Source organism: Myotis yumanensis, unplaced genomic scaffold (assembly GCF_028538775.1).
Source record: "Myotis yumanensis isolate MYYU_CA2020_CCGP unplaced genomic scaffold, mMyoYum1.0.hap1 SCAF_5, whole genome shotgun sequence".
In the NCBI taxonomy this organism is placed as follows: domain Eukaryota; kingdom Metazoa; phylum Chordata; class Mammalia; order Chiroptera; family Vespertilionidae; genus Myotis; species Myotis yumanensis.
The window spans coordinates 86,455,765-86,707,859 of NW_027223756.1; the positions used below are offsets into that span (position 1 = coordinate 86,455,765).

General features: G+C 51.9%; 11 protein-coding genes, 1 long non-coding RNA gene and 1 pseudogene across 19 annotated transcripts; 7 read left to right on the plus strand and 6 right to left on the minus strand.

Moving 5' to 3' along the window:
• The first annotated feature begins 66,212 nt into the window (after positions 1 to 66,212).
• On the plus strand, positions 66,213 to 110,242 carry ADGRL1 (adhesion G protein-coupled receptor L1). 5 transcript variants are annotated; one of them, XM_070416177.1, is made up of 24 exons: positions 66,213 to 67,024; positions 81,039 to 81,203; positions 84,735 to 84,948; positions 89,245 to 89,354; positions 92,752 to 92,766; positions 96,091 to 96,891; positions 97,759 to 98,073; positions 98,806 to 98,909; positions 99,201 to 99,386; positions 99,685 to 99,723; positions 99,907 to 100,090; positions 100,243 to 100,365; positions 100,800 to 101,014; positions 101,309 to 101,479; positions 101,926 to 102,135; positions 102,225 to 102,445; positions 102,586 to 102,652; positions 103,050 to 103,141; positions 103,694 to 103,862; positions 105,130 to 105,258; positions 105,439 to 105,535; positions 105,628 to 105,756; positions 105,930 to 105,947; positions 106,456 to 110,242. In XM_070416177.1, the coding sequence occupies exons 2-24, from the start codon at positions 81,134 to 81,136 to the stop codon at positions 107,196 to 107,198; spliced, it is 4,422 nt and encodes a 1,473-aa protein (XP_070272278.1). In that variant the 5' UTR covers positions 66,213 to 67,024; positions 81,039 to 81,133; the 3' UTR covers positions 107,199 to 110,242. The 5 variants fall into 5 exon arrangements, with proteins under 5 accessions (XP_070272278.1, XP_070272281.1, XP_070272280.1 ...); XM_070416178.1 differs by lacking the exon at positions 66,213 to 67,024 and adding an exon at positions 76,971 to 79,481; XM_070416180.1 differs by lacking the exon at positions 105,930 to 105,947.
• LOC139011837 (U6 spliceosomal RNA) lies at positions 87,914 to 88,013 on the minus strand (annotated as a pseudogene).
• Positions 103,273 to 125,028, minus strand: LOC139011015 (uncharacterized). Its single transcript, XR_011471579.1, has 3 exons — positions 124,952 to 125,028; positions 122,073 to 122,176; positions 103,273 to 103,974 (listed from the first exon to the last, which is right to left on the minus strand). It is a non-coding gene; the product is annotated as an uncharacterized lncRNA (long non-coding RNA).
• Positions 125,029 to 125,624: 596 nt separating this feature from the next.
• Positions 125,625 to 133,750, plus strand: ASF1B (anti-silencing function 1B histone chaperone). Its single transcript, XM_070413983.1, has 4 exons — positions 125,625 to 125,814; positions 131,541 to 131,656; positions 132,102 to 132,278; positions 132,627 to 133,750. The coding sequence occupies exons 1-4, from the start codon at positions 125,706 to 125,708 to the stop codon at positions 132,831 to 132,833; spliced, it is 609 nt and encodes a 202-aa protein (XP_070270084.1). The 5' UTR covers positions 125,625 to 125,705; the 3' UTR covers positions 132,834 to 133,750.
• A 1,869-nt stretch (positions 133,751 to 135,619) lies between these two features.
• Positions 135,620 to 152,193, plus strand: PRKACA (protein kinase cAMP-activated catalytic subunit alpha). Its single transcript, XM_070416183.1, has 10 exons — positions 135,620 to 135,787; positions 143,413 to 143,474; positions 143,920 to 144,048; positions 145,678 to 145,776; positions 146,710 to 146,792; positions 148,270 to 148,396; positions 148,491 to 148,586; positions 148,687 to 148,809; positions 150,566 to 150,730; positions 151,624 to 152,193. The coding sequence occupies exons 1-10, from the start codon at positions 135,742 to 135,744 to the stop codon at positions 151,747 to 151,749; spliced, it is 1,056 nt and encodes a 351-aa protein (XP_070272284.1). The 5' UTR covers positions 135,620 to 135,741; the 3' UTR covers positions 151,750 to 152,193.
• SMIM46 (small integral membrane protein 46) lies at positions 140,771 to 140,972 on the plus strand. Its single transcript, XM_070413984.1, has one exon. The coding sequence runs from the start codon at positions 140,820 to 140,822 to the stop codon at positions 140,970 to 140,972; it is 153 nt and encodes a 50-aa protein (XP_070270085.1). The 5' UTR covers positions 140,771 to 140,819.
• A 2,070-nt stretch (positions 152,194 to 154,263) lies between the features above and the next one.
• Positions 154,264 to 157,200, plus strand: SAMD1 (sterile alpha motif domain containing 1). The gene is made up of 5 exons (XM_070416184.1): positions 154,264 to 155,282; positions 155,688 to 155,982; positions 156,073 to 156,169; positions 156,266 to 156,377; positions 156,469 to 157,200. The coding sequence occupies exons 1-5, from the start codon at positions 154,335 to 154,337 to the stop codon at positions 156,625 to 156,627; spliced, it is 1,611 nt and encodes a 536-aa protein (XP_070272285.1). The 5' UTR covers positions 154,264 to 154,334; the 3' UTR covers positions 156,628 to 157,200.
• Positions 157,201 to 159,191: 1,991 nt separating this feature from the next.
• Positions 159,192 to 162,022, plus strand: CUNH19orf67 (chromosome unknown C19orf67 homolog). Its single transcript, XM_070413985.1, has 6 exons — positions 159,192 to 159,535; positions 160,196 to 160,340; positions 160,467 to 160,567; positions 160,652 to 160,837; positions 161,192 to 161,326; positions 161,768 to 162,022. The coding sequence occupies exons 1-6, from the start codon at positions 159,192 to 159,194 to the stop codon at positions 161,940 to 161,942; spliced, it is 1,086 nt and encodes a 361-aa protein (XP_070270086.1). The 3' UTR covers positions 161,943 to 162,022.
• A 3,390-nt stretch (positions 162,023 to 165,412) lies between these two features.
• On the minus strand, positions 165,413 to 167,708 carry MISP3 (MISP family member 3). The gene is made up of 3 exons (XM_070413986.1): positions 166,584 to 167,708; positions 165,983 to 166,056; positions 165,413 to 165,784 (listed from the first exon to the last, which is right to left on the minus strand). Exons 1-3 carry the CDS (start codon positions 167,149 to 167,151, stop codon positions 165,767 to 165,769), a joined length of 660 nt encoding a protein of 219 aa, XP_070270087.1. The 5' UTR covers positions 167,152 to 167,708; the 3' UTR covers positions 165,413 to 165,766.
• A 6,787-nt stretch (positions 167,709 to 174,495) lies between these two features.
• Positions 174,496 to 184,042, plus strand: PALM3 (paralemmin 3). The gene is made up of 7 exons (XM_070416185.1): positions 174,496 to 174,603; positions 177,083 to 177,131; positions 178,331 to 178,411; positions 178,997 to 179,136; positions 179,257 to 179,341; positions 181,759 to 181,804; positions 181,919 to 184,042. The coding sequence occupies exons 1-7, from the start codon at positions 174,563 to 174,565 to the stop codon at positions 183,799 to 183,801; spliced, it is 2,325 nt and encodes a 774-aa protein (XP_070272286.1). The 5' UTR covers positions 174,496 to 174,562; the 3' UTR covers positions 183,802 to 184,042.
• A 144-nt stretch (positions 184,043 to 184,186) lies between these two features.
• On the minus strand, positions 184,187 to 200,602 carry IL27RA (interleukin 27 receptor subunit alpha). The gene is given in 15 exon segments (XM_070416186.1): positions 184,187 to 184,729; positions 184,732 to 184,893; positions 185,017 to 185,110; positions 185,268 to 185,358; positions 185,745 to 185,870; positions 188,474 to 188,632; positions 188,704 to 188,805; positions 191,146 to 191,334; positions 191,431 to 191,614; positions 192,898 to 192,962; positions 193,062 to 193,221; positions 195,653 to 195,810; positions 195,895 to 196,052; positions 199,892 to 200,009; positions 200,451 to 200,602. Coding segments are annotated over 15 exon segments (1,869 nt in total). The 5' UTR covers positions 200,527 to 200,602; the 3' UTR covers positions 184,187 to 184,702.
• Positions 200,603 to 200,851: 249 nt separating this feature from the next.
• Positions 200,852 to 222,716, minus strand: RLN3 (relaxin 3). Of its 4 annotated transcripts, none has more exons than XR_011471452.1 (4): positions 222,560 to 222,716; positions 222,012 to 222,129; positions 216,739 to 216,981; positions 200,852 to 201,202 (listed from the first exon to the last, which is right to left on the minus strand). XR_011471452.1 is itself a non-coding variant. In XM_070413987.1 (2 exons), exons 1-2 carry the CDS (start codon positions 203,427 to 203,429, stop codon positions 200,967 to 200,969), a joined length of 426 nt encoding a protein of 141 aa, XP_070270088.1. In that variant the 5' UTR covers positions 203,430 to 203,474; the 3' UTR covers positions 200,852 to 200,966. The 4 variants fall into 4 exon arrangements, 1 of the variants encoding a protein (XP_070270088.1); XR_011471451.1 differs by lacking the exon at positions 200,852 to 201,202 and adding an exon at positions 215,201 to 216,597; XR_011471453.1 differs by lacking the exon at positions 216,739 to 216,981.
• Positions 222,717 to 236,591: 13,875 nt separating this feature from the next.
• Positions 236,592 to 238,593, minus strand: LOC139009873 (relaxin-3-like). The gene is made up of 2 exons (XM_070413989.1): positions 238,389 to 238,593; positions 236,592 to 236,821 (listed from the first exon to the last, which is right to left on the minus strand). Exons 1-2 carry the CDS (start codon positions 238,576 to 238,578, stop codon positions 236,592 to 236,594), a joined length of 420 nt encoding a protein of 139 aa, XP_070270090.1. The 5' UTR covers positions 238,579 to 238,593.
• Positions 238,594 to 252,095: the final 13,502 nt, after the last annotated feature.

Here is a 252,095-nt window from a genome sequence, read left to right on the forward strand (position 1 = left end):
GGGCATCCCTGGACCTGGGCCTCCCTCCCACAATGTCCACATCACTCCATTCCTGCCCCCTCCTTCCCCCATTTACCCTTCTCCTCGGGGTTCCTTCTTTCCTCTTCTCTTCAATCTTTTTTCTTTTTTTTTGGACTTTGACTTCACATTTGAGGTTCTGGGGCTTGTCCCCCCATCCCCTGTCTTTCTCCCCCCAACCCCCAAGGAGGGTCAGAAGGGCGGGAAGGCAGGGCCCACCTCAGAGTCTTCTGCGCCCAGGAGGCCTCAGATCCTCCAGTTGCGCAGGGGAGGCCCAGGGTGGCCCTGGGACCAAGGAGGTGGGAGGAGGGAGATGGGAAGGATGGGGCGGGGGAGGCAGGGGAGGCTGGGCTGCTGCTGCCTGGGGAGACTGCCCCGCTTGGAGGAAGGGGAAAGGGCACTGGAAACTGACCCTCTGCCTGGCGGTCTCAGCCCTGGCTGCACATTGCTGTCACCTGGGGGAGCTATAGAACGTCTCCTGTCCTGGTGACCGCCCCCCTTCCACTTCCCCCCACCCCCCACCCCCCACCATCCGCCTTGGAAGTACAGGGTGGGAGGCAGAGATGAGCAGGGTTCCCAGCCTCCACACTATTGACACTGGGGACCCGATCATCCTCAGGGGCGAGCCCCTGTGCGCACTGTGGTGTGTGGAGCAACATCCCTGAACCCCACCCATCAGATGCCAGTAGCTCCCTCTCTCCCAATCTGACAACCAAATACCTCTCCAGACATGGCCAGTGTGCCCAGGGTGGGCAGATCACCCCGTGACAGCATGTGGGCTTGGGGGACACGTGGGCACCATAATGCAAACCCTGCACTGTCTCCCAGGGCCCCCCAAAGCTCTGGGTTGTGTGTGTGGGGGGAGCTTTCTTTTTGCTACATGCTCCTCAGAAGCCTCTAGGGCAGTGGTTCTCAACCTTGGCTGCACATTAGAATCACCCAGGAATCTTTTTAAAATCCCCATTTCTGGGCCTCATCCTCCGGAAATTCTGTTTCTTTGTTACTAATGTTGTGGCCCCACCCCATAGCAAAGAAACACACAGAATTTCCGGAGGAGGAGGCCCAGAAATCAGGATTTTAACAAGATTCCCGGTGATTCTAATGTGCAGCCAAGGTTGAGAACCACTGCCCTAGGGCAGCAGAAGGAACGGGGGCCCAGGCCTGGAGGGGACTGCGAGCCCAGGGTGACATAAACGGGGGTGGGAGCCCCCTCAGCTGCGCTTAGCACTGGCTGGCTCTGGAGGAAGCGGTTTCCACCTGCCTTCTCAGCAGCTCTGCCCCAAGGCGGCAGATTAAGAATCAATTAAGAGCGGGAAGGAGGATTTGCCAGGCGGAGGCGGGAGAGCTGGGGGCATTGGGCCGCAGGATGGATGGGGGTGACTGGCAGGGGCTGGGGGCTCAGTCGGCACAGCGCCCCCACCCCCCCCACCCCCGCCCCTGGCAGTGAGGGGGGCGCTCCCTGAGACTGCAGTCCGGAGAGCGGGTGAAACAAGGCCCGTTTGATGGGTTGTTGTGAAGGCTTAAATGTGTACAGAACTTAGGTGGATAAAAATTCATCTTATTTGATTCAGCAAACACTTATCTATCACCTGGTGCTAAATAAAAACAAAATGAACGATGGAGCTAAGCCCCACCCCCAGCTAAATGTGGCTGATGGCGGGTGGAGACCCTGCCGGGGGCCCTCACCCAGATCCGGGCCAGTGCACCCGTCTTCCACCTGCTTCGGGGATTGGCTGCCAAGGGCTCCCACCTACCTTTCTCTGGAGAATATCATCTGCTCATGGGAGTCCCCTTCTCTAGAGAAGCAGGGGGGCTGTTCCCGCTCCCCAGGTGCAGCCCACAGCCAATGGCTGTCTGATACGAGAGTGAGAAAGGCCAGCCCCCAGGCCTCTAGTTGGGACAACTGCCTGATGCAGTTCACCCTCCAGAGCTCCCCAGGGATCAGGCCCAGCTGAATGCACCAGCTGGCCTGGCCGAGCCCCTCCCTCTGCCCCATTCTGCTTCCCTTTCTCTCTGCCAAGAGTCCAGGCCCCAACATCACAGGCCTCTGAGTCCCTGTTGTGCTTCTAGGTAGGTGCTACGGACTGTATGTTTGTGGTCCCTCCAAATCTATATACAGATGCCCATCGACTGACGACGGGGTTAGTCCTTATTAAACCCAGCATAAGCTGAAAATATCCTAAGTCAAAATGCATTTAATACGCCTAAACCTACCAAGATCATAACTTACCCGGCCCTAAAGGTGTTCGGGACCCTGACATTATCGACGGTTGGGCGGTTATGTTGCTTCATCTCAAGGCGTTTTGCACACATGATGGAAAATGAAAACACAAAACACAGTGACCAGAAGGTCCTGGCCACACAGCACGCGGCAGAGTGTTGGTTGTTTGCCCTCGTGATGGCGTGGCTGGCTGGGAGCGCCAGTCCTGCCAGCCTGGGGGCAGATCACAACTCAAAATTCGAAGTACAGTGTCTATTGAACACGATAGCACTTTCGCATGATCGTAAAGTTGAAAAATCCAAAGTCAACCCATTGTAAGTCAGAAAAGTCCTAACGCCCAATGTGATGGTATGAGGCAGGGGTCCTCAAACTTTTTAAACAGGGGGGCAGTTCACTGTCCCTCAGACCGTTGGAGGGCCGGACTATAGTTTAAAAAGAAACTATGAACAAATTCCTATGCACACTGCACATATCTTGTTTTGAAGTAAAAAAAACAAAACGGGAACAAATACAATATTTGTATTTGCATGTGGCCCGCGGGCCGTAGTTTGAGGACCCCTGGTGAGGAGATGGGGGTCTTTGGGGGGTGATTAGGTTTATATAAGGCCATAAAGGGGGAGGTCCATGATGGGATGAGTGTCCTTATCTTAGTGTCCCTATTGGAAGAGGAAGAGACCAGCTCCCTTTCCCTTTCCCTCCCCCTCCCCCTCCCCTTGATCTTGGACTTCCAGCCTCCGGAATTGTGAGAAATAGATGTCTGGTGTTTAAGCCCCTCAGCCTATGGTATTTTGTTATAGCAGCCCCATCTGACTTAGATGGAAGGGAACCTAGCCTAGGACAGGCGCCTTAATAATATGCAGAGCCCGCTACGCACACCAGTTCAAATGTAAACTGAACCCCATCCCCTCCAAGCTCCAAACTGACTTCCTTCTGCCCTCACAATTCCAAATCTTATTTCTATTTTTTTAAATCATTTTTCCATTGATTTTTAGAGAGAGTGGAAGGAAGGGAGAGAGACAGAGAGAGAAACATCGATGTGAGAGAAGCACATCGATTGGTTGCCTCCTGAGCATGCCCTGACCAGGGCTCAGGCCAGGGAGGAGCCTGCAACTGAGGTATGTGCCCTTAACTGGAATCGAACCCGGGACCCTTAGGTCCGCAGGCCGATGCTCTATCCACTGAGCCAAACTAGCTAGGGGCCAACTCCTATTTCTATCTAATCACATCATATTTCTGTTCCCCTTGCCCTCTTCAGCCAAGATGATCCTTTTTAATTTGTAATTATTTGTCTGATCAATAATATATTCACATATTCAAAAAGTATTAAATACACACAGAGGTGTTCTTTGAAAGCTCTCCCTTCTTGCCCTCGTCCCCTAGTTTGCAAACCCCCAACGGATGTCCACTATTATCAGAATCAGATGTATCTTGCCACATTGTCTTTAGACAAATACCGGCAAAATATGAATTTATTTTCCTACTTTTCTGCCCCTTTTTACAGAAAAAAATAGCAGATGTTATATTCTATTCTACCCAGAAAAATCTTTTTAAAGAATAAATAGGGTCACGGGTCTCCTCTGCTCAAAATCCTCCTAAGCTTTGACCTGGGCACGTTGGGCAGGGCAGTTCTTGATGGCGTGTGCCTTGTTGTCCTCGTGCAGGGTGTTATGAGTCCTGCTCCCACAGCCAAGTGCCATTAGCAACCCCAGGCATTGCAACAACACCAAACTCTTTTAAAAAAATATTTTTTATTGATTTCAGAGAGAGAGGGAGAGAGAAATAGAAACATCAATGATGAGAGAGAACCACTGACCGGCTGCCTCTTGCATGCACCCCCTTGGGGATCAAGCCTACCACCCAGCCATGTGCCCTGTCTGGGAATCAAACCATGATCTCCTGGTTCATAGGTTGATGCTCAACCACTGAGCCACACCGGCCGGGCTACACCAAACTGTCGCACAATCCCACCCCTCCCCCAGAAGTGGTATCCCTCTCATTGAGAACCACTGCAGCCCTTTCCAACCTCTCTTTGGCCCCACTCCCTTGGGCTCCCTCCACTCTGGCCACACTGGCTTCCTCACTGTTTTCTGAACACCCTGCACGCTCCCACCCCAGAGCCTTTCCCAGGCCACTCCCTCCCCGTGGATTCTCTTCCCCAGATACTCATTGGCTCACTGCTTTCTGGTCTTTGCTCCAATGTCAGCACCTGAGAGAGGGCTCCACTCACTACACATTTAAATAAGTTTCCTCACCTGTCCTTATCTATTGCTACTTTGATGAATTAGAGCAAATGTAGTGGCTTCCAACGACATTTATTACCTCACAGGTTCTGTGGGCCAGGAATCTGAGCGCGGCTTAACGGAGTGGTTCTGGCTCAGGTTCTCTCATGTTGGTGGGGACGGCAGTCACCTGAAGGCCGGCCTGGGGCTGGAGGAGCCTCTCTCACATGGCTGTTGGCGGGGGGCCTCCGTTCCTCTCTGTGTGCGTCTCTTAAAGGGGCTGCTTGAGTGTCCTCACAGCCTGGCGCTGGCTTCCCCAGACAAGTGATCTGAGAGAGAGGCTGAAGCTCTGCCACATCCGGTCACGTGTGTCACTTGTTACTCAATAGGCAATGGTCACTCAGTCCGCCCACACTCAAGAAGGGGGTGGATGGGGCTCCATCTCTTGAAAGAAACAATATCAAATAATTTGGGATATATTTTAAATTTTATTTTATTAAAAATGTTTATTGAGCCCGGCTGGTGTGGCTCAGTGGTTGAGTGTTGACCTATGAACCAGGAGGTCACGGTTCAACTCTCGGTCAGGGCACGTGGCCTGGTTGCAGGCTCGATCCCCAGTAGAGGGTTTGCAGGAGGCATCCAATTGATGATTCTCTCTCATCATTGATGTTTCTATCTCCCTCTCCCTTCCTCTCTGAAATTAATAAAAAATATATTTTAAAAAATGTTTATTGAGCCCTAACTGGTTTGGCTCAGTGGATAGAGCGTTGGCCTGCGGACTCAAGGGTCCCAGGTTCGATTCCGGTCAAGGGCATGTGCCTTGGTTGCGGGCACATCCCCAGTTGGGGGTGTGTAGGAGGCAGCTGATTGATGTTTCTCTCTCATTGATGTTTCTAACTCTCTATCTCTCTCCCTTCCTCTCTGTAAAAACATCAATAAAATATATTTTTTAAAAATGTTTATTGAGATATAATTGACATATAACACTGCATTAACTTTAGGTGTACAGCCTAATGATTTTATATACAGACTGTCCCCAACTACAAGGGTTCAACTTACAATTTTTCTATTTTATGATGGTGTGAAAGTGATATGTATTCAGTAGAAACTGCTAGGCCAAGCTATGATGTTTGCTAGGTTAAATGCATTTCCAACGAAAGATATTTTCAATTTATGAGCTTATCAGGATGTAACCCCATCCTAAGTCAAGGATCATGTGTGTGTGTATGTGTGTGTATCTATATACATAAAAGCCTAAGCGACCATCCGACTGTCCGACCGGTAGCTATGACACGCAATGACCACCAGGGGGCAGATGCTCTGACCAGTGGCTATGACGATCACTGACCACCAGGGAGCAGATGCTCAACGCAGGAGCTGCCGAGCTGCGGTGACTTGGCAGCTGTGGTTCTCCGGTGAGGCACCAGGAACCAGAAAGGGGGGAGCCGATTCCGGGGTGCGTCACCCGAGAACCACCCTCTCATAATCCAGTACCCCTCAGGGGATGTTGGAGGGCTGGTTTCGGCCCGATCCCCGCAGACCAGCCGAGGGACCCCACCCGTGCATGAATCTGTGCACCGGGCCTCTAGTATATATATAATCAAAATGAGAACCACAGTAAGTCTAGTTAACATCCATCACCACACAGAGTTATAATTCTTTTCCTTGTGGTGAGAACTGTTAAGATCTACTCTCTTAGCAGCTTTCAAATATACAATATGGGATCATTAACTAGTCACCATGCTGTACATCCCATCCCCAGGACCTATTTATCTTATAGCTGGAAGCTTGTACCTTTTGACTACCTTCACTCATGGGCAAAACGGGTGTGGGTGGACATATTTTAAAGCCACCACACCCTACTGTGTTTCCCTTCCCTTTTCCTATGGCCACCTGAAATGATGAATCACTCATTTCCTCATTTGTGGGCTCTCTCCTTTACTGCTAGAATGTAAGGTCCCCAAGAGCAGAATGTCTCTCCTGTCCCCAGCGCAGAGCATCTGCTTAATAACTAGGTTTTAGTTTGGGTTCCTCAGAAGCAGAGCCTGAGATAAGGGTTCGAACGCAAGTTGTTTATCTGGGAGGTGACCCCGGGAAACACCAGTAGGGCGCAGGGACCGATGGAAGACAGCTGACAAGGTGTCATCAAGCCCGTTACCACTGTGGGCAACTGTAGCTCCATCACACTGGGGGCCCCTGGGGGGCAATGTAGGACACTGCCGAGGGGTGAGGGAGGTGGCCCATGTGTCCACCAGCCCCCGTCAGGTTGAGAGGTGCTCCCCAGGGAGTGGATGATTCCCTGGCGCTTCCAGCTGCCACGTTGGGCAGAGAAGCCGTCAAAAGCTTTGGAGAAAGCCCTCCGGCCAGGAGCCGCTGCAGACGGCAGACGCTGATGGCAGCAGGAGCTGCTGAAACTGGTGAGGCCAGAAGGATATGAATCGGGCATCAAGACCTTCTTGCTACAAACTATTAGCTGAATCAGTGAATTAAAATTTTTCAATGTTGCCCATAGCCTCAAGGACAAAATTCACTTCTGAGCTGGCACATGAAACCACAGCGACCCAGCCTCACATCCTCGCGACATCAGGGGTGACAAACTCGAACATCTACCGAAGTCACTGGGCAGGAAAGGGAAAAGGGCAGAGCCAGTCAAGGGTGAGGAAGATGTAGTTCCTGGACTTATTTCATTTTCCTTTTTTAAATTGAGATGTGAGTATGACTAGGTCTTGCTCTGTCACAGGGAAAGCAGCAAACACTGTGAGCAAGATGGTAAATGGTGACAGACCTCGTCCATGGTGTTGGGAGACAACAGGGAGTGGTGGGCGGAGAACTGGAGAACACGTCTCCATGACGCTCTGGTCAGCTACTGCCCGTGCACCTGTAGGCCTAGGGTTACCAGATTGTCTGGTGTTTTTTGGTTTGTTTGCTTTTGTTTTTATAGAAAAGCCTGGGTTTTTATACAGAATCCTTAACTATATCTCAATCCAAATATTTCTTAAAACAAAGCACACCTGTGGGATGATTTAAACCAGTTCTCACCTTCTTTGTTACCCTTAAAGCACATTACAGCTTCAAGAAACTGATATCGCCTTTAAAAATCCAGAGCCGTGCTCAGCTGGGTGTGGCTCAGTGGTTGAGTGTTGACCCAGGAATCAGGAGGTCATAGATTCGATTCCAGAACGGGGCATGTTCTGGGGTTGTGGGCTTGATCCCCAGTGTGAGGCATGAAGGAAGCAGCCAATCAGTGATTCTCGCTCATCATTGATCTCTCTCTTTCTCTCTCTCCCCCCCCCTTCCTCCCTGAAATTGATAAAAAAAAATATTTTTAAAAGATCCCAAGCATGGCCCTGGCCGGTTTTGCATCAGCTGGCCAACTGAAGTGTCCTGGGTTTGATTCCGGTCAAGGGCTCAATCCCTGGCCCAGTCGGGGCATGTGCAGGAGGCAACCAATTGATGTGTCTCTCTTATATTGATGTGTCTCTCCCCTTCCCTTCCACTCTGTCTAAAAAAAAAAAAAAGGACATACAGAAGGCCCAGAGACATATGAAAACATGCTCAAAGTCACTAATCATCCGAGAGATGCAAATCAAAACAACAATGAGGTACCATCTCACACCTGTCAGAATGGCTATCATCAACAAATCAACAAACGACAGGTGCTGCGAGGATGCGGAGAAAAAGAAACACTCGTGCACTGCTGGTGGGAATGCAGACTGGTGCAGCCACTATGGAAGACAGTATGGAGTTTCCTTAAAAAGCTGGAAATGGAACTCCCATTTGACCCTGTGATCCCACTTCTAGGAATATATCCCAAGAAACCAGAAACACCAATCAGAAAGGATATATGCACCCCTATGTTCATAGCAGCACAATTCACCATAGCTAAGATCTGGAAACAGCCTAAGTGCCCATCAGTAGATGAATGGATTAGAAAACTGTGGTACATCTACACAATGGAATACTATGCTGCTGTAAAAAAGAAAGAACTCTTACCATTTGCAACAGTATGGATGGAACTGGAGAGCATTATGCTAAGTGAAATAAGCCAGTCAGAGAAACATAAATATCACATGATCTCACTCATATGTGGGATACAATGATCAATATAATTTGATGAATAAGAATAGATCCAGAGACAAATGGTAGGGGAGGGGGCGTTAGAGAGCAACCAAAGGACTTGTATGCATGCATATTAGCATAACCATAGACACTGGGGTGGTGGGAGCTTGCCTGGGGTGGGAATGGCTGGGGGGAGGGAGGGTCAATTAGGGAAAGAGAAGACATATGTAAAACTTTAGACAATAAAAACCCCCACAAAAACAAACAAACAAACAAGTCAATGGAAAAAAATATCCTTGGGTGAGGATTAACAACAACAAAATCCCAAACCTCTGCAATGGTTTTCTTTCTGCCTGGCCTGCTTTCCCACTCTTTTGGAAAACTCCTATCCATCCTGCAAAACTCTAATCAGAAATTACCCAAAACCGACTCCCCTGGAACTCCCATGGGCATTTTCTTCGTTTGTTGAGCAGATTTTTTAAAAAATATATTTTACTGATTTTTTACAGAGAGGAAGGGAGAGGGATAGAGAGTTAGAAACATCAATGAGAGAGAAACATCTATCAGCTGCCTCCTGCACACTCCCCACTGGGGATGTGCCCGCAACCAAGGTACATGCCCTTGACCAGAATCGAACCTGGGACCCTTGAGTCCGCAGGCTGATGCTCTATCCACTGAGCCAAACCGGTTAGAGCTGTTGAGCAGATTTATTTGTCTTTCCCCCCACCCCCAATCTGTGAGCACTGTGGGTACCATCTGTGCTGGTCTTGTTCAGCTCTGTGTCCTCAAGGTTCAGAGATTAGCAAGACAGAGCACAAATAGAGCTGTTTGAAAGATGCCATTGCTTTATCTACATCCAGTGGTATAGTGAGTGGTGTGTAAACTGGCTCTTAATTAAAAAGAAAAAAGGCCCTGATTTGTAGCATCTGCCAATTTCCATAGTATAAATACTCCCACCATAGTTGAGTTCAAGATAGCTATATTACATCACAGGCTACTGATGTGACATCATTGAGCTGGGAAGAGGTGTGTCCAGTATGAGCCAACTCCAGCACAGCACTGCCTACATCTCCACCTCCCTCCTAGCGAGAACTTCCCCTCTTCCCCCATCTTTCTCCTCAAAACTGCCATATCCATCTTTGGTATTTTTTAACTTCTAAAAATCTTTTTTATTGGAACAAAACATACTGCAAAGTGTGTATATCATAAGCATACAACTCCATGAATTTTTATGAAATGAATACTCCCATGGTATTAGCACTAGATCAAAAATAGAACATTACCAGTCCCTACCCCCCCCCCCCCCCCGCCAGAAATCCCTTTCGCATCCTACCCCCTTGCCGAATTTTTTTTTTTTAATGTTTTTATTGATTTTTTTTTTTTCAGAGAGAGGAAGGGGAGGGAGAAAGAAATGGAAACATCAGCCAGTGTGGCTCAGTGGTTGAGTGTCGACCTATGAACCAGGAGGTCAGGGTTTGATTCCAGTCAAGGGCACATACCTGGGTTGCAGGTTCATTCCCTGGCCCTAGTTGGGGTTGGGTGTGTGCAGGAGGCAACCTATCGATGAGTCTCTCCTGCATAGGTCTCTCTCTCTCTCTCTCTCTCTCTCTTTCTCTCTCTCCCCTCCCCCCTTCCCTCACACTCTCTCTAAAAATCAATAGAAAAAAATACCCTTCGCCGAAACAGGTTTGGCTCAGTGGATAGAGCGTCAGCCTGCAGACTGAAAGGTCCCAGGTTCAATTCCGGTCAAGGGCATGTACCTGGGTTGCAGGCACATCCCCAGTGGGAGATGTGCAGGAGGCAGCTGATCGATGTTTCTCTCTCATCGATGTTTCTAACTCTCTATCTCTCTCCCTTCCTCTCTGTAAAAAATCAATGAAAATATATTTAAAAAAAAAAAAAAAGAAAGAAAAAAATACCCTTCAATGAAGATTAACAGCAACAACAAAAACCAGCCCTAGGAAGTAGGTTCCATTACGACCCCTAATCTATAGATGAGAAACTGAGGCACAGAAAACATCAGCCACATGCCCACAGTCACACAGGAATGAGAAAGCTGGACTTCTAACCCAGCCCAGCTGCTTCCAGAACCCACTCTGACCTTCACAGTAACCTTCCAGAGGGCGCACCTCAAGGCAAAGACTCTTCCCACTTCCCCACCCTGGCCCCGAGGCCCCTCGCCTACAGTGAGTTTCCTGGTCCTGTGGGGGGTGCAGCCGCACCCCCAGCCTTGTCGTCCCTGTTGCATCCGAGGATACTCGGATGTGGCTTGACCTGCTACTCTTCTTCTAAGAGGAGCCCACCCTGACATGATACATGAGGGGCTTGGTGCAGTGCCAGTGCACAACAAACTCTCAATAAATGTTTGAGATTATTGTTATCATTGATGGTGCTAGGGCACTGGCTAAGCCGGACGGGCTGGGTTGAAAGCCCACCTCCACCGTTTGTTTATTTATTTATTTATTTATTTATTTATAATATATTTTTATTGATTTCAGAGAGGAAGGGAGAGGGATAGAGAGACAGAAACATCAATGAGAGAGAACCATTGATTGGCTGCCTCTGGCACACCCCGTACTAGGGATCGAGCCCACAACCTGGGCACGTGCCCTTGGCTAGAATTGAACCCAAGACCTTCAGTCTTCAGGCCAATGCTCTACCCACTGAGCAAAACCATCTAGGGCAGTGATGGCAACCTTTTGAGCTCGGTGTGTCAGCATTTTGAAAAACCCTAACTTAACTCTGGTGTCGTGTCACATATAGAAATTTTTTTGATATTTGCAACCATAGTAAAACAAAGATTTATATTTTTGATAATTTATTTTATATATTTAAATGCCATTTAACAAAGAAAATTCAACCCAAAAAATGAGTTCGCGTGTCACCTCTGACACACGTGTCATAGGTTCGCCATCACTGGTCTAGGGCTCCACCACTTACTAGCAGTGTGACCTTGGGTAAGTTACGTCACCTCTCTGTGCTGTAGTTTCCCCATCAATAAAATGGGAATAACGATGCTATTTCATAGGGTTATTGCAAGAATTAAGATATAAAATGCTCCACAGTGCCTGTCACTAATGTCAGGCTTTTTGTTTTTGTGTTTTTGTGTTAATCCTCACTCTAGGATATTTTTCCATTGATTTTTAGAGAGAGTGGAAGAGAGAGAAAGACAGAGAGAACATCAATGTGAGAGAAACACATTGATTGGTTGCCTCCTGCATGCGCCCCAACCAGGGTCTGAGCCAGGGAGGAGCCTGCAACCGAGGTACATGCCCTTGACCAGAATCAAACCCGGGACTCTTCAGTCCGCAAGCAGACACTCTATCCACTGAGCCAAACCGGCCAGGGCTAATGTTAGGTTTTACAATTGTTCTAACTCTTTTTTTTTTTTTAATATATTTTATTGATTTTTTACAGAGAGGAAGGGAGAGGGATAGAGAGTTAGAAACATCGATGAGAGAGAAACATCGATCAGCTGCCTCCTGCACATCCCCTACTGGGGATGTGCCCGCAACCCAGGTACATGCCCTTGACCGGGATCGAACCTGGGACCCTTCAGTCCGCAGGCCAACGCTCTATCCACTGAGCCAAACCGGCTTCGGCATATTCTAACTCTTTCTCCTATTCAATCTCATCTCCTAGATCCCCAGGCATGGCAACAGCTGGTTCTGACTGGGGCCTCCCCAGGCTGCCCATTACCTGGGAGCCTCCCCTGCCTTCCCCTTCCCTGGCTCCCAGCCACCCCTACACTAAGCCTGGGTTCCGGCACCATCTCCTTTCTTCTCCTTTGCCCCTGAGCCCCAGGGTGACCACAACCCCAGCCTCGTGGGACAACTTTCTAGCACTTTCCCCTTTTTAAGAGATTGACTGCAATTTCTATAATAACATCACATTAGCTAGAAATTAATGTCCTCATTAAGACAGCAATTAGGCACATTAGTGCAGCAATAAAAGAGAAGCTCATGAAATAATTGCTGGTTCCAAAATGCCTTTAATTTAGTATTTTATATTGCACCGTGTTATTAATTTTTTCCCTCGGCAGAAGATAAGAGAAACGTTTGAATTGAATTGTGGGGAGGTTTAAAATAAAAGAAAATTTTTAAGGAAAGGAATGTTGATACCTAGAGACAGATGATCTTTCTTCTCTCCAAAGCCGCAACCATTCCTGAGTCCATCGGATGATGGTGGTGGTGGAGGTGGGCCGGCGGCCGAGCTGTGTCCTGGGACTCGCAGCCAAAACTGGAGTCTTTGATTTCAGAAGCACGAGGAGTAGTTCTATGTTTCTTTGTCCTGAACGACAAATACCTGTTTAGTTCATATTTTTTCCAATGGCTCCACCTCCGGAATTCAAATTTATGTACGTATGTATGTATGTATGTATGTATTTTGTTAATACTCACCCGAGGATATTTTTTTCCATTGATTTTTAGTGAGAGTGGAAGGGAGAGAGGGATGGAGGGAGAGAGAGAGAGAGAGAGGGAGAGAGAGAGAAATATCCATGTAAGAGAGATTCATCGATTGGTTGCCTCCTGCACACGCCTGACCATGGCTGGGGAATGAACCAGCAACCCAGGTATGTGCCCTTGCCCGAGAATCGAACCCACGACCCTTCCACCCTTCAGTGTGCAGGCTGATGCTCTATCCACTGAGCAACACCAGCCAGGGCCTGAATTCAAATTTATTTAGCAAATGTTTCCTTGGGACCTGGTGATTCCGTCATGAGGGTCACGGGCTGGTGGAAAATGCAGGTGAACATGCACTGGTAGTTTGGAAATAGCTCTATTTTGCAGCTGGTAATGAAATCGTGGGTTTGGGACATGATCATCATGGATGGGGAAATCTTTAGAGAAAAGGCAGATGAGGAGTGTGTCTGTGGAGGGTTCTTCTGACCCCTTCTAAAGCCCTGGGTCACCCTTAGCATCCCTCAGTGCGGCCCAGTTGGACAGCAGGTGGTATCAGATGGTACCCAGCACAACCAGGTCTCCTAGCCCCACATCTAGAATCTTCTCTCGCTTTTAGAGCTGTCTTAGAATGGGTTCCCCTGAGACAAGAATTTGAGGGCAAGTAGTTTATGTGGGAGGGGCCCCGGGAAGCACCAGGGAAGGAAGAGAGACCATTTCAGGTCATGGTAACTGACATACCAACAACAATTAGAGGGAGAGGCTGATGAGGCACTGGCGGGTGGCATCGCTCTGTGAGCTAGGGAGGGCCTCTCAGAGAAGCGGGCACATGAACAGAGACCTAGGAGGCCAGGAGGGACCCATGTGAAGATCTCAGGAAGAGGGTTCCAGGCAGGGGAAAAAGCAGGTACAAAGGCCCAGAGGTGGGAACAGGCTTGGAAAGGATGAGGGTCAGCCAGGAGGCTGGTGAGGCTGAATGGAGGGGAGAGAGGGAGAGAGCGGAGGGGATGCTCTCAGAGAAATATCAGGAAGGAAGGAACGAGGAAGGATCCATAAGGAAATGAAGGAGGTGGTAACCAAACCAGCATCAGTTACTGATTGCCCAGTATGCTGCATAGCAAACAACCCCAAACCCAGGGGCTTACACAACCACTCGCAGTTATGACTCTGCCATCTACGAGTCAAAGGCTGTTCGTGTGTCTTGGTTGGACTCCTTCTTGAGTCTGTGGTCTGCTGTGGGTCCAGGAAACACACTCTGTTCACCCAGGTTGGACTCTCCACATGTGAGGGGCTCGGCTGGCTGCTGGCTGATCTAGTTTGGCCTCAGCTGGGAGGACAGGGTTCTCGTCCATGACCCTGGCTAGCCTGGGTTTTGTGATCAGAGGCAACGTTTCCAGACAGCAAACAGAACCCTGGAGCACCTCTTGAGGCCCAGATTCGGAACCGCCCTGGCAATTCCGCTGCACCCAAATGGCCAAATCCAGTCCAGACCTGGCCAGTTTTGCTCAGTGGTTGGAGCATTGGCCCTCGGACTGAAGGGTCCCGGGTTTGATTTTGGTCAGGGGCACGTACCTCGGTTGCAGGCTCCATCCCCGACCCCTGTGGTGCGTGTGCAGGAGGCAACCCATCGAGGTGTCTCTCTCACATTGAAGTTTCTCTCTCTCTGTCTCTTCCCCTCCCCTCCCTTCCACTCTCTCTAAAAAATAAATCAATGAAAAAATATCCTCCGGTGAGGATTAACAACAACAAAATCCAGCCCAGATTCATTCACAGGGAGAGGGGAAACAGGCCCCACCCCAGTGGGAGGAGCTACCCCGTCCTGCTCCCAGCCCAGGCCCCTGAGAAGTTCTTCTTGCCCATGTTGTTCTCTCTAAGGTGTAAGTTTGTGTTGCTCAAAACCCCAAATTCCTGACAAGACTTCCCTTTCTCCTCTGGGGTGTGACCAGAACTTAAATTTTTGTTGAAGTAATTGGCTCTCTTAGTGCTGACTGGAGAGTTGGTGTCAGCTTGGCAGGGCAGAGGTTAATCCGTAGGGTGCACCTGAGCAGAGGAGAAATGGGCGCTCTCTCTCCCTCTCTCTCTCTTTTTAAATATATTTTTATTGATTTCAGAGAGGGAAGGAGAGAGATAGAAACATCGATAATGAGAGAGAAGCCTTCTGCACGCCCCACACTGGGGATCGAGCCTGCAACTCAGGCATGTGCCCTAACTGGAACTGAACTGTGACCTCCTGGTTCATAGGTCGATGCTCAACCACTGAGCCACACCGGCCGGGCTGAAATGGGCGCTCTGGAGCTCACACAGTGCCTCTTGTGCAGTGTGCAACCTGCCCAACCATGCCAGCCCCACCTGATTAGGGGATTGTAGAGGAGAAGAAGAGGAAAGGGATTCCACCAGGAACCAGGGCACATGCCTGAGGAAGGACCTAGGAGGGAGCCATGGGCCAGTCAGGAAACCCAGACAGGCAGCCTGGCCTGTGAACCGAGGCAGGACCAAGCCCTGTGGGGACCAGGAGAGGAGGAGAAAGGTCCCAGCAGAACTGACCCAGTTGCCTTCCCCCATCCCCTCACACACACACCCCCATCCTGTATCCCAAGAAAATAAAGTGCAGCTGGGTTCTCGGTTGCCATGGCAACTGCCACAAAAATTTGGGGGGAACACCCTGGGGACATGAAGAAGCAATTTGCTCTCAGCTCTGGGAGGCGGGTGTGAGGGGAGAATGGGGGATCAGAATCTCCTGGGGAGGAAGGAGCAAGGGAGCTGGGCCAGGGTGGGTGATGTCCCAGCCTGGAGCCTTCCGTGACCTCATCTGAAGGGAGAGAGTGGAGGCGACTCTGGCTTCGGATCGGGGGCTGTTCCCAATCTAAGCCCCTACTTCAAGGCCCACAGGGCAGCCACCGTCCCCACCCAAAGCCCCCACCACCCAGTGTCTGGGGGTGGGGGGGCTTAGTATGAATTTCTTCTTTTTCCTTTTCTTTCTTTCTTTCTTTCTTTCTTTCTTTCTTTCTTTCTTTCTCTCTCTCTCTCTCTCTCTCTCTCCCTCTCTCTCTCTCTTCCTCTTTCCTTCTTTCTTTCTTTCTTTCTTTCTTTCTTTCTTTCTTTCTTTCTTTCTTTCTTTCGTCTTTCTTCTTTTTTTCTTTCTTTGTGTTAATTTCAAGTTCCACCTAGGGGACAGCACAGGCCTGACACTCATCAAATTCCCCAAACCCAGGAAGGGGTCCAACCTCATGCCCAGCGCCCCCCCCCCCCCCCCCCCCCGCCCCCGCCCGCCCCCTCAGGCTGCGGTGGAAAGGCCCTGACATCCCAGAGTGTGGGGAGGAGGGCAAATTTAAACCCCCAAAGGGACCCTGCAGCCTTCCCACACCCCCGTCCATCCAGTTTCCTTAAACCCCCAGGAAAGCAGAGAGAGCACAGTGCGGTGGCAGCTGGGCTGTTTTTTTAAAAATCTGTTAATAAAACACAAGTGAATCAAATCCGCTCTGAGGGAAAATGGGGGAGGGGGCGGCGAGGCAGGGGCCGTGGTGTTTGCAGAAGTTGGAAATTTAATAAGAAGGAAAAATAAAAATAGCCGCTGTGCTGGAGAGACAGAGAGAGGGTGAGAGAAGCAGGGTGGGTGGGACTCCGGGCCGGGGAAAGCTGGTGCACAGGGGGCCGGGGTGCGGGGCTGGGAAGGCGAGGGCCTCCAGAATCTGGGGGTGGCGGGGGGGGGGGGGGGGCGGGGGGGGAGGAAGGCATAGCCGAGGAGACAGGAAGCGGGGCTGGGGGCACCACCCGGAGAGGCCCAATCCCCTGACCAATTTTCCGCAGGGGTGAGCAGGGCCCCGAGGTGAGGGACTGGCCGACTGAACGCCTGAGTGAGAGGTGCAGCCCCTGGTTATGTGGTGTTCACCGTGCCCCCCACCGCCACCGCCACCGCCTGAGCTACTCAGGGGACACATCCGCAGGCTGGGTTGGCAGGAACAGGTTGCTCACTGCGCAGGAGAGCTGGACGGAAGCCAGAGCAAGAGCTGGTGTCATCCCTCCCCTCGCCACCCCGAATCTGCCCAGAGGAGGGGGTGTCTTTTAAAGAGCCACACAAGAAAGGTGAACCCGGCCCAGCCTTCTGGCTCAGGGGTTGAGCACCGACCTATGAACCAGGAGGTCACGGTTCGATTCCCAGTCAGGGCACATGCCCGGGTTGTGGGCTCCACCCCCAGTGGGGGGCGTGCAGGAGGCAGCCGATCTCATCGTTGATGTTTCTCTCTCTCTCTCCCTCTCTCTTCCTCTCTGAAATCAATAAAAATATATTTTTTTAAAAAGTGGACCTAACCCAGATGCCTGCCAGCAGATGAACAGATGAAGGCAGTGCACTGTGTTGTAGTGGAATATCATTCAGGCACAGAAAGGAACAATGTTTGCACACGCTACGACGCGGATGAAACTAGAAAACATGCTGAGTGAAGGGAGCCGTGAACAAAAGGACAAAAATCGCACGATTCCACTTACAGGGAGTGTCCGGAATTCGTAAATCCAGAGAGAAAAGAGATCGGTGGTGCCGTGGCTGGGAGGAAGGTGAAAATTGGGGGGTACAGGCAGTTTCCTTTTGAAAATTCTGGAACTTTAGAGAGAGGTGGTGGTTGTACAACGTTGACTAAGATACTAAATGTCACTGGAGAGTATACTTTTAAACGGTTGATTTGACATTAGGTGAATTTCACTTCAATAAGAAGAAAAAAGGTCCACAGAAAGATGACGGAGAAGCAGCTAGGCCCCTGCACACGACCAATGACACCCCCTGCAGCCCCAGAAAACCCAGGATTGCTGACAGGCTCAGGCCCGGGCCTGCCTTGGGGGCCCTCTGGGAGTGGCTGAATGGAATTCATTCATTCACTCATTTATTCACTCACTCAACAAATATTTCCTGAGTGTTCATGTCATGGGGCAGTGAACAAATCAACCCCTGCCATTGGGGCTGATCCTCGGTGGGGAGACAGACAAACAGCCGATAGTGCAGGAAGTGATGGTGTATGCTACAGGGAAATAAAGTCAGGTTGGGTGGGGGTAGGCATGGGACTGCATGTCATTTTAACACGTGACCTCACCGTGGAGGTGACATTTGAGCAAAGCCGTGAAGCAGGCAAGGAGCAGTCAGTCACATGGGTGTCTGGGGGAAGCTCATGCCAGGCAGAGGGAACAGCCAGTGCAAAGTGCCAAGCCTTGTTACCTGAAAGGCATACAGGAGAGGGGCATGAGAACTATGTACACTGTACAGCTAACATCCAACAGAGAGGAGTCAGGGGCCTGCTACGTGCTGTCTGTCTGACACGGAACTTGGCTGCCCGGAGATGCAAGCAGACCCCGAGGAGCCTCCAAAGAGAATTCCTGCAAAGATTGAGGAATAGCGACTCACCCGCACTTATGGCTCACCCATACCATAACGGGAGACACACCACAAAATATACCTGTGAACGTTCACGTGAATCCCAACACGACTTTCACTGTCTGCTCCCTACACACGCAGACTGCCATAGAAACTACAAACAGAATAAGCTTAGCCTCTGGAGTTGGCTGGGTCTCTCTTCCTTCTCTTGTAAGGAGAGCCCGCCACTCTGTCTGCGGAGTGGCTTTCCTGGCTTACCCGCTCTGTTCAATAAACTTGCTTCCATTTTATTTATTTATTTATTTACTCATTTATTTACTTGTTTGTTTGTTAGTCCTCAACCAAGGACATTTTTGCATTGGTTTTTAGAGAGAGTGGGAGGGAGGAGGAGAGACAGGGAGAGAGAAACATTGATGAGAGACACACATCAATTGGTTGCCTCCCAATGCGCCCCAACCAGGGCAGGGGATTGAGCCTGCAACTGAGGAGCATGTCCTTGACCGGAATCGATCCCACGACCCTTTAGTCTGCGCGCGAAGCTCTATCCACTGAGCAAAACCGGCTAGGGCTATTTATTTTTTTAAACATATTTTTATTGATTTTAGGGAGGAAGGGAGAGGTGAGAGAGAGGTAGAAACATCAATGATGAGAATCATTAATCGGCTGCCTTCTTTACGCCCCACACTGGGGATCCAGCCCGCACCCCGGGCATGTGCCCTGACCCGGAATTGAACCGTGACCTCCTGTTTCACAAGTCAATGCTCAACCGCTGAGCCATGCCATGCCGGCAATGCTTCCCCTTTAAACTCTATGCTGGCTCATCTATGAATTCTTTCCTGTGTGAAGCCAAGAACCCTCTTGGCTTAGGACACCAGTCCCCACTAGGAACTCGCCCCACGGGCATCAAAAGGAGCCCGCTAAGATGGTCCCCAGGCTATGCTAGGACAAGGACAACAGTCAGGGCAGCAAACCATAGGCAGACTATGTGGCAGATGTAGCCACCACAGTCACTCGTGTAAGCCTCACAAAGAACTGCAATGACGTCGAAAATGTTATTAACTCCATTTTACAGAGGGGGGAACTGAGGCATGGAGTGATCGAGTGACTCTTGGATTTGAACAGAGCATAGCAGTCTGCGGTCCAGGTAGGTGAAGTCTGTGAACTTCTCCCCAAGCCCTCCCTTGACAGGGTCCCCAGGCCTCCGGGCCTGCGCTGGAGCTGCCTCTGGTGCAGGGGCTCCCCGAGGGGTGGAGCTTGGCCGAGGGTCCCCAGCACCAGGGAGTCAGCTTGGCAGATGATTGATGGTTTAATATCTTGCGCTGCAGCTCAGGCCCCTCCTCCCCCACAGCCCAGCAGGCAGCCCCCAAGGAGAGGCAGAGGTGGGGTAATTCGGTTAACAAAAAGAGAAGAAAAATTCCAGAGAAGCGCAGACCAGGGAGCTGGCTTTCCTGGACTCAGGTGGGAGGGAGGAGGTAGGTCCCCAATTCTGTTGGGGCCAGGGGGCTAGCAGCCCTCAGCCCCGCTCCAGTACCAACTGACATCCTGTCTGGAAATGGAAATGTGATGAGTGAAAGGTCACAAGCAGGATCAGGCCTGGAGGAGACGGCAGCATGTGGCCTCCGCAGGTCGGAGGGAGGGTGGAGGGACGCGGAGGGAGATGGGAGCTGGGGGATCTTTGTACCCAGGTAAGAAATCTCGGGTCATTCTTGTCTCTCGCTCCCTACTGTTAGGGTCGCCAAAGGAGGAATGCACGAGGCCAAAAGGGGTAAAGAATTATGAATTTACTAGAGGCCTGATGCACAAAATTCATATAAGAGTAGGCCTTCCTTCCCCCGGCTGCTGGCACCAGCTTCCCTCTGGCACCCGGGACTCGGGCTTCCCTCACAGCCCCAGCTTCGTCTGGAAGGACGTCCGGTCTAATTAACATATTACCCTTTTATCATTATAGATTAAGTCATCTGGATACCCAGATGGGCTGAGCCCCAACATGGCGCCAGCACCCAAAGACAGAGAGTCAGAGGTTTTTAAAGGACTCTAGGCGGGCTTTTTCTGGGCAGAGAATTCTCTGTGCAGGTGCGGATTCTGGGAAAGTCCGGAGGGGAGAGATAATGGTCTAAGCAAGTGGAATGTCCATTGTGAAGTGGCCTAAAGGTCAGTTCCCAGGGGAGGGGGTATCCATTCAATTATTTGATCAGACCTAACACCTATCTCTTCATGTCTCCCCCTCCCCTCTACCCTTGTTCTCTCTCTCTCTCTCTCTCTCTCTCTTTCCCAAACCTCCGACTTCCTTTCTCCAGGCCTTTTTGGGCCCCCACCTAGTCCAGTGCAGTAGCCTCTGCCTGGTCCCCAGCTCCGCCCTCGCCCCCTCAAGGATATTCCCCCATAGCCCTCAGATGGCGCCAGTGAGCACCATAGCCCGGTCTCCCAAGCCTCTACTCAGAACACCCAAGGCTTCTACCTTGGATTAGTTTTCTGTTGCCGCCATCACTAATTCCCACAAATTTAGTAGCTTAAATCAACATGCATGTATCATCTCAGGTTCTGGTTTGGGTCTCACTAAGATCCAGGTGTCAGCAGAATGCGAGGCTCTAGGGAAGGATGGTCACCTGCTCATTCAGGTGTGGGCGGATTCAATTCCTGTCTTCATCTCTTACCAGGTGCCCCCCCACCCCCATCTCACTCCAGCCTCCTCAATGTTTCTCAGAAACAGCTGCAGTGGTTCTCAACCTTGGCTGCACATTAGAATCACCTGGGAATCTTTTTAAAATCCTGATTTCTGGGCCTCATCCTCCGGAAATTCTGTTTCTTTGTTACTAATGCTGTGGCCTCAACCCATAACAAAGAAACAGAATTTCCGGAGGATGAGGCCCAGAAATCAGGACTTTGAAAAGATTCCCAGGTGATTCTAATGTGCAGCCGAGGTTGAGAACCACAGCTGGCGAGTTCCAGCTCCTGGGCCTTTGCACATGCTTTTCCTCCGCCAGGAAAAATCTGCCTCAGGCATTTGCATGACTTGCTGTCCCTCTTTTTTTTTTTTTTCTAATTCTAGGTTGTCAATGTCTCTTTTTTAAAATGTTTTTTTAAATTGATTTAAGAGAGAAAGGGAGAGGGAAAGAGATAGAAACATCAATGATGAGAGAGAATCATTGATTGGCTGCCTCCTGCATGGCCCCCACTGGGGACTGAGCCCGCAACCTGGGCATGTGCCCTTTACAGAAATCGAACCCAGGACCCTCAGTCCACAGGCCGACGCTCTAGCCACTGAGCCAACCCAGCCAGGGCTTGCTGTCCCTCTTCACCCAGGTTTCTGCTTGGGGTATGGACTGTCTCCCAATATCCCTTTTCCTTATCTTTTGTTGCAAGTAAAATATTTTTTTATCGTGATAAGATACACATAACCTAAAATTTACCATGGTAACAATTTACAGTGTGCAACTCAGCAGCACTAATCACCATATTGTGCAACGATCACTGCTCTCTGGTTCCAGAACTTTTTCATCACTGTCAGTGGAAACCCTGTATTGATTTAGCAGTCACTCCCCATTCCCCCGACTCCCTACTTTCCTTATCTTTTGTATTAATAGAACACCTCCCGTTTAAAGCTGGGCACAAGGCCATCCAGGAAAAAGACTACATTTCCCAGCCTTCCTTGAAGGCTATACCATGTGACTACATTTTGACCAATAGCATGCGAGCAGCCGTGAAGAGGCGGAGTAGAGCCTCCCCTACTTCCCTTCCCACTGGCCAGAGGGTGGACCTGATGGGGAGTCCACTCTGAAGATGGTAGAACTGAAGACAGAAAGAGCCTGTGCCCCCACCACAGTGTAGCCAACCATCCCAGCCCTGGACCCTTTACACCCAGACGAAGAAGTGAGCGCTAAATAAAGTTATCTCTTGTTTGAGCCACGTAATGTTGGGTTTCTATTCCAGCAGCCAAAGTGATATTGTCACTAGCACACCACATGGTAATAGGATCTAAATTACGTGGCGTTACCTCAGCAGGTAGGCAGCTGGTGAGGGCTCCGACAGGACGGTCTGGGAAGCTGGTGGCCCCTATTACGCAAGGACAGAACATTTAGGAAGCCTGATGCTGTGGACCGAATGTGCGTGTCCCGAAAATTCACATGTTGAAACCTAATCCTACATGTGATGGTGTTAGGAGGTGGGGCCTTTGGTGGGGTCGTTAGGTCATGAGGGTGAGACCTTCAGGGATTAGTGCCCTTATGCAAGAGACGACAGAGAGCTCCCTGGCGCCTTCCAACACACGAGGCCACCATGAGGAGACGGCTGCCTGTGAACCAGGAAGTGGATTCTCACCAGACACTGAATCTGCCTGCATCTTGCTCTTGGACTTGCAGCCTCCCGAACTGTGAGAAATACATGCCTGTCGTGTATAAGCCGCCCAGTCTGTGGTATTCTGTTACGGCAGCCTGAGCAGACTCCGCTGCCATCTGTGAGAGCCTCGAAGACAGCCTGCCACTCCAGGGTGGGTGGCTTCGTGCAATGCAGGCCAGGGCTGTTTATGTGAGTCAGAAAGGACCTTCTGTGTCTCCTAAGCCACTGTACTGTTTCCCTCGCTAGCCACACCCATTCAGAGTTCAGATTGCAAGCCCCAGTGACAAGTTCAAACTGCATTTTCCAAATAGCAAATGTTTGGACAGTGAGGGGTATCTGCATTCGGGGAGTCTGTGGTCACAGCAGCCTAACATTTGTCTTAACGAATATCCACAGAAGAAAAACTCATTTTTCATCGACTACTGTGGGGATTTAATGAGGGACATAGAAAGCACCTAGCCTGTGCCTGGCACATAGTAGGTGCTCAATAAATGTCCATTGTTTCCATCACCATCTCTGGTTTGAGAAAAGGATGCCCCTTCCCAAACTGCGCGGAGTGGGCTTCTTTCTTATTTTTTGTTCCCAGACAAGAAGCAGCTCCTGTGGGCAGACCCCTTCCCCACAGCTGGCTCCGCCCCCCCCCCCCCCCCCCCCTCCTGCCTCCCTGCTTCGTTCATTCCCTACAACTTGCCTAGGTCCCACCCTTCCTTAAACGCCCCCTCCACTAACCCCACAAACACACTGCCCGCAGCAGGGCTGGGGCCAAGTTTCTCACAAAACTCTTCTAGGACCGTTCTCTGACTGCTAAGTGGTTAAAAATATCCACTCCGCCCAGACAATTTTGCTAAGCTGGTGTCAGGGGGAGAGAGGGAGACACGGGAGAGCTCACAAATGAAGCAAATTGCTGAAAATCGGATTTTTACTGTCTTATCTAGGAGCCACACGAGAGGAGAGGAGATTGCAGTGCTGCTGGAACTTTCTCACTTCCCTGAGTCTGGGGCAAGACAGTGGGGGAGGAAGGTGGAGAGAAGACAGGGAAGGAGAACAGAAGGGAAGACAGGCTCACGAGGGAGGGAGCTGGAAGAGACGGGGAGGAAAAAAATGAACAGGAAGAAAGGGCATCGGCCACGTGAGCAAATTAGAGGCATGGATTTGAATGTCGTGACCCCGGCCAGGGCACCCACGGGGGCTGTGCCACTTTCAAAGCCCCGTTACCCGTGGCGTCCAATTTTAACTGCCCAGCAAGCTCATGTAAGAGGTGGGAGACACCCATTTTACTGTTGAGAAAACGGAAGCTGAGAGGAAGGAAGCTTCTGCTCAAGATAAAGCTAACCTCCCAGCCGTGGGAATGACCAAGCGAGAGTCCAGAACAGGGATGGGATACCTTTTTCTGCACAGGATCAGAGAGCAAATATTTTCGGCTCTACAGGCCACATGTTCTCTGTTGCAATGACTCAAGTCTGCCATTGATTGCATGGTGAAAGCAGCCATAGGCAATATGTAAAGGAATGGGTGTCTGTGTGCCATAAAACTATTCACAAACCAAGTGGCCCCAGGGGCCTCAGTTTGCCAACCTCTGGTCTAGAACTAACTATATTGCCCGATATGGTAGCCACTAGCCACATGTGGCTACAGTATTTACATTTAAATTCATTGGAAGTAAACACAATTAAACATCCAGTCCTCAGTGGCACTGGCCACATTTCCAGAGCTCAGTGGCTGCCTGGTGGCCGTGCATTGTGGCTACCCTGTTAGACAGCCCAGAAAGTGACTCTTGCCCTCATCACAGAGAGTTCTATTGTCGTGCTGCTCTAAATTGTTCGTCTCTAGTTCATGTTTTCTAGGGATCCAAGTTAAAGGAGTGATTTGGGGGGCTTTCATTTATTCAGTCAACAAACATTTGTCCAGTACTGTCTGGGTGCCAGCCCCTGGTGGTGGTGCTCAGGGCGGAAAGGAGACTGAGAAAAACCCATCCCTGGCCTCTGCACTGCTGTATTGTCTCTCTGAGTTGCTCCTCCACCCACATCTGTTTGTCTTGCTCTCATCTTCTTTCAGGTTTCTGCTCCTTGCTTCCTCCTCTAGGAAGCTTTCCTGGACCACTCCAACAGGAGAGAGAGCCCCTTCCGGTGCTGGTGACCCTGTCTGATTCTTCATCCCAGCTCTCTCTGACCCTCTGATATATATCCATTATTTGCTTGTTTGTTTCCACCTCCTCCACCAAAATTCAAAGTCCATTAGAACAGGGATTTTGTTCTGCTTTCTCCTGGATGGAGAAGGTGGTTGTGAGCCCAAGCTTTGAAGCAGATGGCCTGAATTTGCATACTGCCCTCCCTCTTGGAGGCTGTGTGATGCTCCAGAGATGCGTGGGCTTTCTCTACCTCTGTTTCTTCACCTGTAAAATGGGAATAATAATAGTATACTGAATGGTGGCCCCCAATATATGTTCATGTCCCAATACTTGCACCCCGTGGACGTGGCCATTTTTGGAAAAGGGGTCTTTGCAGATGTAATCAGGTTCAGGATGAAGTCATTGTGGGTTACCTCAGAGGGCTTCAACCTGATGACAAGTATCCTTTTTTTAAAAATTTTTTTACTGGGAGGTTGGATAGGGGCTGGGAGGAGGGGGGAAGGGGGAAAACATGAAAGATCTGTAATACTATCAACAATAAAAATATATTTAAAATAAAATAAAGTCTTCAATAAAAAATTTTCCATTGGTTTTTGAAGAGAGAGGAAGGGAGCGGTAGGGAGAGATATTTATTGTTCCACTTATTTATGCACTCATTGGTTAATTCTTTTTTTTTTAAGTGTCAGTAAGTTGTTTTTTTTAAAATATGTTTTTATTGTTTTTAGAGAGAGAGAGAGAGAGAGAGAAACATCAACATCGATTGGGGACCTCTTGGTGCATGGGATGACGCTCAATCCACTGAGCCACAACAGCTGGGCTGGTTAATTCTTGTACGTTCCCTGATGGGGGATCAAACTCGCAACTTTGGTGCAACCTTGCTGTATCGGAAATGGCGCTCTAACCACCTCAGCTACCCAGCCAGGGCAACATGTGCCCTTTAAAAAAAAAAAAAAAAAAAAAAAAAAAAAAATATATATATATATATATATATATATATATATAAAATTGATTTTTTACAGAGAGGAAGGGAGAGGGATAGAGAGTTAGAAACATCGATCAGTTGCCTCCTGCACACCTCCTACTGGGGATGTGCCCGCAACCAAGGTACATGCCCTTGACTGGAATTGAACCTGGAACCTTTTAGTCCGCAGGCCAACGCTCTATCCACTGAGCCAAACCGGTCAGGGCAACATGTACCCTTTTAAGAGTAAAGCAATGACATGATCCAGCCCAGAAGTGACACATTAGTTCTGCCCCAAATTCCTTTGCCAGAACACATCATGTGGCCCCGCTTAATTACAAGGAATATGATTCTGCCCAGAAAGGGGAGAAACAGAGGTATTTAGAAAACAGTGGTCGTCACTCAACCATGTGGCCATGGAGGGGTGGTCTGGAGAGAGGTGGCGAGCTCCAAGTCCAACATTTAGTGGTTGGGTAGAGAATGAACCTGTAAAGGAAGCTACAAGGTTATGGCTGAGGGAACTCAAATACTTTTCTATGCATCAGTCTGGTGGCTGCTACAGGCAGAGGGCAGGCTGTCTGAGACAAGGGCAGGAACTGAGATGAGAGCAGTCACTGGAGATCGTCCCTCTAGTAGCTGATATTCCTTCCTCCCTGGCATCTCATCACGTTAGGCTCAGCCGAGGACAGAAGCCACTCTGGTATTTCAATCGGAGGGGATTGAGTGCAGGCACCAGCGCCTGCAAACCCATTTGAGGTCTGGAGGGAGGCATACCAGCATCCAAGAAGGTAGCGCGGGCTGGAACCTTGGAGAATAACTGCCCATGATCTCAACTGATTGCTCTCAACATCAGAGAGGGCGATTAGCAGGATGATGCCCGGAGGCTGCCAGGCAAACCTCATGACTGTCAGTTGCCAGGGCCTGAGTTCTTGCTTGCCATTGAGAGGAAGGGTGAAGCTCGTTTCTCTTCCCCCCTGACCAATCTCACATGAATGTCTCCCATTGGGAACTCCACCCTATATTCCTGCTGACAGGTGCGTCTCAGACTTCCAGCCCCTGAGACAGTGGAGAGAAAGAAGTGCAGAGTTGCTAGCAGATAATCCCGCACACCCAAAAAGGTGAAACATGGAGATGGTGGCCAGAGGGTCTGGGGCCTGGTGACATGCTGGCCAGGAGGAGCTGGAAGTGATCCTGGTCCGTGGTGGGATCGGCCCCCACTCCAGATGTCCAAGGCAGTTCCCTTGTTCCATGAAGTCATTCCTTCCCCGGCATCTCTTGGATTGTGTTCCTCCCTACAAAGTGACAAAAGTTAGGTGACAAAGTTGAGCCTTGGTGATGAAAGAGATGTTTAAAAGTAAGAATGGCGTATGATGCAATGGTCAAAAGAAATGAACTATCAAGCTGCGAGAAGACACGGAGGAACCCTAAATGCATGAGCGAGAGAGGCCAAGTCTGAAAAAGCTGCAGACTGTATGATTCCCGCTCTATGGAAAAAGCAAAAGCCACAGAGAAGTGTTGCCAGGGTTCTCTCGGAGGCATGAATAGGTGGAGCACAAGGGATATTAGGGCGGTGAAAGTATTCTGTAGGATCCTGCAGTGGTGGGTCAGTGAAATCTTGCAATTGTCAAAACCCATGGGTCATGCAACACCAAGAGTCAACTCTAATATCAACTGCAGACTTTAGTTAGTAATACGGTGTCGATATTGGTTCATCTGGTTTAACAAATGTACCACACTAATGCAAGATACTAATAACAGGAGAAATGGGGAATACATGGAAACGGTCTGTACAATTTTTCTGTAAATATAAAACTGCTCAAAAACATAAAATCCATCGATTAGAAAAAACACCCTGGATGGTTTTGCTCAGTGGAAAGTCGGCCTAAAGGGTCCCGGGTTTTACTCCAGTCAAGGGCATGTACTTGGTTGCAGGCTCCTACCCTGCCTGGGTCATGGTCAGGGCTCATGCAGGAGGCAACCAATCAATATGTTTCTCTCACATCAATATTTCTCTCTGTCTTTCCCTCTTTCTTCCACTCTCTCTAAAAGTCAATGGAGCCGAAACCGGTTTGGCTCAGTGGATAGAGCGTCGGCCTGCGGACTGAAAGGTCCCAGGTTCGATTCCGGTCAAGGGCATGTACCTGGGTTGCGGGCACATCCCTGGTGGGAGATGTGCAGGAGGCAGCTGATCGATGTTTCTCTCTCATCAATGTTTCTAACTCTCTATCCTCTCCCTTCCTCTCTGTAAAAAATCAATAAAATATATTTTTTAAAAAAAAGTCAATGGAAAAATATCATTGGGTGAGGATTTTTTAAAAAGTAAAAGAAAGAAAGAAAGAAAGGAAGGAAGGAAGGAAGGAAGGAAGGAAGGAAGGAAGGAAGGAAGGAAGGAAGAGAGAGAAAGAAAGAGAGAAAGAAAAGTAAAGAGTGGCTTTTGGGGGGCTGGATCATGCTCCAATCTGCAGGTTCTCTAATCAACAGAGAGAGCTGATTGAGCTGCCATGGATGCACTAAGCACTGAGCACACAGTCCCTATGGCTGGCAGCCGTGAACTTCTCACTTGGGGCAGACATGGAAATTAGCCTGGCCTGCTTGCCCTGTCAACCTTGATGGTCTCTCTCCAGGATCCGGGCTCCCTTGCCAAGAATTCTCTTGGTCTTTCTTAGATTAGTAAGAAAACTGGGTCTCAGTTTTACTATTTGTAAGTGGGGATGTAATATGTAATAGTCAGGATAGCCTAGGTTATGCTACATAACAAACAAGCCTAGATTGTTGAGCTAGAGGAGGTTGTGTTTCTAGATTCCAGACATACTGCTTGTCAGCCATCTGGAAGATGAGACTTTCAAAAGGCAGTTATGACACAGCAAGCCCAAGTCTGCAGCTGGCCACTGTGGTGGGGATGAATCTCTGAGTGTCCACCACAGAAGCAGCAAACATGTGTTTGCAAAAAACAGCCCCTTGCCCAAAGCTAAACAAGGGGACAGGACAGTTCCAAACCCAGCCTCTCCCAGTGTCCACTCTCCCACTCCCAGAGCCAACCCCTTCTATTCTCTCATTCCTTCAGAGCTGGAAGTTAATAAACTCATCACTGAAGAGCAGGGAACATGTCTGCAGAGGTTTTAATTACAGCAGAAAATTGGCCCAATTGGTATTTAATGTCGACTAAGTGCCGAGTTAACTGGTCAGGGCAGGAGGAGCTGAGGTTTGCATGGAGGTGTCCTGAGCCTTGCCTGCCTGCTTTTCCCTGGGAGCCTCTGAGAGCCTGGGGGTGGGGGGTGAGGGGAGTGTGGTTCTGGCTCTCTGGGCCTTGCAGAGGGACCTCAGGGACCCTGGAAGAGGAAAGGAAGCAACCTGGGTGCAGAGGTGAGAAGGCATTCAGCTCAGGGCTCTGCTCTCGGGCCTCAGGCCTTTTCCTCCTTGTGACAAACAGCTGGTATCTTGTAGGCAGCAGTGGAGGAAGGGGTTCCGGTGAGGAGGGTTCAGGTAAGGAGGGTGTGGGAGGAGCTACTGATGGGGTGGGGACCTGCTACAGTGGGAGGAAGGAGTGAGCCCTTCAGGGGCAAGGCTGAGCTGAAGGAGCTGAACCTTCTTGGAGAGGCTGGGGGAGGAGGAAGCTCCCGGGTGCTCTGTCCAGCCTCAGGGCTCTCCCCAGGAAGCGGAAGGAGGGAAATTCCCCCCGGAGAGCCGGTGCCTAAGAGAGAAAGAAAGGAAAAGCCCAAACAATTGGAGACAGGATAGCAGAAGCCAACCCCACCCAGAATCCTCTGCTGTTTGTTATTTTCCATGCATTCCAGGCCCTCCAGACCTCCAGGGTGATCACGTCCTGCCCAGAGGACAGTTTAGTGTGTATTTATTTATTTTTGTTAGAACAACTCAGCGAAATAAAATTCCCGTTTATTGTGGGACAACATTGTTTCAGACACACATCAAACAGGCCAAAAAATAAAATAAAATAAACAGCAACTTCATAGACGAAAAAAAAAATGGGGGAAAAAAGAAACCTTTTTGACTTGTTCAAATCCGGATTAAAACTTTGAACTGTTTAAAAAAAAATAAAAGAAACCTTTTTATCTTTGGCCTTTTTAACCATCTCATACAAACCAACTACTTATCGTGCAGCTAAGTACATACACGCAAAGTTACTGGATGCTCGGAATAAGATTGTTTTTTTGTGGTTGTTTTTGCTATTTTTACAAGGTTTTTTTCTCCTTTGAGAGTATAATGAACATGGTCACACCACAAGTAAAGTCAGAAGTAGGACAGAGAACGCTCCAAAGGCTGGTTTGGTCATTAAAAATGGCTGGCCCCAAGCAACATGTACAAAAACATAAAATGTGAATAAAAATACAAACAAATATTCCCTTTGGAAGTACTTTTAAGAAAAAAAGCAGGGCCTTGGAAGTTTTGCTTCTTTTTCCCTCCCCTGTTGCAAATCCACGTTGTGGTTTTGGTTGGGTGGTGGCGAGTGCGTGTCACCTGCAGGTGGCGCTGTCGAGGTGGGTGGGAGGGCAGGCGGCAGGGAAAGGTAACCTGCCGTTTAGATTCTGAGACGGGAAGTGGAGGGTGAATAGGTCACGGAGGCCTTTTTTTAAAAAAGTTTAACTTTTCCCTTTTTGCTGTCTGGTCATCCCCAGAGGACAGTTTAGAAATAAGAGCAGCGGCTCTGAGTCGGACTGCCCCGATTCTAACTCTGCCGTCACTTACTAGCTGCGTGACTCAAGGTAAGCGACTTGGGCTGCCTGTCTCAGTTTTGTCATCTGTAAAATGGGGCTGTAACTTCCAATGGTTAGACTAGGCGAGGCAGCAGAAACAAAGAAACCCAACATCTCAGCAGCTTAAAATCACAGGTTTACTTCTCACTCATGCTTCATGTCTGTTTTGGGTCATTGGAGGGAGCTCTCCTCATAGTCACTGATGGAGCAATCACATTCTGGAACATTCTGGAACATTGCTGATTGTCGTGGCAGGAAGAAGTAAGAGTTTGGGAAGGTCTCGCACAGGCAATTAAATGCTCTCATGTGGGGAGGGGGGACACGTGTCAGTTCCACTCCCAGCTCATTGGTCAGAACCAGTCACAGGACCTCACTTTGAACGTGGGCAGGAGGCACAATCCTTGGCCAGCAGAACTGATGGCCTCCAATTGGGTGAGTTACTGAATGTGAAGAGCTTAGGACAGGCCTGGCCCGTAAAGAGTGCTCTTTACCCATCCCCCAATCTGGGCTTCACCAGGAAAAGTGATCTCACCAGGTGCCTGATGTGTCTCTGATACTGGCTGAGCAGGACCAAATGGACCAGTGGCTGGAAGCCTGGAAAGTGAGCTCCAGAATGTGGGGAGCCGATATAGGGTTAAGCCTCGGACTGACCTGTTAGCAAAATCACAAACAAGTCTTCTTCCGAGTCTTAAACAACCCAATCCGAGAGGTGGCCGCTGATTTACACGTGCTGTCATTTAAAAAATAAAAATGGGGGAATTGGCCGGAAGCCGGTCCACCCTTGCTGCTTGACACAGTCGCTGCAGGGAAGAAACATCTGCACAGCTTATGTTTCAAGGGACCTGGCGTATATGGCATATGTTTGCTCCCCCTCTTAGCACTATGTGTTTTAAACAGGACCACCTCCCCGAGAAAGGTTGTTTCCCCAGGTGAGGATTTTTCCCTGGAGTTAGGGATTAACTGTTGGCAATAAATTTGGGACTTGTTGGGCCCACATCCCTAGGGGTCTGCCCACCAGGGAAAGCACCAAAGCCTATACCCCTGGAGACCCACCAACACAGGGCAGTCCCAGGGAAGGCAAGCAGCGGGGCTGGGAGGACATAACCTTTACTGGGTAGGATAATCTCCTTCAGTCACTTCCTTTTAGCGTATCAGTAGAGCAGTAGAATAGTGATCTTGGAATAGCCCTTATAATGGAACACAGAGATTAACCTAGACAAGATTAAAATCAACAGAACTAGATAGAGACAGGATTTTTGGCAAAGGTCAGATAAGAAACTAAGGAAATGAAACAAGGAACTGTAGAAGGTTACCCAAAACAAACATACTATGATGTGATTATAGAGGCATGCTTATAGGATCAAATGGTATAAATACAGATGTAACAGGACAATAAAGGGAGAACCTGGCTATGCTGATCAACTGAACACTGTCTCCGTGACATTCCTTCTTTGCCAACTCCGTCCATACCTTTGGGAACCCCCGGACCTGTTGGGGCTGGACCCCAACACCAGATGTGCTCTAGGTTTGGTCCAGGTATGCTCCAAGGTGGCACCAGGTGTGTGCAGGTGTGAGGCACAGTGGAGTTACACTTATATCAGACCCTGAACTGGGACAGGACCACTTTGCTCCAACATGCATTCTGGAGAGGGAGATTGTTAGGACTGATCACATACTAGAATGGATACCCTCCCCTGGGAACTGACCTTTAGGCCACTTCACAATGGACATTCCACTTGCTTAGACCACATTCCACTTGCTAAGACCATTATCTCTCCCCTCCAGACTTTCCCAGAATCCGGACCTGCACAGAGAATGCTCCGCCCAGAAAAAGCCTGCCTAGAGTCCCTTAAAAACCTCTGACTCCCCATCTCTGGGTGCTGGCGCCATGTTGGGGCTCAGCCCAATCTGGGTTTCCATATGACCTAATAAATTCATCACTCTTTACCCCTTTTGGCCTCATGCGTTCCTCCTTCAGCGACCCTAACAGAGATGTGAGCTAGATTCACATCCTACATCCCTGGACCAACAGGCACCCTGCCCCACAGAGACCTACCCCACATCCAGGCAGCCCACGCCACATGGGCCAGAGCACATGCTCATGTCAGCTCCAGCCTGAAGCCCCAGCCCTCCTGAGGGCAGGAGCCCAACACCTCCCCTCGTTGTCCCTCATGTATCTCATGGTTGACGTCCTCTTCTCTTGGCTGTGAGGAGCACTCACCCAAAGCCAGACTCTTTCACTTGCTCTGTTCTTGACCCAAACAGAGCAGGGAACAGTAACAGGTAAGGGAACAGGATCTGAGGGGCAGTCACAGGCTCAGGGTCTCCCAGACTTAAAGCCAGGCTGCTCTGTCTCCAGAACTTTCAAAAATATCACCAAGCTGTGTCTATGAGGCCTCTGCACCACCCCTGTTAGCTCCCCACGTGTCCCACCAGCCTCCTGCAGCCTCCCTCCTCTACCCTCCTGCAGCCTCCCTCCTCTACCCAGCCCGCAGGAGCACAGCAACCCTGCTGAGCCTGGTTTCACCTTCACCCAATCGGAGCTCACTTCAAAGGAGGGAGCAGAGGCCTGGCAGGCACCAAGGGAGCCCCCTGAAAAATCCACATCGCTAGGCGAAAAAAGGGCCCCCAAATACTGGTAACTCCAGCTAAAGCTCCCCTGGCTACAGCATGTAATTGCCCCAGCAGAGCCCAGCCAGGCGGCTCCTCCAGCAGCTCTGGCTTCTTTAAGGAGAACAGGAAAGCAGTGCAAGCTTGCCGCCTCCCAAATCCTCTCCAGCGGTGGGGCCCCGGCTGGCCTGGAGGGGCCATTTATCAGGGTCTGGAGCCACAATGGTGGATTCTCAGGCAGGGGAGAGAAATGGGTGGTGACCTGGTGCACTGCAGGCAGAGGGGAAGCAGTGCCAGCTGTCCTTCCCAGGGGGACGTCCCCCATGTACCTCTGTTGCAGCAGTGTGTTTGGGGGGGGGGGGGGGGGTTGTGCTGAGAAGTCCCCAAAGCACTCCAGCTTCCCAGCCTCCTTGCCAGAGAGCTAAGCCCAGCCTGAGGCCTTGCAGCCCTTAAAGGGCAGGAAATGGGAGTTAAGGAGGATTTAGAGACCCGCCCACCTGCTGAGAGATTAGCTGAGATCAATATACTGAGGGCTGGCGAAGATCCTCTCTGAGGGGCTCGTTAACCCGTGACCCGGAGAGGTAATTAACAGGCTTGTTGGGGTAGTGCCAGGCCCCCTACCCCCTCCGAATACGAGGCAGGCCCTCCAAAGCTGGGACTGGGGTCCTGGCTCCGGTCTTACTCCTCCTGCGGGTCCAAAATCTGGGTCCTTTATCCAGCTACTCCTGGGGGAGCATTATAATAGCCATTATCATTTATTGAGTGCTTGCTGTGTGCCTGTGGGAGTATAAAGCTTTAAATAGTCTGTGAGCCCTGGCCCCTTAGCTCGCTCAGTTGGTCGGAGCCTCATCACCCCCCATGCCCCCTAAGGAAGCATGGGTAGGTAGAACAACAAATCATCTCTCTCCCTCTCCCTCTTCCTCACCTTCTCAAAAAAAGAAAAAGAAAAAGTTCCGTGAGCTATCATCACATTGTAGAAGGCAGGTTGCTATCAAGTCGACTTTGCAGATGAAGAAACTGAGGCACAAGGGAATGAGGGAACTTGTGTAAGTTCATTCCATTGGTAAAATGATGATTCTGGGGTTCAGAGCCAGGCATTGGGGTTCAGAGCTTGGGCCCCTAACCTGGACTACAGTTTCTTTTCCCTGCCAACTTCCACCTAACGCCATTGTATTGTTCCCCATTTTTCTGGCACCTTGAACCATCTGGAACCATCTGAGCATCCAAATGCAGGGAAAACTCTATGCACCAAACACCAAGTCCCAGGGGGTGTAGAAGCTCCAGGAAGGTGGGGATCCCAGGGGATCCCATCTGTCTTGAGAAGCATTAGGCCTGGCAGGTGGTGGGTGGTCAACATATTTGTGTGGAGCCCTGGCCTGGGTGGCGCCGTTGGCTGCGTGTCCTACCAGGCACTGAGAGGTCACCAGTTCAGTTCCTGGTCAGGGCACATGGCCAGGTTGCGGCTTGATCTCCAGTTGAGGGCGTGCAGGAGGCAGGCAGTCGATGTATCTCTCTCACATCGATATTTTTCTCTGTCTCTCTCCCCCTTCCTCTCTCTCTAAAAATCAATAAAAGTCTATCCTCGGGTGAGGATTAAAAAAAGAAAAAAGGGGGGGTGTTAACCTAGATGCACAGAAGCAATGGACAGGGTGGACAGGGCTTGCTTAAAGCAGAGATCAACCTTTTACTAAAAAGTTATATGCCTGGGTGTGACTCCCCACCGTGACCTGCCCAGTTAGGAATTTATGATCAAATCACCCTGTGAGGTCACTTTCCATAGAAAGCCTTTTTTTTTTTCGTCCACAGTGTAAACACCTATAAAGATCAATAGTGGTTTCCTCAAGGCTGGAACGAGGGAGAACACTACGGTCTCCTGGTACACCGAGTGTTTCCTGCCGGTAATAAGAAACAAAAAGCTCAATGTTTATTTATTTATTTTAAGTTTCATTTATTGATTTGAGAGAAAGAGAGAGAGAGAGATTGAGATTTGTTGTTCCACTTACTTATGCGTTAACTGGTTGATCCTTGCATGTGCCCTCACCGAGGATCAAACCTGCAACCTTGGCGTATCAGGACGACACTCTAACTAACTGAGCTACCCGGCCAGGACCAAAAAGCGAAATGTCTAAAACTTTTCCCTAAATGGAGGTAAGAGTAAAAGCTCAAGAGGAGGAACCCCTTTTGGTCAGGGTCCCCATGGGAAGCAGACTGCAGTGTAAGTCGGTGACTTGAGGTCTGTTATAAAGATGAGGGAAGCTTCGGGAATAGCTTCGCCATGGGGCCCTGTGAGGTTGGGAGCTGGTCCACCCCTAGGAGCTGTGGCCCTGGGCGGGCACAAGTGACCAGCTTGCAGGATGGGTTTGGAGCTGACCCTACTCCCCTCCTGTCATTCATCTCTTACCGGCGCCTCCTGTCAGCTGAACCTGCTGGAAGCCAGAGGACCGGGGAGCACCCATCCGTCCGGCACCCTGAGCCAGGCGGAGGAGGGTGAAAGTGGATCTTGAAGGCCATATAGCAGTGGTTCTCAACCTTCCTAATGCCTCGACCCTTTAATACAGTTCCTCATGTTGTGGTGACCCCCAACCATAAAATTATTTTCGTTGCTACTTCATAACTGTAATTTTGCTACTGTTATGAATCGTAATGTAAATATCTGATATGCAGGATGTATTTTCATTGTTACAAATGGAACATAATGAAAGCATAGTGATTAATCACAAAAACAATATGTAATTATATATGTGTTTTCCGATGGTCTTAGGCGACCCCTGTGAAAGGGCCTTTCGACCCCCAAAGAAGTCACGACCCACAGGTTGAGAACTGCTGCCATATTCAGATCCAGCCAGCTCTTCCACTGGTGGGGAGTATTCTACCTTCTGAGAAGTTTTCGTTCTGCACAAGATGGTACAGACGAAGACTTTAGTAACAATGAAATATTGGCCATAATCTAAGGTTTAGCCACAGGGAACAAGTTAAATGAATTATGCTTCATACCAGGGAAAACGAGACTCCCCCACCCTCCCCAAAATAAAGGAAGAAAAGAAAAAAAAGCAGAAGTGGAAAAAGCACCAAAATCTATTGTGATTGTAGTAGGTTGAATTGTATCCCTCGAAAGATATGTCTAAGCCCTAACCCCCGGTACCTGTAAATGTGATGTTATTTGGAAATAGGTCTTTGCGGTATAATTAGTTAAGGAATCGAGACAAGATCATCCTGGGTTTTAAGGTGGGCCCTGAATCCAATGACTGGCATCCTTTTAAGAGAAAGGAGAATACGATTTGGATACACACGGAAGAAGGTCAAATGCCAGGAGCCACCAGAAGCTGGCAGAGGCAGGAAGGACCCTCCCCTAGAGCCTTTGGAAGGAGTGTGGCCCTGCTGACACCTGGATCTCAGAGGTCTGGCCTCCAGAACCGTGAGAGAATGCATTTCTGTTGTTTTAAGACATCCAGTTTGTGGTCATTGGTTACAGCAGTCACAGAAACTAATACAGTGATAAAAGCACAGGGTGCTGGTGGCTATACCTCAATCTCTAACCTGGTGGGGACAAGTCAGAGATGCACAGCCTATACCCAGAGCCCCCAGAGGTCCTGCAGGACTGAGCCCACAGGAGTCACCTGCTCACTGTCCCCACCCCCACCTCCCCTTGGCTTCCTCCCTTCCCTGGTGTATTAATTATACAATCCTGCTCAACAAATCACCCCAAACACAGTGGCTTAAAACAATGATCACATATTATCTCTCATGTTTCTGTGGATCAGGAGTGCTGACAGGGCACAAGGGGAACCACTTGTCCTTCCCCCCCAGTGTCTGAGACCTCAGCTGGAAGACTTGAAGGCTGGGGCTGGAATCACCCGAAAAGACAGTCACTCCTTGCGTGACTGCTGGCTGATGCTGGCTGTTGGATGAGGACCTAGCTGGGGCTGTGGACTGGAAAACCCACATGCAGCTCCTTTTATGGTCTGGGTGTCCTTGGCTCTTACAATATAGTGGCTGGGTTTCAAGTGCAAGAATTAAGAGAAAGTGAGAAGGAGGGAGGGACGGAGGGAAGGACCAGGTGGAAGGTATCTCATTTTTTAGGACCCAGTGTCTAGAAATCTCTCAGAATCACTGCCTTTAGTCCTGACCGGTTTGGCTCAGTGGATAGAGCATCGGCCTGTAGACTCAGGGGTCCCAGGTTCAATTCCGGTTGGGGGCATGTACCTTGGTTGCGGGCACATCCCCAGTGGGGGGCGTGCAGGAGGCAGCTGATCGATGTTTCTCTCTCATCGATGTTTCTAACTCTCTATCCCTCTTCCCTCCTCTCTGTAAAAAATCAATAAAATATATTTTTTTAAAAAAGAATCACTGCCTTTATACTCCATTGGTGGGGGCAGTCCCAGCCCTGCCTGGACTCAAGGGGCAGAGAGCGCAGACCCCGCCTCTTCTGGGAGGATCATTAGCATATTGTAAGAAGAGCCTGTGTGGTGGGGTAAATTTGAGGGGTGGAATCTTTGAAAATCACAACCTGCGGTTCCTCTTTCACTTCCTTACTCCCCACAGCTGTTTCCTGGGACCACCTCCCAGACCAGGGTCTTTGCCTTTGAGGAAACCCAAACTAAGAAATCACACAAGGCAATACTAGAGTCCTGGTGCACAGTCTGGGAGCCCTCAGGGGATGTCCAACTGACGGCTTAAGGAGCGGGCCTAAGCCGTCAGTCAGAGGCTCCTGCCACCACTACTGCGCTCGCCAACCATGAGCCTGGCTTCTGGCTGAGCAGTGCTTCCCCTGTGGGAGCGCACTGACCACCAGGGGGCAGCTCCTGCGTGAGCGTCTGCTCCCTGGTGGCCAGTGCGCATCATAGTAACCAGTCGTTCCACCATTTGGTCAATTTGCATATAGGCCTTTTATTATATAGGATAGGTGGGTATAGATGTATGTAAGTGTTCAGAAAAAGATCCATAAAGATAAACCTCAGCCGAGACCGGTTTGGCTCAGTGGATAGAGCGTCGGCCTGCGGACTGAAGGGTCCCGGGTTCGATTCCGGTCAAGGGCATGTACCTGGGTTGCGGGCACATCCCCAGTGGGAGATGTGCGGGAGGCAGCTGATCGATGTTTCTCTCTCATCGATGTTTCTGGCTCTCTATCTCTCTCCCTTCCTCTCTGTAAAAAATCAATAAAATATATTTAAAAAAATAAAAATAAAAAAGATAAACCCCAAACAGACAACAGTGTTTGGTTCTCTAGCAAGAGAGCTAGGATTGGGGTGGGGGGGGGGGGGGTGAAGGGGGGATTGGAAAGATTTGTCTGTAATATATTAATTTTTTAAAATATATTTTATTGATTTTTTACAGAGAGGAAGGGAGAGGGATAAAGAGTTAGAAACATCGATGAGAGAGAAACATCGACCAGCTGCCTCCTGCACACCCCCTACTGGGGATGTGCCTGCAACCCAGGTACATGCCCCCAACTGGAATCGAACCTGGAACCTTTCAGTCTGCAGGCCGTCGCTCTATCCACTGAGCCAAACCGGTTAGGGCTGTAATATATTAATTTTTATTTTTATTTTTGGCCCCAAGGAGGGATTTCTTGCATCCCCTGTGGAAAGTAAAAGAGGGAGAGGCAGGATAAGGAAGCCATTGGACTTTTGGGGACCCTAGCCCTGGAGCATCTGTGACTGTCTGTAAAAAAATATATTTTTTATTGATTTCAGAGAGGAAAAGAGAGGGAGAGAGATAGAAACATCAATGATGAGAGAGAATTATTGATCAGCTGCCTCCCCCACTGGGGATCGAGCCAGCAACCCCAGCATGTGCCCTGACCAGAATCAAACCGTGACCTTATGGTTCATGGGTCAACCCTCAGCCACTGAGCCACACCAGCCAGGCATCAGTGACTTTTTTTTTTTTTATATATTTTTATTGACTTCAGAGAGGAAGGGAGAGGGAGAGAGAGAGAAAGAGAAATATCCATAATGAGAGAGAATGATGGATTGGCTGCCTCCTGCACGCCCCCCACTAGGGATCGAGCCCACAACCCGGGCATGTGCCCTTGATGGGAATCGAACCTGGGACCCTTCAGTCTGCAGGCCGACGCTCTATCCACTGAGCCAAACCGGCCAGGGCCATCAGTGACTTTCTTAACACACACAGGAAGCAGGAAGAAAGGAGGCAGAGGGCAGCCCCAGGCAGCCCCTCTCTGCATACAGGGAAAGCCCCAGCCCATTTTACAGCTGAGTTGGGCTTGGGTAGTTCAAGGGTCCAGAATTTCTGGGAGACTGGAGAATACCCTCACCTAGGAGGGCACTCAAGTCTCACTTAATCTATGAAATGGGTATGATCACGACTATCCCACAAAGTTGCTGTGAGGGTAACATACATTATTACACATAATGTATGTGTGATTGACAGGGGAACTGGCACATAAAAATAATAATAGATGTATTGTGCATGCGGCAACTACACGCCAGAAACTTTTTGCGTGTTAACCCATCTAACTCCTCACAGTAACACTATGAAGTAGGAACTGTTATTGCCTCGATTTTGTAAAAGAGGAAACAAAGGTTGGGCGATAAGCCAAGGCCGCACAGCGAGGCCGCCAGGCTTCTTCCTTTCCTTCTGACCCCAAAGGCAGTGCTCTCTCTACCCATCTCCCACACCTCCCGTGGGAAAAATGAATGAATAAATGAGACAAGTTGGAGCTGGAGAAAGACGATGTTTTCTCGGTCTTTTCTGGGACCTAGACGGGCTGGTATAACCCAGGAAGCTGGTCCCCTCCCCTCTCTCTCCTTAAGCACCTTCAGGGTTCCACTTTGACCCTCCTCTCTAAACCCAAGGGTTTGGAGCAAAGCTGGTGCGGGGAGCATCTCCTTCAAGATCCGGGGAAGGGGGTTCCTCTTTCTCCCTTGCAAGGGGGAAAGCTCCCCCCCACCCCCACCCCTTGCAGAGAGCAGCAGCTTCCTGGGGGCCTTGCAGCCCTGTTGCTATGGCAACCAGACTCGCTAGCAGTTTCTGGTAAAGAAGTTGGCTCTGCCCACAGCTTGGAGGGGGGCGGGGGGAATACTGGGGTAGGAAGGAGACCTCAAGAACACCCGTTTGCCCTCAAACTAGACAGCCCACACTCCAAGGCCAGGTCACCCCAAGGACGGGGGGCGGGGGGGGGGGAGCATTCCCACCTGGGGACCTCCCTTCGGAATCTGGGGCAGGTTTTTACATTTTCCAGCTTTGTCCTCCCTGACAGACTGCCTGGGAACCTCTGAGGAGGGAGGTGTCAGGATTCTCACAGAATAGGGTCACACACAGCTCTAGGGGACATTGCCTTTTCTCTGCTTTTTCTTTCTTTGAATGAGATATAATTTGCATAAGATAAAGGGCACAGTCTTAAGTTTTAGCTCGATGATTTTTTTTACATGTGTACATGCCTGCGTATCGATCACCCAGGTTGAGAGAATTTATCCATCCCTCCAAAAGGTCCCTTCGTGCCCTTTCCTGGAAGACAATATCCCCCAATCTGACTTTGTCTTCATAGATTAGTTTTGCCTGTCCTTGAACTTCCTGTAAAAGGAACCAGATCTCATTTCCTCTTCTGTATCTGGTGTCCTTCACATTACAGTAAACCTGAGGGAATACTTGAAGTTGCAAGTGTCATTAGCCCGTCCTTTTTCTTCGCTATGTAATATTCCCCTGTGGGGATATTTGGCTTTATTCTATTGTGGATGGATATCTGAATTGTTTGCAGTGATTGGTTTTTGTGAATAAAGCTGCTATGAACATTCTTGTGTCTTTGGGGAACATAAATTCACGTATCTGTTGGGTGAATACCCAGGAGAAGAATTGCTTGGTCATAGGGCTGGCATATGTGTAGTTTTAGGAGATAGTTCAGGTTTTCCAAAGCAGCTGTACTATTTTACATGCCCACCAGCAGTATATGAATGTTCCAGTTGCCCCACATCCTTGCCAACACTTGAATCATAGGTCTTTTCTTTTTAATTATTCTGAGGAATGTGTTGTGGTGTCTCATTGTGGCTGTATTTGCATTTCTCTGATGCCTGATCATGTTGAGCAAATTTTCGTGTGCTTATTGGTCATTTTGATATTTTTTAAAAAATATATTTTATTGATTTTTTACAGATAGGAAGGGAGAGGGATAGAGAGTTAGAAACATCGATCAGCTGCCTCCTGCACACTCCCCACTGGGGATGTGCCCACAACCAAGGTACATGCCTTGACCGGAATCAAACCTGGGACCCTTCAGTCCGCAGGCTGATGCTCTATCCACTGAGCCAAACCGGTTAGGGCTTGATATATTTTTTTTGTTAATAGTTCTAGTTGTCTATCATTTTATGAATTTGGTTATATGTCTTTTCCTTACTGATTATAGCTCTTTATATGTTCTGGATATGAGTCCTTTGTCAAGTATACATCTTGCAAATATCTTCCTTTGGGCAGAATATTTCTTGCTCCACATTATCTCTCCAGGTTCTGGACTGGGAGAGGCCACAAAAGCAAATCGCCACAGATGATTCTTTTCCAGTTCCACCTTCATGAAGAAGGCGGATGCCCTGGATTATTGAATCCTGTGACATGCCAAGACTTTATATCATTGTATCCTTAAATAGTTACAACATTTTTATGTATTTAATTCACTTATTCAACACACATTTGAAAATCTAATAGATGCCAGATATTCTGGGACACACTGAGAACAAGAGTCAAGGTCTAAAAATAGATTGTAGCCCTCGCTTATTTGGCTCAGTGGATAGAGCGTCAGCATGTAGACTGAAGGGTTCGATTCTGATCAAGGGCACATGCCTGGGTTTTGGGCTTAATCCCCAGTAGGGGGCGTGCAGGAGACAGCCCATCAATGATTCTCTCTCATCATTGATGTTTCTATCTCTCTCTCCCTCTCCCTTCCTCTCTGAAGTCAATAACAGAATTTTAAAAAAATAGATTGTAACCTGGCCCTGTTGGTCAGTGGTTAGAACATCGGCCTGCGCACCGAAGGGGTTTGATTCCCTGTCAAGGGCATGTCCCTGGGTTGCAGGAGGCAACCAATCAATGTGTCTCTTTCACATGGAGGTTTCTCTCTCTCCCTCTCGCCCTTCCTCCCTTGCACTCTCCAAAAAAGCAATGGAAAAAGTATCCTTGGTTGAGGATTAACAAAATAAATACAATTAAAATATAAAGAGATTGTCTTCCGGTTGAAAGTGGTGGATGAAGCCCTAACCGGTTTGGCTCAGTGGATAGAGCGTTGGCCTGCGGACTGAAGGGTCCCAGGTTTGATTCCAGTCAAGGGCGTGTACCTTGGTTGTGGGCACATCCCCAGTGGGGAGTGTGCAGGAGGCAGCTGAATTAATGTTTCTCTCTCATCTATGTTTCTAACTCTCTATCCCTCTTCCTCTCTGTAAAAAATCAATAAAATTTTTTAAAAAGTGGTGGATGGAGAGCAACTGGTCAAGAGGGTCCGGTGGAGGAGGTGAGGTGGAACTGGGGCTTGAAGGAGGAGCTGGAGCCAGCCAGGCGCGGTCTAGGGGAGAGTGTTGGGGAGGTGGCAACAGCCAGTGCAAAGGCTCCCTGTAGCTGGAGTGGAGTAAGCATGGGGAGAGGGAGCCAGAAGAATTTGAGTGAGGCGTTTGGATCGACTCTAAAGTCATGTGGATGCATTGCAGCATTCTGAATAGAAGGACATAAATGCCGTGATGCGCCACGAGAGGGGCAGGCTTGGGGGTGTGTGCAGGGGGGGGCGCCCAGAAGTGAGAAGTAAGCAAATTCAGGTTCTATCTGAAGAGGCATCTTCAGTAGAGGGAACTGAGTCTCAGAGAAGTTAGGTGACTTGCCCAAGGTCACACAGCTGACCTTTCAAATACACAGACATTGTCATGTTGTGGTGGCGTGCCCTCAGAAACCCTCGAGGTGCCCTAACCCGTTTGGCTCAGTGGATAGAGCGTCGGCCTGTGGACTCAAGAGTCCCGGGTTCGATTCCAGTCAAGGGCATGTACCTTGGTTTCGGGCACATCCCCAGTAGGAAGTGTGCAGGAGGCAGCTGATCGATGTTTCTAACTATCCCTCTCCCTTCTTCTGTAAAAAAAAGCAATAAAATATAATTAAAAAAAAGAAAAGAAACCCTAGAGGTGTGGGAACACAGGGTGGTGGGGGAGTAATAGGAAGAGGGGGCCCCTGCAGACCTAGAAAATCCACCTGTCCTTCTGGCGGTCATTACTGGTGGGCCACGGGGCAGGCAAGTAGCAAGCTGCACACTGAACGGAGTCCCGACAAGACGTATGGGAGGTTCCCAGCCCAGCCAGGGCCCCTCCACCTAGCAGGGCCCATTCGAAGAGATGTTAGCGGCCTCGGGCCCTCAGGGGAGGCCAGGGGCCCTGGTTGGTCCTGGAACATGGCACGGGGTGGAGGATGCTGGGGAGCCGCTGCCAGCCCCATTAGCACCACCTTCATTATCCCAGATTTATGTGTGTGTGATTCTCACCCCCTCTCGGAATCGCTCCAGCACCTCCCCTGGCTGCAAACTCGACTTCGCCGGAAACAGCCGCGGAGCCGCCTGCCACCGGGCCATTAGCGCGCAGGGAGGAGGGTGTGGGAGGAGGGAGCAGTCGGCAGGGAAGAGGGGGGTGGGGAGAGAAGGGGGGCGGGGAGGAGGCGGGAGCTGGGGAGGATGTAAGTGGGAAGGGAGAGAGGGGCCAGGTGGAGGGGGGGTGGGCGCGGCTGCGGGACGGACTCGGGTCCCAGAAGGCTTGGCCTCGGGGGTGCGGGCAAGGGGCTGCCCGGGGTCTCCTGTCTCCTGCGCCCTTGCTGGCCGTGGCCGAGGCGATGGGGAACTCTGCCGGGTGCCTTCGGTCCAGGAGTTACTAGAAAGCCACGCGCCCGAACCCCCTCCTTCTGGGAATCGGTGCCTGGTGCCCGGCCCACCTGCGGGGCTGCCCCGCCCGGGATGCGGGGGGGGGGGGGGGCGCGGGAGGGGGCGGGGGGGGGATCTGGAGGTGTCGGCTGGGAGGGGTCCGGTCCTGGAGCCAGGACCACCCTCCCTCGGGGTGACTCCCCACCCCCCAGTCTTGTCCACCCTGCAGCTCCGCGGGGGGGTGGGGGTGGCGAGAGGGGCCCCTCGCGAGGGAAATCGATGCAGCGTTAATGTACGACTTCTAGGCGAGGGCGGGGCCGCTTCATAAAAAATGCATTGTTTCGGGGCGCTCGCAGCTCCCTCCCCGGCATCCTGCAAGATGGCAGCCCCGGCGAGGGCGGGAGCCCAGCCCGCGGCCGGGAGAGGGTGCACGGGGGAAGGGGCCCCCTCTCTCCAGCTGGGGAAGGTGGGAAGAGAGGCCGGGAGGGAGGGCGGAGGGGGCTGGGAGGATGACGGGGAGGCGGGATCCAGGCAGAGGGAGGAGGGCTGGCTGGAGGGGGAGGAGGAGAGGGGAGGGCTGGCTGGGAGCCGGGAGGAGGTGGCACCGAGGAGGGAGGAGGGCAGGCCGGGTGCTGGGGAAGGGGGGCTGGGGGAGGGGAGGAGGAGGGGAGGCAGGGGGCCAGGAGGGGAGGCAGTCTGGGGTGAGATGGGAAAGGGAAGGGGTGGGAAAAGGAGAAGGGGGAGAAAAGGCAGAGGGCAGCCCGGACCGCAGGGAAGGGAAGCCTCCCGCCCTCAGGTGTCCGCAGGCTCCACCCCTTCCAGCGGGCGCCCTGGCGGGCTCTCACCTCCCTGCCTGCACCCTCCCGGTGGAGAGGAGCCAGGAGCCCCAGCCCCTGACCTAGACTCGGCTGCACCCCAATGGCCTGGCTCCCGACCTTCTTTCCCAACCTGGCACCCACCCTCCCCACTCCCTCAGTCTTTTGGGCACAGTGGCAGCCTCCTCCTTCCTTCCGTTTGCTTCTCTGGCCTCTGACAGCCCTTCCCTGCCGCCCTCTCCCCCCACCTGGTGGCCCAGCTGCCCTGCCCAGCCCCTCACTCCAGGCCTCCAGGGTTGGCCCCGAAGAGCCCCCTTTCCTTCGCAGGCACAACGTTGGGCTACATCTGCCTCCGGTCCTACCTTCTGGAGAGGAATGTTGAGGTTCCAGTGAGGGGAAACTGAGGCAGAGGAGAGCTGAGAACACAATATGGGTCTCGGTACCCCACAAGTTTCCCACCCTTGGTCCCCCCTCCTCCTTGCCTACTCCCTCATCCTCTCTCAGGAACCATGATAAAAGTTTCAAGACACACTCCCCCCAACTCCCAACCTCTCTGCTTCACCATAGGGGAGCTCCCAAATGCCTGAAATATCTTTAAATTAGGAAAAAGAGCTAAGCTGCCAGGGGCCTTTGGTCTGTGAAAGGAGGAGCAGAGGCCACCGGGCCCCCGCCCCCCTTCACTCTGGTTTTGCATTTGAAGTCCAGACATGCGAGGCTCCTGCTGGAACGCTGACGGGCCGGCCCGCCAGCCCCCGCTGCTTCCCCTTCAGTGGCCCTGTGCCCCCTGCCAGGTGAGCCAAAATTAGGAAGCCTCCCATCTCCGACTCTTTTCATCCCCCCGGGGCTGCTGGGGGCTCCGAGGCGCTAATGAAGCTCCTGCTGCGGCCTTCCCTTTGGGCAGAGCTGGCCTGAGGGAAGCCAGGCTGGAGGGGCGGGACCAGGCCTGGAAATATGCCCTCGAAGAACTGTCCCCAGAAACGTGTTCAGGTGCCCTGCTCAGTGAGGGTCTTCTTGCAGCACCGCCCTGCTCGACTCCAGTCTCCTCCAATCCCTCAGGGTTCTGGTGACATACCGCCTCCAGGCAGCCCTCCCAGCTTGCCCGCGCTTGCTTCCTATTGTTTCCCTTGGGTTTGGGCAATGAAGTCAGGCTGCTAGGGGGTCACATCCCGGAACCACCTGTTTCTGGTTGTGCCTCCGGGGTAGTTCAGTTAACCCAGTGGTTCTCAACCTTGGCTGCACATGAGAATCACCTGGGAATCTTTTTAAAATCCTGATTCCTGGGCTCATCCTCCGGAAACTGTTTCTTTGCCATGGGGTAAGGCCACAACATTAGTAACAAAGAAACAGAATTTCCGGAGGATGAGACCCAGGAATCAGGATTTTAAAAAGATTCCCAGGTGATTCTCATGTGCAGCCAAGCTTGAGAACCACTGCCTCAGAGCCTCAGTTTCCCTATCTATCAATTATGAGGATCATTATGAAAACCTGTCATAAGGCTTCAATGACGCACAAAGGAGGTCATACGTGCAAAGTGGGTACAACCACACCAGCCCCTCATTGAGCCCCACGTGCTCTCGCCTCCAGGCTCCCTGCTGCCTATTCCTTCTAGATATTCTCAAAGCTCCAGCCTCCCTCCCTGCTCGCATGTCACCTCCTCAGAAGGGACTTCCTTGGTCACTTCGCCATCACCACGCTGTTTACCCATCACCTGTTTTATCACCACCTGACATTGGATTACTTACCTGAGTTCCTGCTCTGGAACCTGAGGGCCTAGGTTCAAATCCTGACTTCACAGCTATTGGCTGTGTGACCGTGAGCATGTTCTTAAACTCTCTGGGCCTCAGTTCCCTCATTTATAAAATGGGGCTTGTAATACCTACCTCACAGCTGTTGGGATGAATAAGTGACTTAGTGACTGAAAAGCCCTCAGAACGGTGCCTGGACCACACCAGGTGTTACTCCCAGAACTAATGTTGTTGGTATTATTTTGGGCACCCTCTCTTCTCCTCCCCCTTAATTAGAATGTGTGCCCTCCTGAGGGCTAATACTTCAGGGGCAGCATTCATTTTATTCACTGCTGCATCTTCCATGCTCAAATGGCCTGGCACATAGTAGATACTCTTTTAAATATTTGATAAATGGATGACTAAATGAGGTTCTACTGAGCCTGTCTGAGCCTCAGTTTTCTCACCTGTAAAATGGGATAATAGCATGTGCCTCACAGATGCTGAGGATTCCACGAGATACAAGCTTCTAGGGATGGCTGCGTGTCACACTTCTGACCAAAGCAGAAGCCAGCTGGGGGAGTTGAGGGAAGGTTGGGCACCAAGCTTCAGTTGCTTCCTCTATAAAGTGGCGGTAAGAACAGTGACATGCTGTGGTGAGGATCACATAAGCGACCTAGAGGGACATCGAGGTGACTAGGGTGTTAGGGTCGCTGAAGGAGGAATGCACGAGGCCAAAAGTGGTGAAAAGTTATAAATTTATTAGGTCATATGGAAACCCAGATGGGCTGAGCCCCAAAATGGCGCCAGCCCCCAAAGACGGGGAGTCAGAGGTTTTTAAAGGACTCTAGGCGGGCTTTTCTGGGTGGAGAATTCTCTGTGCAGGTCAGGATTCTGGGAAGCTCCGGAGGGGAGAGATATGGTCTTAGCTGGAATATGGTCTAACCAAGTGGAATGTCCATTGTGAAGTGGCCTAAAGGTCAGTAACCAGGGGAGGGGGTATCGGTTCAATTCTTTGATCAGATCTGACACAGGGGAGTCTGGCTGGTGCTGGCCTTGATGCCATTAAGCTCCTGACCTCCAGCAGCCCCTGGTGCTGAACTGCTCATACTTGCAGCCCAATGCAGTCCCAAATGGTGACATTACATTTCCCTGGATCGCTAAAAGCGAGCAGGACAGAGGGGCTACTCATTGATTTTTTAAAAAAATTATTATTATTTATTTTACAGAATATGGATGGAGGCTCAGGCACCGCAACATAAAAAACTGGGAGAATCACCCTGGTCCATTAGCTCAGTTGGTTAGAGCATAGTCCCAATACCCCAAGGTTGCGGGTTCTATTCCCCAGTTAGGGTACACACAAGAAGCAACCAATGAATGCATAAACAAGTGGATGTTTCTCTCTCCCTTAAAAAAAAAATCAGTGAAAAAATTTAAGAGAGAGAGAATAAAAAGGGAGTGTTGATGCATTTGACCGGGCCCCGCATTGCCCAGGAAATGGCAACATAAGACTGTCCATCAAGGAGAAAGTGTGTTAAGGGTGAATTTCGTCCCTCTGAAAAAGATGTTGCAATCCTAACTCCCAATACCCCAGAATGTGACCTTATTTGGAAATAGGGTCATTGCATGCGTATGTAGTGAAGATGAGATCATGTCAGAGTGGGTTGAGGCCCTAATCCAACATGACTGGATGATGCATTTATTCTAAGAGGCACAGATGCAGATGCAGGAGGGGAGAACGCCACGTGACAACCGAGACAGGTCGGAGTGATACGACTACAGGTCAAGGGACAACAAGGATGGCAGGCAGCCTCCAGAAACTGGAAGGAAGTGTGACCCTGCTGACACCTTGATTTCAGAATTCTGGCCTCCAGCCCTGGCTGGTTTGGCTCAGTGGATAGAGCGTTGGCCTGCAGACTGAAGGGTCCCAGGTTTGATTCCGGTCAGGGGCACATGCCCGGGTTTCAGGCTCGATCCCCAGTAGGGGGCGTGCAGGATTCTCTCTCATCATTGATGTTTCTACCTCTCTCTCCCCCTCCCTTTCTCTCTGAAATCAATAAAAATATATATTTTTTTAAAAAAAGAATTCTGGCCTCCAGAACTGTGAGAGAGTACGTTTCTGGTTTTGAAGCCCCCCAGTTTGTGGTACTTTGTTACAGCAGCCACAGGAAACTCATACAGGAAGTTCAAGAGGCAGGGAAACACAGAGCAAATGACTCACACAGGCTTTGCTTCCTGCTGCATGGCTTAGGGCTCCATATGGGTAGCACCCCGGCAGGCCCAGGCACAGAGGTGACAAGGAGGGTCCCGTTTTTGTTGAGTCCCCTTTTCCACCTGCGGAAGCCTTCCAAGCCTTCCAGAAGCTCAACCCAGGTAGAATGAATGCATCCCAGGTGCCCACAGCGCAGGTTTAGGTGGCTGCTGTCAATAATGTAGATTTAAGGTTCTAGATGCCCTTGTCTTCGCAGGTGGGCTGTAACCTCCCTGAAGGCAGGGAATAGCCCCTTCACTGGTGCCAGACAGAACTACCTTATGGACAAAGCCAAGAGGTGTAAATCCACTTAGGTCTCTGAAATGCCCAGCTGGTCCAAAGCGAGAGAATTCACACATGGAACACATGAGCTGAATCTCAATGAAGGGCCCAGCGCTGGGGTTGAAACTGCCTGGGTTGAAATTCCAGCCCCACTTGGGACTGTCTGAGTCATCCTCAGACAAGCAGCCTTATTGCCCTGTGCCTCAGTTTCCCTGATTGTAAAATGGGGACAATGGCAGTATTGCCTGATAAGATCATTTCAAGGATTAAGTCTTTTTTTAAAAAAATATATATTTTATTGATTTTTTACAGAGAGGAAGGGAGAGGGATAGAGAGTTAGAAACATCGATCAGCTGCCTCCTGTACACCTCCTACTGGGGATGTGCCCACAACCAAGGTACATGCCCTTGACCGGAATCGAACCGGGGACCCTCCAGTCCGCAGGCCAATGCTCTATCCACCGAGCCAAACCGGTTAGGGCTCAAGGATTAAGTCTTTAATCCATTTCGAGTTCATTTTTGTTGAGTGGTATAAGGCAGTGGTCTAGTTTTATTCTTTTGCATGTGACTATCCAATTTTCCCAACACTATTTATTTATTTATTTATTTATTTATTGTATTAATTCCCCCCCCCCCTTTTTATTGATTCAGAGTGAGGGAGGGAGAGGGAGATAGAGAAACATCCATGGGAGAGCTGACCCCTGCACACCCCTTACTGGGGATCCAGCCTGCAACCCGGGCATGTGCCTTGACCAGGAATTGAACCGTGATCTCCTGGTTCATAGGTCAACGTTTAACCAATGAGCCAGGCAATTTTTTTCCCCTTTTAATCCTCACCCAAGTATATGTTTTTATTGATTTTTAGAGAGAGAGGAAGGGGGAGAGAGATAGAGAGAAATATTGATCAACCTCCATCCACACATGCCCCAAGCAGGGATTGAACCTGCAACCTAGCTATGTGCCCTGACTAGGAATCAAACCCTAAGCCTTCTGGTGAATGGAATGATGCTCCAACCAACTGAGCCAGCCTATCACTCTAGAGGCTGCCACCTCCCTGCCACCTCACCATGCACTGCCAGTACCTGCCACTCTTTGCCTGGTGAGTCTCTCTGGTTACAGAGGCAGCTCAGGCCTGCGCAGGGCCAGCCAGGTGTCCTGGAGAATCCACTCCCGCTGTTAGCACACCTCAACCAATGAAGGCTGGGAGTTGGTGGATAAATACCCAGCCCTCTCACTCCTGGCACGAGAAGCCTCTGAGGGTCGTGTCCCAGCGGTCTCCATGAGGACGAACCCTGGATGTCCCAGGATAACCGTTCAGGATGAACACGCTCTTCACTGAGTGCCCTCCCTTCCCTGCTCCCCTCCCCTCTCCCCTGCCAGTGCTTCCTGTCACTGCCTCCCAGGTAAACCATTCGTACTCCAATCAGAGTGTCTTCTGCCACTGTGTTGGTTTCTTGGGGCCGCTGCAATAAAATACCGCAGACCGGGTGGCTTAAAACCCCAGGAGTGTAGCGTCTCAGTCTGGAGGTTAGAAGTCCAAAGTCAAGGTGTCGGCAGGGCCTGCTCCCTCTGAAGGCTCTAGGTGAGAATCCTCCCTTGAGGCAGATCTTGGCATTCCTTGGCTTGTAGCTGCATCGCTCCAGTCTCTGCCTCCAGCTTCTTTTGTGTGTGTCCTCCTCCTCTTAGAAGGTCACATGTCATTGAATTTAGGGCCCACCCTAGAGCCAGTAGGCCAGCATCTCAACACCCTTAGGTAATGACGGCCATATTTCCTAATAAGGTTGCATCTGAGATTCCAAGTGACCATGAATTTGCACCCACTACACCAATGGACAACGGTGGTGGTGCCGTTGACTGAGACGGGGGTGATGGGGGAGGTGCAGATCTAGGGCGTGTGGTGGGGTCAAGAGCTGTTTCAGTTGTGAAACTTGGGCATGGCCACTGGTTTCCCAGTGGAGACACCTGAAGGGCAGAGGAGAGGCTCACACTGGAGATGTCATTGGTGGAGATAAGTGGCCTTTAAATCCTGAAGTCGGGGTGAGATCACCAGGGAGGATAGTGTAGACAGAGGAGAGAAGAGAGCAAGCTCATAGCTCTCTCTTCAATGTCAAGGTCGGGAGATTAGGAGGAATCAGCATAAGAGACTGAGAAAGTGCAGCTGGGACCGTAGGGTCTTGGAGGCTGAGAAAGGACCAGGGATTTGGCCGGATGGAGCCCTCTCCCTGGCTGGGCAGGGACAAGAGAGGAGCGACAGCTCAGGATGATTTTGCTGGGAAAGGAAATGTATTTGCTTCCTGCTGCTGCTGTAACAGCCACAAGCCGAGTGGCTTAAAATGAACAGAAAACAAAAGCAGAGCAAAACGAAAAGCCGCACAGAAATGTATTCTCTCGCAGCTCTGGAAGCCGGAAGTCCGAAATCAGCGTCGCTTGGGCCAAAATCAATGTGGCCGCCTGGACACTCGGGGAGGATCCTTCTTGCCTCTTCCAGCTTTTGGTGGTTCTTGGCTTTCTACCTCCCTCCGCTCTCTGCCTCCATCTTCACGTGGCCTTTCCCCCCATGTCTGTGTGTCTCCCTTTCTCTTCTAGGGACGCTTGTCAGTGGACTTAGAGCTCATCCTAATCCGAGATGATCTCAAGGTTTTTAATTTACAGCCCTGGCTGGTGTGGCTCGATCAGCTGAGCATCGTCCGTGTACCGAGAGATCGCCGGTTTGATTCCAGGTCAGGGCACATACCCAGGTTATGAGTTCCATCCCCAGTTGGGGTGCGTGCGGGAGGCAGCCATCTCACATCAATGTTTCTCTCTCTCTCCCTCTCCCTTCTGCTTTCTAAAATCAATAAAAACATATTTTTAAAAACGATTTTAAATATACTAACACCTACAATGATCCTTTTTTCAAATAAAGTAATATTCACAGGTTCCAGCAGCTAGGATGTAGATATATCTTTTTTTGGGGGGGGGTCACCATTCAGCCCCCATAGGGAGAATAGGAACAAGGTTGGGTCTGGGGAGGGAGGGGGGAGGTGACCTTGACAAACCACATGACCTCCTGGAGCTGCTGTGTCTGAATCAGGAAAAAGACTGCCACTGGCCTTGAGACTAAGTGCTGACGATGCCTGGGGCAGTCATGGCCCTGTCCCAGTAGAGGAGAAACAGGGTGAGAGCTGCCTCCTGACCCCATGCTGGCCACTGACCAGGGTGCAAGATGTACCCCATTCCTCGTCACTCTAACTGGCCCTCGTCTACATTGAACATATGACCTTTCTTTTTTAAAAAAATATTTTTATTGATTTCAGAGAAGAGAAAGGGATAGAGAGATAGAAACATCAATGATGAGAGAGAATTATTGATTGGATGCCTCCTGCACGCCCCACACTGGGAATTGAGCCCATAACCCTGGCATGTGCCCTGACTGGGGATTGAACCTGGGACCTCCTGGTTCATAGATCGACGTTTAACCACTGAGCCACACCGGCCGGAGGAACACATGACATTTCTTCAAGGTCTGAGGCTGTAGCTAATTCTTTCAAGCCTCCACATGTTAGCCTAGGAAGTTCCCTCCTCCAGATGGCCTTCCCTCCTGCAACTCTGTCCACCTGTCACTTAAGTTTCATCTTGAGGGTCTCTTCCAGGGAGGGGGGCTCTATTACACCAACACCCCTGTTATCTGTTCCTGTCACACACACACACACACCCCTGTTCTGAACAGTCGCCGTGATTGTAATTACATAGTTTTGCACAATTATTTTGTTATGTCACTCTCCCCCTTCTGGAATGTGGCCTGGGGAGGGCAGGGCCCGGGAGGCCACTGCATCCCCTTGCAGCTAGCTCAGGGATGGCACATAGTAGGTCCTCAATAAACGTATCCAGGAGGTACCTGAATGAATTCCTTTGTCCAGGTGAGGGAGGTGCACTCAGCTTCTGAACAGCATCACCCAGCCAGACAGATCACTTGGCGTCTCAGCAGGATGTTCCAGAATCTTCTCTGAGATGAAAGGAAATAGCATACACACACACACACTCACACACGAACAGAGCAAGCCCCCTGTCCCTGATTTCTTGACAGAATATTTTCCTCCCCTCCCGGCAGAAAACGAGCCATTATTAAAACAACACAGTGACCGGCGGCGGGGAAAACCCATTTGCTGCCGTTTATATCCTGTCACTGTGAGGAAATGGGAGGAGAAGGTGGGGTGTGAGCACCGGGGGAAGAGTCACGATGATCCATCGGAGGGAGAACAGATGGGCGCTTTTTCTTCCCGCTCCTCCCTGTTCGGGCTCTGAGTCAGGAATCCGTGTCAGCCGTGGGCTTGTTCTGGATGGTGTGATGGGGGTGAGTCTGGGAGAAGGAGGCCGGGCCAAGAGGCTGGGTCCCGGGGGAGGAGGGGCGGTCTGGGGCCACCCAGGACCGCCTGTCCCACTGCCCACCGGCTCTGTCTGCTGGGCTGGTGGCTGCCTGACTTGAGCCCATTCACCTTGTTTAATTTTACATTTTTAAAATCACACCTGGGTTCTCCTCTCCCTGTATCTTCTCCCTCACCCACTGTCCCTTTCCCCGCAGGCAGGACTCTGTGCTGTCCCTGTACCTCTGCGTGGAACACACAGCAGTTGCTCAAATATTCACACACATGGGCTCGCCACCGCTGCCCCGAGCACCATGCCCTGACTTTACAAGCGCCGCCCGCCCTCCCCCCCAGGCTGTGAGCGCCCCAACAGGGGCTGTTTCGGTGTTTCACTCATTTATGCCCTTCCGCCCCCGGCGAAAGCCTGATGCACAGCCAGCTTTGGGGCGGGGGAGAGGCGAGCACGACTGTTTCAAAGCCATCCTTGGCTTCTCTCCGTCAAGGTTGAAACCTGTTAGCGTAGCTCCAATGGACCTTCCCAATCTAGGCTCAAAACTGTCCAGTTTCACCCCCTGAACCGCCCCCCACACCTGCCCTGGCCCAGGCACCTCCTAGTCAGACCCACTGACCCACCGTTGAGTGGTCCCCCTCACCCATGATGCTTTTCTCTGACATCCCCGTTCCCGCACCTGGAGGCCCTGCTCCCTCCACGTCCACCTTCTGAGCCTGGGGACTCCACACCTGTGCCCCACCCCCTGCATCCGTCACAGGTCACAGGTCTCAGGTCCCGCCACCCACACAGCCTGCATGTCTCCAGGTTCTGACAACTGCTTCCTCCCCTGCCCCTCAGACCTGGGGGTGCGGACGGCCCTACATTTCCAGTAGCCCACGGCGTGGCACTATTCCCCACATTTGTCTACACTTTGTAAATGCTTCCCTTCGATTAACTGCTCAAATGGCCCATTTTGGATGTCCTGTCTGCTTCCTGTTAGGATGCCGACTGACAGCACCTCTGCCTCAGGGCGCCCACCTGGAGAGGGGACAGTGGTAGTACCTGCCTCTAGAACTGACGTGAGGATTAAGAGTTAATCATGTATAAGGAAAGGGCTTAGCAAGTGCCGGTGAGTGTCACAGTATGATTATCCCTGGCCACAGTCCTCCCCACGCCTTCTTGTATCTCTGACACAGGAGCTGAAGGCCCCTTGTGCCGTTGCAGACACAGTTGGTCTTTCTGACTTGGCTGTTCTGTGTTTATAGCACCTGCTGTCCCCCGTAGGCTGTGGTGTGCTCAGGGCCCATCTAAGCCATCATCTCTACTGTAGAGTTCCCAGGCGGCCTTCCTCCCCTGCCTATCGCCACCCCCGGAGCACACGCTCCTCCATGAAGGGTGCTCCCAGCATATTGAAATGATCCACATGTGTTTGCTTCCCCGACACATGCCGAGCCCCTGCAGGGACTCCATGGGTGTGTGTGGTATTGAGTATCAGGGCCTGGATTAGGCTCCTAGGGCTGCTGGGAAAAGGGACCAGGCTGCTAATACACGGACATGACACTCGTAGTTCTGAAGGCGAGAAGTTGGTATCAAGGTGTCAGCGGGGCTGTGCTCCCTAGAAAGACTCTCGGGGCGGGGGTGGGGGGGGTCCTTCCTGCCTCCCCAGCAGCCCTTGGCTTCTGGCTGCATCGCCCCAAGCTCTGCCTCTATCCTCCGTGACCGTCCCCTCGGCCTTCTCCCCTTCTTTCCTCCTCTAAGCACACCCGCCACTGGGTTTAGGGCCCACCCTCATCCAGGACCATCCCTAAAGACTAGAATTGCAAGATCCATTGCAAGATCCCTAACTTAATTCCATCTGCCAAGACCCTTTTTCCAAATAAGGTCACAGTCCCAGGTTCCGGGAGGACCTATCTCTTGGGCATCCACCACTCAGCCCCCGCAGGCCCCACAGCTTTCCTGAGTCTTAGCTTTCTTTCCTTCTCTCTTCATTCACTCCATTTTTGAAGCCAGTGGAGCCCAGACCCAGGACACCCACCCCCGCCCCCTTCAGGGGGAGGTCTCCCTGCCAGGAGGGGAGGAGGCACGGGCCCCTGTGCCATCTGATGGTCTCTGTTTCTAATGCAGGCCAAGCCCGCAGGAAGCCTGCTCCTTTGTGGGCTGCCAAGGAGCCGGGGTGAGCCCCCCACCTTCCCCAGGCGCGCAGAGAACCCCCGGCAGGCACCACTGGATCCGCCCTCTGTGCGGGGCTAGGCTGAGCGGTTGTCATTTCTCTCGCAGCCGCAGCCGTCAGAGCCCGGCCGTCCCTCCCACAGTCCAGAGGCTGGCCTCCGACCTGCCAGCCGATATCTTTCCAGGGCTGACAGGTTGGGTTAAGAGAGAGCACTCCCCCGAGCCCAGGCCTCCTTCTTCTGTCTCCACGCTGCTTCAGCCCTTCCCTCACAGAGAAGGCTCCCAGCTCCTGCTTTCTCTGGAAGGTGACGCCTCCCGTTCCCACCGTCCCCCTTCCACTGTAAAATGGCCACGCTGGCCCAGGACGTATTTTGTTCAGTCTTTTTAAAAAAAAAATTCTTTAAGAGGTAAAATTCACCTACAGGACACCATTCGCTGTGTTTTTGCATATCCAAGTGTTGTGAAACTATCACCTAATTCCAGAACGTTCTCATCCCCCCAAAGGAAACCCCGTCCCCATTAGCAGTCACTCTCCATTACCCGCTCCATTACCGCCGCCCCGCCCTCCGCCCCAGCCCCTGGCAACCACCGATGTGCTTTCTGTCTCTATGGAGTTGCCTGTTCTAGACATTTTGTATAAATGGAGTCATACAATCTGGGCCTTTGTGTCTGGCCTCTTTCACTCAGCATCATGTTTTCGAGGGCCATCCATGTTGCAGGGTTAACTCTTTCGTTGTACAGCACATACCTCTCAGGAACACAGGTCTGTGAATTTAAAAAATATGTTGCACCCTTGTCACCACCACCTCGCTTAAGATATAGAAAATTCTAGTCTTTAGAAGCTCTTAAGGTTCCTTTACACTGAGTTATGGCCCCAAGTGTCTCGTTCCCAGTGGTCCTCACCTGACGATGATAGAGCCACCCCCCCCCCCCCCACACACACACATCGGACATTTGTCATAACTGTAGAGATGCTACTGGCATCTAGTAAGAAGAGTCCGGCCCTGGCTGGTGTGGCTCAGTGGCTAGAGTGTCAGCCTGTGAACTGAAGGGTCCCAAGTTCGATTCCTCTCAAGGGCACATGCCCGGGTTGTGGGCTCGATCCCCAGGAGGGGGACGTACAGGAGGCAGTCCATCAATATTCTCTCTCATCATTAATGTTTCTAGTTCTCTCTCCCTCTCCCTCTCTGAAATCAATAAACACGTTTAAATATTCATTGAAAAATTTTAAAAGTCCAGGCATGCTATTCAACATCTCCAATGCACAGGATGCCCCCCTCCCACACAAAGAAGCACCCAGCCCCAAAGTCAAAGGTGCCACCACTAGGAAACCTCAGGTTCCCCCCATTCACTCCGTAGATTACTCCTGCCCATCCCTGAATGCCATAGAAACATGTCATAGGGCCCCGTTGTTCGTTCTGTTCTCTGTCTTACACTTTTGCTCAACATTGCCCTGAGAGTCATTCACACTGCATGTATTCATTGTTTCCTCTTTTTCATTGCTGCGTTGTATTCCGAGGGATGGATATATCCCAATTTATTTTCCTTTTGCCAGTTGATGGCCACTGGGTGGTGACCAACATCTGGCGACGATGAACCCAAACGCTATGAACATTGTGTCTGTGTGTTTTGGTGAATAAACAGGAATGGAATTGCTAGGTCAGAGCAATGGAACATTAGTAGATCAATTTTTGTGCTCAGGGAACTTTGCACAAACATCCTGACTTCCCTTGAAGAACCGTTCTGGCAGCTCCGAGCCTGACTTCCCACGCGGTGGCCCTCAGCTGGAGCCGGGTAGCAAGCGGCTGCCAGCTTAAAAGGAGGTTGTGTCTCCAGCTCCCCACAGCTGCCGCCCTCCCTTCTCACAGCCTCACACCTGCCTCATTTCTGCATTTTGGCCCCCTAGTTGCCATCTGGCTTTGCAGCCCCTGTCCTGGGCCCATGCAAGGTCAGGAATCACTTCCTACCTTCCTGTGGCCATGGCCTTGACCTCCATGGGACTCTCTCCTTCCTTCTCAACAACCTTCCCAATCCTATTCTATTTCAGAGCCTTTAGGCCTGGCAGGTGTCTTCAGGTTGCCGCAGGCCCTGCCACTCCCTACTGCCTTGCTGTCTGGACCCTGCTGTCATTTTTCTTGGCGACAGACATCCTCAGAACTTCCTCTCTGCCCAGACCATCAAGGCCTTCCATCTTCAGCGGCAGGGTCCCGCTCTCTCTGACGGGTCACTTCCTCAGGGCAGGCTTCTCTGAGCCCCCTGGCCAGGAAGGGCCTCCCAGCTATACTCCCCACAGTCCCACCTGTCCGCCAACCCTCACATTGTGTTGAGTCCTTGACCACCTCCTTTTGCCCCCACCCAGCTCAATGCACAGCGAATACTGGCCATGGGGCACAGGGCATGAAGGAGAGAGAGGGAGAGACCTCACGTCAGGCTGAATAAACCACTTACCTGGCCATCCCTTCTGCGGAAGCAAGCTGGGCTCCTAGGATGAGCTTGGCCTACACACCACACTCCTCGGCAGCTGGCCAGAGGGGTGGGACCTGAGAGGTCCGAGTGTGTCCCCCGCACCCTTACTGCCAAAGTCCACACCAGCCAGGCTGGCAAAGTGCAGGGCCCTTTCCCTGGGGTCCTTCACTCCCCACAGGCCAGGCCTACCCCCCACATCCCAGCCGTGCCCTTGCTCTGTCCAAGTGTCTCCCAGTCAAGGCCCCTTCCCCTCAGGGACTCTCCCAGACGCCTCACCTGCGCACCTGTCTTACCTCCCCCAGCTTTGCCCTGGGTGTTTCCCTCTGAATCCCGCTCTCTGCCGACCTCCTCAGGTCCCCCCTCCTCCCCCCTCCTCTCTCCCAATCACTCAGCTGACCTTCTCCCACCTTCTCCGACCTCTAACGTCTCCAGGGCTTTCTTTCTCCTCCCTTTCAGCAGCTCCCACTTCAGACGCGCGCAGCTCTCTCCTTGCACCCCCACTCCTCCCCCTCACCCTACAACGTCTTCTCCATCTCTGCGCTCTTCACCCTGCATCCCTGGTCCCACGCCGGCCGCGCCTCCGCGCACCTGGGGGGAAGGGACCGGGCCTCCTCACCTGGGGCCGCAGAGCAGCGGGGCAGCGGCCCCTAGCGGCCCGGGCGAGCAGCGCAGCCTGAATGCGCTCCCCTCTCCGCCCTAACCGGGAACAGACCGCCAGGCCTGCCTGCGGCTCAGGCTGGACCAGGACTGCTTTCAGGATTCTCGCTTTCTTCCGCTCGCCTACGTTGTCCTGAGCACCCACGAGGTGCCAGGAGCTGTTGTAGGTGCTGAGAATACAGCAGTGAACAAGAAACAAAAAATCCATCCTAGCCGGTTTGGCTCAGCGGATGGAGAGTCAGCCTGTGGACTGAAGGGCTGAAGGGTCCCGGTTCGATTCTGGTCAAGGGCACATGCCTGGGTTGCGGGCTCGATCCCCAGTAGGGGGCGTTCAGGAGATAGCCGATCAATGATTCTCATCATTGATGTTTCTATCTCTCCCTTCCTCCCTGAAATCAATAAAAATGTATTTTAAAAAATCCTGGCCTGGGGGAGTTGATATTCCAGTGAGAGAGACAAACAAATGAAACAAAAATAGGTAAGGTGGGAAAATGCTACAGGAGGGATAAAGGGGAGAGGGAGCCAAGGAGTGAGCCGGTGGTGTGTTTGCAGTTTTTCCCCAGGTTTTTAAATTTTTATTTATTTACTTTTTTTGTAATGTATTTTTATTGATTTCAGTGAGGGAGAGGAAGAGATAGAAACATCGATGATGAGAGAGAATCGTTGATCGGCTGCCTCCTTCACATCCCAGACAGGATTGAGCCTACAACCTGGGCATGTGCCCTTGACTGGAATTGAACCCGGGACCCTTCAGTCCGAAGGCCGACGCTCTATCCATTGAGCCATACCAGCTAGGACTATTTGCAGTTTTTAATAGAGAGGTGAGGTTTGAGCAGTCCTGTTGATGGCGGGGGGGATGCAAAGCTTAAGGGGTCTGTTATAGGTGCTTTAAATCTGAACACTTCTCCCCAGCATCCTGCTCCAGACCTCCCTCACCTCTCACCTGGATTGGCCATGGCGGCCACCTCCCCAGTCTCCTGTTTCCCTCTCAAATTCCTTATAATTTGGATTCAGTTGAGGTAAAATTCCCATAACATAAAATTAACCACTCACCGTTTTAAAGTGAACAATTCAGTGGCATGTAATACATTCACAGTGCTGTGCAACCACCACCTCTATCCAGGCCGCAGGCAGTTTCAGCATCTCAAAAGGAAACTCCATACCCAGTGCGGTCACTCCCTATCCTTCCCCTGGCAGCCTCCAATCTGCTTCCCTTCTCTGCGGATTCCAGGCATTTCACAGAAATGGAATCATACAACATCTAGCCTTTTATGTCTGACTTTTTCCACTCAGCTTCATGTTTTCAAGGTTCATCATGTTTTGTGTGTCAGAACTTCCTTCCCTTTTATGGCCGAATAATATTCCCTTGCTTTTCGTTTATCTGTTCATCCACTGATGGACACTGGGCTGTTCCCTTCTCCTAGCTTTTGTAAATAACGTTGCTGTGAACATTAGTGGGCAAGTATCTATTTGAGTACCTGTTTTCAAACCTTGTGGGCATATAACTAAGAGTGGAATTGCTAGGTCCTATGGTAATTTTGTGTTGTACTTATTGAGGAACCTCTCCTGTAATCTTTTAAACATGTAAATAAGATCATGTCACCACCCTCCCAACCCCTCCCACCCTTGGATCTCCCATCACTAAAAATCTAGTCCAGACCCTCTCATGACATCTGAGGCTGTGCTTGGTGGCCCCATCTCCCTGGCCCTTTGGCCCTTCAAATAGGTCTGCCTGTTCTGACCTCAGGGACTTTGCACTTACTGTTCCCTCTTCTTGTATCACACATGATGGTCGCTTCTGCTCAAATGCCTCCTCCTCAGGGAGGTGCCCCCCCACTCCTACTGCCCCCCTTCCCGTCACTTTAGCCTAAATCATACTCATCCACATCCCGCCTCATGACTCTTCATGGTCTTTTCCTTTATAACATCGATCACATTCTGAGATGTTCTTCTTGTTACTAATAAATCATATGTTTCCCAAATAAAGTGTGAGCTGCAGGAGGACAGTGACTTTGTGTCTCTTATTCACTGTCACACCCATGGCCTGGAACCAGGGTCAGAGTGAGGCCCAAAACTCAACCATTAAGATAAATCACGCTTTAATGCAATCTTTTTAAAAATAAAAATCCATGCAAAAAAAAAAAATCCACAATGAACAAAATGTTGAAATCTTCAATAAAAAATCAGTATTCCTGGCTTTTCCTTCCCAGCATGGTTGCGCACGGCACTCTTACTGATCCTGTGTTTATTTTAAAAGTTGGTTATTTTGGTCACCATGGATTTTTGGCACGATTTTGGATTTTTTAAATATTGCATGGCAATACTATTTCTCTTAATTACTGAAATTTTTTGGCATCCTCTTAAGTTTGTAGCCCAGAAAGTGCCTCACTCCCCTCACTCTAACGCCAGCCCTGGCTAGAGCCTGGCATCCATAGGTGTTTGAGGATGAATCGATGAGGAGGAGGGAAGCTGGGAGCCAGATGACCGCCAATCCCATGGCCCCGCTTCTTGCTCCCTGCACAGCCGGCAGTGGCTCCAACTGACCAAGTCTCTGGGTCACACAGGCTTGGCTCAGAACCTGACTGTATTTTCACGACTTGGGAGAGTTATGAAGCCTCAGTTTTTCCTCCTGGAACCTGGGGAGAAAGTACCCACCTCATAGGGTCATCATAAAGAGTAAATGAGACTGTCAGTGTTAACTCGAGCCATTTCTCAGCTACCTGGGCCTCTCCCAGTCACCACAGGCACCTCCACTTGAACATCTACCAAACCAATGGAACTCCTGAATCTAATTAACCTCCAACCCCCTCCCCCCCGCCACACACACACACACACACACACACACACACACAGTCCATGGTCTCCATCCTTCCGGGTGCTCAGGGCTCAGCTTTGACTTGCCTCTTTCCCTTATATCCAACTTCCAATCTATCTGCTCCACCTTCAGAATCCACCCAGAATCCACCCACTGCTCGCCTGCGTTGCCACTGCTCCCAGCTCTACCACCTGGGTCAGTGCAGTCACCTCTGCCCTGGTCTCCCAGCTCCTGCGCTTGACCTCCACACTCTGTTCCCCCACAGTGGCCAGAGGGTGCCTGTGAACACCTGAGCTGGGGCATAATACTCCTCTGCTCGAGAACCCTCCATGGCCGCCACCTCACTCAGAGCAAAAGCCCAAGTCCTCCCCGTGGCACACCAGGCCCCACAGCCTGCCCCATCGCCTCCCTCCGCTCACCTTCTCCAGCTGCACAGGCCCTCAGGGCACCTTTGAATACCCAGTGCGTCTCTGCCTCAGGACCTTTGCATGGGATGTTCCCTCTGCCTGGAACCCCCATCCTCCAGACCCCTCCCCTCCCCCCCCCACAGACACACACACTCCTTTCTCATCACCTCAGGCCTTTATCCAAGTACTACCTTCTCAGAGAGGCCTTCTCTGACCTCCCCTATCTAAAGTGCAGCCATCACCATGCCCTCCTGTCTTCCTTCTTTCATGTTCTCCCGTGGTACTCACATCTGACATTCTGTGTCTTTCATTTGTCTGATTTCTTACCTGCCTTCCTGATTAGAATGTCAGTCCCATGATCAGAGAATCTCTGTCTGCTGTGTTCCTACACCGGGAACAGTGCTTGGCGCACAGTAGGTGCTCAATAAATATTTGTTGCCTGACTGGTCTCCCCCCCTTCCCAAAGACAGCACTTGGAATGAATCCTTTCCCCCTATCCTCCCAGCCCAATGCTGAGACCTCTTTATTTTGCTTTTCATTCGGATGAGGGTGTAGAACAGGATGGGGCCCAGGCATTGCCTAAGGTGGGGGTACAGGGAGCCTCCAAGAGAGCCAGTGACACACAGAACCACACTGGCCTACCCCTCAAGATTCAGACAGGCCCGCCACCCATTCCCTAGCACCCTACTCACTTTCCAGAGCGAATTCCATCCATGCCTCTGTGTCTACCTCACCCACTAGAATGAGAGTCCCTTGATAGGGCTCCTAGTCTTGTTTGTGGGGCCCTAGGTCATCAACACCCAGCACTGCACCATGTAAGGTGCACTCTGTGAGGAAGAAATGTAAGGAGTGAAATGAACACTTGAACTGGATGCTGAAATGACTGGGTCGTACATCGTGTGAGTGTGTGTGTGTGTGTGTGTGTGTGTGTGTGTGTTCTGAGGGAAAAAAACGCACACACACAACAGGCTGGGATGGTGGAGGCCTGGGCGTTGTACTGGTTCTCCTGAGTCGGAAACGTGTTTCTCCTATTTTCTCCCCCCAGCCCCAGGGCACCCTCACCCCCCCACCCCCTGCAGAACATTAAGAGTCTGAGGTAGGACCGTGGGAACCAGGGAGTCCCACCTGAGGCAAAGGATTTGGAGCAATGGGGAGGGGAGGGTGGAGCCCAGCACCCGGGATGGTCCGTGTAGGGGATGGGATGGTCAGTGCAGGGGACGAGGCAGTGGGCGAACACAGCGACAGCCAGAAGGCACAGGTGAGCGGAGGGGTGTCTGAGGTCGGGGTGTCAGAGGTGCTAGGTGCACAGCATATAGGGGCCCAAGACACGGGGGATCAGAACGCGGGGTGTCCTAGGCGCGGAACATCCTGGCTGTGGGGACACCGGGTGCACAGAAGGTGGACGGGACATGGGTATCCAAAGGCTCGAGGCGCTCTGGGCGGGAGAGTCCGGAGACACAAGGTAGGGTGCGCCCTGGAGTAGGGAACAGGGCGTCCCGGGCACGGTACCAACCCGCGCGGTGAGGGGCACGGGCGCCCGGGCGACTGCGCGCGCAAGGACGCGCTAGTTCCAGGAGCCCAGCTGCTGGCGAGGCTTCCACTGCGGCTGCGCAGCCAAGGGTCTGGGCGCAGGGATGCCGGCTCTTCCGCACCCCAGCTTCTCCCCATCCTTCGCCTCCTGAGCCCCTGGCCCATGAGGTCAGAGACCATGATGGAATGGAGGCTGGCGAACCGATCCCAGTCGCGACCAGGGGTGCTAGGAGAAAGAGGCGGGGCTGGGAGGGGATTTTTCCAAATTGAGCCAGGGGTTCCTTAAAGCATGCCACCTCTTTCCCTCATATAAATAACAGCCACCCCTTCTCGCAGCCTCTGGAGAATGCAAGTTAGAACCACCTCCTAGGCAAGCTCATGGGTTCCTGGGGTCCGCAGGGGGAGGTGGTCGGGCTGAGTAGGGACGGAGGGTGGGATGGTGGGGGGAGGCTTGGAGCCAGAGGATGCTGGAGGTGCCCAGTCCCCCACCCCGCCCCCTTTCGGTCCTGCTGGGTTTATAGGAAGCTGGCTGTCTGGATGTGGGTGGGTGTCCTGGTTGCCCCTGAAGCACTGTACTCACTACCCAGCATCCATGAGGCCTTTCATGGATCTACCAGGTCTGTTGATAAATCTACAAGTGCGAAATTGAGGCGCCCCAACCTACCCCATAATCGATAGATTTGCTGCCAAACATAGACGGATGGGATCATTTCCGCACACATCAACCTCTGCTTCATTCCCATCTGGTCCCTCAGATTCCGCTGTCTGGCCTGGCCACCCAGAATCCAGGCCAGAGCTTTGGAGCCATGGAGGGGGGCATGAAGGTGGCCCATCTACACCCTCCACCTCGAAGTTTGGGGCACAATTGTGACCCAGGTTCCAGGCTATGAGAAACCCTACCCAGTCCTGAAGTTGAAGGCTGTTCATAAAAGAGGGTGGAGGGTGGGGGTTTGCCACAGGGGTTACCTCTGGTCACCCAGCCAGCTTGCAAGTCTAGTGGCTCTGCCTTTCCCTAAGGTCAGCTACCAGGGCGTGTTTCTCAGAAGGGATTCTTAGAGGCCATGTTAATACATTTAGGCTTTCTTAGATACTCAGTTCCCAAGCAATTCTGCCCCAAATTGTATTTGCTACCCAACCCCTCCCACTGCCTTTCCCACACTCTCCCTATTCCTCCCCTATTATGCAGAACCAAGCTTGGTTGACAATGCATACTCTTCTCTGGAGACAGACTGGGTTTGTCCCCCTCCCCATCCTTAGCTCACCCCCTTCCTCTGTCATTCAAATCTGGATTTGTCTGCCGGACTCCTCGCCCCCATTAATGGCCACCCTGGGTCCGCCAGGATTCAGCCCTTACTTTGGACTTGGCTTTACTGTTTAGGCTACACTTGGATGGACTCCTTTCCCCAAGGATCAAAGCCAGGTGTTTGCTCCTCCCCATCCATCAGTCTTGAGTTGCACCCATCTTTCATAAAATGGAGCCAGCAGCCAGGCTTCCAGGTCTGTCTCCCCAGATCCTCACCGGATCTTATTGCTTGGGACTTTTGGCTACTCCCCTCTCCAGGACTCTTCTCCCTTCTAATTTCCTCCCAGCCCCCACCGTGCACTGAGTTGTCTATTCTGCTGAAGTGTCTATTTTTGGCCTGGGTCCCGGTTTTATAGCCCCCACTCTGAGTCTTGGCAGTCACTGCTATGGCTCCAGGGATCCACGCCAGATCGGACTGGAAAGGGGGTGCGGGGCTCCCTCTGCAGCCTCAGCCCCAAACCTGCCGGTCGCCTCACTCAGCCAGATGCCTAGGACCTCGCCGGTTCATTGCCTTACTTCTTCAAGTCCAGTAGCTGCACTGTAGCTGTTAGGCTGTGTAAATCCGTGCCGGGTTTTTGCTCTTGCCAAGAACCTAAAATTCCCTTTTTTTCCCTCTCATCATTCGCCCCCCCCCCCCCCCCCCCAAAGTGAGACGTTTGAGGCGTTTCTAGATACTAACCTCCCCCTAACTCTTCCCTCTGCTCCAGGTGCTCGGTCAGCTCCAAGCCCTTGTCCCGTTGCCCGGGGTCTTCTGCTGGGGTCTTGTCCCGTCCCGGTGACTCCAGTCCTGGCTTTGCGGTCTTTCCTCGCCTTTCACTGTAGGTCTGTAGTCCCAGAGTGGCAGCCTCCTCAATGCAAGCCGGCGCATTGCCCCTGGATCCTGAAACCGCTTTTACCTTCCCGCTCCGGTGCAGCCAGCGCTCCAGGTCCCTTCTTGCCGGGGTCCAGACTTCCTTTTGCCCCTCCCGCTTGCACGTCGCAGGCGAAAAGCTGGGGGTAGCTTACGCCTCCTCAGCAACTGAACGGCCCCCTCCTGGAGCCCCCTGCAAGCACAGGTCCGGGAACACAACACCAGGTCTTACTCGTTTCCACTGCATTAGGCATGACGCATTACTCCGTCTCCCGAGGAAGGATCCGGACCAAAATTTGCGTGCCCCGCGAGCATTTGGCCGTGTCGCAGCTCCCCATCTCCCCGTTCCTCCCGTCTCTGCCTAATCCGACCCGGGTTTTGCATACCCATTCCTGATCCCTCATCTTTCCCTGCGCTGGGCTCTTCGCCTCTCCTTTACTTTCCTGCCTGCATAATCCGCTCCGGGTCGTACTTGCGCCTTTCTCACCCCCCCCCGTCCCCTCCCCCCGCCACCCTCCCCACACACTCCCCGTTCCAACGCTGGGATCCAGCACCTCGCCTTTCCTCTCACCGCTTTCCCAGGGGGGCCGGGAAAGGCGAAGGGGAGAAAACTCCAGCCCGGGTTTTCCGGCCGGCCCTCGGTGCGCCCGGGGAGGTTGCAGAGGCTGGTCCCGGACTGTGGCTCCGGGCCGGGTTTTGCTTGCTCCCGCCGTCCCCCTCCCCGAGCTGGTGCGCCGGGGAGCGGGGCGAACAGGCGGCTTGTCATTGCTGGTGCCCGGCGCCGGCTCGGTCCGCGCGTCCTGCGGTGCCCACGGGCCCGGCCCGGCGCCCCCCTTCCGGCCGCCCCGGGGGCGCGACGCCGCCGCGCCCGCTTCCAGCCGCGTCCCCGCCAGGCTCCGCGCCGCCCGCCCCCCACCTGAGCCCCCCACGGCCACTGCGGGGAGCCCGAGCCGTCGGCGCGGGAGCTGTTGGCGCTGCGGCGCCCCCGCCCCGCTGTCTGCCGAGGAGGCCCCAGCGGATGGGGCAGCGCGGGACCCGGAGCTGCGCCGCCGGGCGGCGGGGGGCTGCAGGGGCGCCCCTGCTGCCCCGTTAACCCCGCGGCGGCGGCGGCCGCCGCCCCCGTCCGGGGGGGCTGGGAAGTCTCCTGGGCGCACACGTGCCACCTCCGTCGGAGCCGCGAAGCTGCGGGGGAGATGCAGGCCGCGGCCGGCACCGCCTCGGGGGGCTCCGCCTGGCCCCAGCCCCTGGAGCTCTGACGCCGCCCCCGCCCCGCCGCCTCCCTCCCCTGGAGGGGCGCGGACCCGTTCGCCCCCTACCTCGAGCCGCCACCGCCGCGAGGGGCCCGCCTTTGGAGCTCTGTGAGCCTCATTTTTTTATTCTTTTTATTTGGTTGGTGGCGGCGGTGCTGGGCCAGAGGAAGGAGGGGGCACGGAGGCCGCTCTCGCCCAGCCACCCCTCATCCGTTTCCCCCCCCGCCCCGATTCCGGGAGATGTGCCGGGCGGGGGGTCCGGGTTCGCGGAGCCGCAGGAGAGACGCGCAGGGCCCAGCTCAGAGCGGCGCTGGACAGGTGAGTGTTTGCGGGCCCCGGGCAAGAGGGACGCCGCACCTGGGCCAGGTGTGCGGGCCAGGAGGGAGAGGATGGGAACCTGGGTCTGTCTGGGCCGCGAAGGGGGAAGGGATTCTGGAGCCGCTGGTCACCACACCGGCGCCGGAGGGGAGTCCGGAGCGGCCCGCACCTCATCTCCACCGGCGATGGGGCCAGGGGGGGCGGCCCCCACGGAGCGCCGGGCGCTCCGGGGTGCAGATGGGCGGCCGCGGGGACCCTGCGGGGGGAGGGGACGGCCAGTGTGCCCGCGCGTGGCTGCGTGTGCCCGCGCGCGCACCAGCCTTTGTGGGGAAGCGGCGCGGCGGTGCCTGCGTGTCCCCGGTGCGTGTGCGCGCGGGTGCTGGGCGCCCTGTTTGTGTAGGTGTCTGGGTGGGAGCCGGAGGGTGCGTGTGCGCGCCGCGCGCGGGCCCGGGCCCCGGAGGGGCCTGGCGGAGGGCTGGCACCGCAGGATTCCGGGCTGGGGGTTGTTTTTCTCCGGGAAGCGGAGGCGCGGGGCGTAGGGAGGGGTCTGTCTGGGCGCCGCTGTCGGGAGGAGCGGGGCAGCCGGCAGCGTCGTCTCTCCGTGCTGCTCCGTTGAGCGTGGGAAGCTGTCAGGATGGACCCACTGGGATTCGGGCTTCGAGGACGAGCCCGCTCCCGACACCAGGTGTTGGGGTTTCCATCGCCATCCTCCCACCTGAGAGTCCTGGGACTGGAGTCTGGGCCGGAAGGGGGTGGGGAGCGCTGTGTGTGCCCCAGCCGGGACCAGCAAATGCCCCCCAGTGCCCCCCCCCTCCCCCCCCCCGCCTAAAGGCAGCTCCCGCCTGTCCGTGGCCCCCGCCAGCATCCTGGTCCTGCTCTCCAGGCAGCACCCGGGCGCATCCTGCCCAGGCCTCGTTGCACCTCACTGTCCGCCTCTTGCCCCTAAGTCCTGGCCGCCGCCCGAGGCAGGGCCCCCTTTCTTCCCGGGTCTGCAGGACCCTGAGCCTGGGCTCATCTGCCCACATCCAAACATGTGGTGTGAGGGGAGCGGGGGAGGGGCGCAAAATGGCTGCCAAGATGGCTGGTCGCCTCTGCCCGCCTCCCTCCCTCTCTCCCCTCTCCCTCCATCTCTCTCCCGCTCTCTCTACCTCCTGGCTTGCTCTGCTTCCTCGGCTGCTAGGAGTCACCGTCCAGAGGGGGTTGGATGATGTGGGCTCAGGTGTGCGGGGCACCTGCGTGGATGTCTGCTCGGGCCCGCTGACCTCAGATGCTGCTGGAGAGGCCTCTGGTCTCCCCTCCTCGCTCCTCAGGGGCTGGCGGAGCCTGTAACCTGACCCAGACCCAACCTCCTCACCCGGGCTGTCACCCGGGACTGGCTCCCTGCCCTTCGCGGGTCTCCCAGGCTGGCACCCTGCATTGATCACTGGGTGTCAGGGCGCCCCACAGAGGGACCGGCTGTCACCCTGCCGGCCCAGGGCCAGGGGCTCCCTGCTCCCTCCGGGTGGGCCCGGGTCAGGCCCCAGCTGTGCGGCCAGTTGACTGTGCCTTCCTCCCTACTCCCTTCCTACTAATGTTGAATTTATTACTTAAAAGGGGGATGAAAAGGGGGAGAATAAGAGAAGGAATACAACCTTCATTATCATATCGAGAAAATTATCCGTGATTTTCCTAACTAGCAATTTGCCTGCCATGCTGTTCAGAACTGACTTGCCCATTAATTACAGAGATGAAAAATCATCTGGAAAGAGGAAAAGGGAACTAATTCGATCCCTGGCGATAATCTCACCCGTGCACTGAGCCACATGCATGCCTGTGCACATGGCAATGCCAGCCCCCTTGCTGGCATCCCCACCTTCCTCTTCCTCCGTCTCAGTGACCTCCTGCAGGGCCTCAGCCTGCCCCATGCTTGTCACTTCTGCTCTCCAGTGCCCTGCTAGGCCTGCCCTCCCTCCACTGGGCGCTGGTCCCAAACCCCACTGGTGGAGTGGGGAGTTGGCTTAGGGCTGGATCACTGATGGTGCACTGAGGTCTGCCCTTGGGTGTGGAGATGGTGCCCAGGATGGGGGGAGGGTGGGGAGCTGGGGACCAGCGCATCTGGGCTGTGGGCCCTGAAGGGAGGAGGTGGAAAGCAGGAGACTCAAAGCCCACTTCTATTCCCAGCCTGCCCTGGGGAACCCCTTCTCCTAGGGAGAATCCAAGGAGGACCCTGTGAGTATGTTGGGGAGGGGCTGGCAGGCGCCTGGGCTGCTCCTGAGACTGGTTGCATCAAGGCCTGAGCTTCAGGACGGAAGACCTGTGTGCAGGGCTGTGTGTCATCTGCATCTTACGTGTCTGTCCTCCCTGCGCGCCCCCAGCTGATGGGAGATGGTGTGGCGCTTCAGCCCCAGTGTGGGCATCTGGAGTTGGGTTTCGGATCCCAGGAAGTTGCATTGCTATGCCCTCGGGTGGATGCCCTTAATGGGGAATAGGAGTGGGGTCCCTGTCCTCCCCCCCATTTGCTGGCCACTGGGAGCTCCATCGTGGTCTCTGCCCGCCTCCTACCTCTCCAGTCAGACGGGTGGCCAAGGACACGGAAGGCTCTGGTTTCTGTGTGGGCTCCTCTCGAGGATCCGATTTCCAGATGCCAGACACTTCCCTCCTCCAGGCCCCTCCGTGGGGAGGTAGAGGGAGGGGCTCCCGAAATGGGGGTTTCCTGGGTCTGGAACCAGACCTGACCGCAGTGACCCTGGAGGTGCGTGCTTGAGCCAGCATCCCTCCTGGGCGGGGTGTTGGCCACCCTAATGAAAGAGAAAAGTGGGGTCCCAGGGAGGGAGAAATCCAGTCCTGTTCGCCGTCTGTCTGTCTGCACCTGTGTGTACCTGTTCTGTGAGTGATCGGGTGGTGACCTGGCTGAACCAGCGTGTGGCCACGTGTCATCAAGCTGGTCCTATGTTCATAGGGGTCTCCTGTGTGCTGGTGTTGGTGAGCTTTGCAGAGGGGCTGGCCCTGTGTTTGTGTGTGTGGCTCCACGTGCGAGCAGCTATGTGTATCCTATGTGCACCTGCAGGTAGGTACCCAGGTGTGTGTATCCCGGGCTCCTTGGAATTAGGCCGGGCCGCCTCTTTAGGCAATCTGTGACCGCTTGCCAAGTGCCTCTCCACCAGGTGCCCTGCTGGGAATGCCATGGGGACAGTGGCCTGGCCCTGCCTCATGGAGCTCACAGTCCAGTGACACATAAAGGATTTCAGTCAATGGCTCATATCATAGGAGCTGGGGAGAAGGCTTGTGTCTCCCCCTTCAGAGCAACCAGGGTCCCACGGGCAGCAACCCCTGCATTCGAGAACTACAGCAATCCCAGGCCTGGGCATCCTGGGGTCCAACTCCGCAAAATCTTCCCATCGCCCCTTCCCCTTCGCCCCCTCTCTCCTTGCTGCTCCTCCAACATGCAAAGTATGATTCTACCCCAGGACCTTTGCACTGGCTGTCCTTCCATCTGGGACCTCACCCAGATATCTGCAAGACTTTTGCTCCCTCACCTGCTTCAGCGGTCACCTCCCCAGTAAGTTTTACCCCATGCAGCCTGTTTAAAATTGCAGCCTTTCACTCACCCCCTTGACTTTCCATAGCACGGATGGCTTTTTCCACACTCTGTAATTTCCTGATTTGTCCCACCTCTTTGTTTTTTGTTTGTCTCCCTGACCAGGATCCGAATGCTCAGGGAATTTGTTACTTGGTTTTTGTTTCTGGATCCCAGGTGCCTAGACTCCTACCTGGCCCACAGTAGGTGTTCAAGAAATCTCACCTGAGTGAATGGGAGGTGGCCTCATAATGGACCAGAGACCTCTGGGCAACTCCCTTAGTTGTGCATAGTGAGGGTTTCCCATGGCCCTGGACCCCTCAGGGGAATTGAAGGCTGCCTGCCAGAGGCCAGGCTAGACCAGCTCTGCACCTGCCCCCTGGCACACCTGAGCAGACTGTCTCCGAGGTGGCTCCATGGTACATGCGGGCGAGGGTGTCTGAGTGGGCAGGTGGCTTCCCTGTGGGGCTGTGTGTGCTATGGAGTTTAGAGCCCAGAGGAGGAATTGGGGTGGGGGTGGGGGGGCCTGCCCTTGCCAGGGGTAGGAGTCCCAAGGTCAAAGCCTGAGCAGCCCCTCCCCCACCTCCGGGGGAGGGGGTGACTGAGCCAGCCTCTCATGAAATGGAACCTGTTTTTTGGGTCTGCTCTGGCCCTGGAGACCTAGCCCAGTAGAGGCCCCTTCCCATCCCCCCAACTCCAAAATTTGGGGAAAATAAAAATTTTAATAGATATTGAGGCTAAAAATAACCCTACCCTCAGTCCCCCCAAGCTAAAAATACCAAGGCCCCTTCCTCAGAGGCTAACATACCCAGGGCTCCTGTCTGCTGATGGGGAGGTGGTCCAGGCAGGTGAGGGGCCCAGGGCAGTCTCTCAGCCATGGCAGTCCTGACATTGGGGTCACATCATTCTTCGTTGGGAGCTGTCCTGTGCATCATAGGACTTTTAACAGTACCCCTGGCCGCCTCCCATTCAATACCAGTAGCACCCCCTCCTCCCACACACATGCCCACACCTAACACCCTAAAGACGTCTCCAGACATTGCCAAGTGGCTGAGGGTGGGAGCAAAATTGGTCCCCCTTTCCCCCCCACCCCGGGTTGAGAGCACTGCTCTAGATCAGGGATTCGCAGACTTTCTCTGTGAAGAGCCCGATAGTAAGTATTGGAGGCTTTTGTGGGACACTTACCAACTCTTGCCTGTTTTCTCCTTCTGCCTCTTCTCAAGCCTTTAAAAGTGGCAGAACCATTCTTAATTCTCTGGCTGTTCAAAACAGGTTGAGACCGAGCCCTAGGTGGTCAACTCCTGCCATAGAGCACCCCCAAATTGCCCTTGGTAATGGAGGTTGGGGTGCCCGTGGATGCACCCTCATTAGCAGAGGGGCAGCCTCATTTGGAGTGAGTGCAGTCTCCCTGCCCTCCCCTCCTCCTCTCCTGTGCTCACTCCCCACTGTCACCAGGCCTCACACATGCACGGGCTGCTGGCACCCTGGTCCCACCCTTCGTGGTGGGGCACACAGAGGAGCCTCGCCTGGCCAGCCTGCAAGTCAGGAAGGGTTTCCCAGAAGATGGTGCTTGTCAGCTGTGGCCTGGAGGGAGGAGGAAGGATAATGTGGAGGGAAGGAGAGTGGGAGAGAGGGGCCCACCTTGAGGTCAGAAAGAAGGGGGGTGGCTCAAAGGCAGCGGTTCTCAACCTGTGGGTCGAGACCCCTTTGGGGGTCTAACGACCCTTTCACGGGGGTCGCCTAAGACCATCGGAAAACACACATATAATTACATATTGTTTTTGTGATTAATCACTATGCTTTAATTATGTTCAATTTGTAACAATGAAATTGGGGGTCACCACAACATGAGGAACTGTATTAAAGGGTCGCGGCGTTAGGAAGGTTGAGAACCACTGCTCAAAGGGGAAAAGGAAAGATGTTGTTTCAAGGCTGGGCATGCAGAGGAGGCTGGAGGCTGGTCGCTGGTCAAAGGGGCCAAAGGACCGAGTGTGTGAGGTTATGTTTCTGTTTGTTCCTGGGGATGAGACCTGTGGAAGGGTTAAGGCCCACAGGACAGGGTCTGAATGTCTGGCATAAGCTACCTTAGGCTGCTGTGTGGAGCACTGCAGAGGGCAGGAAGGGAGGCCAGGAGGCCAGCAGGACGAGGAGGCAGCTGCCAAGGCAAGGGCTCCAGTGAGGGCCTGGAGACATGAGAGATGGGCTGGTATGAGGTTTTGAAATCTGAGTTGACATGAGTTGGTGGATGGTTGGCCGGAGGGCAGACGAAAGGGGGGATGGGAGAAACTGCAGGTTTCTGGTTTTGACAGTGGGTAGACTGGAAAGAAGAGGGTGGGAGTGGGGAGCACCCACCACTCTCAGGCCTCCCGTCAGCCCCCCCCAACCCCCCCGCCCCCCCCCCCGCCCACACACACACACACACACACACACACACACACACAGTCTAATCACTCCTCACCGTCAGGAGTCTGTGGACACCTGAGTCAGATGCCATCTTTCTCTACTCAGAACCTCCCTGGCTCCCATCTCAGAAAAAAAAACACCAAGTCAAGGCCCTGCATGGTCTGCCCTGTAACCTCCCACCCCCCTTTCTTTCCCCTCTTCCCCTCTCACCAGGCGAAGCTACATTCCACATCCTGCCTCAGGGCCTTTGCACATACCGTTCCTGCCACTTGGTGGGATGGCTCACCTCCCTGAGACCTCTGCCAAAATGTCACCACCGCAGAGAGGCATATCCTGTCTATTACCTCCACCCCCATCTCTCCCCTTCAGGCTTATTTTCCCCCAAAGCAATTGTGACTCTGGGTAACTAGTCACTGAATGGATGACCTGTTCTCTGGGTTTGTTTTGTCTCAGTTCATTAAACAATACACCCTCCTGGCCCAGGGCTAGGCATGCAACAGAGCACCAAGCAACCATGATGGTGGTTTCCCTGGAGCAAAAGGTGGAGGCCCAGTGGACTGCAAATGTGGATATGGGGAGAGACCTATGCAGACCCAGTAGGCAGAGCCTGGGGAGGAAAGAAGGTGGGAGGCCCAGCACTGTGTGTGTGTGAGAGAGAGGGGGGGGGGAGGCGGGGGGGCTGAGAACAGGCACCTTGGGAGGACAGAGTAGATAGAGTAGGTGATGACAGAGTGGCAGGAGATCAGGGCCTGAGACTCTACATTAGGACTGCGAGGCCATGGGGAGCCATGGAGGATTGCAGGCAGGAAGGGACATGCTTGGGCTTTCATTTTGCAATAGGGTGGAGATTGAATAGAGGGGGAGTGGCACATAGAGGGGGAAGCCCCTGGGAGAAGGGGATACTTTGAACAGTCCCCACTCCTTTGCAGCGCAGTGCCACTCAGCAGCCAAAGTTATCTTTTAAAACTTACAAGACAGGCAGACCCCACCCAGTGGTGTTTGCAAATAAGTAAGATGCATGGCTGGAGTGCGGTGGGATTTTCAAAAGCCAGAACGGGCCCTGGTGGGTTTGGCTCAGTGGATAGAGTATCAGCCTGCGGACTGAAGGGTCCCAGATTCGATTCCGGTCAAGGCCACATGCCCAGGTTGCTGGCTCAATCCCCAGTAGGGGGCGTGCAGGAGGCAGCCAATCAATGATTCTCTCTCATAATTGATGTTTCTTTCCCTCTTCCTTCCTCTCTGAAATCAATAAAAATAAATAAATAAATAAATAAATAAATAAAAGCCAGAACGGGACGTAGGAGTGCTGGGGCCAGCAGGGCCTCCCTGACCTGGGAGAGGGCCACCAGGCTGGTGCAGGGGGAGAAATGATGGGACTGGACCAGGGAGGTGGCGAAGGGGTGGGGAGAAGTGAACAGACTCTGAAGGGGAGGCCACAGGAGCTGCTGGGGGTGGATGTAGGGATAAGAGAAGAGGGTTCCAGGATGACTGTACAGTTACTGAGCACCTGGGAGGATCAGCTGCCCGCTGCTGAAATGTGGCAGGATGGGAAGATGAATGTTCAGCAGGGATCCTGCCTCCCCTGAGCCCACAGTTCCCTTCCGGAAGGAGGGCATGTTCTGGGCATTCTCAGGGCAGTGGTTCTGTCTGTGCGAGGTAGATTTGTTAGCCTGGAATAGGGATGGGGAAATCGTCTCAGACAGGCCAAGAGCCTGCCCAAGGCAGCACAGCAGATTCAGACCCAGGACCTGCCCCTTCCCCACTATCACGCCTGAAGACTTCCTGGAGGAGGAGGGCCTGTGAGCTGGGCTCTCAGGCGGCTGAGTTTGGGGAGGGCTTAATCTGCGAAGGATGGAACAGGAGATGCTGTGTGGAGCGGGTACTAAGGGCTCAACACCCCATTGTCATATCGCCCCCCCCTCAGGCACTCAGACTCCCACCCACTTGAGCACAGAGGGTTGCTATGGCACCTGCACTCTAGGGCAAGCTGGAGGCGCCCCCTCTGCTCCAGCATCCCGTTCTCCTGTCACCTGACTACCCCATCCCAGGGCACCCGAGGACAGCGCCTGGGCTGCAACACCCACCACTGGGTAGCCCGCTGTACCCCCACCCCTTGATTTGAGACCGATGGGATCAGGTGCGCAGGCACCAACACTGAGGCAGGTGAGAGGCAGGTGGGCCACCTGCCTGACCTGGTAGCCGGACACGCCTGAGGCCCATTCCCTCCCTCAGCACGAGAGCAGCGAGCCCCGTTTCACTTGGGTTCAGCTGGGGCCACTCAGTCACTGAGGTTCAGGTTGGCGACAGATGCAGATCCAGGCTCACCTGGCCCTGAAGAGAGTGGAACCTCCAGGACTGTCCAGCTCTGAGGACTCTCAATCACACAAATGCAGTGGGGGCCTGGAGGGGGACTCCTGGCCCCCAGGGTCTCCCCAGTTCTCAGCGCCCAGCCTGCAGGGCCAGCCTGCCTGCGTTCAAAGCCCCCTTAGCAGTTGGGTCTCCCCGGGACCTCACCTTCCTCATCTGTAAAATGTGGGTTACCCCCTTTTACTCGGTCCTTATGACGATTAGGTGAGGTACGTGGGCGCGGTGCTCGCACGGGCACAGTGTCAGCTGCTATGCCTGGCATCTCGGGTGGCTCAAGCACTGGAGATCCCAGCAGCCCCACCACCCTGCAGTTTGTGAAAGGTTCCCCGTAGTTGCACAGTCCAGGGTCCTGCCGCTATCTGCCTCCCACCTCCACGTGTCCTGACCCCTGTGTGACTTTCCTAGGCCGATAGGACAGAGTACCCTAGACTAGGCGGCTCTAATAGCAGAAATGTGTGGTCTGACAGTTCTGGAGGCTGGAAGTCCAAGATCGGGGTGTTGTCAGAGATGGTTCCTTCTGGGCTCTGAGGCTAGAACCGATCCCGGGCCTCTCCCCAGCTTCAGGTGGCTGCCGCAGTCCTTGGTGTCCCTTAGCTTGTGGAACCATCACCCCGACTCTGCCTCCGTCTTCACGTGGCCCCAGGGGCATGTCTGTGTCCTCACCAGCCCTACTGGTTAGGGCCAACCTTAAGGACTTCATTGTAACTTGGTTACTTTTTAAAAATATATATATTTTATTGATTTTTACAGAGAGGAAGGGAGAGGGATAGAGAGTTAGAAACATCGATGAGAGAGAAACATTGATCAGCTGCCTCCTGCACACCCCCTACTGGGGATATGCCTGCAACCAAGGTACATGCCCTTGACCGGAATCGAACCTGGGACCCTTCAGTCTGCAGGCCGATGCTCTATCCACTGAGCCAAACTGGTTAGGGCTTGATTACTTTTTAAAAAAAATTGATTTCAAAGAGGAAGGGAGAAGGAGAAAGAGAAACATCAATGATGAGAGAATCATTGATAGGCTGCCTCCTCCATACTCCCTAATGGGGATGGAGCCGGCAACCCAGGCCTGTGCCCTGACTGGGAATCCGAACCAGGACCTCCTGGTTCACAGGTAGATATTTAACCACTGAGCCACACCAGCCAGGCTTGATTACTTCTTTTCAATAAGGTCCCATCCTGAGTCCTGGGGGATAGGACTCGAGCATATCTTTTTGGGGGGAGGATAAAATTCAATCCAAAATAACCCCCTCTGAAGGTCCCAGGGATGGTCAGACCTGGGTCTCCAAGGTGGCTCCCACATACCCACGCCTGGCCTCCCACCTAGGTGGGCACAAGGTGTCAAGTGAAACTCTGGTGGAAGGCGGGCACGAAGTCAGGCCAGGAAGGGAGGGAACGGGAGCCGCAGTGCCGAGCTCCTGACCTGGGGCCGGTTCTGGGTGTGCATGGGGCTTCCTGGGCTTCCAGGGAGGGGACCTCAGGAGCAGCGGGGCAGCCCTTGGGGAACACTGGTGCCCCTGAGGCATTGGTGCCTAGCCAGTGTGGGCCAGGCTTGGCCCAGGTTGCAGGGCACATGCCCCGTCTCCTGCTGCCCCCACTACCATCCTTTGTCACTCATCTTAGTTCATTTGGTAAATATTTGTTTGAGGGCCTACTGCATGTCTAGGCACCAGGAGACGGTCTCAGGGACTTCCATTCTCCTGGGGGTACAAACGCAATCCACGGCTGCACAGGTAAAGTCACCTGGGAGAGACGTGCTGCAGGGACACGGCACTCACCATGGGCCAGGTGTGGCCCTAAGTGTTTCACACGAATGAATTCGCCTTATCGCTCGGCTATCCTGGGAGGTATCCCCGTTTTACCAAGAGGGAAACGACCTAGGAGATTACAGGATGGCGGGGACCGGGTGGGCAGGCACAGACTGCAGGGTGCTGTGATGCAGGGCGTTGGAGGCCCGTCCGCGCCTCTGAGGGGTGCACATCTGAGCTGAGATCTGAGGGATGTGGAGCTGGAGACACAGGCAAGGCCTTGTGGTGGGAACTGGTGGCTGGAGCCTGGGGGGAGAGGGGCAGGAGTCAGAGCACGTGTGGCCTCATGGGCTGTGGAACCGGAGCCGGTGCAGGGGTTTAAGCTGGAGAGCGATCTGTCCAGATTGCCTTTGACAAGACCCCTCTGTGGAGACACCCTCTGTGGAGACAGCCCAATGTCCGTCTTTGGATGATGGATAAACAAAAGGTGGTTCATCCAGCGGACTATTACTCCATCATAAAGAGGAAGCTCTGACATGCTACAACTTAGATGAACTCGAAAACACATGCTGAGTGAAAGAAGTCAGCACAGGGTTGTATGATCCTATCGATATGAAAAGTCCAGAACCGGCAGATACATAGAGACAGAGGGCAGGTTAGTGGTTGTCGGGCTGGGGGGAGGGGGAGACGAAGATTTTGCATAAGAGGCACAGAGTTTCTGTTCGGGGTGATGAAAAAGTTTTGGAAATAGATAATGATGTTGGTGGCACAGCATTGAGAATATAATTAATGCCACTGAATTGTATGGTTAAAATGAGTGATTTTATGTTATGTGTGTGTATATATATATATATATATATATATATATCCGTAATTTTTTTTAAAGGCCCTTCTGTCTGCTGGGGGAGCCTGGAGTGTGGGAGTAAGAGAGGCTGGAGTGCAGGAGGACAGAGGTCAGGGCCATCGGGGTAGACAGTGAGCCAAGGTCTGGAGGGGGCTGCCAAGGATGGATGGGCCTGCAGTGTTCTGGAGGCGCAGACCCAGGACTTGCTCCTGAACTGCATGTGGGGGATGAAAGACAGAGGAGCCAAAGGACTGAGGTTTTGGCCGAAGGACTGGAGAGGACGGTGGGACGGACCATGGACTGGTTGATTTGGGGGCTCTGTTTTGGTCTGGTCCGGCTGAAGGTGTGGCGGAGACTCACGGAGGTGTAGTCCGCGAGGAGGGAGGCCGGGCTGGAGCTCGAATGTGGCAGTGGTCACAGTATAAACAGTGGCTAAAGCCGTGAGGCTGGTTGGGATCCCTGCGAGCGGGTTAAGGACAAGGAAGAGGCCTGACGACTCTAGCTGGGGCCCCAGAGTCCTGGGTGCAGCCCAGGAGGAGGGAGAGGAGCCACCCCGCTCAGAGGGATGCTCCCTGGGCCGGACTCGTGCCATGCTGTGGACAGCACCCTCTGACGGGTCCCAGCTGAATAAAAATAAATAAATAAATAACTATTCTGACAACATTTATTTGCTCTTCCGCCCTGGCCCTGCCCCTGGACCCAGCCCCGCCCCCAGCCCACTCCCGCTTAATCGCCAGTCCCCTGTCTTCAATCTCTCATCTCCACAGACAACTGGTCAACCTGATCACTCTGACCCGCCGCCGGAGACAAAGTCCGGGCTTGTTTACGCAGACTGTTGTCCTTCCCAGAACCCTGCAGGCTCAGACTGCTTAGGGGACTGGGGTCAGGGAGGGGAGAGGTCAAGGTCAAGGTCACACAGCACATAAATGGCCGTCAGGAACCAGACCCACATGGGTTAGCTGTCCTCAGCCCGTCCTCCCCAGCATTAACCAGCCGCTCACCGGTTTAACTGCGTCAGGGAGGGAGTGTCCATCAGCCTGGGTCAGTGCCTCTCCTGAGGCTGGGAGGTGGGGTGGGGGAGAGAAATGAGGTGGTTAGGAATGCCCTTCCCCCAGGGTAATATTGTGAAATGAACAGAAAGTGTCACAGGCCAAGTCTGGTCAGGGTTGTGGGAGGAGACAGTTTTGGACAGCAGAGGGGCAGGGAGGGGGCAGAGAAAGAGCCGCTGCAGGCACGGGCACAGGGACTCAGGGCTGTCCTGGGAAGTTGCTGTCCCATTTCACAGGAGAGGAGACTGAGGCCTGTGTGGGGTGGGGGTTAAGGCCTCAGTCTCCTCTGACTATCGATATGAAAAGTCCAGAACCGGCAGATACATAGAGACAGAGGGCAGGTTAGTATGCGGGATCCTGGGCAGCGTTTCAGGCAGAGGAAACAGCCCAAGCCACGGCTGGGAGGGTTGGGGGGAGAAGCGGCTGGAGCACTGTCGGAACGGAAGTTTGGAGAACCTGGTGGCCCAGATCACCCCCAGCCTCGACCCTGGTGAGGAACGGAGACCCCAGCGGAAAGCAGAGGGATCTGCGTCATTAAATGATCCCTCAGCACTGAGTGGAGGGCAGGGGGAGGCGGGGAGGAGGCCAGGACAAGGTCCGGTGCGTCAGGGTAGTGGCTTGTTCCCGGTGGTGGCCTCGAGGGCCAGAAGTGGGCGGATTGGCGAGACCCTTGGCAGGCAGAGCGCACAGGATTGCTGACGGAGTTCATGAAGGGGAGGGAAGAGGCAGATTCTTAGGTTTGGGTCTGAGATTCAAACAGATATTTGCCACTGTGTCGGGTCTGTGCTAGAAGCTGGGGGTGGGGATGAGCAAACAGCCCACCGATCCCTGCCTGTGCAGGGGCCATTCCGCGCCAGCTCGGAGATCATTACTTGTGAACAAAGGCCCACAGGAGGGAGGGAGGGGAGGGAGTGGCCATGTGGGTAACGGGCGGGCAGAAGGTAGACGCAGAGGCAGGGAGGCCCTGGGCAGGGCTTGGTGAGGTGGAGGGATCGCAGGAGGCAGGGGTGGCGGCACAGAGAAGGGGTCAGAGGCGCAGCGGGGTCAGTCAGCAGGCTTTCGTGTGGGGAAAACAGGAGCTGGGCTCTGCGGAGAGAGCCCAGGCTGGAAGTAAGAGCCTGGGGAAGTGTTGGGTGGGTGGTGGTGTTGAGACTGTGGGGCAGGCTGGGATGACAGCCGGAGAGGACGGAGCGGGGCTTCATACGTCATAGGGCTGGTGAAAACACGCGTGCTGGCCCTCCCCAGAGAACGTGTTTCTAGCAAGTTCCTGGCCAGGCTGGTGCTGCTGGGCCCGGGCCACACGTGGCAAACTGGGTGTAGATACAGCCAAGGGCTGAGGGAGATGTGGGCAGGCAACCTGAAGAGCATCCACGGGAAACCGAGGCAGCGAGAAGTGGGACGGAGTGACTGTGAGGGAGGAAATAAAGGGTCAGAATCTAACGCTGTCGGGGAGCGGGGGGGCGGGGGGGCTCTATAGGGCAGGGCACACGACCCTCAACCCTTCCTTACCCTCCCGGGCCCTGAGGGGGCTGCATCCTCCCTCCCCACCTGCCTGTCTCCAACTTACCCCCCACCCCCAGTCCTCTGGAAACAGTTGTCCCTGACCCCCAATTTGTGGTCCCAGCAGCTACCAGAGTGGGAGAGACAGGAAGTAGGGGGCTGGGGGCGGGTCTGGATTCCTGCCCATGATCCTGAGGGGGAGGCTGCACGTGGGGCCGGGATGCCTGGTCCCCACCCTGGATTCTCTGCTGGCTGAGGAAGCTCGGCTGGAGGACCGATGGGCAGGGTCGGGATTTCAGAACGGGGAGGCGGCTTCCAGAGGGTCCCTTTCCCCAGGAGGTAGGGTCTGAGGCCGGTCTGGTGCCATCCTAACACCTGTCACCAGGGGGCGGTTCTGTCTGCTGGGGTCAGGGTGAAAGCAGGGTGAGCCTGGCAGCTTCTGGCCAGAGGATGTGGCTTCTGCCGGTGGAAGTGCTGGATGTGGACGGGCCCCTTCTCCACGGCCCGCTGAGGGATGGCCCCCCCTCACTCTCCCTGTCCTCCCCAGGCTGGTGGGCCAGGCTGTGGTGCCCACCTGGTGATGCAGGGCAGGGACCCCTGCACAAGCCACTGAGAGCTCCGAAAACGTCCCCGGCCGCTACCATGGCCCGCCTGGCCGCCGTGCTGTGGAGCCTCTGCATCACCGCCGTCCTGGTCACCTCGGCCACCCAAGGTAGGTGCTGCTGGGGCCGCGCCTCCACCACTCGGCCGGGAGAGTGGGTAGAGCACTGAAATACCTCTGAACGACTTGTTAGAACCCCTACCCCACCCGCACCTCAGAGGAACCAGGCCAGAGCAAGGCTGGGTGGCGACACACCACCAACAACACTGAGGGGGCCCTAGCCCCTCACCTCCAACACCCAGGGGTCCCAGAGCCTGGAGTACAGCCTGTGGCACCCTGGGACTGGTACAGGCCTGCCTGGTGATCTGAGGCTCGTGTGTGTGGTACCTGTGATTACATCTGCAAGAGGCTTAATTAAAGCATGCCCATTGGCATCTATTTAAAAACAACTAATGACTCAGCTCGGCCCTGTGCCGGCCCCGGGATCCTGTGCATGCCACAGTTAGTGCCCCGAGCGTGCCCGTCCACCTCACCAGTTTCTCAGTTCTGGTCCCCATGGCGGGCAAGGGCAGAGCAAGGAGGGAGGCAGGGAGAAGGTGCCTGCTGGCCTTGGCCTTGGCCTTGCCTGGGCCACGCCCCCTGCCCACCCCTCCCAGCCCTGTCTGGAGGGCACTGGCAGTGGACACTGCTTCCCAGTGCCCCATCGTATAGCCCCACCTTTAGAGAGCCGCACAGGGAGGGGCTTCGTTCAGCCATGCCCAGGGCCTTGGCATTGCTCTGGCCAGCTGGTATCCTCTGCTTGCCCAGTGCCCGTGTTCTCTGCCCATCTGGGTCCTGCCCCATGGTCCCAGCTGGTCCAGGAGGGGCTGCTCCCACCCCCTGGACCCATCTGAGCCAACCCTCCACCCCCGGCCTGCCTCCCAGACCCAAGAAGGGCTAAAATTAGCCGCGGAAGCAGATGGCACTAGAGGAACACATGTAAAACTTTCCCCCAAGTGGGACAACTCCCCCCAGAAAACCCCAGGGCCTGGCTGCCATTCTCCATGGGTCCCCCCAGCCAACAGTGGAGGGACCCGGTCTTCGGAAAGAGGCCTGCTTAGCTCTGCTGCCATTATGCACTGGTACCTTCTCTTCGTCTGCAAATGACAGTGGTCCCCACATTGCAGCCTCCGGGCCACTCTGTGCATCCCCCCATCCCTCTGGCACCAGCAAGGCCTGGCTGGGACGTGTCTGGGAAGGTGGCTGCCTCAGCAGGCGTGGGCCCTGCCAAGCCCACTCTGTCCTGCAGAGACGGGCTGCCTTAATCATCCTCGTAGCAACAGGAATTAGACCCTGTTGCCTCACTGTTTACTGCTGCATCCACTGCGCCCCTCCCTCAGCCTGGCTCTGTGAGGTGGGAGCTGTCAGCTCCCGAGGGAGGGGAACAGGCACAGAGGTGGTCAGTGACTGGACGAAGCCACCGGCCAGGGAGTGGTGGAGCTGGGATTGAAACCCATCAGCCCAAGCTCTCAGTCCGCACACGGCACAGGATGGGGACTGACATGTGACAATGCTGGGCCTGCTCACGGTGTGCTCTTTCATTTTCACACACCCGGGACGGTTTCCCAGGTGATAATGCGGAGGACCCTTCTGGTGGCGCCCTCACCATTGACAGCACCATGCTCAGCACTTCCTTCACAAACATTCCTAGCACAGAATCCTCACAGCACAGCCCTGGGCTATGGTGCCCATTTTACAGATTGGGAAACCAAGGCCTGGGGAGGCTATAGGGGTGGCTGTCCAAAGGAGAGTGCATCAGAATTGCTGGTGGATGCGTAGTTCCAAAGGCTCCTGGCTTTCCCCCGAGATCCTGATTCAGCAGGCCTGGGGGGAGGGTGGCCATAGTTTGCATTCGGAACGACCAGCTGCCCTGTGATTCTGGTGCTGCTGATCCTTGGGCTGCAGCACGAGAAGACCTGGGGCTAGGGACACGCCTGGCCTGTTGTCATCTGGGAGGTGGCGAAGTCAGGCTCTATGGTTTCTTCCAGAATATGAGTTCCTACCCCGCCCCCATGCCTCTTCTCCTTGTGTGGCGTGGTGTGAAGTTAGGGCAGCACCCAAGATCACCCTCACTTTGGACACTAACTGCAATCAGGGGTCCCTTAGACCAGCGGTCGCCAACCAGTGATCTGTGGACCACTGGTGGTCCGTGAGGTCTGAAATGTTGGTGACCGCTGGTTTAAGGAAACCTTTGGAGCCGCCATTGCCAACCGGTGGTCTGTGGACCACTGGTGGTCTGTGAGGTCCGAAAGGTTGGTGACCGCTGCCTTAGACCATCCTCAAGTTTGATGGTTTGCCAGAAGAACTCATAGAATTCAGAAATGCTGTTAAACTTCAGTTACAGTTTATCACGGTGAATTGATGCAGATTAAAATCACCCACGAGACGAGGGGCGCGGGGCAGCAGTCCTCAGGCAGGTTTCATGCACGGAGCTTGCAGTTGTCCCCTCTTGGAGCCGTGGGCGGTGTTAACTCTCCTGGCAATGCTGGGTGACAGCACACATGTGCATTGCCAGCCTGGGAAGTCCCCCGAGCCTTGGGATTCACCATCTTTAGTGGGACTCTGATCACCCACCTGGCTGACCTGAATCTCCAGTCCCTCCAGAGGTCAACTGATACTTCATGACCCAAAAGCTCCCACCCAAACCACTTTGTTAGGTTACTAGGTTGTTAGCGCTGCTGTAACGAAGCCCCACAGATGGGGGGCGCTTACACAACAGAAATTTATTTCCTCACAGTACTAGGGGCTGGAAGTCCAAAATCAAGGCGTTGGCAGGGTTAGTTCCTTCTAAGGGCTGCAAGGGAAAGATTTGTTCCAGGCCCCCGTCCTTGGCTTGTAGATGGCCATCTCCTCCCTCTGGTCCCTAGGCCTGGCCTTCCTTCGTTCCAGTGCCGCCCCCTGGTGGTCAGCGCATGTCATAGCAAGCAATGGAATTCCCGCAGTGATTGGCAAACTGCGGCTCTCGAGCCACATACGGCTCTTTGGCTTCTTGAGTGTGGCTCTTCCTAAGCCTTAGGAGTACCCTAATTAAGTTAATAACAATGTACCTACCTATATAGTTTAAGTTTAAAAAATTTGGCTCTCAAAAGAAATGTCAATCGTTGTACTGTTGATATTTGGCTCTGTTGACTAATGAGTTTGCCAATCACTGCCCTAGGGGACACTTTGCATAGTAGGCTTTTATATATATAGATTAGTGCCCATCTTTATTGCCTCCTTTTAACTTGGTTATCTCTGTAAAGACCCTGTCTCCAAATTTGGTTACATTCTGAGGTCCTATGGGTTAGGACTTCAGCATAGGAATTTGGGGGAGGGGGCACAATTCAACCCCTAACAGTTAGCACAGACTATCTGGCATGGCCCAAGGCCCCCAGGTAAACAGACACTCTTATCAGGCTGAACATTCAAAAGGCTTGGAGGGCCCTCCCAGGTCCAGGCAAAGGCCGAATTCTTTTTGAGCAGGTTAATGACTTGAAAAGCCCATTTTACAGATGAATAAAGCTGTGCCTGTGTCCCAGGTTCAGCTAAGCTGGAGATGGCGCCTCCTCTGCGGGTCTTCACTCCCTCCCCTGTGCCCTGAGCATGATGTGCCCCCTCCCACAGGCCTGAGCCGGGCTGGACTCCCATTCGGGCTGATGCGCCGGGAGCTGGCATGCGAAGGCTACCCCATCGAGCTGCGGTGCCCAGGCAGTGATGTCATCATGGTGGAAAACGCCAATTACGGACGCACAGATGACAAGATCTGCGACGCTGACCCTTTCCAGATGGAGAACGTGCAGTGCTACCTGCCGGATGCCTTCAAGATCATGTCGCAGAGGTGAGGGCCCCATCGGGCTCTCAGAGGCAGGGTGGCGGCAGTTCCCGGAGTCCCTGAATCAGGTGCCTGTCCTCCGTGCACCCCCGGGACAGTGCGCCCTCTTCACCCTCTGTCTTCCTTTAAAGTTTCCCGAGCACCTTCTAGGAGCCATGTGAACAGCACCCCCCCCCCCCCAGCTTGTCTCCCTACCAGTCTGTACCCCTTCCCACACACCTACTCTCATGAGCCTGATGCCTCCAGAAGCTCACGCCAAGATTATAGGGAGGCGGTGAGGGCTTGCAATGTAAAAGCAACGGCAGGACAGGGTGAAGGTGTCCTGGGAGCTGAGGCGGGACCGAGTCTGGTCCGGCTTCCCTGAGGAGGTGACATCTGAATACAGATGATAAGTGCACGTGAGAGAGAGAATGTGAGTGCCCGGGTGCAACTGTGAGTGAGGGGGGTGTGCCAGGCAGAGCACTGAGTGTTCGAAGCTGCAGAAACCCCTCTCACACCCACAGCCAGCGCACCTCGAGCTGCTCAGTGCTTCCTTCCAATTAGACTGATTTGACCACTGTTTCCAAGTCCATGCCCCGCCCCTTACGCGCTCCCTCTTGCCTGCTACAGCCTGTTCCCTCCACAGCAGCCAGAGGGCGTCTGTGAGCGCCTGAATCTGGAAACATCCCTGTTCTGCTCAGACTCCTACCTCATTCCCAGCTCACAAAAGCCCAAGCCTTCCCTCTGCCTGCAAGGCCCTGCTCGCTCTGCCCTTTCCTCTCCAGCCCTCACCTCCTCCGCGCTCCCCCTCTCCCCCACCTGCTCCTCACACACGTCAGGCATCTATCTTCCCCTGAGGGCCTCCTGTGGGCCTTCTCATTGGCTGTTCTCCAGCAGCCGCTGGGCTCCTCCTCCCGCTCACTCAGGGAATTTCCACCTACCTATCCTCCTCCAGGGCTGCCGGACCACCCTCTAAAACCACAGCTCCCACTTCCTCGCCCCTTCTCTGCTTTGTTTCTCTCCTACCCAGACTTCCATCTGCAGTTCCATCAGATATCTTGCCTCTTTATGTGGTTTCTGTCTTCCCTCACTGGGCTGTCAGCCCCACAGGGACAGGGAACTGTGTCACTGCTGTGTCCGCAGCAGCAGGCACTCACTGAATTTTTGCCGAATGCCTGTGAGAATGCAGGGTTCACTCCGAGCCCAGGGCATAGAACTGGAAAAGGAAGGAGGGCTAGGGCCAGCAGCTCCTTGAATGCTGGCAGAAGGTTCTAGAATATGTCATTGGGCAGGGGCCCTGAGAGTTTGGGGCACAGGACAGGTGTGGGCAGATGGTTCAGCCTGCTTGGCCAGGCTGGAGCTGCCTCATCCCCTCCCTCGCACCCTTTCTCTCCCCAGCATCCATCCCCCTCCAGTAATCTTGCCCCCTTTCCCCCTCCTGGTCTCCTCTGCATGGGCGGTGATAGTCCAGCCTCCCAGTCTTCCCTTGGGCAGTGCCCCCTTCTCCTTGGAACCTTTCTCCCTCCCTCCTGCTCTCCAGATTCTCCCTGAGGGTTCATTCAGCACCGGCCCCGGGGTCAGTGGTGTCTCCCAGCTCCCAGCACAGCGACTGGCCCAGTTCCAATGGGTTGTCAGGTCCAGAGGGGGGAACACCGAGCAGGATGGTCACCGGGGCTGCGAGTGTCCTGAGGCCGCTGCTCCACTGTCTTAAAACCTGGAGGTGAGCCCTAGCCAGTTTGGCTCAGTGGGTAGAGTATCGGCCTGCGGACTGAAAGGTCCCGGGTTCGATTCAGGTCCAGGGCACATGCCCAGGTTTCAGGCTCGATCCCCAGTAGGGGGCGTCCAGGAAGCAGCCAATCAATGATTCTCTCGTCATTGATGTTTCTATCTCTCGCTCCCTCTCCTTCCCTCTCTGAAATCAATAAAAATATATATTTTTTAAAAATCTGGAGGTGCTTTTTAAAATTTTTTATTTTATTTTAATCCTCACCCAAGGATATTTTTCCACTGATTTTTAGAGAGAGTGGGAGAGAGAGGCAAAGACAGGGAGAAGTATCGATGTGAGAGAAACACATTGATTGGTTGCCTCCTGCACATACCCCAACCAGGGCTCAGGCTGGGGAGGAGCCTGCAACCTATGTACATGCCCTTGACCGAAATCGAATCTGGGACCCTTCAGTCCGCAGGCCAGTGCTCTATCCACTGATCCAAACTGGCTAGGGCAACCTGGAGGTGCTTTGTATCTGTTAGGGTACAGCTCACTGCTCTGACAGAGACACCCCAGAATAAATACAGTGAGGAGCTGACCAGACCATCAGCACCCGCTTCCCTCTTTGGTGCCTCCTGCACCCATCTCATCCCCCCTCGCTAGAAGGCCAGCGGCTTTCCCTTTTTCTCTATATGGAAGTGAAGTTCACATAACATAAAAATCACCATTGAAGTGAAATATTTAGTGGCATTTAGTATGTTTACAAGTTGTGCAACCACCATCCCTACCTAGTTCCGGAACATTTCCATCACCCCAGGAGGAAACTCTGTACCCATTAGCGGCCACTCTCCACACCCTCCTCCTGGCAGCTGATCTCCTCTCTGTCTCTGGATTTGCCAATTCCGGACGTTTCGTGCATGTGGAGTCGTGATCTTGGCCTTTTGTGTCCGGCTTCTCTCATGCAGCATCTTCTGAAGTTCATACACATTGTGGCCTGTCAGCGCTTCAGTCCTTTTTATGGCTGAGGACTATTTTGCTGTAAGGATGGACCACATTTTGTTCATCCATTCGGGTATGATATTTGGGTTGTTTAAGCACTTGCTTTCGGTTCTTTTGGGAATATAACAAGGGATGGACTTTCTGGGCCATAGGTAACTCTCCTTAACCTTCTGAGGCCAATGTGCTGTTTTTATTTATTGTGGAAAGTATTTCAGATGTCCCCCTTTTATCCATTGACCCTCTACTACAAACCCCTCCCCCCAGGCCTTCACTACACGATTGTCTAAAAATATGGAACGCCTCGTGAATTTGCATGTCAGCCTTGCACAGGGGCCGTGCTAATGTCTGTACCGTTCCAATTTTACTATATGTGCTGCTGAAGCGAGACCAGTGTTCTGTTTTTCTTGTTGTTGTTGTTTTTAATATATTTTTATTGATTTCAGAGAGGGAGGGAGAAAGAAACATCATTGATGAGAGAGAATCATGTATCGGCCGCCTCCTGCACACCCCCTAGTGGGGATCGAGCCTGCGACCCAGGCATGTGCCCTCGACTGGAATCGGACCCGGAACCCCTCCGTCCCCAGGCCGACGCTCTATCCACTGAGCCAAACCAGCCAGGGCAACAGTGTCTGTTTTTATTTATTTATTTTTAATATATTTTTATTGATTTCAGAGAGGAAGGGTGAGGGAAAGAGAGACAGAGACAGAAACATCAATGATGAGAGAGAATGATTGATGCCTCCTGCATGCCCCACACTAGGGATCAAGCCTTCAACCTGGGCATGTGCCTCGACCGGGAATAGAACCGTGACCTCCTGGTTCATAGGTCAATGTTCAACCACTGAGCCATGCTGGCCAGGCCAATGTTCTGTGTTTTTTTTCTTCTTTTTCTTTTTTTACTCCACCCTCACCCCCTGCCGCTCAAGGCCCGCTACCACTGTGCGCCCGGGCCCAATGTTCTGTTTTTAAAGGAGGGTTTTGAGGTGGGTGGGTATGAGCAAATCCTCATTAGTTAAGGGCAGGACTGAAGAGAGAAGACACAGGCGCCCCCCTGCCCCATATCTGTCAGGGAGTCCCCCAAAACTGCTTCCTGCATACGCACGATCAGGTCGATTTTCCTGCTGGCTGAGACCTGGGCTGCTCCAGGAAACAGACCCTGACTGTGGGGACAGACAACAGAGAAACATCTTTTATTATTATTTTTTAAATATATTTTTATTAATTTCAGAGAGGAAGGTGAGAGGGAGAGAGAAAGAAACATCAATGATGAGAGAGAATCATTGAACTCTTCCATGAACAAAGGAGGGGCTTTACGGTCAATTGAGGGAAAATGCCAAGGAAGCCATAGCACCAGTGCTGGATGGGAGCCATGAGGGGTGGCTGGGCAAGCAGTTTTTGGGGCCCTGCCCTGTCCCAGCCCGGAGCTTCATGCCATGCTGGGGCGGAGAGTAGAAGAAACCCTATCTAGTGGAAGAGAGAGAGCTGGCAGGAAGCAGAAAACAATATCCACGAAAGGCTTTGGTCTCCATGGTTCCTTCCAAATTTGGGGGTACCCATTCTTGCCCTGGAGCCCCCAGTTCTAGGCCTGTCTTCCCATCTCCGTCTTTCCTCCACAGGTGTAATAACCGCACCCAGTGCGTGGTGGTTGCCGGCTCCGACGCCTTTCCTGACCCCTGTCCTGGGACCTACAAGTACCTGGAGGTGCAGTACGACTGTGTCCCCTACAGTGAGTCCTCTTGTTCCTCATGCGAACCGGGCCCTTCCCCTACCCAGAGTGAGCGAGGAGGAGACACCTTGACTCGCCACACACACTTGTCCACACCCTAGCTCCCCGCCTCCCGCCTTTTCCCCAGCCACCACCAAAAACTGTCCTTTCCTCAGGACACCTTCTCCAGCCCTGGTCACCCTGGCCCCCTGGCCCTGCTTCTTCATGTGCCCGGGCTCCTTTACACACTCCTAGGCCACACCCCACTCTGCTTGGCACACGTACATCTCCCTCAACCCCACTGCCCTGTCACCCCTCTGCCTCCCTCTTCTCTCATCCCTTCCCTTCCTGGCCCCCCTCCCCCCACCACACACACACCTGTCCTTCCCTCTCACTCACCACACTTCTCTCTGAACTCCCTCTCCTTCCTCTTCACCCCTCGCTGCCCCCTCCTGCCCTTTCCCCGTCCTGGAAGCTGGACTTGATGTCCACGGAGAGACAGACCACTGCTGAGGCCTCGTGTTGGATTCGGTGTGAAGGGCTGGGGTGTCTTGTCTTCCACAGAGTCCCATCTCCTGGTCGGTTTGCCCATCACCAGGATAGCACTTCCTGTTTGCCAGGGATGTGCCGCCATGGTGCATGGAGGGAGGCCCCCAGGCCTGGGGAGCCAGAGGCCTGGCTTTCTTACACCTGGTGAAGGGCAGCTGACAAAGACAGGGTCTCTCCTCCTCAGCACCCACCTTAGCATCCTCCTCCTCCTCACTCTCCCTCCACCTCCCCTTTCCTTCCCAACCCCCAGCTTCACTGAGCCAGGAGGTAGGCTCCAGGCAGAGGGGGGCGGAGGCAGGGCCACCAGAGTGTGTGCGTGTGGGGGGCAGGGGCGTGTGGGGGGCAGGGGTGGGAACAGGGGGCCCTGTGACTCTCCCTCCTCTCCCCTCCCACTCCAGCCTTCTCCCCCTCCCACTCCAGCCTTCTCCCCAACCTTTGGTTTCTCCTCGCAGGTGATGATCTACACGGGGAACAGGATCGCTTACGTGCTTCCGTCACTTTCTGCTTTTACTCCTCACCCTTTCCTTTCAGCGACCAGGCCTCCAGCCACCGCCTGAGGGGGACGCCTGACTTCCTTGAAGCCTTCCCACAGCACTGGGGACACTGCCCACCCCGGGGCTGGGGAGCGGGGAAGGCAGGCAGGAGGTGGGAGCTTAGCACACAGGAAATCAGGCTGGTCCGAAGCCCAGCCAGGCTCTTGAATTTTTCTGGCTCTGAAACTTGAGCGAGTGACTTCATTTCTCTGGGCCGCCATCAGGGGAGGGGAGAGTCCAGGAGCTCGTGTGTGAAGCAGCCGGCCCAGGGCCCGCCTCAGAGCCTGCTCCCGGGGGCAGAGGCGAGTCCTCACCCCCCAGCGCCCAGGCCCATGCCTGGCTCAGGATGTGCTCAGTAGTGGTCCGAGTGCCCTTTCCAGCCGGCTGACCCTGGGTACTCATCTGTGATGGGGGAAGGGACCAAACCCCTTCCTGAGACACTGCCAGGAAGAGAGGACGTGGATAAAGCTCCTGCCCTGAGTCACAGATGTGAAGGAGGTGGTACCCGCTTTTGCCAGCGTGTGGCCTCAGCCTTGTTGCTTCCCCTCACCGAGCCTCAGTTTCCCCATCTATAGACAGGGCTCTCAGAAGACTGCCCAGGAAGTGCCTAGCACAGTCCCTGGCACCAAGTGAGTGCTGGGCACTTGGTAGTCACTGTTTCCGCTGTAACTACCAGTTATTGTTATTGCCGTTGGTAATCAGAATGAAACTAACAACTGGTGATGCACCCAGCTCCTCCTGAGGCAGATGGGATACAGGGCAGAGAAAAACCTGTTGGTCCAAGTGGAGTCCACAGTGGATGCCACAGTTAGAGAAGCAGGAGGAAAGCTCAGAGGGCCTTGGGAGGAAAGGGGTGGGGAGACCTCCTGGAGCCAACCCCCAGGGGGGGCAGGAGCATGACCCACAAAGGCCAGGAGGTAGGCAGGTCGGCCCAGGGGATGGGCGGCCCCCAGGCTGATGGGAGAGAGCTAGCCTGAACTCGGGGAGAAAGGACACACACACAGTGGTTGTGTGGGGGCACAGTGGGGCCTTGTGTGCCCTAGACATGCAGACTTGTTAGCTCCTGGTCCCAGAGGAAGGGGGCTGGGTGAACAGGAGGACTGAAGCCAGACAGGGAGGCCTGGCACTCGTCCCCACACGTTTGCTGAGCACCTCCTGTGTTCCAGGCCCTGGATGAGCGCTGGGGATGCTGCCATCCCTCCCCTGTGGCACTCCCTGCTTCTCCAGAGGAGCTAGGAGAGCCGGGCCCTGGCAGAGGTTCCTGAGGGGCCAGGGCACAGGGCCTGAGGCTTCAGAGGCTGGGGTGATCCCAGTGCTGGTGCAGGCCGGTGGGGGGGGGGGGGGCGGAGTGTGGGGGCTACCGTGGGGCTGGGGCAGTGGGTGTGTGGGGTCCCCGCCACACACACATTGGACAGGCCTGACTAACACTGGATTTGCCTTGCAGCTGTGCACAGTCTAACCATGCCCCTTCCTCCCCCAGGTACCGCCGGCCCACCAGGCAGCGGGTGGCGTGGAGCTCCTGGCTCCGGGGCCCCCAGGGGGGTTGCTGGGCAGAGAAACTGAGTCTCGGGGGAGCGTGTCTGTGCCACCTGCTGTCCTGTCCTGTGTGATGTGTACCCACCCCAGCCTCTTCCCTCTCGACCTCTGTCTCCCCGCCTCCCCCAAGCTCTCTGAGGCCCAAGGGGGCTCTGCTTGTCTGCCTCTCCGTCATTCTGTGTCCAACTCTGCCACCCTCTCTGTGTTGGCTCTTTCTGGGTGGTGAGGGTTGGGGGGACCCAGAGGCTCCCAGGTGGGGCCAGCACAGACTGGAAGGAGTTTAGCCTGTTCTCTCGGTTCTGGGCACCCAGCCCCGGGAAGAACTGAGCTTCCTTCCCTGGGCCCCTGGTTCTGGCAGGCGGGCAGCAGACAGGGCGAGAGGGGACCAGAGTGTCCCCCCACTCCCTCCCCGGTGCCCCCCTAACCAGAGCCCGCCTCCCAGCTGGACTCCCCCCTCCCATGAGGGTGCCCACTCACATCTGAAGGCATGGTCCTCTGCCTTACCTGTCCTCCCCTCCCCCCGTGTCTCTCTTGGTCTCTGTCCTGCGTGTTTTCCCCTCCCTGTGACTGTCTCCCTCATGACCTCTTGCCCCAACCCTACCCCAGAGGAAGGGACATGGGGGGCGGGGGCTGAGCTGATGCAACATTTGGGGTTGGGGAACCAGGAGTAAGGAAAGAAAGGAAAAGGGGACATGTTGCCAAAAAAGAAACAAAAGCAATTTAATCTCTTTTTTTTCTCTTTTTTCTTGCACATTTTTTTTTCAATTTGTTTTCTCTCTCTCTTCCGATGCTTAAAGTAGAAGTGGAGCAGAAAGGTAAACGCACTGTTACCAATGCTAACCCCTAACTCACACTTTGTTTTACCTGTGCCATACTTATGTGACCGCCCTCCCCTCTCGGCCCCTTCTTCTCCCACCCCCACTGGGTCCAGTTGATAGCTCCCGCCCCCGGTGTCCTCCCAGTGGGGCCAGCCCTGGTCCAGCCATGGGTGACTCCACCCTCCAGACACCCGAGGAAGCTCCTCTGAGTACGCGGGCAGGACCTTCCTCTCTCTCTTTCTCTCTCTCTCTCTCTTTCTCTTTGCCTCTCTGTCTTTCCCTGTCCCTCCTTCCTAGTTCCTGGCCCTTGCTAGGGGACCTGGCCTTCTCTCATACTTCTTTTGCTCCTTCAGGAGAAGTTTGTAAGCATCCTGGGTGGGTGGGGACTCCCTTTCCTGCTTCCAGACTGGGGGTGGGGTAGGGGGCACCAGGTGAACCGTCTCTTCTCTTCCTGCCCCAACTTTGGTAACATGCCCCGTTGGGGGAGGCGGGATGGAGGGGACACCTTTATTTTCCTTTTGGAGAGCAGATTCATCCTGTCCCTCAGGCTCCTGGTGGCTTAAGTTCCTTCTGGTTTGGTGTTTCCAAGGCCCAGAGCTGTTTTGGAGCACAGAGCACAAGTCTCCCCCACCCCGATCCCCCAACCTCGACCAGTTGGGGGCCCACCCCTGGGGAGGGGTATGAACTGTCCTCAACCCTGGGAGGGCAGCCTGTCAAATGTGGGGGTAAGGGGGTGGGGGCGGGCCTGGCGGTGGGGGGATCGAGGGATGGGGGAGCATTTTTCTCTGGTTCTGAAACACTTGCGAAGCTGCAGTCAGGGTTTCTTCTGGGCTGTTGTGGTTAGAGGACCAGGGAGAGGGGGCGGGGACAGGATAGGCCAGGTCTGGGGCCTTCCAGGAGCACCGTAATTTCTTGCCGGGTTTTACCCTCAGCTGGGGGAGCAGAAGAACTCTGTGGTGGAGAGGGCTGTCTGTCGCGGAGGGGAGGGCAGGAGTTGGGGATGGTTGCTTTCTCCCCTGAAAGTTTTGGGAAACTGACAGCTCTGAGGCTGGCAGCAGGGGAAGGGCTGGGTGAGATACCTTTTCATAGAGCTTTTGTCGTGAAATTACGGTGGTCTGTGGAGCATCCCATTCGAGGGGGGTGGAGTGGGTCCCTCCAAGCTGCTCCCCTCCCCGCTGTCTCCCTCCCCATCTCAGAGCGGCCTGGGCAGCCAGCCCATGGTCTGCCCCAAACACCCTGCCACTCCGAGTCTCTCTTTCCTGGAGTCTCTCCCACCCAGCACCAGACACTCTTCTTGCAGGTCCGGTGGTGGTTTGGATATGCAGCCCTGGATCTTTTCTCTTCAAGAGGTGGGGAGGGAAAAGGAGGTGTTGGGAGCTTGGTGCTAGGGAGGGGTCCTTGCTGGCAAAGGCCCCAGGCCCTTTCTCATCTTCTCCCCCTTCCCCAGGGTAACCTCTAACCACACTTTCCTCCTCCACACCCTTCTGACCAGGTCATGTTCTGAGACCTCCCAGCGCCCCCCTCACACACACAGCTGGCAGGAGCCCCCCTGGCTTGGGGAGAGGGGAGACCTTGGCACAGAGGAAACAGGTGGTGGGACAGGCCAACACCTCAGGGCACCAGGAACAGGGAGATGGTGAAGCCCCAGGGCCCAAGCCAGGATCCTTCTGGTCCCTGCCCACCTCTGTGCCCTGGGTGCCCCTTCTCCTAAAACAGGGCATGCTCCTGGCTGCTTTGTGCCTGGGGACCCTTGGGCTGCCTCCCAAGCCAGGACCAGGTCCCAGCCCTTCCTGTCTCCCTTGGGGCCATCTGCTTTGGTGACAAGCCAAGCAGAAGCAGAGAATTCACTGCAAGCCCTCACTCTGGCCGGTCTGTGGGTTCTGCTAGTAGGGAGTAGAGAGGGAGGCCCCAGCCATCCTGGATGGAGGGGCCTCTGACTGTCATCACTCTGGGAGGAGGAGGGGAGTCTGGCCATGCTGACCATGAGAGTCCAGATCGCCACTGGGTCAGCGGGGGAGCCTAGGAGTAGGTACCCCTGGGACATGATGGGGTAGGGGTGGGCAGGCCAGTGGGGGCCAACGAGATGCAGTTGAGGTTTTCCTCCTTTTCAGGGAATGGGGGGGTGGGGCGGGGCCCCCCACCTTTCTGACATCAACGCTGCCTTGGTCCCTCCTCCCGAGCCGGGGATGGTTGCAGGTAAATCTGGGTCCGGGGCAGGGGAGGTGGGGGGCCTGGCTGGGGTGGGCTGGGTCTTTATCCTAGCACTTGGTTCCCTCCCTTGCCCACTCTGAGCTGGACCTGGGAGTGCCCCCCTGAGGGACCCTCAGTCGGGCCTGGGCCTTGGAGTGAATTCTCTGCTCACCCCCTCTCTCCTCTGCCAGCACTAACCTTTCTTCCCAGGTGGTCTCCAGCGTGCCTCCCTTGGAGCCAGGACCTCTGCTGAGGGCCCCACCTTGTCTCTCTTCCCTCCACACAGCTTTCCTTCCCCCTCCCCAACTCTCCTGGGGAGTCCCCTCCCTCCCCATGTCCCACCCCCATCCCTGTGCACCAGTGTCAGTGTCTGCTGCTGAACAAACCCCATGAGAGACCCTGCCGGCTGGGGGCAGGGCTGGGCACCGTAGGGGAGAGGCTGGACTTTTCCAAAAACCCTTCCTGATTGTGTGGGTACTGGGGGAGGGCACAGGCTGCATCAGGAACCTTGGGTGCTTCCCCTTCCCTGGAATGGGGGGATGCTCCTGACACCCACAGTGGGTACAGAAACATCACTACCTTGCAATTTTTGCAGGAGGAAGAAAGGGGAGTAAAAAAAAAAATCTTTCCTTGTGTGGGTGAAGGATGGGACCCTCCACTCTAGCCCTTCCGTGGGGGGTGGAGATGATGGCCAAGAGGCAGGGCACTGAGTCCCTGGAACTTGAAAGCTGCCAGGCAGCAGCTGCAGTGAGGTCTTTCCGCCAGGCTTAAAGCACACGAGAAAGTCTCTGGGAGGCTCTTGCCAAACCCCTTATCCCCAGCCTGTGGGGTCTCTAGCAGCCAGAAAAGGAAAGAGGGGTACCACCTTCTCCCACTAACCCTGCTCTTAATGGCCTCCAGGGTTGACATCTCCAGGGAGAGGGGCAGCTGGGCGGGCAGGGATCCCAGCCCGGAAACCCCCTTCCCATCACCAGCCCTACCAAGCAACCGTGACTGCAGCAGCAGGAGGGGACAATCTGGCTTCCCCCTGGCCTTGTGACCAACTGCCTCTCTTTCCCCTTTCTCTCTCCTCCCCTCCCTCATCCCTGCACCTCCTCTCCTGTTTCCTCTCCTCCCACCCACCCTGCCCAGTCTTCGTGTGCCCAGGGACCCTGCAGAAGGTGCTGGAGCCCACCTCCACGCACGAGTCGGAGCACCAGTCTGGTGCGTGGTGCAAGGATCCACTGCAGGCGGGGGACCGCATCTACGTCATGCCCTGGATCCCCTACCGCACGGACACGTTGACCGAGTATGCCTCCTGGGAGGACTACGTGGCAGCGCGCCACACCACCACCTACCGCCTGCCCAACCGCGTGGATGGCACTGGCTTTGTGGTCTACGACGGCGCTGTCTTCTACAACAAGGAGCGCACACGCAACATTGTCAAGTACGACCTGCGCACACGCATCAAGAGCGGGGAGACAGTCATCAACACGGCCAACTACCATGACACCTCGCCCTACCGCTGGGGAGGCAAGACTGACATCGATCTGGCCGTGGACGAGAATGGGCTGTGGGTCATCTATGCCACTGAGGGCAACAATGGGCGGCTGGTGGTGAGCCAGCTCAACCCCTATACGCTGCGCTTCGAGGGCACGTGGGAAACAGGATACGACAAGCGCTCAGCGTCCAACGCCTTCATGGTGTGCGGTGTCCTCTATGTGCTGCGCTCGGTCTATGTGGATGACGACAGTGAGGCAGCTGGCAACCGCGTGGACTACGCCTTCAACACCAATGCTAACCGCGAGGAGCCGGTCAGCCTGGCCTTCCCCAATCCCTACCAGTTCGTCTCCTCTGTGGACTACAACCCGCGTGACAACCAGCTCTACGTCTGGAACAACTACTTCGTGGTGCGCTATAGCCTGGAGTTTGGACCTCCGGACCCCAGTGCCGGTGAGGATGGCTCCTGTTCACTGCCCCAGGCCTCACCCCCAGTCCCAGGGCGGGGGGCACACTTGGAGTTCTTAGGGACCTGGAGGTGGGTTGGGGGAGACCTTGAATGGAGTCACACAGCTCATGTCCTAAGCATTTAATTCATCTAACCCCATAGTCACAGGGATTGTCACTGCCCCCGGTTTTCAGAGGAGGACACTAAGCCCTGGGGGTTGGGGATTAGTTCATGTACTTGGAGGATTTGGACTCAGAACTCTGGGCACCTAACCCCCGAGTGCACTGCCTCTCCCAGTGGCCTGTGCACTTTTAGCCATGGAACCCTTATCAACCAGAATCTTGAGTGGAAGCCCAAAAACAGAACGAGGCTGAACTGCTGCTGCTGTTGATGGGGTGAGGCCTCTCTGTAGTCTCATTTGCCCCCTCAGCCATCTCTGAGCAGCCCCAGGGGTCCAGGGAGCCTAATCTCATCCAGCTCCCTTTGCATAATGGGAAACTGAGGGCCTCCCACCGAGGGAAGGGACCTGGCCAGGTTACAGACCAGAGTGAGAGTAAGCGAGGATGGGAGGTGGCCATGTTCCCTACCTTCATGGCCTGTCCTCTCCAGTTGTTCTTTCAGACCTCTGGGTGCACAGGAGTGAATTCTTAACCCCTCTGGCTGCTTTACATGGTCCTACAGAAGTGAGGGATCTCTGTGGGCGGAGAGAATGCCAGGGGAGATCCCCTTCTAGACCCAGTGGGGACCAGGACACCTTTCTGCTTCATTGGCAAGAAAGATGCTAAGATGCCAGGGATCCAAGTACCCAGGCATGCTGTGGCAAGGCCCCGAACATGGGGGTGACTCTGTCTCCTGTCTCCTCTCCATTCCAGGCCCAGCCACTTCCCCGCCCCTCAGCACGACCACCACAGTCCGGCCCACACCCCTCACCAGCACGGCCTCACCTGCAGCCACAACCCCACTCCGCCGGGCACCCCTCACCACACACCCGGTGGGTGCCATCAACCAGCTGGGACCTGACCTGCCTCCAGCCACAGCCCCAGCCCCCAGTACCCGGCGGCCCCCAGCCCCTAATCTGCACGTGTCTCCAGAGCTCTTCTGTGAACCGCGAGAGGTGCGGCGGGTCCAGTGGCCGGCCACCCAGCAGGGCATGCTGGTGGAGAGGCCCTGCCCCAAGGGGACTCGAGGTGAGTGCAGAGGCCTTGGTCACTTCCACTGTGGCTGGTTTGTGGGGTGGCTACTGCTGGTCTGGGCAGGGAAGAGACAGGACATGCCCACCACTTACCTGTGCACTTACCTGTCCATCTCCCCTGCCGGAGCATGGGTTTTATATGGCAGGGGTCATACCTGATATCTGCCGCTGTGTCCCCAGACGCCAGCAGAGCTCCCAGGGCATAGTAGTAGCTCAGTATCCTCCCCCACCCCAAACCCTGTCCCCTCCTGCAGTACTGAGCACCTGCCGCATGAAAAGCACTAGGTAGACCCTGCAGGGAGCCCACAGAGGTGACTTGGGTGTGCCCCAGTCTCAGGCTAAGGCAGACCAGCCCTGGCAGCAGCTGATGGCAGGGTAGACGGCAGTTGAAGTGCCAGAGGGGTGGGCCATGACCATGTGCTCCAGGGATCCGAGGGAAGGGTCAGAAGAGGCTTCGTGGAGAGGAGGCTTCCAAGACGGGCTTTGCTAAAAGGTTCTATTCCTGTAGGCAAAGATGGAAGGGGAGCCAAGAGGGAGAGCTTGGGAAGTCAGGGGTGACTTATGTCACCTCAGAGTGACACCTCTCTTGACTGTCTGGCCTGCTTCATGTCTGGTCTTCCATGTTCCCCTCACCTACTTGCCCTCTGTCATCTCCTTTCCCCCTGCTTTGGCCCCTTTTCTCCTTCCTTGTGGCTCCCTTCTCTGTCCTGTCTGTCTGTCCCTGCAGGAATTGCCTCCTTCCAGTGTCTACCAGCCCTGGGGCTCTGGAACCCCCGGGGCCCTGACCTCAGCAACTGCACCTCCCCCTGGGTCAACCAGGTGGCCCAGAAGGTACCAGTAGCAGCTGCTCCTCTCAGGCACCTGTGCACACTGGGCTCTGGGTGGCTGGGTGCAGGGTGCAGTGGAGCAATGGGACACAGAGGGAGACAAATGGGCGGCAGGTTTGGGAGGCAGGAGTGTGGGTCCACTCTCTAGCTTACAGAGTAGGGGAGAGGGCAACCAGGGAGAAGGGGCCGCAGAGAGCAATGAGAAGGGCTGAGCAGGCCGGGCATGTGCAAAGGGACCATGGGGAAGCAAGATGATCCCTAACAGAGCTGGGTCCCCCACTTCTGCCTCATTCAGATCAAGAGCGGGGAGAATGCAGCCAACATTGCAAGTGAGCTGGCCCGCCACACCCGGGGCTCCATTTATGCGGGAGATGTGTCTTCCTCCGTGAAGCTGATGGAACAGCTGCTGGACATCCTGGATGCCCAGCTGCAGGCTCTGCGGCCCATTGAGCGCGAGTCGGCTGGCAAGAACTATAACAAGGTGGGGCCTGGCAGCAGGGCCAATGGGGGGCTCTGTCCTGGAGCCTCAGGAAGGTTCTGGCCTAGTACCTAAGAGCTGGGCTGCCACCCATGATGGTCAGAGGAAGGAAGGACAGAATCCAGGCCTGTTGGTCTCCTTCCTGGGATACCTTGGAGGGTCCTGGGGGTTGGGGGATCCCTTAGGAACAACTCTTACTCATGGCCCAGCGCCAGGTCAGTGGCAGACACAGAAGAGTGAGAGTGTTGGAATGAGTAGGGCAGGAGGCCAGGCCTGACAGTGCCTCCATCCCTTTCCTTAGATGCACAAGCGGGAGAGAACCTGCAAGGACTACATTAAGGTGAGGCCCAGAGGGCTTCTACTATCTGAGGGGGGTGGGGCAGGCCCCAGGAGGCACTGGGGGGATGGAGATTGAGTGGAGGGGATACAGAGGCCATCCTGAGGAACTGGAGGATGTGAGGCGACTCATGGCGCCACCCCCAACCTTTCCCCCTCCCCCCAACCCCTCTCCCTGCTCATTTAGGCTGTGGTGGAGACAGTGGACAACCTACTGCGGCCAGAGGCTCTTGAGTCCTGGAAGGACATGAATGCCACAGAGCAGGTGCATACAGCCACCATGCTCCTGGACGTACTGGAGGAGGGTGCCTTCCTGCTGGCGGACAATGTCAGGGAGCCGGCCCGCTTTTTGGCTGCCAAACAGAATGTGGGTGAGTGCTATAGTCTCACCGAGGCAAGTTCAAGTGCAAATCTTGAACTGTGGGGCCCACCTGTTCCAGAGACCACCCTGGCCCTTGACCTTGGGCCCCTGGACTGGGCACAGATTCCAACCCCGTATGCCCTGCCATCCTCTGTCCCACAGTCTTGGAGGTCACGGTTCTGAACACAGAGGGCCAAGTGCAGGAGCTGGTGTTCCCCCAGGAGTACCCGAGCGAAAACTCCATCCAGCTGTCAGCCAACACCATCAAGCAGAACAGCCGCAATGGTCAGTGCCCCTTCTTTTCTCCTTCCTTGTGGCTCCCTGAAGTCCTCTGCTCAAGCTGGGGGAATATAACTCATGGGGTCCTCCCGAAGCCCCGTAGAGCCAGGACACTTCAGTCTACAGGGCTCACTTCGGTGCAGCAGCAGTTGACACTCAGAGCTCAGGGAGGACTGTCCCATTTGAGGCTAAGGCACAGGAAGGTTAGGGATTTGCTCGAGATCACACCACAAGTGAGAGGTGCCCAGGGACCCAGCTGCTGTGTGTTCTGGCCTGCTGCCCTGTTGTTTGGCGCTGCCTGCAACCGAGCAGTTGTCCCAGGGCAGGGTTCTCTGAGCCCCACTTGCGTGGGCTTCGGCCTGGTAAAGACAGATCCCAGTGGCTGCAGCCCCACCAGCCAAGGGGCTGATGGCAAACCCCACTACACCTGTCCTCCCCAGGGGTGGTCAAAGTTGTCTTCATCCTCTACAACAACCTGGGTCTTTTCCTGTCCACTGAGAACGCCACAGTGAAGCTGGCGAGCGAAACGGGCGCGGGCAGCCCAGGGGGCACCTCCCTGGTGGTGAACTCACAGGTCATTGCAGCCTCCATCAATAAGGAGTCCAGTCGTGTCTTCCTCATGGACCCCGTCATCTTTACTGTGGCCCACCTGGAGGTGAGCTGAGGCATCCCCACCCTCCATGAGGGTCCCAGCATCTTTTGTGTTCCCATGCTGCATATCCTCCCACTGCCTGCTCATCCACCCAAGAGCAAGTTTGCACCCCTCCCTAGGCCATGCACCCCCTCGCAGCCCCCACCTCAACTGCTTAGGTCATTTGTCCCCAGAGATATCAAACTGCCACCTGGAGCTCCAAGCACTTCTCCATGCTTGCTGCTATCCCTGTAGCTGGGTGTGAGGGCTGGAGAGGGACTCCCCAGATCTGACTCCCCGGCCACCACCACACAACAGGCCAAGAACCACTTCAATGCTAACTGCTCCTTCTGGAACTACTCGGAGCGCTCCATGCTGGGCTACTGGTCGACCCAGGGCTGCCGCCTGGTGGAGTCCAACAAGACCCACACCACATGTGCCTGCAGCCACCTCACCAACTTTGCCGTGCTCATGGCTCACCGTGAGATCGTAAGCTGGCTGGCGCTCCGCTGCGCTCTCCTGGCGGGCCCACTCTCTGGCCCAGCTTTGCATGGCATCATAGAGTGAAGCATGGGCAGTGCCAGGGAAGACCAGCTTCATGGGCATGGGGGGCTACCAGTCTTGCCCAGGGGATGAGGCCACACATCTGGTTCTCTCTGGTCATAGTCCCACCTTCTCCCAAGGCCCACTGGAGAAGCAAGTTGGTGTCACCTTTGTCATCTCTCCACACGCCTTCCAGAGCATGAGGAAGTGAGCGGGCCACCTGCAGAGTAGTGGGGGCCAGCAAGTTGGCCAGGGGCAGTAGGCCAGGGGGGTGGGGGCTGCACCAGCAGTACTTGTGGCCTGCAGCCTTGCCCCCAGCTGGCACTTAGCTGAGCCCAGGGTGAGCCCGGCTGTGGGCAGGGGTGCTGAATGTACCCTCTGCTGTCCCCCAGTACCAGGGCCGTATCAACGAGCTGCTGCTGTCAGTCATCACCTGGGTAGGCATTGTGATCTCCCTGGTCTGCTTGGCCATCTGCATCTCCACCTTCTGCTTCCTGCGGGGACTACAGACTGACCGCAATACCATCCACAAGAACCTGTGCATCAACCTCTTCCTGGCTGAGCTGCTCTTCCTGGTTGGCATAGACAAGACTCAGTATGAGGTGGGCCAGGCACAAGGTAGGGGGTGGGGGAAGGCAGGAGAGGCCACCTGGCTGGGCAGCCCCTCATTTGTGGTGCCCTCGCCCCCCAGATTGCCTGCCCCATCTTCGCTGGCCTGCTGCACTACTTTTTCCTGGCTGCCTTCTCCTGGCTGTGCCTGGAGGGTGTGCACCTCTATCTGCTGCTGGTAGAGGTGTTTGAGAGCGAGTACTCCCGCACCAAGTACTACTACCTAGGTGGCTACTGCTTCCCAGCCCTGGTGGTAGGCATCGCAGCTGCCATTGACTACCGCAGCTATGGCACCGAGAAGGCGTGAGTGCCTCCCCCACCCCCATCTCTCCTCTTGCCTGGTTCCCTGCTCAACAGCAGGACCCTTGGGGCACTGGGCTCCTGGGGTCAGAGGGAGGGGCCCCCCCTCTGCCTCTATCTACCTGGCCCTGCTTCCTTTATAGTTGCTGGCTCCGAGTGGATAATTATTTCATCTGGAGCTTCATTGGGCCCGTCTCCTTTGTTATTGTGGTAAGCTGGAAGGTGGTACCCAGTACTGCGTCTCCATCCTTTATCCAGGCTAGCCTTGTCCCCGAGCAATCCCAGTCTCCCCAAGCCCTTGAAAACCATGGGAACTGAACAGCCAACCAGGAGGATGAGAGCACAGCGGGTCTGTAGAGCTCCAGCACTGAGGTTCACCCATCTAGGAGCTGGAATTTGAGCCCCTGCTCTATGGCAGGCTGTGGGCCCCATCTTTCCAATACTGGGAACCCTGTTAACCGACAGTTATACCAGTCAGTGAGCACCTGGGGCAGGTATTCCTGTAGAAAAGGCCCGGAAGAAGGAGGTCCAGGCTGAGACTTGGCCAGGAACTCACACCACAGGCAAAGCAATCCCAGCACAGCCCCTCCCCTTGTCCTGCCCCCAGGTGAACCTGGTGTTCCTCATGGTGACCCTGCACAAGATGATCCGGAGCTCATCTGTGCTCAAGCCTGACTCGAGTCGCCTAGACAACATTAAGTGAGCACCCCCTCCCTGCACCCCTGCCACAAAAACTCCACACTGGCCCGGCCTCTCCCAGGACTGTGTAAAATGTAGTGCTGTCACTCTGTTGTCACACAGTGTGATTTAAGGACAAAGATGGTGTTTTATTGTGTTCGTTATATATCTACCTAACGTGTATTAAAAAACCTGGCATTAGCACATTCAACCTGTGGTTTGGGGGACATAACTGAATAACTGCTTAGGACAAGACTGAATTCAAAAGTGAGTCTATTTCAGGGCAAGTTAAAGAGAAATAGGCAGCAAAAGATAATTTAAGGGCCTAGAAATAGGGCCAAAAGGATGAAAGATGCAGGGAATGACTGACCATTCACAAACCCCGACCCCCGACTTCTGCTTGCCCCTCAGGCCCAGGCTAGGCGGAAGTGTCGCTGGGCAGGCCATTATCCTGAGGCCTACTCACTTAGGTGGGTCTTTGCAGAGAGCGTCCAGGCCCAAGGAGGCCAACAGGGGAAGCATCACCACTAGCGGGTCTTTGATGTCCCTGTCTTCTCTCCCCACCCACCCCAGATCCTGGGCCCTGGGGGCCATCGCGCTGCTCTTCCTGCTGGGCCTCACCTGGGCTTTCGGCCTCCTCTTCATCAATAAGGAGTCGGTAGTCATGGCCTATCTCTTTACCACCTTCAACGCCTTCCAGGGGGTCTTCATCTTCGTCTTTCACTGCGCCTTACAGAAGAAGGTGAGGTCAGGGAGGAGGCCCAGGTAGCCTGCCTTCTGTAGGGACTTGTGTCTGCTGCAAGGGGAGCATGGGCTCAGCGTCTGGGAGGATTTAGCCAGGGGTGAAGAAGGATCTGGAAAAGAGCAGGATAGAGGACTGGAAGAGCAAGAAAGCAGGGTGGATTTGGGACATGGTGACGGCCTCTTCCCAGGGTGTGGGGCACCAAGCAGGCATACAAAATGGAGATGACCCTGGGCCCCATCCAGACAAATGTTTCCTACTTAAATAGTTATGAGACGAACTATGAGTTTTGTGGTGATAGAAAGTTTCCTTTTTAAATAAAACATGTTAAAATCTAAATCTTAAGAAAGTAAATGAAGGTGATAACAGAAGCAGAGGAATGTGGAGAGGGCATACAGGACTCAAGCCATGGAAACTGAGCCAAGGCATTTGTGTACTTGGTCCTGAAGGCAGTGGGGGGGGGCCCTGTCAGTGTTAGTCTCGGGAGACAGTGAGGTGGGTAAGGCTAAGGTTGGGATGGAGATACCAATCAGATTCCTGCAAGTTTGACTGTATCCTTCCTCCTCTTAAAACTGGCAGCTCCCATTGGACACACAGGGACAGTGACATCCTTATAGGAACCTCCAGGCACGCAAGGTCCAATCAGAGCCCCCCTCTGTTCCCTTTCTTCGAGCAGTGCCCTCCTCTGCCCTCTCTCAGACACCTAGACATGGACCGTCCTCATGGCTTGTTCCCTGCTCCTCCCCAGATATCACAGGGCCTGCTGTCTATTTCTCTCAAGTCTTTGCCGAAATGTCTGCTTCTCAGTGAGGCCTCTCCTGATCGATTTGAAATCTGCAAACCACCACCACCACCCCACACCCCCCAGCACTGCCTAACCCCCTCCCCAGCCATAGGTCCTTCGCAGCACCTAACACCATAGACATCCTACATTATGTACTGATGTTTGCATCTATGTTATGTCTCTGTCTACTAAAATAGCAGCTCTGAAAGGTAGGGCTTTATGTCCGATTTGTTCTGATTATCCCCGGAGCCTAAACCGAGCCTGACACATAACGGATATGCATTAAAGAGCTGTTGAGTCATTGAATGGATAAGAAACTGGTGGAGGTGAAGAACGGAAGATGGGCCTGAGCAAGGAAAGAGAGTCTACCTGGCTGGCTGCTGGGGGACTGAACAGGTTTCTGATGCCTGCTTGTAGCCTGGTCTCTGGACTCCTCTGAGTGGGGGCGCCTGCGACCAGCTGCCTGTTCTCCTCGCCCCCCAGGTGCACAAGGAGTACAGCAAGTGCCTGCGACACTCCTACTGCTGCATCCGCTCCCCACCCGGGGGGGCTCATGGCTCGCTTAAGACCTCAGCCATGCGGAGCAACACCCGCTACTACACAGGGACCCAGGTATCTGAGCTGGGACGGGCACTAGGCAGGCTCCCTGGGCTGAGTGTTAGACCCAGGAGCCCAGAGGCGGGGCAGTGCTTTGCCCAGGTCCTTGGTAGTGGTCATCAGGCGAGTGGTCTCAGAAAGTTTCTGGAGGGTGGGCAGCTTGAGGGTCCCCTTATGTCTGGGCTGTGTCCCCAGAGCCGAATCCGGAGGATGTGGAATGACACCGTGAGGAAACAGACAGAATCTTCCTTCATGGCGGGTGACATCAACAGTACCCCCACCCTGAACCGAGGTGAGACAGCATCCCTCGCCCCTGGCTCCAGTTCCTTGAGATTCCTGGCTTGTGTCTCCAAGCCGCCCTGTTACTTCTGACCTCCTGGGCAGGTACCATGGGGAACCACCTGCTGACCAACCCCGTGCTCCAGCCTCGTGGCGGCACTAGCCCCTACAACACCCTCATCGCCGAGTCAGTGGGCTTCAATCCCTCTTCACCCCCTGTCTTCAACTCCCCAGGTAAGAATACTCTAGTGCTGGGAGAGGGCAACAGCCCAGGTCAGGGAGTGTGGGGTCTGCATCCTGAGGGGTTTTCACTTGGGGTGCCCTCGTGCCTCCTGAACTGGAGCCTGGACTCAGCATTCCAAGCCCATTCATCTTCTTTCTTTTCCCTCCTGGCCTGGCACCTGCAGGGAGCTACCGGGAACCCAGTAAGTGAGACTTTCCTGGTAACATTTCCGAGGCTGGGAGGGGAACGAGACAGTGGCCTCCTTGGATGGCCTCACTTATTTAGGGAGGAGAACTCATAGAGTGCGTCCCCGTCTCGCCCCAACACACACCCACAAGCATATGCATGCAGTTTCTGGTTTGGCAGCTGGTTGGTGGTGTATTTGGGCTTCAGGTGGGGAATGAAGATGAGGGTCAAGCACAGGTTTCCCTCCCAGCCGGGGGCTCAGAATCTTAGCGGTGTGAGAAGACCTCCTCACCCCAGTCTTCTCACCGCTAAGATTCTGAGCCCCTGGCTGGGAGGGAAACCTGGGAAAACTGGTCTCCACCCCCTCTTCCACCAACCTGCATGACGGATGTCCCCACTGCCAATGAGGAAGAGAGGGAATGGAAGACCCCAGGGGCGGGGGTAAACCCAGGCAGCCCCACCTCACATGGCCTGGATCCTTCCCAATGCCTGCCCCTCCCTGAGCAGCCCCCTTCTGCCTGCAGAGCACCCCTTGGGAGGCCGGGAAGCCTGCGGCATGGACACACTGCCCCTCAACGGCAACTTCAACAACAGTTACTCCTTGCGAAGTGGGGATTTCCCTCCAGGGGATGGGGCACCTGAGCCACCCCGAGGCCGGAACCTGGCCGATGCTGCTGCCTTTGAGAAGATGATCATCTCAGAGCTGGTGCACAACAACCTGCGGGGTGGCAGCAGCGGGGCCAAAGGCCCTCCACCACCTGAGCCCCCAGTGCCACCTGTGCCGGGGGGTGGCAGTGAGGAAGAGGCTGGTGGGCCCGGGGGTGCTGACCGGGCGGAGATTGAACTTCTCTACAAGGCCCTGGAGGAGCCACTGCTGCTGCCCCGGGCCCAGTCGGTGCTGTACCAGAGCGATCTGGACGAGTCAGAGAGCTGCACAGCAGAGGATGGGGCCACCAGCCGGCCCCTCTCCTCCCCTCCGGGCCGGGACTCCCTCTATGCCAGTGGGGCCAACCTTCGGGACTCGCCCTCCTACCCGGACAGCAGCCCTGAGGGGCCCAGTGAGGCCCTGCCCCCACCCCCACCCGCACCCCCTGTCCCCCCTGAAATCTACTACACCTCGCGCCCACCAGCCTTGGTGGCCCGAAACCCCCTGCAGGGCTACTACCAGGTGCGGCGGCCCAGCCACGAAGGCTATTTGGCAGCCCCAGGCCTTGAGGGGCCAGGGCCTGATGGGGATGGGCAGATGCAGCTGGTCACCAGCCTCTGAGGGACCTCATGGACCGGGGGCCGGTAGCCCAGGCCAGGGAGGGAACCCTGAGTAGGGCTCTGAGGGGATAGGGAGACTGAAGGAGGCAGTGGCTGGTGGGCCACTCTCCAGGCATCCCTTGTCTGAGGGCCCTCAAGGCCTCTTGGGGGCCCTGCTGTGGGGACCTGAGGTGCAGGGTTCACAGACAGGGTTTCCCACCAGCCACACGCACCAGCTTACTTTGGGGGAAGTGCCATGAGGAGGAACCCAGAGGTCCCAAGGGGAATAAGGAAGGAGAAATTGGAAGGGTACATCTCACTCTTGACTTCCCCCTCCCCGCTGCTCTTCCTATCTGCTGGAGAGAAATGAGGGCTTTGGTGTCCCTGGACCAAAGGCCTTGCTAGATGGAACTTATCAATCTGCACCTCTTCCTGTAGTCAGAAATGCTGGGCTGCACCAGGAGGGAGCAATGGGAGCAGAAGGACAGATGGACAGGTTCCTCCTGCACTACAGTTCCCTGCTCCCTGGAGACTGGGGCCTCTGGCCCAGGAGATAAGCCCCAGGGCAAGAGGAATGGGCATTTGTGGCTGGTGGTGTAAAGGTTGAATTTTCTCTGAAGCTCCTTCCCTCTGCTCTTAGTCCCTGCCTCCCCAGCAAACCTGTCCCCTTTGCCCCCCTCAAGTGCACCCAATGACCCCCTCCCTTGGGGTGACTCCTGATGAAGCACAACTCCCTGAAGGGCCCCCAGCCCACAGGGGTGGCCATATTTGGGCAGTTCCAATCCTGTGGGCTTGGCTATCTGGGGAGCAGATTTTGGGTCTGGATCTCCCTGGGGAGTGGGTCCTGGGTTTGGATCTTTCCCTAGGGGGCCCTCTTTCCCTCCCTCTTTCCTCCTCTCCCATTGCTGTAAATATTTCAAAGAAATGGAAAAGACAAAAAAAAAAGAAAGAAAATTTCATCACTTGAAGCCACCAGGAGCCTGCGGCCCAGCCAGCCCGGGCTTTCTCCGGAGCAGAGCTATACCGCTGGGCCTTGGCAGCCTGGACTTCTCCGTGTACGTGTGCATCCCCAGCCAGGTGGGCGGCCACCAGAGCAGCTTTTTACAATCCAGAGACAGAAAAAATCTAGAAGCAACAGCGAAACAAAGAACCTGTTTCCTTCCAGGCACCTATTTCTGTTGCCTCCTTCCCTGCTCCGCCTGACCCTGGCATCAGTCAGCCCTCCTGGGGCGTGTACCTCACTGCCTGCCCCAGGACCGGGAACCTGTCTACCCCTCCCCTCCCCACTGGCCCAGGGGAGGCACCCCTCACACCCAAAGATGCTTTTGCCAAGATGGCTGTGCTGTCCCTTTGAGTTCCTGCCTCTTGTACATTGCTTCTGGAACTCTGGGCTGGGGATGAGCGGCTGATTTCCTGCCTGGAGAGGTTGATGGGGGAGGAAAATGAGGACAGCAGGGTTTGATGTGACTGAGGAAGGAGGACCAGGAATGATGAGGTGGTCTTGTTTGGGTGGGAGTGGGGGTGGTATAGGGCGCAAAGGTGAAATATCACCTTCCCTACCCTACACCCTCCAACAGAGGAGGCAAAGCAAGATACCAGGGCCTCCAGTCAAGACACCCATGTTCTGGGGGCTCAACCCTAAACCTGTAGGCCCTAAAGAAGTGTCAGGCTTGGACTGTCTCCTGAGTACCTCTTCTGGTCCCCTCTCTAGCCTGTCACCCTGGCCCTCCAGAACACACACACACACTCTGGGGGTAGCATAGTCCCATTGCCACACTAACAGCCCCATAATTGCCATTTCCTCAGGGGTGGCTCTCCACCTCTGCTCTGACCCCCTCGTCTTTTTTGCCACTTCCTCTTTTCTCACAAGTGCCATGAGTTTTCAAACATCTTTGGGTCTCAGTCTGCTGCTACCATGAACTTTTTGGGTTAAAGGGGAAGGGCTCTAGGGAGAAACTAGAGAAAAGGGACAGGTAGGTGGCTGGAGGGGCCCTTTTTGCTGCTAGAAAGCTCCTCCCTTCTGGGGAGCTGAGGCTGGCTTGTCCCCGTCAGGGGAGAAGGGGTCAGACCAAAGATGGTGGTTTGTCCTGTGTGGGAGTACATGTGTGGGGAGAAGGCAGTGTTGGGTTCCATCTCTAGCTTTTCCTGGCAGGGAGGCTTAACCCTGTTCACCAGAAGACCGTGGGTGAGTCTGGACCCAGAGAAGTAAGAGTGGGGATGATCTCGTCCAGATGGCTCTGTGAGGAGGATGGGAACCAGCTCTGTGGCCTGCCTTGGTTTCAAGAGGGGCAGTTAGAGGTCTGCCAAGAGCTGGCAGGAGACGGGTAAATGGAGGAGTTGGCCTGACACCAAGAGGACTGGGAAAGTTAGCAGGGTGGGAGAGTTTCCAGGGGAACTGGAGGCATGCAAGGAGTCCCCCATCATCTCCCTGCCCAGCCCTTTTATCTCCAGACACGGACAATCAAGGGGAGAGAGGGTAAGTGGGTCCCTTGGTTCCCATTCCAGCCAGGTTCACCAAGGTGAGTTCCTAGGCCTCAAAGCTGTGTGGCAGGGCCCCCTGGTGGGGCTGAACACCACTGCAGCACAGTGCAAAACCACCCAGAGCCCAGGTGTCCATCCCCGCACCCCAACCAGACCTGGTGCCTTGACACCCCCACCCCAGCTGGGACGGTATAGAGAAGAAAGGGTCTTGGTTTCCTCTCCTATTTCCTTCCTTGAATTCATTTGCTTCTCAATATTGTTAATTTTTATCTGGGGTGGTTTTGTTTTGTGGGTGTTTTTTTTTGTTTGTTTCCCTTGCCTTCCTTACTGTGTCTCCACCTCTTTCCATTTTTCTCGCTGTCTCTATGTTCCTCTTCTTTCAATTTCTCTGTCCATTTGGGCCTCCCCTCCTCCATGCCCCCAGTCCCTCCTTGGTCTCCTTTTCGATATGCCAAACCAATTTTGGGTCGAGTGCATTTAACGAGAACAAAACAAAAGGCTCATAACAACAAGAACGTTTCAGAAAAAAAGTTTTAAAAAATTGTTGAGTCAAAAAAACAATAAAGAAAATAAGATTTCTTGGAATGACGAGTGGTGTGACTCATTGAGGGGTGAGAAACCAGTGAGTGAATCTGCACTGAGCACCCACCTGAGGCTCTGACACTGAGGAGCCTGCACTGTAACATTTAGAACCCATGGCAGAGGCCTGGAGTCACAGAACCAGAACCCACTCAGAACTTGGTAGGTTCTTGGGCCTGGCTGAGCAGCAATTCAGGTACAGTTTTTCGTTGAACACTAGGGTGGGTAAAGGTTATTAAAACTCCACTTTAAAGACAAGGAAACTGAAGCTTACAATATCTAGATGCACACCCTAGTCTCTCTGGGCCAGGCAACTGTGCCATGTGTCTAGAGAAGCCCTTCCTGGCCTGGACATACTAATATGTCCACAGGTTTTATTAGAGCAAAACGGAATTTTACGATGTGCCTGTCTGGATTCCTAGACGCCCCCCCCCCCCCCCCACACACACACACACTACTGAAATGGCGCTTTTTCTAAAGTGACAACACAATGGATTTGCAGCATGTGTATTTCGAATTCTTAAAACTGCCAGTGAATAGAGAAATGACCACTCAAACAGTGAAAGTATCTCCACGCTCCTCTGCCCTCAACAGCACACTTCCCCGTTTCTCCTCCCATCTCCCCAGCCACTCCTTCCCAGTCCTGGTGGCTGGTGCCTTCTCATCTCTTGACCTCTTAATGTTGGCAAGGCCAGGAGCTCAGCCTTAGACCTTTTCCCTACCTACCTTGGGAGAGCTTGTCCCATCTCATGGTTTTAAATGCTATCTATATGCTGAGGAGTCCTGAACATAGAGCTCTAGTCTAAACTACCTTGAGCTCCAGATTTACATTCATCCAACATCCCACTCCACATCTACCCCTGGGTGTCTGTTAGGATCTCAAACTTAATCTGTCCTAAACCGGATTAAATTCTTGACCACCACTCCCCAGCTCCTCCCAAATGCTTTCCCACCTCAATGGCAAGTCCATCCCAAGACTCAAGCTAAAACTTTCAGCTTCTCTTGAACTCATCTCCTTGTTTCATACTCCACATCTATTCTGACAGTAAATGCATCAGCAGCTCTAACATTAAAATATCCAGCATTGCCCTAACTGGTTTGGCTCAGTGGATAGAGCGTGAGCCTGCGGACCCAGGGGTCCCAGGTTCGATTCTGGTCAAGGGCATGTACCTTGGTTACGGGCACATCCCCATTAGGGAGCGTGCAGGAAGCAGCTGATAGATGTTTCTCTCTCATCGATGTTTCTAATTCTCTATCCCTCTCCCTTCCTCTCTATAAAAAATCAATAAAATATATTTTTAAAAAATCCAGCATTAACTAGTTCTCACCACTTTGGTTCAAGCCAACCCTGTCTTTCTCTAGGACTACTGCAGCAGGCTCCTTACTAGCTCCTCTGTCCCCCTTCAGGCTTTTCTCAACACAGAAACCACAGAGATCTTGGTAAGCATATTTTGTCCTTCCTTGGCTCAAAACTATCCAATGGCCTCCTCTTTCACCCAGACGAAAGACTAACAACACAATCACTGACAAGGCCCTATAGAGCTCATTCCCATGGCTCCCCTCCTTCCTTCCATGCCAGCCGCACTGGGCTCCTCATCTGCAAACATGCAGGCACTCTCCTGGCTGCCTCAGGGCCTTTGCACTGGCTGTTCTAGCAGAGCTTTTGCAAATCAGAGCTTCCTAGCAGGCTCTTCGATTTAAACTGCTATTGGCCATTCCAGAACTTCCTAAACCTGGTCTTGCTTTATCTCTCATAGTTCTCCCATCTCACAAACTATCCTTTTTGCTTGTTTACTGTCTGCCTCCCCAATTAGAAGGTAATATAGAATGGTGTTTTTTTAATGCTGTTCCAGTTTCTAGCATAGCATCTGGCACACAGGTGATCAATACATATTTGTTAAACAATAAAAAGCTGACTTGAACATAAGAACCAGAGTGAACCTGAGATGAGAGCTAAGAATGATGGAAGTTGTGAATGGGAGTTTCTATCTCTCAGTTCCCACACCTCTCTCACCATGTGATATTAAGTTTTTAATTCAACATGGCCCTGAAACCTAACTTCACTATTTTAGCGGTGTCCAACCCAAGAAAAGGCAAAATCTGTTCCTATGCTGGAAAAGGAACTGATTCTACTGGATCTACTGAGAGAGTCCCTGTGAGCCAATTCAGGAGCTTTATGGGTAATTAATAAACTATATGTGGTTTTGACCTCATAGTCTGATTTTAAAATAAAATCCTGGCCTAAGATAACAACACGGCCTGTTCTTCTGCCATTGTGTCCTTTACCTTCTCCAGCCCTACACACGCTTACCCACTACATAAACAGTAGAAATCTGCGGGGCTGGACAACTGATGACCCTCAGGTAGCTGTTAGTGGCATGGATTTGCACATACACAGGAATAACTTTTATATTGAGATTTATCATTTCAAAGCTCTTTTCTACATTTCACCTTACTTATTACAAGGTATATATTATTATCCTTATTGATCAGATGAGAAAACTGAGGTTAAAGTGATTACATGACTTACTTAAATAAGATTACTAAGCAAGTTTACAGTGCCTACACCCTCTAGATCAGTGGTTCTCAACCTTGGCTGCACATTAGAATCACCTGGGAATCTTTTTAAAATCCTGATTTCTGGGCCTCATCCTCCGGAAATTCTGTTTGTTACTAATGTTGTGGCCTCACCCCATAACAAAGAAACAGAATTTCCGGAGGAGGAGGAGGCCCAGAAATCAGGATTTTAAAAAGATTCCCAGGTGATTCTAATGTGCAGCCAAGGTTGAGAACCACTGCTCTAGATACTTTACATATGCTATCCAATTTAATGTTTTCAATGACCCAGTGAGGCAGGTGTTACTTAGCCCCATTTATAGCTGCAGACACTGAAGCCCAGAAAAGTTAGAGAATATCCCCACGATAGTTAGAGAATATACCCACATTCACTCAGCTAATAAGAAAGTGCTGCACCAGGCCTCCATCTTGGTCTTCAGATCCCAGGGCTGCCTCTAGGGCTATCTGCATGCAGCCGCAGTTGCCCACTTCTCATCACTGCCCACCAACCCCACTTGGCACACAATAAAGGAGGCTGACAATCTGGCTCCCAGAGTCAGAGGAAATGCCCACTGACTACACCTGATGGTCCCTACGTAGCTAGTAGTAGGACTGTCCAGGGTGGACCCATGGGAATCAAGCTAAAGGGAAGGCATTCATTCAGAGCAACAGAAGAGTCTTTTCAGATCCCCAAAGGACCGAGAGCACTGGGGGCCCCTGGCCTTGAGAAAACCTCTTCTCTCCCACAAACTCTTGGGAAAGCCTTGGGGAGCTGGGCTGAGGATGGACCTCTATCCCACAACATTTCAAGCTTAGTCGGGTCCTCTCTTACCCTTTCAAACATGGCAGTCATGGAAACCAGCAGTGATGACAGGCACCTGCTGGCTTTTCCCTTCCTATTTATATCAATCACTTTTCACTTAACCTGGACTCTCCTTGACCAAAACCCTAATAACTGCTACTCTTTTCTATCTGTCCTGTCCTACTGTCTTCCACCAGCCTCTGCCTCTGACCAAACAATCCCAGCTTCTCACAACTGAAGTCCTCACTTTAAGACAGTGGTTCTCAACCTTCTGGCCCTTTAAATACAGTTCCTCGTGTTGTGACCCAACCATAAAATTATTTTCGTTGCTACTTCATAACTGTAATGTTGCTACTGTTATGAATCGTAATGTAAATATCTGATATGCAGGATGGTCTTAGGTGATCCCTGTGAAAGGGACGTTCGACCGCCAAAGGGGTCGCAACCCACAGGTTGAGAACCGCTGCTTAAGCCAACCAGTCCTCTCCTGGGAATCAATCCTAAGGAATCACACATGGGCATGAAGACTCAGCAGCAAGAAGATTCACTGGAGTCAGGCTTTTAAGAGTGAAACATAAAGAATAATCTAAAATTTCAGTATAAAAATAGTTACATAAATGATGTACATCAATACAAACAGAATAAATAAATAAATAATACAAACAGAATACCATGTAACAATTAAAAACGATGATGTAGCCCTACCCAGTTTGGCTCAGTGGTAAGACTGTTGGCCTGCAGACTGAAGGGTCTCGGGTCCAATTCTGATCAAGGGCATGTAACCTCAGTTGCAGGCTCGATCCCCGGCCCTGGAAGGTGCATGTTCAGGAGGCAGCCAATGTGTCTCTCTCATGTCTCTCCCCTCCTTTCTATTCTCTCTAGAAATCAATGGAAAGATACCCTCGGGTGAGGATTAACAAAACAAATCAAAAGATGTAAAAGAACATTAAATGACATGGAAATATATTCATAATACTAAGTGTAAAAAGGATATAAAAGACTGCCCCAGTTTAAAAAACATATATGCAAAAAGTGTGTATACATATATAATTGTGTGTGTGCACAATATATGCAGAATATAAAGTTATACATTAAGAGATTAACAGTTTACCAGTAGTGGATAAATTTTTTAAATATATTTTTATTGATTTTTAAAATGTATTTTTATTGATTTCAGAGAGAAAAGGAGAGGGAGAGAGACAGAAACATCAATGATGAGAGAGAATCATTGATCAGCTGCCTCCTGCACACCCCACACACTGGGGAGGAAGCCGGCAACCTGGGCATATACCCTGACCAGGGATGGAACTGTGACCAGCCAGGCGTGACTTTTAGAGACAGAGGAAAGGAGAGGGAGAGAGAGAGACAGAAACATCAATGTGAGCGCAACTGGTCTGGCTCAGCAGTTGAGTACTGACTCAGGAATCAAGAGGTCACCAGTTCGATTTGGGGTCAGGGCATATGTCCAGGTTGCAGACTCAATCCCCAATAGGGCAGCCAGCCGATCGATGATGCTCCTCTCTCATCAATGTTTCTATCTCTCTAACCCTCTCCTTTCCTCTCTCTAAAGATCATTAAAAAAAAAGAGTGGTGAGCCCTAGTCGGTTTGGCTCAGTGGATAGAGCATCGGCCTGTGGACTGATTCTGGTCAAGAGCTTGGTTGTAGGCTCCTCCCCCGCCCAGGCCCCAGTTGGGCTTGTGCAGTAGGCAACCAACTGATGTGTTTCTCTCACATCAATGTTTCTCTCTGTCTTCCCCTTTCTCTTCCACTCTCTCTAAAAATCAATGGAGAATTAAAAAAAAAAAGTGGTGAGTACTTAACAAAAAAAAAATCAATGAGAAACATCAACAGGGATCAGCTGCATAGGTCGACCTCCTGCATAGGTCAACGCTCAACCACTGAGCTACACTGGCATGGCAGTGCTGTAATGGGTAATTTTTACTTTCTTGCAACTCTGTTGTTTTTGCTTTAAACATATATTACTTTTGTAATAGGAAAAAGTATTTGTGTGTCCTACTTTCTGTGGAAGAACAAAGACCAAGAATAACCAATATAAATGGAAGAAGAAAAGAACAAGGTGGGGAACTAGCCCTGCCAAGATTGGTTATGGTGTGATAATATTTAAGATGATGTGTTGGCACAGGAAGAGAAAAACAGGCCAATGAAGAGACCTGTGACTAGATGGAAACTTGCTCTAGACAGAGGTTATAAGTCACTAAGAAAAGAACAGATTAGTCTAGAGGAGCTCAAATTTTGTAGTATAGGGATTCCGTTATCCTCTTAAAAATTAACAAGGATGGGGTGGGGGGATGACTAGGCAAAGCCCCAAAGATTTCAGGTCTGTGAAAAAAACTCTGTATGAGACTATACACATGTCATACATTTGTCCAAACCCATAGAATGTACAACACAAGAGTGAACCCTAATGTAAACTATGGACCTCATGCTCTGATAACGATGTGTCCACACAATTTATCAATTGTAACAAATGTACCACCCTGCTGGGGAAGTTAAAGGAAGAGGCTACGCATGGGGGATTAGGGGGTGGGCTGTGGGTATAGGGGAAATCTCTGTAACTTACTCTTAATTTTGCTGTGAACCTAAAGCTGCTCTTAAAAAATTAAGTCTTTTTAAAAAATTAATGAGAAACCTAAAGAGTTATTGTTTATAGGCATAGGGTTTATTTCTATTTATATTGACTGATCTGGAAATTAAAACTGATTTAAAAATTAAATACTTAACTAACTTAAATTCGCTAATAAGTTTATTAAATGTTAACATAAATAACCTATAATTAAAATATATTTATTTATTTACTTATAAACAAAGCAGTGAAAAGAATGGCATTATTTTACATTTTTGTAAAGCTCCTACTAGCTTAATGGAAGACAGCTGGGTTCTCACATAGGCTACTGCAATCAATCTGTTACAATATGCTGTTTTGGTTGAAGAATATGAAGAAAATCCAGCCTTACATTGATAAATAGTTGTAAATGGAGAAGTATTATAGCCTTTTCAGCTAATTGAGGATATTCTACTCTGTTACTACACCAAAACTCAAGTGGCGGTGTATTAAAGTTAGTTACAATGTGGAACAGGAAACTGTATCAATTTATTGCATTACATTGAAACATATCTGTCATGCAGTTTTAATTGATCTTTCCCCTATCATGCTTTTGTAACATCATACATTGGTCTTTGAGAAAATACTGACCTACTACTGAGTTATTACATTTCACTACACAATATTTTTAAAGTCTTTATTTGCAAATATCATCATTGGTTTCATCAAAAAGCTTTTAAATACTGAAAAGTTGCCAGATTCATGGTAGTGAATAAAATTTTCCCAAATATCTAAGTTTTGCTTGAAAGCTTGAATTTTATCATGGGCAACCATAAGTTGTCCTTGCAGTGACCAGCTCACTTCATTCATTTCTGAGAAAATATCTGCCAAATATCCTAATCTGAGTAACCATAGTCTGTCATTCTTTCAAGTAAAAATGATGCTCCATGAAAAAAGTTGCCAGTTTTATCTCAACTCAAACAACTGTACAAGTATATTACCTAAACTGCCATCATTCTTCCATGCACTAGAAGTGCTCTATGCAAACTTCCTTTGCCACCATACTGAATATGAAAAAGACCTGCTGCAGAGCTAAAGCTTTAACACAATTACTACTTTTCATTGCTTCTTCAAAGGTAGTATTCTTAAGTGAAAGTATTTTGTTTAACATTGAATGTGTGGGGGTGAGGAATACAATAACAAATACTGCTAGCGTTTGGTGACATTGCATTGATTTCTGCTAAGGTGCCAGCAGTTTTTACCCACCATTGCTTTTATACCAATAATGCACATGATAACACAGCACAAATGACAAAGGCAAATAACTCCTTTAAATTATTATGAAAAGAGTTTATATTCTGGACCCTCTAAAAGACTCTTGGGGATCCACAGAAGGTCACATTTTGAGAACCACTGGATTAGTCAATAAATGGAACCAGGACAAGTGGTTATCCATGTGAAAAAAATAAAAACAAAGTCCAGGCAGATTTTTTTTAAAAGCTAAATATGAAAAGTATAACTTCCAGAAGAAAACACAATAGGATACCTTATTAATCTCAAGGTAAGATTTCTTAAGCAAGGCAAAAAACCCCCCACAAAATATATGTTGCTAATTCTGATGACATTTAAAATCTACACTAATAAAAGAGAAACATGCAAATTGGTGTCTGCTACGCTCACCAGCCAATCAGGATGACTATGCAAATTAACCCAACAAAGATGGCAGTTAATTTGCATACACAGGCACAGAGCAAAGACTAAAGACAACTGAACACTGAAGAGGCTTGGCTTCTCCGCTGCGGCCAGAGCGAAGGCCTGGGTCCCGGGTGCCGGAGAAAAACTGGTGCCGGCAGCCAGGGGAAGGAAGGCCTATTGCACGAATCTCTTCATGCATCGGGCCTCTAGTAATAATAATAAATTCCGAACATCAAAAGTCTCCTGAAATTTGCCTTTTCATAAAAATCTCAGATGTGAGAAGAACTCCTGAACTGAGTAAGATGATGACAACCCAGTAGGAAAATGGGCAAAGATATGAACAGGCAATTAACAGAAGGCAGTCAATCAATAAGCACATGAAAATAGCTCAACCTCACAATAATCAAGGTAATGCAAACTGAAACCACTAATTCACATCCATCAAAAGACAAAAATGTAAAAATCTGATAAAATCAGGTATTGATGAGGACACTGAGCAATAACAATACTGGTGATGTGAAGTGAAAACTGGGATGATCATTTTGAAGAGCAAATTGTCAATATTTAGTAAAGGTGAGTACTCCCATAACCCATAAGCCAGCAATTCAACTCCTAGGTAAGTATCCTAGAGAAACTCCTGCATGTGTACACAAGGAGACATACATAACAATGAACACTGTAACACTGTTTGTAATAGAAATCTGAAACACCTAAATATCAAGGGGTGACTGCCCAACAAAACTTTCTATGATCATGAAAGTGTTCTCTATCCATGCTGTCCAATGCAGTAACCACTAGCCACAGGTGCCTATTAAACATATGAAATTTGGTTAGTGTGACTGGGAAAATAAATGTTTTAGCTGTAGGTGGCTAGTGGCTACATCAGAAAGCACAGATTTCTAGCAGTAAAAATAAATGAGTTAGAGCTACATACATGTGTCAACATAGATAAATCTCAAAGCATTATATTGGATGAAAAAAGCAAGTTTATAAGTTAGGGCAGGGACTAGAATGAAGCAAGTGATGTGTCTAGGGTGAACATTTTAGGAGGCACTCACCCTCAAGATCATGCAAGTACATGTTGGACACTTAAGTGACCCTGGGAGTGAGCATGTCAAATTTGGTACCCTATGTGCCTTGCTTGCCTTACCCTAGATCCAGCGCTGTCAGGATATACATCCAGTATGATATTGTGTCAAGGTTCCCCAAGATCACCTCCAGGTTCAATGATTCTTTAGGAAAACTCGCAGAATTTAGCATGAAAGAATACAAAGCAAAATTAGCCAAGGAAAAAGACACATGGGGTGAAGTCTAGAAGAAACCGGGTGCAAGCTTCCTCAAATCCTCTCCTAGCGGAGTCACATGAGACACTTAGTTCCTGGAGTAGAGCTGTGGCAACTTGTGTGAAATGTTGTCGACCAGGGAAGCTCATTAGAAACTCAGTGCTAAAATATTTATTGGGGTTTGATCAAGTACCAAAATTTCAAGCTCCAGAAAGAAAGCAGGTGTTTAACGTAAACCACAATGTACAAATAGGTAAGGCACCACAAGCCACTCTTATTATTTAAGAACTAGAGGCTCAGTCCACGGATTCGTGCAGCAGTGGGGTCCCTCAGCCTGGCCTGTACCCTCTTGCAATCTGGGATCCCTTGGGGGATATCGGAGAGCCGGTTTGGGCCCAATCCCCACAGGCCAGGCAGAGGGACCCCACCCAGTGCATGAATCCGTGCACCGGGCCTCTAGTATGCATATAAGATCTTTGGTTAATCTCTTCTCGCCCTTCCCTCTCCTCCCTCCCTTCTGAGATTCATCAGTCTGTTCCATGTTTCCATGCCTGTGGTTTCCGCTCCTGCGTTGAGTGTTTGCCCCCTCGTGGTCAATGCACGTCATAGCTACTGGTCAGCTGGTCAAACGATCAGATGGTTGCTTAGGCTTTTATATATATAGACTAGTGGGAACCCTCCTAAAATCCAAGTTCCTAGGCACCAGCCAAGGACTAACACTGCCAATAGGACTTTCCAAGAATAGTGGTCTTAGGTCTGTTAGGTTAACTCTTTTTTTTAAAAATGTATTTTTATTGATTTCAGAGAAGAAGGGAGAGGGAGAGAGAGAAACATCAATGATGAGAGAGATTCATGGATCAGCTGCCTCCTGCACACCCACTACTGGGGATCAAGTCCACAACCCAGGAATGTGCCCCATCAGGGAATCAAACCATGACCTCCTGGTTCATAGGTCAACCCTCAACCACTGAGCTACACCAGCTGGGCAGGTTAACTCTTTTTTGCACTTATATCATTTATATAAAACTAGAGGCTTGGTGCACAAATTTGTGCACAGGTAGGGTCCTTGGCCTGGCCAGTGATTGGAGCCAATTGGGGCCACCTCACCCAGTCCCAATCGGGAGGGGAGGGACCATGGAGATTGACTGGCTGTGAGAGGTTGGCTGTGGGAGTGCATTGACCACAAGGGGGCAGCTCCTGCATTGAGCGTTTGCTCCCTGGTGGTCAGTGCACATCATAGCAACCAGTCGACTGGTCGTAACAGTCACTTAGGCTTTTATGTATATAGATTATAGAACATGATATACAATACTATATATTGTTTAAAGACATATGCATATAAAGATATACAACAGCCCTAACTGGTTTGGCTCAGTGGATAGAGCGTCAGCCTGCAGACTCAAGGGTCCCAGGTTCGATTCCGGTCAAGGGCATGTACCTTGGTTGCGGGAACATCCCCAGTGGGGAGTGTGCAGGAGGCAGCTGATCGATGTTTCTCTCTCATCGATGTTTCTAACTCTCTATCCCTCTTCCTTTCTCTCTGTAAAAAAACAATAAAATGTATTTTTTTAAAAAAAGATATACAACATGCACAGAAAAATAAACACCAAATCCAGGGTTGTAGTTACATTGGAGGGAAAGGAGAAAGGAGTAGGTTTGAGGCAGGGGCCTTTCAATTGCATCCCTAATGTTTTACTTCTTAATCTGGGCAATGAGTAAAAGTGTATTTTGTTTGAGCACTTCTTATAGTTTTTCAAGAGTGTGCACCTGAAATATTACATAAGAATGAAGACTTAACTACTTATTACTATGTAGTACTAACAGCTCATGTTTATTGTTTTTCACATTCCAGGTAGTATGCTAAGCCTTTTATATGGATTTATTCTTTTTTAAAAAATCTACTGAAGATTTTGTGTGAGGCCCTATCCTAATCTCCAAAAATACATTGAGAGGTCAATGTGAGGCAGGTTAAGATCTCTGTCCACAGCCAGCTTTTGATCTGTTAAGGGATGATGAACGATAACAAGCACAACTCAAAACCAACATTAAGTACAGATCCTGAGATAATAAAGCTGGGTGATGTGATTAAGGAAGAGCCACTTTAACGGGTAGTCCAGGAAGGCTTGAGAGGGACATTTGAGTTGAACCATAAATGGTGAGAATGAGACAACCATACAATTATCTGAAGGAAGCAGATTCCAGACAGAGGGAACAGCAAGTGCAAAGCCCTGCAGCAGGAATAAGCTTGCGCTGAAAGACAAGCCAGCAGGGCTTGAAAGTGGTGACAAGAGGGAGTCTGTTAGATGAGGCCTGCAGAGGTCAACTGAGGTCACCCTGCAGGGCCTCCTAAGCCACAGTAAAGATCTTAGGTTTCATTCTAAGTATGATAAGCCTTTGAAGGTTTTAAGCAGAGTAATGACATGATCTGGTTTACAAATTAGTATTATTCAGCCAACTATATGGAGCCATTTTCTTTATTAGCACCACCCGGTTGTTGAGCTTTCCCAGGGGCTATGAAAAGGGTGAGACTGGGGATAAAGGAAAACAGTTCCACAATGAAAAAGGAAAACTACAAAGTTGGAATGAATAGATGTTTAATAAAATATCTAGAAAATGTAACATTATGGCAACTTCAGTCATCATTAAATTTAGTATTCATAAACAATCAAATTACATTTGGAAATAATTTGAAAATTAGATTTTCCTGAGTCACAAAAATTTCCAAATAGGCTCAATGATTGCCAAGAAATCACAGCCATCACAAATGTGAATTTTCTTGTAGCCAAGTAATTTCAAAGGCAAAAATTTTTTTCATTTTTTAACGCAAAAAAAACATTGTTTTAAATTAATGTGACATGTATGCCATAGCCCATGTGGCTCAATGGTTACAGTGTCGGCCCACTCACCAAAGGGTCAAGGGTTCCATTCCCACATACCTGGGTTGCAGGTTCGATCCCTGGTTCCAGTCGCCATGCCTGTGGGAAGCAACCAGTCGATGTGTCTCTCACATCCACTACTTCCTTACTCTCTTTCACCCTCCCTAAAAATCAATGGAAAAATATCCTCAGGTAAGGATTAACAAAAAAATAAAAACAAAAAAATTGATGCGACATGTAGATACAAAAATATATGTAGCCTGAAGACTCTAGGGGGGCCCAGAGGTGGCTGGATAAGAAATGCTAGTAAGCTGGATCAGTGCTATTCAGGCCTATACTCTGTGTATGAACACTGTCCAGGGCAGCGGACCACCAGTTGGCAACCACTGATCCAGGGGACCTTCTTCTCTGAGAAGAGGATATTTAAACAGCGAGATATAAATGACAAGAAGGCACCAACCATCCCAAGAACTAGAAGAGAATCTAGTTAGAGGTTCTGAGCTGGGAGTGCTATGTCAGATTTTTAAGGAACAAAGAGAGGGTCAATTTGGCCGGCCTGAAGTTGGGGCTTGTGGGTTGTAGGAAACAAAGCATGTAGAGTCTTAAAGACAATACAGTAGTGCCCCCTTAGCAGAGGCGGACAGTTCCAAGATCCCCAGAGGATGCCTAAAACTATGAATACATACTAGTATATATCCCTAAATATACTGTTATTTCCTATACACACATGCCAGTGATAGTTTAATTTCTAAATCAGGCACAGTCAGAAATTAACAATAACTAATAATAAAACAGAACAATTATAATGATTACTGTAATAAATGTTATGTGAATAGGGGGGGTGTCTCTGATATGCTAGATCAGTGATTTTCAACATTTTTCATCTCATGGCACACATAAACTAATTACTAAAATTCTGCGGTACACCAAAAAATATGTTTTATTGATCTGACAAAAAATATATAGGTATATTTTTGATTCATTTGCATCAGATGACTATTGTTGTGTTGGCTGTTGTCATTTTTTTATTTGACAATCTAAGGGAAAAGTGGTCAGTGCCCCTGACTCAATAGTCAGGTATTACGTGTATAATTTTTACATTTTTATTGATTTGAGAGAGAGTAAAAGAAAAATATCAACGTGAGAATGAAACATTGATCGGTTGGTTGCCTTCCGCACACTCTGACCAGGAATTGAACCTGCAACCTGAGTATGTGCCCTGATCGGCAATCGAACCTATGACCCTTCAGTGCATGGGACGATGCCCAACCAACAGAGCCACATCATCCAGGGCGAGATTTCACTTTTCATCATGATAATCAGAACAGTGCACTATTTAAAACATGAATTGTTTATTTCTGGAATTTTCCATTTTATATTTTCGTACCAAGATTGAGGCAGGTAACTGAACCATTGAAAAGCAAAGCTGTGCATGGGGGCAGTGGAGCCAAAGGGGTGACTGTGTTCTCATCCTGAGAAAAATAGAAAATCACTCGCATTATAAGCAGGAGAGTGACTAATCCAATTTGATCTTTGCTGTCCAATAATACAATAGCCACTTGCCATAAGGGCTCATGAGCAGCTGAATATAGCTACTTCCATTGCTAAACAGAACTTTCCATGTCACTTAATTTTAGTTAACTAACATTTCAATTTAAAAACCAATATGCAATTGAGCTCATGGAACACTTTACATGGGAGGGCTTGGGCATGAGAATTTACATTTTCAACTGTAAATGTTATAAAACTTAAAGCCAGATCAACTATTTCTGATGAAAATGTAGCTGTAGCCTTGACCGGTTTGGCTCAGTGGATAGAGCGTCAGCCTGGGGACTGAAGGGTCCCGGGTTCGATTCCGGTCAAGGGCATGTACCTTGGTTGTGGGCACATCCCCAGTGGGGGGTGTGCAGGAGGCAGCTGATCGATGTTTCTCTCTCATCGATGCTTCTAACTCTCTATCCCTCTCCCTTCCTCTCTGTGAAAGATCAATACAATATATTTTTTTAAAAGAAAATGTAGCTGTAAAAAGAATGGGATTTCACAGACCTTGTGCAGAGTAAAATAATGTAAGTTACCTCATTTGTATTTTTTATACCCACCACCTCTGAAATATTTTGGTTATACTGGATTAAATACAACATTTTTTTTAAATCCTCGGGAGCAATGACCTCTTTTTCCTTAAATTGTCAGGATATTTTTTCCATTGAGTTTTAGAGAGAGTGGAGGGGAAGAGGGAGTGTGGGAGAAAGAAACAAAGATGTGAGAGAGACACATCCATTGATTGGTTGCCTCCCGCACATGCCCCAACCGGGTCGGGGATCCAATCTGCAACGGAGGTACATGCCCCGGACCAGGAATCGAATCCAGGGCCCTTCAGGTGCGCCGACCTACGCTCTAACCACTCATCCACCCACCCACTCACACATGTGTTTTGATGTTGTTTTTAAACTTTTTAAAATCGTAGTTACTAAACAAATTAAGATTAAGTATGTGGCTTGAGTTATTTCCATTGGTCGCGGGTGGGAGCAGAGAGAGCGGGTGCGGAGGCGCCAGGAGTCTTCCTGGCAGGGGCAACGGTGGCCCGCAGGCATGGAAATGGAGACAAGTTTCTCGATGTATTATGAAGTCAAAGTGACTTCATAATTGTTTTTGTGATTAATCACTATGCTTAAACATCAACGATGAGACCCTTCACTCCAGCAGAGGCTGGACTCGAACTCCTACTTAACAGCGGTGTGCACCTGACACGACTCCCAGCGGCCCACGAGGAGCGAGGGAGGGATTCGAACTGGGCTGACAGCCAGGTCCCGGGCCCCGGCGCCGCAGTACCGCTGCTCCATCTACCTTCAGGGGTGAGTCACAATGTTCACAACGGACTCCGCCGCCGCTGGGCCTAAGGGGCCAGGAGCCCCTCAGAGAAGCTCCTAGTTAACGCTCACCTGTTGACAGGCGCCGAGGCTGCAAACACCCCTTCTTTCTCCTCACACCCCGCTCCACCGCGCCGGCGGCCGACTTCCGCTCCTTTCTCACGAATCCCAAGCCAAGTCTTCCTGTCCTCCCGCCCCGCGAGACTACTCAGCCAATAACCTCTCAAAAATTCTGCTTTATCACCGCCCATTCTCACCTGCCAATAACCGCGGACTCGAGCACCGCCCTTCCCGCCCTCTTAAGCGAGCGCCGCGCGCCACCGCTCGGCAGTTGGCGGCGCTGCTCCGCTTGAGATGCGTCTCCCGGAAGGGTTATGCGAAGGGCGGGCCACGCTGATGCGGGAACCCTCAGGATTGGCCGACAGGAACCTGGCGCTCTGACTCCGCCTACCCCCGCCTCCGTTCTCTGAGTCTTGAGACGCTGGGGATTGGTTCCCGGCGGATATCCAAAGAAGCCAAGAGGTGATCCCGCCTCCCTCGCACAGCCCGGAGAGGGAGCTCCGCGGATTGGTCCGGAGAGTCTCGACGCACGCCTCCGGCGCTCCAGGATTGGCTAAGACGGTGCTCACGCCGCCGGGGAGCGTTTACGGTGATTGGTCGGAGGGTGCGGCCAGCTATTTGAAGGAGGCGCGCGGAGAGTATACGCACTTCAGTCTACGGACAGAGACGGCGGGAGGCTCTGTGGGCAACCCTGTCCCGCTGATCCCACAGGATCCAGGCGTGGGCTCGGACCCAGCCTCGGCTTCAGTCGCGGCCCGGCGAGGCGATGGCCAAGGTATCGGTGCTGAACGTGGCGGTGCTGGAGAATCCGAGCCCTTTCCACAGCCCTTTCCGGTTCGAGATCAGCTTCGAGTGCAATGAGGCTCTGGCGGACGGTGAGGCTGGGCCTGTGTGGACACTGCCCCCCTCCCCCCGGGTCCCGTGGCCAACCCGACTTTCCCGTAGAGACCCTCGCGGCCAACCTCGACCTCCTCTGTGAAATAACCCCCCAAATTCCGATCTTACCCCCCTCTATCTCCAGCTCTAACCTCTACGTGGAGGCTACCTCTTACCCCCACCCCACGGCCAACCCGATCCCCCTCCCCCCCCCACCGGATACGCACGTTTCCCATGGGGGAGACCTCATCCTCCCATCCTCCCAAACCACACTTTTTCCTGCGGAGCTTCTGGGTTCCCGTTTTCTATATGGAAGCTTCAGCCGCCATTCTTTAACCTGCGGAGACCCTCAACCACCCCGTCTTCTATTTCTGCATAGAAGATTTTTATATTAACGTTACAGCCACTCAGTCTTCTCCACCTATCTCTTCTTTGGCGAGACACTCCCACCGCACTTTTTTCCTAGGGAGACTCCAGCCCCCAGCCCCCTCCCATTGCCTGTGGAAACCTTAACCTCTTCCCCCAGTTTCCCTGTAAGAGGCCTCTCTCCCAGGCACCTTCCCAACTTACCCAGTGGAACCCCTCCTATCACCCTTTTTCCCTGTGAAGAAAGACCCTCGCCCTGTGACACGACCTCACTCACCCCATCTCCCGGTTGTCACACAGTAATCCCCTCCCCAACCTACTGATACTTAAACAACCCCACCAGTTTCTCCTTGTTTTCTATCCCAACACACATGCCCTAGAACAGTGATGGCGAACCTATGACACGCGTGTCAGAGGTGACATGCGAACTCATTTTTTTGGTTGATTTGTCTTTGTTAAATGGCATTTAAATATATAAAATAAATATCAAAAATATAAATCTTTGTTTTACTATGATTGCATATATCAAAAAATTTCTATATGTGACACGGCACCAGAGTTAAGTTAGGGTTTTTCAAAATGCTGACACGCGGAGCTCAAAAGGTTCGCCATCACTGCCCTAGAACTTGGCTTCCCTCCTCCTCAGCCTGGCCCCAATCCTCTCCTTGAGCTCCAATTGGCCTAGGTTCCAGCTCTGGTCTTTGAGGATAACTTAGTCTCCCAGCTCCCATTCTTCACTCTTCCCTGACTGTGGGCTTTGATGAACACACTCAAATTTGAAGAGTAGGCTAGCCAGGCAAGCATCCAAGCATGTCAAACATAAAGGATGCATGTGGCCCGTTGGCCCCGAGTTTGACATGCTTGCACAGTTCCCACTGCACCAGGTTCCAGCTGACCTACAGCCGCAATTCTTTTAGCACTTTTGTTGGTCTGACCCCAAATCTGGAGGTTAGGTGGGGTGGGGTGGGCTGAACCATGTTGGTATCCAGCTTCAAACAATCAGCTAGGAGGTCACAACCTTTTGGGCATCTTTTCCAAGGTGCCTGCATAGATGTACTTATTCATCTGTGTGACATAAAGGTAGACATGGCTGTCATCTCACAGATGAGAAGATGGAAGCCACAAAAAATGAAAGACCTTTCAAGGAAAGGTCTATAAAAATCTAAAAATTTAAGGTCACCCAGGAAGTCTTGCCACCACTTTCAGGAGGAAGTACAGGCTTACCTCTGTTTTATTGCACTTCACAGATGTTGCATTTTTTACAAATTGAAGGTAAGACTCACCAGCAAAAAGATCACTACTCATTTTATTATGGTGGGGCGGAACTGAACCCACAGTATCTCTGAGGTACGACTGTACTCCATCCAACCACTTCTTCACTTGGTGATTAAAAAGCGAAGAGGCAGCAGCTGAAGAGTGGAGACCTGGGAAGCCAGGGTGTACTAATCAGCACCTCGAGGTGGTAGTTGGGCAGTTTGCTTGCAAAGCCAGCCACTTGGGTTAGTTTAGGGTTGGAGATGTTTGTGTGCTGGGCCAATGGATCAGTCTCTCCCTAGTTTCTCTTCTTTTTAAATTATGTCGTCTACTTGTGGCTAACTATAGAATAAGTCCAGTTAAATCCTTTCTGTAACAAGGCAGGGTGTAAATAAATTAAGTGTAGAATGTCACTATGTAATAAGATTTCGTTTTAAAGCCCAGAAGAGATATAAGGAGCTGATAGGTTAAGGGATTCACAGTTCCCAAATGGCAGGAGATCAGGTTTCAGTTAGCCTGCTTGTGCTCCTTGCATTTAAAAGGAACTGTGTGGTCATTATCTAGTATTTGTATTCTTAGGAATCCCCTGCCTGTTATTTAATAATCTGTTTATAGAATCAGAGTTGAGGTCCAAAGTCAACCTGCTGGTCATATTTTACTAGAGAGAAGCAGACTTCTCCAAGGTCACATAGCTGGTTGGTAGCATAATTGACATTAGGGCTTGTTCTGAGTCCAGGGTTCTTTTTTTTGTAATTGATTTCATAGAGCAGCAGTTCTCAACCCGTGGGTCGTGACCCCTTTGGGGGTCGAACGACCCTTTCACAGGGGTTGCCTTAGACCATCAGAAAACACATAATTACATATTGTTTTTGTGATTAATCACTATGCTTTAATTATTAATTATGTTCAATTTGTAACAATGAAATTGGGGGTCACCACAACATGAGGAACTGTATTAAAGGGTCGTGGCATTAAGAAGGTTGAGAACCACTGTCATAGAGGAAGGGAGAGGGAAAGAGAGAAACATCAGTGATGAGAGAGAATCATCGATTGGCTGCCTCCTGCACACCCCCTACTGGGGATCGAGCCCTCAACCCAGGCATGTGACCTTGACCAGAACTGAACCTAGGACCCTTCACTCCACAGGCTGACGCTCCATCCACCGAGCTAAACCAGCCAGGGCCTGAGTCCAGGGTTCTTTATCTTTACTAAAACCTGGGAGAGAATGCATCCTCTATTTTAGAAGTGGAACATAAATAGAACTGATCATAGAACTTATTTCCACATCAGGACTCTCAAAAGAGAGCAAAGTGGGTACTATTATTAATTACACCAGGACAATAAAGCTTTTGCCCAGAGAAACTCAAGTTGGGAAGTCAACTCTGGCCTGAAAATCCAGGCTGTGGTTCTTACTCTTAGGGCTCTAACCTATCAAACTTGCTTTCTGCCTCTTCCCACAGAGCAAAAGGAATTTGATTTCTGCCTGCCCCCCAAAAAATAGAGTGGACCTGGCTTTAGAAGCCTCAGATACTGAGGAAATCTCAGTCTTGTTAGGTTGACACTAGCAACTACAGATCTGACAAGACACCTTTTGCTCTCTTTTGTCCTCAGCGTCTGGAAATAGATGCTGCCAAAACATGGGTCCACGTTTAACACGTTAGGTTTGTCCTTCTGCCCCCTTCAATTGAGAAATTCAACAGGCACTGCTTGAATAAGTCATGGGACCAGATGATCTGACCCACAGCTATGGTCAGGCCAAGGTTCATCTTTATGATTATGAACAAAAATAAAATGACAAACAAAAAGACCTATCGGATACTTTTTTTTTCTTTTTTTAAGGCAGGAAACAGGTTCCTCAGCTATTTCAACTACACATGTCTTTTATCGTGCCGTTGGTTTTGGTTTCATTTTCATACATAGTGGAGGAGCATCTTGTGCAGTGGTTAGATCACAAAGTTAGGGTGTAAAGACAAAATGAAATGTAGTCAAATTATCTTTGAAACTGCCCCGAAGGTGCCTGGCTGGTGTGGCTCAGATGTTGAGCATCGACCCATGAATTAAAAGGTCACCAGTTCAATTCCCCATCAGGGCACATGCCAGGTTTCGTGCTCCATCCCCAGTGGGTGGCACACAGGAGGCAGCCACTTGATGATGTTTTTCTCTCACTGATGTTTCTAGCTCTCTGTCCTTCTCCCTTCCTCTCTCTAAAAAAAAAAATCAATAACAACATATTTAAAAGTAAAAAAGAAATTGCCCTGAAGGTTAAGCACGCATGTTACATGTATATAATTGTGTCCTATGTTTTATAGGAGTGAGTTTGTGCTGTATTGGTGACTGATATTCCATATCTAATTCTAAAGAATGGTTATATTAAAAAATGATGCCACTTAAGTATGGCACTTAAGTTAAAACACTTCAACTTTAAGATTATTCCGATTTATAGGTTCTCTTCTTGTCCTGTAGATGATTTTATCAGCTCCTCCAACTTTTGAGTTAATATTTTTCTCATCACCCATTCATTATTTGGTTAATTTCTGCGGTATTGAGGGATCTATTGTGGCCTGCTTGCCTGGCCATCCATGCAGTGTGTTTTCTCTTCCAGTCAGCACCCACACAGTCTTTGTTCAGATTTGCCTAACAGTATTGAACATCAAGTGCCTTTGGTGTGCCCTGAGCCTGCTCTCTTTCAGTCTTCTTTTTATCTCTCCTCCCCAGCACATCAGTTAAATGCATACACATGTGATTCCAACTGGTGATGGGGGAGAGACCAGAAGGAAAGATAGGAAAGATACCAAAATCTAGACCTGTGTGAGAAAGGTGAGAACAGCTAGCTGATTTTCTGTTGGTTCCAAACATGTCTAGTTATGTCACCACTTGTAACAAAAATAGATCAATAAACTTAATCCTCCCTGCAAATAATAAAAGATACTAGAGTTTGAACCCCAGTGAGCCTGGAGTGGGCGGGTGTCATTGTATCTCAAATCTGATAGAGTCCCTGAGTAGGCCTGGGTGAAACTGCAAAGGGACAGGAAGCCAGTGTATCGAGGAAGAGCTTGGGGCTCAGATGACCAACCTCCGCAGTTGTGGCCCGGCATCAGTGTGCTTCCGAAGTTGGATGCACTTGCAGGACACTGGACCAGGGAACAGGGCAGCTTCCAAGAGCATTTGCTTCCTGTGAAAATCACAGCTTGTGAAACTTCCCCCAGTTGCTGGAGTGGTAGGTTGTGTAATTTCAGAGAACCTAAAATAAGTTTCAGGTCTCCTGCCAAGCTTGCCTGTACTAACGTGACCTTGCCCCTGGTACACTTGGATCTCTTGCAAGAGGCAGTGGTCACTGGGAATTTCCTGTGATTGATGGGCAAGGTCTCCTTAAGCACTTTTCCTTTAATCTTGCCGGAACATACTGAGGGATGGGGTCCCCTCTACTGGATCAGATACAAGAGAGTTGGAGTTAAGAGGATCGCCTATGATGCCACATTTGTTGATTGAGTCATGGGTCACCCAATGGCCAATAAACAGGCATGACTTGGTGCTGGATCTAAAAGACCTGGGGGCCTGGCTGACTCCCACGGCAGCCTTGTCTTCCCCCTCCTGCCGGCTGGCTGTCCTGCTGTATTGGAATCTGCCGCCCTGCCCCAGTTGTCGAGGGATCTACTTAGTTTTGTGGCACCGGTCCCTGTGTGTGAAAGAGGATGCTGCTTCCTATCCCAGTACCCAGTGGGCAGGGCCCTGAAATGGCCCAACTCCCTGCTGTTCCCTCCTCAGCACGCCTCTGTCACGTGGGTCTTAATTCAGCCTCTGCCATACGGTTTGCCCTCAGGCTCTGAGAGGCCTGAGTTTCCCTGGAGGTGCAGAGTCAAGGTCGCCTGGCAAAGCTAGGCCCACAGGAGAAATTTCCCACTCCCACTGAAGTAAGAGTTTCCTGCCTGCCCAGTGTTGAGGACTGCAGTGCCTGGCACTCAGTGCCCAGGGGATGTCAGGTGTTGTTGAGAATAAGAATCTTTCACCATATTAAGGATCTCTCCAAAACTAACATGAGAAGACCCTTTCTCTGCCTTCTTGCTGTCACGTTATTTCAATTCCCTAACACCCTATGTCCTTGCAGACCTAGAATGGAAGATAATTTATGTTGGCTCAGCTGAGAGTGAGGAGTTTGATCAAATCCTAGACTCAGTGCTGGTCGGCCCTATCCCAGCAGGGAGACACATGTTCGTCTTTCAGGTAAGAAAGGAGGCCTTAGGCTTTGACACCTAGAAACATCCTCTTCTACCCAAAAGCACACAGTGTGGTTTAGTGGTCTAAAGTTCAGGCTCAAATTCTCGCTCTGTTCTCAAGAGCTGTCTGACCTCTCAACGGTACTTCAAACACCTCTCTTTCCTCCATCTCTGTGTCATGTCGGTTACCATGAACCACGGATTCACAGTTGATCCTCATTATTCACAGGAGTTACATTCTGTAAACTTGCTGTGAACAGTGTATTAGTGAATACTGAACCATGGCCCCATAGGACATAGAGGGCTAGGTTCCTATATCTCACATTTTTGTCAACCAGTCAACACATAATCTTGTTTTAGGTGTGTTTAAATACCTCATTTGGTATTATTGTTGATTCATTAACATTGAATTCAGAGCTGACTGTTCTAAGCTCAGGATGTGTTTTCCCTAGGCCGATGCTCCCAACCCATCCCTCATCCCTGAGAGCGACGCCATTGGTGTGACTGTGGTCCTCATCACCTGCACCTACCATGGGCAGGAGTTCATCCGTGTGGGCTACTACGTCAACAATGAGTACCCCGACCCAGAGTTGCGGGAGAACCCACCCCCAAAGCCAGACTTCTCTCAGGTGGGGTCGCTCTCCACTTCCTGCTCTAGATCATCTGGCTCCTTTGTATTTGGGGGGAGTTGAGTCATTGGATTGATTCAGGAGCCACGGTCACTTAAAGTTTTCAAGTAGTGCTCAGAGAGAGAGGTCTTTGTTTCTCAGAAGCATGCCTTGCAGAATTAAGATTAGATAGGTCCTGGCCCTAAATCATGGTGCACAGGCATTTCCTGGAGTCCCACACATATTGTTGGTGATGGAATAAGCAAGGTCTGCTCTTCATGGGTCTGGGATGGGAGACTAGGGGTGCCCTGGCTTTGTGGGAGTAATGAGAGGGCATGCTGACAGTTGACATTTCTCTTCCTGCCCCAGCTCCAACGGAACATCTTGGCCTCGAATCCCCGAGTGACCCGTTTCCACATCAACTGGGACAGCAACACGGACAGGCTGGAGGCCATAGAGAACCAGGACCCTGCCCTAAGCTGCAGCCTCCCCATCAATTGTACCCCTGTCAAGGGCTTGGGGCTCCCTGGCTGCATCCCTGGCCTCCTCCCCGAGAACTCCATGGACTGCATCTAACTGAGGTCTTAACTGGGGGACTCCAGGCCCTACCTGGGCCTAGGACTATGGCCAGTCTCCCAACACATCTGGAGGGGGCAGTTAGGCCTCCCAGAGAGTCCTCTGGGGGCACCTGGAAGACTTTGGGGCCATCAACTATATTCAGGCCTATCAAGTTGATCCCTGAGGAAAGAATGGGCCTCAGGTCTCTCCCAACCTCAGCCCAGAAAAATTCTCTCATCTTTACTGCCCCGGCTTATAAAAAGCAGGTGTTTAGTTCTTAATTCTCTCTAACTTGTGTCCTTTCTCTCTTCCACACATAAGCCATTGTGTCATCAGGCTCCCATGTAAGTACCATTGACCCAGAGCTCTTCCCACAGACCTCCATGGCCTTCCTTGAGGCTTTCTTGGTCAATGGTTCCAGCCCTGTTGGACCAAAGGCTCTGTCATTTCCCTTCCCAAACATTTGAGTAGATCCACCCAGCTTTCTGGAGTCAAGGAATCTGAGTTAGAAGGTAGACTTGGACACAATTTCTGTCCTTTTCCCAGAACAATTTTTAGGCCTTTTCAATCCAGCAGCCCCTGGAAAACTCTGTTCACAAAAGTGTGATCAGCTGGATGCTGAGGAATAATGGTTGATTCTCCTCTCAGTCACAGCCACCGCCTTGTTACCTCCTAACTGGATCTGGATTTCCCTGGAGGCTGCCACTGTTGGAGCAGCCGACCAGGCTTTGTCTGTTTTGGCATCAGGGCCTCTGGCTGTCTTTGCCCTCTGCTAAGACCTTATGCTCTCACAGGCTACAGAGTGATTGCAGGCATGGGAAACAGTAGGGACCCTGAAAACCACCTTCCTCTGCCATGTTCCCCATCCCTTCGCTGCTATGTGGATGCTGTTGATTACAGTTTGTATATTAAAAGGTTTTTGTATTAAATATGTTTGGTTGACCTAAAAATGCATTTCATCTAGACTGATTGTTTCTGCTTTTGTCTTCGATGAACTGAGGCAGCTTTGTCCATCTTTCCTCGGAACATGGGGTGTGGGTCCTCTTGCCTTGGCCAGTGGGTTGACTGCCTCTTATCTCCTTGCTCTAGTCCTAATTGGTTGTATATTTGTAATCCAGACTGAGATTTGGAAAGGGGTTTTTATTTGTTGAAGCTTAAGCAATGCAGCTGTTGTAGAACATAACCAGTGGTGTTTTTTTTCAGATGTTGACCTTGACCCACAGAAAGAAATTCACATTGTACTCCAAGGACACAGCAACACTTTTATTAACTTTTACTTTACCTTTCTTTGTAAACCCACAGCCAGAGCTGGAGTGGTTTGGCTGGTGAGCCATTTCCCCATAATTCACATAAAAGCCCAACTCTTCCCCTCCTGAGACTGTAGTTGAACTAGGAACATGGGTGTAGACAGCAGCCGGGTAGAGTGCAGGTTGTACAAACTTATCGGCAGAGCAGTGAGTTGGCTGGCTGGTAGACGTAGGACCTCCTAAACCCCTCCACGTTAGGGAGAGCTGGCTCATCCAGTCCCCTGCCCCTCTGACCGCCTCCTTTTTGGGCTTTCCCCTGCTTCAGTGGCTCTCAACTGGGGGCAGTTTTGCCCCCCAGGGTACATCTAGCAATGTTGAGATGGTTTTGGTTGTCACATCTGGTGCAGGATAAAGAGGTTCTACAGGCGTCCAGTGGGTAGAGAAACTGGGAATGCAGCTAGACGGGGTTGGGGGCGGGGGGTTGCTCTACTGTACAAGACAATCCTCCCAGCAAAGAATGATCAGGCCCCAAATGTCAGTGGTGTGGCAGTGGGAAACACGGTAGACGTATGAAAAGGGCATCTTGCTAATTCCTGGAAGGCAGATTCCCTCTGCGTTGCCCAGACAGAAGCCTCAGGCTGTCGCTGCCCCGGATACCTCATCTGTAAAATGGGAGTGGTAATACTACCTGCGCGACAGGGCTTGTTGAGAAGTAATGTACTTAACGAGTGGCACGAGCCCAGTGTGGGCGCCCGGCAACGGGACGGACACTGAGGGCTCCCTTCCAATCGCCCCTTGCTCCCCAGGACCAGCATCCTCCAGGAGCCCCAGCCCCACCCCCGGGCCTGCGGCAGCTAGCCTTCGCCGGGCCTTATGAATGACGAAGGCCGGAGGCCCGGCGACCTCTGACCCGCGGCGCCACTCCCCTCCCCCGCTGGCAGGTGGACAGTGACTGCGCCGGGAGAGGGGGGACTGTGGAGCCAACCTTGGCTGGCCCGCGGCCGCTGCCGCACTGAGCGGAGGCGGGGGACTGCGGCGTGCACGGGGCCGGGCAGGCGCCCGCCTGGACCGCCTCCTGATTTTCCAAGCGCGGCGCAGCCATCCGGCAGCCTCGGCCGCCCCGCCCCGGCCCGCCCCGCCTTGCCTAGCCGCCCCGACTGCAAACTGCGCCTCCGCCCCGCCCTCTCACCCCGGGATTGACACTGAACGTTCTGTGGGGGGACGGGCCGAACCGCACGCCCGGCCAATTGGCGGCCTCCCTGGGCGAACCTGGGGCCTTGTCGCCAACTGCAGCCAATAGGCGCCTCGCGAGCGCGCCAGTGGCCGGGCATCCGCGGCGCGCGTCACGGGGCTGGAACCTATAGCGGCGCTGGTGGGTCGCAGAGGGCCAATAGGCGGCAGCGTGGCGCCGTCAATCATGGCAGCCTGGACCAATGAGCTTAGGCTGCGGGAGCGTCACAGACAGACAGCAGCAGCGGACTTGGGCTGAGGTTCCCGGGCGGGCGGGCGCGGGGAGACGCGGGAAGCAGGGGCTTGGCGGGGGTCGCGGCGCCGCAGCCAGAGCAGCAACCCGAGGGGCCGCTGCCGCCGCCGCTGCCCAGCGCGCTCCGGGGCCGCCGGCCGCCGCCAGCACCCGCCGCGCCGCAGCTCCGGGACCGGCCCCGGCCGCCGCCGCCGCGATGGGCAACGCCGCCGCCGCCAAGAAGGGCAGCGAGCAGGAGAGTGGTGAGTGCTCAGGCCATGACCTCAGTACCGGACCCACGCTGTCAGCCCCCGCCCTGTGCATCACCGCCTGGCCCCTCCCCCTCCCCCCCATTTCTTTTTGCTTACCCCCAGCGCCCCCTCCCCCTGCCTGTCCAAGGTTAGGGCCCATGGCCCGCAGAACTCTCGTAGGGGCCCCCTTGCCAAAGGCCACCCCCCACTGCAAAAACTGTGCCCCCCCACCCAGCTGTCACTGCCAACCATGGCACGTATGACCGCTGGGGCCCCACATGGGGCCCTGTCACTACCCTATTCCCTACTTTCCTGGACCCTCTCCCATATACTAATACCCTCACTTCCTCACTCACCTCTCCCATTGACGGGCCTCACGGCCAGACCCTGACCCAGGCTTCTGCCAGTCTTGGGAGTGCTGCGGGGTCTGCCTCCATCCCATAGGGACCTTGGCCACTTGGTGACCACACCCCTCCCTCCTCCAGCCCCCGCCATCTTTCTCTTGCCCTTTCCTTCTTCACCTTACCAGAGCCCCCCTCCAAACACACTGTGCCCAGTTGAGCTTTTCCCAGAGCCACCTCCAGCATTGTTTTTCCCTTCTGTGTTACTTGGCATGGGGGACAGGATCATTCTGGGTCCCTCTGCCCCTCTCTCATCCTGTCACTCTGCTTCTCTGCTTGTGCTCTCTCCTCCCAAGTGTCTGTCCCTAGCTGGGGCAGCAGACTGTTCATGAACCTAGAGAACTGCTTCAGTGTGTTCAAAGCCAAGTTTGAGCTGGTCTTGCTGGGTTTGTTTCTTCCTCCTTCCCTGGTTGGGGTTAGGGGGTGGCAGCAGAGCCTTTATCCATCTCCTGCTGTGCAGTGAGCTCAAGGCTCCTTAGAGATCCCCTCAATAATAAATGGTCATTTCACAACTGAGGCTCCGTCATTCACCCAGTCCCCTGGGCTTCTTCACCCGCTCCTGGCTCAGGATGAAAAGTGGGGGATGAAGAGTGTCTGAGTTTAACAAGGCTCATTCAGCTTGAGCTGGAATGGTGAGAAAGGGGACTCAGGGGATGGCAGTCAGAGAGAGTAATGGGTGACATCTAATGACTTGCTTTGCCAAGGGACAGATTCTGATCATTGCCAGGGCTTAGCCAGAAAGAGGCTTGTTCCCCCCTCACCTTACAAAATGTGTTGGCCTTTTATAGCCAACCAGAGAAAGAATTTCTGTATCTGCTTTCAGAAATGGTTCTCAATCCCCTTCCTCAATTCCTCCAGTTCTTAGATTGTCATCACTCCAGGCCTAAAGCTGGACCTCAGCTAGGATCCACTTCCCATTACCCAGAAATAGTCAGAGCTGAAAAGGGAGGCCGCGTCCAAATATGCCTTTCCTAGTTATTGGTCTCAAACCCCAGGGTCTGGCTCCCCTGACTTCCCCTCCCAGAAAGACCCTGATATGAAAACTAAGGAACTTTATTTTCACATGGCAGAACTCAGAGTTGCTGAGCAGCCATGGGGCGGGCTGACATGTCACCGATGGGCGGGGGATATGGAGGCAAGTGCCTGTAGCTGAGTACTTGATGACAGAGGAGCAGGTGGGTAGTGACCAAAAAAAGTCTGGGCATGAGCTTGGAGGGGACTAGGCACACAGGGAGGGGCTGGGCCCCCAGCAGGTGAGGCCTGGGAGGTAGAAGGTGGAGGCAGGCAGCTATATATTGCAGTGGCTCAGTTGAAAGTTGGGGAGATGACCCAGTCCTGGAAAACTTTCAAGGGATATCAAACACATGCGGGGGGGGGGGGGCGGGGGGGGAGCTGTACAGGGAAGAAGATCAGTGGCTCCGGAAGGAACCACTAATTCTCTTAGAGCGCAGGGCAGACATCCAGGAATGGACCATCACGGTGGAATAGGGCCACTATTTATTGGGTATCTAGGATATGCCCAGCCAAATGGTTTCCATAGATCTGTCCACTCGAGTGATTTTCATAACGGGCTATTTTCCAAATTTTCTAAATGACTCTGAGTTTGACATAGATGATGTCACAGAAGCAGGATTCACATTCAGATCTGTCTACCAGCCAACTTCCAGGACCCCAGAATTTCCTAACCTGGACATTCGCAAGTTACCTCCCTGATTTTTACTCTATTCATTTATATCTTCTTAATTTAAAATAATAAAAATGTTGACTTACTTTTAAGTTCAGACATAAACTTTGATCCATCCTAAGCAGTAATATAAATGATCATGGGATTACTGTGCCAGTTATATTCTTTCCTGCTACACATTGAAATGCAGTGTGACTAGAATAGTGAAACATCCCTAAAATCATTTCATGCCCTGCCAGTGGGACCCATGTCATACATTGGGAAATGCTCTCAGCTGTACTTCCTTCCAGAGACTTGCAGGGATTCTCAGAGAAAGAAATAGCATAAGGAAGGAAGCCCCACTTTGCTTGGAACTCTGATTCTGAAAGGATGGAGTTAGTCAAAATTTGCCCTCTTATAACTAGAATGGGGTAGGGTGGGAGTTAGGGGCAGTAGCCAGGCCAGCCTGCAGGGGGCACCTGAATTTCATCTGCCAGACACCAGCCATACTGGGGTAAGGAGAATGCCCAAGCCTTAGTAGGCACTGGTTAGGCATCCTGCAGCCCCCAGTGCTACCGTCTGGTGCCAGGGCATGATAATGTCAGCCTGCTCCCAAGAGAGCCGGGGATCTACCTGGAGTTGGGTGAGGTGAGGTAGGGGCAATTTGTACCCAAAGATGCCAAAGCCATTGTTAGGGGCCTGGTCAAGATGGTAAAAGGGCAGAGAAAAAACCTAGCACCCGGCTCTGAGCAAGCTGGAGAAATTGAGAGAGAGCAATGGCCCCAAGAGGCTCCCAGGATAGGCAGCCAAGTGGGGCTCAGGCCTTGGCTGGCACTGGCCAAAAGCACCCCTGGGAGCCGGCCCATGGGGGAAGGGGTAGGGCTGGTGAGAGGGAGCCCATACACACACATTCTGGGCCCTGGGGACAAGCAGGTCCAGGCTCTGGGCGTGAAAAGTGCCCCCAAGAAGTCCCTGAATGGGAAGAATTGCTGCCTTCTAGCATCCTACGGAAGTGCAAGAGGGTCAAACACCTGTGTATTGGCAGTTGTATGGGTACCTAAGAAGGTCTTTCCAAGGTAGCTTTTTGCCTTAACCCAATCAGGCCGACAGAAACTTGAGGGTCCTGTCTGCCCCTCCCCTGCCCCTACTGGCCCAGGTTTGGCTCCTCCTCCTGCCCCCCCCCCCCCCCAACACACACACACCACTCCCTGGCTCCCCCTATAGGCAGGTATCTGGGGATGGGCAGCCAAGCTGGTGCAGCAGGTCTCTTGAGCCTTCTCAGCCACCATAGTTCTGGTGCCTTGAGAGGAAGACTGAGTGATGGCTTCCAACTTCAACGATGGTGAGACTAAACCCTGTTGCTATAGCAACTCTCCGAGCACTGCCCCTGGAGTCAGAGAGGGGCTGCAGTAGGGTTTGGAGAGCAGGCAGAGAGGAGAAGGCTGTGGACGTCTGGTTGGCCCTGGGAACCCCTCCCTTACAATCCTGGGCTGGGGGCCTGGAGAAGAGCAGGGGGGATTGGTAGCCCTGTTAGACAAGGGAGTATGGTCCACCCAGAGCAGGGGTCCAGCTCAGAGCAGGGCAATGGGATAGACTCGCCCAGTATTGGGCTTCAGCTCAGAATGGCGGTTGGTCCAGCTCAGTGATGGAGTCCAGGTCAGAATGGGGGGATGTTAAGATGGAGTCCAGGCCAGATGGCCCAGTACAGAATGGGGAGCCATCAGACTCTGCAGTGGTCCTGCCCAGTGTTGGGGTCCAGCTCAGACTAGGGGACCACCCAATCCAGAATAGAGGTCCATTTCAGAATTGGGGGTGGGGTAGTCAGTGTTGGGGTCCAGCTCAGACGGGGGATGTTCCAGCTCAGAGCAGGGGACCCAAGCTAGACTGGAGGAATCAGCCAGCCCAGAGTCGGGGGTCCCAGCCCCCACTTGGCATCCCTGCCCCAGAATTCCTGGGACAACCAGGTTTTGGTGGACAGAGAGTACTGAGATTTGTCTGGGAAGTCTGAGACTGGGCTCCTGCTTCCTGTGGTAGTCCTGGATTTTTGACGGGTGTCTGGGGTTCTCTTTATGAGCCCAAATCGAATCCACGCACCCTACCCCTCCACCCCCTACTCCCGTGGGAGACATGGGCAGGGCGGCATGTTTCACAAGTCAGCAGCTGGCTGGGTTTCCCTTCTCTGCCACTTCCAGTTGTCTGAAGGGCCACGGGTGCTAGGCACACTGGGAGAAGCTGCCACTCAACATCCACTTCTTTTGAGATCTGGAAAGGAGGAAGATGGTCAAGGCACCCTCCCCCTCCCCCACCGCTGGGTTTAGCCTTTGTTTCCGGTTTGGACTTTCATGGCCTAGAGCAGAGCCAAGCACAGGGCAAGGTTTGACAGAGGCCAAGGACATCCCAGGATGCCGTTCCACTCTCCGCCCCTGCATAGGAACAAGAGAAAGCCTGATGTACCCATTTCTCTTGGGGCTACAGGATTGGAGAGGTGATAGGGTGGCTCTTATACCACCCCCACCCACACACACACACACCCAACCCAACTCTCTGCTAATTAATGGAGCCCTGGGGCCTCCCTAGCCCCCAAGGAGTCCCTGGCTGCTGCCTGGGCCTAAGCCCTTAACTCCTTCTCCTCTGCCCAGTAAGCACTGCCCTGGGCACATCAGGTACCATCCTCTGGGTAGTCCACCCACCTGGGAAAGGCAGGGTCTGGCATCCTGGGAGCAGTGAAGTCCCTGGAATAAGTTAGTGTCAGCACCCCACACCCGGGGCAGGAAGGCCAGCCAGGAGGGACATCCTAGGGAGAATCTTCCCACTGCCTCCTGCCAAGGAGGGCCTTTGCAAACCTTAGCCAGGAGCAGGCACCTTTAAATGCTTCCCTAGCAACCAGCTCCTCCTTCAGGGTTCCCCAAGGCCCTCCCGAGGAAACCAGCTCAGAAGCTCTGCATATTCCTGGTTTCCCTGGTTCCCAGGGTAGCCTAAGATGAATCTGGGTTCAGGCAATGGCCAGGGTGGGGACTCAGAGACCACCTTCCAGCTATGGCTGCAGCTATTCCTCTGGGCCCACCTGACTATTCGTTTCCTGAGCTACCTGCACCGCGCCCTCTGGGCACCTAAGCCACAGCCAGCACCCTGAGTCTCCATGGTCAGGGGCAGACGGGCCCCAGATCACCCCATCCCACTCCACCCCCATTGTACCCTCTGCTGGAGGAGGCAGGAAGCAGAGGTGAGTATAGGGGCTCCTGGCTGGGGTTACCCCATCATTATTCCTCTGTACCTGCCTGTTCCTCCTGGCTCTGCCCCTCCCTTGTGCCCCATCCCCAAATCTGCGAGCCAGTGGCACCAGAGGGGACAGAGAAGGGTACGCTAGGACCAAGGCACCTTGTGGAGCCTCTCAGTGAGGTACCCAAGTCAGAAAAGCAGGACATGGCAATTTCAGGGATGGCTGAGAGCGAAAGGAGAAGTGGGACCAGGCATTCTGGATCCTCACAAGCCCACTTCTCCCTACCTTCCTGGGTGGGTGAAGGTAGAATTACAAAAGGGTACCATCTCCCCCACCTCCGTTCAGAAATTAGTGTATACATTGGAGGTGTCCAAGGAAGGTAGTGTGTGTCAGGAAAGATTCTGCTAGTGTGAGCATTGGGTGTGGTGCTGGCCCCAGACTCAGAGAGGTCTCTCAGTCAGTTGGTGGCCCAGCCAGGCGCCAGCCTAGGACTCCTGACCATGCCTTGACTTCCCTCACTCTGCCCGGTCACTCTTTGTAAGGCTTTCCTGGCCAGTGATCTCTTCTCCATCTGCTGCTCTTGTAGCCCCATGGGAGGTTCTTTTATCCGAATGCTGAGGGAGAGCCTTGGGGATCGTGGGGGTGGTGGCTACCCAGAGGCTGTGTGGGACTCCTGGTGCACATGGGTGGGACACATAAATGACAGGCAAGGCCAGAGTCCAAGTGTGCAGGACCCCTCAGGGTGGCACCTGTCCGGGAACATCAGAGGGTCGAGGACAGGTCTGTCGGGTGGGCCACCCGAGTTCACTACGACCTTTCGGGAGGAAAGCAGTTAATTTCGTGAGCAGTGGGGTCTGGCAGGCCACCTAAGGCCTGGTCAGTCTTTTCTTCTGTACAATGAGGTAATAGCAACTCTGAGCCATCGGGGTAGAACTTAAGCATAGAAAGCATTTAGCTCAGGGCTGGCACAAGGCATGCTTGACCCCAGGGGTTGTCTCTAGGACAGGTCCGTAATGTACACATCTGTCAGGCCACACATTTAAGATTTGAGCGCTCATTGCATCCCTTGTATTTTATACCTCAATTATAAAAAATACTTGAAAGCAAAATTAATAATCAACAGTTATATGGAATGAGCCTCATACAGGTCACTGTCCAACTCCATTTCCCTAGATCAGTGGTCGGCAAACTCATTAGTCAACAGAGCCAAATATCAACAGTACTTCTTCAAAATAGACTCGCCCAGGCCGAAAACCGACTTCTGCGCACGGGCCACGAAGTTTCAGTCGCACTGTACGTGTGTGCCCGCACGTGGTATTTTGTGGAAGAGCCACGCTCAAGGGGCCAAAGAGCCGCATGTGGCTCGCGAGCCGCAGTTTGCCAACCACTGCCCTAGATTAACTCATTCAGTCCTCAAAACTGCTTTGCCAGGTCATTACTATTATTCTCCCCATTTTACACATGAGGAAAACTGAGGCCCAGAGAGGTAAGGTCAGTTGCCTAAGGTCACACAGTTTAGCAGAACCAGGCTGGGGTCTGAACTTAATCTCAGTTCCAGAGTCCTGGCCCTTAATGATTTGCAGGGTGCTGGCAAGTATGACTCTGTCGAAGCCTCAGTTTCCTAGTGTTAAATGGGGAGAAGAATAAAAGGAAACTTGGTGAGTTAACCAAATTTGATAGTGGAGACAAAACAGCAGGCCCAGGGTCGGCCCGCTGGGAAGTCTTCAGTATTAGCTGAATGGTGATATTCTTGGGGTACTGAGGGGCCTCTGGGGAGCAGGCATAGAGCGAGGCCTCCCTTGAACCAGCTCTGGAGCCAGGGCCCCTGAATTGGCAAAGACAGGAACAGGGCAACAGCTGAGCCCCCCAAGGGCGCTTGCTACCCGAGCCCCAGAGGCTTCCACCCCCCCCAACCGGCCTCCCCAGAGAAGGGGCCTGAGGAACAGCCAAATCCTGAGGCTATAAATACCTCGGCTGGCGTCCTCCCTGGCCCTCCCTGGCCGTGGAATGCCGGTCAGAACTGGGACAAGTGGGGGTGGGCTGGCCTGGGTACTGCCCTCTGTCCCCCTGAGAGTGACCCCCGAGTTGCTCTGTACCCCATTTTGGAAGAGCTGAGGCTGGATCCCACCTCCCTGTAGTAAAGGGGACCCAGGCCCTAGCCCAGATCATGCCCCTCCCAAGCTGCCCTCAGACTCAGCCAGGGCACCTAAAGGCCCTAGTGGGAAAAAAGATCAGACTCTGGTTGAAACAGCTGCACCCCACTTTCCACAAATGAGCATCTCCCCAGGAACACCCTGGGCCTGCCCCAGTGAGATGGGGGTATCTAGCTAACTCTCCCTTCTCTTCCTTCCAGTGAAAGAGTTCTTAGCCAAAGCCAAAGAAGATTTTCTTAAAAAATGGGAAAATCCTGATCAGGTAAGCCCGCCACCCGCCCTATGTGCAGGACCCTTGAAGGGGTGAGCTAATGGCCTCCGTCTTCCAGCGTAACCCCTGCGTCATGGCTGGGATTTAGAACCCTGTGGAGTATGCCTGGACACCCTTGGAGGCTCCTAGACAGAGGCACCTGATTGCCCACTGCCAGGCTCCCCCATCCTACCACCCCCTACAGCTGGTGGCCCCTGCCCCCCACACAGCTGCCAGCAGCTCCTGGGCCCCAGGCCAGGGCCAGATCTGGCCTCTGCCACTCGCCTCAAGGAATGTGCCCTCTGCCATCTTGCTTTTCTGCCCCCCTGTTCTCACCCCATCACTCTCCCTGCTCCCCAGGGCCCCCTCTGCTGGTGGCAGATATGATGCCCCAGACGTTGGCCCAGCCGGCCACAGGGAAGAGGGTCCCTGACTCTCTCAACCTCTCCATCCACAGAATACAGCCAATTTGGATAACTTTGATCGAATCAAGACCCTCGGCACAGGCTCCTTCGGGCGGGTGATGCTGGTGAAACACAAGGAGACTGGGAACCACTTCGCCATGAAGATCCTGGACAAACAAAAGGTGAGCTCAGCTCTGCCCTGCGGCTAGATCCCACCTGCTGCCTGGAGTGCTCTTCCCATCCATCCACTCACCAATTGCTTCTCGAGCCCCCATCATGTGCCAGACCTGAGGGCCAGAGGGCACCACGAAGTTCCCCTTCAGGCCTAATACCGAGGGAAATCAGGCACTGGAAACAGTGTCAGACACCTAACCTGTATTCCAGGTGGCCGGAGGGCTTCCTGGAGGAGGTGGCATTTACACAGTCCTGTTTTCTGTGAATATTTTTGACACCCTACTTATGCCAGTCACTACTCGAAAGCACTGCTGCGCAGTAGACGTGTCATATAAGCCACGTATGATTTTAAGTTTTCTAGAAGCCCCATTAAATAAAAGAAACAGGTGGAATGCATTTTAACAATATGTTGTAATTAAATCAGTATATTTACATTATAATTTCAATGTATGTAACCAATGTAAAATATCATTAATGAGGCATCTTACTTTTTTTTTTCATACCAAGTCTTTGAAATCCAGTGTGCATTTTACACTTCACAACATATCTCTGTTCTGATGTTAAATTTTTAAAGGAAAGAGAAGAAAAAGTAGAGAAGTTGAAAAGGCAGATTGGCATAGCCCAAGTTGTTCCAGACAGACTTAAAAGATGTCTAGTAACTGTGTCAAGTGTCAGTTTTTAAATTTTCACTTTAGATATTTATCATTTTAAACTCAGTTCCCCAGTCTCCCGGCTGCATTAAAGCTCTCACTAGCCATATATGGCTAGTGTGGATGGCATTGGGCAGTGCAGGTATAGACAAAGGATACAGCTGTGAGCAAAGCAAAAAAGGCCCCAGACGGGGGTTCAGAGCTGGCTGAACAGCCAGGCTGCCTGTGTGTGACACACCAGCTGGCCTGTGACCTTAGGCCAGTGGTTGGCAAACTCATTAGTCAACAGAGCCAAATATCAACAGTACAACGATTGAAATTTCTTTTGAGAGCCAGATTTTTTAAACTTAAACTATATAGGTAGGTACATTGTTATTAACTTAATTAGGGTAATCCTGAGGCTTAGGAAGAGCCATACTCAAGGGGCCAAAGAGCCGCATGTGGCTCCGAGCCGCAGTTTGCCAACCACAGCCTTAGGCAAGTCATTGCCCCTCTCTGGGCTTCCAAGCTTGTGTGTTCACAGTACATACGCCTCAGGGCTTCAGTCACTGTGCACGAAGGGCCTGCTGGAGATAGCTGAGGGCTGAGGAGAAATTAGCTTGGGGTTTGGGTATGTAATGTGTGTGAGTGCTCTAGATGCAGAGTTTTTTGTAAACCCCCTACTCCTTTGGCACTACTCTTGCTTGTCTTTCCGCTGCTGCCCCTTCCTCCAAGAAGCCTCCTCTGACTACCCCTGCCCCAGACTTTACCTCGCGCCTCATCTGGGCATCCGCAAGCCCCGAACTTCCCCCATCACAGCTCAGATCCCTCTGCACTGAAAAGCCTGGTGACTCGTGTTCTTACCACGTGGGGACAGGCAGCCTCAGCCTTCTTATTGTGTCCTCAGCACCCCACCTGGCTCCACAGGCCACAGACCCTCACAGAAACCAGCCTGGGGGACGAGGGCCCTCTCATACCTCCTCCTCTCCACACCCCTCCTGCTCCTAGGTGGTGAAGCTGAAACAGATCGAGCACACCCTGAATGAGAAGCGCATCCTGCAGGCTGTCAACTTTCCGTTCCTTGTCAAACTTGAGTTTTCCTTCAAGGTGGGTCCCAGCCATCGGGGAATAGAGGGGCAGAGAGGGAAACCAGGCCGGGGGGCTGAGGACAATCAGTGGCTCCCCTGGAAGGTGAGGCGCCCCCCCCTCCCCCCGCCACTGATGAGGAAAGGAGGATCAGCCTGGGATTCTGATACACCCACGTTCAACTCCTAGGCCTGTCTACTTGATAACCTTGTGTGGTCATGTCAGTCAACCTGGATGACATCCCTCAAAATCACCGCTCTGTTTACAAAAACCTGACATGTGGCCTGGGTTCAAATCCCAGCTCAGCGCCGCCTGCCCATGTGACCCTGGCGAAGGACTTCACTTGAATCTCAGTTTCCTCATCTGTAAACTGGGGATCAAAAGGTTTCCATGACACATCATGAGCACCCTATGTGAGCTATTTTGGGGGCCATCCTGAGCTGGACTTTGAGAGTTGGGAAAGTCCACTTGGGGCCTGCCACCCAGGCAGTCACAAGGGCCTGTGCTTGGTGTCATGCTCTACCGCTGCCGTCTTGAGATTCATAATCATTGTTTTAGTAAGGAGACACTTTTTGGCAGGGGGTGGGGCACAAATTCTGTAGCCTCTCCTGGTTCTATTTTGTGATAAAAAAAAACGGTGGACCGAGAGCCTTGCTCAGGACAGTCACAGACTGTGAAGTCCCCTCTCCAGCCCAGGCACCTGTAGCCAGCCCTCCCTTTCACCACCCACCCCCACAAGCAGGATAATAGTTGTCCCTTTGTCCTCCTGCGCAGAGGGAAGTGAGATAGGGAGCTCAGTGAGTACAGTGTCTGGTCCTTGGCATGTGCCTCGCATTGGAGCCTAGATTGGTGTTGTCACCGGTTTCCAAACTCCTGCTGGTCAAGGGCATCGGACCTTCGGGTGGGGCCCAGGGCTTGGGGGGCAGGGCCCTGACCAGCTGCTGCTCTCCACAGGATAACTCAAATTTATACATGGTCATGGAGTATGTGCCCGGCGGGGAAATGTTCTCACATCTGCGGCGGATCGGCAGGTTCAGGTGAGCGGACTGCCCCAGCCCACCAGGGGCAGCCTGGGGGTGTCCACAGGCGATGTCACATACCAAGCCATCTGGGGACTCGGAGGTAGCCTCTCCAGGTCCCTGTGGGTTCTCCTTCCCCCTGAGCTGAGGAACCTGCAATGTCTCAACCACCCAACCACCGTGAAACAAAACAAACATAGTAACAGGTATCACCATTTTTTTTTTTTTAATATATTTTATTGATTTTTTACAGAGAGGAAAGGAGAGAGATAGAGAGCTAGAAACATCGATGAGAGAGAAACATCGATCAGCTGCCTCCTGCACACCCCCCACTGGGGATGGGCCCGCAACCCAGGTACATGCCCTTGACCGGAATCGAACCCGGGACCTTTCAGTCCGCAGGCTGATGCTCTATCCACTGAGCCAAACCGGTTTCGGCAACAGGTATCACCATTTAAGGTGGCGATTTTATGCAGGTTTTTTTTGTGTGTGTGTCTTTATTGACTTCAGAGAGATAGGAACATCAATGAGACAGAAACATCTGTCGGCTGCCTCTTGCATGCCCCCCACCTGGGATGGAGCCCGAAACCCAGGCATGTGCCCTGACCAGGAATCGAACCGGGGACCCCGTGGTTCATGGGTTGATGCTCAATCACTGAGCAGTGGGGTGATTTTATGCAGTTTTTAAATGTATGCTATTGTTTTATTTTGTTTATTCAGATAGCTGTTCACTTTACATACAATAGTTCTGTTCCGTGAGTTTTGACAGTTGCATACATTTGTTTAACCACAACCCAAAACACCATATTGAGTATTTCATCACCCCAGAAAAAATCCCTCTAATGCAGCGGTTCTCTACCTGTGGGTCGCGACCCCTTTGGCGGTCAAACGACCCTCTCACAGGGGTCGCCTAAGACCATCCTGCATATCAGATATTTACATTACAATTCATAACAGTAGCAACATTACAGTTATGAAGTAGCAACGAAAATAATTTTATGGTTGGGTCACAACATGAGGAACTGTATTTAAAGGGCCAGAAGGTTGAGAACCACTGCGCTAATGCCTTTCTTGGCAGATCACCACCCTGAAAAAGGCAATTGTCCCTTTTGGCATTAAACACCATAGAATTTGTTTGGTCTAGGTTTGGACTTGATATAAATGGCCTCACACAGTTCATATTCTTTTGTCCTTTTCTTCTCTTCACATCATTGTTTTGAGATCTAGCCACGGTTTTGAGCATATCCGTGTGTCCTGATGGTGGTGTTGGGTAGCATTTTATTGAATCTGTCACAGTCTGTGACACGCTGGCTCTGTAGATGGACAGCTGGGCTCGTTCCTGCTTGGAGCTCTATATGAATAAGGCTTCTCCTCTTACACATTTTGGGTAGCTGGGCTGTAGGCCCACCCGATAGACCATTTGGGGTCGGGTGAGTCCTGCTGGGTGAATGTGGCCACCACACTCACTCATCCCCTCTCCCCTTGTCCCTGCCAGCGAGCCCCATGCCCGCTTCTACGCCGCCCAGATCGTCCTGACCTTCGAGTATCTGCACTCGCTCGATCTCATCTACCGGGACCTGAAGCCAGAGAACCTTCTCATCGACCAGCAGGGCTACATTCAGGTACCCGCTGGGCCAGGCAAGGGACAGCCCCAGGTGTCCATGGCCTGGACCCTCTCTCCCTCGCTCTCGACCAACCCCACTCTTGTGCCCACAGGTGACAGACTTTGGTTTCGCCAAGCGTGTGAAAGGCCGCACCTGGACCTTGTGCGGGACCCCCGAGTACCTGGCCCCTGAGATCATCCTGAGCAAAGTAGGCTCCTCCCCACCCCTCCCACTGTCCCTGAGGCCCACTCCGCCTGTGCCCCTTCTTCATCCTTATTCCCTCATCCTGCACCCCCTTTCCACCCCAGGGCTACAACAAGGCTGTGGACTGGTGGGCCCTGGGGGTTCTCATCTACGAGATGGCTGCTGGCTACCCCCCCTTCTTCGCTGACCAGCCCATTCAGATCTACGAGAAGATTGTTTCTGGGAAGGTGAGGCCTGGACACAGGGATTCTGCCCAGGACAAACCCTTCTCTCCCCCTCCCCCCACCATCATTGTAAGAACAATCTAGAAGTTCATTAAGTCAGGCCAGGCAGTGACATTGGGTGTATCAGCCATGCTAACTGAGGTCAACACCCCACACAACCTCACTGGCTACTCCTGGAACCACAGTGCCAACCTCCCAAGGGCTTCTAAAACCCCAAGCCTCATCCGCACCCCCACCCTGCCCTATGTGAGGCTCTGCTTGTTCCTAATTATCCCCCTTCTGGGATTTTTCACAAGTTTCACAGCAGGAAAGCTAATGTATTTGGTTCCCAGGCCCCAATGGGCAGTCATTCAGGGTGTATGGCCCATGCCTCCCTTCTCAAATACAGAATTCCTAACTCAGAGGGTACAGGTAAGGGGACTGTTAGAGTTAACATCTACCGAGTGCATTAAGCACCCACTGCCCCAGTGCACCCACTCCATCCTACCCAGCACTCCGAGGGACTGAGGAAGCTGAGGCACGGAGAGGAGGGGATATGTCTGGTCCGAGATCCAAGGGCTCGAGAGCGGCTGGGAACCCCACTTTTGTCTTTAGCTCACTCACCTTTCTGGGAGGACCAACCATCCCTCCACCCAGACCAGGAATTGGTGGAAGCAACTCCCAGCTCAGCCCGGGTGGGTTGACCCGTCTCCAGGTCCCAGTTCTGCCACCCCTTGGCTTTGAAACCTCAGGGCAAGTGGCTTTCCTCCTCTGAGCCTCATCTTACCCACCTGAGAACGGAGGAACCAGCCAGCTGCTTCTCAGGGAGGTTGAGAGAAATCACCAGCTGCAAAGTGGGGTCCCAGAATAGGGAAAGATGAGGTGTCTGCCACCAGGCACAATGGAAAGTGCCAAGAGAATGACCCAAAGTGGGAAACAAAGAAGAAGCCATAGAATGTGCCAAGGGGGAAGAGGAGAAGAGCATAACTCCCTTTTTTGTAGCATTTCACAGTTCCCACGCACCCTCAGCAGTATTATCTCCCTCATGCAACCCTGGGATATCTGCCCCGTGCCGGAAAGGCAGGCACAGGCCCAGAGAGGTTAAAGGCCATGGCCAAGGTCACAGCCTGTAAGAGGGAGAGCAGTGCTGGAAATCTGTTCTTGTAGCTATAAATCCAATGAATAGTTGCATACGAGGCCGTGGGTTCTGAGCATTTAGGGAAAGTTTCTCGAAGATTTGAACTGAGCCTTAAAGAATAGAAGAGCCTTAGCTATGCAGAGAAAGAAATAGAAAAGCAATTGTTTCTCTCAAATGTGGATATTTCTGAAGTCTCAAGACGTAAGCAGAGCCACCTGAGGAAGTAATGGCTAAAATTGCAAGGTCTGGAGTCTATCAGCCCCAAGATGGAGCCAACCTGTCCCACTCTTCTGTGTGACCTTGGGCAGGCTGTTTAACCCTTTCAAGCCTCGTTTCTTCTTCTCTAACATGGGACCATCATAACATTTAACTTGGACACCAGATCTCAAAGTGGTTCCCTCTCCAGCACCATCAGCATGGCCAGGGAACTAGCTAGAAATGCAGACTCTCATGCCCCAACCCAGACCTTCTGAATCAGAAACTCCAATAGGCCTGATTTAACTGTCTTAATGGGATTCCAACACACTCAAGTGCCCCAAAGGACTGTTGGATGGTGGAGGCAGTGTTTTGGGGTCCCCAAGCCCCAGGCCAGTTTCCCACCCTGTCTGTGTCCCCCCCCTCCCCCCCCAACTTTTACCCCAGGTGCGGTTCCCATCCCACTTCAGCTCTGACCTGAAGGATCTGCTGCGGAACCTCCTTCAGGTAGACCTTACCAAGCGCTTTGGGAACCTCAAGAATGGGGTCAATGACATCAAGAACCATAAGTGGTTTGCCACGACTGACTGGATTGCCATCTACCAGAGGAAGGTGGGTGTCCCCTCCTCTCCCGGGAAATGCTGAGGGCTTTGGGGGCAGGTCAAGAGCCAGGGGGGGCTGCCAATGGAGAGATGGAAAGGGAAGAATTTGAAAATAGGCCATGGCCCTAGGTCATTCTAGCTGGGGCAGTTTAGAGCAGTGGAGGTCTAAAAATGGGATTATAGGGTCACTTGGCCACTGTGACCTTGAGCAAGAGACACCCCTGTCTGGAAAGTCATTTCCCCATTGGTGAGTTGGCTATACAGTGGAACCTCGTTTCTCGAACTTTGTCCGTTCTGGAAGGCTGTTCGAAAACTGAATAATTTTTTCACATTAGAAATAATGTAAATTGAATCAATCCATCCAGACCCCCAAATGATTCCTTGTTTTAACTTTTCTTATATACAGTACATGTCTATTGTACTGTTTAATCTGTAAATAAACATTTTAAGAATAAAAATGACATGGAAATTTAACAAAAAGGAAGTGTACAGTAAAAAATGAAAATTTAACAATCATCATAAGCAGCAACAAAAGCAAAAAAAACCCACGAGAATATTCACAGCACAATATCCTGAGATTTTAACAGTAGTAAACTGACTCATATTCGCACATTCTCTCCTTTGTCACCTGAGAGATGCGTGACTGATCATACAGGTATCAGCATGAAAGGGTTGTCAGGTTGAGGAGCGAATTGTTCCAATTGTTCGAGATGGGAGACTTTGGAGAAACTGAGGGTCCACTGTAATAAGATTCTTGGGTTGTTAAGGTGAGTTCACACCCTAATGCTCAGCTCTGGCCTGAGTCTCAGTAAGTTATCATGAATGTTAGGCCATTCGTATTTATTGTTTTAACAAGGATTATGTTGACTGCTGAGGTCTGGGTGATTCTTGGCCCCTCTCCAGGTGGAAGCTCCCTTCATACCAAAGTTTAAAGGCCCTGGGGACACGAGTAATTTTGATGACTATGAAGAGGAAGAGATCCGAGTCTCCATCAATGAGAAGTGTGGCAAGGAGTTTTCTGAGTTTTAAGGGTGTGCCTGTGCCCCCAAGGGTTTTCTTTCTTTTTTTTTTTTTTGTGGGGAGGGTGGGTGGGAGGGTTGGATTGAACAGCCAGAGGGCCCCAGAGTTCCTTACATCTAATTTCACCCCCACCCCACCCTCCAGGGTTGGGGAACAGGAAGCCCAGATATTCAGAGAGACAGGAATACCAGCTGCTCTCCCTCATCCCCTTCACCCTCCTGCCCTCCTTAATGCTCTTGCCTTCTTCCACTCCAGCCCACTTCTGCTTGTTTTAAACGAGTATCTCAGTTCTAGTCAGACCAGTGTATCCAGGGACAGGGTGTGGAAAGAGGGGCCCAAACTTAGCTCCAGCCCCCTTCCCTCCCCACCTCCCTCACCAGACCACCAGCAAACTTGCTAAGGGAGAATAAAAGAATGGCCAGCCTTCCCTTCAAAGCAATCTTGCCTGGGGAGGAGAGATTTTAGTGACACGTGCAGTGGGCTACTTGCTAGAATTTTTTAAACAATTTACAAACTTATTTAAGTTCCACCAGTGCCTCCCATCCCCCCCTCTCCAAATCCATTTTAACAAGGCTGGGAAGCAGATTGACTTGTAAAGGAAAGGGCTGGGGTTCCACCCTCTCCCCCCAAGCTGCTAATCCCCTCCTCCCCTGCCAAGCCCGGGAAGGTCTCAGCCCCTTTAGGAAGCCCCTAAAGCCCCTACCCCCTTCCGCCCCAACAGACCTTTCTTCACCCTTGGGCTTTGGGACCCAGACAAAGCAGCTGCCCCTCTCCCTGACAAAGAGGAGTTGTCCCCGCAAAAGGTAGAGGGGGAGCCCCAAGCCCAGGGTCTTTCCTCCCCACAGCACTCCCCCAAACTCCTAAATTTTATTCTTAGCTAGATTTTAATGCCCGGCCTCTTCTCAGCTCAGTTGGGAAGGCAATCCTGGCAAAAGGAGGCAGAACCCCCCCTGCCCCCGCTGTGGACCCCCGTTCAAGCCCAGGGTTGCTTGGGAGGGGCTCTGTTTTATTCACCCAACAACCCTGTCCCCCTCCCCCCATCCTGGGCGCTCCTCTGCTTAGCTGTCAGCTGTCTATCACCTCTTAGCCCATTTGTGCTTTTTTTCTCTCTTAATAGCAAAGTTGGGAGCCCCTATTCAACCTCAGATCTGCCCCTCTCAGAACTTCTCCCCATCCCAGGAGGAGCTCTCAGGCTTGGGATGGGGCCCCGGGTGGGCGCAGGGGTGAATCAATCTGTGTGCTGGGAAGGATGAGACTTCCTCTTGAACAGTGTGCTGTTGTAAACATATTTGAAAACTATTACCAATAAAGTTTTGTTTAAAAAAAAGTGTCCCTGGCATTCCCGAATTTGGTCAAACACCACCCCCCCACACCCCCTAGCCCGGCCGGGAGGATGGGAAGGGAATTTTGCACCCTAGGGTCTAGGGCTAGGCTGATTAGGACCTGGCCTGGAGTCCTGGTAAAAATGGGTTTAGCTGACTTTCGTCACTCACCCCCAGGAAAAGGGGGCGGCAAGTTGCGTTATAACCCTGAATTCGGGGTTCCCCAAGTCTCCGTCGCGCACCCCTCGGCATACAGCCCTGGGCCGAAAGGGAGTTCCAAGGAGATTCTGGGGCCGGCGCGCTGGGAAGCCGAGCTATGGGGTGGGGAAGAGAAGTGGGGGCCTGGCTGGGGGCGGTCAAGGGTAGGGGTGACGGAGCGCGTCCCCCTCCCCGCCTTCTCAGCGCGAGGCCAAGCGCGCCCCAGGGCCACTGGAGTGGCGGCGGCTCAAGGGTTTCTGCGGCGCCCAGCAAGCGCGGCAGCCCGGCCCGAGAGCCGCGAGTTCCCGGTAAGTGCGGTCCCGAGAGCGGAGCGCGCCTCGGAGGCGTGGAGATGGGGGCTGGGCGCCGGGGACGTCTGGGTCCTGCGCCCAATGGCTGGAGGGCGGCCGAGCGCCGCCCGTCCGCCCCGCCCGCCCCCTCTCCCCTCCCCCCCGGCCCTCCCTTTTCCCCCGCCCCCGCCCCGGCGCCAACTCCGCGGCGCCTCCTTAAAAAGCGCGCGGGAGTTGTAAGGGGGGGGTCGGAGTGAGCGAGAGCGCAGGGTAAAGGGGGCGGGCAGGGGGCCCGGGCTCCACCTTAAAAGCGGGCGCGTGGGGGTGGGAGGGAGGAAGGCGGGCGGCGGGGTGGAGGGAGGGAGGGAAGGAAGGGGGGCCGGAGTGTCCCGGGCGCAGGGCGCGCGTGCGGCGGCGGCGGCGGCGGCGGCGGCGGGGAGGGGCCGGCCGCGCTCCCCTCCTCCCTCGCATCCCCGGCCCCGCGCGCGCCCAGCAGAAGCGGGTCTGTGTGTGCGTGCGTGCGAGTGAGTGTGTGCATATATTTTTTTTCTCTCTTTTCTTTCTCACTGTTTTTTCTCTCTCTCTTTCTCTCTCTCGCTTTCTCTCTCTCTTTTTTTTTTTTGCAAAGAAACAGCAGCGCCGCCGCCGCTCCGCCGAGGCGCTGCGCCCCCGGGGGGGGGTGGGAGGAGGAGGCGGGCAGCGGCGGAGGGAGGGGAGCCCGGGAGGGGGGCGCCGCGCTGGGAGGGAGGCAGCGCGCACGGTGCAGCCGGGCCGGGCGGGAGGCATGGCGGGGCCCCCGGCCCTACCCCCGCCGGAGACGGCGGCGGCCGCCACCACAGCGGCCGCTACCTCGTCGTCCGCTGCTTCCCCGCACTACCAAGAGTGGATCCTGGACACCATCGACTCGCTGCGCTCGCGCAAGGCGCGGCCGGACCTGGAGCGCATCTGCCGGATGGTGCGGCGGCGGCACGGCCCGGAGCCGGAGCGCACGCGCGCCGAGCTCGAGAAACTGATCCAGCAGCGCGCCGTTCTCCGGGTCAGCTACAAGGGGAGCATTTCGTACCGCAACGCGGCGCGCGTCCAGCCGCCCCGGCGCGGAGCTACCCCGCCGGCCCCGCCGCGCGCCCCCCGCGGGGGCCCGGCCGCCGCGCCGCCGCCCACGCCCGCCCCGCCGCCGCCGCCCGCGCCCGTCGCTGCCGCCGCCCCAGCCCGGGCGCCCCGCGCGGCTGCCGCGGCCGCCGCCACTACAGCGCCCCCCTCGCCCGGCCCCGCGCAGCCGGGCCCCCGCGCGCAGCGGGCCGCGCCCCTGGCCGCGCCGCCGCCTGCGACCGCCGCTCCTCTGGCAGTGGCGCCTCCGACCGGCCCGCGTCGCGCCCCCCCGCCCGCCGTCGCCGCCCGGGAGCCGCCACTGCCGCCACCGCCACAGCCGCCGGCGCCGCCACAGCAGCAGCAGCCGCCGCCGCAGCAGCCACAGCAGCCGCCTGAGGGGGGCGCGGCGCGGGCCAGCGGCCCTGCGCGGCCCGTGAGCCTGCGGGAAGTCGTGCGCTACCTCGGGGGCAGCGGCGGTGCCGGTGGCCGCCTGACCCGTGGCCGTGCGCAGGGGCTACTGGAGGAGGAGGCGGCGGCGCGAGGCCGCCTAGAGCGCACCCGTCTCGGAGCGCTCGCGCTGCCCCGCGGGGATAGGCCTGGACGAGCGCCGACGGCTGCCAGCGCCCGCGCGTCTCGGAGCAAGGTGAGCGCGCTGGGTAGGGACGGCGCCGCGCAGTGGGCAGGTGCGGGTGAACTTGGTGTTGGGGGTGCAAGTCCCGGGAGGAACGGGCAGCTTGGGCTTTGTGCGGCTTCCCTACAGATTCAGCGTGTAGCAACCTTGGTAAGTGACTTAATCTTCCCGAGCCTCAGTTTCCTCCGGTGTAAAACTTAACAACAGTAGCGACCTCTTGGGGTTGAGCGAGTTTAGTGAGATTTGGCTACTGGGGGCTTTATTAACACAGAGCTTGGCACGGAGCAAATGTGTAGAAGTTAGTCCGTGTTGATATTAAAAGTGGCCGTTAGGTACACCGCTCAGTCCTGGATCCCAGGGACTGGGCCCACGGCCAGAACAGCTGCTAACTTTGCGTGCCTCCCTCCTCGGCACCAGAGAGGTGGAGAAGAGCGACTGCTTGAGAAGGAAGAGGAGGAAGATGATGAAGAAGATGAAGATGATGAAGACAATGTGTCTGAAGGCTCTGAGGTACCCGAGGGTGACCGTCCTGCAGGTGCCCAGCATCACCAGCTTAATGGTGAGAGGGGCCCTCAGAGTGCCAAGGAGAGGGTCAAGGAGTGGACACCTTGTGGACCTCACCAGGGCCAGGATGAAGGGCGGGGGCCAGCACCAGGCAGTGGCACCCGCCAGGTGTTCTCCATGGCAGCCATGAATAAGGAAGGGGGATCAGGTAAGGACCCCTCTGGATGGGGGAGGGAGCCTGGTCAGGAGGAATCAAGCCCCAAGACAAAGTCACAGGCAGATGCTTTTTCTTTCCCAGCCTCTGCTGCCACTGGGCCAGACTCCCCATCCCCCGTGCCTTTGCCCCCAGGAAAACCCGCCCTGCCTGGGGCCGATGGAACCCCCTTTGGCTGTCCGTAAGTTGGGATGTTTGAGACAAGAGGGTGGTGCCCAGGGGTGTGTAACAACCGGAGTAACATCACTGTTCACCGGTTCCCTCTTTTCCAATGCAGTTCTGGGCGCAAAGAGAAGCCAGCTGACCCTGTAGAATGGACAGTGATGGACGTGGTAGAATATTTCACAGAGGCTGGCTTCCCGGAGCAGGCAACAGCTTTCCAAGAACAGGTGAGTTTCCAACCCTCAGCTTCCTTCCTCTATTCCAGGGCAGTGGGGGTCTGCTCTGACCCTGCTCTCTGTCTCTCTCTGTCCCACCCAGGAAATAGATGGCAAGTCTCTCCTGCTCATGCAGCGGACAGATGTGCTAACCGGCCTGTCCATCCGCCTTGGCCCAGCCCTGAAAATCTACGAGCACCACATCAAGGTGCTCCAGCAAGGCCACTTTGAGGATGATGACCCTGATGGCCTCCTAGGCTGAACGTCCAGCCTCACCCCTGCCCCTACCCTTTCCAGACCCATCTTACCCAAGTCCCCTGGAGTCCAGGGGTTGGACTAGGGACACTCGCAGCCCTCATAACAGATTCCAGTGAGGGGCACCCTTCCCTACTCATCTCTTCCCAGTGTCTCCCCAACACACACATCTGGCATCGAGCACATCCCAGACTTCCTGATGGAGGAGTGTGGGGTGGGACAGGGCCTGCTCATTTCACCCCAGGAGGCCCACCCCCACCCCCAACCTAGGACATTTTTGAAAAAAAAAAAAGAAAAGAAATGGGGGTTTCCTATCTCCCATAGATCTTTAGTTCAGCCAGATGTTTCCTATATAAATGATTTGTTCTGCCTGTTCATTTTGATGGGTGGCCTTTCTTCCCTCCCCCACCAACCAGGCCCCTCCTTGGTCTGCCCTCAGCCTCCATCCCCTGGGTGGGGTGAGATCAGTGGGTCTTCCCTACTCTTTCTGTTGGTTGTCGCTCCAGCTGGCTGTATTGCTTTTTAATATTGCACCGAAGATTTTTTAAATAAAGTTTTAAAAAAAAGAAAAGAAAAGAAAAAAAGGCCAGGAGTCCCATTTTATCAATGGAGTTGGGGAAGCGGGGTATTGAAGAACCGCACCAGCCTCCTGGGAGAGCCGGGATAGTACTGAATTGTTCTCAGAGGGAGACAGGTAGTGAACGGGGCTGCCTCACAGCCAACTATAATAGTGATTGCTCCGGGAGGACAGGAATGTTTGTGCAGTTCTATCATTTCCCCATGCCCAGAACAGTACCTGTAACAGTAGGTGCTTAAATGTTTGTTGAGTGACTAGCAGTTACCTCGGCTTTAGTTTTTTGTGTGTTTTTTTAAGGAATTTATTTTTTTTAATGTGTTTTTATTGATTTAAGGGAGAAAGAGAAACAATGATGAGAATCACCTATTGGCTGCCTCTTGCATGATCCCTACTGAGGATCAGTTGTAACCCAGGCATGTGCCATGACTGGGAATCCAACCGTGAACTCCCGGGTCATGGGTTGAAGCTCAATCCCTGAGCCACACCAGCTGGGCAGCTTTACATTTTCTTGGTTGTTCTCTCTGCAGCCCCAAGAAGCAGAGCTTGTAAAAATCACTTTACAGATAGGCAACTGACTCCCTATGGCAAAGATACTTGCTCAGGGTCACACAGGGTGGGATCCAACACCTGTGAGCACTTTACCCAGAGTTTAAGTATAATTAAAGTATTTGGCTTCATATGTATACATCGGACAGCCTTGCAAGCTACAAAAACTGTTGGAGCAGGGTCCATGGCAGGACCTCCAAGCTACAAGGTCCTCTCTCCATAAAAGGAACAAGGGGTTGGGTTATCAAATGAGATAGTCCCTATTAAGTTCTAATGCAGTTTCTCTCAACTGCATTAGTTTTTTAATTTATTTTGTTAACCCTCACTGGTGGCTATTTTTCTCCATTGTTTTTTGAGAGTGGAAAGGAGTGAGGTGGGGCAGAGAGAGATTGAGAAACATAGATGTGAGAGACGTTGACTGATTGTCTCTCTCAGATGCCCCAACCAGGGCTGGATGGAATCTGCAACACAGGTACATGCCTTTGACTTGGAACCTAGACCCTTTTGAGGGCTGAGGCTCTAAACACTAAGTGACCGGTCAGGACAACTCCCATTAGTTTTTTGTTTTGGTTTGGTTTTTTAAAAATATATTTTATTGATTTTTACAGAGAGGAAGAGAGAGGGATAGAGAGTTAGAAACATGGATGAGAGAGAAACATCGATCAGCTGCCTCCTGCACACCCCCTACTGGGGATGTGCCCGCAACCAAGGTACATGCCCTTGACTGGAATCGAACTTGGGACCCTTGAGTCCGCAGGCCGAGGCTCTATCCACTGAGCCAAACCGGTTAGGGCTGTTTTGTCTTTTTATAATATGCTTTTATTGATTTTAGAAAGAAGAGGGATAGTAGAAATATGGATGAGAGAAACGGGTCAGCTGCCTCATGCACACCCCTACCGAGGATCAAACTGGAAACCTGGGCATGTGCCCTGAATCAGTGACCTTTTGGTTCACAGGTCGGTGCTCAACCACCCGCCGGGCACTCCCTTAGTTTTTAAAATACAGATTCCCTCCTGGAGTCGGAGGCCCTGGGGGTGGGAGCAGGTGCCTACCTTTATATTCCTGCGCCCCAGGGCTTGAATGCGCTGCAGAGACCCCCTCCTCCCTAGGAAACTGCCTCCAAGAGAAAGGCGGTGACCCCCAGACCGCACCCCAAAGACAAAACCTCCCCAGTGCCGGCCCAGGTCGCCCCCACCCCACCTCCGTTGGATTGCTGGAGCGCGCGCTCAAGCGGACCCCAGCGGCGCGCCCCTCCTACGTGTTGAAATTCAAACGAGGTGAACTCCGCGCGGTGCTCCGCCGCTGGCAGAGCGGTCGAGGCAGGAGTGAGGTGGACGGTGCTGCGCTCCCATCCAGGACGAATCAGAGGTTCCCAGGCGGGGTCGAACCCGTGGCCAACCGGGGTGGTGTAGACTTGAAGGTCTCAGATCCCTTCCTCCAGCCCCACAATGGCTACGGAGCAGTGGTTCGTGGAGCCGATCCTCCCCGGCGGCACTGGGGAAAAGCTGCCCCAGGACGACATGGAACCTGGGGCTCAGCCCTGCGGAGACCCCTCGTGGTCGGCGCCCTCAAGCCGACCTGGGGACCCAGCCCAAGTGGAACCGGAGGACGTCCAGGGGCAACTGCCCAAGGCCTCCCCTTCCACACCTTCCCCAGGGCCTCTGGCCCCGGCCCCGGGCCCGGGCCCCACACCTCCTCGCCTACCCTTGGACACCTTGTTCAGCCCCATCACGGAACAACTCCGCTACCTGCTCAAGAAGGCGGATGATTTCCAAAGCTACTTGCTCTACAGGTAGTGCTGGACAGAGTCCCAGGGTCCCCGTACATAAGGAAACAGGAGAGGGGTGACTGGATTCCGGCAGGTGAAACACACCAGAGTTGCAAACTTAAAAGCATTAGGAGCTAGAGGCAATGAATGAAGCTAGCTGATTAGGAATCTAATTTGGAAGAGTGATGAGGGCTGTGTACTATTTGGGGTTAGGGAGTACCTGCTATTATGTGGGCACCAGTTTGCCAAATCTCTAGGACATTTTTTTTTTTTTTTAACTGAAGGCTTAGGTTTTGGATCCTGGGCAGGCTAAACAAAACCCATCTGATCCAGATTTGGCCCGCTGGTTACCAGTTTGAGACCAAAAAGGAGAATGTGATTGCAGCCCAAAGAAAAAGAGACTGATTCTGGGAGGCTGTTTAAACCCTAGGTTTCCGGGTCCCACCCTGCAAAAATAAGCCATGGGACTCGGGTGTCAGCATTTTACCAGGTGTTCCAAATAGTTGTGATGCAGGTTGTCCTGGAAGATGCTCTGACAAAGAAACATCTGGAGTGGGGGTGGGGGGTCGGGGTGGAGAGGGTGTACCCAAGGTCCAGACCAGGGATAAAAGTGGGAGGCTGAGTAGAATGGGAGAAATGAGGGGTGATAAGAGATCCCAAGCAAAGGCCTTCTTCTCCCTTCAGCAGGGACCGAGTTCAGAAGGAACAGTTGGCAAAGGCCATGCCCACCTTCTTAAAGATGTGTGAGCCCTACTTCCTGTACCTGGAGGCAGCTGCAAGGAGTGTGCCTCCCATCTATGGAGCCCTGCAGGAGCTGGTTCGAAAGGGGGTGTGTGGGGGCAGTTCCCTAAACCCCAAGCCCCTTTCGTCATCCCTCAGGCCTCAGGGAGGGAGGTAGAGGGGCAGGTGCTCCTGGTAGGCCAGCTAATACTATGATGCCTCCTCTTCCATGCAGCTGTTGGAGATCTCCCAACAGCTGACCCTGCGACTGGAACAGCTGGTGCTCATGTATGCATCGTTTGGGTTTGTGGAACTGGAAGAGACAGACCCCCTCAGGTAATAGGGTGGGAGACGGGGATTGGTAGAGGGTAGAAGGGTCTGGGGCACAACCTCCTTCCCCACTCTCCCATCTCTTCCCAGCATCTCCTGTTTCTTCTGTGGGAGGTTCTCCATCAGTCCTTCCCACGAGGTGTCCATCTTCAGATACTGTGCCCCTGCTGCCTACACCACCAGCCGCTTCCCCCGGTACCTCTATAAGAAGATGCGCTGGAACCTGGAAACTACCCCAGACCCCAGCAGCCGGGGGCAAGATTCCCATGTGGATTAGTGAGTCCCCTTACCAGAATCAAAGTCCCTACCCCCTCTATGGAGAATGACAGTATGGGCCTCTGAACCACCACCACCACCACTACCACTGAGGTGTGGAAAGTCAAACAGGAAACCAAGGACCTTTGAAAGGCCATCCTTGCCTTTTAAAAAATTCATCCCCCAATCAATATAAAAGTCCTCATCTTAAAAGTAGTCTGGCAGAGAGAAAAGGCCTCAGTATTGTGTCACATCCCTAGCTGAGAACTTGAAGGCAACTTCTGATGAGTTTCTACCTCACCTTCAAAATTAAAGCCCTTAACAGAAGAAGCTAGAAAACTGCTCACTCGTAATTGCTGCCTCTTCCCCTCCCAGCTACTTCCTGTGCTATCGAGATACATGGGAAGACACAGGCAAGAGTCCGGCCAATTCTTGTCCCCAGATTCAGAAGCTGTGGTCCATCGGCCGATGGGTGCCCCTAGGACCAGCCGAGGATGATCTTTATTCCTGGTAGGAGCTAGGGCCATGGCAAGGCGGGTGTGGGCTCTGGAGGGAGGGGCAGAACCATACCAAAGACCATCTATTCCCCCCCCCCCCCAACATTGTTCCCCTTGGTAACAACCATAACATTTTATTATGTTTTGAAAACTGCTTTATGTAAAACCCATTTAGGTCTATACTAAGTAACTAGCCCATTTTTACAAAGAAGGAAACAGGTGCCCAGAGAGGTTACCTGCCCGAGGGCACACAGCAGCTAGATGATTGGTCAAGTGAGGGATGCCGAGTTCAGCCTCCCAGAACTAGTGCCCTGGGCTTCTCATCGACAAGGAAACCACTTTCCCCCACCAGCTGAGACAAAGCCTCTTTCAGTCCCAGCCCCTCACCCGAGGGGAGAGGCTCCCGAGAAGCAGAGGGCGCTCACGTCCAGCCCTGTCTGTCCTGGGCCCCCAGGATTTTGTGCCCGCAGCCGTCCGGAGATTACCAGCAGCTGCTGACCATCGGTTTCGAGGAGCCATCTCACATGCTAGCCACCGACCTGCTGGTGCAAATCCTCACAGGCCAGGCAGGCCCGGCCCGGTCCCCGAGCGCGGCCGGGCCCACAGCGTGGGACACACCGGGCTCTTGAACCTGGGAGAGGGTAGGAGCTGAAGCTTGACAGTTCCAAACTCCAGGAGAGGGGCAGGGCAGGGAGGGGCTCACTCTTTCTCCAAGGGCAGCTTGGCCTCACCTTCTAAGGGGCCAGGCCGCGCTGGTCCATCCGCACTGGGTCTGCCCCGGCCGCGGGGCCCTGCGTGCGGATACACCATTTTTGTGTTAAATAAAAGAAAGAGGTCACAAACTCAGAGTCCACTCGAGCGCCGCTCCCCTCCTCTCGGGCGATGAAGCCCCGCCTACTCGCGTAGTCTTCTGGGAAATGTAGTTTTTTGTAATAAAACCGTGTTCCGTGGACCGGCGGACCAGAGCTCTGGGCATGTGCAAAGGCGTACGTGCAGCAAAAAGGGAAGTAGCGGTGCTTGTCAACAACCGGAACCCAGAAAACCGCAACTTTCGGGTAGCCGGGAGACTCAACGCCCGTTGGGGGCGGAGACGGGGGGGGGGGGGGGGAATGTATGTGTGAGAAGGGACCCCCCCAGGGTCACGCCCACTTGCCTGCTTTGACCCGGAAGTGATTTCTTTGTAGCGTAAAACACCTATTTCCAGATGTGCCCCCGGATAAGAGCTCTTGATTAGTTTCCTAAGAGCCAAGATCAGATCTTCTGGCTTTTGGGCCCCGGACCGGGTAGGTTGCTGTACCCCGCGGTGCGTCCTGGGCGAAGGTGAGCTGGTAGAGCCGCCAACAACTACCACTTTGCATCTCCAAAGCCTCACCCAACCTTGGACTGGAGGGGAAACCCGGGCACAGACCGTTGGACTCACCTGTTCAAAGCTACGGCGAGCAAGTAGCGGAGCCTGGACCTGAGCTGGGTTCTTGTCATCGCAACTGGTCCCTGGCGAGGTGAGGGGTGCCTTCCTGGCCATGTGTCACTCAGCTGCAAGTTACCGCCTTTAAACTAAGAAATGCCTTTTGGTCCCCTCCAACCCTGCATTTTCAGAGTCGGAGGAGAGACCTAGAGTCCTGCTTTGATGCTTTGAGCAAGCCACTCGCTTACCCAATAGTCCCTGGCACATTGTATTTACAAGCCCCACTTTACAGATGACACAAACGGATGAGGGGTTAAGTGAATCAGGATTGGAGGATGGGGCTCTTTCTTTTGGTGACAATTTCTGATTGTATCAAGGATTTTTTAATCCACAGCCCAGGTCCGAATGAATTCAAAGGGGTTGTGAAGCTCTCAGCTGTAGAACTCTATAGACTAGCCTGGTTCAATAGAAATATAAAGTGTGAGTCATGTGTAATTTCAAATTTTCCAGTAGCCACATTTTTTAAAAGGCCAGACTAATTTTAGTGAAATTTTAATTAACTCAACATCTCCAAAATATTATTTCAACATATAATCAATGTAAGAAATTATTAATGAGCCCAGCCAGCTTGGCTCAGTGTTTCAGTTTCGACCTAGGAACCAGGAGGTCACTGTTTGATTCCCGGTCAGGGCACATACCTTGGTTGTGGGTCTCTTCCCCCCCCCCCCCCCCTTCCTCTCTGAAATCAATAAAAATATTTTAAAAAATAAACTATTAATGAGATATCCCTCCCTTTTTTTGGTACTAAGCCTTTGAAATCTGGTATTTTACACTTACAGTACATCTCAATTCTGATTAAGCCACATGCAGCTTTAGACTGTCTCCCATAAGGCAAGTACACAGGCCACTTCAGACTAAAGGTTTCCACTGGGTGGTGGCAGCACTGGGAGAGGAAGGAAACATTTCCTGGGTCCTGTTCCTGGAGAAATGTCTACACCCATGATTCTCCAACTGTAGCATCCCTGTGAATTACATGGAAGTTTTGATCAAGTTTGGGATAGGGCCCAAGCATGTGTGTTTTTTAAAAATAATTTTCTTTTATTTATTTTTATTGATTTCAGAAAGAAAGGGAGAGGGAAAGAGAGATAGAAACATCAATAATGAGAATCATTCATCAGCTGCTTCCTGCACACTCCCCACTGGGGCTCAAGCCGGCAACCTGGGCATGTGCCCTTGACTGGAATCGAACCTGGGACCCTTCAGTCCGCAGGCCAATGCTCTATCCACTCAGCCAAACCGGTTAGGGCAAGCGTGTGTGTTTTTAACAAGTTCCCAAGCAGTGCCAGCCTACTTTGAGAACTTGTGGCCTATATCTACATCATGGCTCTCAAACTTGGCTCCATGTTGGAAGCACCTGGGGAGCTTTACTGATGCCCAGGCCTCCCTCAGATTCTGATTTGCTTGGCATAAGGGTGCCTCTGGTGATTTTAACTTGCAGGAACGTTTAAGAAACAAGGTCCATACTTAAGCCACCCTGTCAACTCTTTACATGTGTAGTTCTTAGCTGCCCTTCTGGGAATTAAGAACTGGCTCTGGGTGTTTCCATTTCCACCTTGGCATTGCTGCCCTTCCTGCCTTTCTCTCTCGACCTCCCAGAGTCACTGTCAAGAGGTCAGTGTGCTGATGATGGGGTCAGGTGGTGGGCTGAGCTGCTGTTGGCATGCAATGCTGTATGAGCAAGCATTCTTCCATCCTTCGTTAACCATTTGTTGTCCCTATGCAGGTTCCAGCCTGTTGCTAGACTCAGGGTATACAGAGTTGGACAAATCCAGGAGTTTAAACAATGATTCTAAAAATGTTCCCTGAGTCTCAACCGTTTCTGAGTCTCACTGCACCCTAAGAAGCTGGGACACTACAACCACAGAATGTAACTGCAGAGACTTGGGGTGTTCACAGAACTTCAAGTCCATTCAAGGGGAACAGAGAGAATGAACCACAAGCCCTATTGCAGACAGGTGTTGCTTGCTGTCTACACACACACACACACACAACACACCCTGTTTTAAAAGTTTTCTAAATAGTCATAATTATTTAAGGTTTAGTAGATTCTCTTTTAAAGTCCCAGTTTCCATTGCTTTTGGGAAGCAGAAGCTCTGGCACCACTTAACCCACTCACTGGTAGCACTGCTGTGTTGGAGGAACACTTACCAGCCCGTTGAACCTAGGCATTTGTTTTCAAGCACCCCTCATCTCTCTCCTTCACATTTGCCTGGGGCCGCAGGCATGTGAGGTTTGCTATCACTGGCCTTGTGTGCCCTGCGAAGGAGATTGTACCCTCATTTCTTTTCTTTTTCTTCTCCTTTTGTAGTTATTGTTTACACCCCAAGGGCAGGAACAACCTCTTATCACTTCTGTCTAGCCAGCGCCCAGCGCAGAGCATGCTGCTGGCACCAATAAATGTTGACGAAGTCTGGAGAAGGAGGGCGTGAGGTCATTGATCCGAATGCCGAAGTCTGCGCCCGCGCCGCCAGGGGGCAGAAGGACCCGGGCAGGGCCGTGGGGGACCAGCAGCCCAGGAACCGGGCGTTAAGGGCACATTCCACCTTACCGTCGGCGCCTCCTGCTGCTTTCTGCTCCGCTCGCCACGCTCCGCCTCACCCAGACCTAGAGGATCCAGAATAAAACAGCCTGCACTGCCCAGCAAGAAGGGACTTTATTGGGAATGAGGAAGCCGAGACGATGACTCCAGTCAAGGCCGGAGGGAGAGGCTCGCTCGGTTTTCAGTTGGGTGGAGAAGGGCTGGACCGTTTCATTGGTTAGGTTGTTGTAGTGGTATTTGCCAATGGAAAATAACAGTTTTGTAGCAGAAACGAATCAGTTTCACAAAATGAAGTTCAAGGATGGGTTGGTAGGCTTCATCTTCCCTAGCGCAGACGGCGGGTCCCTCTTCGGGACGTCTGCTTATCCCGAGAGCACGAGTGGGCTCCTCTTGTCCGGGTCCTCTGACGGGCATGTTACTTTCGGCCGGGATCCCAGCCTGCTCTATCCTCAAGGCTTCCGCTCCTCCTGGGAAGAAGGGCCAGTCAGAACGCCCAGGAGTGGGATGGGCGGTTTGGGCCCCAGGACCACCTCCTCCTCGGCCCGGAGCCGCTCCCTCCCCAGAAGGACTTCCCCGGGGGCGCGGGGATGCGCTTTCCTCCGCCCGGCGTCCTGGTGCCGCCGGGGCGTGTGGTGGGGGAAAGACGGTGATAAAGGGGAACCCACCTGCTCCAGGCCGTTCTCGGAAGCCTTTCTGCGGGGAGGCCAGATCACCGCCAGCTTTCCATCGCCCCTGATCGCTGCGGGGAAAGGGGCACTCAGCCGGGGTCGCTCCTCCTCTCACCAGCTGGAGGCGCCGGGACAAAGGAGGCCGGCCGCACCCCTTAAACACACACAGGTGTTCACACACACACACACACACACACCACCGTCTCCTGGAAGCCTCTATTCTGAGGGAGGAGGGAGCAAACCCAGAGTGGGGAGGCAGGGACGCGAAAATTCAGGACGATCCGGGGGTGGCAGAACCCAGGCAGGGTTCCCTGGGACCCCCCAAAAAAACGGGAAGACATCTGGAATCTTCCCTTCCCCCACCACGATCCTAGGTGAGGTGTATCTGGGATGACCACTCCCATTAGGGAGTAAAGCACAGAGAGTGGGCAGCCCAGAAGGGGTGAACAGGGAACGGAAAGTTGAGAGGGGGCCCCAGGTATCTGGGAACCAGGGGAAAACCCCCCAGAGAACCAGAAAAGGGGCCATTGGAGTTAGGCAGTCAGTGAGAGCGGCTGGAGCCCTGGGGAGCCCCGGCGTCCCGGCGCGGGTGGCTTACCCATTAGGCTCGGCGCGGGCTCCTTGACCTCGGCGGTGCCATAGACGCTAAGCCTCTGGCGCTGCAGCTCCCGCTCGCGCTCCTGCGCCTCGCGCACCTCCTGCTCCAGCAGCGACGGCGCGATGGGCGGCGGTGCGCGGGCCAGCACCGGGCACCGGCTCTGCACGAACAAATGCGACAGGCTTACTGGCTCCCGCGGCCGCTGCGGGCTCGCGTCGTCCTCCGCTGCGGGCGAGGAGCCGCACCCACCCGCGGCCTCGAAGAAGCGTTTGAGCTCGCCCAGCGGCTGCGGAGGCGGCCGGGGGCGCGGTTCCGGGGGCGCGGGGCGCGCTAGCGCCGCCTGCCGGTGAGCCTCCCGCTCGATGTCTCGCTGCATCTGCGCGCCCGCCCGCGCGCGCTCCAAGGCACGCGGGAGCGCGGGGCCCGGGCCTGGCAGGCTGAGCACCGGCCGCAAGCGCAGCTCCACGAGTTCGCGGCCCGCGCGGCCTGGGCTCAGTCCCCGCCTCCGGCGCAGGCTTTCCTCACGTTCGCAGCTGCGGCGGATTTCGCGCTCGATGGGCGTCTCCATGAGCGGCTATTCTGGGGGCTGTTAGGGGGAGTCTCCGGGCGCAGTAGAAAACGCTGCTGGGGAGCTTCCGAGTCTAACCCGGAGGAAGAGGTCTCGGGACCCTGACTTGCACACGGCCCCGGGACCCGCGGCGCTTCGCTGGCTCCGAGTCGTCGCTGCCTGGCCCAGGTGTCTCACAGCTCCCAGGTGGGCATGGCCCGGGAGCTCCGCGCCCTGCCCGGCCGATGACTGGAGGACTTCGCTAGCTGGCTCGGGGATCTCCGCGTCCTGCTCTGCAGAGGGCAGCCTGGCCCGGGCACCGCGGTGACCTGTCCTGCCACAGGCCCAGGGACTTCGCTGTCTGACCCCGGGGCCTCTCGGCCCCGCTCTTCGGGCGACCCCAGGGCGCCACTCTCCGGCCTGGGAGCCTTGGTGTCGGGAATTGAGAGTTGAGAGCAGCCCAGAAGCCCGAGTTTCCAGCGCGAGAGTTTTGATACCCACGGCTGGGACACAGTGCCCTGCGCGGCACCTGTGGCCGGAGTCTCCGCCCGCGGGTTCCAGGGCGTCGCCCGCACCGGCCGTTTCTCTGACCCGCCTCTGGCCTCCAAGAACGGCCCCTCGGGGCAGGGCAGGGCCGGGCACCTCCCCCTGCACCTGCCCGGAGAGCTCGGGCTCCGCCCTGGCCCCGCCCTCGGGGCCTGAGCGCCTCGGCGGGGCACCGGGTTTTGTCCAAAGACGCGTTTCGGGTCAGCTCAGGGCACTGGACTTCCCTAGACTCCATCCACTACCTGGGGGAAGGGGGCAGTTTGGGTGCCGTTTCACACACTGGGCGCCACCCTGGCACCTTTTCATCCCCATGTCCCTGGAGGCGTGGCCCCAGCCATAGCCGAGCTGGGCCTCTGAGCCACTGGCCCTCTGGTAGGGGTATCCCCGGAAGACATCGTTCTGGGGCCTTGCCAGCCCCCGCCCAGCCGGTGCCAGAGAGCAGCGACGCCCCTGGCCTCCGGGCTATCCATCACGTTCCACCCCTGCGGCGCACAGCTCAGGCTGGAGGGGGCGCCAGGAGCATGGGCGACAAGTTCCTGGGCTCAGCTAGGCTCCCAGCGGTGGCCACTCGCGCCAAGCTCAGAGGCTTCTTCCCTTCACCTTCTCCCGGAAAAGTCCTCAAAGCGTCCTTGGCCAACTGCATTCCCAGACCGAGGGAGGAAGGAGGGACAGGCCCGGTGCGCCCGTGGTTCAGCAGAGTGACTGCGTTGGAAAGGCAGTCATCTTGGGCTCAGGCAGCTGGGAAGGCCCAGAGAGGGATCCAGGCTTGCAGGAGGTAGCAGCTCCCTGAAGCTAGGGCCAGATCCTGGCCCTCCCCCTGGGAGATCTACTTCCAGGGACATTGTCTATTCTTTTCCCCAGGCTCTCTCCAAATCCGCCCTCCTGCCCTGACCATTCTAGGATGACCAGGAAGAAAGCTATAATTACCTAGAGAAAGTGGCAGGGCTACCCAGCCTCAGAAACTCCCAATAATCTGTCCAACTCTGACCATTCCTTCCCCCAACTCTGCCTTCCTTGGTCACTCCCCTCTCTTTCCACTCTCTCATTGCAACCTGGGTTGCAATCTCAAACTACTGCTCTCCTCCCTCTGACCATCTGACCTCCTTCTGCCCTCTGACCCCATTGGCCTAATTGGAATTGGGCTCACCTGGGTTCCATCTCACTCATAACCTGAGCAAGGTACCCGCCTTCTCCAAGGCTCAGTTTTCTTGAGAGGTGATGAGGATTAAAGCTGTGCTTCTGACAAAAAAATGAAAAAAAAAATAAAAATGAAGCTGTGCTTCTGGGAAGAGTTGTCTCTACAGTGGCCTCTCGGTTTTATCACCTCTGGCCCTCCTCCTGCCATGCTAATTCTGCTCTTGGTCCCCGATCCCACTGAGCTTTCTCCATCCAAGGACGCTGATGACATTCACTTGTCAGACCCAGCCACTGGCTCCCTTCTGACTTCCTCTCTAGCTCCTTGATCTCCAGGAATCCCACCTCTCCTGGTTTTCCTCCTACCTCCAGAGCACCCCTTTCAGACTTCTGTTCACCTACATCCACAGGCTTCTTTCCTCTCTGGCTGCCATTGGGGTTGGCTAATGGGGAGAGGAGAGTGAGGTCAGCATGTTAATCCCATGTGCCCTCAGATGGACAACGTTGGCTGTGTCTCTCCACTGTAGGTAGCAGCTCTGCACAGCTTGGTAGCTCTCTCTCAATCCCTCTCTCTCTCCTCTCTGTCCCCCTCTCTCGAAGGCCAAGGCGTGGTATGAGCTCCTGGCTTCTAAGCCAGGGTGTGAACAATGCTTTGATTGTCTCCCTGCACCTCTGTAAACCGACTCTATTAATTTCTCATCCATTACTCAGTTTGAGCGCACAATCTCTTTCCTGCTAGCACCGGGACCCTCACAAATCCCAGTCTCATGCTTTAAACACCATCTCTCTGCTGCTGAATCCCAAGTTTACAACTCTAGCTTTGACGTTTCCCCAGGATTTGGGATTTACAGCCAACAGTTTCCAGTCTAATAGACATGTCAAACTGAACACTTTCAAACTGAACTCTTGGTTTCTTCCAACTCTACTCCTCCCTATGCATGGCAACTCACCCATTCCGATTCTCATGCCCCAAACCTAGGTGTCGGCCTCAATTTCTCTCTTTCCCTCAGCCACCCTCCTCCCTTCAATTCATCTGGATTGGATTGCTGTTGGATCTGTTGGCTCTGCCTTCAAAACATTCTGAAGTTGTCCACTTCACTCTCATCCCAGCCACTTCACCTTCCTCCAATGGCTCTCCACCAAACTTAGAAGAAAAATTCAAGCTCCCTACCCCAGGCCAAAGGCTCTGCCCACTTCTCAGGTCTCATAACATTCTCTCCCTCGATCATGCATTTGTTCTAGCCTTGTGCTTCCCTGTATTGCCACCTCAGGGCCTTTGCACTTGTCTTTCCTTCTTCCTGGAATGACTCATTACATGGTTGGCTTCTACTATTTAAGTCTGGCTCAAATGCCACTTCTTCAGACAAGTGGTCCCTGGTCATCTAGCCTATATCACAAACAGCCCTTTTCCATAACTCTACCCTGTTGTTTTCTGTAACTCACCCTGTATTGCAGTTATCAGCAATTGCCTGTATTTACTTGTTAATTGTATATTATCTATCTCCCCCCAATAGAAGGTGAGCCACGTTACTTTTTGGTTTGTCTTGCTCACCTCTATACCCAACACCCCATGCCTAGAACAGTGCTTAACACACAGCAGTTGCTTAAGAATTATTATTGCATGATACTTACTAGGCCTGCATCAATGTTGGGAATAAGGAAATGAATCAGACTTGCACATTCGCTGTTGAGTTTGAAATTGAGAGACAGACACAATTATAAAGAGTCGTGCCTCAATGTGGAATCCAGGACAAGAGTACAAAGGAAAGCCTATGTACTATACATCTAAATTATAACATTGTTAACCTGGAAATAAGGGCCAACGTGAGAAGCAACAAGCATTTATTTGAGATCCAACAGAATAGGCATTTGGGAAGCACTGATTCAGACAGAAACCCAACCAGTGTTCTGATTAGGAGACAAAGGCAAGGGAAATTTATGAGAAAGGGAAGGTGAACAATTCTAGCAACAAAAGAAATGCATTTCTATTGGTGCAGATGAGCTGACATAGTGATACTAATTCCAAACTATGTTTTAAATTTTCAGTCCTGTAGTCATTTGTTCAGTAGTCATATACCTGCTTTCTTGTTATCTTTGCAAACAGTTCCTTGGGGCACAATGTTGCTTTAGGCCCAGTCTGAAGGTTATTTTGTCCTGTTGGTTTTTTTCTTTTAATATATCTTTATTGATTTCAGAGAGGAAGGGAGAGCTAGAGGTAGAAACATCAATGATGAGAGAGAATCATTGATCGGCTGCCTCCTGCTCGCCCCCTACTGGGGATTGAGCCGAAACCCAGGCATGTGCCCTTGACCAAAATCAAACCTGGGACCCTTCAGACCATAGGCTGACACTCTATCCCTGTGGTTCTCAACCTTCCTAATGTCGCGACCCTTTAATACAGTTCCTCATGTTGTGGTGAGCCCCACCCATAAAATTATTTTCGTTGCTACTTCATAACTGTAATTTTGCTACTGTCATGAATCGTAATGTAAATATCTGATATGCAGGATGTATTTTCATTGTTACAAATTGAACATAATTAAAGCATAGTGATTAATCACAAAAACAATATGTAATTATATATGTGTTTTCCGATGGTCTTAGGCGACCCCTGTGAAAGGGTCGTTCGACCCCCAAAGGGGTCGCGACCACAGGTTGAGAAACCGCTGCTCTATCTGCTGAACCAAATCAGCCAGGGCTTTTGCTCTGTTTTAACAGTCCAAAGGTTTGAGGGGGAAAGACATGCAAGGCAGTTCCTTTAGGGTGGCAGCTCTGGCTCCATTTTAAAGTGGCTCCTTTTATATAATTATTATTGTTGTTATTACATTTATAAAATCAAACTACAAGCACTTAAATGAAATATATTCTTGCCTCTGAAAGGTGAGAACAACCCATATATCCATTAACACTGAATTGATAAATAAAACGTGGTCCATCCATACAGTGGAATATTATTCAGCCATAAAAAGGAATAAAGCACTTATTTATACTACAACAGTGTGCTGAGTGAAAGAAGCCAGACACAAAAGGCCACATGTTATATGATTCCATTGATATAAAATTTCCAGGACAGGCAAATCCAGAGAAACAGAAAGCAGGTTGGTGGTTGCCAGAGGCTGGGGAGAGAGAATGGGGAGTGGCTGCTCAGGGGGGCAGGATTTCCTTTGGGGTGATGAAAAAGTCCTGGAATTTAGATAGTGGTAAAGACTGCACAATATTGTGAATGGACCAAATGTCACTAATGAGAAATTTTATGTGTATTTTACCACAATTAAAAACCAATTTTAAAAATATGTTCTCTCTTCATATCATGGCAAATATACTTTTAGAATGACCTAGAAGGCCAGGTTTAATGGACATTTTTTAAAATGAGTTATTCATTATGATAATCTACAAATAACTCTTAATACAACTATTCCCTAAGTCTCTTTTGGATAAGGAATGCATGGTAATTATTTTTTACTCTTTGAAATGGTTGTATACAATAAAAAAATCATACTTTTTAATTTTCAGATAAAAATAAAACACTGACAATATTGAAGTAACTGAAAATATCCCTTCTTTGCCTTTAACAGATTAGGAATCTATTTCTTTTCTTTTTAAAAAAAATTTCTTTATTGATTAAGGTATTACATATGTGTCCTTATCCCCCCATTGCCCCCCCCCCCCCACTTTAATGGACATTTTTAATTCCTAGGAGTTTTGTACTAGAATATGGGGTACAGGGAAACCCCAGTCCTCAGTCTGGCCCCCTTTGCTTCCCACCTCCAACTCTGCCCTGCATAGCAAGGAACCTTGTGCATGTGCCTTGGGACCCTGTCTTACATGCTCAAGCTCTTTCCTCACCCTTATCCCCACGCTGTTCTTGGCCACTTCTGAGGTCAGGGTACAGTGAAGCGGCAGGGTGAGGCCACCCTAGCTGCGTGGCTTGCCTTCGGGAAACGGAAAGCTTTCTCAGTGAGCTCAAGACCACTGCGGCAGCCCTGGCTGGGTGGCTCGAGTGTTGGTTAGAGTGTTGTCCCATACACCAAAAGGTTTTAGATTTGGTTCCCAGTCAGGGAACATACCTAGGTGTGGGTTCAAGCCCCGATTGGAGCGCATATGGGAGGCAACCGATCGCTGTTTCTCTTCCTCTCACTTCCTCTCTCTCTAAAAATCCAGAAAAGAATATCCTCGCCCTAAATGGTTTGGCTCAGTGGATAGAGCGTCGGCCTGCGAATTGAAGGGTCCTGGGGTCGATTCCTGTCAAGGGTATATGCCCGGGTTGCGGGCTCAATCCCCAGTAGGGGGCGTGCAGGAGGCAGCCGATCAATGATTCTCTCATCATTGATGTTTCTCTCTCTCTTCCTCTCTAAAATCAATAAAGATATTTTTTTTTTTTAAAGAAAAGGAAAATCTTCAGGTGAGGATTGAAAAAAAAACACCAAAAAACAAAAAGTCCAGCCAGCATGGCTCAGTGGTTGAGCATCTACCTGTGAACCAGAAGGTCGTGGGTTCGATACCCATTGGGGCACATGCCTTGGTTGCGGGCTCAATCCCCAGTTGGGGATCCCGTGCAGGAGGCAGAGGCAGCTGATCAATGATTCCCTCTCATCACTGTTGTATCTCTCTCTCTCTCTCTCTCTCTCTCTCTCTCTCTCTCCCTTCCTCTTTGAAATAAATAAAAAATATATTTTTAAAAAACTCTTCCTTCTTTTATTTAAAAAGAACACTAACATTGGGGCAAGGAGTTTGGCGGTCCCAAGTACCCCGAATAGGAACTAGGAGAGGGAAGTGAGGGTGTGGGCACCTTCTCTTTGCTCCGTGGGAGGGTCTTTGCTGAAGTGTGCTCTCCAGAGCAGCGTGGTCAGGCAAGGACCTTTCTCCTTGAGGCTCATGTCTTGGAATTGCACAGTGTGACCAAGGCTGTGCAGTTAGGGGAAGCACTGGAGACTATGGGAGACCAGCCAGCAGAGTAGAAAGGGGCTGCTGGCACTTTAAGAATGGCATGGGGGTGCCAAATAGAGACCCTCAAGATTTAGGTGGAAAGTTCTCTGGACCTTCCTCATCACGAACCCACCCCTAATTGTTACAGCATCTAAGGGTCCAGTGCCCTGGAGGCCACTTAATCTAATTCTCACATTTCACAAAAGGGGAAACTGAGGCCTAGAAACCTGAGGCGAGTTGCCTAGCGTTACCCAGAGCCCAGGTCTCCCGATTCCCACAGAGCTCAGAATCCTCTAGCTGGATTAGTCCCTCCCTCCCCACCCCAGAGCCAGGGTCCAAGAAGGGAGGGCAGTAAGTAGTGTGCAAGAATAGCCAGCATGGATGGTGTGCAATGATGCTCACATGTGAGGGACCCATAGTGGGCAGACTGGAGTTGAGTTGTCTGGCACGCCAAGTGGAGGCACCATTCTCCAAGGAGGGTCTGCGACTCCCCACTCTGGCCCACATGCCCCACCAGGCATGTGAGAGCATGTTTGCCGGGAGGCAGCCCAGTGCAGCAAGGAGGCCAGTAGCTGGTAAATAATTTATCAGGACAGCTGATAGTACCTCCCCAGAACTGCCCGCCAGCCCCCAGCCCCCCTCACCCCATGCACCTCCCGCCTCCCAGCCCAAACCAGCTGGACCAGCTCTCCCGGTGCCTGACCGCAGCCCCCCCACTCCTGCCAGCCAAGTCACAGCCTCCATCCAGGGCACCTTCAGGCAGGCAAGCAGGCAGTGAGTCCTGATCTCGGACATCTGAGACCAGAACGTGGGCTGCTGGGCAGAGATGGCCCTGCAGAGCCAGGTGTGGTCTCCGGCCACACCCATGTAAGTGTCCAGGGTCAGGGGGGCAGGTGGGCAGGGCCTGGGAGGGGCTCACTGGGGACGCTGACCTTTCCATTGGGGTGAGAGCCCCAGATGGCCTTTCCTAAGAAGGCCAGGGGAAGTGGAGGGAGGCCAGCAGCCAACCTCGAAGGCTCTCCGATGAACCCCTCCCCAGAGAGTTGGGTGGGAGAAGTGAACCTCCACCCCCGTTTTGGGGGGATTTTCTGCTCGGAGGCTTCAAGCCCAAAGTCCAGCCTGGGGGTGGGGCTATGACTGGGGTGGGGGTTGGGTGGGAATGACAGGGCTCCTCACTGCTCCCTTTTGCCTCTAGGAACACCCCTCAGCGGCTATGGTGGGAGGAAATGTTTGAAAACCAACAGAAAAAGTTAATAGTTCCTAAACTGGGAAAGATGATGGCAAAATTGAAATGATCACCTGCTTAATGAAATGGCTACCAACTATTCCTGGTGGCAACAGGCCATCGCTATGAACCCTGTTCTTGTAGAGTTAGAGATAAACAATATCAAATGCATGTACACAGTATGTTAATATTTGAAGTGTGAGGGCCTTTTAAAGGAGGAGGGTGAAGGGGCTCCAGAGGTTTGTAAAAAATTCTGGAAAATGGGCTCCCCCCAGGGACCCCAATTTGGTTTCCTCACTCTTTTGGGTCTCCCATTGCATTATTCACCAACTACAAACCTGGTTGCCTAGCAACGGGAACCTGATCCCCCCCCCAGCAAGGAAGAGGCCAGGAGATTACATCTTGGGGGTGGGACAGCAGAGGGGGGACTTCAGCCCTCCCTCAGGGGCAAACCTATTTAGCAGAGGGTCTGGCCTTCCTGCAAACCATGACTTCAACCCCCTGCCCCAACTGAAATCGCAGACCCCCAGGCTGATCTCTGGTCTCCTGGCTGCCAAGACAGGGTGCCTGGACCCTCCTCTCTCCCCCAGGGCTCCTAGTTTGGGGCCTGAGAGCTTCCAGTTCCAATCCTGACTCAGTGAGTGACCTTGGGCAAGTCTTTTTGCCACTTCTTAGAGCCTCAGTTTCCCCATCCGTAAAATGGGGACAAGAATACTATTTACCTCCTAGGATCTTTGGAAAGACCCAATGAATTATATAGGCAAAGCATTTCACAGCACCTGGCACATGGTATGCACTAGGTAATGGTTGGGTGATTTTATTCTCAGTTGGAATATCAACTCAGCAGAGTTGACTACAGTGTCTCAAGATCAGGGCAGAGAGCGGGAGGGGGAGGTGGCTGTGGTAGCCGATTGGAAGCCCCACAGAGCACTTAGAGCACTATATATAGGAAGTGCTAAATATGTGCTGAGATTATAGCTGCATGGTGTGACCAGAGATCTGGAAGGCCCTGCTTGAGTTTGGGCAATGAGGCTAACACTCACCCAAAAGTGCTAGTGCTCAAATTAATAAATGTTGGAGGGCTTGCCCTGTGTGTGCCCTGGGCTAAGTGTAGAGAACAACAGGCAGATGTAGCCTTCTAGATGCTGGCCTGTGAAGCACCCGCACATAGTTAGCGCTCAGTGTATGTCCATGATGATAGGTGGGTACAGCGAAGACTGCCTCCTAAGTGCCCTGCAGGACCACAGTCAGTTCCCAGCTTCCAGATGGGGCCAGGGGCGGCCCGGGAGGCTGTGAACCGGGATCCTGGGATGCTGCAAGGAGGACAATGATGACAGTATCTCAGGTTAAACCTTAAATAGCAAATCCTCCTCCCCTTTTTTCAGCTCAGAGTCCAGGGCTAAGCAGCATGACTTGCTGACCCTTGCCCCCTGGGGGTGGGGGTTGGCAGGTGGAGAAGGCTGCTCTGGAGTTACCATGGCAATGGTGAGTGTCCACAGTGGTGGGATGGACACTTCTCTCCCCAGACTCCCTCCCTCCACCCCCGCCGTCTCCCCCAGAGCTTAAGGGATCCTGGGTAGGAGCCAAAGTCCAGAGAGGGTGTGGAATCTGAAAGAGACACAGCATGTTGGAGGTCTGGAGGGACTCGAGAATTTCTGTAGGATGGACTGGAAATGGTTATTATAATTCATCATAAGCATTATCAGTCATGGGAATTATTAAAGGTATTATGAATAATAAACTATGCTACTGTTTTTGGAGTACTACGTTTCCCCTGCATGGATACTTCCTTGTTAGGGCATCTCTCTGCAAGGTCAGGGTCAAGCTATCCAGGTCCATTTTACAGATGAGGAAACTGAGGCTCAGAGAGGTGATGTCAGACTTTGGAAGGGCTTTAGCTCAACCTGTCATGGTCTCTGCTCCTGCCTCCTCACAGGACTCCTACCTATCCTTTGCCCCAACTCCTCCCATGTGCAAAGGGGAAAGAGAGAAAATGCTGGGCTCTAGTTGTTTTCCGAGCAGCGAAGGGATCTTGGGTTAGAGAGGGTCATTCACGAGGTCAGCTTGCTGATGGTGGGGCCCTGGGAGACCCTCTCCGAAGCCCCTGCCCTCTCCCCACAGACCCATGGCCGAGAGCTCCCTCTACCGGCAGCGACTAGAGGTCATCGCGGTAAGTGACGCCCTCTGGGTGAGCCTGGCCCAGCGCCCTGGACAGACAGCCCCAGTCTTAGGCTTCTTTCTCCCCTTCTATCCCGGGGAGCTGGCCTAGCGCTGTGAAGTTGGGGAGCAGCACCCTCTGCTCCAGCTCTGCCTGGGACGCCCCATCTAAATCCCCAGGCCTCCACTCCCTAGCTCCCCTGTCTGGTCACCGCCACCCTCAAATTGGTGAGGCTACAACCCTGCACTTCCAGAATCTGCATCACCTGATGCTCCATTTTTGAACCCCGATCTCGCAAACATCCCATGTGTAAACCCCACTTCTCAGACCCCCATCTCTCTGATACCTCATTTATGGATTTTCATCTCTGAACCCCATATCGAAATTTTCATATCTCTGGACCCCATCTCTCTGAGCCCCCATCATTCTGACCCCCATGTCTGTACCTCATCTCTCAGACCTGCACCTCACTAACTGCCATCTCTCTCATCCCTCATCTCTGGATCCTCATCTCTCTGCACCCCCATATCTAAATATGGGGGTTCATTTCTTTGGACCCCAGGCTTCTGGCCCCATATATGTGACCTCCTCTTTCTGAACCCCCATCTCACTAACCCCCATCTCTCTGTCCCCCACTTCTGCACCTCCATCTCTCTGGACCCCGTCTCCACAGCCCAGTCTCGCTGAACCCCCGTGACTATGCCTCCCTCCCATCCCGGGGAACTGGAGTAGCGGGGTGAAGTGGGGAAGCAGCTTCTGCCCCGCCTGGGGTGCCCCACCTAGATCCTCAGGCCCCTCCGCTCCCCAGTTCCTCTGTCTCATCACCACTCCTCCGGACCCTCATCTCATCAGCCCCCTTCCTTTGATCCCCTTATCTGACCCCCATCCCTGAACCCCGTCTCTCTTAACCCCAAACCCCAGAGCTCTGTCTCCCCTCTAGGTGTCCATTCCAAGGTTCGCCCCGCCCCCATGACAGACCCCCATCCTGGAGGGCCAGGCTTCCGCAGAATCCGGGCGCGGCAGGCCACGCCCCCGCCCCGCCCTCCCCGCTGCTGAGTCAGCGCCTCCGCAGCCCCCTCCCCGCCCCGGCCCGCGTGCGCCCCGCCGCCCTGCAGCCCCGGGAGCCCCCGCGAGTCCCGCGGAGGAGGGAGGGCCAAAGGGGAGGAGGTGGTCCCACCCGGCCGGCGGGCAGCTCCATCCTCTGTGCGCAGGAGAAGCGGCGGCTGCAGGAAGAGATCCGTGCGGCGCGCGGGGAGCTGGAGGAGGAGAAACTCCGCGTGGAGCGGCTCAAGGTTGGTGGGTGGCGAGGGGGGACGCCTGCCCAGCCTGGGCCAGGGAGCGTGTGTGTGTGTGTGTGTGGGGGGGTACCTGTGAGAGTCGGTTCGCGGGACCATAGGAGCCACTGTCTCATTTTGGGGGTGCAGTTGGGGGCACTGGTTCCAGCTTTGGGGGCGGCTGTCTTTCCCTATGTGTGAGAATAGGTGATGGTGGTGAAGGGGACACTCGTGCCATCTTCGGGAAGGGAATGGGGACAGTGAAAGTGCTTGTCCAACTTTGCGGTAGGGAGGGGCCAGAAGAGACTGATTGCACCTTTGGGGAAGTTTGTCCTATTCTGGAAGGGTTCGGGAGGATGATGGGTGCCTTTTGCAGCCCGGGGAAGCGATGGGCTGGTAACGGGGTGTCTCACCCACTCGTAGTGTTGAGGCAGCAATGAGGGCGTGTATCCAGTCTGAGGAGAAATGTCTGTCCCATCTGAGTCATTGTGGGGCTATGAGAAATCTGCCCAGCCTCCGGGGGTGGGGGCGGGGGGGGGGGGGAGGACCCTGCACAGGGCAGGGAAGTCCATATGGCCAGCTGGAGCCCCTTTCCATGCCCAGAGGAAGTCTCTTCGGGAGCGGTGGCTAATGGACGGGGCTGAGGGACCCGAGGGACCGGAGGAAGCCACCTTGCAGGACCCCCAGACCCCCGAGGGCCAAGCGCAGGACCGCATCCGGAACCTGGAGGACAGCTTGTTCACGTGAGTTGGGGTCCCTGCCTGCCGCCTTGGCCACTCCCAGGAAGTGGCAAATTGAGACAGGGGGTGGGAGGGATCCATTGAACCTGGGGACTCGCCTCCCAGCAGCCCCCTTTCTTCCAGACTCCAATCTCAGCTGCAGCTGTTGCAAAGTGCGTCCACAGGTGCCCAGCACAAGCCCTCTGGCAGGCCCACCTGGCGCCGACAGGTGAGGAAGAGCAAATGGTTGGGGAGGGGGTGGCCACAGGGCTCCAAGCAGAACCGCTGCAAGTACAGTTTAGTTGCTTGGTCCTCTACTTCTTTGCTCTTGGGCAAGCCATTTTCCTTATCCAAGCCTCAGTTTTCCTGTCTCTGGAAAGAATATCAGCACACACCGGAAGAGGTATGAGGGAGGGTCCACAAGATCTCAGCTTAACACTGTGAACAGGCACAACAGAATGTTTTGATATATAGTTCGTCTTATGGTCCGAATGAGGAAGGAGGCAGGAAATGTGGAGGAGTGCTCATGGAATCCAGTCTCAAAGGTGGGAACAGGTCACCATGAGATGCGCTTAGAATTTGAGGCATCTACACAGGTTTGGGTTTTTGCTTGTTTGTTTTCATCTTGGTAATGCCTTTATTAAGATAGAATCCACATGCTCTACACAGACTTTTGAAAGCCAGGATTCTTTACAGTAAAATCTGGCGGTCTGGGTTACCCTGGAGTCCAAAGATCCTGCCACATTAGTGCCAGGTCACAGGGAGCTGTGGGTTTTCCATAGTCTCCACCTCTCCCTGATGTCTTCCCTTAGCTCCCAAGTGCCTGTCATAAGACAGAGGAGAAGATCTGTTAATCAGCATGGGAAGCACTTGTTAGGTTTGTGTGTGTGTGTGTGTGTGTGTGTGTGTGTGTGTGAAAGATGAGAAGAGCCAGCCTTGAGTCAAGAGGTGTGTGTGTGTGTGTGTGAAAGATGAGAAGAGCCAGCCTTGAGTCAAGAGGTGTGTGTGTGTGTTTATATATAAGCCAGAACTTTCTTGCCAGAGATGCACAAGGCATGCTTCCTCGCTCAAGGGAGCTCACAGTCCAGATGAGGAGATGGGGTGCAAAGAGTCTGTGAGTAGGGAGCCCTGGCACGAGGGAGCTCAGAGGAAGCACCTTAGTGAGGTTGAGGGTTCAGGGAAGGCTTCCTGGAGGCAATGACATTTATGCTGAATCTGGGTGAGGGCCAGACAGGCGGGGAAGGGAATTCCAGGCAGAGGACAGACTCTGTAAAGGCATGGAGGCTGGAAAGAGATTAGGATCAGAGAACTGTGAGGAGTTCCACGGAGCCTGGCCTAGGCTTTCTGTATGGCTGTCCCCAGCTCCCCTCCCTGAGCCCATCTTCCTCTCTCTTCCTTCGTCACTCTGTTCCAGCCATACTGACCCTCTTTTCTGTTCCTTGAACTTGCCTAGCTTATTGCAGCATCAGGGCCTTTGCATTTTCTGTTCCCTCTGCCTGGAATGCCCTTCCCCACCTCTTGACTCAAGGCTGGTTCTTCTCATCTTTCAAGTTTCTGTTTAATGTCATGTCTTCCCAGAAGCCCTCCTGCATCTTATACTTACAGTAAAGAAGGCACCTCATCACCTCCCAGGGACTCCTTAAACCTCTCATCCTGCTTTTCTTTTTCCTGCCAAATTCCTCACTCCCTGGCATTACATGTTTATTTATTTGTATTTATGACCTGCCTACTTCCATGGGAATGTATTTTTATTGATTTCAGAGAGGAAGGGAGAGGGAAATAGAGATAGAAACATCAAAGATGGGAGAGAATCATTGATTAGCTGCCTTATGCATGCCTCCCCTGGGGATTCAGCCTGCAATCCAGGCATGTGCCCTGACCAGGAATCGAACCGTGACCTTCTGGTTCATAGGTTGATGCTCAACCACTGAGCTACGCTGGCCGGGCTGGAATGTATTATTTTTGCCTCCTGAAGTCACTGTCTCGCCAACAGTGACATCACTGGCAAGCCAGACTGCTCCGGGCCACACAGTGAAGGAACAGCATGCTGGGGCAGGGCCATGTGGGCAGCTGGAAATTTGTCGCCAGCCCTGGGGTCAACCCCTATCAGCAGCCAAAGCCTCTGGAAGATGACTGGCTCCCTCAGGTGCCTTGGAAACCAGAGGAAAGGTCATCAAAGTGCCCATCATCTCTTGCTCAAGTGCCTTATTTTACGGACAGGAAAACAGAGGCCCAGAGGTGACAGCGTCTCTTCCAAGGTTACATAGCAAGTGAGGGGCAGATTCAGGGAAGGACTCAGCCCTCCAGTGTCCCAGCACAGTGGGCTGCCCTCCAAATGTGTTTGGAGTGTCTGTTCTAATAGCAAAAGGCTTACGTGTCCCTTATGGCAATCTCAGTAGCTGTCAATACAGTAGATGCCCAATATAGAATATTAGCTGCATGACACAGTATTAAGCACCTGTGCACAAGGCCCTGGAGCAGAGGGCAGTAAGATGGATGAGGAAGGCTGAGATGCAGTAGACGGTTTGGTACTGAAGGTAATGGGGAGCCATGGAGGGTGTTTGAGCAGGGGAGGGGGTACTGGCATGCAGGAGGCCAGAAGTGAAGACATGGGATGGCCTGACCTTGGCTCTGTTATTCCTGCAGGGTCCTCGTCCACTCTCCCAGCCCACTGTGGAGGCAGGTACTGAAGGTGGGTATTTTTGCCCCTAGGTCTGGGGTTCCCAAGAGGAGGGACCTGCATCTGGGTGGCCTGAATCTCACCCTGTCACCTTCCCTCTCTTCTGCCTTCCCCTGACTTCCCCAGGTCAGACTGATCTGAACAAGAGAGCCTCTTTGCCAGCAGAAACAGTGGGCACATCCCTGGAGTCCCTGACTGAGCCCAGAGATGAGGCTGTTGGGGTTCTGCCAGCCCTGAGGCAGGTCCCTGGGGCAGCAGGGGTCTCCTCAGAAGCCAATGGCCCCTGCCCCAGGCCCAGCCCCCCTCTGGAGCAGGAGCACAATCAGGGGGTGACAGCAGCGTATGGGGGGGTGGGTGAGGCCAAAGGAGGGGGTGTGGTACAGGTGGTATGGGAAGGGCTGAGGGCTACAGAGGACTGTGCCAGGGGGGCCACGGGCCCAGAGCTGGAGGCTAAGGTAGAGGAGATGGTGCTGGAGGCCATTGGGGACAGGCTGGAAGCCAGCCGTCCCGAGCTCCCGTCCTGGGTGAAGGAGGACAGGGGTGTTGTGGAGGTGGTCTGGGAAGGGGTGGGCGGCACAGAGGGCAGCGACTCAGAGGCTTCAGGGGAGGCCGGCAGGGGCCCACAGACGGCGCAGACCAGCTCCCCGAGGCTCCAGGAGGGACTAGAGGGAGCAGCTTCTGGAAAAGGGGAAGGGCCCCCCAGGGGCAGCCCTGATGGCTTCAGGCAGGGGGGCTCTGGAGGAGAGGAGGGGTCCTTTATTTGGGTGGAGAGAGTGACCCTCAGCGAGGACTGGGAGGAACTGCTGGTGGAAGGGTTGGAAGGGCCGAGGGGCCTAGGGAAGGAGGGAGGAGAGGAGAGTCCTCTGGGGGTGGGGAGGCCGGGAGGCGAGGAAACCTGGGAAATGGAGAGGAGACAGGCAGAGGAGTCCCTGGGCACATGGAAGAAAGGAGGTGAGGAAAAGGCAGAGGGAAAGGCAGGGGCGGAGTGGGAAGGAGTAGAGATGTCGCTGGTGACGGAGAAGAAAGAAAGGCAGGAGCCCTTGAAGCCAGAGAGGAGAGGAGGGGAGGGAAAGGGGGAGACAGAGAGGGAAGGCGATGAGGAAGCACTGCCAGCAGAAAGTGAGGAAACGAAGGGACCTTTGAGGGCAGAGAGGGAAAGAGGCGAGGAGCCATTGGGAACAGAACAGCGTGGAGGTGAGGAAAAGCTGGAGGCGGAGAAGGAAGTTGAGGAGCCACTGGGAGTAGAAAGCAAGGCAGCTGAGGGGTCATTGAGGCCTGAGAAGGAACGAGGTGAGGAAACGCTCGGGGCAGAGGAGAAGGGAGTTGAGGAGGCGCAGGTTGTGGAGAAGAAGGGAGATGAAGGAAAGCTAGAGGCGACTGAAGAACCATTGACGACAGAGAGGACGGAGGGTGAGGGATCACTAACAGTAGAGAGAACAAGAGCTGAGGAGCCACGGGATGAAGAGAAAAAAGGAGATGAGGAGCCGTTGGAGGCAGAGAGAACAGGAGGTGAGGAGCCATTGGAGGCAGAGAGAACAGCAGGTGAGGAGCCGTTGGAGGCAGAGAAGAGCCAAGAGGTCAAGGAAGATGTGAGTCCAGAAGAGCAGAGAAAGCCTGGAATTGGAGAAGAAGGTCAGGCAGAGGAGGTGAGTGAGGCAGGGGCTGCCCTGGGGGCCAAGGAAGAGCTAAGGCCGGAGGAGGAAGGACCACAGCAGTCCCAGGAGAAGCAGGAAGGCCCGCCGGAGGAGGAAGCAGTGAAGCCTCCAACCCCTGCTGAGGGCCAGGACCCCTCAGGGGATGCCACACCCCTCCTGGCAGAGACCCCAGCTCCCGAGCAGCCCACCGAGTGCCAGCCACTGCTTCCGGTGGAGGAGCCGAAGGCCAACCCCAGTGCCCACCCCGTGCCCACCTATGCACCTGCCCAGCAGCCCGAGCCCTCTGCTCCGCCCGAGGGTGAAGAGGCAAGTGGCCCTAAGCAAAAGACGTGCCAGTGTTGTGCGGTGATGTGAGTCCATGCCCTCCACCCCACGCCTCACTCTTCTCACAGCTACCTCGGCCTCTTGGCAGCCAGCAGAGGGTTCCCAGGCACAGACAGGGCATATGGGACTGGCCATGGCATCTGGGAGCCTGCTGGCCCACACCTCCACCTCCACCTGGGCTTCTGGACCCCTTGCCCACTGCCTGTGACCCTGGCTCCCTTCTCCAACTGAACCTTTATACTTGAAAATAAAATATGAAAGCATTGGGACAGCTCGAATGTGTGTGTGTTTTGGCACAGAACCACCTTATCATCTCCTGGTGGGAAATTGAGGGCTTCATTTGGCTAGAATCAAAAGATTATGAGTCAGTGAATGTATAGGTGCAGCTGCTGTGACAAAAGACCTCAGGCTACAGTAACTATAAAAACGTTAAGTTTATTTCTGATCCATGCAGTCACTTGGGGACTCAAGTTCCTTTGATTTTCTTGTCCTCACCTTTCTCTTGGGTCTGGCTGAAGCTAAATTATGGGCATGTTGATGTTTTTCCAGCTCATGGAAAAGGAAAGAGAATATGAAGGAGCTCCATCCAGTCCCAGCTTTGGCACAAGTCATTTCTGCTCACATTCCATTGGTGAGAACTCCGTGCGTGGCCACACCTAGCAGCAAGGGAGGCTGCGAGTGCACTTGGTTACAGTTGTTACAGCAGCAGGACAGATTTGGGGAGGTGGCTGCCACTCTGGATTTCGTATATTCTCCTTTGTTCCCTCGGCCATCTGTCCATTCCCTCTAGGGCCAGGCCTTCTCTGTCGGAGTCCTTTGGTCTCACTCAGCTCTTTCTGCCTGGGTATCCTTAGGCAAGTGGCTCAGCCTCTCTGAGCCTCAGTGTCTTCAGCTGTCAAAGGAGCACCCCGTCTCCCGGCTTGGAGTCATTTCAGGCCAGAACCTGGGGCCTGGGCGCCGTGAGCCCAGAAGGCCCAGCTCCTCAGGTGTGGGCAGGAAGTGTTTCTCATACCCAGAATCAAGCCGGGAGGAGACCTGGGGGGACTCTATAACTGGTAGCGGCTCCATCTCTTCCACTTCCAGGGTGGGCAAGTCCCCAGGGGGCTGGGCCTGGGGTACCTCCTGGGAAGAGAGGAGGCTGAGATTATGAGCCCCATTTTCCCTCAGTGCTCCCACCCACTCCCCACTGTCCCAGCATCCCCCAACCTCCTGGAGATTCCTGACAAGCCAGTCTTTTTTGCTCACCTCTATGTGGGGCTGGCTGGAATTGCTGTTGGCAGGATCGGGGATGTCCTCCCAGACCCAACGGGGGAGTATCTTGTGCCACAGGTGGAGGCACCTGGCAAGCAGGTAAGGGTCAGGGAAGGGAATCCAGAGAATACCCATGCCCAGGTTGCAGGGTCTAGGAATGTGGGGTGTCCCCTCACCCTGGAAGTTCAGCTATTGCCCAGCTGCCCTTCCTACTGGGCAGAGACCCACATGTCTGACTGCCTCACCTTCCAGAGATGGCTAGGCTCACGCCACAGCCCATCAGGAGCAAGCCCCACAGGAGGACACCTAGCAGAACTTTCAGCTTTAGGGTGTTATCTGGGGGAGAGGGGCAGAAGAACAGTTAGACACCAGGAGCAGGGAGAGGTCAGTTAAGGCTCATTGATGTGCCAGGCTTGCGTGAGGGAGGCAGGAAATGAGTAGGGGCAAGGGGTGAGGAAAATCTTGGGGTGGAGTGGGCTTGTGAACAGAGCAATAATCGGTCAGAGGTCAAGGTGAGGGGTGGGTGACATGGTCAGAGATACACATTGCCTGATAACCCACAGCAGTATTTAGCAGAATCAAAATGCATCATCAATAGCCACCCGCCCCCCCACCCCCACCAAGTCAAAAGGTTGCCCAGTCATGAAAGCCCAGAGAATCATTCCATATCCCCTTCAAATGAAGCAAGCCCCCTACTACAGCAGTGCCACCCCAGCCCCTACCTGGTAGGTGAAGCCGGAGGCTGGGGCCAGGTGGGCCCTGTCCTGCAATGGTGGATGCCATCATCCACAGCTCACAGGGCCCCGAGGGAAGGTCAGGCAGGGTGATTTTCTGGGTGCTGCCACTCACTGAAGGACAAACCCAGAAAGGGTGGGAAGGCAGTCAAGTCCTACCTCAGGACCTTTGTATGTGCTTTTTCTCCTGCAACATTCTCCCCCACAACACAGCTCCCACCTTCAGGTCTTTGCACAAATGTTGCCTCCTCAGGGAGGCCTTCCCTCACTCCATCACATGTAAAATGACACCTCCTTCACAACCCATCGTCCCTGCTTCATACTGTACCCAGCACTTCTCACCATCTGACACACTGGTTAGGTACTATTTACTCTGTCTATGCCTATGTGTCCTCCATTAGAAAGTTAGAGTCCCTCAAGAGCCATAATCCCAGTACATGGATCAGCCTGACACATAGCAAGCACTAAGAAAATAATATAGGCCCTGACTGGTTTGGCTCAGTGGATAGAGCGTCGGTCTGCGGACTCAAGGGTCCCAGGTTCGATTCCAGTCAAGGGCATGTACCTTGGTTGCGGGCACGTCCCCAGTGGGGAGTGTGCAGGAGGCAGCTGATCGATGTTTCTCTCTCATCGATGTTTCTAACTCTCTATCCCTCTCCCTTCCTCTCTGTAAAAAATCAATAAAATATTTTAAAAAAGAAAATTATATAGATTTGAATAAACAAAAGAATAAATGAGTATCATATCCCTTACCTACACAGAACCCAGTGGAGGAAGTCTCCTTAGACCCAGGGTAGACATTTGGACCTCCCTAAGCTATTTCTGTTTACTTTTTTACTGAATTGCTCTTTTTTTTTGTTTTTAAGCCAAAAGGGGAAGTTGCTTTTTGGTTTGTTATAGAATTATAGGAGACATGAACAGGGATCAAGATATACTGCCAAAGAAAGATGCCCAAACAAAGTCATCAGGTGAAAAAAAGAAAGTTGCAAAACATCACAGTCATAAGATTCATGGGCCAAACTATCTATACTAATGAAAGGGTAATATGCTAATAAGACCAGACATCTTCTGGGAGTCCTTCTGGACAAAGCCATGGTGGCGGGGGCCGAGGCAGAGGCGGTTAGGGGTGATAAGGCCAGCAGGGGAGAGCAGTTAGGGGCCATCAGGCAGGCAGGCAGGCAGAGTGGTTAGGGGTGATCAGGCAGGCAGGCAGTCGGACATCCCCCAAGGGGTCCCAGATTGGAAAGGGTGCAGGCTGGGCTGAAGGACCTCTACACCTCGTGCACAAATTTTGTGCACCAGGCCTCTAGTCCTATGTAATAAAAGCCTAATATGCAAATCAACTGAACAGTGGAATGACTGGTCGCTATGATGCGCACTGACCACTAGGGGACAGATGCTCAAAGCAGGAGCTGCCCCCAGCCTATAGGCCCCAGGCCAGTCAAGGCAGGTGCCAGCGGGGGGGCCTCCAATCGCCAGCCAGTCACCCCACAAAGGGAGACAACCAGCAGTTGCAGTGGGGGGCGGGGCTGGCAAACAGGTGGTGCCAGACCGGCCAAGGTGGGTGCCAGCGGGGGGTCCCCCTGTTTGCCCCACCGGTCACCCCACAGATCGGCCCTGATTGCTGGCCAGGCCTAGGGACCCTACCCATGCACAAATTTCATACACCGGGCCTCTAGTAGCCTATAACATGGTCCTCTTTTAGTAATAATGACAATATACATGTATGTATATTTAATAATATATATATAATTTTTAACCTAATGATTTATATATCTATATCTATATCTATATCTATACATGTTTGCAAGATACAATTGTGGCAAAGTAATTATGTTAAAAAATAGGCATTATCAATTAGGAACAAATGTGAAGTACTAATGTGTTTAGGGGTGAAATGATACCAAAGACTCTAGGAAAAAAAGTGTGTGTGGGGGGGAGGGGAGGGGGTAGGGGTTGTAAATTGAAACAAGATTGGCAAAATGGAGGTAATTACTAAAGCTGGATACACGAGGATTTGTTATCTTTTCCCTACTTTTGTATGTGCTTGAAATTTTCTATAATAAAATGGTAAAAATCTTCAAAACACCAACTCCTATGTATGTTAACATACACATGAAAAAAACCTGGAAGCTGTGTTGTCAGTATCAGTGAAATGATGAAATGCTGATATTCTCGATGATGTGTGTCAGCTTTTGTAACAAGCACAGATAGTTTTTGTAATTAGAAAAAAAGGGTAATATATTTTTAAGAAGGAATTTGTGCCCAGAGTAAAAATTTAGCCTATACCCAAAAGTATGAAAAAGAAATAAAAATCATATGTAATCCTACAATCCTGTTGGCACTGAGGGAAATTTATCTTCACATTTCTGCCTCAGCTTTGCTCAATGCTGGTTTATTTTACAAAAATGGAACCATCCCAGAGTTTTGAATCCTTTTATCTTTTTCAGTTAATAAAATATGACAGGCATCTTTCAATATCAATAAATATAGATTGGCGTCTTTATTTTTAATGGCCAAATGACAGTCCATTACTTAGAGAGCCACCAGGGTTATTGTCCACTAGGGAACAGATGACATCATGTGTTCTCCCAGGGACTGAGAGGGAACCAAAGGGGCCCATCTGAGGACAAGGGGTGAGGTAAACTGGTGGGTGGGCCTTGTGGGGTCTGGGAGCAGGGGGCAGGGGGCAGGGGGCAGGAGGCAGAAAAGCTCACCATTTATGCAGACGGAAGGCCTGGTCCCACTCTGTGCACACAAGGTGTAGTGGGTGAGATGGCCCCGAAGTTGGTGCCTTGGGACCTGTCCCCACGCTAAGGTGGGGGTCCCTGGGGGAGCATCCTGGAGTCTCCAAAGCACTGGTCCCACTAAAGGTGCTGGGGACAAAGCCAGTGGGTCAAGGTCTGCCAGGGTTCCAGACCCTCCATCTTCCAGCCCCATTGCTTACCTAGTTCCTCTCTGAACGTCCAGACTGAGGGGGCAGGGTACAAGCCCCCAGGAGAGACTGCTGTCACTGTGATCCGGTAGGGGACCCCTTTTTCGAAATTCCCTGGGGGGAAAGTGGGGAGAAGCAAAGTCCAGTTTGAATTGGCTTGTCCTCCCCCACGTATTTCCTTCATTTGGGTCTCCAGAAGGACACGCAGAGAACAAGATCCGAGTATAAGTCATTTCTCTGGGAAGTAACCCCAGAAAACACCCAGAGGGCCAGCGGGGAAGAGAAATAGGGAAAGAAAAGCAGCTGGTAAACTGTGCGTCTGCAAACAAGTTCCCGCTGTGGGTAATGGGGGGGTTCACTCCCACTGGTGATCTCTGGGAGGCAGCAGAGAGCACGCACCTGAGACCCATCTCGTTGGAGGAGGGAGCTGGGTATTTATCCACCAACCCTTTATTTGTCAACTAGAGGCCTGGCGCACAAAAATTTGTGCACTTGGGGGGGGGGCCCTCAGCCCGGCCTGCACCCATTTGCAGTCCAGGACCCCTTGGGGGGTGTCCACCTATTGACTTAGGCCCACTCCCCGGGGGATCAGGCCTAAGCTTGCAGTCAGACATCCTTCTGGCAGCCAGGGAGCCCTCGGGGGATGTCCGACTAAAGGCTTAGGCCCCCAAGGGAGCTGTGATGAGGAAGCTGGGGTGACAGAGGAGCCATGCTGTCCTGCCTGGCTGCCCCTGGTCGGGTCGCACTAGGGACGCCCGCCGCCCCAGGTCGCAGATAGCAGGCCTGGATGGCAGCAGGGCAGGCAGGATGGTGCTGACCAGCCCTGCCTGCAATATGCAAATTAGCCGCCATCTTTGTTGACGGTTAATTTACATACCGCGCTGGCTAGCCAATGGGAGGCGTAGTGAAGGTACGGTCAGTTACCATGTTTGTCTATTATTAGATAGGATGGTCAGGGCTGCACCTGAAGCAGCTTAACTCCCTGCACTTCCAGCCTTCTACCAGCAGGAAAAAGGTTTCAGGGACCAGAAACTGGCCTCAGGCCAGGAAATGCTGGAGGCTGGGAGATGGTCAAACACTGGGCTAGGATGGGGGCCCTGACACCACCCATCACGGGTAAGTGAGGTTCCTGAAGTCCCTCCTCAAAACCACTGCTGCTGCATGGCCTTTCCAAACTGGGAATGTTCCAGATTTGAGGCTCCTTTTCTTTCGGCCATATATGTTATGGGCCTCAGGACTCTCTCCTACATTTCTCACTCAACACCTTCTCAAGCTCTCCCAAGTTCTCAACCTGAAGGAAGGCCTCCCCAGTATCAAACCCTGGCTCAGAACTCATTGCTGGCCCAAGACCGGAGCATTTGACAGTTTCCTGGACAACTCCACGTGGATAAGCCTCAGATGCAAACATGTCAAATGGGTCCCCAAAATTCTGCTCCAAGACTTCCCCAACCAGAACCTGCCTGCTTCTCTCCCCACCTCAGTCCCCACCTGGTCCAGCCATCATCATGTCTGGCCTGGACTAGTACAGTTCCTTCTCTCAACTTCCACCTCCCCACCCCTCAACCCAGTATGTTCCTCCCACCACATCAGTCAGCGGGTGCCTGTGAGCACCTGAGTCAGGGCACCTCCTTCCTCTGTTCAAAATCCTCTGTGTCTCTCACCTCACTGAGACAGAAAAGGTAAAATCCTCCCTGTGGCCCATATGTCCCCGCACACTCGGCCCATTACCTCCTACTGTCTCCCATTGCCTCCCTGCCTTCACCTCCTCCCACTCTCCCGCCCACTCATTCCACTCCTGCCACACTGCCCTCCTTACTGACTCTAACACATCAGATATATCCCTGCCTCACGGCCTATACACTGTCTATTCCCTCTTGCCTTCTCCTCAGCCATCCTCATGGCTCCCTTTCTCATCTCCTTTAGTCCTTAGCTCAAATGCCACTTCCCCAGAGAAGCCTTTCCTAACCTTTCTTTCTAAAACAGCGATTCTCCCTCCTTCCCCTGACACTGATTTATTTTGCTCCAATGACATTATAAGTACTCGCTCTCGTTTCATTGGCTGTCTGTCCCACAAGAATGTTGCTGAGAGTGATGGCTCAGGGTTTGGCTTCAGGAGCCTGACTATGTCATTTAAATCCTTGTTCTACCACCTACTTGCTGTGAGACCTCAGGCAAGTTGCTTAACCACCCTGGGCCTTTCTTGTCATCTGTAAATCCATCATGGGGATAGCAGAAACCCATTTTATAAGGAAGTTTGAATGATTTAATGCTTCTGGTAAATGCCAATAGATGTCAGCTGCCACCACTGTGTACCAGTGTCTAGAATAGATGCCGGCACACAGTGGGTGGTCAATGAATTAATGATACTTAAGCATCACACTCTTTCCTGCATACCCATCCATCAGTCTGCTCTCCAGCAGCTGGGATGGGAGACCAGGTGTAGCGGGGCCTCACCTGGCAACAGAGCACTGAGGTTCCCAGGGGGAAGCCGGACCCAGTTGAGGTCCTCCAGGGGTGTCCCGTCTCGAGTCCAGTCCACCACATGCTCCTGTGGCTCTCCGGACCCCTGCTGCCAAGTCACCAGCAGGTCTGTGCTCCCAGCAATGCTGCTGACCACCACACCACGAGGGGCAGAGTCTGAACCTATAGGGCAGGGGGAAGAAGTCTCAGCTGCCCATCCAGGAGGTCCCCTCCTGGCACTTCCAGGGCACTGAGTGGAGGACATTCACAGCCTCTTACCCAAGCAGACCAGAGAAAGGTTGGTGAGATGCTCCCAGCTTGTGGCATTGACAACGGACACTGCAACCCACTCCGCTTGGGTTGGGATGGAGGAGCTACAGCAGGGAGTCTCCTGGAGGATCAGGTCCTGACCTTTAGCCTGGAACCAGACTCTATAGCTCACCGGCACACAGTGCCCAGGGGCCTGTGGGATACGGGAAAGAAGGGGTTAATATCTCCCATTTAGCAGACACCTACTGGGTGTCTCAGTGGAGGTCACCTGACAAACCATTAGTGAAAGGTTTTTGTTTGCTCCACTTTACAGATGAGGAAACTGAGTCTCAGAGGGGCTTAACAGTAGAGGTGGGATTAGAATACAGTTCCAGCCCGGCTGGCATGGCTCAGTGGTTGAGCGTTGACCTATGAACCAGGAGGTCACGGTTAGATTTCTGGTCAGGGCACATGCCCAGTTGCAGGCTCCATCCCCAGTAGGGTGCATGCAGGAGGCAGCTAATCAATGATTCTCATCATTGATGTTTCTATCTCTCTAGCCCTTTCCCTTCCTCTCTCTCTAAAAAAGTAAATAAAAACATATTTGGGGGCCCTAACCAGTTTGGCTCAGTGGATAGAGCATCAGCCTGTGGACTGAAGGGTCCCAGGTTCGATTCCGGTCGAGGGCATGTACCTTGGTTGCGGGCACGTACCAGTAGAGAGTGTGCAGCAGGCAACTGATCGGTGTTTCTCTCTCATCGATGTTTCTAACTCTCTATCCCTGTCCCTTCTTCTCTGTAAAAAGTCAATAAAATATACTTTAAAAAAAAACATATTTGGAGGAAAAAGAAGAGTAAATGCTCAATAAATTTTTGTTGTTGTTGTTAATCCTCTCCCAAGGACATTTTTCCATTGATTTTTTTCATAGAGAGTAGAAGGGTGCGGGGAGGGAAGGAGAGAGACACATCCATTGGTTGCTTCTGGCACATGCTGACACTCTAACCACTGAGCACCGCTGGCCAGAATTCAATAAATATTTTTTAAAAAGAAGATAGGGCCTTGTTGTTTTGTGCTTTGCTACATTTACTGTGAGCCAGGGCCTAGCAATACCTGGAAAATAGTAGGTACTGAGCAGATTTGGATCAATGAGGACTGTTGTACCCATGTGTGTTACCTCATAATGTCCTTTTGACATGAGCATCCGTGCCCTTAGCACACTGCTATATTTTGTGGAGCTAAGCCTAGTCTTGCTTCCAAACCTTTGTTCTGCCTCCCTGTCTAGAACACATGCTCCCATTTTCAAGTCTCAGCTCAGAGGTCCCAGGTGACGGAGGCATGCTCTGGGCCCAGACCTGTGCCAGGACTTCTCTGATCATCACCCTCCTTTAAGCCTTGAAGCCAACTCATGAGGGCAGGAGCCTCTGTCTTGTTTACATCATTGCTATTTGGGGGTTTCCTGACACATGCTGAGAAATATAACGGGTCCCCACAACTCACCTTCCACAGAAGCAGGGATTTCTGTCCATCTTGTGTCCCACAGAGGTTCCCCGATATCCAGACATCTTTTGGACGAGGAAGGGGCACAAATGAAAGGGGCATGAATAGACAGGCTTCCAGGAGGGGGGACAAAGGTGCTGGGGGGGAAGCCAGGAGACTCTTACCAGAGGGCAGTGTCTGGAAGGGCAGAATGGGGCTCCACTCGCCCCACAGGTCCTCTTCTGTCTCCATTCGGCAGCGGCCAGACACCTCGTAGCCAGTGGCTAGTTCTAGGTCCTGGATCTCAATGGGGGTCAGCGGTATGGATCTCAGTTCTGGTTCCAGCTGGGGAGAGAAGGACAGAGCAATGAGGCTGAGGGCTGAGTAGACAGTAATTGATCTTATATATTATCAGGGTGGCCAACTATCCTGCTTTGCCTGGGACCGAGAGGGTTCCCAAGATGTTGGACTTTCGTTTGAAACTTCGGTCCTTCCCAGGCTGGTGTGGCTCAGTTGGCTGGGCATTGTCCTGTGTACGGAAAGGTTGCAGGCTTGATTCTGGTCAGGGCACAGGCCCTGGTTGCAGGGGCTCGATCCCCGGTAGGAGCCATGCAGGAGGTAACTAACTGATAGATGTTATACTCTCACATCTGCCGGGAGCCGGTCCATCCTTGCTGTTTCAAGGGACCTGGCATATATGGCATACTGTTCTTAATATGTTTGCTCACCTTCTTGGCGCTATGTGTTTTAACCAAGGTCACCTCTCCGAGAAAGGTTGTTTCCCCAGGTAGGGATTTTTCCCTGAGGTTAGGGAGGGGATACAACCCCTTAATTAAGTGCCAGGCGGGTAGTTAAGCTACATAATCTTTACTCCCTGGAATGGAGATAAGAAACGCCCTAACCTTTGTAATAGAAATTGACAGGATTAAAATCGGCTGGTATAAATACGGATGTAACAAGGCAATAAACATCAGATCCTAACCAGAACCTAGCCAGAGAACATGGCAAAAGATCCTGGACAGAACCTGGCTACAGAACTTCACTGGAGAACCTAGAAAGAACATGGCAAAAGAACCTGGATAGAACCTGGCTAGAGAACCCGGTGACTGAACCTGGCTGGAGAACCTGGAGAACCTAGCTGGAGAACCTAGCGAGAGAACATGGCTACAGAACACGGCAGGAGACCCTGACAAGAGAACCCGACTATGATGATCAACTGAACGCAGCCTTCGTGTCATTGCTTCTTCGCTGACTCCGTCCACACCTTTGGGGACCCCTGGACCCGCTGGGATTGGACCCCAGCACACATCGATCTCTTTCTCCTTCTCCCTTCATCTCTCTCTCCAAATCAATACACTATTCTTTAAAAAAAAGTGGGCCCTATGTGCCAGGTATAGCAATAGGTGGTAAATTCTATTATTACCCCCATCTTACAGGTTAGGAAAAGTGAGGTTCGGAGAGAGGGAGTGACTTGCCCAAGGTCACAGAGCTGGCAAGTGCTGGAGCTGAGACTCGTACCCAGGCAGTCAGATTCCAAAGTCTGCTTGCCCTGAATTGTATGAAGAATCAAAGTGACAGCTCTGCTCTACACTGTGTTTTGCATCAAAAGCTGAGGCTGACACCGTTGTTTACCCCTAATATCCATTCTCCCTTGCTTCCTTTGGAAATACAACCTCCTAGTAGTACTTGGGAGCATGGCTATGAAGAATAAAGACTACATTTCCCAGCCTCCTTTTCAGTGAGGTGAGACCACATGACTATGTTCTGGACAATGAGATATGAACAGAAATGACATGCATCTTCTGGGGTGTGCTCTTATAGTGCATGGATGGGTCCCCCAACTCCTTCTGGACTTCATGGTCCTGGGGTTGTTTTTCACTTTCTTCCCATGTGAGCTTGGGAAAATTGCTTAAGTTCTCTGAGGTTCAGCTTCCCCAACTATAAAATAAAGATCTTAAAAGTATCTGCTATGTAGGAAGTTTGGAAGTTCTTATCAATATAATCCATGCTGGCCCAGCTGGCGTGGCAGTGTGGCTCTGTGGTTGAATGTCAACCTATAAACCAGGAGGTCACAGTTCAATAAAAATATTTTTAAAATTAAAAAAAAATAACCCATGCTACTTGCTTAGCCTCGGACCCGATGCTCAGCATGTTGGCTGCTTTTATTAATTCTTTCAAAAATATATATATTTTCTTATTTCAGAGAGGAAGGGAGAGGGAGAGAGAGATAGAAACATCAATGATGAGAGAGAATCAATGATCAGCTGCCTCCTGCACACCCCCTACTGGGGATCGAGCCCACAACCCGGGCATGTGTCCTGACTGGGAATTGAACTGGAACCTCCTGGTTCATAGGTCAACGCTCAACCCCTGAGCCATGCTCAACCACTGAGCCATGCCCGCTGGGCTATTAATTCTTTTTGAGTGTTTACTGAGAACCAGGCACTGCTCTTCATCTGTAAAATGATGCTGAGTGCTCTTGTTCTTATTTTAAGGTTAACATAGGCTACTTGAGTACTTTTGTTCATTCATAAAGATGCTACAAGAAGTTTATTTTTTCTCAGAAATTCCAAGTGGAATTTGGATTGAGACTGCATGGAATTTATAGATTGGGGGGGGAGGGCATAGTTTTTTTAGTTGAAGAATATACATGTACAGGTCTTTTGTGTGGGATGCAGACAGACTCAGGAGCAGGTGAGAAATGCGCTCTGGGCTTGGTCTCTGACTTGGGGCTAATGCCCTGAATGAGGTTGGGGGAAAGCACTTAGACACTCACCAGGGTCCAGGCCGTCTGCTGGCATCTTCGGTAGTGGAACTGGCAGACCAGTACCTTATGCGGTGGCCATGCAGGTGGGGACCATTGGACAGTGGCCTCCAGGGGATCATCCTCTGAAAAGTCCACGTCAGGGCCCAGTTGCGGGGCTTCTGGCTTCACTGAGGAGGGGAAGACAGGGTGCACTGAGTCGGGCTTCGGGACCACCCACCCCTTAGACAGCAACCCGCCCTCCTGCCTGTTACTTTGTGTCTCCAGGTTCACGAAGACTGGGGGCCAGAGAGGCTGGCCTGCCACGGCCGCCCAGACAAGGAGTTCATCAGATGTGGTGAACTGTTCCCGGGGGATGGTCACCCAGCTCTGCCCAGTAGGCACTGCCACAGTCCAGGTTCTGTTGGAATGACTGTGAGAAGAGATGGGGGAGTAGGGAGAGGTGTACATAGGGCTGGGCCCAAGCCATACCAACAACTGCTCTGTTTGGGTTCAAATCCCAGCTCTCCTATTTTGGAGTTGTGTGACCTTGACAAGCAACTTAACTTCTCCCTGCCTCAGTTTCCTTATCTACAAAATGAGGGCACCTGCTGAAAGGGCTGGATAGAGGAGGGGAACCTATGTGATAATAAGTGGAATGTGTTTAGGACACCATTTGGGTGAATAATACATGTTATGTGAACATCGGTTATTGTATTTATTGAGCACCTACTACACACACACACACACACACACACACACACACATTCACGCTAGAGGCTTGGTGCACAGAATTCATGCACTCGGGTGGGGGGGGGGGAGTTTCTCAGCCCGGCCTGCGCCCTCTCACAGTCCGAGAACCCTCAGGGGATGTCCCTCAGTCAGACATCTTTAGCACTGCCACAGAAGCGGGAGAGGCTCCCATCACTGCCTTTGTGCTCACCAGCCATAAGCCCTGCTGCTGGCACACTGACCACCAGGGGGCAGCTCCTGCGTTGAGCATCTGCCCCCTGGTGGTCAGTGTGCATCATAGCAACTGGTCGTTCTCCCATTTGGTCGGTTTGCATATTAGCCTTTTATTATATAGGATATACACATTTATGTCTATGCAACTATTCAGTGAGCAAATATCTATTGTGCCAGGCCTTGTTGTAGAAATAGGATAGGACTATGATCAAAGCAGGCAAGAGCCTGCTCTTGGAGCTGGTGTCTCCAGTGGGGTTGGCAGATGAGAAACGAATATATAATTGATGGAGGTATGAGCGATATAAAGAATAATCCAGCAGGGTGAAGAGGATGCAGTATGGTGACAGGGTGAGGACTGACTGCTATTTTGGGGAGGGTAGTCAGGAAAGATCTCTCAGACGAAGAGACATTTGAATAAATTCCTGAAGGATGGGGTGGAGCTATGCAGTACCTGGGAAAGAATATTTTAGGAAGAGAGACTAGCCAGTGCAAAGGCCCTGGGGTCAACTGCATGGTGTGTTTGAGGGAGAGTAAAGAGGAAGCCCATGTGGCTGGAGTGGAGTGAGTGGGAGGACGGGGTGGTGAGGACAGGAAGATGACAAGGTGATTGTGCAGGTCCTGGTAGGCCACAAGGAGGGCTGGCTTTTATCCTGAGTGAGGTAGGAGCTCTGAAAGGCTGTGAGCAGAGGAGGAAGATGCCCTGACTCTGATGCTCACAGGTGTCCTCTGGAGGCTATGCAGAGAAGAGACTGCAGGGTTGAGGGTGGAAACCACAGTTCAGGGAAGAGGTAACTGCACCTCTAAGCCAGCAATGATGGGAGCTGAGGCTGGTTGGGTGCTGAGGGAGTGGGGAAAGCCAGATTCTGAATAACATTGAAGGTGGGGTGGGCAAGGCTTGCTCATAGATCAGATGTGGGTGAGAAAGACGAACTGAGGAAGTTCCCAAGCATTGGATTTCAAAGGCCCAAAACAAGGCTTTCATGAAAACAACAAAAACGCAAATGTTGGGGAAGATGTGGAGAAACTGGAGTCCTCCTACATTACTGGTGGGAACGTCAAAGGGTGCAGCTGCCCTGGCCAGTGTTTTCAGTGGTTAGAGCAGTGATGGCGAACCTTTTGAGCTCGGCGTGTCAGCATTTTGAAAAACCCTAACTTAACTCTGGTGCCGTGTCACATATAGAAATTTTTTGATATTTGCAACCATAGTAAAACAAAGACTTATATTTTTGATATTTATTTTATATATTTAAATGCCATTTAACAAAGAAAAATCAACCAAAAAAATGAGTTCGCGTGTCACCTCTGACACGCATGTGTCACCCCTGACACGCATGTCATAGGTTCGCCATCACTGGGTTAGAGCATTGGCCTAGCCCTAAGCACTAAAGCAGTGGTTCTCAACCTTGGCTGCACATTAGAATCACTTGGGAATCTTTTTTAAAATCCTGATTTCTGAGCCTCATCCTCTGGAAATTCCGTTTCTTTGTTACTAATGTTGTGGCCCCACCTCATAACAAAGAAACAGAATTTCAGGAGGATGAGGCCCAGAAATCAGGATTTTAAAAAGATTCCCAAGTGATTCTAATGTGCAGCCAAGGTTGAGAACCACTGCACTAAAGGGTCTCGCGTTTGATTCTCAGTTAAGGGCACGTGCCTGGGTTGCAGGTTCAATCCCCGAACTCAGGTGGGGTGTGTGAGGGAAGTAACCAATGGATATGTCTCTCTCACATCGATGTTTCTCTCTCTCCCCCTCCCTCCCTCCCTTCCCGTCTCTCTAAAAACCAATGGAAAAGATATCCGCAGGTGAGGATTAACAAGAACAAAAAAGTTAGAGAATTGCCATATGGTTCAACAATTCCACTCCTATCCATATACCCAGAGAATGGAAAACAGGGACTCCATAACTGTACACACGTGTTCATAGTAGCACTAGTCACAATCACCAAAAGGTGGAAGCACCCCAATTGTCCATCAACAGAGGGACGGATGGGTAAAATGTGGCCCATCCAGACAAGGGAATATGACTCAGCCATAAAGAGGAAGGAAGCTCTGCTATTGTTACAAGGTGATGAACCCTGAAAAGACTATGCTCAGAGAAAGAAGCCAGACACCAAAGACACATAGTGGATGAGTCCATTGATATGAAATGTCCAGAACCCGCAAACCCACAGAGATATAAAGCAGACTGGTGGCTGCCAGTTCCTGGAGGGGGATGGGGAGGGACTGCTATTGGGAATGGAACTTCCTTTGGGGGTGAAGGTAATGTTTTGGAACTAGATAGAGATGGTGGTAGCACAACATTGTGAACATACCAAAGCCATGGAATTGTTCACTTTAAAAATAGTAAATTTTGTTCTTTGAATTTCACCTCATTACAAAAAGGGAAGAACTTTCTCTGACTCCGCCAACCTCTACCAATGAAAATTAGGCCCCACTTCTGGAGACAGGTGGTGGTGCTGTACACAGCAAGGTGAATGTACTTAATGCCACTGCCTGTACACTTAAAATGGCTGAAAAAAAAAAAAAAGTTTTCCATGTGTATTTTACCACCATTATAAAAACAAAGAAAGCCCTGGCCTTGTGAGTCTCAGCTGGCTCATCCCATGCACCAAAAGATTGCTGGTTGGATTCCTGGTGAAGGCACCTACCCGGGTTCCAAGCTTGATCCCCAGTTGGGGGGAGAGGGTATGTGCAGGAGGCAGCCGATGGGTGTTCTGCTCTCACACTGATTTTTTCTCTCTCTCTCACCCTCTTCCTCTCTCTCTAATAATCAATTTTAAAAATCTTTAAAAAACAAAAAAAGCAAAAAGCGGCTCCTTTCCCTCTCTACACACTTAGCCAAACCTGAAATGACTGTGAGTTTCCAGGAGCGAGTCATCGTGAAGGCAGGTGTGGCCCTGGGCCCAGAGGACCAGGCTTGCTGTTGGTCTCTCACTGCTGCACCCCAGCACCCAGTCCAATGGTCTCTGCATAAGCTCAGAGGCCTTAAGTGGACACCCAGCAACTAAAACAGCTTATCATCACTCAGCACCTTCTCTGCCAGGTGCCTCCCTCATGGGGTCCTCGGAGCCAGCCCTGGCAGGCAGGTGTCACTCATGATGGCCATTTGATAGAGGAGCAAAGGGGTCTCAGAGAGGGAAGGGGACCGGTGGGGTCCTGCAGCCAGGAAAGGAGGGGACCTGGATTTATGGAGAGCTGGGAGGACTGGGGGCAGGACTCCTGGGTCCTCTCACCTGGAGAATGCGGGGACCTGAGCGGCCACCCCTCCAAAGTCTCAGTGTCCCCAAGCCACCCCACTGTACTCACTACTTCTGGCTCTGCAGGTGCAGCGTGGAGGGTGCTCCCAGGTCCCCAAGAGGCTCCCAGGAGCAGTTCAAGTCGCCTAAGGGCCCAACACCATAGCACCGCAGGGGGCCCGGGCTGCCTGGAAGAGGATGAGGGTCCCAGGGAGGGGAGGGGTCAATCCCCCGCCTCCTCACTGCCCAGAACCCGACCGTCCCCAAGTTCTGATCATCCTGGAGGGTTATGGGGTCCCTTTCGCAAGTGAGCAGCAGGGAGGGGGCGCTGGGCACCTGCAGCCAGGCTTTGGACATAACTCCTCCCCCCTCTACCACCACATCCTGTTACCACCCCAAGAGCTCCCACCCCACCCCCACCCCCACCCCCACCCCCACCCCGGGGCTGACTTCCACCCTCTGCCTCGCGCTCCCCACTCCTTTCTGCGCCCTGTCCCTGCCCAGGGAGCAGCAGAGTGGGGCCCGGACCTCTGTCATTCATCCACGAACCGGCGTTCGCCCTGGAGGATTCGCGCTTTAAGGCTGAGCGCGCGGTAGAGCGCCCCGCGCGAGCTGGGCCCGGAACTCACCCTGGACACTTGTCCGCTGGGACAGCAGCAACAGCAGAGGCAGCAGCCGGCAGGGCGCGCCCCAGGCCCCCCTCATGGCGGCCCCTGCGCCTCCGGGTCCCCCAGGGCCCTACGGGGCCCCCGGCCGCGTTGCTCTCCGGGTCCAGTGCCCCAGCGGCGACGAGAAGAAGAGCCACCCCTCCCAGCCGCCTCCGCACCTTGCGCTCGGTCCCGCCCCTTCCCCAAAGCGGAAAGTCCCCGGGGGAGGGGGAGTGGGGAGGCGACCAGAGCGTCCGGGGGAGACGGCTGAGGGCTCGGCCTAACTCCCCTGAAACTGAGCGCCCCCCAACCCCAAAACCACCAACACACACACACACACACACACACACACACACACACACACAGGCTGCAGAGTCCTTTGCAACTTTTATTATTGCGGTTGGAGAAGGTTCTGATCTGTCCCGCTGTGAATGTATGAGGGGCCAGAGACAGGGATTCAGCATTGGCCGTGGCACCCCCAGCTGCCCAGTCCCCGGTCTAGCAGAACATCACCAGTTCCGTCTTGGTGCAACCCTCTTCGCAGCACTTCTTGAGGAGGCTACCCCTGTCTTTGTCGTCTCCCTCTTCTGCTTCTCCCTCTTCTCCTTCTCGGGTGACCCGCAGAGATCCATAGGAATCCTGGGCGGGCTTGGTCAGGACCGCCCAGTCACTGGAGCCTGCTGCCTCTTCCAGCTGGCTGTGTGCATAGGGGTCAGTGGGTGGGAAGGCATCCCCTGCAAAAGATGAGAAGAGTTCATGCTTGGGACCCAGCTTCTGTCACACTCAGAGTCCTGGCTCCTGCTTGGTCCAGCTGCTCTTCTGTTCTTGAGACAGGGTCTTGTGGTTAAAGGTTTTGATTCCACTCAGGCCTAGGTTTCAGCTTTGATGGGTCTAAAATTCAACTTTACTGAGCTTGACCTTCCTGTCATTTCTTCTTTTAAAAAAATATATTTTATTGATTTTTTACAGAGAGGAAGGGAGAGAGATAGAGAGTTAGAAACATCGATGAGAGAGAAACATCGATCAGCTGCCTCCTGCACATCTCCCACTGGGGATGTGCCCGTAAACCTAGGTACATGCCCTTGACCGGAATCGAACCTGGGACCCCTCAGTCCTCAGGCTGACGCTCTATCCACTGAGCCAAACCGGTTTCGGCTTTTTTAAAAAATATATATTTTAATGTCATTTCTTTTCCCTTACTCTTTGTTTATGGAGGACCTGAAGGTTAAGAACATAGGTTTGGGAGTCAGACTGATTAAGCTTCAAACCAGTGTCTCAAAGTTATAATCCTGAGAAAGCGAATTTGCTTCTTTGATTCTTAATGTCCTTTTCTGCAAAGTGAGGAACATAATAACTCCTAGGAATTTAGCATTTAATGGAAAGTGTATATATACCTATTAAAAACACACAACACACCGGAGCCGGTTTGGCTCAGTGGATAGAGTGTCGGTCTTCGGACCGAAGGGTCCCAGGTTCGATTCCGGTCAGGGGCGTGTACCTTGGTTGCGGGCACATCCCCAGTAGGAGATGTGCAGGAGGCAGCTGATAGATGTTTCTCTCTCATCGATGTTTCTAGCTCTCTATCCCTCTCCCTTCCTCTCTGTAAAAAATCAATACAATATATTAAAAACAAAAAAAACCCCACACACAACACTTAGAACTGTGTCTGGCACATGATAAGCACTCAAAAGAGCCCTGAGCATTTATGGAGGACTGACTGTGTGCCAGGCATTGTTTGAAGGCAGTGGTTCTCCCTTTAACACAGTTCCTCATGTTGTGGTGACCGCCAACCATAAAATTATTTTTGTTGCTACCTCATAGCTGTAATTTTGCTACGGTTATGAATCATAATGTAAATATCTGATATGCAGGATGTATTTTCGAACGACCCCTGTGAAAGGGTCGTTCGATGCCCAGAGGGGTTGCGACCCACTGGTTGAGAACCACTGTTTTAAGGGCTTTCATGGATAAACTGCTTTATTCCTCTCAATGACAACACCAGGAGGTGGGTGCTGATATTATGACCTCATTTCCCAGGGAACACCACTGAGGCCGATTTGGTGGAGTAACTGCACAAGAACACACAGCTACGGAATTGTAGAGCGGCTGTTTGAGCCCAGATGGCATGTCTTCTAGGTCCACACTTACATCATCACCACCATGACCAACATCGCTTTTTCTGCCAGGCCCCTGCCCTTCAGGAACCTAGACCCCTACTCCCCGACTGAGCCCAAACCAGGCCTCCTGCCTTCCTTGGACTGGGTCCTTACCTGTTATGACTCAATGTTGCCACTGAGCAAAGTTGTGAGATGCAGGGACTGCCTTCCATTTGCAGATAAAGAGGATCAGAGAGGAAAAGCAACCTGCTGGGAGCGTCACCCACTAGGTGGCAAAATCTAGCCTTGGACACCCCACCCCCTCACACCACCTTCTCCAAGGGGCTGGAACGTACTTCAGTGTCAGCTTCCGAGTGGTGTCCCCTGGAGTCCTGTAAGCAGCAGCCTTGCTCAGCGCAAGGCTGGGCACATAGCAGGTGCCCCAGAAAGAGCATTCTGTCCTTGGACCCTGAGCCAGTGGAGATGGCTCCACCCCCATCCCAGCTTTGAGTTTTGCCAAATGGCTCAGCCTCAAGGATGGGCCAGCCTCCTCAGCTGCAAGTTGTGAGCAGGGACTCCCCTGCCCTGGCCCCTGGTCTCATCTTTGTCCCTGTCTCTAGGCCCAGCCCATGTCCCGTATCCCTCTTTCCTCCCTTCCACTACCTCGCGCCTCACCCATAGCTTCCTGGGCCAGGATGTCCGACCGCTTCTGTTGGACTTTTTCGCAGTTTTGGAGTATTGCCCGGGCCAAGTACAGGCCGCAAAGTTTCACTTCCTCGGATTCTTCCTGGGCTTCGGCTTCCAGGCACAGCCCCCCGACCAGCACCCACATGGCCAGCAGCAGCGGCAGTGGGTGCTTGGCCATGCTGGACAGGGAGGCCTGGGACGTGAGAGTGGGCACAGCAAGGCAGGTTCCCAGTGGTCAGTGCCTCTGCTGCTTCCTGGCCCCCTATTTATACACCCAGCCCCCCCCCCCCCACCTACACACACACACACACACACACACACACACACACACACACATGTTGTGGAGGAACAAGTGACCTCCTTTATCTCTTCCAGCAGAGGCAAGGCGACCATGGCCTGCACACCCCGACCTTTCCCGTTTCCTGGACTAAGTAAGCGATAATCTTTCTCTGGGGATGGGGATACGCAGTTTGGCTCATTGTCATCTTCAACGGAGAGAGGCAAAAAGGCCGCCCTCCATTCAGCAGAGCCCAGGAACCTAGACCTTCACTAGAGCAGGAGAGAGGGGGCAGCTGAGAGGGTTAACTTGAAACACAGGCAGATAGGGCCGGGGTCCCATGGAAAACAAAGGCACGGGGAACATAGGAAAGGGCAGACACCGACGTTTGAGCCGGCCTCATCACAGAAACCAACCAAGCAGAAATAATAAAATGTTTCTAGACTCAAAGCAGGAGGCATGGGGAAACAAGGGAGGGCCTGCAGCAACAAGACCTAGGAACACATAGAAACAGGGAAAGTTCAGGTCCCTTGCTGGGCAAGAACCATTGAGGGAATTAATCAGGGGACAACACAGATAGATATCGAAGCAGGTTTGTAGCAAATATATACCCCGGACCACAAGGGCTTGGGGGGCAGCCCATTATTGAGCCTCCTCTCCCCCTGGGAAAAACCCTCGGTTCACGGTTCCAGTTACCAGTTTTGGGGGCTCGTCCAGGATCCTGGATCTCCACATCAACCGGTTAGCCTACAGACCCTATCGCTTCTTTTGATCTTTCCTTGGTAATTTTGGAGGCATTGTCCGGTGCCCACCAGCCACTTAATCAGGCTGCCGTCTCCACAGGGCATTTTTCTCTTTCACTTTCCAAATGTGCTTCCCAGCCTTTGGGCCATTTAAAAGTGGGCATGGGTCAGAACTGGTTGTCGGACCGGGTTAGAAAGCCATAGGCTTCCTTCCAGTTGCAGGACGAAGTCTGACCAATGACTAATGAGGGCACGGGTTCCTGCCAAGGCTCCAAAGATCAAAGAGGCAAATTGCTCCCTCTGGTTCGAGAATCTCGAATGTCCTACGTGAGTAAGGACCTCGAAGAGGTGTCTGGCGTTGAACCCTAAGACGTGCAGGGGCCTCATAGGAACTCCAGAATACACCTGTAATGAAACTCTGATCCGTCCAGGGGGGGCACATAAGAGCTGGTCACTCAGGGCTCCGGGTCCTCGCGGCTGTGTTAGTCAGCCGGGGAGAGAAACGGAGACCCATGAAAGGAGGGAAATGACCAGAGGCTTAACTGCCTCTGGGAGTTCCCTCCACAAACAGCACACTCGGGCCCATTACATACAGCCCAACCCTGGCCTGTTCTCTTGTGTGGATTTCCATTGCTGGAGATCTGCTCCAACTTTCCTGCCTTTTCCTCCTCCTGCCCCAGATTGGGGGTAGAGGGACGATAAGTTCTTTGGATCCTGGCCCAGGCTGGGTGACCCCCCATTCTTGGTGACCCCTACCTCGGATGGACCCAGCCATGTGTGAGCAGAGGATCCCCTCCTCCCCTCAGTGCCTCCTTGCACCTGGCACCCACACACCTGATTTCTTCCAGCTCCTTGCAGTGGCCTTGTGGGGATCAGAGGGTCTTCCATAGAATGTTAGGGGAGCCAAGGAGGGAATGTCCTTGCCTGAGAGGCACAGCTTACGTATCCTGGTGTTCACACCACATCATGTGCTGGTGAGCATTTGAAGCTGGATGGGGAGGTAGATCAGGGCATTTTCCGTACGTTAGGGCAGTAGAGCACCAGACAGAATGGAGGAGGTCTGCAGGGTTCAGATTTTTCAACCGTGCTCCAGGCCCTTTCGCACGTTATAGCACGCTCCCTGTAGTTCCTAGGACCTTTGATCAAAGAGGCAAATTGCTCCCTCTGGTTTGAGAATCTCGAATGTCCTTATGTGAGCAAATACCTGGTCAAAAACTCTGGTCTGGCCATCTTTAAAAGCACAAGTTTCTGGGAAAAACTTAGCCACATGTGCAGATCAAATTAACTCATTACAGCTTTGATTGCTAGATCGCCTGCTTTTACTTTTGTTGCAAAGAGTCTGTAAAGTGGATTTGGAGCTGCTTTCGTGTCTTTTGCTTTGTTAAGAATAAAATATGTTCATAAAGGGTCAATCTAAGGAATGCTGGTTGTATGCTTTCCTTGGTTATTGAGGATTGAGGCTTCTAAGAATTATTAATTGGAAATTTTATGATTTCGGTAATAAAAGGCATGGTGCATACAGATGCATTTTGAAAACTAGTTATTTCTAAAATTTATTTAAAAAATTATAAAAATTGTAAAGGTTTATAAGGAAAAATGTTAAAAGGGAATTAAAACAAAGCCGAACAGTGTGGGCAGTTTGCAGCCAGCTTGTAACTAACAAACCATTATCCTCCCCAGCCAAAGACACAAAGCAAATCGTTAAAGAAAAAAAACAACAACCTCCCTACAGAAATGGGTGGGGAGGGAGAGGGAAGGTTAAAAAAAGGGGGGGGGGGGGGGCGCGCATTTTACTCCCTAGGCAGTTTCAAGGCTTGGCAAGATAAAGTTGTCAGATGCTTCTCATGATTTCTGAAAAGACTACAACAATGTAACAGAGAATCTTAAGTACTGATCTGTATCAGAATATTCAACAGAGCAGTTTTTTAAAAATATATTTTATTGCCGAAACCGGTTTGGCTCAGTGGATAGAGCGTCGGCCTGCAGACTGAAGGGTCCCGGGTTCGATTCCGGTCAAGGGCATGTACCTGGGTTGTGGGCACATCCCCAGGAGGAGATGTGCAGGAGGCAGCTAGTCGAAGTTTCTCTCTCATCGATATTTCTAACTCTCTATCTCTCTCCCTTCCTCTCTGTAAAAAATCAATAAAATATATAAAAAAAATATATATATATATTTTATTGATTTTTCACAGAGAGGAAGGGATAAGGATAGAATTAGAAACATCGATGAGAGAGAAACATCGATCAGCTGCCTCCTGCACATCTCCTGCACTGGGGATGTGCCCGCAACCAAGGTACATGCCCTTGGCTGGAATCGAACCTGGGACCCTTCAGTCTGCAGGCCAACGCTCTATCCACTCTATAATACACACTTGTGAGTTGATTCCAATGAATCGTTTTGAGGTTTTATCTTACACCTATGAATTGAACTGAATCCTAAATTTGTCTAGTTTTCTTGGATGTTTATCTACAACTCTCCAGACTAATACTTACTTTTCTCCCATCCTTGGCTTGGAATCATTGAACACTAAAACACTTTTCCTTTCATTGGATCCCTTGTCACAATTCTTGTTGTTCAGTTTGTCTCCACCAGGTTGCAAGCCCTACTCGCACACAGGGAATACCACCTCTAAAGACCATCCCCACCTCCTTCCGTGCCCAGGCCTCATTGTCCCTGTGACAGAGAACAAGGATTTCATGGCTCTGAAGAAAAACGTCACCCCCTTAAATGTGGGATTTGTTTAGTCCCCTTCCACTGTGTTAAAAAGAAAATTGGGTCTTTTATATACAATCTTTGGGTCAAATAAGTTTGACAACCTTCCCAGGGTTTGAATTTTATGAATTAGACTTGTGGGAATCAGAGGAAGTCTTTAGTCCTTACCAGATTTATGGGAGAGCCCAGAAGGAAGTGCCCCTGCTCAGGAGGCACGGCATGCTTCTGATACCTACACTGCTCCATATGCAGGAGGGCATGTAGATCCTGGAGTTGAGGACTTCTTATTTTGTGCAAAAAACAACAACAAGCAGAACAGAGGACTGGAGGAGGAGGGCCGAAAGAGACTAAAACAAGCCCTCCAGCACGACTTGCAGTGCCCCTCCATGTTCCCAGGTAGGTCATATGCCAGACCCCTGCATTATCAAGGAGATCACCTCACCAATGGATGTAAAGTCTCAGTGATGGCGAACCATTTGAGCTAGGCGTGTCAGCATTTTGAAAAACCCTAACTTAACTCTGGTGCCGTGTCACATAAAGAAATTTTTTGATATTTGCAACCATAGTAAAACAAAGACTTATATTTTTGATATTTATTTTATATATTTAAATGCCATTTAACAAAGAAAAATCAACCAAAAAAATGAGTTCTTGTATCACCTCTGACACGCGTGACATAGGTTCGCCATCACTATCCTAGTCTGAACTAAAGTAGGATTCCACCCTTTCCATATAAGTCCCTCATTACTGACAGACTGGGGAGACCAGGATAAAGGAGATAGACCTTATGATAGTGAGGACATACATAGGAATAAGACTGGAGCTGGGAGGTCGACCAAGATGGCGGCGTAGGTGAACACCGGAGACCGCTGCTGCAAACAACCATTTCAAAAATACAACTAAAAGACTGAACGGACATCACCCAGAACCACAGGAAGGCTGGCTGAAGAGAGACTCTACAACTAGAAGGAAAGAGAACAGCAAATCGAGGCTCAGAGGCGGCGCAGTGTGGAAAATACAAAGGTACCGAGGTGCGCGCGAAAGCGGGCTGGTGGCTGAGGGCGCGGTTGTCATTTTCTGTCGGGAGTGAGTCTCAGACTCTGGGCTCCAGATCCGGGCGAGTCTCTAGGGACCCAGACTCAAACGGGAGAAGCGGGATTACCCGGCATCAGTTGGAACCTGAGGGCAGCTTTCTCTCCGAGGTTTGCAGCGGCTGCCGGGGTTCTGAGAAGCAGAGCCTCTGGGAACGGGACTGAGCGTGGCCATAACTGCTCCCTCCGCCCGCCCTGTGGATCCCGCCCCGCCCAAAGCCTGCGCACAGCCATTTGCCGATCGCCTCAGGCAAAGGCTGGATTAGCGCCTCCCCAGAAGGCAGACGTTTTCCGCACAGCTGATTCCTATAGCCAGTCGGCCTGAGGGTCAAATCCCTCTAGTGTTAACTACAACAATTAAGGCTTGGCTAGAACAAGACTGCGCACAGAGACCACAAGGGGGTGCACCAAGAAAGCATAAAAGATGCGGAGACAAAAAAACATGACAGAAATGGAGGATATGGAGCTAAGAATCGCAATTTTGAGGGCTTGCCATAAATTTGTGCAGAACCTCACGAAAACTAATGAGACCCTCGATGCTACGATAAAGAAATTAGAAAGTAAGCATACACGGACTGAAATAAAGAATATTATACCCAATAGCAGACCAGAGGAGTACAATAATCAAACCAAAGATTCGACAAAAAACACCCAATTGGAAAAGCAAAATGAAAAAAGAATCCGAAAGTGTGAAGATAGTGTAAGGAGCCTCTGGGACAGCTTTAAGCGGTCTAATATCAGAGTCATTGGAGTGCCAGAAGATGAGAGACAGCAAGATATTGAAAACCTATTTCAAGAAATAATGGCAGAAAACTTCCCCCACCTGGTGAAAGAAATGGACTTACAGGTCCAAGAAGCGCAGAGAACCCCAAACAAAAGGAATCCAAAGAGGACCACACCAAGACACATCATCATTAAAATGCCAAGAGCAAAAGACAAAGAGAAAATCTTAAAAGCAGCAAGAGAAAGAGGCTCAATTACCTACAAGGGAATACCCATACGACTGTCAGCTGATTTCTCAACAGAAACTTTGCAGGCCAGAAGGGAATGGCAAGAAATATTCAAAGTGCTGAATACCAAGAACCTACAACCAAGATTACTTTATCCAGCAAAGCTATCATTCAGAATTGAAGGTCAGATAAAGAGCTTCACAGATAAGGAAAAGCTAAAGGAGTTCATCACCGCCAAACCAGTATTATATGAAATGCTGAAAGGTATCCTTTAAGAAGAGGAAGAAGAAGAAAAAGGTAAAGATACAAATTATGAACAACAAACATGCATCTATCAACAAATGAATCTAAGAATCAAGTGAATAAATAACCTGATGTACAGAATGAACTGGTGATTATAATAGAATCAGGGACATAGAAAGGGAATAGACTGACTATTCTTGGGGGAAAAAGGGGTGTGGGAGATGCGGGAAGTGACTGGACAAAAATCATGCACCTATGGATGAACACAGTGGGTGGGGAGTGAGGGTGGAGGGTGGGGTGGGAGCTGGAAGGAGGGGAGTTATGGGGGGAAAAAAGAGGAACAAATGTAATAATCTGAACAATAAAGATCTAATTTAAAAAAAAAAAAAAAAAAAAAAAAAAAAAAAAAAAAAAAAGACTGGAGCTGTTTGTACTCTTCCTGGAACTCAGGGTGGTGGCCCCCCAGAGTTCTGGGTACTGGCCAAACTCTCCCAGCCCTTGGCCTATAGTCACTTCCTTTTAAACTCCCCTAGGAAACTTGATGGGTACTTCAAAAGCATTAGAACCATCTCCCACACTTGCAATCAGGACACAGGTTAGTACAGGCTTCCCCAAATCTGGAGCAGGACGGGTTCCCGGTAGGCCACGCTGCTAAAGTGCGCACAGACCAAGAGGTCAGTTCTGTTAGGGGATGCACACTACCAGGTTTTCTCACCCTAGATCTCGCCTTTAAGTACAACTAAGTCCGGCAGGTCCTCTTTTGTGGTCACACACAAAGAGGCACTCATAAGCGTTCAGGTCATGGGCACCCTAGATCTCGCTGGTAAGTGCGATGAAGTCTAGCAGATCCGCTTTTGCGATTGCACACAAAGAAGCACTCACCTCACATCCCTTACCTGGGAGGAGGATGCCCCAAACAGAGAAGGGAAGATCACAGAGGATGCTGGCTATCCTTTTGTGTGTTTTCTTGCAGATTAGAAGGGCTTCAGCCACACCCCGTGCAAATAGCGCTTTGGCTGTATTCTTAAACACTGGGGTGCATTCCATCCTCAGACCCTTAGGAAAAAATGCCTGATCTTCTTTTGTACCCAGGCCTGGCCTCAATATCAACAGGCAGATAGAAAGTCATGGCCCCCAGAGGAAAGTATTAACTACAATATCATCTTGCAATTAATCTTTTCTATATGAAGGAAGGGAAGTATGGGGCGTGGCTACAGTGTTTTGGACAGGTTCAAGCTCGGACTAATGAGAAGGCACAGTCCTCTTGTGGCCACATGCAAGTCCCAGCTGGAGGGCAGAGCCTTCCCAGCTCAATTATAGCCAACAGCTATAGCTGTAAGCTTGAGCCTGTGGTCTGAACACGTGGCCCCACGTGGCTTGTGATAGAGTTCAGGTGCATGTAGTTGAGTAGGGTTGAGAATGCTATAAACATCTTGATCATGCCCCTACTTTGCCTCGTGGCATCTGCTATAAAATAAAGACATGGCTTGTGGGCGCTGCCGCTGTCTCCTCATCAGGGAGACAGCATCCCACTGAGACCCAGCTTTCATTCTCTTGTCTGTCTTTTCTTAATCCTTTCATCACCACCACTCAGGATCACCCTTGGCTGTGCTGGCATGGCACAGGGAAGTAGTTTAAGCTGTCATATATCCAGGCTTTCTTTACTTTAAGAAACAATAAAAAATGTCAGGAATGCAAAATGGAACCCTAGCTCTTGACAGCCTTGACCCAAAACAATACCAGAGAGTCAAATACCCTAAGAAGGTGATGGGGCCCAGTGGCCCACAGAATACACCTAAGCCATCTTGTCCTCCTTATAATGCAAGACCCCTGGAAGGACAAGTCACCCCAAGACCCAAGGGGACGCAGCCACTGAGGCCCCGATACCATCTGCCCTCTCCAGGCAATGGCAGGGGGATAGTTTTGATCCACCCTGATCCAGGTATCATTTCCATACTGGACTTAAAACAAATTAAAGAAATAATCCCATCGCTAAGCAGCTGGTTGGCCCCTCTTCCCAGCCCTTTGTTTAGCTATTTCCATTGCTTATCTGTGGCCGTTGCTTATTATACCTCCTAATACATTTTGTTCCTCCTCACATAGAGGCTATAAAACACCAAATGCAGCCCCAGATGGAGATGACTGCCTTTTACCATGAACCCCTAGACCCGCCTCCTCCAGTGGGACCTGACAACTTGCTCCCCCACAACACCCACTGTCAGCAGGAAGTAGCCAGAGCGGTCATCGCTCCTGCTCCCAACAGCAATTGGGGTCTCCATTATCAGAGGGAGGACAGAGAGCATTAACTTGAAATGCAGGCAATAGGGCAGGGTTCCAGTGGGAAACAAAGGCAGGTGGAACATAGGCAGGGGCAGACATGGCAGTTTGAGCCAGCCTGACCACAGGAACCAACCAAGCAGAAATAATGAAATGTTTCTCACCTAAAAGTAGGAGGCATGGGAAAACAAGGTGTACTAATGCATAGAAACAGAGAAAGTTCAGCATAGGAACAGAGAAAGAACACATAGAAATAGGGAAAGTTCAGGTCTGTTGCTGGGCAAAAATAATTGAGGGAATTAATCAGGTGACAACACAGATATAGAAGCAGCTTTGCAGCAAATATATACCCTGGACGACAAGGTTGTAGGGTCCCATTATTGCCCCCACCCCCGTCCCTGTGTGGAGGGTCTGAATCTGCTTGTAATAAAGTTTTCACACTTTTGCTTAAATCATCTGGTCCGTGGGGCTCATTCTTCTGCATAGAGAGACAGGACCCTGGGAAAAACCCTCGGCTCACCATTCTGGTTATCACAGCCACACCCCTCCCCCCAGAGGGCTGGGGCCCTGGCCCTCCCCTATAATAACAACAACAATGACAGTGAGAGCCTTACACAGCTTGGGCTTGGGACTAAGCACTGCTCTAAAGATTTTATATTTGTGTGATCTGTTTCATTCTCCTGACCACCTAGGATAATGGTTCCAAATATGAGCAAGCCTCAGAACCTCCTGAAGGGCTTGTTAAGACCCAGATCGCTGGGCCCACATGCAGAGCATCTCAGAATCTGCACGTGCAACAGACGTCCAGGCCATGCCAATGCTGCTGGTCCAGAAACCACTTTGAGAGCCACTGGACTAAAGCAGGACTAAGATCATCCCCACATGCAGACGAGGAAACCGAGGCACAGAGTGGTGACATAAGATGCCCCAAATCATCTCGTAAGTGGGGGTGGGGTGGAAATAGAAACAGAGCCATTCGGTTCCAGAATCGATGCTCTCCAAGAGAATATTTTAAAAGGTTAAAAAAGTATACATGTGGGTAGAGTTTCAGTTTTGCACGATCAAAACAGTTCTGGAGATGGATGGTGGTGATGGTTGCACAATAATGAGAATAATATTAATGACAATGAACTGAGCACAGAAAAATGGTTGAGATGGTAAAATTGATATTTTATGTATATTTTTCATAATTAAAAACAGTGAACAATAGTAATTAAAATGCTTAATTAATGCCATATACGCAGAGGAGCTGTGATGTGCTGGGAAATGTTTAACAATGGGATCTCCAGAAAAAGATTGTTTGTAGCAGTTGTCTGTTTCTGGCCAATTTCAAGCTACCAATGTGATGTCACTGTGATGCCCCCCCATTCCTGGAAAGTGGAAATCCGTCCTCACAAATCAGTACAGCTGGCCCCAGGATACCACTGACAGACACAGCTCAGACACGTGCAGGTTAAACAATGTCATCGTCACTCAGATCAGGAAATAGGATGGTGCCAGCATCACAGATGTGCACCTCTCACCCCACATCCTCCCTGATCATAATCCCTTGCTTCCCTCAGAGGTCACTGCCATCCTGACTTTAGCTATCATCATTTCTCTGTTTTTCATTACAGTTTTAACACCAACAGGTACCTCTCCAAAAGATAGCCAAGTCTGTCTCTCTCCTTTCCTTTTTCTCTTCTTTTTGCACTTGAGCAAATTTAACTTTTCATTCCACATACAGAAAAGTGCACATATTGTAAGTGGACACTTGGAAGAATTTTCACAAATGGAACACATTTCTGTAAGCACCACTCAAGTCCACAAACAAAACACTCTCAGGCTCCACCCAGAACAGGGTGATGAGAGGAGGAGTATGGAGGATTTGGAAGACCTATGTTAAAACTGTCATAAAACACCAACAATAGCCTGGCTGTCATGTCTCAGTGGTTGAGCGTCTACCTTTGAAGTGGGAGGTCATGGTTGGATTGCCAGTCAGGGCACATGCCCAGGTGGCACGCTCAATCCCGAGGGTGGGGCTTGCAGGAGGCAGCCAATCAATGATTCTCTCTCATCATTGATGTTTCTATCTCTCTCTCCCTTCCTCTCTGAAATAAAAAAAAATACAAAATTGATAATACTTTGGTTAAGATACTTTGAAGCCCTGCAAAGGTCCTGTTTCCAAATAAAGTTCACCCAGTGCTTTTCTGTTCATTGGTGGATGGTGTGTGTGGAAATTATTACTGTGATGTTTGTTTCCTAGCAATTTTCTTTTATCTCATTTCCTCTATATTTACTATTATTTATTACTAGCAGCCCAGTGCACGAAATTCGTGCACAGGTGTGTGTGTGTGTGTGTGTGTGTGTGTGTGTGTGTGTCCCTCCCTCAGCCCAGCCTGCACCCTCTCCAGTCTGGCATCCCTTTCACAATCCAGACTGTTGGCACCCAACCAACTGCCTGCCTGCCTGATTGCCCCTAATGGCTTCTGCTTGCCAGCCTGATCACCCCCTAACCACTCCACTGCCAGCCTGACCAACAACTAACTGCTCCCCTGCTGGCCCGATTGCCCCTAACTGCCCTCCCCTACAGGCCTGGTCACCCCCAACTGCCCTTTCCTACAGGCCTGGTCCCCTTCAACTGCCCTCCCTTTCAGGCCTGGTCCCCCACAACTGCCCTCCCCTGCAGGCCTGATCACCCCCAACTGCCCTCCCCTGCTGGCCATCTTGTGTCCACATGGGGGCAGCCATCTTTGACCACATGGGGGCAGCCATCTTGTGTGTTGGCATGATGGTCAATTTGCATATTACCTCTTTATGAGATACTAGAGGCCCGGTGCACAAAAATTTGTGCACTCGGGGGAGAGAGGGGGGTCCCTCAGCCCAGCCAGTGCCCTCTCACAGTCTGGGACCCCTCGGGAGATAATGACCTGCTGGCTTAGGCCTGCTCTCGGGTGGCAGAGGGCAGGCCCAATCCCTAAGTGCAGCCCCTGGTCGGGCTCAGAGCAGAGCCAATTGGGGAGTTGGGGTGCTGCCGCCTGTCATGCACAGAGCAGGGCGGTTCGGGAGGTTGCGATGCCACCCCTAGTCAAACTCAAGGCAGATTGGGGGGTTGGGGCACCACCCCCTGTCACACTCAAGGCAGGGTCAATAGGGAAGTTGCAATGCCACCCCCTGTCACGCACAGAGCAAGGCCGATCAGGGAGTTAGGGCGCTGCCCCCTATCATGCACAGAGCAGGGCCCATCAGGGGGGTTGGGGCTCCGTACCCTGTCACACACAGAGCAGGGCCAATCAGGGGTTTAGGGCTCCGCTACTGTCACACTCAGGGCAGGGCTGATGGGGAGGTTATGGCTCTACCCCGTCACACATAGAGCAGGGCCTGTGGGTGGGGGGGACTTGGGACGCCGCCCTCTATCACCCACAGAGCAGGGCTGATCAGGGGGTTGAGGAGCTCCCCCCTGTCATGCACAGAGCAGGCCGATAGGGGAGTTGGGGCACCGCCCCCTGTCACACACAGAGCCGCAGGGCGATCAGGGGGTTGGGGAGCTCCCCCCTATGAGGCACAGAGCATGGCTGATCAGGAGGTTTGGGCGCTGCCCCCTGTCACGCTGATCCTGGTGCCGGGAGGCCTCGTGGCTCCGCTGATCCCAGTGCTGGGAGGCTTCGCTGCTCCGCTGATCCCGGTGCTGGGAGGCATATTACCCTTTTACTATATAGGATAGAGGCCTGGTGCACGGGTCGGGGCCAGCTGGTTTGCCCTGAAGGGTGTCCTGGATCAGGGTGGGGGTCCCCACTGGGGTGCCTGGCCAGTCTGGGTGAGGGGCTGAGGGCTGTTTTCAGGCTGGCGGGTGACTGAAGCTCCCAACTGCTCCTTTTTTCTTTTTTTTTATTCTGGGCCAGCTTTAGCTCTGAGGCCTCGGCTACTGAAAGCAGGTTTCTGGCCTTTGTTTACCTTCTGTATTTGATACAATGTTGCAGCCTGGCTGACTAAAGCAGGTTTCTGGGGTTTTGTTTAGCTTCTATATTTGCAACATAGTTGCTTAGAGTTGCAGCTGAGAGGCCGGCAAGTCAGGCGGGTAACGTTGGAGTCCGCCGTCACTGGAGCAAGCAAGCCTCCCTGTTCGCTTCAGTGCATGGCTGCCGGCCACCATCTTGGCTGGCAGTTAATTTGCATATCGCTCTGATTAGCCAATGGGAAGGGTAGCGGATGTATGGCTAATTACCATCTTTCTCTTTTATTAGATAGGATGGTTTGGAATTCTTCTGTAAGGAACAGTTGTCTCCATTGATTTGCTTATTCAATCTTTTCTTTATACCTGTATGGATTCGTGAACAGTTATCTTACCATAGTCTTGGGGTTAGAATCCATACTATTGTTATTTATTTTGTTGCCCACATTGTTCCAGCTTTGGCCACTGAGAGCTTTCAGTTGGCCGTGTATAAGCATTTTATTTCAGGCACCATTCTTTTGATATGACTCCATTTGTTTGTTTTACTTACTTTCTGGCACCACAAAATGTTCTAAGCTCATCTTGTGTTTTCCCCACCCCAGTTCTAGAATCAACCAAGGAGCCTGGGTTCCTTTACTGCAGAAGGGCACTGGGAAACCAAGGTCTGGGTGCTGGGTGTGCTCATTGCTGCTGGGGATGGGGGCATTGCTTCTAAGCCATCTCAGCTGATAGCATTTTTTTTTAAATCCTCACCCAAGGATATGTTTATTGATTTTAGAGAGAGGAAGGAAGAGAAAGAGAAACATGGATGTGAGAAACTATTGATTGGTTGCCTCCTATATGTGACCCGACAGGATATCAAACCCACAACCTTTTGGTGAACGGGACAATGCTCCAACCAACCAAGCCACCTGACCAGGGCACTTATTTTTTTTACATATTAAGGTAAAATTCATATAAAATAAAATGAACCATTTTAAACATTACATGTGCATTGCTGGCACACACATTCAGAGCAGAAGTAGTCAAAACAGCCAAAAAGCAGAAACAAACCAAATGTCCGTCACCAGATGAAACAAATGTGGTCCATCCTGTTAGGTGTCTTGGGCCGGTGATGCGGGCTGTGAAAGAATTAACAACTGAGAGAAGAGAAAGATGATACATAGATAGATAGATAGATAGACAGATAGATGAGATACTGGTAAATACAGAGAGAGAGAGAGAGAGAGAGAGAGAGAGAGACTGACTTTATTTTACTTTACCTGAAGGGAAAGGGCCAGTGCATTGCTCATCAATACAAAAGGCAAAAAACAAAATCTTCTCCAGCCTTTAAAGCCTTCTTGCTATTGCTAGGTGACAAGGAAGGGAGGAGTATTTTTAGGCTGGAGTTGAGCAGACATCAACGGAGCTGTCATTGAAAAGTGTGTTAGTTCTTCAGGAGACAATCCAGGCAGATGTCTTAAGGAGGTGTCTTATCAGTATTTTTCCAAAGCCTGTAAAACATTCTTAAAGAAAAAGTAATGAAGAGTTCAAAAGAGGCTTGTTTGAAGAGGAGCAGGGAAGGGAACTTTCTACTAGTTATGCCTGGGTTGTAAACCAGCATGGAGGAGGTGTTGGAAGAATGTAGCCTTGACAGTAACTTATTTTGTTTTGCAGTTTGAACAGAGGGGCTGTTTCAACCAGAAGAGCTAACCATCTTGGGGTTTAATTACCAGGTGCTTCTCATAAATTGTGGAAGGCTACAGCAAAGAAAAAGAAAGGCCTTTTTTCCCATTTGAACACATCCATACAATGGACTATTACTCAGCCATAAAAAGGAAAGAAGTTCTGATACATGCTACTATATGGATGCATCTCAAAAAACATGATGCTGAGTGAGAGAAGCCAGACACAAAAGGTCACATACTGTATGATTGCATTGATATGAAATGTCCAGAATAGGCAAATCCACAAAGACAGAAAGACCAGTGGTTGCCAAGTTTGGGAGGAGGGAGGAATTGCCACTGAGTATTCCTTTACATGAAAATGTTTTGGAACTAGTCAGAGGTGATGGTTGTATAGCATTGTGAATTGTGAATTTTAACGTGGTTAACTTTAGTTATATAAATCTCACCTCAATATTTAAAAACCAATGATGATGATGGGCAGAGTTGGGTTTGAATCCCATCTCTATTTCCTTCTGTGTGACCGTGGGCAACTCAACCTCTTGTGCTTTGGTTTGCCTCCTTATAAAACAGGGAGGAGTCAGTGAGTCTGTCAAATATGTAAAACAGTCTGTGGCATGCAGTAAGTGCAGTTTAAATGTTATTTGTACTTGACACATTCCCTCTGGGTTTGAACTTTATTCCTTTGTCCTTTTCTTCATGAGAAACTCCTGGGCTTGATTTCCCCCTGTGGATGTCTCTGGCCAAGGGCATGGCTTCAGAAGGCAGGAGTCGTATCTGATTATACTGTTGGGAAGGTCTGATGAATAATACACTCTGCTCTCTGCCTCTTCTCCCAGTACCTCTCCAGGCATGCACCCTTCCTTTCTTTTCTCCACACCCCCAGTGCCTGGCCCAGGGGCTGGCGAAGAACAGACGTGCCAGGAAAGTTTGCTGCCTGGCTGTCTGACTTTGGCCCAGAACCAGGAACCTGTTTTGTGCCTCGCACAGCTAGGTTTGAATCCTGATTCCTGTGTGACCTTGAGCAAGATGATGCACCTAGCCTGGCCGGCGTGGCTCAGTGGTTGAGCATTGACCAATGGACTGGGAGGTCATGGTTTGATTCCTGATCAGGGCACATGCCCTTGTTGCAGGCTCAGTCCCCAACGTCGGGTGTGCAGCAGGCAGCCATTATGATTCTCTCTCATCACTGATGTTTCTATCTCTCTCTTCCCCTCTCCCTTCCTCTCTGGCATCAATTATATATATAGCTGTACCTCTCTGAGTTCATTGGATAGGGGGAGATAATAAGCAGATGTACTTCATGGGGTGGTGTTGGGGACTTTGGTGAGATTATGTAAAGTGCTTAGCACCCTGCCTGGCACACAGTAAGTGCAGTTGGTTGGATGCTGACCTGCAGAAGGATAGGCCCATGTGCAAACCCTCCAGGACCTACAAATGTGATCTTATTTGAACAAAGAGTAAAGAGGGGGAGAGTGGGGGAGGTGAGGGCAGGTAGGTGACAAGCAGATTGTGCGGGTCCTGGTAGGCCGCAAGGAGGACTGGGTTTTATCCTGAGTGAGGTAGGAGCTCTGAAAGGCTGTGAGCAGAGGAGGAAGATGCCCTGACTCTAATGTTCACAGGTGTCCTCTGGAGCAGCGGTCGCCAACCAGTGGTCTGTGAGGTCCAAAAGGTTGGCGACCGCTGCTCTGGAGGCTATGCAGAGAAGAGACTGTAAGGTTGAGGGTGGAAACCACAGCTCAGGGAGGAGGTGACTGCACCTCTAAGCCAGAAGTGATGGGAGCTGAGGCTGGTTGGGTGCTGAGGGAGTGGGGAAAGCCAGATTCTGAATAACATTGAAGGTGGGGTGGGCAAGGCTTGCTCATAGATCAGACGTGGGTGAGAAAGACGAACTGAGGAAGTTCCCAAGCTTTGGATTTCAAAGGCCCCAAACAAGGCCTTCATGAAAACAACAAAAACGCAAGTGTTGGGGAAGATGTGGAGAAACTGGAGTCCTCCTACATTACTGGTGGGAACATCAAAGGTTGCGGCTGCCCTGGCCAGTGTTTTCAGTAGTTAGAGCATTGGCCCAAGCACTAAAGGGTCTCGGGTTTGATTCCCAGTCAAGGGCACCTGCCTGGGTTGCAGGTTCAATCCCCAGTCTCGGATGGGGTGTGTGAGGGAGGCAACCAATCGATATGTCTCTCTCACTTCGATGTTTCTCTCTCTCCCCCTCCCTCCCTCCCTTCCCATCTCTCTGAAAACCAATGGAAAAAGTATCCGCAGGTGAGGATTAACAAGAACAAAAAAGCTAGAGAATTGCCATATGGTTCAACAATTCCACTCCCATCCGTATACCCAGAGAATGGAAAACAGGGACTCCATAACTGTACACACGTGTTCATAGTAGCACTAGTCACAATCACCAAAAGGTGGAAGCACCCCAAATATCCATCAACAGAGGGATGGATGACTAAAATGTGGCCCATCCAGACAAGGGAATATGACTCAGCCATAAAGAGGAATGAAGTTGCTTTTCAAAAATATTTTTATTAATTTCAGAGAGGAAGGTAGAGGAAGAGAGAGACAGAAACATCAATGATGAGAGAATCATTGATCAGCTGCCTCCTGCACATCCCCTACTGAGGATGGAGCCCGCAACCCAAGCATGTGCCCTTGACTGGAATTGAACCTGGCACCCTTCAGTCTGCAAGCCGATGCTCTATCCCAGCCATGGGCAAACTACGGCCCGCGGGCCGGATCCGGCCCGTTTGAAATGAACAAAACTATTGAAATAAAAGACCGTACCCTTATATGTAATGATGTTTACTTTGAATTTATATTAGTTCACACAAACACTCCATCCATGCTTTTGTCCCGGCCCTCCGGTCCAGTTTAAGAACCCATTGTGGCCCTCGAGTCAAAAAGTTTGCCCACCCCTGCTCTATCCACTGAGCCAAACCAGCTAGGGTAGGAATGAAGTTTTGACATGTGCTACAAGGTGATGAACCCTGAAAAGACTATGCTCAGAGAAAGAAGCCAGACACCAAAGACACATAGTGGATGAGTCCATTGATATGAAATGTCCAGAACCCGCAAACCCACAGAGACATAAAGGAGACTTGTGGCTGCCAGTTCCTGGAGGGGAATGCGGAGGGACTGCTATTGGGAATGGAACTTCCTTCGGGGGTGAAGGTAATTTTTTGAACTAGATAGAGATGGTGGCAGCACAACATTGTGAACATACCAAAGCTACGGAACTGTTCACTTTAAAATGGTAAATTTTGTTCTTTGAATTTCACCTCATTACAAAAAGGGAAGAACTTTCTCTAACTCCCCAGCCTCTACCAATGAAAATTAGGCCCCACTTCTGGAGACAGGTGGTGGTGATGTACACAGCAAGGTGAATGTACTTAATGCCACTGACCTGTACACTTATAAATAGTTGAGCCTGCCCTGACCGGTTTGGCTGAGTGGATAGAGTGTGAGCCTGCGGACTCAAAGGTCCCAGGTTCGATTCTGGTCAAGGACATGTACCTTGGTTGCGGGGACATCCCCCATAGGCAGTTGATCGATGTTTCCCTCTCCTTGATGTTTCTGACTCTCTATCCCTCTCCCTCCCTCTCTGTAAGAAATCAATAAAACATATTTTTTAAAAAATAGTTGAGCCCTAGCCAGTTGGCTCAGTGGATAGAGCGTTGGACTGCAGACAGAAAAGTCCCAGGTTCAATTCCGGGCAAGGGCACATGCCTGGGTTGTGGGCTCGATCCCCTGTAGGGGACATGCAGAAGTCAGCCAATAAATGATTCTCCCTTATCATTGATGTTTCCATCTCTCTCTTCCTCTCCCTTCCCCTCTGAAAACAATAAAAACATACTTAAAAAAAATTGAGTTGCCCAGACGGCGTGGCTCAGTGGTTGAGCAGTGACCTATGAATTAGGAGATCAGGGTTCAATTCCAATTCAGAGCACATGCACAGATTGCGGGTTGTAGGTTCGATCCCCAGTAGGGAGCCTTCAGGAGACAGCCATAAGGTGATTCTCTCTCATCATTGCTGTTTCCATCTCTCCCTCTCCCTTCCTCTTTGAAATCAATAGAAATATATTTTTTTGGGGAAAAAAATGGTAAGTTTTCTATGTGTATTTTACCACCATTAAAAAAACAGAGCCGTGGCCTTGTGAGTCTCAGCTGGCTCATCTCATGCACCAAAAGGTTGCTGGTTGGATTCCTGGTGAGTGCACCTACCGGGTTTCAGGCTTGATCCCCAGTTGGGGGGCAGGTACAGGAGGCAGCCTATCGGTGTTCTGCTATCACATTGATTTCTCTCTCTCTCTCTTTCTTCCTCCTCCTCTTGCTCTAAAATCAATTTTAAAATTTTTTTTTAAAAAAGAGAAAAAGCGGCTCTTTTTCCTCTCTGTGCACTTAGCCAAACCTGAAATGACTGTGAGTTTCCAGGAGCGAGTCATCGTGAAGGCAGGTGTGGCCCTGGGCCCGGAGGACCAGGCTTGCTGTTGGTCTCTCACTGCTGCACCCCAGCACCCGGCCCAATGGTCTCTGCATAAGCTCAGAGGCCTTAAGTGGACACCCAGCAACTAAAACAGCTTATCATCACTCAGCACCTTCTCTGCCAGGTGCCTCCCTCATGGGGTCCTCGGAGCCAGCTCTGGCAGGCAGGTGTCACTCATGATGGCCATTTGATAGAGGAGCAAAGGGGTCTCAGAGAGGGAAGGGGACCGGTGGGGTCCTGCAGCCAGGAAAGGAGGGGACCTGGATTTATGGAGAGCTGGGAGGACTGGGGGCACGACTCCTGGGTCCTCTCACCTGGAGAATGCGGGGACCTGAGCGGCCACCCCTCCAAAGTCTGTGTCCCCAAGCCACCCCACTGTACTCACTACTTCTGGTTCTGCAGGTGCAGCGTGGAGGGTGCTCCCAGGTCCCCAAGAGGCTCCCAGGAGCAGTTCAAGTCGCCTAAGGGCCCAACACCATAGCACCGCAGGGGGCCCGGGCTGCCTGGAAGAGGATGAGGGTCCCAGGGAGGGGACGGGTCAATCCCCCGCCTCCTCACTGCCCAGAACCCGACCGCCCCCAAGTTCTGATCATCCTGGAGGGTTATGGGGTCCCTTTCGCAAGTGAGCAGCAGGGAGGGGGCGCTGGGCACCTGCAGCCAGGCTTTGGGCATAACTCCTCCCCCCTCTACCACCACATCCTGTTACCACCCCAAGAGCTCCCACCCCCACCCCCACCCCCACCCCGGGGCTGACTTCCACCCCCGGCCTCGCGCTCCCCACTCCTTTCTGCGCCCTGTCCCTGCCCAGGAAGCAGCAGAGTGGGGCCCGGACCTCTGTCATTCATCCACGAACCGGCGTTCGCCCTGGAGGATTCGCGCTTTAAGGCTGAGCGCGCGGTAGAGCGCCCCGCGCGAGCTGGGCCCGGAACTCACCCTGGACACTTGTCCGCTGGGACAGCAGCAACAGCAGAGGCAGCAGCCGGCAGGGCGCGCCCCAGGCCCCCCTCATGGCCGCCCCTGCGCATCCGGGTTCCGCCGGACCCTATGGGCCCCCGGCCGCGTTGCTCTCCGAGTCCAGGGCCCCAGCGGCGACGAGAAGAGCCACCCCTCCCAGCCGCCTCCGCACCTTGCGCTCGGTCCCGCCCCTTCCCCAAAGCGGAAAGTCCCCGGGGCAGGGGGAGTGGGGAGGCGACCGGGGCGTCCGGGGAGAGGGCTGAGGGCTCGGCCTAACTCCCCTGAAACTGAGCGCCTCCCTCCTGGCCCCCCCCAACCCCCGCACCACCACCAACACACACACACACACACACACACACACACACACACACACACACACAGGCTGCAGAGTCCTTTGCAACTTTTATTTTTGCGGTTGGAGAAGGTTCTGATCTGTCCCGCTGTGAATGTATGAGGGGCCAGAGACAGGGATTCAGCATTGGTCCTCCTCCTCCCAGATTTCCAGTACATGCCCAGATCCGCCCCCCATTAACCCGAACAAATCCAACCCCCCCATCCCGGCCTTGCAGAATATCTCGAGTTCCTTCTCTTCACAACCTCTTCTGCAGCACTTTTTGAGGAGGCTACCCCCATCTGGGTCCTTTCGGGTGACCCGCAGAGATCCATAGGAATCCTGGGCGGGCTTGGTCAGGGCCGCCCAGTCACTGGAGCCTGCTGCCTCTTCCAGCTGGTTGTGTGCATACGGGTCAGAGGGTGGGAAGGCATCCCCTGCAAAAGATGAGAAGAGTTCATGCTTGGGACCCAGCTTCTGTCACACTCAGAGTCCTGGCTCCTGCTTGGTCCAGCTGCTGTTCTGTTCTTGAGACAGGGTCTCGTGGTTAAAGGTTTTGATTCCACTCAGGCCTAGGTTTCAGCTTTGATGGGTCTGATATTCAACCTCACTGAGCTTGACCTTCCTGTCATTTCTTTTCCTTTACTCTTTATTTGTGGAGGACCTGGTGGTTAAGAACATGGGTTTGGACATAGCTGGTTTGGCTCAGTGGATAAAGCGTAGGCCTGTGGACTGAAGAGTCCCAGGTTCAATTCCAGCCCAGGGCACATGCCTGGGTTGCAGGCTCAATCCCCAGTAGGGGGTGTGCAGGAGGCAGCCATTCAATGATTCTCTTTCATCATTGATGTTTCTATCTCTCTGTCCCTCTCCCGTCCTCTATGAAATCAATTAAAAATATATACATATTTTTTAAAAGACTATAGTTAAAAAAAAAAAGAACATGGGTTTGGGAGTCAGACTGATTAAGCTTCAAACTAGTGTCTCAAAGTTATAGTCCTGAGCAAGTGAATTTACTTCTTCGATTCTTAGTGTCCTTTTCTCCCAAGTGAGGAACATAATAACTCCTAGGAATTTAGGGTTTCATAGAGAGTGTATATATACCCATTAAAAACACAACACTTAGAACTGTGTCTGTCACATGATAAGCACTCAAAATAGCCCTGAGCATTTATGAAGGACTGACTGTGTGCCAGGCATTGTTTTAAGGGCTTTTGTGGATAAACTGCTTTATTCCTCTCAATGACACCCCCATGAGGTGGGTGCTGTTATTATGACCTCATTTCCCAGGGAACACCACTGAGGCCGATTTGGTGGAGTAACTGCACAAGAACACACAGCTACTGAATTGTAGAGCTGCTGTTTGAGCCCAGACGGCATGTCTTCTAGGTCCACACTTACATCATCACCACCACCACCATCATCATCACCACCATGACCAACATCTATTTTTCTGCCAGGCCCCTGCCCTTCAGGAACCTAGACCCCTACCCCCCGACTGAGCCCAAACTGGGCCTCCTGCCTTCCTTGGACTGTGTCCTTACCTGTTATGACTCAATGTTGCCACTGAGCAAACTTGTGAGATGCAGGGTCTGCCTTCCATTTGCAGATAAAGAGGATCAGAGAGGAAAAGCAACCTGCTGGGAGCGCCACCCACTAGGTGGCAAAATCTAGCCTTGGACACCCCACCCCCTCACACCACCTTCTCCAAGGGGCTGGAACCTACTTCAGTGTCAGCTTCCGAGTGGTGTCCCCTGGAGTCCTGTAAGCAGCGGCCTTGCTCAGCGCAAGGCTGGGCACATAGCAGGTGCCCCAGAAAGAGCATTCTGCCCTTGGACCCTGAGCCAGTGGAGATGGCTCCACCCCCAGTTTTGGCCAAGTGGTTCAACTTTGGGGATGCAAGTTGTGAGCAGGGACTCCCCTGCCCTGGCTCCTGGTATCATCTTTGTCCCTGTCTCTAGGCCCATCCCATGTCCCGTATCCCCTTTTCCTCCCTTCCACTACCTCCCTGCCTCACCCATTGCTTCCTGGGCCAGGTTGTCCGATCGCTTCTGTTTGGGTTTATCGCAGGTGCGGATGATTGCCCGGGCCAACTCCAGGCCGCAAAGCTTCCCTTTGTCAGAGTCTTTCTTGCCTTCGGCTTCCAGCCACAGCCCCCCGACCAGCACCCACATGGCCAGCAGCAGGGGCAGTGGGTGCTTGGCCATGCTGGACAGGAAGACCAGAGACGTGAGAGTGGGCACAGCAAGGCAGGTTCCCAGTGGTCAGTGCCTCTGCTGCTTCCTGGCCCCCTATTTATACACCCAGCCCCCCCCCCCCCACCTACACACACACACACACACACACACACACACACATGTTGTGGAGGAACAAGTGACCTCCTTTATCTCTTCCAGCAGAGGCAAGGCGAGCATGACCTGCACACCCTGACCTTTCCTGTTTCCTGGACTAATTAAGCGATAATCTTTCTCTGGGGATGGGGATACGCAGTTTGGATCATTGTCATCTTCAATGGAGAGAGGCAAGAAGGCCGCCCTCCATTCAGCAGAGATCAGGAACCTAGACCTTCACTAGACCAGGAGAGAGGGGGCAGCTGAGAGGGTTAACTTGAAACACAGGCAGATAGGGCCGGGGTCCCATGGTAAACAAAGGCAGGTGGAACATAGGAAAGGGCAGACACCGACGTTTGAGCCGGCCTCATCACAGAAACCAACCAAGCAGAAATAATAAAATGTTTCTAGATTCAAAGCGGGAGGCATGGGGAAACAAGGGAGGGCCTGCAGCAACAAGACCTAGGAACACATAGAAACAGGGAAAGTTCAGGTCCCTTGCTGGGCAAGAACCATTGAGGGAATTAATCAGGGGACAACACAGATAGATATCGAAGCAGGTTTGTAGCAAATATATACCCCGGACCACAAGGGTTTGGGGGGCAGCACAGTATTGAGCCCCACTCCCCCATGCAGCAAGTCTGACTCTGCTTGTAATAAAGTTTCCACACTTTTGCTTAAATCATCTGGTCCATGGAGTTCATTCTTCTGCGTCGTGAGACAGGACCCTGGGAAAAACCCTCGGTTCACGGTTCCCGTTATCAGTTTTGGGGGCTCGTCCAGGATCCTGGATCTCCACATCAACCGGTTAGCCTACAGACCCTATCGCTTCTTTTGATCTTTCCTTGGTAATTTTGGTAGCATTGCCGGGTGCCCACCAGCCACTTAATCAGGCTGCCGTCTCCACAGGGCATTTTTCTCTTTCACTTTCCAAATGTGCTTTCCAGCCTTTGGGCCATTTAAAAGTGGGCATGGGTCAGAACTGGTTGTCGGACCGAGTTAGAAAGCCATAGGCTTCCTTCCAGTTGCAGGACGAAGTCTGACCAATGACTAATGAGGGCATGGGTTCCTACCAAGGCTCCGAAGATCAAAGAGGCAAATTGTTCCCTCTGGTTCAAGAATTTCCAATGTCCTTATGTGAGTAAGGACCTTGCAGAGGTGTCTGGCGTTGAACCCTAAGACGTTCAGGGGCCTCATAGGAACTCCAGAATACACCTGTAATGAAACTCTGATCCGTCCAGGGAGGACACAGAAGAGCTGGTCACTCAGGGCTCCGGGTCCTCACGGCTGTTTCATCAGCCGGGGAGAGAAACGGAGACCCATGAAAGGAGGGAAATGACCAGAGGCTTAACTGCCTCTGGGAGTTCCCTCCACAAACAGCACACTTGGGCCCATTACATACAGCCCAACCCTGGCCTGTTCTCTTGTGAGGATTTCTATTGCTGGAGATCCGCTCCAACTTTCCTGCCTTTTCCCTCCTCCTGCCCGAGATTGGGGGTAGAGGGACAATAAGTTCTTCAGATGCTGGCCCAGTCTGGGTGACCTGCCGTTCTTAGTGACCCCTACCTTGGATGGACCCAGCCATGCGTGAGCAGAGGATCCCCTCCTCCCATCAATGTCTCCTTGCACCTGGTACCCACACACCTGATTTCTTCCAGCTCCTTGCAGTGGCCTTGTGGGGATCAGAGGGTCTTCCATAGAATGTTAGGGGAGCCAAGGAGGGAAAGCCCTTGCCTGTGGGGCACAGCTTATGTATCCTGGTGTTCACACCACATCATGTGCTGGCGAGCATTTGAAGCTGGATGGGGAGGCAGATTAGGGCATTTTCCATACGTTAGGGCAGTAGAGCACCAGACAGAATGGAGGAGGCCTGCAGGGTTCAGATTTTTCAACTGTGCTCCAGGCCCTTCAGCACGTTATAGCGTGCTCCCCTGTAGTGCCTAGGACCTTTGATCAAAGAGGCAAATTGCTCCCTCTGGTTTGAGAATCTCGAATGTCCTTATGTGAGCAAATACCTGGTCAAAAACTCTGGTCTGGCCATCCTAGAAGCACAAGTTTCTGGGAAAAACTTAGCCACATGTGCAGATCAAATTAACTCATTACAGCTTTGATTGCTAGATCGCCTGCTTTTACTTTTGTTGCAAAGAGTCTGTAAAGTGGATTTGGAGCTGCTTTCGTGTCTTTTGCTTTGTTTTTTTTTTTTTTTTTTTTTTTAAATTAAATCTTTATTGTTCAGATTATTACATTTGTTCCTCTTTTTTCCCCCCATAACTCCCCTCCTTCCAGCTCCCACCCCACCCTCCACCCTCACTCCCCACCCACTGTGTTCATCCATAGGTGCATGATTTTTGTCCAGTCACTTCCCGCATCTCCCACACCCCTTTTTCCCCCAAGAATAGTCAGTCTATTCCCTTTCTATGTCCCTGATTCTATTATAATCACCAGTTCATTCTGTACATCAGGTTATTTATTCACTTGATTCTTAGATTCATTTGTTGATAGATGCATGTTTGTTGTTCATAATTTGTATCTTTACCTTTTTCTTCTTCTTCCTCTTCTTAAAGGATACCTTTCAGCATTTCATATAATACTGGTTTGGCGGTGATGAACTCCTTTAGCTTTTCCTTATCTGTGAAGCTCTTTATCTGACCTTCAATTCTGAATGATAGCTTTGCTGGATAAAGTAATCTTGGTTGTAGGTTCTTGGTATTCAGCACTTTGAATATTTCTTGCCATTCCCTTCTGGCCTGCAAAGTTTCTGTTGAGAAATCAGCTGACAGTCGTATGGGTATTCCCTTGTAGGTAATTAAGCCTCTTTCTCTTGCTGCTTTTAAGATTTTCTCTTTGTCTTTTGCTCTTGGCATTTTAATGATGATGTGTCTTGGTGTGGTCCTCTTTGGATTCCTTTTGTTTGGGGTTCTCTGCGCTTCTTGGACCTGTAAGTCCATTTCTTTCTCCAGGTGGGGGAAGTTTTCTGCCATTATTTCTTGAAATAGGTTTTCAATATCTTGCTGTCTCTCATCTTCTGGCACTCCAATGACTCTGATATTAGTCCGCTTAAAGCTGTCCCAGAGGCTCCTTACACTATCTTCACACTTTCGGATTCTTTTTTCATTTTGCTTTTCCAATTGGGTGTTTTTTGTCGAATCTTTGGTTTGATTATTGTACTCCTCTGGTCTGCTATTGGGTATAATATTCTTTATTTCAGTCCGTGTATGCTTACTTTCTAATTTCTTTATCGTAGCATCGAGGGTCTCATTAGTTTTCGTGAGGCTCTGCACAAATTTATGGCAAGCCCTCAAAATTGCGATTCTTAGCTCCATATCCTCCATTTCTGTCATGTTTTTTTGTCTCCGCATCTTTTATGCTTTCTTGGTGCACCCCCTTGTGGTCTCTGTGCGCAGTCTTGTTCTAGCCAAGCCTTAATTGTTGTAGTCTCTTTTGCTTTGTTAAGAATAAAATATGTTCATAAGGGTCAATCTAAGGAATGCTGGTTGTATGCTTTCCTTGGTTATTGAGGATTGAGGCTTCTAAGAATTATTAATTGGAAATTTTATGATTTTAGTAATAAAAGGCATGGTACTTACAGATGCATTTTGAAAACTAGTTATTTTTAAAATTTGTAAAAACGTTTATAAAACTTGTAAAGGTTTATAAGGAAAAATGTTAAAAGGGAATTAAAACAAAGCCGAACAGTGTGGGCAGCTTGCAGCCAGCTTGTAACTAACAAACCATTATCCTCCCCAGCCAAAGACACAAAGCAAATGGTAAAAAAAAGAAAAAGACCTCCCTACAGAAAGGGGTGGAGGGAGGGGGGAGTAAAGATTAGAAAAAAATGGGGGCTATTTTACTCCCTAGGTATTTTCAAGGCTTGGCAAGATAAAGTTGTCAGATGCTTCTCATGATTTCTGAAAAGACTACAACAATATAACAGAGAATCTTAAGTACTGATCTGTACCAGAATATTCAACAGAGCAGTTTTAAGACCTACAGACAGGAGGGTGTGTGATGCCTTGGACCCCCACCCAGCCTGCTCTTTTGATTGGCTGGGGGCCTGCCTATGCTTCATGAGCCAGATGTATAGGTATACTTGCTTTTCTTTTTCAATAAAAATACATATTTTGATTGATTGGCTTTTCACAATACAGTCAAGGTCTCTCATATAAATTCATTTATGTGAGAAGACAAAAGTCAGGTTTTGTGACTTTTGTTAAAAGTGTTCCTAATTTGGGGGCTTTGTTTTTCAGATATAAGGAGACACAACAATTTGGTGAATTATGTATTTTTCTCCCTACCTAAACCCTTCAGAATTTGGCAATTCTTAATGAGCAATTCATGGCAATGCATTTCTTTGCATGGGTTCAATGGGACCAGTTTCCAATGATTGTTTTATTGACCAAGACTTTTGCTGGAGTGTCATGCCCGATAGAGACATGCCTGGACTCTGGATGTCACTAGAAGACTTGAAGCCAATGTGAGCACCTTAGAGAAAAGCGTGGTACCTTGTGTGGTCATGTGGTTTCTGGAAGTCTTTCCAGGTAAGGAACGAAGGTTGTTTTCCTGAGAGATGGCAAGAAAAGACCCTCAAGACATTTTGGGAAGGTCAAAATCTTGGGGAATTCACCCAAGTCTACAGGTATTGCAGGCAAGCCTGATGGCAACTGGGTGGCTCAGCTTCTTTGCCCTGAGGGGCTCATTAAAGCTCCATCTTGAGATTCCAGCAAAACAGATTTTAAAAGAGCCTATACACTCAATTACTGTTCTTTTCTATATATAGCTTTATTGATTTCAAAGGGGAAGGGGGAGAGAAAGAGAGATAGAAACACCAATGACTACAGATTGGCTGCCTCCTGCATGCCCCCTACTGGGGATTGAGCTTGCAACCCAGGCATGTGCCCTTGACTGGAATTGAACCTGGGACCCTTCAGTCCCCAGGCTGACACACTATCCACTGAGCCAAACCAGCCAGGGCCTATTAGTGTTCTTAGTGTATTCATGCAAACACTCAGGCCAAGTTAAAACTAGTCTTAATGCAATAAATGAATTGGTCTTTAATAAGAGTAAGCATGATTTTAGGGAGAAAAACTATATTTCAACAGACTCTATAATACACACTTGTGAGTTGATTCCAATGAATTGTTTTGAGGTTTTATCTTACACCTATGAATTGAACTGAATCCTAAGTTTGTCTAGTTTTCTTGGGTGTTTATCTACAAGTCTCCAGACTAATACTTACTTTTCTCCCATCCTTGGCTTGGAATCATTGAACACTAAAACACTTTTCCTTTCATTGGATGTCTTGTTACAATTCTTTTTTTTTTTTTTTAATATATTTTATTGATTTTTTACAGAGAAGAAGGGAGAGGGATAGAGAGTTAGAAACATTGATGAGAGAGATCGATCAGCTGCCTCTTGCACCCCTCCCACTGGGGATGTGCCCGCAACCAGGGTACATGCCCTTGACAGGAATCGAACCCAGGACCCTTGAGTCCGCAGGCCGACACTCTATCCACTGAGCCAAACCGGTTCGGCTCTTGTCACAATTCTTGTTGTTCAGTTTATCTCCACCAGGTTGCAAGCCCTACTCACACACAGGAAATACCACCTCTAAAGACCATCGCCAACTCCCTCTGTGCCCAGGCCTCATTGTCCCTCTGACAGAGAACAAGGATTTCATGGCTCTGAAGAAAAACGTCACCCCCTTAAATGTGGGATTTGTTTAGTCCCCTTCCAGTCTGTTAAAAAGAAAATTGGGTCTTTTATATACAATCTTTTGGTCAAATAAGTTTAACTACCTTCCCAGGGTTTGAATTTTATGAATTAGACTTGTGGGTATCAGAGGAAGTCTTAGTCCTTACCAGATTTATGGGAGAGCCCAGAAGGAAGTGCCCCTGCTCAGGAGGCACGGCATGCTTCTGATACCTCCACCGCTCCATATGCAGGAGGGCATGTAGACCCTGGAGTTGAGGACTTTTTATTTTGTGCAAAGAAACAAGCAGAACAGAGGACTGGAGGAGGAGGCCGAAAGAGACTAAAACAAGCCCTCCAGCACGACTTGCAGTGCCCCTCCATGTTCCCAGGTAGGTCATATGCCAGACACCTGCAATATCAAGAGATCACCTCACCAATGGATGTAAAATCCTAGTCTGAACTAAAGTATGGTTCCACCCTTTCCATATAAGTCCCTCATTACTGACAGACTGGGGAGACCAGGATAAAGAGGATAGATCTTATGATAGTGAGGGCATACATAGGAATAAGACTGGACCTGATTGTACTCTTCCTGGAGCTCAGGGTGGTGGCCCCCCCAGAGTTCTGGGTACTGGCCAAACTCTCCCAGCCCTCAGCCTAGAGTCATTTCCTTTTAAACTCCCCTAGGAAACTTGATGGGTACTTCAAAAACATTAGAACCATCTCCCACACTTGCAATCAGGGACTCAGGTTAGTACAGGCTTCCCCAAATCTGGAGCAGGATGGGTTCCCGGTAGGCCACACTGTTAAGTGTGCATAGACCAGGAGGTCAGTTCTGTTAGGGATGCACACTACCAGGTTTTCTCACCCTAGATCTCACCTTTAAGTACAACTAAGTCCGGAAGATCCTCTTTTGTGGTCACACACAAAGAGGCACTCATAAGCGTTCAGGTCATGGGCACCCTAGATCTCACTGGTAAGTGCGATGAAGTCTAGCAGATCCGCTTTTGTGATTGCACACAAAGAGGCACTCACCTCACATCCCTTACCTGGGAGGAGGATGCCCCAAACAGAGAAGGGAAGATCACAGAGGATGCTGGCTATCCTTTTGTGTGTTTTCTTGCAGATCAGAAGGGCTTCAGCCACACTCCGTGCAAATAGCCCTTGGGCTGTATTCTTAAACACTGGGGTGCATTCGATCCTCAGACCCTTAAGAGAAAACGCCTGATCTTCTTTTGTACCCAGGCCTGGCCTCAATATCAACAGGCAGATAGAGAGTCATGGACCCCAGAGGAAAGTATTAACTACAATGCCATCTTGCAGTTAAATGTTTTCTATATGATGGAAGGAAAGTAGTTTAAGCTGTCATATATCCAGGCTTTCTTTACTTTAAGAAACAATTAAAAATTATGTCAGAAATGCAAAATGGAACCCTAGCTCTTAACAGCCTTGACCCAAAACAATACCAGAGAGTCAAATACCCTAAGAAGGTGATGGGGTCCAGAGGCCCACAGAATACATCTAAGCCATCTTGTCCTCCTTATAATGCAAGACCCCTGGAAGGACAAGTCACCCCAAGACCCAAGGGGACTCAGCCACCCAGGCCCCGATACCATCTGCCCTCTCCAGGCAATGGCAAGGGGATAGTTTTGATCCACCCTGGTCCAGGTATCATTTCCATACTGGACTTAAAACAAATTAAAGAAATAATCCCATCCCTAAGAAGCTGGTTGGCCCCTCTTCTCAGCTCTTTGTTTAGCTATTTCCATTGCTTATCTTTGGCCGTTGCTTATTATACCTCCTAATACATTTTGTTCCTCCTCACATAGAGGCTATAAAACACCGAATGCAGCCCCAGATGGAGATGACTGCCTTTTACCATGGACCCCTGGACCGGCCTCCTCCAGTGGGACCTGACAACTCCTCCCCCACAACGCCCACTGTCAGCAGGAAGTAGCCAGAGCGGTCATCGCTCCTGCTCCCAACAGCAATTGGGGTCTCCATTATCAGAGGGAGGACAGAGAGCATTAACTTGAAATGCAGGCAGATAGGGCAGGGGTCCAGTGGGAAACAAAGGCAGGTGGAACATAGGCAGGGGCAGACAGTGCAGTTTGAGCAGCCCTGACCACAGGAACCAACCAAGCAGAAATAATAAAATGTTTCTGGACTCAAAGAGGGAGGCATGGGAAAACTAGGGAGGGCCTGTAACAACATGGTGTATTAATGCATAGAAACAGAGAAAGTTCAGCATAGGAACAGGGAAAGAACACATAGAAATAGGGAAAGTTCAGGTCTGTTGCTGGGCAAAAATAATTGAGGGAATTAATCAGGTGACAACACAGATATAGAAGCAGGTTTGTAGCAAATACATACCCTGGACTACAAGGCTGTAGGGACAGCCCACTATTGGCAGAGTTGGGTTTGAATCCCATCTCTATTTCCTGCAGTGTGACCTTAGGCAATTCAACCTCTTGTGCCTTGGTTTGCCTCCTTATAAAACAGGGAGGAAGCAATGAGTCTGTCAAATTCATAAAACAATCTGTGGCATGCAGTAATTGCTGCTTAAATGTTATTTGTACTTGACACAAATCCTCTGGATTTAAATTTTATTCCTTTGTTCTTTTCTTCATGATAAACTCCTGGCCTTGGTTGCCCCCTGTGGATGTCTCTGGCCAAGGGCATGGCTTCAGAAGGCAGGATCGTATCTGATTATACTGTTGGAAAGGTTTGATGAATAATACACTCTGCCCTCTGCCTCTTCTCCCAGCAACTCTTCAGGCACACACCCTTCCTTTCTTTCCTCCACACCCCCAGTGCCTGGCCCAGGGGCTGGCGAAGAACAGACGTGCCAGGAAAGTTTGCTGCCTGACTGTCCAACTTTGGCCCAGAACCAGGAACCTGTTTTGTGCCTCGCACAGAATCAGAGTTTTGTGCCCAACACAGCGGGGTTTGAATCCTGATTCCTGTTTGACCTTGAGCAAGATGCTGCACCTAGCCCGGCTGGCGTTGCTCAGTGGTTGAGCATTGACCTATGGACTGGGAGGTCATGGTTTGATTCCTAATCAGGGCACATGCCTGGGTTGTGGGCTTGATTCCCTGTAGGGGGTGTGCAGGAGGCAGTGAATCAACGATTCTCTCTTATCATTTATGTTTCCATCTCTCTCTTCCTCTCCCTTTCTCTCTGAAATCAATAAAAACATATTTTAAAAAAATAGTTGAGATGCCCAGATGGTGTAGCTCAGTGGTTGAACATTGACCTATAAACTAGGAGAGCAGGGTTCAATTCCCAGTCAGGGCACATGCCCAGGTTTCAGGCTTGATCCCCAGTATGGGGCCTTTGGGCGGCAGCTAGTAGGTGATTCTCTCTCATCATTGATGTTTCTATCTCTCCCTCTCCCTTCCTCTTTGAAATAAATAGAAAAATATATATATTTGAAAAAAAAAGGTAAGTTTTCTATGTGTATTTTACCACCATTAAAAAAACAAAGCCCTGGCCTTGTGAGTCTCAGCTGGCTCATCTCATGCACAAAAGGTTGCTGGTTGGATTCCTGGTGAGGGCACATACCCGGTTTCAGGCTTGATCCCTAGTTGGGGGCAGGGGAGCAGGAGGCAGCCTATCGGTGTTCTGCTATCACATTGATTATTTTTTCTCTCCTTCTTCCCCTCTCTCTAAAAATCAATTTTAAAAATCTTAAAAAAAGAAAAAGCGGCTCTTTTTCCTCTCTGTGCACTTAGCCAAACCTGAAATGACTGTGAGTTTCCAGGAGCGAGTCATCATGAAGGCAGGTGTGGCCCTGGGCCCGGAGGACCAGGCTTGCTGTTGGTCTCTCACTGCTGCACCCCAGCACCCGGTCCAATGGTCTCTGCATAAGCTCAGAGGCCTTAAGTGGACACCCAGCAACTAAAACAGCTTATCATCACTCAGCACCTTCTCTGCCAGGTGCCTCCCTCATGGGGTCCTCGGAGCCAGCCCTGGCAGGCAGGTGTCACTCATGATGGCCATTTGATAGAGGAGCAAAGGGGTCTCAGAGAGGGAAGGGGACCGGTGGGGTCCTGCAGCCAGGAAAGGAGGGGACCTGGATTTATGGAGAGCTGGGAGGACTGGGGGCAGGACTCCTGGGTCCTCTCACCTGGAGAATGCGGGGACCTGAGCGGCCACCCCTCCAAAGTTTCAGTGTCCCCAAGCCACCCCACTGTACTCACTACTTCTGGTTCTGCAGGTGCAGCGTGGAGGGTGCTCCCAGGTCCCCAAGAGGCTCCCAGGAGCAGTTCAAGTCGCCTAAGGGCCCAACACCATAGCACCGCAGGGGGCCCGGGCTGCCTGGAAGAGGGCGAGGGTCCCAGGGAGGGGAGGGGTCAATCCCCCGCCTCCTCACTGCCCAGAACCCGACCGCCCCCAAGTTCTGATCATCCTGGAGGGTTATGGGGTCCCTTTCGCAAGTGAGCAGCAGGGAGGGGGCGCTGGGCACCTGCAGCCAGGCTTTGGGCATAACTCCTCCCCCCTCTACCACCACATCCTGTTACCACCCCAAGAGCTCCCACCCCCACCCCCACCCCCGGGCTGACTTCCACCCTCTGCTTCGCGCTCCCCACTCCTTTCTGCGCCCTGTCCCTGCCCAGGGAGCAGCAGAGTGGGGGGCCGGACCTCTGTCATTCATCCACGAACTGGCGTTCGCCCTGGAGAATCCGCGCTTTAAGGCTGAGCGCGCGGTAGAGCGCCCCGCGCGAGCTCGGTCCGGAACTCACCCTGGACACTTGTCCGCTGGGACAGCAGCAACAGCAGAGGCAGCAGCCGGCAGGGCGCGCCCCTGGCCTCCCTCATGGCGGCCCCTGCGCCTTCCGGTCCCCCAGGGCCCCTACTGAGTCCCAACAGCATTGTTCTCCGGGCCCAGCGCCCCAGCGGAGATGAGAATCGGAGCCACCCCTCCCAGCGGTCCCCGCTCCTTCCCCAAGAGGGAGGGTCCCTGGGGGAGGCGACCTTGGGCCTCCCCGGGAGAGGGCTGAGGGCTCAGCCTAACTCCCCTGAAACTGAGCCCCCCTTACCCCCCAACAACAACACACACACGCTGCAGAGACCTTTGCAACTTTTATTATTGCGGTTGGAGAAGGTTCTGAACCGCCCCCTTACTGGCCTCCCACCCCAGAATATGAAGGGAACCAAGGGGTCTCAACCCCAACCCTGGGGCCCACAGCCTTAGGACCCCAGCAGGTGGCGGGAGGGAGAGAAGCTAGAAAGCAGGGGCAGGGAGTGGGCAAGGGCTGGGCTGGGCCAAGGGCATCATTTGGGCTGGCTAGGGGACAGGGGCCACTGCTGGGGCAGGAGAGTCACAGTTTGGCAAAGGCTTCTTCAGTGTGGCCAGTTGGGTAGATAGGGGCTCCATTGCACAGGGGAGGGTACCATCTAGACACAGGCATGATATGGGCTGGGGAGAGGGCAGAAGTCAGCATCAGGGGCAACCATTTGGCCAAGTAGGGGTACAGCTTGCTCAGGGTTAGGAGAGGCTGGTGGAAGGTCAGTTATCTGAGGGAATTGGGTTGGAGTCCATAGTGCCTGATGTCGATGACTTGCTGATGAATGAATGTATGAGGGGCCAGAGACAGGTACTCAGCATTTGTCCTGTTACCCCCCCCCCCCCCCCCCCCCGCTGCCCAGTCCCCAGGTCTAGCAGAGTCTACTGATTTCACTCTTGCTGCAACCCCACTTGCAACAGTTGCTGGATAGACTAGCCAGGACATCTCGGCTGCCACGCAGAGATCCAGGGGTCCCCTGCCAGCTGGGCTGACCACCATAGAAAGGCTGGGGGGACTTGGTCAGGACCAGCCAGTCACTGGAGCCTACTGCCTCTTCCAGCTGGCTGTCTGCATAGGGGTCAGTGTCTGGGAAGGCATCCCCTGCAAAAGATGAGAAGAGTTCATGCTTGGGGCCCAGTTTTTGTCACACTTAGAGTCATGGCTCCTGTTTGGTCCAGCTGCTTTTCCAATTTTGTGACATGGTCTCGTGGTTAAAGGTTTTGATTCCACTCAGGCCTACGTTTAATATTCAACCTCACTGAGCTTGACATTCCTGTCATTTCTTTCCCCTTATTCTTTGTGTATGGAGGACCTGGTGGTTAAGAACATGGGTTTGGGAGTCAGACTGATTAAGCTTCAAATCAGTGTCTCAAAGTTATAATCCTGAGCAAGTGAATTTACTTCTTTGATTCTTAGTGTCCTTTTCTGCAAAATGAGAATAACTCCTAAGAATTTAGGGTTTTGCCGTGGCCAGTTTGGCTCAATAGATAGAGCCTCTGCCTGTGGACTGAAGGATCCCATGTTTGATTCCTGTCAAGGGCACATGCCCAGGTTGCGGGCTCAAACCCCAGTAGGGGGCATACAGGAGGCAGCCAATCAATGATTCTCTGTCATCATCATTGATATTTCTATCTCTCTTTCCCTCTCCCTTCCTCTCTGAAATCAATAAAAACATACTAAAAAAAAAAATTTAGTGTTTCATAAAGAGTGGTTGAGTTAATTAATACCCATTAAAAACACAACACTTAGAACTGTGCCTGTCACATGATAAGCACTCAAAATAGCCCTGAGCATTTATGAAGGACTGACTGTGTGCCAGGCATTGTTTTAAGGGCTTTTGTGGATAAACTGCTTTATTCCTCCCAATGACACCCCCATGAGGTGGGTGCTGTTATTATGACCTCCTTTCCCAGGGAACACCACTGAGGCCGATTTGGTGGAGTAACTGCACAGGAACACACAGCTCCTGAATTGTAAAGCTGCTGTTTGAGCCCAGATGGCATGTCTTCTAGGTCCACACTTACATCATCACCACCACCACCATCATCATCACCACCATGACCAACATCTATTTTTCTGCCTGGCCCCTGCCCTCCAGGAACCTGCACCCCTACCCCCTGAATGAGCCCAAACCGGGCCTCCTGCCTTCCTTGGACTGTGTCCTTACCTGTTATGACTCAATTTTGCCACTGAACAAACTTGTGAGATGCAGGGACTGCCTTCCATTTGCAGATAAAGAGGATCAGAGAGGAAAAGCAACCTGCTGGGAGCGTCACCCACTAGGTGGCAAAATCTAGCCTTGGACACCCCACCCCCTCACACCACCTTCTCCAAGGGGCTGGAACATACTTCAGTGTCAGCTTCCGAGTGGTGTCCCCTGGAGTCCTGTAAGCAGCGGCCTTGCTCAGCGCAAGGCTGGGCACATAGCAGGTGCCCCAGAAAGAGCATTCTGTCCTTGGACCCTGAGCCAGTGGAGATGGCTCCACCCCCATCCCAACTTTGAGTTTTGCTAAATGGCTCAGCCTCAAGGATGGGCCAGCCTCCTCAGCTGCAAGTTGTGAGCAGGGACTCCCCTGCCCTGGCCCCTGGTCTCATCTTTGTCCCTGTCTCTAGGCCCATCCCATGTCCCCTATCCCCCTTTCCTCCCTTCCACTACCTTGTGCCTCACCCATTGCTTCCTGGGCCAGGATGTCCGACCGCCTCCATCGGGAGCCTCCGCAGGTGAAGATGACTGCTCGGATGAATTCCCGGCCGCAAAGCTTCACCCCATAGGGTGCTCCCCGGGCTTCGGCTTCCAGCCACAGCCCCCCGGCCAGCACCCACACGGCCAGCAGCAGCAGCAGTGGGTGCTTGGCCATGCTGGACAGGGAGGCCTGGGACGTGAGAGTGGGCACAGCAAGGCAGGTTCCCAGTGGTCAGTGTCTCTGCTGCTTCCTGGCCCCCCATTTATACACCCAGCGCCCCCATCCTGCTGTGGAGGCATCAAGTGACCTCCTTTATCTCTTCCAGCAGAGGCGAGGCGGGCATGGCCCGCACACCCCGACCTTTCCCGTTTCCCGGACTAAGTAAGCGATAACCTTTCGCCAGGGATGAGGAGATGCAGTTCGGCTCAGTGTCATCTCTAACAGAGAGAGGCAAAAAGGCCTCCATTCAGCAGAGACCAGCAACCTAGACCCTCACCAGACCAGGAGAGAGGGTGCAGCCACACCCCTCCCCCCAGAGGGCTGGGGCCCTGGCCCTCCCCTATAATAACAACAACAAGGACAGTGAGCCCTGACACAGCTTGGGCTTGGGACTAAGCACTGCTCTAAAGATTTTATATTTGTGTGATCTGTTTCATTCTCCTGACCACCTAGGATAACGGTTCCAAATATGAGCAAGCCTCAGAACCTCCTGAAGGGCTTGTTAAGACCCAGATCGCTGGGCCCACACGCAGAGTGTCTGAGAGTCTGCACGTGCAACAGACGTCCAGGCCATGCCAATGCTGCTGGTCCAGAAACCACTTTGAGAGCCACTGGACTAAAGCAGGACTCAGATCATCCCCACATGCAGACGAGGGGAAACCGAGGCACAGAGTGGTGACATAAGATGCCCCAAATCATCTCGTAAGTGGGGGTGGGGTGGAAATGGAAACAGAGCCATTTGGTTCCAGAGTCCATGCTCTCCAAGGGAATATATTTTTAAAATATTTTTTTTAATTGATTTCAGAGAGGAAGGGAGAGGGAGAGAGAGATAGAAACATCAGTGATGAGAGAAAACCATTGATTGGCTGCCTCCTGCACGCCTCCTACTGAGGATCAAGCCCACAACCCAGGTACGTGCTCTTGACAGGAATCGAACCCAGGACTCTTCAGTCCACAGGCCAAAGCTCTATCCACTGAGCCACACCAGCCAGGGCCAAGGGAGCATTTTTAAGGATTAAAAAAATATATATGGGAATAGACTTTCAGTTTTGCACGATGAAAACAGTCCTGGAGATGGATGGTGGTGATGGTTGCACAATAATGTGAATAATGTTAATGACACTAAACTGAGCACAGAAAAATGGTTGAGATGGTAAAATTGATATTCTATGTATATTTTTCATAATTAATAACAGTGAACAATAGTAATCAAAATGCTTAATTAATGCCATATACGCAGAGGAGCCGTGATGTGCTGGGAAATGTTTAACAATGGGCTCTCCAGAAAAAGATTGTTTGTAGCAGTTGTCTGTTTCTGGCCAATTTCAAGCTACCAATGTGATGTCACTGTGATTCCCCCCCATTCCTGGAAAGTGGAAATCCGTCCTCACAAATCAGTACAGCTGGCCCCAGGATACCACTGACAGACACAGCTCAGACACGTGCAGGTTAAACAATGTCATCGTCACTCAGATCAGGAAATAGGATGGTGCCAGCATCACAGATGTGCACCTCTCACCCCACATCCTCCTTGATCACAATCCCTTGCTTCCCTCAGAGGTCACCGCCATCCTGACTTTAGCTATCATCATTTCTTTGTTTTTCATTCAGTTTTTTAAAATACATTTTATTGATTTTTTACAGAGAGAAAGGGAAAGGGAGAGAGAGTTAGAAACATCGATCAGCTGCCTTCTGTACACTCCCTACTGGGGATGTGCCCCCAACCAAGTTACACGCCCTTGACCAGAATCGAACCTGGGACCCTTCAGTCTGCAGGCCGACACTCTATCCGCTTAGCCAAACCGGTTAGGGCTTTCATTCAGTTTTAACACCAACAGGTGCCTCTCCAAAAGATAGCCAAGTCTGTCTCTCTTCTTTCCTTTTTATTTTTATTTTTGCACTCGAGCAAATTTAACTTTTCATTGCACATACAGAAAAGTGCACATATTATAAGTGGACACTCGGAAGAATTTTCACAAATGGAACGCATTTCTGTAAGCACCACTCAAGTCCAGAAACAAAACATTCTCAGCTTCCACCCAGAACAGGGCAACGGGAGGAGGAGTATGGAGGAATTGGTGGGCCTATGTTAAAATGATCATAAAAATACCAAAAATTGTTAAATCCTTTGGCTGAGATACGTTGAGGCCCTGCAGAGGCCCTGTTTCCCATTAAAGTTCACCCATTGCTTTTCTCTTAATTGGTGGATGGTGTGTGTATGGAAATTATTACTGTGATGTTTGTTTACTAGTAATTTTTCATTTATCTCGTTCCTTCTACATTTACTATTATTTATTACTAGCGGCCCAGTGCACGAAATCGTGTACAGGCAGCGAGGAGTGCGGGGAGGGAAGGGGCCCCTCAGCCAGGCCTGCACCCTCTCGCATTCTGGGACTGCTCAGGGGATGTCCAACTGCTGGTTTGGGCCCGATCCTCAGGGATCCCCTAACCACTCCGCCTGCCTGCCTGATGCCCCTAACTGCTCACCTCCCTGCCTGATCATCCCTAACTACCTCTGCTTCAGCCCAAGCTGCTGTGGCTTTGTCCGAAGGACATCCGGAATGACATCCGGAAGGTCGTTCGGCTGTCTGGTCTAATTTGCATATTACCCTTTTATTATTATACATTCGAAATTCTTCTGTAAGGGAGAGTTATTCTGTCTCCATTGATTTGTTTATTCAATTGCTTCTTTATACCCATATGGATTCATTAACAGTTATTTTATTGGTTTCAGAGAGGAAGGGAGAGGGAGAGAGATAGAAACATCAATGATGAAAGAGAATCATTGATTGGCTGCCTCCTGCATGCCCCTACCGGGGATCGAGACTGCAACCAGGGCATGTGCCCTTGACCTGAATCAAACCTGGGACCATTCAGTCCACAGGCCAACGATCTATCCACTGAGACAAAACAGCTAGGACTTTGAACAGTTATTTTAGTCTTTGAGTTATAATCCATACTATTGTTATTTATTTTGTTGCCCAAATTGTTCCAGCTTTGGCTACTGGGGGCTCTTTCAGTTGGCCCTGCTGTAAGCATTTTATTTCAGGCACTATTCTTTTGAGACGACTCAGTTTTTTGTTTGTTTTGTTTCTTACTTTCTACGCCACAAAATATTTCAGGATCATCTTGTGTTTTCGCTACCCCAGTTCGAGAATCAACCAAGGAGCCTGGGTTCCTTTACTGCAGAAGGGCACTGGGAAACCAAGGTCTGGGTGCTGGGTGTGCTCATTGCTGCTGGGGATGGGGGCATTGCTTCTAAACCCTCTCAGCTGATAGCATTATTTTTTTGAATCCTCACCCAAGGATATGTTTATTGATTTTAGAGAGAGGAAGGAAGAGAGAGAGAAACATGGATGTGAGAAATGTCGATTGGTTGCCTCCTGCATGTGCCCCGACTGGGGATAGAACCCGAAACCCAGGTATGTGCCCTGACCTGGAATCAAACCCACAAGTTTTTGATGCATGGGACAATGCTCCAACCAACCAAGCCACCTGACCAGGCTCTTTTATATATATATATATTTCATATAAAATAAAATGAACCATTTTAAACATTACATGTGCATTGCTGGCGCACACATTCAGAGCAGAAGTATTCAAAACAGCCAAAAGCAGAAATAAACCAAATGTCCGTCACCAGATGAAACAAATGTGGTCCATCCTGTTAGGTGTCTTGGGCCGGTGATGCGGGCTGTGAAACAATTAACAACTGAGAGAAGAGAAAGATGATAGATAGATAGATAGATAGATAGATAGATAGATAGATAGATAGATAGATAGATAATAGATAGATAGATAGATGATAGATAGATAGATAGATAGATAGATAGATAGATGATAGATAGATAGATAGACAGATAGATGAGATACTGGTAAAGAGAGAGAGAGAGAGACTTTATTTTACTTTACCTGAAGGGAAAGGGCCAGTGCATTGCTAATCAATACAAAAGGCAAAAAACAAAATCTTCTCCAGCCTTTAAAGCCTTCTTGCTATTGCTAGGTGACAAGGAAGGGAGGGGTATTTTTAGGCTGGAGTTGAGCAGACATCAACGGAGCTGTCATTGAAAAGTGTGTTAGCTCTTCAGGAGACAATCCAGGCAGATGTCTTAAGGAGGTGTCTTATCAGTATTTTTCCAAAGCCTGTAAAACATTCTTAAAGAAAAAGTTATGAAGAGTTCAAAAGAGGCTTGTTTGAAGAGGAGCAGGGAAGGGAACTTTCTACTAATTATGCCTGGGTTGTAAACCGGCAGGGAGGAGGTATTGGAAGAATGTAGCCTTGACAGTAACTTATTTTGTCTTGCAGTTTGAACAGAGGGGCTGTTTCAACCAGAGGAGCTAACCATCTTGGGGTTTAATTACCAGGTGCTTCTCATAAATTGTGGAAGGCTACAGCAAAGAAAAAGAAAGGCCTTTTTTTTCCATTTGAACACATCCATACAATGGACTGTTACTCAGCCGTAAAAAGGAAAGAGGTTCTGATACATGCTACTATGTGGATGCATCTCAAAAAACATGATGCTGAGTGAGAGAAGCCAGACACAAAAGGTCACATATTGTATGCTTGCATTGATATGAAATGTCCAGAATAGGCAAATCCACAAAGACAGAAAGGCCAGTGGTTGTCAAGGGTTGGGTGGAGGGAGGAATGGGGAGGAATTGCTACTGAGTATCCTTTTTGATGGAAATGTTTTGGAACTAGACAGAGGTGATAGTTGTATAGCATTGTGAATTGTGAATTTTAACGTGGTTAACTTTAGTTATATAGATTTCACCTTGATATTTAAAAACCAATGATGATGATGGGCAGAGTTGGGTTTGAATCCCATCTCTATTTCCTGCTGTGTGACCGTGGGCAACTCAACCTCTTGTGCCTTGGTTTGCCTCCTTATAAAACAGGGAGGAGTCAATGAGTTTGTCAAATTCATACAACCATCTGTGGCATGCAGTAAGTGCTGTTTAAATGTTATCTGTACTTGACACATTCCCTCTGGGTTTGAACTTTATCCCTTTGTCCTTTTCTTTATGACAAACTCCCGGCCTTGGTGGCCCTTGTGGATGTCTCTGGCCAAGGGCATGGCTTCAGAAGGCAGGAGTCATATCTGATTGTACTGTTTCGAAAGGTCTGATGAATAATACACTCTGCCCTCTGCCTCTTCTCCCAGCAACTCTCCAGGCACGCACCCTTCCTTTCTTTCCTCCACACCCGCAATGCCTGGCCCAGGGGCTGGCGAAGGACAGACATGCCAGGAAAGTTTGCTGCCTGACTGCCTGACTTTGGCCCAGAACCAGGAGCCTCTTTTGTGCCTCGCACAGCTAGGTTTGAATCCTGATTCCTGTATGACCTTGAGCAAGATGCTGCACCTCTCTGAGTTCATTGGGTAGATGGAGATTATAAGCAGATGTACTTCATGGGGTGGTGTTGGGGACTTTGGTGAGATTATGTAAAGTGCTTAGCACCCTGCCTAGCACACAGTAAGTGCAGTTGGTTGGATGGTGACCTGGGGAAGGATAGGCCCATGTCCTAACCCCCAGGACCTACGAATGTGATTTTATTTGGACAAACAGTCTTTGCAGATATAATTAATGACTTTGAGATTAGATCATCCTGGATTATCTGGGTGGACCCTAAATCCAGTAATAAAGATGCAGACTGAAGAGACAAAACTATGTGAAGACAGAGGCAGAAATTGGAGTCAAGTAGCCAAAAAAAGCCAAGTCATGCCTGCAGCTGCCAGAAGCTGGAAGAGACAAGGAAGGATCCTCCCCGAACGCGTTCCAAGGACAGACGGCCCCACTGACATCTTGATTTAGGACTTCTGTCCTCCAGAACTATGAAAGAATACATTCCTGCTTGTGTAAGCTACCCAGTTTGTGGCAGTCTGTGACAGCAGCCATAGGGAACTAATACATAAGAGTTAGGAAATATTAGGGGCTACCCATATCATTATCACTGTTATTCTGGTCAGCATAGAAACACACCCAAATCTTACCAAACCCAAATAAAGCCCCGCTCTCCAAACTTCTTAACTCATTTTATTTTTGAATAGTTCACACTTTCAGGTATGTCAAGAAACAAAAAGTGTAAGCAAGTTTACACTGTAGAATCTCCCTCTTCAATCTCCTCTCCCCCATGGAAAACCCACTGCTCATGATTTCCTGAGTATCTTTCCGGAATATCTGTGCATGTCTACAAACAAATATGAATACACTAGAGGCCCAGTGCACAAAAATCGTGCACTGGTGGGAGGTGTCCCTCAGCCTAGCCTGTGCCCTCTCGCACACAGTCCGGGAGCCCTCAGGGGATGTCCGACTGACCAATTAGGTAGGCCCGCTGTGGGGAGGGGTCCTAAGCCGGCAGTTGGACATCCTTAGCACTGCCGCAGAGGTTGGAGAGGCTCCTGCCACTCCTGCTGAGCTCACCAGCTGTGAGCCTGGCTCAGGGCTTCTGGCTGAGCGGTGCTCCCACTGTGGAAGTGCACTGACCACCAGGGGGCAGCTCCTGCATTAAGTGTCTGCCCCCTGGTGGTCAGTGTGCATTATAGCATCTGGTCATTCCGCTGTTCAGTCAATTTGCATATTACCCTTTTATTATAGAGGATGTCCTCAGCTCCCAACCTCCACACCTGCTTTTACATTAAAGATAGCATTAAAAAAATAGGGGTCAAGGGCTGGCCAGGTAGCTCCTTTGGTTAGAGTGTCATCCCAATACACCAGTGGTTCTCAACCTTCCTAATGCCGCAACCTTTTAATACAGTTCCTCATGTTGTGGTGACCCCCAACCATAAAATTATTTTCGTTGTTACTTCATCACTGTGATTTTGCTACTGTTATGAATCGTAATGTAAATATCTGATATGCAGGATCTATTTTCATTGTTACAAATTGAACATAATGAAAGCATAGTGATTAATCACAAAAACAATATGTAATCATATATGTGTTTTCCGATGGTCTTAGGTGACCCCTGTGAAAGGGTCGTTCGACCCCCAAAGGGGTCGCGACCCACAGGTTGAGAACCGCTGTAATACACCAAGGTTGCGGGTTCGATCTCTGGTCAGGGTACATACAAGAAGCAACCAATGAATGCATAGATGAGTGGAACAACAAATCAATTTCTCTCTTAAATAAATAAATAAATAAATAATTTTTTGTCGTGATCTGTTCTGCTTACTGCTGAGATCCCAGAAAACCTCAGCATGTTGTTCTTGGATTCCCAGAGAAATAACCTGGAGGACTGGCTGTGAAAGACATGGGGTTATTCGAAGTTACATGCGCACCGGTGGTGACGGACTGCGGAAGTTTACCGCCACACTGGCTGCCACAGGTGAAGTTGAACCACCAGTCCCACCCGGCCTGCAGACAGGCAAACTGGGGACAGCCCGCCAGTGCTATTGTTTCACCACCCCCCAGACTTTCCCAACACAAAGTTTCATGGAGCACAGAAAACAGAGAAAAAACAAGGCATGCAGGGGAGGGGGACTGGTGCAGTGTGAGATCAGCACGTTGCTTTCCTGAATGAGGAGCTGGCCAGGTTCCCAAGGTCTCCCAGTGCCTTACTGATGGCCTTCATCCTCCTCCCACGGGATGGGAGGGGGAGCTGGAGCATGGGAAGGGCCCACGCTCCTATTTACCGTACATGGTAGAACAGACATAACATAACCTATACCAGTTTAGCCACATTAAGTGCCCATGTCAGAGGCAATAGCGCATTCACACTGTTGTGCCATCATCCCACCGTTCACTCCCAGGACGCTTTCATCTCCCCAAACTGAAACTGTGTCCCCATTAAACACTAACTACCCTCCCTCCCTCCTTCCAGCTTCTGGAAACCACCATTCTCCTTTTTGTCTCTATGGCTTTGCCTTTCCTTAGGTACTCTGTATAAGTAGAATCATATAATATTTGTGTGTCTAGCTTCTTGCACTTAGCATAATGCTCCGTGGTTCATCAACATTGTAGTATGTGTTAGAGTTTCAATTCAAGAGAGCATGTTTTACACCTTCTTCTGCACCCTGCCTTTTTCTTTCCCCTTAACAAATGCCAGAGATCTCCCCTTACCAAACTCCCTTTAGGCACCCATTATTTTTCTACAGCCGCATAATGTTCTGCTGTGTGGATGCCCCAGACTTAATTTTACTCCCGGAAACTGATATTTTTTCATCTGTTTGTTCTGAGGCTAACATGGCAGTGAAGAACTTCGTACAAACGTCATTTCGCACACATGCAAGTGTGTCTGTAGATAAATTCCCCAAAGTGAGACTTCTAGCTCAAAGACTGTGTGCATTTATAATTTTTACAGATATTATCAGATTGATCCCTTTGGGGGTTAGATTAATTCATATTCCCTCCAGCAATGGCTAAGGGTCTTGTTTCTTTACAGCCTCACCAACAGAGTGTATATCAACCTTTGGACTTTGGCCAACATGAAGTGAAAATGGTATTTCAGAGTAGAGAAAATTTGCATTTCCCTCGCCACAAATGAGGCAGAATATATTTCCATGTGTTTAAGAGTAATTTATGGGCCCTAGTAGAGTAGCTCAATTGGGTAAAGCCTCATCCCAATACACCAAGGCTTAGATTGTGGGTTCGATTCCTGCTCAGGACACATACAGAATTAACCAATGGCCAGGCCGTTGAGGGTCAGCCCATGAACCAGGAAGTCAGGGTTCAATTCCTGGTCAGGGCACATACCTGTGTTTTAAGCTTGATCCCCAGTAGGGGGTGTGCAGGAGACAGCCAATCAATGATTCTTTATCATCATTGCTGTTTCTATCCCTCTCTCCCTCTCCCTTCCCCTCTCTGGAATCAATTTTTTAAAACGAGCTATTTATAGTTCTTTCCTGCCAATTATTCTTTTGAATTGTTGATCTTTTTCTTCTTGATTTGTAGGAGTTCTTTATATATTCAGGAGATTTACCACCTGGTTATGAAATGAGTTGTAAATATTTTTCCTAGTTTGTCATTTCTCCAAACTTTTGAATTAATGACCATGAGCATTTATTGAGGATTTGATGCATGCCCGCTTTTGTACTAGGTTTTTTAATCACACATTTCAAGCTTACTGGCATAGCTTTTCATCTCTAATGTCTATAGAATGCATCTCTGAAAAATAAGGACATTTTTCAACATAATCACACAACTATTTTCACATCTAAGAAAACATACACTCATTCTTTAGTCCCATCTTATACCAAGCACATATTCAAATTTCCCTGAGTCTCTGTATTTTTAGTGTGCTTAGAGCACCACTGGCCAATAGGCCTTTCTGTGGTGGCAGGAATGTCCCATTATCTGTGCTTTCTAATGTGGTAGCCATTAGCTACATAGAGCTTTTGAATGTTTGAAATGTATTCAGTGAAAATAAGAAACTGAATTGTTCATTGCATTTTATTTTAGTTACTTTTAGTTTTTTTAAATATATTTTTATTGATTTCAGAAAGGAAGGGAGAGGGGGAGAGATAGAAACAAAGAGAGAATCATTGATTGGCTGCCTCCTGCACGCTTCCCACTGGAGATCGAGCCCACAATTTGGACATGTGCCCTTGACCAGAATCAAGCCCGGGACCCTTCAGTCCGAAGGCCGACGCTCTATCCACTGAGCCAAACCAGATAGGGCCTTATTTCATTTTTCTAGTCCCCTAGGGGATGGACAGGTATTGTTTCCAACTTCCTACCTCAATGAACATTCATTTTTCTTCTTTTAAAATATAGTTTTATTTATTTCAGAGAGGAAGGGAGAGGGGGAGAGATAGAAACATCGATGATGAGAGAGAATCATTGATCAGCTGCCTCCTACACGTCCCCTACTGGGGATCGAGCCTGCAACCCGAGCATATGCCCTTGACAGGAATTGAACCCAGGACCCTTTAGTCTGCAGGCCGACGCTCTAGCCACTGAGCCAAACCAGTCAGGAACCTGGGTTTTTTCTTAACTTCTTACTATCAACTACCAATGTTTCCAGGAAGGAATTGATCGAGAACCGCTTCCAATGGTACAATAAATGTGTGTGTCTTTCATTTTCAAATTGAGGTTTAACATACATACATGCACAGATCTTGCCCAGCTGGAGTGGCTCAGTTGGCTGAGCATTGCCCTGTGCATTGAAAGGACAGTGTAGTTCCTGGCAAGGGCACATACCTGGGTTTCAGGTTCAGTCCCAGTTGGGGCATGTCCGGAAGGCAACCGATGGATGCTTCTTACTCTCTTTTTCTCCCTTTCTCCAAGCATGTCCTCTGGTGAGGATTAAAATAAATAAATGAATGCACAGATCTTTAATGAAAAGCTGAGGACAGTTTTAGTTCTGTACATTCATGCAACTATCATTAGATAAAAATATAGAACATTTCTAGCCCCAAGTTGGCTTTCCTGCCATGAAGACTTATAATGAACTGCGCCCTCTTGCAACCCGGGACCCTTGGAGGATGTCGGAGAGCTGGTTTTGGCCTGATCCCCGCAGGCCAGGCCGAGAAACCCCACAGGTACACAATTGGCTGGGGAGAACTGTGGGAGGACTCCAGGACATGTCCAGCCTGTCTTGCCCAGTCCCGATCGGCCTGGACCCCAGCAGCAAGCTAACCTACTGGTCGGAGCGTCTGCCCCCTGGTGGTCAGTGCATGTCATAGTGACTGGTGGAATGGTCGAACGAATGGTCAGACACTTAGCATACTGGGTTTTTCTTATATAGGATATTTGTGATTGCAGAAATTATTTCCAGGCATGGTGGTGCCCATCTTGGGGTTCATAGAGTTCGGGAAGATGGGAAAATTGGTGAGAGGTGGAAACAGGGCTTCTAGGTCTCCCCTCCCACCTGGTTGACCCTAGGAGCCAACTCCTCTCACAGAAGCAGCTGCAGGGGCTGGACAACTTGCTTTGCCAACTGGGATGGATCCCAGGCACCTCCCACCTGGAAGACTCATTATTGGGGGGACTTGTGTGGTCTGAGGCTCAGCTGGCATTTCCAGGCAGGCTGGGGCTGCCGCTTCTCCTCTTCCATCGAGGGGCACACCAGGGGCAGCAAAGCACATTGGAAAGTCCCAGAAAATGAGACAGGCTGTCTGGGCTCTGGTGCCTCCAGCTTTGAGACTCTGGGGAGCTCCTTCACCCTCTGAGCCTCTGCTCACCTGTGCAGGCTTATTGGGAGGGTTTCATCTAGCTACATTACCTCTCTGACCTCACCTGCTGGGGCTTTCCTCTTTGCTCATTTTGCTTCAGCCAGATGTCTGCTCAAGCAACCTCAGTACTTGAGTTCTGGCTAAGAAAGCATTCAGAGCCAAGATTCAAATACAAGGAAGAGTTTATTTAGCAAGTCACAAATGTTGAACAAGTGAGCCGGGAAGAAGTGAGCTGCATGCGCTCGGGGAACAAGTTACAAAGCCAAAAGGGCCCTTGGAGCTTAGGAGAAAGAGAGAGGCAAGGGAAAGGAGCCTGAGGGAAGCGGGTGGGGGAAGACACAGGAGTGCTCCACAGAGAGTTGCCTACTTCCCCGTCCTCATCTTGAGGGTGTTTATCTGGAGGTCTCAGGGGAGGATCCCAATAGAACAGTCATCAGCTTTCCAGGTGTTTACTTTCAGGGTCCTGGTCTCTGATTGGTTGGCCCCAGGGTAGGGGTCATCAGTCCATGCTGCTGGTTCTGAGTCAGCCAAGGCATTGCTTGTGGCTTGTCTGGTTTTGCTGCTTTTCTGGACCTGGAGCTGAAACACAACTATTTGATGCCGGTGGCAACCTCATTGTCCTGGGGGCTTAACGATTAAGGGCTATTTTCCAGCTCCCTTGTTCATTCCCCCCCCTAAGGGGATCTAACCCTCTTGACTAGCAACATGCCAGAGGAGGAAAGGTCAGGGAAGGGTCCAAACCACGGGACCAGCAATAGGAAAGGTCAGGGGGTCTAAACCTGCACGAAGGGTGATATACCAGGGGAGGAAAGGTTATCCTGTGGGGAGGTCCTTGTTTTCCCAGTTTTGCTGGTTGCTAGGCACTTGAGGCTTTCAGCCCTGGTGACCCTCTGTGCCTGGCCTATCACCCTTGCTCTGCCCAAGCCTGTCTAACTGCCTAACAACCCTGCTCTGGTGACATAGGCTACAGCATCCTCTCTCTTCCCGCACACCCTCTAATGTTTCTCCTACAGCCTTTATAAACTAACTTTATGTACTAATTTCACTGATAACTGTGTCTCCCCTAGTAGAATGTGAACTCTAAGTACTTATCTGCTTTCACTTTACAGCCTGTGCCTTGCAAGGAGGAAGTGTAACTAGGAAACAGAAGCCACTTTTTGTCCCACAACAGAACTAGAATTGGAACCTCGGGCTCTAAGCCTTTGCCTTCTTTTTCCTCCTTCTTTTGTCTCAAAAAGGACTAGGGCACAAAATTTAATGGGGTGTCAAAAAACTCAATAATTATTGTTTTCAAAAATCAAGATTAATGCAAAGAAGATGCTCAAAATATATATTTTTAAAGTAAGACATGAGCTGACCCTGCACTTGCATGACTCATCTCACCCTAATCCCAGTAGTTTTTATTTAAAGTTTTGGTATTTTGTTCATCATGGATTAATTTTTTCCCATTAATTTTGATATTTATTTTAAATATATTTTTATTGATTTCAGAGAGGGAGAGGGAGAGAGAGAGAGAGATCAATGACGAGAATCACCCATCAGCCTCCTGCACGCCTCATACTGGAGTTCGAGCCCGCAACCGGGCATGTGCCCTAACCAGGAATTGAACCGTGACCTCCATGCCATGCCAGCCAGGCTAATTTTGAACTTTTAAAAATATTGTATTAAAATATTTATCGTGATGGTTGAGTTGTTGCACCCAAAGGGCTCACCATTCTGTCTTTTCTTCTCTCTCCTGGGGAAAACCGGCACCGACGCCGGGGCGGTGCGGAGCTCGGCTAAGCGGCCGAGCTCCCCCCACCCCCGCCCGCCCGCCGGCCCCGGTGAAGAAGGGGCGGGAGCTGACCTTTGCTTATCACCCGCGTGGAAACATCCAATTAAGTCCCCCGCCCGCGGGAGACCTTTCCCAGGGCGGCCCGCGCCTCCCGAGGCGCTGAGATAGCCGTGGTAGCCACGGCCTCGGTGACCTTTACGGGGCTGGGAGGAGGGAGCGGGCAAGGCGGCCACGCGTCTGGCCGGTCTGGGCGGAGATGCCACGGGTTGGGTCGCTCCCGGGCTGGTATCGGGCTGGGGGCTGGGACCTGGGATTGAACCTGGCCTCGGTTCCCCAAGTCTATCTCATCGTCACCGGGCGAGGGGGAGAGGGAAAGAGCCTCCCGTGACGTAATCGAACCCCGAGTCCGGCCTCCGCCGCTAGCGTCACAGACGAGCAGCGCTGCGTCACCGCATTCCTCTCGTGACTTTAGTGCGGGAGGCCATGAACTGGCCCACGGGGCAAAGGAGACGTCTAAAGAGAGCGCTCTCTTCTTCCTCACCCTTGTATTTGGTAAGACGTTTATAGTACACAGGAGCGGACTA

Excerpts from the sequence above, each read along its gene's own strand:
- ADGRL1 (XM_070416177.1), top strand. The coding sequence starts at position 81,134 with ATGGCCCGCCTGGCCGCCGTGCTGTGGAGCCTCTGCATCACCGCCGTC. Across the intron at positions 84,949-89,244 it reads TTCAAGATCATGTCGCAGAG|GTGTAATAACCGCACCCAGT; the intron begins GTGAGGGCCCCA and ends TTTCCTCCACAG. Across the intron at positions 103,142-103,693 it reads AGTCGCCTAGACAACATTAA|ATCCTGGGCCCTGGGGGCCA; the intron begins GTGAGCACCCCC and ends CACCCACCCCAG.
- ASF1B (XM_070413983.1), top strand. The coding sequence starts at position 125,706 with ATGGCCAAGGTATCGGTGCTGAACGTGGCGGTGCTGGAGAATCCGAGC. Across the intron at positions 131,657-132,101 it reads GACACATGTTCGTCTTTCAG|GCCGATGCTCCCAACCCATC; the intron begins GTAAGAAAGGAG and ends TGTTTTCCCTAG. Across the intron at positions 132,279-132,626 it reads CAAAGCCAGACTTCTCTCAG|CTCCAACGGAACATCTTGGC; the intron begins GTGGGGTCGCTC and ends TTCCTGCCCCAG.
- PRKACA (XM_070416183.1), top strand. The coding sequence starts at position 135,742 with ATGGGCAACGCCGCCGCCGCCAAGAAGGGCAGCGAGCAGGAGAGTG. Across the intron at positions 144,049-145,677 it reads AGATCCTGGACAAACAAAAG|GTGGTGAAGCTGAAACAGAT; the intron begins GTGAGCTCAGCT and ends TCCTGCTCCTAG. Across the intron at positions 146,793-148,269 it reads CGGCGGATCGGCAGGTTCAG|CGAGCCCCATGCCCGCTTCT; the intron begins GTGAGCGGACTG and ends TGTCCCTGCCAG.
- SMIM46 (XM_070413984.1), top strand. The coding sequence starts at position 140,820 with ATGAATCTGGGTTCAGGCAATGGCCAGGGTGGGGACTCAGAGACCACC.
- SAMD1 (XM_070416184.1), top strand. The coding sequence starts at position 154,335 with ATGGCGGGGCCCCCGGCCCTACCCCCGCCGGAGACGGCGGCGGCCGCC. Across the intron at positions 155,283-155,687 it reads CCCGCGCGTCTCGGAGCAAG|AGAGGTGGAGAAGAGCGACT; the intron begins GTGAGCGCGCTG and ends CCTCGGCACCAG. Across the intron at positions 156,170-156,265 it reads GGAACCCCCTTTGGCTGTCC|TTCTGGGCGCAAAGAGAAGC; the intron begins GTAAGTTGGGAT and ends TTTCCAATGCAG.
- CUNH19orf67 (XM_070413985.1), top strand. The coding sequence starts at position 159,192 with ATGGCTACGGAGCAGTGGTTCGTGGAGCCGATCCTCCCCGGCGGCACT. Across the intron at positions 159,536-160,195 it reads CAAAGCTACTTGCTCTACAG|CAGGGACCGAGTTCAGAAGG; the intron begins GTAGTGCTGGAC and ends TTCTCCCTTCAG. Across the intron at positions 161,327-161,767 it reads GAGGATGATCTTTATTCCTG|GATTTTGTGCCCGCAGCCGT; the intron begins GTAGGAGCTAGG and ends CTGGGCCCCCAG.
- MISP3 (XM_070413986.1), bottom strand. The coding sequence starts at position 167,151 with ATGGAGACGCCCATCGAGCGCGAAATCCGCCGCAGCTGCGAACGTGAG. Across the intron at positions 166,057-166,583 it reads GCCCGCGCCGAGCCTAATGG|CGATCAGGGGCGATGGAAAG; the intron begins GTAAGCCACCCG and ends CTTTCCCCGCAG.
- PALM3 (XM_070416185.1), top strand. The coding sequence starts at position 174,563 with ATGGCCCTGCAGAGCCAGGTGTGGTCTCCGGCCACACCCAT. Across the intron at positions 179,342-181,758 it reads GGCCCACCTGGCGCCGACAG|GGTCCTCGTCCACTCTCCCA; the intron begins GTGAGGAAGAGC and ends TTATTCCTGCAG. Across the intron at positions 181,805-181,918 it reads TGTGGAGGCAGGTACTGAAG|GTCAGACTGATCTGAACAAG; the intron begins GTGGGTATTTTT and ends TGACTTCCCCAG.
- RLN3 (XM_070413987.1), bottom strand. The coding sequence starts at position 203,429 with ATGGCCAAGCACCCACTGCCGCTGCTGCTGGCCATGTGGGTGCTGGTC. Across the intron at positions 201,203-203,239 it reads CCTGGCCCAGGAAGCTATGG|GGGATGCCTTCCCACCCACT; the intron begins GTGAGGCGCGAG and ends CATCTTTTGCAG.
- LOC139009873 (XM_070413989.1), bottom strand. The coding sequence starts at position 238,578 with ATGGCCAAGCACCCACTGCTGCTGCTGCTGGCCGTGTGGGTGCTGGCC. Across the intron at positions 236,822-238,388 it reads CCTGGCCCAGGAAGCAATGG|GGGATGCCTTCCCAGACACT; the intron begins GTGAGGCACAAG and ends CATCTTTTGCAG.